The sequence below is a fragment of the Macaca nemestrina genome, chromosome 15 (genome assembly GCF_043159975.1).
Source record: "Macaca nemestrina isolate mMacNem1 chromosome 15, mMacNem.hap1, whole genome shotgun sequence".
Classification (NCBI taxonomy): domain Eukaryota; kingdom Metazoa; phylum Chordata; class Mammalia; order Primates; family Cercopithecidae; genus Macaca; species Macaca nemestrina.
Window position 1 is genome coordinate 17,639,267 of NC_092139.1, and position 288,358 is coordinate 17,927,624.

The 288,358-nt window shown below is 45.9% G+C and overlaps 1 protein-coding gene and 1 long non-coding RNA gene across 3 annotated transcripts; one reads left to right on the forward strand and one right to left on the reverse strand.

Annotated features, from left to right (window-relative positions):
- Positions 1-17,740: 17,740 nt before the first annotated feature.
- Positions 17,741-219,599, reverse strand: LOC105496488 (EYA transcriptional coactivator and phosphatase 2). 2 transcript variants are annotated; one of them, XM_011766964.3, is made up of 15 exons: positions 219,481-219,599; positions 208,462-208,507; positions 204,270-204,412; positions 194,065-194,181; positions 135,664-135,731; positions 133,507-133,684; positions 118,509-118,651; positions 110,126-110,209; positions 63,635-63,724; positions 37,959-38,017; positions 34,326-34,486; positions 27,004-27,118; positions 26,017-26,138; positions 23,227-23,327; positions 17,741-18,532 (listed from the first exon to the last, which is right to left on the reverse strand). In XM_011766964.3, the coding sequence occupies exons 1-15, from the start codon at positions 219,587-219,589 to the stop codon at positions 18,452-18,454; spliced, it is 1,617 nt and encodes a 538-aa protein (XP_011765266.2). In that variant the 5' UTR covers positions 219,590-219,599; the 3' UTR covers positions 17,741-18,451. The 2 variants fall into 2 exon arrangements, with proteins under 2 accessions (XP_011765266.2, XP_070935277.1); XM_071079176.1 differs by lacking the exon at positions 219,481-219,599 and having other exon boundaries at positions 208,462-208,551.
- On the forward strand, positions 211,935-222,871 carry LOC139358438 (uncharacterized). The gene is made up of 4 exons (XR_011613277.1): positions 211,935-212,045; positions 221,663-221,760; positions 222,255-222,430; positions 222,740-222,871. It is a non-coding gene; the product is annotated as an uncharacterized lncRNA (long non-coding RNA).
- Positions 222,872-288,358: the final 65,487 nt, after the last annotated feature.

Here is a 288,358-nt window from a genome sequence, read left to right on the forward strand (position 1 = left end):
GTGCCATATCAGCTCACTGCAGCCTCTACCTCCTGGATTCAAGCGATTTTTGCGTTTCAGCCTACCGAGTAGCTGGGATTAAAGGCACCTGCCACCATGCCCAACTGAGTTTTGTATTTGTAGTAGAGACAGGGTTTCACCATGTTGGCCAGGCTGGTCTGTAACTCCTGACCTCAGGTGATCTGCCCGCCTTGGCCTCCTAAAGTGCTGGGATTACAGCCCCCTTTTTCTACATAAATGGTAGCATTTTATACACACTCTTCTGCCCTGTCCCCTTGCCCCGTTTTTTTTTTTTTTTTTTTTTTTTTTTTTTTTTTATCTTAATCTGAAGCCTTGAGTATTGATCTATATCGGTGCAGTTCAACAGCACCTCCATCCATTTTTAGAGGGTGTGATGTCTGCTATGTGAACAGGGGATAGTGCATGTGGCCAGCCCCCAGCTGGTGGACGTTCAGATTGTCCCCAAACTCTGGCCACGGCAAATGGCCCTGCAGTGAGCACCATTACAAAATGACTCCCCAGGCTCCTCTTAGCTGCCCACTGGGGTGGTTATTCCACTCTTTGTGCAGCTTGGAAAACTGAGACTCAAGGGTTACATGAATTTGGAGGAGTCAGGTTTTTAGTTGCAAATAACAGAATCCACTCCACCTCATTAGAACACTCTCTAATCTGCTTACTTCTCAGGCCACACCAGCGGGTCAGTGAGAGGCCAGGTAGGAGGGGAAGGGCTTGAAGGTTCCACTCTGGGTTGAGTGTTTTCAGAATGAGGAGAAGAAGAGGGAGACACAATGGGGCCTGGTGAACCTGGCAGAAGCTGCCAGGTCCTTACTGGTTTCCTTTGGCAATGACTGAGACAGGAACTGGCTCAGACCTTTTCATGCAGTCCAGCACGCTTGCCATCTGGTGGCCATAGGCAAAACTGCAGCCTGTGGAGAGATCAGGCCCACTGGGGACAGTGAGCACGTGGGCCAAAACCCTGCATTCCGGAGACAGTTGTGCACTGAGCTCTCTGTATGAGTCACGTCCTCAGTAGTGACACAGTGGTGGACAAAACAGGTTCGGTCTCTGTCCCTATTGATCTGACACTCTCACTGGGAAGCAGTTTGATACCTGTATGCATGTAATATAATCCCGGGGGGCAAGATGCACTGAAGGTAAATAAAGAGAGGGAGGCGGGTAGGGAGATGATGTGACTGGGAGCCCTCTCTGAAGGGCTGACCATTGAGTAGAACCTGAAGGGGGTTTCTTTCCGAGGGGACTGAGCCCAATTATTTTATTTATTTATTTTTTGAGACAAGGTCTCGTTCTGTCACCCAGGCTGGAGTGCTGTGGCGACATCTCTGCTCACAGCAACCTCCGCCTCCCAGGCTCACGCCGTCCTCCCGCCTCAGCCTCCCAAGTAGCTGGGACTACAGGCTCACGCCGTCCTCCCGCCTCAGCCTCCCAAGTAGCTGGGACTACAGGCACATGCCATCCTCCTGCCTCAGCCTCCCAAGAAGCTGAGACTACAGGCACATGCCATCCTCCTGCCTCAGCCTCCCGAGTAGCTGGGACTACAGGCACACACCACCATGCCCAACTAATTTTTTAATTTTTTTGTAGAGACAGAGTTTCACCACGTTGCCCAGGCTGGTCTTGAACTTGTGAGCTCAAGTGATTCACCCACCTCGGCCTCCTAAAGTGCTGAGATTGTAAGTGTGAGCCAGTGTGCCTGGCTGTCTATTTTATTATTTTGAGTCTCACTCTGTTGCCCAGGCTGGAGTACAATGGCACGATCTCGGCTAACTGCAGCCTCCGCCTCCCAGGTTCAGGCGATTTCTGGCTAATTTTTGTATTTTTTGTAGAGACGGGGTTTCACCATGTTGGCCTGGCTGGTCTCGAACTCCTGACCTCAATGATCCACCCGCCTTGGCCTCCCAAAGTGTATTACAGGCATGAGCCACCACGCCTGGCTGACCGTCCATTTTAAACTATGTAATCCAGTGGCATTAATCAGAGTTGAGTTTTCCAAAGGTCAGCATTTAGTTGCCACGTTCATATCAGGGTACGTCAGGACCCCATCTGTACTCTTATTTTCTTTAGTCTAGAGAAGCAAAGATCACCTATATTCCTCCAAGTGTCGCTGATGTGGGCATGTGCCATGTGGGGCTCTGTGCTGAGACTTTCCATGCTGTAATCCTTTGGTTTTTGTAATAACTTCCTACATGGAGCAGGCCCTTGTAACAGGCCCATTCTCCCATTGAGGCAACTGAGGTTCAGAGAGAAAGAAGCAACTTGCTCAAGGTCACACAAAAGGTCACTGCAGAGCCGGGACTCAAACCAGTCTGCTTACTTCCCAAGCCAGTTCAGTGAGTGATCAGACAACACTGCCGTAGTCACAACTAGCCCCGTGTGTGTGACACTGTGGTGAGTTCACAGAATGACTCCCCAGGCCCCTCTTAGCTGCCCACTGGGGTGGTTATTCCACTCTTTGTGCAGCTTGGGAAACTGAGACTTGGGGGCTACATGAATTAGGAGGGGTCAGGTTTTTAGTTGCAAATAACAGAATCCACTTCAGCTAATTTGAGCAGAAAAGGCATTTGTTAAAGCATATTGAGTGGCTCACAAATCCCTGGGAGGGCCGGAGAGATGGATTAGGAGATTGCACAGCCACAAACAATGTCCAGATTACATTGCAGGACCTTTGTGTTAAGACTTCCCACATTGGCTAGGCATGGTGGCTATCACCTGTAATCCCAGCACTTTGGGAAGCTGAGGCGGGCAGATCACCTGAAGTCAGGAGTTTGAGACCAGCCTGGCCAACATGGTGAAACCCTGTTTCTATTACAAATACAAAAATTAGCGGGGGCAGGGTGGTGCGCGCCTGTAGTCGCAGCTACTCAGGAGGCTGAGGCAAGAGAATCACTTGAACCTAGGAGGTGGAGGCTTCAGTGAGCTTTGGTTGCACGACTGCATTCCAGCCTGGGCAACAGAGCGAGACTCCATCTGGAAAAAAAAAAAAATAAAGACTTCCCACATCACTGCCCCACTGGGCTCAAACACTGTGACTTTCTCTAGTGACACTGGGCATGACCCTTCTGCCTCCTTGCCATATTGGATTCCATGCATCAGAATCCACTTCCATTGCTTTCACATGTGGATGTATCTGGATTGGCGGAGCCCAGGTCCCATGTAGGTGCATCTGATTGACTGAGCCTAAGCGCTTTTTAGGTGTTTTATTAGTCCATTTTCACACTGCTATAAAGACCTACCTGAGACTGGGTAATTTATGAAGAAAAGAGGTTTAATTGAGTCACACTTCTGCAGGGCTGGGGAAGCCTCAGGAAACTTACAATCATCGCAGAAGGCAAAGGGAAAGGAAGGCACATCTGACACGGCGGCAGGAGAGATAGTTCAAAGGGGGAAGTGCCTTACTTTTAAACATCAGATCTTGTGAAAACTCACTATCACGAGAACAGCAAGGGGGAGATCCGCCCTCACAGTTCAATCACCTCCCATCAGGCACCTCCTCTGACATATGGGGCTTACAATTCGAGATGAGATTTGGGTGTGGACACAGAGCCAACCCATATCAGGGGAATTTGATTGCTGAGCCTGGGTGCCACCTGGGTGTATGTGATTGGCTGAGCCTAGGCCACATGGCTAAACTTCTAACTGCAAGGGAGGCAGGGAAAGTGAGATTCAAGCCTCTTCTGGTGCAGACTCATACAGTGGGAAAGTATTCAAACAAAAGGTCTTGTGTGGACAAAACAATGACAGTACCCACTGCAGAACTGTCCAAGGTCTCTGTCAGCCAGGTCAGTGGTAGAGAGCAGAATTCACCCAACCAGTTTAAGCACAAGGCATTAGTAAGTGCACCGGTCAGTTCCGTGCCAACCTGGCTAGGCTGGAACCACATTTCCCAGAATCCTGGCTCTCGAGTGGTTCCCAGTTAGAGCTGACCAAAAGAAGAGCTGTGTGAGATTTCCAAGGCTGTAAGGAAGCCGCAGCCTCTGCTGTTGCAAGGTCGCTGTGGTTAGATGTGGGACAGATAACTGAAGTGGCGCCAACAGGCTCCAGCTTGTCCTTGCTCTCCGCCACTCCGCATCCAGGTCAATTTCCTGACTCCTGCATGTCAGCACCTGGCCCGTCATCAGCTGCTGGGCTGCAGAGGTCACAGATTCCCATTGAGTCCTCTGAACTTGCCCTACAGCTTCTCACATCGCCTTCTTGGTGACTCCAGATCCCTCCTCAGACCCCCACTTCCCAGCTCCTCCCACAATTGTGTATGTCCGGTCTAATACCCATCATCTGTGCATGACTTATCCCAGACTCATGGGCTTGATCTCACTGATGCATTAACAGTATTTACAGGCCAGGCACGGTGGCTCATGCCTGTCATCCCAGCATGTTGGGAGGCCAAGGCAGGCAGATCACTTGAGGTCAGGAGTTCAAGACCAACCTGGCCAGCATGGTGAAACTCCATCTCTACTATAATACAAAAATTAGCCGGGCGTGGTGGCACGCACCTGTAATGTAATCCCAGCTACTCGGGAGGCTGAGGCAGGAGAATCACTTGAACCCGGGGGGCGGAGGTTGCAGTGAACCGAGATCGTGCCATGGCACTCCAGCCTGGGCGACAGAGCGAGAGTCTATCTCAAAACAAAACAAACAAAACAAAACAAAACAAAAAAACAAAAACAAACAAAAAAACCCCCGAAACAGTATTTACGGGCTCACATGGAGAGCTGTAGAAACCCATCAGGTCTGAGCTTCCAGGAAACCACTGAAGCCACCGCACAGGACTGGGCTGCAAAGAAACAGATGCACTGAGGCCAGAACCACGCTGGCCCTGGGCTGGTCCACACCGACACGTGGGATAGTCCACGTGCAGTCACCTTTCTTCCCACTTAATCAGTACCAAATACAGCTGATGGGTGGAACCTTGAACATATCAGACCCTGGCTGAAGAGAGCCTGAGGAATAAGTTTTTAGTTTTTTCTTTTTCTCTTTTTTTTTTTTTTTTTGAGACAGAGTCTCATTCTGTCACCCAGGCTGGAGTGCAGTGGCGTGATCTCGGCTCACTGCAACCTCCACCTCCTGGGTTCAAGCGATTCTCGGGCCTCAGCCTCCTGAGTAGTTGGGATTATAAGCATGTGCCATCATGCTCGTTTAATTTTGGTAATTTTAGTAAAGACAGGGTTTCACCATGTAGGCCAGGCTGGTCTAGAACTCCTGGCCTAAAGTGATCCTCCCATCTTGGCCTCCTAAAGTAATGTGGTTATAGGTGTGAGCCACTGGATGCAGCCGTTTTTTAATTTAGTTCAGAAAACTACCCCAGAAGGATGGTCAGGTGGGTTCTTGTACATGTGACCAGGGATGAAACCCGTGGCTTTGCCACCTGGTCTAGGGCTCTCATCTGCCCAGGGCACTCTTTTCAGATTGTGGTGTTAATCGAAAACTCGCCTCCCTGGTCCCGCAGATAGCCTAAGCCTGGGCCAGCTGGGTCCTACAAGCTTTGTTAAGACAGCTGAGTATTGACCTGGTTCACCTTGATGAGATGAAGAAGGAAACTTCATTTACATACACAGCATCGCCTGTGCTCCAGGCAATTTATGCACATTGCATCCTAATGACCTGCATTTTGCAGCAAAGGACATCAGGTACAGAGGGATTGAGGCTACACAGCTTGTGGGTAGCGGAAGCTGGACTTGAACCCAGTCTAATGACACAAAAAATGCCTGCTCTTAACCATGACTACATCTTTGTCATCGTTGGAGAAACTTTTGTATAAAAGCCACAAGTTAATTATTAACTAGGGACTTATTCTTCACCGGGCTGTGTTTCAGGTGCTGGGGACACAGCTGTGGACAAAAGAGACAAGATGTGGACATAGGGGAGTGAGTTCAGGTGGGGATTTCTCCTGGGACCCAGGCAGGGATATAAGCTAGGGAAACAGGCTGGTGTAATACTCACATAAACATGCTTTCTTTGTATAGTAAACATGTTAGAGGCCAGGTGCGGTGGCTCACGCCTATAATCCTAGCACTTTAGGAGGCCGAGGCGGGTGGATCACCTGAGGTCAGAAGTTCGAGACCAGCCTGGCCAACACGGTGAAACCCCGTCTCTACTAAAAATACAAAAATTAGCCGGGCGTGGTGGCGAGTGCCTGTAATTCCAGCTACTTGGGAGGCTGAGGCAGGAAATTGTTTGAGCCTGGGAGGCGGAGGTTGCGGTGAGCTGAGATCACGCCACTTCACTGCAGCCTGGGAGAAAGAGCAAAACTCTGTCTCAAAAAACCAAAAAAAACCAAACAACAACAACAACAAAACACGTGTTTGAATAATCTGTGCATTTATTTTTATCTCTCTCTCTCTTTTTTTTTTTTGAGACAGGGTCTCCCTCTGTTGCCCAGGTGGGAGTGCAGTGACACAATCAGAGCTCACTACAACCTCGACCTCCTGGGCTCAAGCCATCCTCCTGCCTCTGCCTCCCGAGTAGCTGGGACCACAAGTGCGTGCCACTACGCCCAGTTACTTCTTGATTTTTGTAGAGATGGGGTCTTACTATATTGCCCAGCCTGGTCTCAAACTCCTGGGTTCAAATGATCCTCCCACCTCAGTCTCCCAAACCACTGTGATTGCAGGTGTGAGCCACCGTGTTCCACTATTGCTTTTCTTAAAATATGCAAGCCCCTTGATTTAGTTTTTATTTTCCACTTTTGATAGAAAAAATATTTCTCCACTATGAGAATAACAGCGGGCAGCTGTGTGGATCAATGGCGACCGATGCTCGACTTCGGGATGTCAGGGAGGAAACACAGCATGGTGACTGGGCGCAGTGCCTCACGCCTGTAATCCCGGCAATTTGGGAGGCTGAGGCGTGTGGATCAACTGAGGTTAGGAGTTCGAGAGCAGCTTGACCAACATGGCGAAACTCCGTCTCTACTAAAAATACAAAAAATTAGGCGTGGTGGCGCATGTCTGTAATCCCAGCTCCTCGGGAGGCTGAGACAGGAGAATGGCTTGAACCCGGGAGTTGGAGGTTGCAGTGAGCCAAGCTTGTGCCACTGCACTCCAGCCTCAGCAACAGAGTGAGACTCTGTCTCAACAAAGGAAAAAAGAAAACACAGCATGGTGAGGACTGTGGCGAACGGGTCAACCTGGAGAGCCCCCGAGTCAGCTCGCAGGGGCAGCCATGGGATGGCTTTAGCTGCTTATGTGCAAATGCAGGCCAGGGATCCACTTGGATTTTAGAGAAGTTGAAAATTTACATTTCGAGTGAAATCACCCAAGTTTTATAGAATCAGGTCAAAGTTTGAAAAAAAATCATGTGAAGAGTAATAAAATGTATCTGTGGACCAGAGCTTGCAACCTGAGTCAGAGAGTGCAGGATCGGAGTTTCAGCTCTGCCCACCTCCAGCTGTGAACCACGGGCAAGCCACGACACCTCCTCAGTCTCAGTTTCACCCTCTGTTAAATGGGGCTTATGAAAACAATCATGTGGATGAGCTTATTTGCCAATTCTTGTTCTAAACCGGTGTTTTCCAATCCATGGGTTGTGAAATTGATTTTACAGATTGGAACCTGCATCACTGAAAAACAGAGCAGGATGGAAAAATTACAGGATGTGTCATAGTCGTTTGGGAAGCATTGCTTTGTGGAACTTAGTTATGCACACATACATGATATACATACACTCCTATTTATACACACATGTATGCATGTGCTGTACCGGGTCTTGATGTAATATGTACTACGCATTTCTTATTACCCCACAAGGGGGCCAGTAGACTTCAGGGGCTGAGACCTACCACAGAGGTGGGTAGGTCTCTGTGGGCCCAGATTCCCACGGAGTGGGGTAGGGGATCAAGGGCAAAGAGGCTCCCCCATCACCTAGAGCTGGAGTTTACCAAACACTAAATACTTGGCTGGGTGCTGTGACTCATGCCTGTAACCCCAGAATTTTGGGAGGCTGAGGTGGGAGGATCACTTGAGGCCAGGAGTTCAAGACCAGTCTGGCCAACATGGCGAAACCCCATCTTTACTAAAAATACAAATATTAGCCAGGTGTGGTGGCACGCACCTGTAGTCCCAGCTACTCAGGAGGCTGAGACACAAGAATCGCTTGAATCCGGGAGGCGGAGACTACAGTGAGACGAGATCATGTTACTGCGCTCCAGCCTGGGCAACAGAGCAGCGAGACTCTGTCTCAAACCAAAACCAAAACCAAAACCAAAACCCCAAACAAATACCAAATACTTAATGGTTGAGTTTTTTTTCGTTTTTGAGATTTTTTTTTTTCTTTTGAGATGGAGTCTCACTCTGTCACCCAGGCTGCAGTGTAGTGGCGTGATCTCGGCTCACTGTAATCTCTGCCTCTTGGGTTCAGGTGATTCTTGTGCCTCAGCCTCCTGAGTAGCTGGGATTACAGGCGCACACCACCATGACCAGCTAATTTTTTTGTATTTTTAGTAGAGACGGGGTTTCACCATGTTGGCCAGGCTGGTCTTGAACTCATGACCTCAAGTGATCCACCTGGCTCGGCCTTTTTTTGAGATTTTTGATACATGATCTTGCTTTTCTCTGTCACCCAGGCTGGAGTGCAGTGGTGTGATCATGACTGCAGCCTCAAACTTTTGGGGCTCAAGCGATCCTCCCGCCTCGGCCTCCCAAAATGCTGGGAATTATAGACCTAAGCCACTGCACACGGCCAAATGGTCGAATTTTAAAATCAGCATTTGGCCAGAGCCGGATTATCATCATTCTCAAATGAACTTCTGGATATAAAAATAAATTCAGCTGGGCTCAGTGACTCACACCTGTAATCCCAGCACTCTGGGAGGCTGAGGTGGGTGGATTGCTTGAGCCCAGGAGTTTGAGACCAGCCTGGTCAACATGGCAAAATCTCCACAAAAAATACAAAAAATTAGCCAGGTGTGGTGGTGCACGGCTGTAGTCCCAGCTACTCAGGAGGCTGAGGTAGGAGGATCACTTGAGTCTGGGAGGTCGAGGCTGCTGTGATCGCACCACTTGATTCCAGCCTGGGCAACAAATTGGGACCCTATCTCAAACCAAACAACCAACAAACCTACCAACCTAACATTTGTCCTGGACAATTTAAACCATTATTACAATTATATTATTAAACACTGGCGCGGTCCATGTCTAAAGCTGGGCAGAGTGCAGAAATAGCGTTTCCCAGCCTTGTAGGTGGCTGGGCCACTCTCGAGGCCACTACAGTGTCCATCTACCTCCTGCATAGACTGTGGTCACTGTAGAAGGTCACCTTACCATGACCTCCTGGGTCTAACATATCGTCGACGGTGCTGCAGTATCATCAGAGCAATCCCCGTAGCCCGGCGCAGCCCAAAGCAGACGCCTTCGGAATCCTTTCTCGGAAGGCTTGCGTTATTCCTCCTTCCTGGTCCCACTTCAGGTGGCACCTGCGGGCTGCTGGGCCAGCTGTGGAGCCGCACTGCCCTCTGGTGGTTGAAGATGAGCACAGCTTCTCGGGCGCCGAGCTTGCATCATGGGGCTCAAAATATTAGGGAAAAATGGTTCAGCGTTTTTTTAACGCGAATTCTCCTCTTCCCAGAATGCAACAACAGGAGTACATCACAAAAACATTCTGAGTCAAAGAAGCCAGGCACCAAAGATTACGCTCTGAGTCCATTTATATGAAGTTCTAGATCAGGCCAAACTATATTAGCGACAGGAACCAGAACAGTCATGGAATGCGGACATAGACTGGGCAGGGGTGCGAGGGAGCCAGCCTTTCGCCTGGAAACATTTTCCATCTTGATCTGGGTGCTGTAATTATCCCAGCATAATCATATGTAAAAATGCTTGAGATTTGTGCAATAAACTTTATATTAATTGTAAAATTAAAAAAAAACCAAACCATTTAAAATGTATGAAGGAATCCCTTGCCCAGACGTTTCATCCTGCCCCTTCTAATCATTCTTTCCACAGCAGCCAGGGTGGTTTTGAGACTATCAATCACATCACAGCACCCTCCTGTTTAAAACCTGATTGGTTTCAAGCACCCTGCTTAAAACCTTCAGATGTCTTTTCACTGGAGTTAGAATACAGTTTAAAATCCAAAATGAATAGGGTCCCACCAGATCTGGCTCGGCCTTGCCCCTGCGCCCTATCATGCTCGCCCCCTCTGACCTTGGCCTTGGCATCCAGCCACACCGGCTTCCTTTCTTTCCTTTGTCCTGCCTGGAACAGTGGATTTCCTGCACCTCTCCCTGGAATGCTGTCCCTGGCCTTTCTTGTCGTATTGGTCTGAGCTCAAATGTCATCTCCTTAGAGGTGACCAGCGAGTCCACAGCAACCCCCATGCTGTTCCGGGGAGTCTATGCTGCATTCGCCCAATCTTTGCTTCCGGACTCCAGCACTGTCTGGAGTGACTCTGCACTGGGGAAGAAAGCAGCCTCCGTCTTTGAGCTAACAGTATCATGCTGTGTGCCCTAAAAGTTAAAATCTCAGCTAGAAAAAAGATCCTCAATATTTTACCTCCTGGACAAGCACCGAGACCCCATATGACCCCTGAGTGTTCCCTGGAGAGATGCCGCCGTCTCTGTCAAGAAGTTGTTCTTGGAACCTCTTTCAACGGGTCTTTTTGAAGTTGGCTAACTTAGGCCTCCAAGACCCACCTCCCCCTCCCTGTGGAGGCTCCCATGACCCCTCCTCTCCTGCTGACTTCAAGGCAGATCTTGGAAGGGGACACAGATGGTGGCTCAAGCCTGAACGAAGCTGTGCCTGGGGTGTGTGTGCTGGTTCCCTGTTCCTGGCTGGCGAAAACCTTTCTTCTTGTGGGACCGACTGACTCCCGGCAAAGGCTGCCTCCCAGTGTCAATGGGGCTGCTTTCTGTCCAGTTCCCTGCGCTCTGTGACGGTTTGGGCCTCATCTGCTCATTGTCACCTCTGCATCCAGAAGCTGAAACGAGCACCTGGTAAATAATAGACCTGTGCGTAACACGGATCTATTTCCAAAACACATCGCTAAGTGAAAAAAAGCCAATGGCACATGCCACCCTTTGTGTAACAATGAAGAAGACATAAGAAATACATGATCATATTTGCATAAACTTTAAAAGGATATAAAATAAATTAAGGGGCCGGGGGCGGTGGCTCACACCTGTAATCCCAGCACTTTGGGAGGCTGAGGCGGGTGGATCACCTGAGATCAGGAGTTCGAGACTACCCTGGCCAACATGGTGAAACCCCATCTCTACTAAAAATATGAAAATTAGCCGGGTGTGGGGGCTCACACCTGTACTCCCGGTTACTTGGGAGGCTGAGGCATGAGAATCACTTGAACCTGGGAGGCAGAGGTTGTAGTGGGATGAGATCATGCCACTGCACTCCAGACTCGGCAACAGAGTGAGACTTGGTCTCAAAAGAACTTAAGGAATACAGCGGCTTACAGGAGGCTGATGAAATCAGACAGATGAGTGACAGATGGGAGAGTGCCTTCATCACACTGAAAATTGCGAATGGGTGAGCTGTAGGAGCATGGATGAGTGGATGTATTCCAGCCACTTTGAAACTTGTTAACAGGATTTTCCCAGGGGTCCCTGGCTCTCAGACCACTGAGACCACCTTGTGCTGGGCAATGGGGGCTGAGAAGGGGGCCTTTCTTGCTACATCCCACATGGCCACAGCCTTTACCCACTGCTGTGGGGCACACAGAGAAAGGGCTAGTGATGCCATCTGGGGGCAACCAAGGCTGGAAACAAGCTCCATAGGGCCACAGGTTATTGACAGAAAAGCCTCCGAAGCTGACATCTGACCTTTAAGATGCTCCTATAGGGCCAGGCGAGATGGCACATGCCTGTAATCCCAGCACTTTGGGTGGCTGAGGCGGGAAGATCGCTTGAGGCCAGGAGTTTGAGACCAGCCTGGGCAACATAGTGAGACCCTGTTTCTACAAAAATAAAAACTTAAAAAAATTTTAAAATAAGGTGCTCTTATAGGTAATCCATTCACTGTTTTCAATACATGAGCTTCACCAGTACCATGAGTCATGAAACTCTCAGATTTTTGTTCAACTAATGTGGACAATGAATGTATTTGCATTTCTCTTGTTATGAGGTTGAACTTTTTTCTTTTCTTTTTTGAGTCAGAGTCTCTCTCTATCACCCAGGCTGGTGTGCAGTGGCATGATCACGGTTCACTGCAGCCTTGACCTCCTGGGCTCAAGCAATTCTCCCACCTCAGCCTCCCTGGTAGCTTGGGCTATAGGTGCATGCCATCACACCTGGCTAATTTTTAAAATTATTTGTGGAGACAGGGTCTCACTACGTTGCCCAGGCTGATCTTGAACTCCTGAACTCAAGTGATCCTTCTGCCTCAGGCTCCCAATGTGTTGGGATTATAGGTATAAGCCACTGCACTGGAGTTTTTTTTTTTTTTTTTTTTTGAGACAGGGTCTCACTCTGTCATTCAGGCTGGAGTGCAGTGGCATAATCATAAATCACTGCAGCCTGAACTCCTGGGCTTAAGTGAGCCTCCTGCCTCAGCCTCCCGAGTAGCGTGTACTGCAGGCGTGCACCACCAGGCCTGGCTAATTTTTTTATTTTTGTTTTTTGTAGAGATGGGGGTCTCACTATGTTGCAGGCTGGTATGGAACTCCTGGCCTCAAGCCATCCTCCCGCCTTGGCCCCCCAAAGGTCTGGGATTATAGGTGTGAGCCATCATGTCTGGCCTGAGCATTTTTATAAGCTTTAAAACCAAATTAGCTGGGTGTGGTGGCTCATGTCTGTAATCCCAGCTACTCGGGAAGCTAAGATGGGGAGACTGCTTAAGCTGAGGAGTTTGAGGTTACGGTGAGCTGTGATTCTGTCACTGCATTCCAGCCTGGGTAACAGAGTGAGATCCTGTCTAAAAAAACAATCAAAACCAGAAAATGCACACACACAACATCCCCCACCCTCACCAAACCAAACAAAACCAAAAAACCAAACACCAAAACCACCACCACCAAAAAACAAGAACCAGTTGCATTTTAAAAAATATAAAATGTTGGCCAGGTGCTATGGCTCATGCCTGTAATCCTAGCACTTTGAAAGGCTGAGGCGGGCAGATCACCTGAGGTTGGAAGTTCGAGACCAGCCTGGCTAACACGGTGAAACTCTGTCTCTACTAAAAATACAAAATTAGCTGGGCATAGTGGCATGTGCCTGTAATCCTAGCTACTCGGGAGGTTGAGGCAGGAGAATCACTTGAACCCGGGAGGTGAAGACTGTAGTGAGCCAAGATCATGCCATTGCACTCCAGACTGGGTGACAGAGCAAGACTCTGTCTCAAAAAAAAAAAAAAAAAAAGTCTGTTCATAGCCTTTGATCATTTTAAATTTGGTTGTTGACCTGCTATTGATTTCTAAGAGCTCTTTATGTATGAGGGAGATTAGGGGACTAACTCTTGCTCTTATCTGTGATCTGAATTTCAATGTTCCTTTGTCTCTGCTTATATTTTTTTTTCAGGTGGTCAAATAGATCAATTTTTTTTTGGAAAGACTCAAATCTTATTCAGATTTAGTCTGTAGTGCCTGGGACACTGCCTAATGCATTTTGGATGCTCAATAAATATCTGATGAAGAAATGCCCTGCTCCAATTGTTGGCAATATGAATGACTGATTTCCTCAGTAGAAATCGGAGCCCATGTGATATGAAAAAACGAGTAATGCTGGCCAGGCACGGTGGCTCACGCCTGTAATCCCAGCACTTTGGGAGGCCAAGGAGGGTGCATCACAAGGTCAGGAGACCATCCTGGCTAACATAGTGAAACCCCGTCTCTACTAAAAAATACAAAAAATTAGCTGGGTGTGGTGGCGTGCACCTGTAGTTCCAGCTACTCAGGAGGCTGAGGCAGAAGAATGGCATGAACCCAGGAGGGAGAGCTTGCAGTGAGCCGAGATCGCACCACTGCACTCCAGCCTGGGCCACAGAGCAAGACTCTGTCCCCCCCCCCAAAAAAAAGAAAAAAAAATCCACTAGTAATGCTATTTATTATGTGCTATATAAGTTGGAGTGCTTTTGGCTGCAAGTAACTCAGGAAGAAACAACTCAAAATATTTAAACAATAAGGACATTTATTAACTCACATAATACATTTAACCTGATTATCTGTCCTAGGCAGTTATCTTTTTTTTTTTTTTGAGACGGAGTCTCGCTCTGTCGCCCAGGCTGGAGTGCAGTGGCCGGATCTCAGCTCACTGCAAGCTCCGCCTCCTGGGTTCACGCCATTCTCCTGCCTCAGCCTCCCGAGTAGCTGGGACTACAGGCACCCACCACATTGCCTGGCTAGTTTTTTGTATTTTTTAGTAGAGATGGGGTTTCACCGTGTTAGCCAGGATTGTCTTGATCTCCTGACCTCGTGATCCACCCATCTCGGCCTCCCAAAGTGTTGGGATTACAGGCTTGAGCCACCGTGCCCGGCCCTAGGCAGTTATCTTTTAAAAATTAAGCAATGCTTTCCTCATGAAAATCTTTGTTGGATTATGCCCTCCACAGCTTCTACTCTAAGAATGTGGATGTTGCCTACAAACGAAGCCAAATAACAGGAAACAGAGTCCAGGGATGCAGAGAAGTAAATTGAATTTTAAAGATGGGTCTTGAGTTCTGCATTTGAAGGGGTCTGAGGTCACACATTCTTGAATCTTTTAGTCAAGTGAGCAGATGAATTCTGTTTTGTTTAAGCCATTTTGATAATGTTTCTGTCATTTGCAATGGAAAAAATCCAGATGGTATCTCTCTGACTTCTAAATCCCTTGGATATGCAAATTCTTTCATCCTTGAGGCCAACCCGGGCACTTCTGTGGGTCTCTATCCTTCTGCTGGGCTGCTCAGGAAGTTCTGGAGTCAAGGTTGGACTTCTGAGAGGCCAAGAGTTTTTGTATGTGAGTCCTGAATAGTCCAGTTACTCTACTTCTAAGAATGTTCTGGAGAGCAGCAACATACTGCTGGGGAAACAGTGAAGTCAAGAAGCTTGGGACCATGAAATCCCAGTCATCCATCTATTCATCTATCCACCTAACCACCCATCTGTCCACCTATCATCCATCCATCCATCCATCCATCCATCCATTCATTCACCTATCCATTCATCCATCCATCCATCCATCCATCCATCCATCCATCCATCCACCCACCATTTATCTACTCATTCACCCATCCATTCAGCCATCCAACATTCATTAAGTGCCATATCTGTGCCAGGCTCTGTGATGGGCAATGAGCATACAGAGATGAGAAAAACACTATCCTTACTCCCCAGAAACTCTGAGTCATCCAGAAGGAATTCAAGTTAAAACTCTTACCTTAAAGACTGTGGACTGTTAGCTTTTGTCAGCACTAGTCTTTGACATTCACTCATCACAACAAAAAAGTAGTTGATCACTTAAGTAGTTTAATTTCAGGATCAAGGGGAAGATCTGTTTCACCCAAAACCTCCTGTGTGCATGGCTGAAATTCTACTTGTGTTTCAAATGAAATCCTACTAAAAGAAAAAAATTTTCTTAATAAGTAATTTACCCTTTGTTGGACCCTAAACAGAATTTCCCCCGACAGCAGGTTTTGATGGTAGCAGGAAGGGAGAGATGGGTAGATCATGATTATAAGTGGATTCCTGTGTGCAAGGGTGCTAAACAATGGGGAGTCAGGGGGATTCAGGAGTATTCACATCACTGACTCCCAGTGGATGGTTGGTGACTGGGTGGCTCTACTCCAGTCTCTTTATCCACTCCAGCTAGAAGTCAGCTTATCCAGTAAAGCTCCACCACTCATTCTAGAAGAAACCTAAGCTGGCAGATAATAGTGAGGTTGACTCAGGTATTTTAGGCAACATTAAAGATTCTTCACCTCCATTCTACTCTCTATCCATGTAACCATCACACTTCATTTCCATTTAACTTTCCATCCACCTGCCTATTAAACTGTCCTCTCATCCACATACCCATTATAATATTACTATCAACCACCAACAACTATCAATCATTCCATCCATCTACCCATCCAAACAACCTACTCATTATCCACTAACACACCTAACCATCTATCCATATTTCCTCAAAACCACCCACCCATTCACTCATCCAAACCACCATCTATTCATTCATCTCACCACACAACTATTTGGTTATTGATCCGGTCATCTATCCAATAATCTATCTGTTCATCCATACATCCATGATTTATCCAACTATCCATCTAGTCATCCCAAGTAGGTATCCATTCATTCATCTATCCATCTTTCAGTCACCCAGTTACCCACCCACCTTCCAATTAATCATCTAATCAATCACGTAACCAACCATTCATCTACCCACGTACTCAACTATTTAACCCTCCATTTTATCCATTTGTCCTAATGGCCATTCACCCATTTTATCATCCATCTGGCTGTGGTTCCATTTATATTTCCATCCTTCATTCTATCTCATCTATAATGGGATTCTACTTTGTGTCAGGCTCTGTGCTTGATTCTGTGGCTACAGAGATGAAACCAACAGTACTACCCCCTGAGAAGCTCAGAGTCTAGTAAGGGAGTCTATCTGACCCTTGGTAATGGATTTTTTTTTTTTTTTTTGAGACGGGGTCTTGCTCTGTCACTCAGGCTGGAGTGCAGCAGTGTGATCATGGCTCACTGCAGCCTCAACCTCCTGGGCTCAAGAGCTCTTCCCACCTCTGCTTCCTGAGTAGTTGGGACTACAGGTGCATGCTATACGTATGCCTGGCTAATTTTTGTATTCTTTGTAAAGATGGGGTTTCACCATCTTGCTCAGGTTGGTCTCAAACTCCCGGGCTCAAGTGACCCACATGTCTTGGCCTCCCAAAGTGTTGGGATTACAGTCATGAGCCACCATGCCTGGCCGATGATAGTTTTCTAACCATCAGAGATTCTAGCTCTGAGACTCCGGTGGTTAAGATCTCCATCTCCAATGACATGGGTCAGCTGACTGATAAGCCAGATTTTACTAACATTAATAAGGAAGGAGCCTATACTCCTGCTTAGCATCCAATTAGATAGACCCAGGTCCTGCATGGTCTACTATGGGTAGTGGCAGTGCTCCAGATATCTTCAGAGCTTCTCCAGATGTCCCTCCTTGCCCCTTACACTGGATCCTTCACTCATATCCCATCCACTGGAAAATGAAGTCCTACCACTGGAATGGGAGTCAGTTGCATTTTCCAGTCCGACCCTCAATTCCCCCAATTCTTTTAATAACAGCTCACTGATTTTCTTTCCCTTGGAGGATCAGCTTCTTCAACTTGCTGTTTGTGACAGAATCCAACCCTAAATCCAGCTCCATGAGCTGCCTAAGCCTCAGATTTGGCCAATGAGTTACAATCCTGAGGCTTTCGCTGCACCACTGTGAAGAAGGTGGTCTCTGTCTGTCTGTGTGGTTCTGCTGAAGGACTCTTAGAGCCATCTTTGCCAGACAGGGAAGAGCCTGCCTGAGAATTAAGGTGACATGAGAGAAATTCATCTGATCACCTGGATCCAGACAGATACCACCTAAAGTTCCTGGAGACACTTGTCCCTTTGTCCTTCTTCCCCTCCTTCCCTCCCTTCTTCCCTCCCTCCCTTTTTTTCTCCCTCTTCTCCATCCTCCCTCCCCCTACTCCACTTTTCTTGGCTTAAGCCAGTGTGAGTTGGATTTTATTCTTTGCAACTGATAAAGTCCTTAAAAAGGCCAACACATTTGGAAGCCTCGAGTGGTAATAAAGTAACCACATCCTACCCCCACTTCAAAATGTAAACGTGGTTTATTTAATGCCTTTTATCCATCACAAAGCACCCATTCCTTCCCAGCATCCCCCTCTTCCTAGAAAACAAGACGCAGCGTAAGGCACGTGCACTGTCCACATGACGTCAAGTAGGGTCTTTAAAAACAAAACTAAGCAATAGTCTTTTCAGCAGCTCAAACTGCCTCCCTCTCTAATGTTCAAAGAATGATTGTCCCCACAAAGCACAACTTGGAGAAGAGAGTGCTTACATTAGAACTGTGAACCACTCCACATGCCAGTTCAAAAAACAAAACCAAACCAATGACTAAGAAACCCAGCCACACAGGTACAAGAGCATAATTCCGGAGTAATGAGACTAGTCCATAAATTAAAAAGAAGACAAGACAAACCCGTCCCCTCCTCATCACCAGGCCTCCCCCAAGTCGTCAATTCCTTGCTTTTGTTCTGTGAGTCTTACAGAAGAGTCTAGACTCCGAGCCAGCCCTTTGCCCCAAAGTCAAATACTCCGAAGCCAAAGTTGGGTACTTTGCTTCTCGGAACCCTCATTTGGACTGATGGACGGCTTCTGAGATGGTCACTGGACACAACGTCTTGGCTGTGGGGCCCCTGCCTGGTGTCCAGCATCTGGGTCTCTGGAGTTCTCGGTGGGGAGGTGGGGAAGGCGAGGGGGTCTGAGGGTGAGATGGTAGGTGGAGATGCTGCTGATCCTGCTATAAATACTCCAGCTCCAGGGCGTGCCTCAGTGCCTCCAGGTCCGCGTGGCAGGATATCCGCCAGAAAGGCATATTGTGCTGAAACACAGAACAGCAGCCACAAGGTTACGCCCCTGCCCCCGTCCCTGGATCCCACGCCCATGGTTAGACGGCATGTGAGAAGTCAACCCAGTTAAGTCTAGCATGTGGGGACTTCCCAAACTATGAGGCACTTGACGTTGCTGGCAGACCCACATCCAGCCAGTACCCACCAGTATGGCCAACCATTTCTATTCACTCAGAGCCTGCTCTGACGGGCTCATCCAGCACTGCCCAGCGTGTTCACTGTTGGACCCTCCTGCCTCTGTTGGTACTATCGTGGTCTTAGGCAGTACACTGACATGGTGTTAAATTGTGCAGTGGGAAAGCGATTCCTTTTTGAAAATCTGTTCTTGCCTGGGCACTGTGGCCCATGCTTGTAATCCCAGCACTTTGGGAGGCTGAGGCGGGAGGATTGCTTGAGGCCAGGAATTGGAGGCTGCAGTGCTCTGAATCCTGTTACTTCAAGAAGAAAGTCACAGCTCGGTGCTGGAACCCCTCCCCAACATTTGTCAGTCTCCACTGTGAACAAACAGAGCTGGTCTTGGAGGGTCTTGAGCAGGCTCCTGTAGCTATAGCCAGGTCAGGATGACACTAATTTGTTGTCTTAACAGCTTTTGTTTTTATCTTTTCCTTTTCTTTGCAGCAGGCGGTACTTGCTTCAAGTTATTGTCAGGATAGGGAGTTTTTTTCTTTTCTTTTTTTCTTTTTGTTGAGACAGGGTATCCCTCTGTTGCCCAGGCTAGAGTGCAGTGACATGATCTCTGCTCACTGCAGCCTCAACCTCCCAGGCTCAAGTGATCCTCCTACCTCAGCCTCCCAGGTAGCTGGGACTACAGATGCATGCCATCACATCTGGCTGATTTTTGTATTTTTTGTAGAGATAGGGTTTCACCATGGTGCCCAGGCTGGTCTCAAACTACTGGGCTCAAGCGATCCACCCACCTCAGCCTCCCAAAGTGTTGGGATTACAGGCATGAGCCATCATGCCCAGCTGAATTTCGTTTCATTAATTTTTTTTTAATTTTAGAGATGGAGTCTTGGTTAGTTGTCCATGCTGCAATGCAGATCATGGCTCACTGCAGCCTTGAGCTCTTGGGCTCAGCTGATCTTCCTGACTCAGCCTCCTGGGTAGCCAGGGACATATCTAGATAAATAGGAAAAAGGAAGGATGCAGGACAAATTGTGTGTGTGTGTGTGTATATATATATGTGCATGTATATGGAGGAAAGAATGCTGGGGTTTCTCAGTAGTTTAAAGGATAAGACTACCTCAGGAAGAATGTAAAGAAATCATTAAGGCAGGTGTAAATAAAATGTCATGGGAGCCAGCCAGAGGAAGCAGTCTCTTTTTTGGTAGAAGTGAATGGGGTGGGGATGTCTCAGGGGAGAAGAGGCGCATGAGACCCAGACCTTGAAGAATGAATGAGGAGGCCAGGCGCGCTGACTCACACCTGTAATCCCAGGACTTTGGGAGGCCAAGGTGGGCGGATCACCTGAAGTCAGGAGTTTGAGACCAGCCTGGCCAACATGGTGAAACCTGTCTCTACTAAAAATACCAAAAATTAGCTGGGTGTGGTGGTGGGCACCTGTAATCCCAGCTACTTGGGAGGCTGGGGCAGGAGAATAGCTTGAACCCAGGAGGCGGAGGTTGCAGTGAGCTGAGATCGCGCCATTGCACTCCATCCTGGGCAACAAGAGTGAAACTTCAACTCAAAAAAATAAAAAATAAAAAAAGAATGAGTGCTTCGTAGTTAGCAGGCCACTGAAGGGAAGGGCATCCCAGGTTGAGCATCCCTGGGCGAGCAAAGGAAGATATATAAAGGTGCAAGGGGCAGACCCCAGTGGGGTGTTCTCACAGGTCACAAACACTTATGAGGCATTCACTGGAGACTCAGATAAACCCACAGATAAGAAACAAGATAAGTTCATCTCCTGGTAAGTGCTAGGAAGGAAACAGAACGAGAGATAGGGTAGGAAGCAGCGATGTCTGTCTACTTTTGAGAGCTGGGTCAGGAAAGGCCTCTCCAGGCAGTGCCATTTAAGCAGGCCCTGGAAAAGATGTGGGGGAACATGGGGGCAGGTAGAAGACACAGCAAGTGCAAAGGCCGCAGGAAGGTTGAGCTTGGAATGTAATGCTCATTGCTGCACTGCATGGCTCTTGGCACATAGTAGGTGCTCAAGAAATATTTGTAGAAGGACTGAAAAGAGGAAGAGAGGGAGGGGGAAAAAAAAAAGGTAAGTTTCTCAAGCAAAGTGCTCTGAATGTATCCTTTTCTCTTTGTTCTGTAGTTTCTAAATAATTCCCAACTCAAGGGAAGCAGAAAACCATCTCCTGTGGGGGCAGCTCTCATCTCTTCAACACCTTCTCACTGCCCTAGCATTCCCACCCTGCCCTCATCCCGGCCAAGCCTTCCTTTCTTTACAAAGATAGATTCTGGTTGTCACCTGGCCAATCCTGCCCTATTTAAAGAATGTAATTTTGGCTGGGTGTGGTGGCTCACACCTGTAATCCCAGTACTTTGGGAGGCTGAGGTGGGCGGAACACCTGAGGTCAGGAGTTCGAGACCAGCCTGGCCAACATGGCAAAACCCCGTCTTCACTAAAATTACAAAAAATTAGCCAGATGTGGTGGCTCATGCCTGTAATCCCAGTTACTTAGGAGGCTGAGGCACGCGAATCGCTTGAACCCGGGAGGCAGAGGTTGCAGTGTGCCGAGATCACGCTACTGCACTCCAGCCTGGGCGACAGAGCGAGACTCTGTCTCAAAAAAAAAAAAAAAAAAAAAGCGTGATTCATTTTTCTGGGAGAGAATGAGCAAAGGTGGAAGAAAGAGAATGTTCCAGCTGCCTTTACCCCAGGCTTAAAGACTCCACATGCCGGTGGATTCATCACTCGTGGAGAGGCGGAGACAAGTGACCCACTAAAATGGAGATATTAACAACACTGTCAGCAGAAACAGGCGAAGCCTCTGGTCCTGCAGCCATATTTCACACCGCTCAGGTATCCGGTGGCCTGGGCTAATGACTTCCACGTGTCAGGCTGAGAGAGTGGCTGGTGGACAGCGTTTCTCACTAACGTTCTAGGGCTTCTGCCTCAGACACTGGGACTTTCACAAGAGCTCTGTGTGTGGCGGGTGTGTACCTAGTCTTCTTTGGCGGACTCTACTCTTGTCTGACTAGCTCAGGGGTGAAAACCAACTGTGTTTGAAACTGTAAGTCCGTCTCCTCCCTGCCAGGCGTTTGGAGCATGACACAGGCAGGTTTGCATGTGCCAGATGTGTGACCTTAGGCAAATTAATTAACCTCTCTGAGTGTCAAACTCTGTCATCTATAAAATGGGGTGTGGCCGGGCACACGCCTATAACCCAGCTTTCTGGGAGGCCGAGGTGGACAGATTGTTTGAGTCCAGGAGTTTGAGGCCAGCCCAGGCAACATGGCAAAACCCCATCTCTACAAAAAAAAAAAAAAAAAAAAAAAAAAAAAAAAAATTAGCCAGGTATGGTGGTGCCTGTCCGTAATCCCAGCTACTTAGAGGCGGAGGTGGGAGGATCGCTTGAGTCCCGTAGGTAGAGGCTGCAGTAAGCTGAGATTGTGCCACTGCACTCCAGCCTAGGTGCCAGAGTGAGACACTATCTCTAAAAAAAAAAAAAAGAAAGAAAAAAAAAAAAAGGGATGCAACGATACCCACTTTGTAGGAGTTTTTGGAGGACTGAACACAATGGTGATGTTAGCAATAAAGTTATGGTGGTGAAGGGCATGGGGTTAGGCCAGCACCTCCAGATGCCAGCCCACAGCCTGGCCACACACCAGTCAGTGTGACTGACCCTGGCAGCTGCCCTCAAGATCCCTCTCCCCTTCTCTCTCAGAAAGAGCTCATTTCTCAGCGGGGCTCATGGCGGCTGACAATAGAGACTGTATCTTCCAGGAAAGGGGAGGAGCTTTCCAGGTGGAGGGAACGGCGCCTGCAAAGCCTTCTAAGCTCCTCTCTCCCCAGGCCCTCTCCCAGGACCCCAGGGCTTCCCTCTTCTTCTGGGTTTCATCTGCTGAGACCCTAAACATTTTTGCATTTCCTTGGGATTTGCTGCCAGGCAGAGATGGGGGAAACCAGGTCCCCCTAATTAAGCTCTCTGACATTAACAATCCACTTCCCAGGACTCCGGGTGGGGGGTGGCAGCCTCTCTGGGGCACTGTTGACAGGTCCAGACCCAGGACTTTGGCAGCTGTTTCTTTTCCAAGAACAGAGATGTGGCCACCAGAACCCCCCGCCCTCTCCTCATGGGCCCAAGATCACAAATGCAGGATTTTCTTTTTCATTAGCTTAATGCTGTCTTTATTAACTGGGAAGGGTTCCTGGAACATATGATCAGTACGTATTAAATAAAACACACACATGTGCACTGGCCCCCCACCAGCCTGCCCCGTCGGAACGTCTCTAGGCTCCCGAACAGTTGTCCCAGAAACAATCCAGGGCTACCAGGGGCGGCAGCCAGAGGCAGAGAGGGGGATTTGTAGAAGGAAATTACTCAGGATGCTTCTGCGATTTGCAAATGGAATGGACCGGCAAGCAAGGAGCCTGGGAAGGAGGACCCAGCCAGCCACGGGGAGTGGTGGAAATCTTGGAAGGAGCCCTTGTAAGGCCACGAGGGGTGCTCATAAGAGCAGGAAAACGCAGTTGGAGAGGCGGAAGAAGTACCTTTTTTGCTCCTTGCTCCTCTTCCACACCATCACCGATCACCACGTAGACAGCTTTTCTGCCGAATCTCTGCATTATCCTCTCGAAGCAGCTCTCCTTCCCTGCAAGCACACAGGAAGGGAAGAAAAAAAGCTCTGTGAGGACCCAGATTGCAGCCAATACCCGCTCATTAAGAGCTCGGTGCCTGCAGCTGTGCTCCCAAAGGCCCGGTATTCATCATTTCGTTCTTGAGCAAACTTCTGAGGTCAGCACTGTTGTCGTCCCCCCGTGAAGGACGATGACAGCCGGAAACACAGTGAGGGTCAGTAGCTTGCCCAGGACAACACAGCAGGAGGAGGCAGTGCAGGGCTTAGAGCAGGCTCTGGAGTCTCTGCAGCTGTCCGATGTAGAAGTGGCCATGGACGCACAACCATCTGAATCCACTTGATACCGCTGCGCTGGAGACTGTTTTTTGTTTTGCTTTGTTTTGCTTTGTTTTGGTTTGAGACACTGTCTTGCTCTGTCACCCAGGCTGGAGTGCAGTGGCGCCATCTCAGCTCACTGCAACTTCCACCTCCTCGGTTCAAGCGATTCTCCTCCCTCAGCCTCCTGAGTAGCTGGGATTACAGGCACGCATCATCACACCTAGCTAATTTCTGTATTTTTTAGTAGAGATGGGGTTTCACCATGTTAGCCAGGCTGGTCTCGAACTCCTGGCCTCAAGTGATCTGCCCGCCTCGGCCTCTCAAAGTGCTGGGATTACAGGCATGAGCCGCCGCACCCAGCCAGGTTAACCTTTTTTTAATTTTTATTTTATTTTTGAGATGGAGTCTCCCTCTTGTTGCCCAGGCTGGAGTGCAATGGCCCAGTCTCGGCTCACTGCAACCTCTGCCTCCCGGGTTCAAGCGACTCTCCTGCCTCAGCCTTCCGAGTACCTGGGATTACAGGTACCCACCACCACGCCCTGCTAATTTTTTTGTTTTTAGTAGAGATGAGGTTTCACCATGTCGGTCAGGCTGGTCTTGAACTGCCTGACCTCAGGCAGTCCTCCTGCCTTGGCCTCCAAAAGTGCTGGGATTATAGGCGTGAGCCATCACGCCTGGCCATCTTAACCATTTTTTTTTTTTTTGAGACAGAGCCTCTCTGTGTTACCCAGGCTGGAGTGCAGTGGCGCGATCTTGGCTCACTGCAAGCTCTGCCTCCCGGGTTCATGCCGTTCTCCTGCCTCAGCCTCCCGAGTAGCTGGGACTACAGGTGCCCGCCACTATGCCTGGCTAATTATTTTGTTTTGTATTTTTAGTAGAGACAGGGTTGCACCGTGTTAGCCAGGATGGTCTCAATCTCCTGACCTCGTGATCTGCCTGTCTTGGCCTCCCAAAGTGCTGGGATTACAGGCGTGAGCCACCGCGCCCAGCCCATCTTAACCATTTTTAAGTGTATAGTGCATGGCCAGGTGCGGTGGCTCATGCCTGTAATCCCAGCACTTTGGGAGGCCGAGGCAGATGGATCACCTGAGGTCAGGAGTTTGAGACTAGCTTGGCCAACATGGTGAAATCCCGTCTCTACTAAAAATACAAAATTAGCTGGGTGTGGTGGTGCGCACCTGTAATCCCAGCTACTCAGGAGGCTGAGGCAGGAGAACCACTTGAACCCAGGAGGCAGAGGTTGTGGTGAGCCGAGATTGCACCATTGCCCTCCAGCCTGGGCAACAAGAGAGAAACTCCATCTTAAAAAAAAGAAAAAGGGTTAAGATGGTGAAAATTTTATATTATTTAATATTAACCACAATTAAAATTTAAAAAAGAGATTCGAAATAAACCTGCAAAAGTACTTGACATATGCAGGAAAAATGGGAAAAATGAAAAGACAGTATATCTTGTTGAAAAATATTCAACAACCATTTTGGCCCTTATTACTATAATTTTAAAATCAAAAGGCACTTTTACATAATGTTTGGCCCTAGAACTTCAGTAAAACCAAAACTGTTTCAAGAAAATGCTGCCAAAGTACTGTAAGTCATTTTTTTTTTTTTGCTCTAGAGAAAAAACAACGGAAAAAGTTTCTAATTAAAGATATTTTGGCACGGTGGCTCATGCCTGTAGTCCCAGTACTTTGGGGGGCTGAGGTGGGAGGATTGCTTGAGGCTGGGAGTTGAAGGCTGTAGTGAGCTATGATCTCACCACTGCATTCCAGACTGAGTGACAGTCTGAGTCACTCAGCTATGGACTACATTTCCCAGCTTCCTTGGCAGCTACCCGTGGCCACATGACTAAGCTGGGGCTAACAGGAAGTGAGTAGAACGTAATGTGCATAGCCTTCTGAGCTTGGCCTTCAAATATCAGACCCACTAGAATGACGACAGGCTAGGACTCTGATTTGACCCCATACATGAGAATAAAACCGTAAGGAATGGTGGAAAAATAAAACGGGAGAGACCTGGGTTTCTGGATATCTTTGAGGACAGGGTCACCCCACCAGCCTGGATCACTCACTTCTGTCTGTTCTACTAGGGAGAAAACAGCTTTGACTCTTTTGCAAGCCCTTGCATTTGGGGTGTGTTTGTTACAGCAGCTTTGCCTGTATCTGAACTCATACAGACACTTTGGAAAACTGTGGTCCTAACCAATTTCTTTAGAAGCAGAAGTTAAGGCATGTGGTCTGTGGGGGCTGTTTTGGGGATCTGAGTCATGGCCATAGGCTAATTCCATTCATTTCCCCAGTGTCATGTTCCTTAAACATCCCATTCCCAAGATGGAAAGCTAACCCTACCCTCCATCCCTGTATTACCCCCAAGGTGTGGCTTCTCCCTACCTGTCTTGGTTGCACTGTAGATGTTCTCAATAGGAAACACAGACCCCAGGCCATATAGCAGGACTTTGGCCAGGGCAGGAATTAGTTGAGTGGTGGTGACCAGCACATTGACACAGTTGGGCCTAAGGACAAAGGAGATTGTGGATCAGAACTCAGAGGGACCACAAGGCCAGCCTCCTCCTGCTGCATGAGCCTGCAGTTGGCAGGAAATCTGATAGGTTTGGAGGCTGTGGCTGTCATCTTCAGGCATGTTAGGGCCCAAGGATTCTCAGGCTGTTCCTCTCTAATAAGCCTGAAGCTGCCTGACATGGTGAAATGTAGTATGGGGGGAATAGTAGTATGGGGTGAATACTTTTCTTATATAAAAAGCAAATGTTTATTGCAAGGGCCATACATTTAAATAGTTGCAGGTAATGTAAATGAGAGATACGGAAAAAGTGTAGGCCAATAGGGAGAGGTGAGGACTGGAGTAAGCTGGAGCCTGAATGCCAGTTCTCATCTTTTGGGAGAATTCAGAAACCTGGAAACCTGTTGGGCCCTGAAAAGTCTCTGCAGCTATTAGCTCAGCTATGCTCTTAAGGTATCCACTGAGCCTTGTGCACTTAAGCTTTATTAAATATTTGGGCTGGGCATGGTGGCTCATGCCTACAATCCCAGCACTTTGGGAGGCCGAGGTGGGTGGATCACCTGAGCTCAGGAGTTCAAGACAAGCCTGATCAACATGGTGAAATCCCATCTCTACTAAAAATACTGAGGCTGAGGCAGAATTGCTTGAACCTGGGAGGGAGAGATTGTGGTGAGCCGAGATCACGCCACTGCACTCCAGCCTGGGCGACAGAGTGAGACTCTGTCTCAAAAAAAAAATTGGAAAGTGTGCAAGTGAGAATTTGAGGAGTCCAATTCTCCTAAGTGTGGACATGCAGGAGCCACCACTGTCTACTCCAAGAAAGTTCAGTGTCACAGAGGAAAACAGGGGCTGCCACTTGCCGGGAGTTGATGAGGTTTAGTGCCTTCAGGGAGTGGGTCAGCCAGAGGTCTGTGAGAGCTTCCAGCTCGGCTCGGAGCTGTAGCCAGGTCTCCCTTTTGGGAGCACCTATCAACCCTGTGGACAAAGGAAATAAAGATGTAGTCATCATACTAGAAAGATCTGGGGGACAAAGGTAGGGAACAGGAATCTAGCTACTGTACCCTGAAGGTTAAAATCAGATGATATCCAAAGTAAACTTCAATCCAGTGGCTTCTCTTAATATTATCCTGAGATCAATAGATTGATAGATTAATCCATCTACTGACTGATCCACCCATCCACCCACCCACCCATCCATCCATCCATCCATCCATCCATCCACCCACCCACCCACCTATCCACCTATCCATTCACCCAATATCCTTCCATCCACCCATCCATCCATCCACCCAATATCCATCTATCCATCCATCCACCCACCCACCCACCCACCTATCCACCCACCCACCTATCCACCCATCCATTCACCCAATATCCTTCCATCCACCCATCCATCCATCCACCCAATATCCATCCATCCATCCACCCATCCATCCATCCATCCATCCATCCATCCATCCATCCACCCATCCATCCATCCATCCACCCACCCACCTATCCACCCATCCATTCACCCAATATCCTTCCATCCACCCATCCATCCATCCACCCAATATCCATCCATCCACCCATCCATCCATCCATCCATCCATCCACCCATCCATCCATCCACCCACCTATCCACCCATCCATCTACCTACCCACCTATCCACCCATCCATCCACCCAATATCCATCTATCCATCCATCCACCCACCCACCCACCCATCAATCTACCCACTCATCCACCCACCCACCTATCCATCCATCCACCCATCCACCCATCTACCCCCACATCCATCCATCCACGCATCCAACAAAAAATTCAGGAGTGCCTTCTAGGTGCTTGATATTGTAATAGGCACTGAATATACAGATATAAACAAAAATATGCAGATTATAGAGCTTATATTGTTATGGTAGAGACAGGGGATTAATAACATAAAAAAAAGATGAACATTTTTGAGTGCCTGTTATGTGCCGGGCTCTGCTTTTAACACTATTTATTTCATTCTCACAATGACACTATAGGTGGACACCATTTTTATTTCTATATTTTTAGGTAAAGAAACAGGCTTTGTGATGTTGACTGACTTGCTCACCATAGGGAGAAAATAATGGACACAGGTCCAGCACCCAGGCAGCTGGCTTCCAGAGCCACCCTGTGGGTATTTCTCAACCTGCCATTCTCTCAGCCTTCAGTAGCTTTAAGATAAAGTTCAAAATCCCCAGCAACATGATCCTGTCCCTACTGAGTTTCAACTCCTGCTGCTGTCTTTCCATTCCAGCCTGGAGGCCTCCTGTTTGTTCCCTGAAACACCAAGTGGTCTCTTGCCCCAGGACCTTTGCACATCTCATTTCAGAACCTGGACCACTCTTCTGACATCTTCTGCTTTTGCTTGGCTAAATCCTTCATACTCTGCATTTGGGCCTCATCTTTTTTTTTTTTTTTTTTTTTTGAGACAAGGTCTTGCTCTGTCACCTAGGCTGGAGTTCAGTGGTGTGATCACAGATCACTGCAGCCTCAGTCTCCTAGGCTCAAACAATCCTGCAATCCTTCCACCTTAGCCTCCTGAGTAGCTGGAACTACAGATGCCTGTCACCATGTCTGGCTAATTTTTGTATTTTTCATATAGGTGGGGTCTTGCTATGTGGCCCAAACTAGTCTTGAACTCCTGGCCTCAAGCAATCCTGCCTTGGCCTCCCAAAGTGCTGGAATTACAGGTGTGAACCTCTGCATCCTGCCTTAAGGCCTCATCTTAAATGTGGTTTGCTCTGGAAGGTCTAACCTGATCTCTCCAGGCTGGGTCAGGTCCCTCTAGTTTATATTCTCCCAACACACTGTAGCTCTTCTTCACAACACTTCTCACAACTCTAATTTTAAGTGTATCTGTGTGACAATGTGTTTGGCATCTGCCTTGGCCATTAGGCTATTCACTCTAGGGCAGAGGGCAGGGACCGAGTCGGTCTTGTTTGCCACCATAGCAGCAGTTTCTGTAGCAGGGGCTGGCCCGTGCTTGGTGCTCAATCAGTATTTGCTGAAGGAAGAATTAATGAGGACAAAATGCTGCCTGTGCTATGGAGACATTGTCTTCTCTACACAGAAGACCCCAGTGTCCAAACTGGGCCCTGTGTCATCTGGACACCGCCAGCTCTCTCATCCTGTCCGGGACCACATGACCCCCACTCCAGCCATGCTGGCCTTCTTTATCTTTCTGAAAAGTGTCAAACTCCTTTGGTCTAAGAGACTTTTCATTTGCTGTTTGTGGTAGACACTGTTAGTTGCCATCCACTATCCATTTTTTCCACTTATAATTAGTAAAAATATAAATACAAAAAGATCTTCTCATTAGTAATAAGAATCCTGATTTTGGCTGGGTGAGGTGGCTCACGCCTGTAACCCCAGCACTTCGGGAGGCTGAGGTGGGAAGATCACTTGAGCCAGGGGTTTGAGACCAGCCTGGGCAAGATCGGAAGGCCCTGTCTCTACAAAAAATTTAAAAATTAGCCAGGCATGGTGGCATGTGCCTGTGGTCCCAGCTATTCTGGAGGCTGAGGTGGGAGGATCACTGGAGCCTAGGAAGTCGAGGGTGCAGTGAGCCGAGATCATGCCACTGCACTCCAGCCTGAGAAACAGAGTGAGACCCAGTCTCAATAAATAAATAAATACAAAGATAGAAGGGGCCAGGTGGGGTGGCTCACGCCTGTAATCCCAGCACTTTGGGAGCCCGAGGCGGACAGATCATCTGAGGTCAGGAGTTTGAGACCAGCCTGGCCAACATGGTGAAACGCCATCTCTACTAAAAATACAACAATTAGCCAGGTGAAGTGGTGGGCGCCTGTAGTCCCAGCTACTCGGGAGGCTGAGGCAGGAGAATTGCTTGAACTCGGGAGGCGGAGGTTGCAGTGAGCTGAGATTGTGCCACTGCATTCCAGCCTAGGTGACAGAGCGAGACTCCGCCTCAAAAAAAAAAAAAAAAAAAAAGATAGAAGGATCCTGAGATCCTGGGCTCCTAACACTGTAGAGTACTCAGCCAGCTTTGGAATGCCTACAGCTCTTGTATATAAGAAAAAAATATATATTTCTATCTGGTTTAAGCCATTGTTTTTCGTGTTATTTTTTGGTTGGTTGTTCTTTTATTTACGCAGTTGAATATAGCTGAACTGATTGACTCTTTCCTTGTACTGGTCATCCCCCAGCTCTGGGCATTTGGTTATCATTATTAGACTCTCATCTAGAAAATTTAGAATACTGAGTTTAAATATCCCTTCCTGAGAGATGGACTCTGGGTCCACTATTCCAAGTATCCCCTGGCCACCACTGCCCACGCTGGGCTCTCTACCATATTCCTCTGTTTCTTCTACAGCTGTGATCATTCTCTGAAATGACTGAATTAAGAATTTAAAGCCAGGTGTGGTGGCTCACACCTGTAATCCCAGTACTTTGGGAGGCTGAGGCGGGTGGATCACCTGAGCTCAGGAGTTCGAGACCAGCCTGGCCAACATGGTGAAACCCCATCTCTATTAAAAATACAAAAATTAGCCGGGCATGGTGGCATGTGCCTGTATTCTCAGCTAGTCGGGAGGCTGAGGCAGGAGAGTCACTTGAACCCGGCAGGTGAAGGTTGCAGTGAGCCGAGATTGCACCACTGTACTCCAGCCTGGGTTGACAGAGTAAGACTCCATCTCAAAAAAAAAAAAAAAAAAAAAAAAAGAATTTAAGTGATTTGCTCACTTATTGATGGTCTGTTTCCTCCACCCATTGAATATAAACTCTTTGAAAACAGGGATCTTGTTTCTTTTGTTCACCGTTGAATCCACAACCTAGGCCTTTGACGATGGACACATGGGTGAATGAATGAAGAATGAATGGATCTTCTTACTGCTACATGTCCCATCTTCTCATTAGTCTATCAACTCTAGGAGAACACATGGCCTCTGGTTTTCCTCTCTCTCTGCACCTTCCCCACAGATCCTTAGCAGGAACCCTCAGTAACAATACAAACTCACAAGGCTCAGCACTTTTCAGTTGACAAAGGGCTTCCCGACGTGCTGTCTTGTGTAACCAGCTGCCCAACCACCCCTACTTTGCTCCCCGCTGGGAAGTGTGCTTCAAGCTGCTTCCTCGGTGTTTTCCTCCAGGCTTGGCCTCCTTCCCACCTTCCCCAGATAACAACGGTGCCGCTTAAGGAGAGCATATGTGTGTCAGAGCCGTTCTGAGCACCTTTCCTGTACGAATTCACAACATCCTGGCAAGAATCCTTGTGTACACTGTGTACATTGCAGACACTATTAGCCACCTACCACTGACGCTGGGCAGCATCACTGGCCCCAGTTTACACACGAGGAGGAAACTGAGGCACAGGGAGGTCAAATAACCTGCTCAGAGCTACACGGGAAGTGGTAGAGGGAGGAATGACATCAGGCCAAGGCCCCTGATTCCAACCCCTGCCTCCTAGATGGTGATTTACTAAGTATTTTCTCCATCCTGTATTTTGCAGGTGTCTTTCTTCCGAGCACACCTTCTAAAACACCTGGAATCGCGGGGATCTGTGGTGATCTCTGGACTGGAAGCCACGGCCATGCACCTGGCTCGTTCTGTGATGCAGGAACAGCTGGGATAGTGAGGGGGACTGGCATGCCGCTAGCTGTGGCCTCCTCACCGTCTGATGCCTCGGGTGCTCTCCTCTCAGCTATGGGTGAGTAGAGCAGCCTGACAAAGCCCTGGCATTTCCTGGGCCTTAACCTGGATGGGGAGCAGATGCTCTCTGTTGGCCAACCCCATCCCTGTCTCCCCTAAGTGAGCCCTCCTGCTCCCCTCCTCCCTCCGTGCAGGGCTGGGTACAAAGGTTGGGACTTGACCAGAGCTTGCTCCTTCACTCCTGCAATCAACACACTCACATCTGAGAGGCCACCAAGTGTGGCCCTGAAGGGCAGAGGTGGTGGAGTCGTCCAGCCTGGGACTCCACTGTGGCTCTTCTGCCTGGGCTGTGTGACGCTGGGCAGGTTACTTAACCTCTGTAATCTCAGTTTCTGCTTTTGAGCAACACCGCTGATAAAACCATTTACCTTACAGGGATGCTGTGACGAGTAAAGGAGCTATTCCATGAAAACGGTGGCAACACTGGCAGAGTGAGTGCTCCATAAACATTAGCTACTGCCAGGACTGCACTTAGCACACGGTCTGCATTAGCACCGCAGCCACGAACACGACAGGAAGTCTGTCCCAAAGAACGGATGGGAAAGCTACCAGGGACAGGGGAAGACACAGAGGAACCCGAGGCTCCCAAGCAAAACTGAGAGCAACTCATGACAAATACCACCATTTACTGAGTGCCTGCTGTGTACCAGGCATGGAGTCATGCCTTTTGTATGCATTCACAATAAATCTCTCAATAATCCAGGAAAGCAGAAGTATTTGTATTCTCCGTTTCATAGATTTATTTATTTTTTGAGATGGAGTTTTGCTCTTGTTGCCCAGGCTAGAGTGCAACCTCCGCCTTTCGGTTTCAAGCGATTCTCCTGCCTCAACCTCCCAAGTAGCTGGGATTACAGGTGCCTGCCACCACACCCAGCTAATTTTTTTGTATTTTTAGTAGAGACGGGGTTTCACCATGTTGTTCAGGCTGGTCTCGAACTGCTGACCTCGTGATCCACCTGCCCTGGCCTCCCAAAGTGCTGGGATTACAGGCGTGAGCCACCGTGCCCGGCCCTCATTTCATGGATTTAAAGACTGAGGCTCATTAAGATGACCGTATGTATGTTGCCTAAGGCCACATAGCTAGAAAGTTGTAGAGCTGGGACTGGAAGCGTGTTCTGTCCAGTTTGAGAACCGGGACTGTATTCTTTCTAGGAATGGAAGGGGGTGGCCCTAGAAGCTTTTGGGGCCAATGTGTATATTGCAGACACTATTAGCCACCTACTCAAACCCTGCCCTTATGGGCCAGTGGTTGGTTCCAGGCACTGTGGCAACCAGGAAGACTCCCAGATGTCTCCTGGAAAGGGTGCAGTATTACCCCCAGTTAAAAACCTCTGTTCTAGAGAACTCCAGAATTCTCTAGACTACGGCTGAGCCAGCCTCGCCTCCAGTGCCTTCAGACTTCTTGTTTGGGGCAATGAGCAAATGTACCTAGTACCTGAAGCCAGGGTGGTCTCTCCTTGGCTGCACTTAGAATTACTCAGGGATCTTTACGACTCCTGATGTCCAGGCTGCAGCGATACCGAGACCATCAGAAACGGAAACTCCTTGGGTGGTTCCAGTGAGAGCCAAGTGTGAGAACCCGTGACTTCCAGGGCTTCTTCAACTTTAATGCCTCCACAGTCACCTGGCGGGCTTGTTAAAAATGTAGATTCTGGGCCAGGCAGGTGCTGCATGCCTCTAATCCCAGCTACCTGGGAGGCTGAGGTGGGAGGATCACTTGAGGCCAGAAGTAATTTGAGACCAGCCTGGGCAGCATAGCAAGACCTTGTCTCAAAAATAAAAAGAAATTTTTTCAGAGCGGATTCTGAGTCAGTTGCCCAGGATGAGGCCTGACACCCTGCACTTCTCTCTCTTTTTTTTTTTTTTGAGACAGGGTCTCGCTTTGTCGCCCAGGCTGGGGTGCAGTGGTGTAATCTCGGGTCACTGCAGACTCTGCCTCCTGGTGACCCTGCACTTCTAACCAGCTCCAGGGGGATGCTGATGTGGTTGAGGACAACAATCTGAGCTGCAAAGACTCAAGGCACAGGTCCTCCCCCATTCCAAGGGGGATTCTGGAATTCCAGAATCCAAGCGGGGATTCCAGGGCTGTGAAAACACAGATTCTGGGCCCGAGTTTCAGATTTGCTAGGCCTGAGGTAGGGCCAGAGACTCTGCATTTCCAACATATGCCCAGGTGATGCTGACACTGCTGCTTGGAGGACCACCCGTGAGAGCCTCTGGCTGTGGGTAAGAGAATTCCGCCCCCATGCCCACCCCGCACCATTTGTGGCCTGAAGGATCTTGGACCAGATGCAGCCTCCATCCCTCAGCTTTCCCACCCCCAAAGTGAAGGTGACAAAATACCAGTGCTGTATTCCGAAGGGTGTCGTCAGGGTTGCATTAAGTGGGCTGGTACTGATTGTGAACCTCTCTGCCTGGCGCCTGGCACAGCAGGGACACAGAATTGACAGCATCCATCCCGACGAGCTTCCCTTCCTCGAGGCCCGAGGCTCACGGTACTCACCGCCGACGTTGTTCTTGTAGGTATTGTACATCTCCTTCACCCGCCGGTAGCGGAAGGCCAGCTTCCTCATCCAGTCCACGCCGCCGTGCACGCCAGAGCCCAGGCACAGGTTGGTTCCTGGGGCTGAACTGTGGAAGCCATCAGCGGAGAAGTTGTACGTGCTGCAGAGGGAGGAGAGGAGGGACGGTGTTAGTGCAGGGGGGTGCAGGGCACCTTCACTGGGAGACTGCAGGCTCTAAGGGACCCACGGGTAGGCTTTCAGGTGCCCATGAGCCCCTCGAAATGCACAGGGTGCTGCGAGTGTACATTTAGGGGGCAGCAGGACCACAGCTTTCATCAGCTTCCCCAAGAAAAGTGGTGTCTTTTTCTCTTACCCGATCCACATCCGTTTGCCTTTTTCTTGTTTATTTTTTAATTTTTATTTTTTTGAGACAGCGTCTTGCTCTGTTGCCCAGGTTGGAGTGCAGTGGTATTATCACAGCTCATTGCAGCCGCAACCTCCCAGCTCAACGGATCCTCCTACTCAGCCTTCTGAGGACCTGGGACCGCAGGCGTGCACCACCACAGTTGGCTAACTTATTTTTATTTTTTGGAGAGATGGAGTCTCTCTATGTTGCCTGGGCTGGTCTTGAACTCCTGGGCTCAAGGGATCCTCCTGCCTTGGCTTCCCAAAGTACTGGGATTATAGGCATGCACCACCATGCCTGGCCCCTTGTTTTGACTTTTAGAAATTATTATTATTATTTTATTTTGCAATGGAGTCTTGCTCTGTTGCCCAGGTTGGAGTGCAAAGGCATGATCTTGGCTCACTGCAACCTCCACCTCCCAGGTTCAAGTGATTCTCCTGCCTCAGCCTCCCCTTCCCAAGTAAGTGGGATTACAGGTGCCCTCCACCACATCCAGGTAATTTTTTTGTATTTTTAGTAGAGACAGGATTTCACCATGTTGTCCAGGCTGATCTCGCACTCCTGACCTCAAGTGATCCACCCGCCTCGGGCTCCCAAAGTGCTGGGATTATAGGTGTGAGTCACTGTGCCCAGCCATGGATTTATTCTTGAAAAAGTGAACGCTGACCATTAACTCAGATGCTACCATGGGGAGAGGTCTAGATGTTAAGAGATGGAGGCCCTTGGGGAGGGCAGGAACCAGTGACCAGGATGGACAGGGGATCTGTTAAGAGCTTGGGTTCCAGAGCCAGGCTGCCCGGATTTGAATCCTGCCCTCCCTGCTGACCAGCCATGTGAGTTTGGGCCGACTGCTTAACCTCTCTATGCCTCACATTCCCCAGCTGTGAAATGAGGATGAAGATAAAACCATCTCTCTCATCTCTCCTAGGGTTACTGTGCACATGCAATGAGTTATCCCATGTCATGCATTTGGAATAGAGCATGGCACAAAACGAGGCATCTCTGAAGGCTGGTTCTTACTGCTAACTGAAAAAGAAAAAAAAAAAAAAACAAGAGGCATTTCATGCTTGGGACCTAGGATATAGTAGGCACTCCATAAATATTTCTTGAATGAATAAGTGGAGAATTTGGTGTCTAAAGAAGAAAACACCCTTGGGCTGAGAATTCTCAAAGTGAGGTACCAAACAGCTCAGCATAAGACAGGCAGGGTTCAGAGGACTATTGCTCTAAATTCCAAGCCAGCTAGCTACGCGGGAAATTTTATAGAAACACAACGATGCTGCTCATTGCCTTGAAAGGAAGACTGCTTCCCAACGATGACTTCATGGAAAGGACCAATTAACCTTGATCTGGGGTTTATTTATTCCATCAATTGAGAAGTCCTGGTGGGGCTGGAGCTTTGCTCCTTGCCAGGCCTGACTGCAGAAGGGATTTTCCAAATGGCTGATTAAAATGAAGCCGGCATCTGCCTGCCGATCACTTCCGATTGTGCCGGGCTTTGAAAGGACTTACAGGGCTCAGGAACAGAAACTTTGATTTCTGTTTTTGCAATAAGTTGGGAGAGACACTTTGGAAGCAGGTACTAAATAAAGTTACAACAACTGGTCCCATAACCAAAACATTATTTTGTCTAATAATATATCTGATGAGCCTAAAGCTCAATGTGGTAATTTTGGAGGAGCACAGATTAACTATGGTTCCGTTTTTATAAACTTTTCCCAGGGGCAGGCTTAGAACATTCCAGCCCACATTCCTCTGGAAGTTGTCTCTTTTTTTTTTTTTTTTGAGATGAGTCTGGCTCTGTCCCCCAGGCTGGAGTGCAGTGGCACGATCTCAGCTCACTGCAACCTCTGACTCCTGGGTTCAAGCAATTCTCCTGCCTCAGCCTCCTAACTGGGATCACAGGTGCTCGCCACCATGCCCGGCTAACTTGTGTATTTTTAGTAGAGATGGGGTTTCACCATGTTGGCCAGGCTGGTCTCGAACTCCTGACCTCAGGTGATCCGTGTGCCTTGGCCTCCCAAAGTGCTGGGATTACAGATGTGAGCCACTGTGCCCGGCCTGAAGCTGTCTCATATTGAGCAATGGGTTACCTGATTCCTGGAAGCCATGTCCTGGAGTGTTTTCCCTAGAAACCAGACACACCACTTACTCATTTGAGAAGTGTTTTTTAAGTATTGGCTGTATCAATTGTTATATTAAAAATATATGCATGCTGGTCAGGTGTGGTGGCTCATGACTGTAACCTCAGAACTTTGGGAGGCTGAGGTGGGTAGATCACTTGAGGTTAGGGGTTCGAGACCAGCCTGGCCAACATGGTGAAACCTTGTCTCTACTAAAAATACAAAATAATTAGCTGGGTGTGGTGGTGCATGCCTGTAGTCCCAGCTACTTAGGAGGCTGAGTCAGGAGAATTGCTTGAGCCTGGGAGGTGGAGGTTGCAGTGAGCCGAGATCACGCCACTGCACTCCAGCCTGGGTGACAAGAGTGAAAGTCAGCTTCAAAAAAAAAAAATATATATATATATATGTGTATGTATGCTAATGAATACAATCAAATATTCAGAGGCAGCTGCCTCCTTAGGAAGACTGCTGGAGGAGAAGTACGTGATACTCTGAGCTTGACTACTGAGAAAAAATTGGTTGTAACATCTCTGGACCCTCGATGGGAGGAGAGAAGCTGAAAGAAAGGCTATTTTCAACATTTTGAGCAGATCTTGGAAGAATATATACCAGACTCTTAATGGTGGTGATTTTGGGAGGTGAGGTCAGGTTAAGTGTGGGATTTTTTTCTGTTATGCACGCATTACTTCAGTAAGCAGGAAAAAAATAGCAATAGATGAGCAGCGTTTAGTGATTTGAGGTGATGAGCAAGAGACTGCAGGGTTGAGGGGTGAGGTTGTGATTTTCTAAACAAATTTTTACTCATTTATTTATTATAGTAGAGATGGGGGTCTCATTATGTTGCTCAGGCTGGTTTTGAACTCCTGAGCTCAAGTGATCCTCCTGCTAAGGCCTCCCAGAGTCCTGGGATTACAAGTGTCAGTCACCACATCCGGCCAGTTGTGATTTTTGAGTTTGAGACGCAAAAGTCCTAGTTCTGGCTGGAGGCAGGCACACCTTGTCCTTATAAGCAGCCCTCCTCTCCCATCCCATTTCCTAGTAGAAGGAGAACTTGATAATCAATCAATCAATCAATGGGCATTTTTGACTCCCCAGATTCCCACCTTAAATCTTGGCCATTGTCATCTGATGAGACGTCGTCAACGTGGATCTGGTCACAATCCTATGGAAAATGTGACAAGAAGAGAAAGAGAGAGAGAGAGAGAACGTGCCTTGTTAATCTGATGTAGCCTTTAAGGGCTGGCTTCATAAGCTGAGGGCTGGGATAAGCACTGCATTGGGAGTCATCAGGCTCGGGTTCTAGTCTGGGTTTGGCCACTCAAGGTTAGATGTCCTTAGGTTCAATCTCATCCTCTTTCTGTTTGGTTTCCTTATAAATGAGCAGGTTGACTGCAAGGAAAGTGACCATACAGTTACTCATCCAAACAGAGATAGTTTTGTAGTAAAGGGGGCTGGTATTATACTAGGGGGATAGGTGCAAACCAGGACTCCCCTAGGTCCCCAGCTTCCCAGGTATGGCCAGACATACGGTCACCCTGGCCATATGGTGGACCTTCGTTGAAGGTGTTCCCGCTGCTTGAAATGCTCTCCTGCCTTCACCTGCTTAGTGAATCCTGTGCTTTTCAAGTATTAGCTCCTGGAGGGACACCTGCTGTGGGCCATGATCTGTGATCATCATTTACTGAGCACTTAGTATGTGCCAGGCACTATCCCCCGGGCTTGCCATTCAACAAACTCCAATGCCATGCTGTTTCCCGTTCAGTTTCCTTGGGGAAACACCTCTCTCTGTGGGACAAGACCATGGGGTGGAGGCCGGGCACGGCGGCTCACGCCTGTAATCCCAGCACTTTGGGAGGCTGAGGCAGGTGGATTGTTTGAGGCCAGGAGTTCGAGATCAGCCTGGCCAACATGGAGAAACCCTGCCTCTACTAAAAATACAAAAAAATTAGCTGGGCATGGTGGCGCACATCTGTGGTCCCAGCTACTTGGGCGGCTGAGGCATGAGAATTGCTTGAACCTGGGAGGCAGGAGGCTGCAGTGAGCTGAGATCACACCACTGCACTCCAGCCTGGGCGACAGAGCGAGACTCTGTCTCAAAAAGAAAAAAAAAAAAAGTAAAAAAGCCGATTCTCCTCTCAGAGCTTCCAGAAGGAATGCCAGTGACACTGATAGGGACTCCTGACCTCCAGAACTGTAAGAGGACACAGGTGTGTTGTTTGAAGCCAGTAAGGGGTGGAAATTTGTTACAGCAGCCCTGGGGAACAAATACACCAACTTTTCAGATTAAGTGAATGCAGCTGGGTTTCTGGCACTTTGCAGCCAAGAGTCATGAGGGATGCCACGTCCCAAGAGGAGCCTACACGATGCACAGCTGCCAACTCCGCCTGCATCGTGAAGTGCACTCATGATAGCCTGATGGGGCAAACATATCATGAGTGCACTTCATGATGCCAGCAGAGCGATATGATGATATGTTGATGGGGTAAAAAGTGTGCGGGGGTACCAGCCCCTGCAGTACTGGTTCAGGGTGCAGGCTCTGGAATCTGACCGCCTGGGCCTGGATCCTGGATCCAACCACTTCCCAGTGTGTGACCTTGAGCGAGGGGCATGACCCTCGTGAACCCCAGAGGCCTGACTGATAAATGGACCTGATAACTGAACCCACTTCCAGATGAGGTGAGGAGAAGTGAGACGCTGCATGAGAGCACTGAGAACAGTGTCGGGTGCACAGTGGGCGCTGCATACGTTAGTTTCTACCACTGTGTTAAGATCTTACACATTTTCCCACATTTTAGTTGCAAGGTGATTTCTGGAGGCAGCTGCCTCCTTACAAAGGCTGCTGGAGGAGGAGAAGCACGTGGGACTCTTGAGCTTGACTACTGAGAAAAAATTGATTGCAACATCTCTGGACCCTTGATGGGAGTAGAGACGCTGGAAGAAAGGGTACTTTCAACGTTTTGAACAGATCTCTTTTTAGACAATTGCACAAGCAAAAAGCTTTTTTTTTTTTTTTTTTTTTTTTTTGAGACAGAGTCTCACTCTGTCACCCAGGTTGGAGTGCAGTGGCACAATCAGCTCACTGCTACCACCTCCCAGGTTTAGGTGATTCTCAAGCCTCAGCCTCTCGAGTAGCTGGGACTACCAGTGTGTGCCACCACGCCTAGCTAATTTAGGAGAGAGGAGGTTTTGCTATGTTGGCCAGGCTGGTCTCAAACACCTGGCCTCAAGAGATCCTCTAGTCTCGGCCTCCCAAAGTGCTAAGATTACAGGTGCGCCTGGCCAAAAGCCTTGAATTTATCTTTGAGAATATAAGCTTTGCAGGCGGATGGTGGGAAACCCCTGCCTCATTTTTTTTCTTTCTTTAAAAAATAGAGATGTTGCCCAGGCTGGTCTTGAACTTCTGGGCTCAAGTGATACCCTGCTGTGGCCTCCCAAAGTGCTAGGATTATAGGCCTCCTCATTAATTTTTTAAAGATACATAAGGTAGTCTTGTTGTTATGGTGATGTTTAGGGAGGCAAGGGAGGGGTCAGTGGCATCTGGGGCAGCCCTGGTTGCCTCGTAGGGAGCTGGCTTGAAATCTGAGAGAGGGGTTGGCAAGAGGGTAGTGTGGCTGCTGGTCCCTCTTCGGCCCCTTGAATGGGTTTCAGATTAGAAAGGGTTGTGCTGGAAGGTGAGGCTTGTTTCCAGAGTCCTTGACACACATGGGCCCCGGCACAGCAACTTTGTGGCAGATGACAAAGCGTAACTGCCATTCTCACCTCTGCATAGGACCCTGCATCTCTGTGGCCCATGGGCAGCACCCTGGGTTTGGACAGTGGTGTGCTCTTAAGGCCTGGAGACCAATGGCAGCAGGGAAGTCCCCCCAGGTGGCTTCCTAGGGGTCAGCTCTGGGCAAATGGGAGTAAGCAGATGGCCAAGAACACGGTGGACGCTAAAGGGTGACCCTGAATGAGAAACTCTTTGGGAAGTGGGGGACTGGAAGGACACTGAGTGACCGCTCTTGGGCCAGCAGACATCTGGTTACACCTAAGCTTTTACTGCTCATTATTTTGTATTTCCTTTCTTTCCATTTACCCAGGACTCTGATCAATGCTTGGTGGTCTCAGGTATAATTTATCCACTCTCCCCAAGAAGGAGTGATCTTTTCTGCAGTGGTCAAGCATGATGATACTCTCTACATTGAAAGAATCTAGAGCCATGTTTTCTAATATGGTAGCAATTAGCTGCCTGTAGCTATTTACAGTTACATTGAAATTCAGTAAAGTTAAATAACATTAAAGATTCAGTTCTTTAGTCCTATTTCAAGTGCTCAAGACCTACATGTAGCCAGTGGTTACTGTATGAACGGTGCAGATATTTTATCATCGCAGAAATCTCTATTGGACAGCGCTGCTCTAGACGGGTGAGGGAGCCAGACTGGCAGCTTCTCCACTGTGTTGATAAGTTCAGTTAGGCAAGAGCCTGCAAACTGGCCTGGAGACATATCTACTTAGCCCATCGCATGCTTAAATTTTTTTGAAGCAAAGGGCAATATGTAAACTTGGGGGATATCCTCTCTCTTTTCTCTCTGCCTCCTCTTCCCTTTCTCTTCTTGTTCTTGCTCTCTCTCCAGATTTTCAGCTACCTCCTTCAGCCAGGGCATCCATTTACAGTTTCCCACCATCTCTACTGGGCTTGCTTCAGTTTACATTACCTGGATCCTTGGCCCCCGTAGGCATGTGAGTCTGAGACCTCTGACCCATGCACATATAAACGGATGGCCTAGGACGAGCAATCCTCACATGTGAAGGAAAATGGGATTTTAAAGGCAACCGCTGACTTTACAGACCCAGGCGCAGAGGAAACAAAATGAACAGATACCCCCAGTTCACTGCTTTGCCTGAAATTGGAAAAATGCCCCGTCCGCCCCCCAGGCCTTCCCTTAAGCTCTGGAGCCACTCCTGAGGTCACCCGGGCTCCGGCCCCTGGGCAGGGTTCCATGCGCTGTCTTTGATGTCAGGGGAAAGGCATTTGGGGAGGCTCTGTTTTTCTCATTTGGAAGGGGATTGTTGGGGGCGCTAAAGTGTGACAACAGTAGCGATCACATTTCGGTCTTAATAAAATACCGTGACGCTCAGCTAGACGCTACCTCATACTCCACCAGCTGACCTGGATCGAGTTACCCCTTGAGCCAGCCCAGAGGGGAGCTGGACTGCGCAGAGGCCATGAGGATGGGGGAGCCTCCAGGGAAGAGAATCCCACGACCCTCAGTTCCACCATCCCTCTCCTAGGTATGAGGGTGGGGGGACTTAAGTCAGAGGGGAGACTTGTCCACACGAACTGCAGGGTGCCTCTGGTCTCTTCCAGCTCAAAGTGTGAGTATCTTGTAGGAGTCTGAATGGGATCTGCTGGCAGAGATGGTGGAAGGGTTCCCATAGCGTTGACACAGGTGAGGTGCAGTGGGGCTGAGGACCGGGCCCTGATGCAATCCCTGTCTCGAGGGATTTTTACTTTCTGACCCAGAGTAACACCTGCAAAAAGCCTTGTATAAAAATGTCCATCATCCTGGTGAGAAACTGGAAAACACCTAAACTTCCCTTGATGAGGTCGTAGCTAAAGAAAATGTGGTATATCCATTCAGTGGAATCCTACTCAGCATCAGCAGTGCAGATGGAGGTGGGGTTTGTTTTGTTTTGTTTTGTTTTTTTGAGACAGAATTTCGCTCTTGTTGCCCAGGCTGGAGTGCAATGGCACAATCTCGGCTCACTGCAACCTCCACCTCCTAGGTTCAAGCAATTCTCCTGCTTCAGCCTCCCGAGTAGCTGGGATTACAGGCATGCACCACCATGTCTGGCTAATTTTGTATTTTTAGTAGAGATGGGGTTTCTCCACGTTGGTCAGGCTGGTCTTGAACTCCCGACCTCAGGTGATCCACCCGCCTTGGCCTCCCAAAGTGCAGGGATTACAGGTGTGAGCCACTGCCCCGGCCAAGGAGGTGAAGTTTTATGCTGGCACATGGAAATGGTTCCGAGACATCCTAGAGTGTGAAAAACGCAGGCTAAAGAATCATACATCCAGCCGGCCACGGTGGCTCACATCTGGAATCCCAGCACTTTGGGAGGCTGAGGTGGGCAGATAACTTGAGGTCAGGAGTTGGAGACCAGTCTGGCCAACACAGTGAAACCCTGTCTCTATTAAAAATACAAAAAGTTAGCCGGGCATGGTGGCGTACACCTGTAATCCCAGCTACTTGGGAGGCTGAGACAGGAGGATCGCTTGAGCCCAGGAGGTGGAGGTTACAGTGAGCCGAGATTGCACCACTGCACTCCAGCCTGGGTAACAGAGGAAGACTCTGTTTAAATAATAAAAAAAAAAAAAAGAGTGATACACCCAGTATGATGCCATGTATATATTTATAAAATCCCATTAAAACGTGAGATTTTTATACGGAGTTAGGAGAGTATATAACTAGAAAAAGAAAGATCTGGAAACCCATACATCTGGCTGGAAGCATCAGTTTCATATGGGAAGTCACTGGGATTGGGCTGGTGGTTAAAGGAGGGTTTAGCTTATTGAAATACTTTCATTAAAAAAAATGAGGGCCAGGTGTGGTGGCTCATGCCTGTAATCCTAGCACTTTGGGAGGCCAAGGGTGGATCTCCTGAGCCCAAGAGTTTGAGACCAGCCTGGACAACATGGTGAGACTCTGTTTCTACCAAAAATACAAAAATTAGCCAGGTATGGTGACATGTACCTGTAGTTGTAGCTACTTGGGAGGCTGAGGTGGGAGGATCACCTGAGCCTGGGGAGGTCAAGGCTGGAGTGAGTTGTGATCACACCGCTGCACTCCAGCCTGGGTGAGAGGGTGAGGCTGTGTCACACACACACACACACACACACATACACACACACACACACACAAAAAAAAAAAAAAAAAAAAGGATAATGTGTGTATGTATTGCTTTTGAAAAATAATTACAAATATCTCACTGAGATAGAGACAAAAATCTCTATCATTGGACAGAAACGAGTATTGGACTAGGGATAGAAACCAGTATTTATTTAAAGCTTTCAATGTGCCAGGAACTATGGCCAGCACTTTCTATATATGTAGTGGGTAACTAGGAGAAAATGAGGCAGAGAGGAGTGTGGGAACATGCCTGTTATGGGTTGAACTGTGTCCCCAACAAGATGTTGAATGTGACCTTATTTGGAAATAGCGTCTTTGCAGATGATCACATTAAGATGAGGACCTTCAAGTGGGCCTTCATCCAATATGTCTGTGTCCTTATAAAGGGGGTATTTGGACACAGAGACAGACAGAGGAAGAATGACAGGTGATGATGAGGACAGAGACTGGGTGACATGTTCTCTATGAGTCAGAGGACGTCCAAGACCACCAGGAGTTAGGAGAGAGGCAAGGAACAGATTCTCCCTCGCAGGCCTCAGAAGGAACCAACCTTGATCTTGGACTTCTCATCTCATGAACTGTGGGACGGTAAGTTTCTCCTGTTTAAGGCATCCAGTCTGTGGGACTTCGTAATGGCAGCCCAAGCAAACTCAGATGTGCCCAAGGCAAGGGGAAGAGGAGCCAGCACCCAGACCCATCTGCTTTCAGAGCCTGTGCTCAAGATCTGTCTATCCCAAGACTATAAAAACACTTACTATGGACCCAGCACCGCATCAGACAATGATGGGTCAAGAGAAGGGAAGCTTCTTTCTTCTCCGAGAAAACATCCAGTGTCAGGGGATGGGAGAGGAGGCCCTGGGGACCCTGGGATGGGGAACCACGGTGACTTCCGTGGAGGCTTCAGCAGTGGCATCTGGGGCCGGGGTCATAGCCGTGGATAGGGCCTGGGCCAAAGCTGAGGAGTTTGCGGAGGCAAGACCAAGGACAAGGAGTGGACGTCCACCCCCAGGCTGGGCCGCCTGGTCAAGGACATGAAGATCAAGTTCCTGGAGGAGATCTATCTTTTCTTCCTGGCCATCAAAGAGTTTGAGATCATTGACTTTTTCCTGGAGGCCTTGCTCAAGGATGAGGTTTTGAAAATCATGGCAGTGCAAAAGCAGACCCACGCCGGCCAGCGCACCAGGTTCAAGGGATTTATTGCCATTGGTGACTACTACAATAGCATATTGTTCTGGATGTTAAGTGCTCCAAAGAGGTGGCCACCACCATCCATGGGCCATCATCCTGGCTTAGCTCTCCATTGTCCCCATGCGCAGAGGCTACTGGGGGAGCAAGATCAGCAAGCCCCACACCGTTCCCTGTAAGGTGACAGGCCGCCGTGGCTCTGTGCTAGTGCGCTTCATCCCTGCACCCAGGGGCACTGGCATCGTCTCGGCCCCCGTACCCAAGAAGCTGCTGCCGATGGCTGCTATCTATAACTGCTACGCCTCAGCCAGGGGCTGCATTGCCACCCTGGGAAACTTCGCCAAGGTCACCTTTGACGCTGTCTCTAAGACCTACAGCTACCTGACCCCAACCTCTGGAAGGAGGCTGTATTCACCAAGTCTCCCTAGAATTCAGGAATTCAGGTCAGGAATTCACTGACCACCTTGTCAAGATCCCACCAGAGTCCCTGCAGAGGACCCAGGCTCCAGCTGTGGCTACAACATAGGGTTTTTATACAAGAAAAATAAAGTGAATTAAGCTTAAAAAAAAAAAAAGAGAGAGAGGAGGCTTCAAGGATGAAATCTGGCTCTTGCCCTCATGGTGCTATCATGCCACTGGAAAAGACAAGGCAAAGAGGCACGAAATACCAAATTGCTGATTCAAGATGCATACACACTGATCACCTTCTATGTGCCCAACACTGGCCTGGGCACTGCATGTGTCTTGGAGTTGTCCCCGTCTCCTCTCTCTGACATCCTGCACCCATCCATCACCAAATCCTTGTTGGCTTTCCCTTTGACATATACCCACAATATGACCATTCTCACCTCCTCCACTGGTCCAAACCACCATCATCTCCCACCTAGATCAGAGGTTAGTAAGCTATAACCAGGGGCCAATCTGGCCTGTCGCCTGTTTGTGTAAATAAAGTTTTATTAGAACACATCTATGTTCATGCATTTACATCCTGTCTGCTACCGCTTTTGTGCTATTGCAGAAGAACTGAATAGCTGAGACAGGTCCAGTATGACGTGCAAAGCCAAAAATATTTACTATCTGGCCCTTTACAGAAGTTTGTTGACCTCTGGCGTACACCTACAGTCACCTCCTCACTCTTCCTGCTCCTATCCTTATCTACCCGCTATCCTCCCAGCCCTAGTCTCCATCCAGCAGCCAGAGGCATCCAGTTCAACCGTAAGTCGGATCATGTCCCGCTCCTGCTCAAATCCCCACAATGGATCCCACCTCCCTCCAACTAAAACCACAGTCCTCACAATGGACCCTGGCTCCATGTGGTCTGCCCACTCTCAGGTTCATCGCCTCCCTGATCTCATCTCCTACCCTCTCCTTACCACACTGCCCACACAGTGGCCTCCTGCAGCTCACTGCAGCCTCTGCCTCCCTGGTCAGTGATTCTCCTGCCTCAGCCTCCCGAGTAGCTGGGATTACAGGCATGCGCCACCACGCCTGGCTAATTTTTGTATTTTTAGTAGAGACAGGGTTTCACCATGTTGGCCAGGCTGGTCTTGAACTCCTGACCACAAGCGATCCGCCCACCTCGGCCTCCCAAAGTGCTGGGATTCCAGGCATGAGCCACCGTGGCCGGCCTGGAATAGTTTCAGATTTACAGAAAAGTTGCAAAGATCGTACAGAGAGTTCTCATACACCCCACACCCACTTTCTCCTTTTGTTAACATCTTCCTTTAGTATGCTGCATTTGTCAAAACTAATAAGCAGATAGTGCGAACTACTGTCAATTACTTATTCAGATTTTTAAGGCCTTCCCACTACTGTTCTTTCACTGTTCCAGGATGTGGATACCACATGACACTTAGTCGTCCCGTCTTCTTAGGCTTCTCTGAGCTGTGCCAGTTTCTCAGGCTTTCCTTGCTTTTGAGGACAGCGTGAAGGAGAACTGGTCAGGTATTTTGTAAAATGTTTGTCAACTGGGATTTTTCTGATGTTTTCCTCATGATTACACTGGGTTCCTGGGTTTTGGGAAGGTCACAGACGTAGAGTGCCATTCTCTTCACATCACATCAAGGGTCAATATTATCAACATGACTAATCACTGTTGATGTTGACCTTGATCACCTGGCTCAGGTGGTCTTCATCAGGGTTCTCCACTCTGAAGTTACTATTCCCCCCGTCTATGTTGTACTCTTTGGAAAGAAGTCACTATATGTGGCTCACACTATGGGTGTGGTATCTACAAAAGTTACCTGGAATTTTTCCGCATGGGAGATTTGTCTATTCTCTCCACTTATTTATTTATGCAATCATTTATCTACATCAGTATAGACTCATACACACTTATTTTATACTTTGGGTTAGAATCTGATTATTACATTAGTTATTTTATTATTCCAGCTTTTATTTTGCTCTTCTTTTTATTTTATTGTTCCAGATTTGGCCATTGGGATCCGATAGAACATTGTTTATTTTATTACTGCAGCTTTTATTTTATTTCGTTTTTCTTTTAATTTTATTTTTCTGGATTTGGCCATTGGGAACTCTTTCAATTGGATCCTGTGTTCCTCCGGCATAACTCATCACTTTGGGTTTTTCTGAGCAATTCCTTACTTTATGGTGCTAAAAGATGCTCCAGGATAATCATATAGTTCTTGGCCCAGCCCTAGGATCAGCCATGTCTCCATGGAGCTCTGGTTCCTTTTTCTTGCAGTATGGTATTAGAAACTATTATCTGAGTATCCTCATTGCTACAAGGGTGTCATTGCTTCAGGGCTCAGGTAACACAGCAAAGTCTTCAGTTTCCTTTTTTCTTTTTTTTGAGATAGAGTTTCACTCTTGTCGCCCAGGCTGGAATGCAGTGGGGTGATCTCGGCTCACTGCAGCTTCTGTCTCCCAGGTTCAAGCGATTCTCCTCCCTCAGTCTCCCAAGTAGCGGGCATTACAGGTGCCTGCCACCACACCTGGCTAATTTTTTGTATTTTTAGTAGAGATGGGGTTTCATCATGTTAGCCAGGCTGGTCTCAAACTCCTGACCTCAGGTAATCCGCCCGCCTGGGCCTTCCAAAGTGCTGGGATTACAGGTGTGAGCCACCGCATCCAGTCAGTCTTCAGTGTGTGTTTTTTTTTTTTTAAATTATAAAATATGGCTATTCCATCTGCTTGCAGGTGCGTTATGAGGCAAGGGGCAGGTGCCAAATAAATGATACAAATTATAGTCCAGACCCCTCTTTTCACCAGTGTGGAAACTACAGCTCAGACAGGATCTGCAGAACTTCTGTAAAGAGTCACAGGGCATGGGGCCGGGCGCGGTGGCTCACGCCTGTAATCCCAGCACTTTGGGAGGCCGAGGCGGTGGATCACGAAGTCAGAAGATCGAGACCATCCTGGCTAACAAGGTGAAACCCCATCTCTATTAAAAATACAAAAAATGAGCTGGGTGTGGTGGTGGGCGCCTGTAGTCCCAGCTACTCGGGAGGCTGAGGCAGGAGAATGGCGTGAACCCAGGAGGTGGAGCTTGCAGTGAGCCGAGATTGCGCCACTGCACTCCAGCCTGGGAGACAGAGCAAGACTCCGTCTCAAAAAAAAAAAAAAAAAAAAAAAAAGTCACGGGGCATGGATGAAGGTATCTGCTGGGATTGCAGGGGCCTTCCAACTTCAGCAGCGATGACTGCAATTTGTCCATTTGTCACATGCTCTATAACTCCAGTGTCAGCTTTAGGGTGATGTTAGTCTTATAAAATGCATGGGAGAGCATCCCATCTTTTTCTTTGCTCTGTAGTTTGTGCTGGATGAGATTTATCCTTTCCTTGAAGGTTTGTTGGAACTCTTGTTTAAAACCAGCAGGACCTGGTGCCCTTTTGTGGGGAGCACCAAAAACGCACTTCCTCTTTAATGATTTAACAAATTTTCATGATCTTTGGTTTGTTTTATTTATTTTTTATTTCCACTTGGGCTAATTTCAGTAATTTGTGTCTTCTTGAAAAGTGTCAATCTGACCTAGATTTTCAAATTCATTGGTAAAACAGCATACCTGGCATTCTTGTAATTAAAAGAAACGACCTCCCCTGAATTTTAGTAAGTCCACCCTTTCATTCTGGATGTTGTTTATTGATCTCTCTCTTTTCCCCTTTGATTAAGTTTGCTAAAGCCTTATTTTAATGGTCTTTCCAATTATTCTTATGAATTGTACTGTTTTTCTAACAAATGTCATTTAGGACTGTAAATGCCTATCTGGGCCACCCTTCTGCATCCCACAGGTATGATATTTAGTAGTATTTTTGTTTTTTTTTTTTTTGAGATGGAGTCTTGCTCTGTCATCCAGGCTGGAGTGCAGTTGTGCAATCTCAGCTCACTGCAACCTCCGCCTCCTGGGTTCAAGCAATTGTTCTGCCTCAGCCTCCTGAGTAGCTGGGACTACAGTGTGCACCACCATGCCTGGTTAATTTTTGTATTTTTAGTAAAGATGAGGTTTCACCATCTTGGCCAGTCTGGTCTCAAACTCCTGACCTCAAGTGATCCGCCCACCTCAGCCTCCCGAAGTGCTGGGATTACAGGCCTGAGCCACCACCATCCCCAGCCGATACTTAGTATTATTGTTGCACGTTGCTGATCAGTAAACTCAGTGACAAATACTTATCAAAACCTGTTCTGATTAAGCTGGTAATGGTTGGGGTTTTTCAAACTCTCCTGCTGTGGTTTGATTCCATTACTTTTTGTCGTTGGCTGCTTGGAGACATGAATGTGAAAATCGTTGACAAATTTGTGTTAGAAAAATGACTCTTGTCAGGGCCCCGATGAACTCCCTGGCTGCTCCTTCTCCTCTGAGGCAGGTATATTTTTTAAGTGAGGCTGCTTAATGCTGCCTCCAGACTAGCCAGAGAGGCGTCTACTCCCTGGGAGGGAAACCTTGGCCACATCTCTTGTGCTATCTAAGTGTTTAACTTATCTTAAGAGCACTAAAGAGGCTATGGCCTGAATTGTATTAATGACCAGCTGGGCAGGATGCTTTGGAGAGAGTTCAGTGCTAACACAGTGACATACTATTTTCCTGATAGCTCCTAAAGACCATAAATCACATGTTTAGCAACCAGGCCCACGTGTCAGGCAAGCAGCCATGGCTGCCCTGATTTCAGCCACTCCTGAGCCTCTCCAGCATGGTCTTTCCTAAAGCCCTGGCTGCATCTTGAAACGCTCCCCTTCCAGCCTGCCCGAATGCCTGGCCATTCCTGCATCGGGCTAGGGATACCTTTTGCCAAAGATCTTTAGGGTCACCTTGTTTCTCCTGAAAGGCTCTTTCCTTATTTTTTTACTTTTTGAGATGGAGTCTTGCTCTGTTGTCCAGGCTGGAGTGCAGTGGTGCTATCTTGGCTCACTGCAACCTCTGTCTCCCAGGCTCAGGCAATTCTCCTGCCTTAGCCTCCTGAGTAGCTGGGACAACAGGCATGCACCACCATGCCCAGCTAATATTTTTGTGTGTGTGTGTGTGTGTTTTTTTTAGTAGAGATGGGATTTTGCCACGTTGGCTGGGCTGGTCTTGAACTTCTGACCTCAAGTGATCTGCCCACCTCAGCCTCCCAAAGTGCTGGGATTACAGGAATGAGCCACCATGCCTGGCCCCCTGAAAGACTCTTTTCTTCCATCCGTTCAGTTGATCCATGTTCTCCACTTCCTAGTTCATCTCAAATTCTATTCTCTATGAAAGATAAACATCCTAGCAGATAAGTCAGCTTAGCCTGGGATCAAATCTCCACATTCTTTTTTTTTTGAGACGGAGTCTCGCTCTGTTACCCAGGCTGGACTGCAGTGGCTGGATCTCAGCTCACTGCAACCTCCGCCTCCCGGGTTCACGCCATTCTCCTGCCTCAGCCTCCTGAGTAGCTGGGACTACAGGCGCTCGCCACCTCGCCCGGCTAGTTTTTTGTATTTTTTAGTAGAGACGGGGTTTCACCGTGTTAGCCAGGATGGTCTCGATCTCCTGACCTCGTGATCCGCCCGTCTCGGCCTCCCAAAGTGCTGGGATTACAGGCTTGAGCCACCGCGCCCGGCCCGAATCTCCACATTCTTCTTACTAGCTGTGTGACCCTGGGAAAGGGACCTTTCTGGACCTCAGTTTCCTCATCTGTAAAATGGAGATTTAAAAAACCATCTCCTTTGCAGGGCTGCTGCGAGGATGCAGTGAGATGATGTGCAACGACTGGTGCAAAAGAAGAGCTTGCTATGTGTCAGCTGTCGGGCAAGTGAACCTGTCTGTGCCTCAGTTTCCCCATCTCTAACATGGGGATGTGTAACAGTACCTGCCTTCTGTGGTTGTAAGGGTTAATGAACGGGTATAGACAAGCCCTTCAGTCCCTGCCAGGCACACAGTCGCATGCAGGACACACTAGCTCCCGTCGGGACTGTGCTTGTTACTCCCACACGTGCCCTGACTCAGCTCCAACCAGGTCATCACCCCTTGTCCACGCAGGCCATGTCCTTTCTAGAAGTGCATTCAGATCCCTTGCACATTGCTTTGATCACCTCCAGGCGATGCATCCCCTCAGTGGGGAGCGAAGGATGCTGCCGTGTTTGTGTGGTTGCTTGTCATTGTTTGTGTGAGTTTTACTCTGCATAAGATGCCGTGCACTCTTGTAGCGGAGGAATCTAAGAATTTGATTTTTCATCTTACAAAGACACGAAAAATCTTGGCCAGGTGCGGTGGCTCACGCCTGTAATCCCAGCACTTTGGGAGGCTGAAGTGGGTGGATCACTTGAGGTCGGGAGTTTGAGACCAGCTCGGCCAGCATGGTGAAACCCTGTCTCTACTAAAAATACAAAAATTAGCCAGGTGTGGTGGCTTTAGGAGCTATCAGCTGGTGGTCCCAGCTACTCAGGGGGCTGAGGCATGAGAATCGCTTGAACCTGGGAGGTGGAGATTGCAGTGAGCTGAGATCGCAGCACCGCACTCCAGCCTGAGAGATACAGCGAGACTCCATCTCAAAACACACACACATACATACACACGCACAAAACAAAATACACAAAAGCAAAATCAGAAAAACCCAAAGAGATAAAAAATATTTGTCTTCTCCATAAACACTGGGACTTTCTCCTCCTCTTGGTGTCAGATCTTGGCGTTCCACCACCACACTTCTCAGTGACTCCAGCCTCCCTTGCACTTTCTTTTCTTCCTTTGAGTCCACTGTCTGCGGCACTGCACGAGCTCCTAGATTCTTACTGGGAATCCTTTTTCTCAAACCAGACGTACATCCCTGTCCCTGGCAGAGGCAGCACAGCACTATGGATAAGGGCAGGGTCTCTGGAGCCAGGCCACCTGTGTCTGAATATTGCCACTGCCAACCATGTGACTTGGGCTGTTCATTTAGCCACTCTCTGCCTCACTTTCCCCATTTGTAAAATGGGTGTTATGAACTGAACGTTTGTGTCTCCTCCCAAAATTCATATGTTGAAAATCTAACCTCCCTACGTGGCTGTATTTGGAGGTAGGGCCTCTAAGGAAGTAATTAAGGTTAAGTGAGGTCACAGGGTGGGGTCCTAACCCAATGGAATTGGTGCCCTTGTTAGAGGAGACACCAGACAGCTGTTTCTCTCTGGCTCTCTCTCCATGTACATGCACCGAGGAAAGGCCGGGTGAAGGCGCAGCAAGAAGGCAGCCATCTGCAAGCCAAGAAGAGGGCCCTCACTAGAAACCAACTTTGCCAGCACCTGGATCATGGACTTCCAGCCTGCAGAACTGTGAGAAAGGAAATTTCTGTCGTGTAAGCCACCCGCTCCATGGTATTTTATTATGACAGACTGAGCAGACTAGTATAATGGGGATAGTAATAGGATTAAATGAAGTAAAACATACAAGCCAACTAGAACGGTGCTTGGTATGTAGTGAGTGCTCAGTAAATGTCAGTTATTATTGAGATTTGGTTCAGAGGAAGAAGTGGAAAGTCGGCCAAGTTAAATACCTCCTTCAAGGTCTGAGAGCTCAGAAGAATCGGGGTCAGAATTGGAACTTAGGTCCTCTGACCCCAAATAGCATCACACTCCTTCCACGGTGCCAGGCCTCTCAGTGGATGGCACTCACTCGGGTAGAGCAGCACTCCTTCACGGATTTAGCCATAGAGGAGTCCCCGCTTTCACTAACTTCTCAGTTTTTTTTTTTTTTTCTGAGATAGACTCTTGCTCTGTCACCCAGGCTGGAGTGCAATGGCGTGATCACAGCTAGCTCACTGCAGCTTCAACCTCCTAGGCTCAATCGATCCTCTACCTCAGCCTCCTGAGTAGCTGGGACTATAGGCACTCATCACCATGCCCGGCTAATTCGTTTTTTTTGTGTGTGTGTGTGTGTGTATTTTTTGAAGATACAGGGTTTCGTCATGTTGCCCAGGCTGGTCTCAAACTCCTGGGCTCAAGTGATCCTCCTGCCTCAGCCTCCCAAAGTGCTGGGATTACAGGCATGAGCCACTGCGCTTGGCCTCCTCATTTATCTTTACACTGATGCTCCTGCACAAACCTATGCTTCATCCTAAGCATCATTACCTATGACATCACTGGTTTGATGCACTGGTCATTTTTCCGGGAAAACAAGAGTAAGAAAAAACAATACATTTAATAAAGTGGTTTTTTGTTTTGTTTGTTTTGTATTTTAATTAAGAGCAAACCACATGAAACCTGGAACGTGCTGTGCACAAGGCATCCATAAATACTGCTCAGCCGACTGACATCTCTCAGGGACTCAGTGTGGTGGGCATTTGGGTGGGACGATTCCACTTCATACAAGACTGTCCAGCATATTGGTTTGAGTGGTATTGCCGGCCCTGCCTCTGAAAGCAAACAGTTCTCTCCCTTCATGTGACAACCAACTACCCCAACCCCCAATTTCTTTTTTTCTTTTTTTTTTTTGAGACAGAGTGTCAACTCTGTTACCCAGGCTGAAGTGAAGTGGTGCGACGTTGGCTCAATGCAACCTCTGCCTCCCGCCCACCCCCAGTTTCTTTCTTTTCTTTTCTTTCTTTTTTTTTTTTTTTGAGACAGAGTCTTGCTCCATCACCCAGGCTGGAGTGCAGTGGCGCGATCTCGGCTCACTGCAAACTCTGCCTCCCAAGTTCAAGCGATTCTCCTGCCTCAGCCTCCTGAGTAGCTGGGATTACAGGCACCCGCTATCACACCTGTCTAATTTTTGTATTTTTAGTAGAGACGGGGTTTCACCATGTTGGCCAGGCTGGTCTCGAACTCCTGACCTCAAGTGATCTGCCCACCTCAGCCTCCCAAAGTGCTGGGATTACAGGCGTGAGCCACCACGCCTGGACCCACCCCTAGTTTCTAATGTGTCCCCCTATCCCTCCAGGGGATGGGGCTGCCCTTAGGTGGGAATGCTGCTCTAGTTAAACACACTGACACTAACGCGGATGAGAACATTCAGAATGCCCACTCTTTGAGAAAAAACAATGGTACACTCCCCTGTCCTCCCAACGCACAAATGACACTGTTAAGGAGCAGGGCTGCTGATTCACAATACAGGTGGTAGCAGGTATGTGTACAGTGTGGAGGAATAATCCAGGGCAAACATGTCAGACTAGAGGATCTAGCAAATGAGGAGAATGCACCAGGGTCCAGGCACCCGGCTAAGGTTGCAGAACCAGAGACCAGGATTTGAGGAGAAGAAAATGCAGTAAATGGAAATTGAGGTCTGTAAGATAGGAGTTGAGAATTAAGTGCTGTGGCAGATTGCTAGTTTTTCATCCAGTACCTGTTCTTCCTACTTCCAAAGTGATGGAATTTTTAGTAAGGCATGACTGCCTAGAATGAAGACTACAATTCCCAGCCTCCCTTGCTGGCCAGTGGGATGTAAGTGCAAGTATTGTGTGGTGCTTCTGGGAAAGTCTTTGAGAACCTCCACGTGCTGTCTGAAAGGGAAAAGGCAGTTCCTCTTTGCCCCTTCCTCCATTCTGATACCTGGAACTGAAATGTCACTATCTTGGATCATGAGGGCGAGACACTTGAGGGTTGGTGAAGGTGCAAGCTGGCAGGAATCTGAGTTCTTCATCAGAAGAGGTCCCTGGACTGCTAACCTCTAGAGTTCTACAGATAAGAGAAATACATCCTGTTTTGTGTGGACCACGTTAACCTACTTAATTTCTAATAAAGTCAAAGGCACATAAACAAAGTCAGTTTCCTGAAAGTTAGAAATTCCAGAAGGCAGTTGTTACCATGGATGGGGTCATAGGGCAAGACCATCAACAGTAAGAATCAACGATTTACTGATCACCTACTATGTGCCAGTTATAGCAGTGAACACAGTGGACATGTTCTCTGCCCTCCTGGAACACACAGCTGGTGGGGAACACAGAATTCACATCAATTACTTCAAATAATCAATGAAATGGTTACAAAGAGTACAAAATGTGCTGTATAAGCATGAGGCATCCTGGGAGCTTATGATGGCAGAATCTAACCTTTTGAGGGGAATCAGGTAAGACTTCCCTAAGGACGTGGCACTGGTTCAGAGATTTAAGAGGTGCATAGGAACTGGTGAGGCCTTGGACCTTGAGAACAAGAGGAGGGGAGAATGCTCTTGTGTGTTCCAGACAGAGGGCATGGAGTAGGCAGAATCTTAAGGTAGTGGGGAGCATGGATGTTCAAGGAATTAAAAAAAAGCCCATTGGATCTGGAGTGGAGTAAATGATGAAAAGAGTAGGAGAAAAAGTCTGGAGAAGCAGGTGGTGCCAGTCCATTAAACTTCCCTGAAGAGCTTTTGTTTCTTTTTGAGATGGAGTCTCGCTCTGTTGCCCAGGCTGGAGTGCAGAGGCGTAATCTTGCCTCACTGCAACCTTTGCCTCCTGGTTTCAAGAGATTCTCCTGCCTTAGCCTCCCGAGTAGCTGGGATTACAGCCGCCAGCCACCATGCCCTGCTAGTTTTTGTATTTTTAGTAGAGACAGGGTTTTGCCATGTTGGCCAGGCTGGTCTCGAACTCCTGACCTCAAGAGATACACCTGCTTCGACCTTCCAAAGTGCTGGGATTACAGGCGTGAACCACTGTGCCCAGCCTACTGAAGAGCTTTAAGCAGAGGGTGACGTGTTCAGCTTTCCTTTTCACCCCTCTGGCTACTGTGGTGAGAAGTGAGGAGAGGTGTCAGGCTGAGACTGCCAGCTGACCCTCAATACCCACTTCACTTCCCCTCTTTATCTATAGTAGCAGTTTTTACTGGCATGTGACTGCCCAGAATAAAGACTACATTTCCCAGGTTCCCTTGCAGGAAGGTGTGGCCAAGTGACTCTGTTAAGGCCAATGGGGTGTGAGCAGAAGACATAAGTGCAACCGCTGGGTGGTGCCCTTCTCTGTCTCTGCCTCCTTCTTTCCCCTGCTGCCTGGAATGTGCCTGGAATCGGTGGCTCATGCCTGTAATCCCAGCACTTTGGGAGCTCAAGGCAGGAGGATTCCTTGAGACTATGAGTTTGAGACCAGCCTGGGTAACATAAGAGACTACAGAAAATAAAAATATTAGCAGAGCATGGTGATGCCTGCCTATAGTCCCAGCTACTTAGGAGGCTGAGGTGGGAGGATGGCTTGAGCCTGGAAGGTCGAGGCTGCAGTGAGCCATGATCATGCCATTGCACTCCAGCTTGAGTGACAGAGGTGACAGAGTAAGACCCTGTCTTTGGGGGATGGGGGGGAAGGAAGCCGCTGTGCCTGGGCTTCAGGCATGGAAGAGCTGCCTTTCTGGCCCTAGATTGTTCACATTTCAGATTTTCTCATGAGAGAGAAACAGATTTGTGTTTTATTTAAGCCTCGTTATTTTGATGAGCTTGTATCCTAATTCATAGACAGCAAGGAGACAGTGAGAAGGCTGTGACGGCGTCCAGGAGAAAGATGATGGTGACTTGGACCACAGAGGTAATGGCAAGGGGAGTGAAGAGAAGCAGACGGGGCCAGAACCAGAGAATGCAGCAGAAACTCAGGCAACGCAGGATGATGCTAGGTGCCACCAACGTCAGCCGCTGCTGTGCGACCATTGACTCCCTGGCCAGATGCATTAATTCTACCCTCTGGGCTTCCTCCCCCAGCCACCTCCTCCTGGGGCCAAACTGTCTGCCTCCCTCTTACTACTGCCCTCACCATGCCAGCCCCTGGACATCTTCTTCAGGGATAGCACCTCACCCAGGCACACCTCCTGGCTTCCAGAGGACACGCTGACACTGGCAGATTGCCTGCTAAGGCAAGGGAGAGCAAGGAAGGACCCCCTCCTCGGTCCCGCTGCATCTTGCCTGCAAATCTTGTGTGTGTGTGTGTGTGTGTGTGTGTGTGTATGTATGTATGTATGTATGTATGTATGTATTTTGAGATGGAGTCTCACTCCGTTGCCCAGTCTGGACTGCAGTGGTGTGATCTTGGCTCACTGCAACCTCTGCCTCCGGTTTCAAGCAATTCTGCTGCCTCAGCCTCCCAAGTAACTGAGATTACAGGTGCACGTCACCCTGCTCAGCTGATTTTTTTTTTTTTTTTTTTTTTTGTATTTTTAGTAGAGATGGGGTTTTGTCATGTTGGCGAGGCTGGTCTTAAACTCCTGACTACAAATGATTCACCGTCTTAGCCTCCCAAAGTGCTGGGATTACAGGCATGAGCCATCGTGCCTGGCCCAAACTTGTGTTCTTTTAAAATATACCAAGAAGAATGTGATGCCCAGCAGGCAGGGGGTACCTAAGACAGTTCTTGTCAGCACACCTGCCATTTTAACCAAGAGGTTGGGGGTTGTTACAATCTTCAGGGCTACCAAACGCCATGGATGTGGATAGCAAATTGCCAGAGAGTTCCGCTGGTGTGATGCGCTGATAATGAAAATCTGTAACCGGAGAGTCAGCCTGCCTTCTCTGTCTACTTTAGATCCCTTTTCTTCTGGCTTTATATCTATGTATGGTGCCTTTGTTGTTTATAGTTACCTTAGCTTGTTAACTTCTTTTTCATGCCTGAACTAAATGTCCCCTTGCTGAAATTTGGAATCATCTTTAATCACACTGCCTATAAAATTTCAGCCATTCACCATGAATCTAGGTTTTAAATGTATTTTAAATTAAAGTTGTGACATCTCAAAACATAAATAATACTTGTTTTTTTTTTTTGTTTTTTTTGGAGATGGAGTCTCCCTCTATCGCCTGGGCTAGAGTGCAGTAGCACAGTGTCAGCTGCCAGGCCTCCCCATTCTCTTCTTCTCACAGGGCAGGGCTGAACAGTATCTCCTCCTGGCTGCATCCGAGCCCAGAAGTCAAAACCTAAGGGGTTCCCGCTTGGCTGGGACAGAGGCCACAGACCTAGGTCCAGCTCTGACTCGCCAGTGGCACATCCCTGGGAAGTGGGGCTTCGGGGCTTCCCACGAACGGCTTTCAGAGTGAGCGCAGTAGAGTGGGGCTGGAGGACAGTTTTGACAGATCTTGAGCAGGTGCTTGAATTTTAACTGAACTTCCACCCTTACCCAGGTGACATTTCAGAGGAGGGTTCACCTGCCCTGCAAAATAAAAGCTGCAAAATCGGCAGCTCTTGCACAAAAGCAAGGCGGCAGGGAGCAGGGGAGGGAACTGTCAGTATTTATGCCCAAGCTGAAGCAGTTGGCTGGGACCCAGGCCTGGTCTGCTCATGACTGTCATCATCTTTGTCATATTTCCGTGTTGCCTATACTTTTATAAAATGATTGTAAAATCAGGGGTCGGCAAGCTAGTTATAGTTTTCTAATTCAAGTAAAATAAATATGTAGCAATTCAACAATTTGCCCTGGTACCACAGAACCCCCCTTGCATGTCCCCAGGGACACAGGTAGCCCCCTGGTGGAAAGGCCCACATATTGGGCAGGTAAGCCAGGCTCTGTGCTAACTGCTTTCACATAGCTCCATCCTTATAACCCTATATGGTGGGGGCTTTGCTTCCACCCATTTAATAGATGAGCAAACTGAGGCTCAGGGATGGAGAGACTTGCCCAGGTTAGGAGATGGTGGAGCCAGGACTCAACGGCAGATGGAACTGATTAGAAGGCTTTTTTGTCCTCAACTTGGGACATGCATGCAGAATATCCTAAGATACAGCTACATGTGGCACCTTCTGTGTCCCGGACCATTCTTTTTTTTTTTTTGAGACAGAGTCTCGCTCTGTCGCCCAGGCTGGAGTGCAGTGGTGCGATCTCTGTTCACCGCAGCCTCCACTTCCTGGGTTCCAGTGATTCTCCTGACACAGCCTCTTGGGTAGCTAGGATTACAGGTGCCTACTACCACACCTGGCTAAGTTTTGTATTTTTAGTAAAGACGGGGTTTCACCATGTTGGCCAGTCTGGTCTCAAACTCCTGACCTCAAGTGATCCACCTGACCTCAAGTGATCCACCTGCCTCGAGCTCCCAAAGTGTTAGGATTACAGGTGTGAGCCACTGCACCAGGCCAATCCTGGACCATTCTTTAAACCCCACAGATTCTTTCCCCTGGGAGTCTGGAAGTTGCTGATTTAATGCAGACACCCGCTTCAATCCCTGTCCCCTGGAGTCTGTTCTCCACCAGGCAGCCAGAGGCAGCTTCTGAACCAAAGTCACATCATGTTGTTCCAAACCCTCCAATGACTTCTATCGCCCTTGGCTGTTACCCAAAGCTTTACAATGGCCCAAAGGCGTCACCCTCATTGCCCACCGCAATTCTTTCTGTTCCCTCTGCTTCTGTCTTGCTGGTTTCCTCCCAGTTTCTGGAGCCCACCGACTCTAATCATGCCTTGGCCTTTGCACAGTGCTTCTCTCTATCTGGAACACTCTTTACCCAGATGTCGGCATGGCCTCCTCCTCCACCTCCTTCAGGTCTTTGCTCAAAAGTCAGAGGAGCCTGGGTGTGGTGGCTCACACCTGAAATCCTAGCACTTTGGGAGGTTGAGGAGGGCAGATCACTTGAGGTCAGGAGTTCGAGACCACCCTGCCCAACAAGGTGAAGCCCTGTCTCTACTAAAAATACAAAAGTTAGCTGGACGTGGTGGCATGTGCCTGTAATCTCAACTACTTGGGAGGCTGAGGCAGGAGAATCGCTTGAACCCAGGAAGCAGAGGTTGCAGTAAGACAAGATTGCACCACTGCACCTCCAGCCTGGGCAACAGAGTGAGACTGTCTCAAAAAAAAAAAAAAAAAAAAAAAAAAAGAGTCAAACACCACAAAACAAAAGCCCTGGTGACAGCCTCCTCCCTGACTCTCTTGGTGTCTCTTCAGAACACTTTGCTCTGACATTATACTTTGCATTCCATTGTTTACAGTCAGCCTCCTGAGCTGGAAGGTCCATGCCTTGTGGGCACGCATCTTGCTGTGTTTGGTTTGCTGCTGAATCCACAGCACTTCCATTAGGGCCTGGCAAATGGTAAGCTCTTCATAAAGAGCTGCTGGCCGCGGGAAGGAACTCCCTACAGGCTCAGAGAACAAAGGCTTCTGGCTTCGCGGGGCCTTGAGCATGCCTCTCCCTGGTCCACACGGCTTCCCTGGGCAGCTGCAGAAGGCGGTGCTTTAGATTTTGACAGAGACTGCCTTGCACCAACAAACGATATGTTTTCACTTGTGTGAATTTTAACTTCATCATGGTAGAACATGGTTTCAATTCTGCCGGGGGGCCCTGGGGGCTTCTGGCACTGGGGACATTTTTGAAATAAATTTAGAAAATAAACACAAACTGGCTTCCCTAAGTAGCTCCAGCTGGTAATTAAGATCCTCCCTCCAGAGGTGCAACTTCGACTTCGGGGGCCAGAGAGAAACGGCAGAGTGGGGCAAGACTCTGAAGACGTCAGCCTGAAATACACACAAATCCCGCAAAATACCTGGCTCTGAGCCGCAGGTTCAACCAAGATCCACAAAGCACCTATTCCATGCCTGATGATGTTACTGCAGTGGAGGTTCAACCCCATACATCTGCCGGCCGATCTGGCATCTTCTCCAGGGTGTCTCAGACATCTCAAACCCCACGTACCCCAGACAGGGGGATGGGATCCTCCACTGCGTACCCAACACCTCCTCTGTTCTGCCCACATCTCAGTGAAGGACAACACGTCCCGGTCAGATCAAGCCTAGGAGTCATTGCCACCTCTCTCTCCCCCAACCTCTACATCCAGTCTATTAGCAAGTCCTGTTGGCTTCACCTCATCCTCAAGTCCACGTCTTCCTACCACGTGGATCCAATCCATTTTCTTCTCCTGCTTGGACTATTGCAGTAGCCTCTTGGCTGGTCTCCCTGCCTCCACATTTTTTTTCTTCTCTCTTTTTTTTTTTTTTTAAGATAGAGTTTCACTCTGTCACCCAGGCTGGAGTGCAGTGGCATGATCGTGGCTCACTGCAACCTCTGCCTCCTGGGTTTTAGTGATTCTCCTGCCTCAGCCTCCTGAGTAGCTGGGATTACAGGCGCCCGCCACCACGCCTGGCTAACATTTCTGTATTTTTAGTAGAGACGAGGTTTCATCATGTTGGCCAGGCTGGTCTCAGACTCCTGACCTCAAGTGATCCGCCCTCCTTGGCCTCCCAAAATGCTGAGATTACAGGTGTGAGCCGCCATGCCCAGCCTATATTTCCCCTCTGACTGCCCACTCTCCATGCAGCAGCCAGAGAGGTCTTTTTCACACATAACACAGATCATGTGGCTTTCCTTGCTGAACACCAGCTTGCCCCAGGGATGTCCACGGCACTTAGAAAGAGCTTTGATTGCTGTGATATCTCCTGCCCCAGGCTCATCTACCCTGGCCGCCCCCATACCTTTACTCCTGCACTACGGCCCCCACGCCTTCTCTCTGATCCCGGGGGCTTCATGCTGGTTCTCACTCAGGACCTTTGCACTTGCTGTGCCCAGCCCCCTGCCGCTGATCTCCATCTGGCTGGCTGCTTGTCATCTTTTACCTCAAGTGTTACTGCCTTAAGAGGCCTTCCCTGGACTGGCCCCCTCAAGAATGCTGCCCCCCCGCATCCTCCTCCATCCCATGTCACTTGCTCTCACATCTGATTATTTTATTTTCTTCATATCCTTTTTATTATCATAAATGGTCTTGTTTATGGATTTGCTTGGTTGTTTACTGCCTGGCCCCGGGGATTCAGGGTTAATCAGACAGGGTGGTCGCTGTTCTCACAGAAGTGGGGGCGATAAGCAAGAATGAAATCACTGGACTTTTCAACTACAAGAGCCAATAATTTCCACTCTCGGTTAAAGCGAGTTGGGTTTTGATTTTTGCAATCGGCTGAGTCTTTACTGCATTAGGCTCCATAAGTACTCACTGAATTCAACGGCCATGGTTTTTTTTCTCTCTCTCTCTCTCTCTCTCTCTCTTTTGTGTCCTTCAAGCCATAGACGCCATCATGAAGCGAGTCTGCACTTTGCTTCTGAATAAACAGACAGTCCCAGGCCTTGAAGCCAAGGGTATTTATTCTCCATTGCTCCAAAGCTCTCTTTCTTCCTCAAGTTTCTACCTAGTTCTGCTCTTTAAAACAGATGTTGGGCAGAGAATACCAATTCCATTTTATAGATGTGAAGACTGAGGCCCAAGAGGCTTACGTAGATTGGACAAAACACAACTTTGATTATTTCAGCAAGGATTCCTCTCTCTGGAACTCTAGCCTGCAGACTAGAAAGAAAAATCTGTATGCTTTCCTAATGATAAATATTAGTGGTGCCTTGGGCTAGCCAGGATGGATTTGAAATCCGTAACCTTTATATTTCTACTTCACAGTTTAGTCCCCAGGGATATTCCAGATTCCAGGAAAAAATATCCCTACTAAGAGATACAGAATTTTTCTTTTGTATACAGTTTCATTTTAGGTTGCCTTTATTTTTCAATCTGTTGAACCAATAAGGTGAACATAATTTACAAAGCCAGAAGATTCCCATACTGATCCTTTTATCAGCCCAAACCCTTCCTTCACATTGGAGAAAGTTGCTTGCTCTTTCATTAGAGGGAAGTAACTCATTGTATTCCCCTCTTTACTCTGGCTACCAGGAAGTGATACATTCTGAACTTGATCGCAATACTTAGCCTGAGCCTGGATTTTTTTTGTACAACGTCTTACCCTTATTCATGACATAGCTTTGCTTCCCTTTGCCTTTGTATTACTAGTTCTATTTTAAATATGTTTCCCATTCGAAATCCTTTCTGACATAGGCTGGGTATAAACAAATAAATTCAATTTATTTTTGAAGCTACTCTCCCGCTTTTTTCCCTACCTCCCTTGGATCTTGCTTACGGGCTCAGGAGCAGATACTTTAAATAAGCATATTCCCTCTGCTTACTCTCATTCTTTCTCTTTGTAAAACATGCATTCAGGGGAATGTAAATTGTTTTTAAAAGCTTCCATCCTGGGCCACTGCTAATTATTACTGACCCGGGAGGATCTGTACTAATTTGCCTTAATAAACTTATTAAATAGCAAATTTCAGGAGGAAGAAACTATATAGCCTTTATTGGATTACTAAAACTGCCAGTGGACATCATCGCTGGAACAGAGAAGAGCCCGTTAACTGCACAGGAAAGCTAGGGAGATAATTGAGCTAAGTGTGTTTCCAATAAACCATCACCGGCCACAGATTCGGGCCTTTTTGGGGGTTGTTAGCAAAAGTTTCAAGCTTCTAAATGAAAAAGGAAAAAAAAAAAAAAAAAAAAAAGAAAGGAAAGGCAGCATCCTTCTTCCCATAAACTAGATGCAGGTGATTAAACATGGCAAATATTAAATGAAATCAGCAACCACAAACCTCCAGGTCATTGAAGAACAGATGTGTATCTGCAAGGTTGAAGATCATCTCTTCCATCATGAGGCCGATGCGCACAGATGTCGTGGTGTCCTGTGAGGTAGAGAAGGGGAAAATCACATGCGAGGGGAGCCTGAGGAATCTCAGCCACTCTTTTGGTCCCATCCCACTGCTGAAAAGCAGTTTTGGTTTTACCTCATCTGCTTGGCTCATGTGTGGCCTACAATGTGTCTCTGTGTGGGGCTGGTGTGATAATAATGTCATACAGCTTCCAGGATCTCACTTCTAGTTTTTCGCCATTTCTTTTTACCCTCTCCAGTATTTAAATCTCCTGGAAAATGACCCTGGGATTGCAACAGTGTTCAGTGTTGCAAGGACACTTATCACAGATATGACATGGCTGTAATAAAAAAGGGCCTCCTGGCTTTCAGGGGTTCCCTCCAATACATTTTTGTTATCAGGGAGGTCTGGAAGATTTCAGTATAAACCACTGAGAGAGTTGAGATGTTGAGTCTCTCTTTCCAACAATCTCTCTATGCACACTGCCTTACTCCTCTTGATATTAAAAAAAATCCCTGTTATCCAACAATAGAGGGTTAATGATAAAAACACACGAACACAAAGGCACTATGGTACATTCATAGGCAGGAAAACTAGGCAGCCATTATACAAATGAAGTCATTGTGGAGTAACTGATATGAAACTGTCATCAAGAGATACAGTACTAAGTAACGAAAGCAAGCTGCAACACAGTACAACATATGAATTTGCACAACTGTGCAATGAAAGTGCCTTCTTTCTGTATACATAGTGTGATAGACTGCACTGCTGTTCACCCATACTGGGGGTCCCTCCCTGAGGTGCTTCTCCCTGCAAAAGGATGATATGTAGCAGGGGTTGGCAAACTGCAGCCCCCTCGCCAAACCTGGCCTGCTGCTTGTTTTTGTATGACTAATGAGCTAAGAATGGTTTTTACATTAAAAAAAAAAAATCAGTGTATTGTCTAAAGTTCCTCTTGTACTACAAAGTCAGAGGTGGGCAGACTGTGTGTCCTACGAAGCCTAAAACATTTACTATCCAGGCCCTGACACATATCCACCCTGTTCCATTCAGGTTATGATTGATTAATATTGGGAGGACATGAAGAGAATGTTTGCCTATGTGTGATGGGGTCAAGGGTGAGAAAAGAGAGCTCAATTCTTGTATTTTGGGAAGCAAGAGATCATACCTAAAACTGAAAGAACATACTTCTTTTATGGGCTACCAGAAGGAGCACATATGCATGTTACTTAGAAACTGGACCATGCAACTTGCTTTGGCCAGTGATATGTGGGCAAAAGTTATGTTTCACTTTTGGTCAGAAGTTTTTAGAAGTTTTAGGAGCCAGTACACACTTCCCCATGCACTCTCTTTTCTCACTTCACAAGGCTGTAAATACTCTGGATATTTATTCTGTTAGCCTGGAAGGCAGCTATGTTCACCAACGCCCACACATATTCTGTTGGCCTCGGTTCCAGAATAAAGATGATGTGGATCAGAGATGCAGTTGACCACAATGGACATGTATCATAAATGCGAAGTAGATGAGATTTTGGGGATGTTTGTTACTGCAGCCTACCCTTGCTTATCCTAACTGATACACATGGAAAATATGTAGCACAATGGTTTCCAACCCTGGATGCATATTGTAATGCTCTGAGAAGCCTTTAAAAATCCTGATGCCTAGGCTGCTCTCCAGACCAATAAAATCAGAATTGCTGAGAGCAGGGTCTAGGCACCAAGAAATTTAAAGCTCCCCAGGTGATTTCAATATGCAGTCAAGGTTAAGAACCACTAGTCTAGAAGGATATAAAACACACTGTTAATAATATTCCTGGCTAATATCTATGAAGTGCTTTCTCTGTGCCAATTTATAAGTATTAACTCATTTAATCCCCACAAAACTCTGTAAGGTGAACACTATTATTTTTCCATTGCTATGGTTTGGATGTGGTTTGTCCCTGCCACAACTCGTGTTGAAATTTGATCTCCAAGGTGGCAGTGTCGGGAGGTAAGGCCTAGTAGGAGGTGTTTGGGTCATGAATAGATTAATGCCTTCCCATGAGAGTCAGTGAATTCTCACTCTCTCAGGAATGGATTAGTTTCCAAGAGTGCGAGTTGTTAAAAGAGTTGACTTCCTCTCTCCCCATGTGATCTCTGCACATGTTGACTCCCCTTCCACTTTGCACCATGAGTGGAAGCAGCTTGAGACCCTCACCAGGTACAGCTGCCCAATCTTTAACTTGCCAACCCCCAGAATCGTAAGTCAAATAAACCCCTTTCCTTTATAAATTATGCAACCTCAGATATTCTATTATAGCAACACTAAATGGACGAAAACACCCATTTTATAGATGAGAAAACGGAGGCACACAAAGGTTAGGCAACTTGTTCAAGGCCATACAAGCTAACAAATGCTGAGATTGGAACGTAGGTAATCTGGTTCTGAAACAACACTGTTTCTGAGGACTCAAAGGGGCTGAGTTGGGAGAGGGGAGACAGGGGCCTTGTCCCCTCGCTCCATACAGTCCTTTTCCTGTTTAAAATTTTCACTGGAGGCTGTATTATTTCTATTATAAAAATAAATAATTAAGGACATAAACCCTTCTTGACCCTTGAAAAAAAGAAAGAAAAAAATGCAGCTGGTGATCTCAGCTTCACACACACAACTGTGAAGAATCAGGCCCAGGAACACAGCCATTAGGCAAAACACTTCATCAAGGCCCCGAGAGCCAAAGCTTAGCACTCTTGGTCCTGGCTGGAACTCGACGGGGCAGGGTACTCAGTGAAAAATGAAGAGAAAATGAGGAAAACAAACTTTTCAGGGCCTAGGAGGGAATCAGTGTGTGACCTGGGAAAAGGTTTTGCATTACTCATATCCAAAGCATTTCACCTCTGCACAATCACACACTCCTCTTTGACAGAGCAATTCGTGCACCTAATCACTGATTACCAACCCTCCATGTACTGGACAAGAAGCAAGAAGGAGCTGCCACCCAGACTTGTTTGCTGAAAGGATTTATTCTGAAAGATGTCACCTCCCAGGCCAGCACACAGAGAAGGAAAAGTAATTATTGTATACCAAATGACTTTTCTGTGAAAAGTATTTATATAGTTGTAAGAAGGCAAATACCACATATTAATAAAGCTCAAGGTATGACTGATTGATACTGGGAAGACATGAAGAGAAAGTTTGCATGTGTGTGATGGGGTCAAGGGTGAGAAAAGAGAGCTCAATTAGTATATTTTGGGAAGCCAGAGATCATGCCTACAATGGGGGAAAAAAAAGAATCAAGAAGTAGCACCTAAGGATGTTACTTAGAAATTTGGGGGTGAGGCTGGGTGCAGTGGCTCATGCCTGTAATCCAGCACTTTGGGAGGCCAAGGCGGGTAGATCACTTGAGGTCAGGAGTTCGAGACCAGCCTGACCAACATGGAGAAACCCTGTCTCCACTAAAAGTACAAAAATCTGCCAGGTGTGGTGGTGCATGCTTGTAATCCCAGCTATTCGGGAGGCTGAGGCAGGAGAATCGCTTGAACCCAGGAGGTGGAGGTTGCGGTGAGCCGAGATTGCGCTATTGCACTCCAGCCTGGGTAACAAGAGCGAAACTCCGTATCAGAAAAAATAACAATAATAATTTGGAGGTTACATTTTTAAAGGCAGCAGCAAGAGTTGAAAGTTGTTGCCCCTGGGCAGGAAAAAAGGGTGGTGGGCAGTCACTGAGGACTGCTGTTTTCCACATATATTCCTTTGTAGAACTATGAATATTAAACTATAGGCATATATTTCTTGGATTAGGCAACATACTCAGTAAATTCACTTTTCATTATCTATCCTACAGAAAATCTCATACACATGAGCAAGGGGACATATCAAAGATGTTCATTACAGAATTGTTAGTAAATAGCAAAAGACTGGGAATAACTTAGCTATCACTTCAAAGGAGACTTGAAAAATGAAATGTGGTCTATTCATACAATGGGAAATGAAATTTCAATGGAAGGAAATGAACCAGATCTCCATGTATTAACAGGGACACATCAAAAAATATATTGGAGTGAAAAAAGTTTTCTGATTGCAGTATGTACTATGTACTGTATGTTATCACCATTTATTAGAGACACATAAAATGTTACTATATTTTCCATGTGCGCTTATATATTTATACATATCTGAAAGGCTATACACAAAAAGAAAGGCAGTTACTTCTAGAAGGCAGAGAGGAGGCAACAGGAATTAAAAGTGATGGTCAAAGTGAACTTTAGTGTTCTCTAGAATATTCTAGATTTTTGATTTTTTTTTTTTTTTTGAGACAGGGTCTCACTTTGTCATCCAGGGTAGAGTGGCACAATCTTGGCTCACTGCAGCCTCGACCTCTCAGGTTCAAGTGATCCTCCTGCCTCAGCCCCCAAGTAATTGGGACTATAGGTGTGCGCCACCATGCCTGGCTAATTTTTTGTATGTTTTTGTAGAGACAGGGGTTTCACCATGTTGCCCAGGCTTGTCTCGAACTCCTGAGCTCAAGCAATCCACCCACCTTGGCCTCCCAAAGTGCTACAATTATAGGCATGAGCCACCATGCCCAGCCTTCTAGAATTTTTTAAAAGAGAAGGGATTCAAATATTTATTATATAATTAAACATCTTTCTAAAAATTGAAGACACCCAAATGTTTATATGACGAGTCTTTAGAATACCTACCTACTCTTGGAGCATTCTTATTATTTCAGATTTTCCTAAGATTGTTTTAAGCTATGTAGGTGGTACCTCTTTTCAAAAAACACTATAAAAACTAGCTGCACAGGCCGGGCGCGGTGGCTCAAGCCTGTAATCCCAGCACTTTGGGAGGCCGAGGCGGGCGGATCACAAGGTCAGGAGATCGAGACCACAGTGAAACCCCGTCTCTACTAAAAATACAAAAAAAATTAGCCGGGCGCGGTGGTGGGCGCCTGTAGTCCCAGCTACTCAGGAGGCTGAGGCAGGAGAATGGCGGGAACCCGGGAGGCGGAGCTTGCAGTGAGCCGAGATCGCGCCACTGCACTCCAGCCTGGGCAACAGCGTGAGACTCCGTTTCAAAAAAAAAAAAAAAAAAAAAAAAAACTAGTTGCACAGAGGCAAAAAAGTCTGGAATAGCCTCAGAAAAGCATGGCTAACTCAGAAGTTAAGTAACACAGTGTTGCCCTGGGTCAGAACACTTTATCCAAGTAGGAAATGTTTTTCCAGGGTTGCAGAGACCAAGAAACTAAAAGAAAAAAAAATTTGGTGCGGACTCAGTATTAATTTATGTGAAATACATCTGGAGTGAGGACAAGACAGAAGCCATCAGTTTCATCCTGGACTGTCTTGCTGAATGCAGCCCTACTATACACCGTCAGTATTCCATTCTGGGGTCTTGACTTTAGTCATAGAGGACAGATTGGAGGGAACCCTCTGTCTGACCCAGAACTTCTCGCAGTCAAATAAAGCCTAACATATGACAGCTTTCACACCATGCTCTTTCGGGCCACTGACCCCTTCAAGTCCAGCCTGATGCCGCTACCACCTAACACTGGAGTGAGGATTAAATCAGATAGCATGTGTGGAAGCACCTTGCCCAGGGCCTGGGCTGCAGCAGGCACTCCACAAGCATCGGTTGTTGTCAAAATCCCCCAGTCCCCTTCCTTGAGCCTTTAAGCAAAGAATCAGTTTCTGCAAACCCAGCAAGAACATCCCAAATCAGTTGATACAAAAGCTTTTAACATGCCACTCATGTGAAACCCATTTTCTGAAGCATGACATATTCTTTGGATTAAAAAACAAAACAAAACAGTGGTTAATTTCCTAAACAAGCAACAGCATAAGTGGATTACTTTAAAAAAAAAATCAATTTAAAACAGAATGAACGGAGAATTGGTAGTTTTTCCAAAACAGGCTTCAGTGTGTAACTCATCCCGGGAAGGACCACGCTGGGGACTAAGGATGGAATGTCATCTTTGACTAGAGAATTTGTGGGTGGTTCTCTTGCAGTGAAGGTACAGATCAGACAAAGACGCTGTAGATTTTCTTAGTGTGCCCTAATGCTCTACAGATTTCTCCGGATTCAGTTTTTATGAGGGTGTGGTGGGTTCTGCACACTTGTTTGGGAGGCTGGTGAGGAAGCTTCAAGTTGGAACTGCCCTTTAGGAGAGAGGCTACGGACCTGGATGGCAGCTCAGTAACATAATTGTTATGCATTCTTGATAAAGTTCTTTTTTTTGAGACAGGGTCTCCCCTGTCACCCAGGCTGGAGTGCAGTGGTGTGATCATAGCTCACTGCAGCCTTGAACCCCTGGACTCAAACAGTCCTCCTGCCTCAGCTTCCCAAGTAGCTAGGACTAGAGACGTGTGCTAGCACACCTGGCTTCTATTTTATTTTGTGTAGAGACAGGGTCTTGCTATGTGGCCCAGGGTAATCTCAAACTCCTTGGTTCAAGTGATCCTCTTGCCTCGGCCTCCCAAAGTGCTGCAATTACAGGCAAAGTTCTCTTATTTAGAGGAGGATGGTGGGACCATGTAGGCGGCCCAAAGATCTGCCTTGTGGGTCACTATTTTGGGATGTAAAGTTGTATTTCTTGGATGAAAGGGAGAGGATAAGAATATAAAAAAATCTTTCTTAAAAAAAATTAATCTGATGTAAAGCAAACATGTATGAGGAGAATGGCATGCTAGTTCTCGGAAGTTTCAAAATGTGAATGCCGAAGTTATTCATAGTCAATTAAGACTAAACAGTTGTTTTCTATCAAGTGTCTCCACCATCCTCAAATTTATCAGCTCTCCAATTCATGCCATATCGGAAGTCTACTTCCCAGTCTGCATAGATTAGGAGGCGACTGTTCTGATTTCAAAATAACAAATACAAATTTTTACCAAAAAATTGTTTTAATGAATCAGAACTCTATCCATTAAAGATTTTTTTTTTCCTGGATTTTCCGTTTTCTCTTTCTTTCTTTCTTTTCTTTCCTTCCTTTCTCTCTCTCTTTTTTTTTTTTACAGGGTCGACCTATGTCACCCAGGCTGGAGGTGCAGTGGCGTGACCACAGCTCACTGCAGCCTTGACCTTCTTGATCCTCACACCTCAGCCTCCTGAGTAGCTAGGATTGTAGGCTTGCACCGCCACACCTAGCTAATTAATTAATTATTTAATTAATTACTTATTACTGGGTCTCCTTATGTTGCCCAGGTTGGTATTGAACTCTTGGCCTCAAGTGATCCTCCTGCTTCAGCCTCCCAAAGTGCTGAGATTACAGATGTGGCAAGTTTTCTATTTTAAGCATGCAGCACTTTTGTAATAGATGACTCTAAAATGTGTTCAATTCAAAGACGTGAGATTTACACACTAATTAGCTGCACAACCCTTTGAACAAAAGGAAGGCATGCCGATTTCATCCTGAAACTGGTTTATGTGACTGTGGGATTTTGAGTTCCTTCATAATTCAAACATGAGTTCTTTCATAACCTAACTCTGGCTGAATAATAATAATAATAATGTTGATAATGATAATGGCCAATCTCTAGTGAGTGCTTTGTTGGACAGGTGAAGAAGGTGGGCTCTAAGCCAGATTACCTGTGATTAAGGCCAGTTCCACTTCTTACAAGTTACTTAACTTCAGTGTGTCTCAGTTTCTTATCTGTAAAATGGGCTTACGTACCTGATAGGATTGTTGTAAAGATTAAATACGTTTTTATAAAAGTGAGGTTATAATCCCTTTAGTGAAAGTTTAATGACCAGCACTAAAAAAAAGACTGGAAGAAATGTGATAGAATCCAGGGGTCAGCAAACTATGGCTTGTTGTCTGTTTTTGTAAATAAAGTTTTGTTGGAACCCAGCAGTGCCCATTTGTTCACTTAATGTTCATTTATGGCTGTTTTCATGGTACAGTGGCATAGTTGAGTAGTCACCACCGAACCTAGCTGAAACCCTAAAATACTTATTATCCCTTTACAGGAAAAGTGTGTTAATCCCTAGAATAGACAACAAAATATCAGAATCTATCATACACAGCAATGGTGAACACCTATTTCAGTTGGGGTATGTGTGTATGTTTGTGGCGTGTGTGTGTATGTGATGGGTCATAGTGTAAAATGTATTTCTTACTGTGACCATGTAAAAAAAGTTAAAAACACTAAGTTAATGACTGTTTAAGAGCTTAGAACCATGCCTGGAACATAGCAAGGTGTGAATAAGTGTTAGTTTAATAACAGCTACTGTTTATATTGCTATTACTGTTACTATTATTACGGTGTAGCTTGTTCAATGTCACTTAGCTTATAAGAGTCAGTGTTGGCACTGAACTCAGGTCTAATCTGACTCCAGACTCCACAATCCTCTGGTTATGCCATCATGCCTGTCACGGCTCTTTTGCTCCGAGGAAACGTCTGCCTTCCATGGATCAGCTGCATGACTGGGCAGAAGGGATGTGCTGTCCCCTCTGTGGAATCTCCAAGTGCATCAGACATCTACGTTATCTGGTGGTCTTTACTTGGGACGAGCCATTTGGTTGATTTCATTTGGGTTTCTGCTATGAAGATTTAGAGGCTGGCTGTGCAGGAAAGGGTTAACTCAGCAGGCCTGGGTTGCTCAAACCCTGCACATTCCTTAAGAAATGTCTGTCTTCAGGTCTGGCCTTTGGCCAGTTCCTGGTGCATGAGCTCCTAGCCCTTGGGCCACGCCAAGCACTTCCAGTTGATCAGATAGTTTAGGTTAAGAATGTGGTTTATGGTGAATGCCTGTGTTTGCTCTGGGGGGCTGGTGTCTGAGTGGCTGAGGTCAGTTACTCAGGTGCTGCATACCTATGTCACTGACCCCCAATCAAGGCTTAAGTGGACATCAAGGCTTAAGTGGACTTCCCCAGTTGGACATCACTTGGCGTGTGTTGGCACACATGTTGCTGGGAGAATTAGGTGGAGTGTCCGTGCTCCCCTGGGAGAGGACTCCTGGGAGAGGTCTCCTGGAAGATCGTGCCTGATCTCTCCTGGATTTCACCCCATGTGCCTTTTCTCTATGCTGATTTTAATCTGTGTCCTTTTACTGTAATAAACTGTAACTGAAAGCCTAACAGCTTCTCTGAGCCTTATGAGTTCTAGTCAATCATCGAGGCCGAAGGTGGTCCTGGGGATTCGCAACACAGTGTCTTTATTAGACACCTTTAAAAAACAGCCGGTTAGCAAAGGAGGCAGCATGATATGTGGAGATAGCCAATCTCTCTGAGAATAGGCGTTCATATCTGTAAATTAGCAGTTAATAACTTTTAGTAAAAATAACACCTATCATGGGTCTTTCAGGGTGATCTCATAACCTATCCCTGGCCAGAATCATAGTGATTGATTCAAGGATGATTATGAGCCAATGGACACTGGCCTGAGGACTTTAGCTATGACTCCTGGGAGAGGCACCTTTTTTCCCCTGGGGTGGCTGAGCTGCTAGAACTAGGCTCAAGGATGCCGGCAGCCATCTCTGTCACCCTACAGGCAGAGCCTTCTTGACAATGCACACAGATCCATATGAAAATATTTAGGGACCCAGATCCCACCCTGCGTAGGTCTACTTTTGGACATCTTGGTGACATGAACAAAGAAATTTTCCTTTTTGGCCTAAGCTGATGTGCATTGAATTTCTGTTGCTTATAATCAAAAGATTCTTAACTCGGCATGCAATCTGCCAATTCCAAGCAAAAATGGGTGTTTCTAGTGTAGACAAGGCCCGCTGAACAAGCCCAAGTGTTTCTTTACATCTTAGCAACGGTCGAGCTTTGCCAGGAAGCACTTTGGAAAGACTGTCTTCTCTTCTGATGGCACCTCTTGCGACGCCCACCCCAAGGTGACTGAAGCCAAGTCCATGGAAGCGCCTGGGTTATTATCTGGTCTGAAAAGAGTAATCTCTCCCTTATACAAGCATTGCCTAATGGGACAAGGGACTCACCCAAATGGCCACCACAAATTGCCTCCATCATTCACAAGGTATCCATGAATGTGGCCATGGACAAGAATCTCCCTGAAGCAAAGTGGCTGAGAGCATCACCCATGGAGCTGGCAGGACCCAGGTTCAAATCCTGGGGCTGTCATTCCCCACGTACATCACCTTGAAGGAGATGTTCACCCTCCCTGAGCCTCAGTTTCTTCAGCTGAACATAAGCAGTGAGTCCTTTCCAGGGCTCCTGAGGATTTGCGTGTGATGTGTCTTGCAAAACACCTGGTGCCTAGGTATTACTAACAAAAAGCAGCAGCATTCAGAATCTTCCAACAGAAGACTTCTCCCACTGAGAAATTCCCATGCGATAGTTTAACCTGTTATTTTCCAAACTAGGGCCATTCTTGGAACACCTTTGCAAGTTCTGCCAAGATACAGAGTAGCTGTGTTATTATTAACTTAATATTTTCATTTAATTTGGCTACTCCCTCCTTTTAAAAAACCTCACTGGGGGTGTGGTGGCTCACGCTCATAATCCCAGTGCTTTGGGAGGCTGAGGCAGGAGGATCACTTGAGCCCAGGAACTGAAGCCCAGCCTGGACAACATAGTAAGACTTCATCTCTACAAAAAATTAAAAAATTAGCTGAGTGTGGTGGTGTGTGCCTGTAGTCCTAGCAGGAGGATTGCTCGAGCCTGTGAGATTGAGGTGACAGTGAACTATGATTGCACTACTGCACTCCAGCCTGGGCAACAGAGTGAGACCCTGTCTCAAAGACAAAAACAGAAACAAAACCTAAGTGCATTTTAGTTTAGAAAGAAACTTGTTATCATGATCATAAATAGAAAACCTGGTGTAGTCACCATAAATGGAAAGTCACCATGAATATAAACACATGTAATATAGTTTCCTGTGGCTGCCATAACACATTAGCACAAACTTAGTGGCTTTAAACAATGTACATTTATTCTCTAATAATTCTAGAGATGGGAGGTGTCTGCAGGGCTGCATTCCTTTGAGGGTTTCAGAAGAGAAGACTGCTGCCTTGCTTGTTTTAGCTGCTAGAGGCTACCTGCATTCCTGGGCTCGTGGCCCCTTCCTCACGTCACCCCAACATCTTGCTTCTGGCCTCACATCTCCTTCCGCCCACTTTGACCACCCTCCCTTTTATAAAAACCCTTGTGGATTACATCGGGGACACATAATCACAGCTGCAAAGTCCCTTTAGCCATAGAAGGTTAACAGCCACAGGTTCTGGGGACTAGGATGTGGACTTCTTTGGGGTGGCATTTGCCCACCACAGTATGCAATTATAAAACTACAAAATGCAGTTATTTTGAGTATACCAACTCATGAATCGGTTTTAGGGCAGTGGTTCTCAGCAGGTGTGGCACCTCTGCCTAGACAGTGGTTTGGAAATTTGTGGGGGAAACATTTTGTTTGTTGTAATAGTTGGGAGGGATAGTGGTATTTGGGGGTGCCAAGGATATCAATGTCTTATAATGCACTGTAGGAAGTTGTACATAAAGAAAAATTGTCCCACAACCCATGTGACTTTTATATCTCCTGACGAACACTCATGTTGTGAAAAACTTGTTTCTAATTATCAGAGTCTAGAATCTAACTCCTTTATAGAAATAAACACAGAGTATTTTTGATTTTTTTTTTTTTCTTGAGATGGAATTTCACTCTTGTAGCCCAGGTTGGAGTGCAATGGCGCAATCCTGGCTCACTGCAACCTCTGCCTCCCAGGCTCAAGTGATTCTCCTGCCTCAGCCCCCCGAGTAGCTGGGATTACAGGCATCTGACACCACATCTGGCTAATTCTTGCATTTTTAGTAGAGATGGGGTTTCACCATGTTGGCCAGGCTGGTCTTGAACTCCTGACTTCAGGTGATCTGCCTACCTTGGCCTCCCAAAGTGTTGGGATTACAGGTGTGAGTTACTACGCCTGGGCTTTGCATGGTTTTGATAAACACTGAATATACTTGTTTGTATCCCATGGTCCATCCCATGTCTGTTCTTCCATTTTCCTTTACTTCTAGTAGAGAATGGCCCTAGATCTTCCTAGTTCTCTGAAATGCAACCTTTTAAATGAGAAGTGCGTGGAAGTATCGGATTCCTTTGTCATGTCTTCTATTGTGGTCATGACTGAACATTTACATACTGAAATACATGTTTTTAGAAAATAAACCTTCTTTTCTTTCTTTCCTTTCAATTACAGTTAGGATACTATGTTCATTTTTTTAAAGTAGTGAGTGGTAAGCTATATTATTTGGGGTTTCCATTTCGGGATCATAAAAGGGGCATTTTAAGAGATTTATTTTAAGGTTGAAATCTGCTATAGGAAAAACTGGCAGCTAAGGCAGTGACTCAGACCCCTATGCTAGCCATCCTCATTTGATCTGATCCATGGTGGGGGTTGGAGGGGGACACGCATGTGACTGGGGTTGGGGGGGAGCAGTTGTGCTCCCTGTAACTTTCCCTGACCTGAGGGCTCTAGTACTTCACCTGGTCCTTATACCTCAATTGCCTGATTTCTTCCAGGTTTTTCAAGGAGAAAGCGATTAAGAGATAGTTCCCCAAAATAATAATTCTTACCAGAGCTTTGCTGGTTGGATGGCCTACTGCGCACCCGCTCCTGCGCTCGGCACTTTATTTGCATGTTGTCATTTATTTTATTTCCAAGGCACCTTTAGTCCATCACCAAGAGCGGTGGGCGGTGAAGGAGGAAGGCAAGGAGCCCATCTGTGTGCTGGGCCACTATAAAGGCAGCTAGCCTCCCTTGTCCCCCATGTCTGTTGTCCACACAGCAGCCAGAGTGCTCTTTTTAAAATAACCATCAGAGCTGTGCTTTTCGTTTAAAACCCACTGCCTTCCCCTGGCCCTCTGAGTAAAGCCACCGTCTTTCAGAGGCCTCATGTGCTCTAGTATCCACCTACTCTTCCACTCTGCCTTGAACCTGCCAAACTTGCTCCTGCCTCAGGGCCTTTGCACATGCTGTTCCTCAGCCTGAAATCCCCTCTTCCCAGGCTCTTTCACGGCTGGATCCTTTGTAACTTTCAATGCCAGAAAGGTCTTCTCTGACCATTCCCTATGAAATAAACTAAGATGTTCCTCCCCACTCCCTCCACATCCCATTACTCTTGGAGTTTTAAACACCATTTATCATTGACTGAAATGCTCTTATTTATTTATTTATAATTTTTTGTGCTTCTCCTCCAAGTAGGAGACAAACTCCATGGGAGTTATTACTGTGTCCCTCATATCTAGATCACAGCTTGAATGGCAGACGCTTCGTTAATTTCTTTTTCTTTCTTTGAGACAAGAGTCTTGCTGTGTTACCCAGGCTGGAGTGCAGTGGCATGATCTTGGCTCATTGCAACCTCCGCCTCCTGGGTTCAAGTGATTCTCCTGCTTCAGCTTCCTGAGTAGCTGGTGAGAGGTGACAATGTGCTAGCAGCCCTCACTCTCAGCGCCTCCTCGGCCTCGATGTCCACTCTGGTGGCTCTCAAGGAGCCCTTCAGCCTGCCAGGGCACCATGGGAGCCCCTCTCTGGGCTGGCTGAGGCCGGAGCCTCCTCCCTCTGCTTGCGGGGAGGTGTGGAGGGAGAGACGAGGGCGGGAACCAGGGCTGCGCAGGCGCTGGCAGGCCGGTGCGAGTTCCAGCAGGCCTGGGTGTGGGCGCAGGCTCGGCAGGCCCTGCACACGGAGCGGCTGGCTGGCGCCCCCAGCCCAGGGCAGTGAGGGGCTTAGCACCCCGGCCAGCAGCTACGGAGGTTGCGCTGGGTCCCTCAGCAGTGCTGGCCCGCTGGCGCCGCACTCAAATTCCCTCTGGGCCTTAGGTGCCTCCCCACAGGGCAGGGCTCGGGACCTGCAGCCCGCCATGTCTGAGCTCCTCCACCTGCAGTAGGCTCCCGCTGGGCCTGAGCCTCCCTGACAGGTGCTGCCCTCTGCTCGGTGGCTCCCGGTCCCATTGACAGCCCAAGGGCTGAGGAGTGCAGGCATGGCTCAGGACTGGCGGGCAGATCCGCCTGCAACCCTGGTGCAGGATCCACTGGGTGAAGCCAGCTGGGCTCCTGAACTGGATGGGGACTTGGAAAACTTTTATATCTAGCTAGAGGATCCTATGTGCACCAATCAGCACTGTGTATCTAGTTAACCTAGTGGAGACTTGGAGGGTAGCACTCTGTGACTCTGCCTCTAGCTCAAGGATTGTAAATGCACCAATCAGCACTCTGTGTCTAGCTCAGGTTTGTAAATACACCATTTGGTACTCTGTATCTAGCTAACTAGCACTCTGTGACTCTGTGTCCAGCTAAAGAATTGTAAACACACCAATCAGCACTCTGTCAAAATAGACCAATCAGCTCTCTGTAAAGTGGACCAATCAGCTCTCTGTAAAATGGCCCAATCAGCAGGATGTGGGTGGGGCCAGATAAGGGAATAAATGCAGGCTGCCCGAGCCAGCAGTGGGAACCGCCCTTGGGTCCCCTTCCATGCTGTGGAAGCTTTGGTCTTTCGCTGTTTGCAATAAATCTTGCTAATGTTCACTTTTTGGGTCCACGCTGCCTTTATGAGCTATAACACTCACCACGAAGGTCTGCAGCTTCACTCCTGACAGCGAGACCAACGAACCCATTAGAAGGAAGAAGCTCCAGACATATCTGAATGTCTGAAGGAACAAACTCCGGACACACCATCTTTAAGAACTGTAACACACCGCGAGGTCCGTGGCTTCATTCTTGAAGTCAGTGAGACCAAGAACCCACCAATTCTGGACACACTGGGACTACGGGTACACACCACCATGTATTTTTTATGAAGACAGGGTTTCACCATGTTGGCCAGGGTTGTCTTAAACTCCTGACCTCAAGTGATTCATCCACCTCGGCCTCCCAAAATGCTGGGATTATGGGCGTGAGCCACCGTGCCTGGCCTTTTTGTTGTTGTTGTTAAGTGAATATATGAGTGTGTGTGAACTTTGTGTACATTATCCCAGTTCCTCCTCAAAATATCTTTTCCCTGTTTTACAGATAAATAAAAACTCAGAGTGATGAAGTGACCTGTCCAAGGTCACACTGCCAATAAGTAGCAGAGCTGGGATTCAAATCTAGGACTGTCTGAAACTCAAGAAACCGAAATCTTAACCATTTTACTCATCAATATATCTTCATGGGAACTAACAACATAAAGCTTAGCACAGATAACCATCATTTTTTTTTTTTTTGTAAATGCCTGATTTATAGTTGTTGATGTTTACTTTAATAAAATAATGTGTTTAATGACAATTACACTTCCAAAGTGAGAAAAAATGGCAGGCAGCTGACACCTAAAAATCAGCCCTGATTCTTTTCTCAGGTCTCAGGCTGGCTTTCCTCTCTGATAACTGCAACTGGTGGTCTCCGGAGGGGACAAAAGGAGAGCCCACAGGGTGGGAAATCTTCTTCCCTTATTGCTGTGGAGTATGTGTGTCTTTAATTTCCTGGACTTGATATAAAGAAGCAAAGCTAACTGGAAAATCCCTTCCTTGTCAGCTGCCATTCCCTGCCCGCCAAAGGCCAGGAATGGTTCCGCGGGAACCAGACACCTTGGCCGCAATTGGGAATTCACTCATTTTAGCTGCCGCCGAAGGGCTCAGAACCATCTCTCTCTGCTGTCAGCCTTTCCCCTCACTCACTTGTAGCCCATGTCTTTTTAGGATGTCACCCTAGGAGTCAAAAAGAGGTGTGTTGTGAAAAGATTAACTTCAGGGCCTCTTTAGATCCATTAATCTTATCAAATGCAACATATCCAAAGATAATTTTCAGAAAACAGCAACACTCTCTGAATAATGTCTTGGTCTGTCAGCGGCGCCAGCTGTTTCGCTCTTGTCAAGGGTCTTGCAGATGGGATGCCATGGTCAGTCCTTCCAGATAGAAACATGAAGCCTATGGCCCTTGCTCCAAGATGCTTCAATTCTGACATCTTAAGCATTGGACTCAACCCAGTCCCAGGATTACGCCCTCCCGGACTGTCTGCTTATCTTTCCAGCTTCAGACATAGCTCTTAGTGCTTGTGGGGGAGAGTCTTGGGAGCCCCAAAGAGGCATCAGAGATCTCTGAACACAGCCCTCAGCCCAAGGGAGGCTCAGAGGATGAAATTAGCTAATCTGCTTTGTGCTCTTCACACACTTTTTCTTTTATTTTTTGTTATCTTGGCTCACTGTAACCTCTGCTTCCCAGGTTCAAGTGATTCTCCTGCCTCAGCCTCCTAAGTAGCTGGGATTACAGGTGTGCGTCACCACAGCTGGCTAATTTTGGTATTTTTAGTAGAGACAGGATTTCACCATGTTAGCCAGGCTGATCTCGAACTCCTGACCTCAGGTGATCCTCCCACCTTGGCCTCCCAAAGTGCCGGGATTACAAGCATGAGCCACCAATCTTGGCCACATAAGCATTTTCTTAAGGAAACTTGCATAACGAGTAGCGGTAGATGTTTGGGAATTTGGGAACTGTCTTCAAATATTCTTGTACTAACAATTTCGTCCACAACTAACTGTTCAGTTAAGAACAGTTAGTGGCACTTTAGATGTGTTTCTGAAGAATTTCTGGTGGCCTGGTTAACAAATTCACTAAGTTAATTAATTTTTTTTTTTTTAAATAAGAGATTCAGCCTAATTTTGAGGGGGTGGGGTGGGGACTGATGGGTGCATTAACACTGCTTTTGTGTGTTTACAAAATGCCTCTAGAGTGAGCATTTGCGCATTCTACAAGAATGACAAATCTGAGTAATTCTGTAAGAATGAAACATTTGAGGATTCTACAAATCAGGGTTTTTCAGCTTTGGCACTGTTGGCATTTTGGGCCAGATAATTCCATGTTGTAGTTCCATCCTGTGGGCTGTAGGATGGTGAGCAGCATCCGTGGCCTCTACCCACTAAATTCAGTGGCACCCCCCACCCAGTTGTGACAATCAAAAATGTCTCCAGTTGTCACCAAATGTCCTCTGAGGGACAAGATTGCCCCTAGTTGAGAATCACTCCTCTAAGTGATTTTTAAAATAATGAAAAACTTGGTCCTTAGTATTAGTAAATTAACTTTGGAATTACAGAGTGGGCAATGAAACTAGCTTTCTAACTTGGTTAATGAAACTAGTTTTCTAACTAAGAGATGAACTAAATGAAAAACCAAATCTAAGTCTCTCCCCGCCACCTGAGTGGGAGGTGCCACTTTCCTGTCTCAAGGGGCAGCTCTGCCCAGTAGTTAGGACTGACTCCTGCAGCCAGACAGCTGGCTGCAATCTGTGCTCTGCCCTTATTACTAGAAGGTACGTGACTTGGGACAGGCCACTTAACCTCACGAAAACTCACTGCATCTACCTCCCTGAGATAGGTTGGGGAGGCGATCGGTGGAAAGCACTTGGGATGCATGGGCGGCTTGCAGCAAACACTACTAGCAGGCTAGTCATCCTTGTTCACAGAATTGCTTCTCCGGGGCCTGGTTGGTCACACCTAGCATTTGCACTGGGCTGTCCCTTTCTCAGGTACCACGTGGAGGGAAGGTCAGGGGAGGTGTTTGGCCTTGCACTTTGCAATCCCAGGCCCTTTCCTTTCTTAACACTCAGACTGCCTTTGGGCTGGGCTTGTGTCTCCATGGGGACCTTGTCTGGGCTTGCAGACTGTTGCTGCAAAGGGCAGACCTGCCCGCTCTGGAGATGTCTCAAAAATACAGGCAGCTTGCTGCCTGCCTTTGCCTCACTTTTCTTCTGTGTCAATTACCCTGACGTCCCGGACTTCAGGACAATGTGCTTCAGCACCTATCCTGGAATGGAGATCTCCTCCCCTCTCTCTTTTAAAGAAAAAAAAAACCACACAAACACACAAAACCCATCAAAACCATCACACTATCCAAGCCAACTGGGTCTTTAAGAAATCACCGCCAAGGAGCTGTTTACAAGCTGAACAAATAATTACTCTGCCACGAGGAAGAAAAGTATTAATTAGAGCTGTTCATTAAACCAGCTCCCTATTCTGTGGGGTTTATCTCTTGGAAGTGTCAGCCAGAGGTTAGGGACGGATTAACACACAACACCCAGCTTTGCCAGTTAAATCTCCTCCTTGCGGTTAGCTTTTAATAATAAAGTTGTCATTGAAAGAAAGAATTTAATGGTTTTAATTGGGTTTAATTACTTGGAAACTTTTGGAAGGCAGATCAGCTTGTTTAAAAAAAGTTTTTTTAGAGGAAGACAAGAAAATGATGCTCAGAAAGAAAAAATAAGTTGAATCACATGTTTAAACAGTAAAGTTTAAAAAAAAAAAACAACTTGGCTTCTTTGACAATTTTGTAGGAGAACACCAAAAATAGAAAAGATAATGGGTCCATTTGTACTAACAAGAACTTAACCAAAAGACTGTAGGATAAATTCCGTCATCGCTGAATCACAAGAGTCAAACTCACGACAAATGATGAAATCATGGTCAAATTTAAGAGAACAAAGAAAGATGTTGAAACCGGTTCCTCTTTTGGGGTTTTGTGCAACTACTCAGCCTCTTAGATTTTTTTTTTTTTTATTCTTTGAAGAATGTTCTTGCAGCTGGACATGTCTAGCAGCTTTTAAAGTATTTTTCTAGGATATAAATTTAAAGGCAAAAATAACAAATAAATAGATATAATGAATTGTGGATATGGAGTAGAGTGACCAATTCTCCCGATTTGCCTGGGATTGAGGGGTTTCCTGGGTCTTGGGACTTCCAGTGCTACAAGTGGGAAAGTCGCAGCCAAACCTGGATGAGAAGATGACACTAACAGGAGTCACTGTCCAGGACCGAGGGGCATGTGGTGACACGGGAGATGGGTTTGTTTTTACAAGGTCATGTCAAGGACTTAGAACAGGGCTTGACGCCCAGCAAGTGCCTACTGCTTCCATCAGCACTGATAACACCCCTATCAACACCACGTGCTTTCTGCTTATTAGTAGTAGTAGTCATACTTCAGCACACCTTCCTCAGAAAGAACATCTTACACAACCAGCAACATGCTTCTAAAGACGTAGCTCTTTAAAAGATACTATATGTATAGCACACCGTTGACATAAGTGATTCCATCTTAGAAAAAGACTCCATCTTACATTTCAAAAGTCCTCAAGTCAACAGAGTCCAGATGTCTGCCTAATCAATAGAGACAACACCCAATCAGATAAGGGTGTAACCCTTTATCACCAGTCCTCACCAGAGGACTCTAGGGTTATAAAATGAGCAGGACCTCACCACCTTGACATCTTAACGCATTCTGTCTTACTGTCACTTGTCATCAGCACCCAGAATCTGCAACTGGAGGCTCTGCCCAAATCAAGGACTCTTGGAAGATACTGGCAACTGCCCGGATCAGGACTCTCTCCTTGTACATGTCACTCTCCTTGGACTGGTTCATTAGCGCTCCCCTAACTGCCCTTTTTTTTTTTTTTCTGAGATGGAATCTCGCTCTGTCACCCAGGCTGGGGTATAGTGGTGCGATCTTGGCTCATTGCAACCTCTGCCTCTTGGGTTCAAGTGATTCTCCTGCCTCAGCCTCCCAAGTAGCTGGGATTACAGGCATGTGCCACCATGCCTAATTTTTGTATTTTTAGTAGAGACGGGTTTTCACCATGTTGGCCAGGCTGGTCTTGAACTCTTGACCTCAAGTGATCTGCCTGCCTTGGCCTCCCAAAGTGCTGGGGTTACAGGCGTGAGCCACCGTGCCCAGCCCATTAGTCCCTTTTCATATCCCCCTTTCTCTTGATGCTGTTTGGCATGAAATTCTAAACTATAACATTTATATATCAATTAAGTATACTATTATGTATGGTTTGCAATACTGACTGACTTGTGGAGTGGTTTCAGCCTGTGTGCTCATGGCCCTGACTACCAAGTGAAAGGGTAATATTAAGGAGAACTGCCTCCTTGGGAACTCCAGACAGGTCATTTTCTTGTCTTCCTCTAGCTAGTGGCTTTCATAATTGAAACAGCATCAATGGAAACCTGATCTTATGGAAAGACATAAACATGTGTGGACCTGGTTATATCTGACCTTGCCTCACTCGTGACAATATTTTAGTAATAATATATAGTTTCAAATAGCTAGAAGGAGGATATTAAACATTCCCAACACAAAGAAATGATAAATGTTGGCGATGGTGGATATGTTAATTACCCTGATCTGATCATTACACTTTATATGCATTGAAACATCACCACATACCCCATGGATGTGTATAATTATTATCTGTCAATTAAAAGAATAAAAAAGACAGTGTCATTTGCTTGTCTACAAAAACTCTTTGCTGCATAGGAGGTATAGTTCCAAATACTTGACATGTATTAACTCATGTGATCCTCTCCCAGTGACCCTATAAGGTAAGTATTATTGTTATTACACCCATGCTACAGAGACAAAAACTGAGGCACAGGAGGGCAAAGTGACTTGTCTGAGGTCACGTGGCTAGGAAGTAATGCTGTCTTTGGATTTGAGCAGTCTGGCTCTTGAGACCAGGGGTGGTGAACTTTTTCTATAAAGGTTTGGAAAGCATGTATTTTAGGCTCTGTGGCCCATATGGTTTCCATCGTAACTATTCAACTCTGCTGCGGTAGCACAAAAGCAGTCATAGACAAGATGTAAATGAATGGGTGTGACTGTGTTACAATAAAACTTTATTTAAAAAAACAAGCTGGGGGAGTGGGGAGGGAGCAGATTTGGCCCATAGGATGGATGTAGTTTGCTGACCTCTGCTCTTGACCACTTTACAATGCTGTCTCCTTGGTCTCAGACATTGCAAGTCCCTTGCCTCAAAGAGCTTACATTCTAATGGCAGAGAAGGGCCATAAAAAACTAAGAAACATGCCTGTAATCCCAGCACTTTGGGAGGCCAAGGCAGGTGGATCATGAGGTCAGGAGATCGACACCATCCTGGCTAACACAGTGAAACCCCGTCTCTACTAAAAAATACCAAAAAAAAAAAAAAAAAAAAAAAAAAAAAAATTAGCCGGGCGTGGTGGTGGGCGCCTGTAGTTCCAGCTACTTGGGAGGCTGAGGCAGGAGAATGGCATGAACTGGGGAGGTGGAGCTTGCAGTGAGCTGAGATCTGGCCACTGCACTCCAGCCTGGGTGACAGAGCAAGACTCCATCTCAAAAAAACAAAAACAAAAACAAAAAACAAACAAAGAAAAACAACCCCCCCCCCAAAAAAAAACCCTAAGAAACATTTCATTTCAGAGGGTGACAAATGTTATGAAGAAAATACAACATGATGACATTAATGTTAGGGAGATGATAGGGAATCAGGGGACTGAGGCAAACTGAACACCTGAGCCATTTATAGGGGGTGGTTTCTGGGCAGCTGCAGCCAAGTGATGCCATTTGGGATTGTGGGTGCGGCATGCCAGATCTTCTGATTTTTCAAAAGAAACCAGAAAGCTGGATTTTTATGTGAAATATCCCGATTTTAAATGCTGGCAACAAATTTTACAAAGTAATAAAAAGGATATGTTTAAGGGCCAGGTGTGGCCTGCAGATGCCCTCAGTGTGATGTCTGGAGGAAGGAGCTGGGGCTGGAGGGCAAGTTTGAGTGCTGGCCAGGGAACTTGGGGCCTTGGTTGGCTCAGCTGGGTTTAGAATGGCCTTTGGAGTTCTGGGTCTGATCCCTTCTCTGCCACTTCCCAGCGTGGCAGTCTTGGGCAGGGCTTGTGTCCTTCTGGGTTGAATGGGGATCACTATGGTTAGCTTATAGGTTCATGGTGAAGACCAAGGAGATGGCCCATATAAAGGATCTGACCCAGTGCTATGCATGGGGAGAGAGATTTATGTTATTTTTAATTGTAGAGACAGGATCTATGTTGTTCAGGGTGGTCTCAAACTCCTGGGCTCAAGTGATCCTCCTGTCTACTATAGGTTTCTGATTATGGATTATATGTTACAAACTGAAAGTCATCATAAAAGTAGATACTTCAATTTTGTTTTTTACCTCTAAACACACAAATTTGACAATGAATGAAATGAATCAATTCCTTGAAAACCATAAACTATCCAAACTCACCCAAGATGAAATAACTACCCCTATTAAAACACTGAATTCTGGCGGAGCGCGGTGGCTCATGTGTGTAATCCCAGCACTTTGGGAGGCCAAGGTGGGTGGATCACTTGAGGTCAGGAGTTCGAGACAAGCCTGGTGAAACTCTGTCTCTACTAAAAATACAAAAATTGGCTGAGCACGGCGGCGGGTGCCTGTAGAGCCGGCTACTCGGGAGGCTGAGGCAGAAGAACAGCTGGAACCCAGTAGGCGGAGGTTGCAGTGAGCCGAAGTTGTGTCACTGCACTACAACTTGGGCGACAGAGAAAGACTCCGTCTCAAAGAAAACCCAAAAACAACAACAACAACAAAAACAAACTTGAATTCCTAATTAAAAACCTCCCAGAAAACAAAAAACAAAAAAGAACTACCGGCTAGATGGTTCCGGCTAGATGGTTCCAGTGTAGAACGCTATCAAATATTCCGGAAGAATTAGCACCAATTCTCCGCAGTCTCTTCAAGAAACTAATGAGGAGGAACACTTCCAACCCATTCGATGAGGCCAGTATTATCCAGACACCAAAACCAGATGATGACAGTATAAAATCCAGGCTCAGGAACCAACAAAAAGTCCTATCTGAATTTTCAAGTAAAAAATATTCATCTTTGGCTATCTCCAGGCTGTGTGCCTTCCTTCCAGAGCACCCTCAGTGCCCTTTGGGAAACAGACTCATTCTCAGGCTTGTCTTATGACGTCAGTAGGGCAAGAACTGCTGTTCCAGTTTTACAGACACGTAGACCGAGACCTTAGGAAAAAAGTGACTTGCTCCAGGTCTTGGATCCGGGAAGTGGTGGGGATGGGATTTGATCTGGGACCTTTAGACTCCACAGTGTCACATCACCGGACAGGATTCCAGTCAGAAATGTCACAACAGACACCACAGCAAGAAGCGACTTCCCCACCGCACTAGGCACACCGGCTATGGCAGCACACACCAAGACCAAGCCTGGGCTCAGCGGTCTGACAAAACGCAGCTACCCAAGGAGATGCTTTCTTTTCAAAAAAATTTAGGTAAAGTCCACGAAACTGAAAATAAACCCCATTTTTTTTTTTTGAGATGGGGTCTCACTCTGTTGCCCAGGCTGGAGTGAAGTGGTGCGATCATAGCTCACCACAGCCTTGAAGTCCTGAGCTCAAGCGATCCTCCCACCTCAGCCTCCTGAGTAGCTGGGACCACAGGTACACACCACCATGCCTGGCTATATTAATTTAATTTAATTTAATTTAATTTTATTTTATTTATTTTTCTGAGGCGGAGTCTTGCTTTGTCACCCAGGCTGGAGTGCAATGGCACAGTCTCGGCTCACTGCAACCTCTGGCTCCTGGATTCAAACAATTCTTCTGCCTCCTGAGTAGCTCGGTCTACAGGTGTGTGCCACCATGCCCAGCTAATTTTTGTATTTTTAGTAGAGACGTGGTTTCACCATGTTGGCCAGGCTGGTCTCAACTCCTGACCTCAGGTGATCCGCCTGCCTCAGCCTCCTGAAGTGCTGGGATTACAGGAATGAGCCACCGTGCCCAGCTTATTTTACTGATTTTTTTTTTTGTAGAGATGGGCTCTCACTATGTTGCCCAGGCTGGTCTCGAACTCCTAAGCTCAAGCTACCCCCCTGCCTCAGCCTCCTGAAATGCTGGGATTACAGATGTGAAAACAAACTACTTTAAAGTGAACGCTTCACTGGAATCTAGGGTACAACGCTGGGCACCCAGCACCTCCACCTAGGTCCAAAACATTTTCATCACCCTAAAAGGAAACTCTGTACTCAAGAAGCACTTACTCCCCATTCCCTACTCCCCCCAGCCCCTGGGAACCAACAATCTTCATTCTGACTCTAAGGATTGACCTCTTCCGGGTATTTCATGTAAACAGTCATACAAATATGACTTTCTGTATCTGGCTTCTTTCACTTGGCCTAAGTGTGTTGGAGCATGCATCAGTACCCCATTTCTTTTCATGGCTGAATCATATTCCACGAGTATGACTATCCCATGATTTATCCATTCATCCATTGATGGTCATTTCCACTGAGACTCTGAGACTGCGTATTTCTGCTTGAATTAGGCCCCACTGGGAGACATCCATTGGAGCTTTCCCCTGTCTGCCATCAGAGGGGCCTGAAAGATCACGAATTCACCGAGGAAGTGTGGGAAATAGGCATGGTGAGGGGACACCTCCTATTTCCCTGTCAAAGTCAACCCCAGATACAATGGTGTTGACACCTTCCTGACATTCAGCAGGTGACACCTCATCACCAGCAGTCTTTGGACGCTGGAAGAGCCCTATTGTTGGGAAATAAGCAGTGTAAAAAGTACAGGTGGGTAGTTGGAGGGCAGACAGCTTCTCAACCTGCTAGTTAAGTGTAAAGGAAAATTGTTCCCATTGTGTAGGTTCCCAGGGTACCTGGGATTTTTTTTTTCACCACTTATCACTGTGAGCAGCAACCCCTATATTTACAGAAGACAAAAGAGCTTCTTACTCCAACCCAACCGACAATTTGTTGTAGGTTTTGCACAGAGGATTTAAATTCCTCTCCTTTTTTTTTTTTTCCTTTCAGATGCCCTTCAGCATTCATTGAGAGGTGGGGCAAGAAGGGGGGAAAGTTGGCGAAGGAAGTCTGGGGAAGCAGAGTCTGCGTTTGTTAAATTTGTGGGCGGAAAATTAGGCAGAGTCAGGAGTCTTAACTTGCTCAGAAACTCTCAACCCAAGTTGAGTGATTCTATAAGGAAATGGTCTCTCTCAAAGTGGCCGAGAGCACAGGGCTTCAAAGACGGTCTCTGCTAATGAGCACTTTTCTGACAACCCCAAACCATCTTTAAAATATATTTTATGTTGGAAATAATCCTTTAATGCTGTAAAATACATAAGCAGGGGCACTTGGCATGAAGGTCCCTGGCTTAGGGAAGCACCATTATAAGGGATTAAGACAACAAAAGGGTACCACCCCCCACCCAACACCCCTCACACAATGTCATTCACCTCCGCCACATCTCTCAAGGCTGTTCCAACTTCTTCCTCACCCACCCCTGCCAAAATGACAACTGCAGATGTTTGCTTCGTGCCCTCACTCCTTACAGGATGGGACAGAGGGACTAGTGAGGTCACTCTCCTTCTCCCAGCAGTGCTGCAAAGAAAATAATCACTGCTGGAGGGCCCAATCAAAATCATCCTTTCTTTATTAGCCACAAAGACTAAACACCTTTTACTCAACTGAAAAGAGAGGCGGGGGGAAGAAAGATTTCAATCCAAGGTTTAACCCCCAGTGGGGGAAAGAAATCTCCGACTTCCTCAGAAAATCCTTTTCAAATTGTATTCATCTTGACTTAATCCACATCTACCGAGTGAATTAGGCAGTATTTATTTTGAGAATCTATTTTATAGAGTTCCAAGGACTGTTTTCCTTGGGCAGGGCTTCCTCTCCGTTTCAGAGCTACGGGCTGCTGCAAGGGTCTGGCCAGGCCTTTAAACTTCCAAGGTGCTCGCCTCACATGACCAAGAAAATGTAAATAAACACAGCTGAGCTCAGGAGAAATTGGAAGGTTTTCTCGTTAAAGAAATAAAATAAACAGATGTCCTTAAGCACTTTGGCTTGTGTTTGTCCAAGGATGGAAAGCTCTAGCTGTATGAACGGCAGAAATGAATTACAGCTACATTTCAAGGTAGAAGGGGGAAAAGGAAGAAAAGGAAAGAATCTGTGGTCCTCTGAATTAACTAATAGTCCTCGAGGGAGGGCACTTTTGATTTGAACCTTAGCAACTTCTACAAATAGTTTTTAACTGCTGGGTCATAAAACCGGGTTTTTTTTTTTTTTTTTTTTTTAATTTCTTCTCAGTTTGTAAAGCAGTAACAGACAGGCCAACCCGCCTATCGCCAACTGGATCTGATTGAATCCCGACGGTGCTGTGCTGGGTACTGGATTCCGGAATCCAAGCCGGAATCACGTAATAACACCCGCTGAGGAACGGGGGAGGACTGTGGTGGAACGGAGCGGGCAGAGGAGCTGGTCGAGGAGCTGTGGAGATGAGATCATGCTCTCTCGACCTGGCCTCTGGATCTGCAAGAAATGCCAACACCAGGTGAATGTGGGGCTTCCATCTTACCTCACAGACGAATGTGTGAAAGGATGGCCTAGGGGTGGAGTTAAATGCAGATGCTTGACTGCAGATGCTTGACTGGGTGTGGTGGCTCATGCTTGTTATCCCGGCACTTTGGAAGGCCCAGGCGGATGGATCTTTTGAGGCCAGGAGTTCGAGGCCAGCCTGGCCATCGTGAAACCCCGTCTTTACTAAAAATACAAAAATTAACTGGACATGGTGGGCGTGTGCCTGTGGTCCCAGCTCCTGGGGAGGCTGAGACAGGAGAATGGCTTGAACCCAGGAGGCAGAGGTTGCAGTGAGCTGAGATAGCACTACTGCACCACTGCACTCCAGCCTGGGTGACAAAGCAAGACTCTGCCTCAAAAAAAGGAAAAAAGATGCAGATGCTTGTTCAGTGAGTCTACAACGGGGTCTGAGACTCTGCACTTCTGCCAGCTACCTGGTGATGCTGGTCCATGGACCGCCCTTCAGTAGCCAGGAGGCTTATGTTACAGCAGGGCTCTACCAGGAGGAGTTTCCATCCCTGCAGCAGCAATCATGGAGTCCCAGCATTTATACATCCTCAATGTCTTAGTTTGGGTCTCCCTGGATGCTGACCCTGAGCCAAAGGTTCACGTGCAGCTGGTTTTTCTGGGAGGTGATCTCAGGAAGGGCTGTTGACACAGTGGGAGCGTGAGAGTGGAGGGGAAGGAAGGGTAGGTCCATGAGCAGGTCACTCCCTGGGCCACTGGGGCTCTGTCCCTCTGGGACACTGCCCAACACACTGCAGAGGGTCACGGGTGCCTGCAGAGGGATGCCGGCACACCCAAAGGAGCAGAGTGCTACGGGAATAATGGGGAAGCGGAGATTGACAGAATCTGTTATAATGAGGTTTCAATTCTAGCTTTTTAAGAAGGATGGTGGGCCTGGTGCAGTGGCTCACACCTGTAATCCCAGCACTTTGGGAGGCTGAGGTGGGTGGATCACCTGAGGTCAGGAGTTTGAGAACAGCCTGGCCAATGTGGTGAAACCCAGTCTCTACTGAAAATACAAAAATTAGCCGGGTGTATTGGCAGGTGCCTGTCATCCCAGCTACTCGGGAGGCTGAGGCAGGAGAATCACTTGAACCAGGGAGGTGGAGGTTGCAGTGAGCCAAGATTGTACCGCTGCACTCCAGCCTGGGCAATAAGAACAAAACTCCATCTCAAAAAAAAAAAAAAAAAAAAAAAAAAAAATAGAAGGACGATGATGCTATTCTATAATCAAATAATCACACCCAGAAATAAATAATTGCAACTGTGCTACTATGAGCCCTGTGGCGCTCTGAACCATCAGTTTTAACCAACTTGGAAAGATTGGGAAGCATCCCTAAGGATACCACACTGGACAGGCAGCACTGGTTAGGCTAACAGAGGGTAGGAAGAGTGTTCTGGGCAGAGCAACGGTGTGTGCAAAGGCCCTGTGGTGGGAAGTGCATGTGAGCAGGAGGCTGCAGCAGTGCTGGAGGCGAGTGAAAGGGATCAGGTTGGCAAGGTTGGCAGGGGCTGGACCTCCCGGGGCCTGGAAAGTCATGGCGAAGAGTTTACCTTAAGGGCAGTGATCACCACTGCAGGGTTTTCCACCAGGTGAGGATGGAGAAGGTGACACAATCCCATTTGCTCCTTGAAGCAGTTGTTCGGCTGCCCAATAGGCTGAGGGTGGGGGAGGCAGAGGGGAAGCAGGGAGACAGCCGTCCAGACCGGTGGAGAGGGAGGAGGAGGCTGAAATGAAGGAGGTGGTCGGGGAGCTGGAGAGAAGGGGATGCGATTCAAGAGACAGGCACAGCAATGATGATGGTTGGGGTATGGGTCAGTTAAGAGAGTTATGTGAGCATAAAATGGGTGACGTGACTTACTCTGGGGGACTCCTGAGGAAGTAACTTCTGAACTGTGTTATGAAAGAAAAGCTGAGCCTCCCAAATGAATAATGGGAGTAAAAAAGAAGGATGAAGAATATTCTAAGAATTCAGAATAGCATACACAGAGGCCCAGACAGGTGGGAATTTGATGCCCTGGGTATGTAAAGGCACCTGTATGGCCAGGGAAGATGGCTGAGGATGGCAGTGATGAGCTGGGCAGGGGCCCTTGGGAGCAGTCTGCTTCCCTGGGGGCAAGTGGGGGGTCATTGCAGGGCTTGATTTGCATTTTCAAGCAATCCCTCTGGCAGTTGGGAGGTGGGCAGGAGGCCCCACCTGCAAGCAAATTCAGCTATGAAGACTTCGGCTGCTTGCCTCGGCATGCCCAAAAGTATCTCCGAGTCCATTCTTGCATTGCTATAAAGAAATACCTTAGCCTGGGTAATCTACAAAGAAAAGAGGTTTAATTGGCTCACAGTTCTGCAGGCTGTATAAGCACAGCATAGGCGACTGCTGAGCTTCTGGGGAGGCCTCAGGGAGCTTTGATTCATGGCAGAAGGCCAAGTGGGAGCAGGCGCTTCACCTGGCAAAAGCAGGGGGAGGAGGGGGAGTGGTGGAGAAATGCCACACACTTTTACATGACCAGATCTCACAAAAACTCACTATTGTGTAGACAGCACCAAGCCATGAGGGATCCGTGCCCATGATCCCAACATCTCCCGCCAGGCCCCACTTCCAGTACTGGGGATTACAATCTAACATGAGACTGGGGCAGGGATCAAATAACCAAACTCTCTCAGTGTCTTTGATAGAGGCTGAAGTTTTATTATTATTACTATTATTATTATTATTATTATATTTTTGGACGGAGTCTTGCTCTTGTCACCCAGGCTGGAGGGCAATAGCATGATTTCGGCTCACTGCAATATCCACCTCCTGGGTTTGAGCGATTCTCCTGCCTCAGCCTCCTGAGTAGCTGGGATTAAAGGTGTGCACCACCACTCTCAGCTAATTTTTGTATTTTTAGTAGAGACGGGGTTTCACCATGTCTGCCAGGCTGGTCTCGAACTCCTGACCTCAGGTGATCCACCCGCCTCAGCTTCCCAAAGTGCTGGGATTGCAGGCATGAACCACCGTGCCCGGCCAAGGCCGAAGCTTTTCATGCCTTCTGAAGAGGAAAGGCTAAAAACGTCAGCCTTAAAGGGGGACAGAAAACCCTGTGCGAAAGACCTTTTCCAGAGGCTTTGAGTGCAGGCACTTCAGCAAGGTGAGCCTCAGGGTTCTCACTTGTGACATGGGCATTCGCCTGCCCCTGCCCCCAGGGATGAGAGGATGGTGTGTTTCTGCAGTCATCACACCAACACGTGTCTTCCAGAGAGCCTCTGAGGCTCCCTGTGAGTTCTGCCCCTTCTCCACCCACAGAAAAGCTGACTCATGAGTCCCAAAGTCATGGAACAAACAGATATCTGTGTGGTTGGTCACTAAAAAGACAAGTCAGGGAAGTTTTGGTGACCCCAGCCACTGCTACTTTGAATGACACCCAGTTCCATTGAAATAAGAAACCCCAGAAGCACAGCGGAGATGTCCCCCTTGAAACCACAGTATATCTACACACGCACACACACACACACACACACACACACACACACACACACACAAATCTAGGAATTTGATGTGGGCTCAGCTATGTCCGAGGCAGTGATTCGCTCTGAAAAGCAGAAGCATTATGGTCTGTGTGTCTCAGGAGAGTGGATTTCCCTTAAGGAGGGGGATGCTGGTGGCAGATACGGGGCATTTCTCTCTATGGAGAAATCTCAGCCTGGGAATGACGTTTGCAGTGGGTGAATACAAAGTGTGTGATCTGGGTTCGTTTCTAAGCTCAGGCTACAGCGCTTCCCACCTTTCACAGGCTGGCTCTGCTCCTGGCGGGATCACCCGTCGTTTCCGCCTCTCATCCATTCTCATTCTTTCTGCTAACAGCTCCTTGGGTTTCTCATGGGGAACTGCCTGCCGCACTGCAGGTAGCTTGGTGGGCTGTCTATCAAGGTGTCTAACCCTGCCTAGCTGAGAGGCGGGCACAGGTCCCAGGCACAGCTGATCAGCCCATCTCTCCTGGGACTGGAGCAATTCAAGGATAAAACAGTAGCTGTAAGGCCTAAAGGTGCCACCTCATCAGCTCCTGCTCCTTGGGAGCCCCAAGGGAGCTTCCTCCCATTATTTTCCCAGATCGTGAAAACTCCTTCATACTCTCCCAATCAATCTCCTTGTGGTTAAGTTAACCACAGCCAGCCTTTGTTGCATTTGGATATAAAATCTGGCCAGGCATGGTGGCTCACACCTATAATTCCAGCACTTTGGGAGGCTGAGGCGGGCGGATCACTTGAGGTCAGGGGTTTGAGATTAGCCTGGTCAACATGGTGACATCCCCGTCTCTACTAAAAATACAAAAATTAGTCAGGCCTGGTGGTGCATGCTTGTAATCCCAGCTACTAGGGAGGCTGAGGCAGGAGAATCACTTGAACCTGGGAGGCAGAGGTTGCAGTGAGCCAAGATGGCACCACTGCACTCCAGCCTGGGCGACAGAACAACACGACGTCTCAAAAAAAAAAAAAAAAAAAAAAAAAGAGAGAACATTAAAAAAAAAAAAGAGTGAACATAAAATCTAACTTTTGGAGCCACTCCCTGCTTCTGGAGCCTCAGGCAAGTCCCTCAACTTCCCTGGAACTGTTGTCTCATTTGCAAAATAAGAAGAGTAACAATAATTCCTGATTTATTCACCTCAAGAAGGTGGTTTTGGAATTAAGTCAAATAACGTAAGAGTGAACTGTAAACTCTCAAACGTGCCTAAGTGCTTTTTTTTGGCCTAGTTTTGAAGTCTCAGCTGATGCCTCCTCTTATGGGAAGTCTTCCTTGACTATCTCAGCCATGTGGATACCTTCTTTCTCCAATCTATGCCTAGTCTCTACTCTCAGCAACGAGCTTGATCAGATGTAGTCTTGCATAACTCATTCTTTTATATGCATAATACAATCAAGTTAAATCATTTACTTTTTAATAGTTTTAAATTTTATCAAATTAAATACTCAAAAAGTTCCACAAGGCTTGTTATAAGACTGCAGTTTCCCTGCCATGCCCTCTATTCCCCCTTTGTAATCACCTTCACCTTCAACTCTTTCCTTCATTCATTATCTTCATACTCACTGCCCTGTCTCTAAATTGCATGGTTATAATTACACGGTTTTTGATTTTTCACTTTGAGGCATTATTTGACCCCACTATGGCCGATGTGGATTTTCTTCTTGCTACCTTTACTGCACATATGCATCCTTGTCATTCCCTTTTCCTCCTAAATAGAGTCATGGCTTTGTTTGTTTTCTTGAGACAGCGGTCTTGCTCTGTTGGCCAGACTGGAGTGCACTGGCACCACCTCGGCTCACTGCAGCCTCTAACCCCGGGGTCAAGGGATCCTTTAACCTCAGCCTCCCGAGTAGCTAGGACTACAGGTGCACACCACCACGCCTGGCTAATTTTTTGATTTTTTTTTTTTGTACCAATGGGATTTTGCCATTTTGCCCAGGCTAGTCTCAAACTCCTGGGCTCAAGTGATCTGCCTACCTCGGCTTCCCAAGAGTGAACAGCTTTTATTGGGTTAGTAGTCAGAGTTCATGCTGCGGTGATTACTGCATAGGCTGACTGCTTTGATGACTCAGTGTCCTCGCATCTTCACCCTTTGCAGTGTGACAGTAAAGCTCCTCCCTTCAAGAGGTGGGGTTACTGCTCCATTTAAATCTGGGCTGGCTTATGTTTACTTTTGCTGACAGAATGCAGCAGAAATGATCTGGGCGCGTTTCTAAGCCGCAGGGTACAGTGCTGCTCACCTTTCATAGCACGCCAGTTCCAAATGGAGGACTAAAGACGGGTCTCTCTCCTTGAAAGGAACACTGCTTAGGCCACGAGGAAAAGCCTGGACTTGCCTGCTGGAGGGTGAGAGACCCCATGAAGCAGAGACAAGTTGTCCCAGCTGAGGCCATTCTCTACCAGCTGATGTACTAGCTGACCCTGCAGACACATGCAAGAGTCCAGTCTAGCTCAGTAGAACCTCTCTGCCAACTCACAATCTCACGAGCTGAATAAATGCTTATTGTTTTACACCACTAAGTCTTAGGGTGATTTGTTATGTAGCTGACGGATAACACAGCTAAGCCAGGTAGTACACTACGATTCCTTTTCATGCCTTTCATTTTCCCCTGGAATTAATAATGATCTTTTAAAAATCCTCTCGGTACATTCAGAGGTACCAGGTATTTTATCAATTTCACTTCTTCAGGACGTCTCTCTCAGCATCTTCTGACCTACTTCAGTCAGGACCAACTGCACCTGCCACTGATTCTCTGGAAGCCAGAGTCAATGGGAAAATGCCTTAAAACTACGAAGGAAAATTATTATTTCCAAACAAAAATTAGATACGCAGCCAAACTGTCATGAAGGACAGTAGAACAAAGACATTTTCAGGAAGGAGGGGATAGATGCGATGTCTGAGAACAAAATTGTAAAGCCTTTGCCGAGACCCTGCTGTAGGCCAGGCTCTGGGTGAGGCCAGGCTAGTGGGCACAAAGCATCTCAGTCTGAGACAGAGGCTGCCAGGCCCCTGCTTGTCACATACGTGGCTGTCTGCTCCCTTGTGGGTGAATGTCCTGGAATCTTATTTCTGCTGTGTTTGCCATCACACAAGTGAAAACTCCCTACCTGGCAGCCCTTTGTTTATTTGTTTATTCAACAAATATTTGTCCAGTGGAGGTGCCAGGCACTGTGCTGGGTATCAGGATAAAGCTGTGAACACAGCAGACCCAGTCCCTGTGCTCTGTGAGCTAAGAGATAGCAGAAGAATTCATTCCAGAGGCTTTTAATTTTTACCCTTGAGACAGTCACATGGATCACCAGGGACATGTTATGTGGTTAAGAGCAGTGGGGTGGCTGGACATGGTGGCTCACACCTGTAATCACAGCACTTTGGGATTTGAGCCCAGGATTCGAGACCAGCCTGGGGAAAGTGAGATCCCTGTCTCTACAAAAAACATAAAAAATTAGCTGGCCATGGTGGTACACGTCTGTGGTCCCAGCTACACAAGAGGCTGAGCTGAGAGGATCGCTTGATCCCAGGAGGTTGAGGCTGCAGTGAGCCGTGTTTGCACCACTGTGCTTCAGCGTGAGTGACAGAGTGAGACCTTGTCTCAGAAAAATAAAATAAAAAATAAATTAAAGAGCAGTGGGCCACTTCCTGGCTTTCATCCCTCCTAAGCTGGGTGACCATGACTGAGTCACATCATCTTTCTGGGCCTCAGTTTCTCTGGAAATGGGTATAAAGGGAGCAGCTGGGCCTTATAGATTCATGGTGGGGATTAAAGGAGAGAGAGGGTGTAAAGCCAGAGCAGTCCATAAAGGTCGCTCATCACAGTTCTGTCTGTGCTGATGTGGAGCTGGGGAAGCCTGAGTGTCCTCCCTGAAGACAGGGGACATAAGGAAGACCTGGAGCACCTGGGACTTTGTGAAGCGGTCAGATGCAGGCCCCCAGCCGCAGCACTATGGACCTGAGGGCTCAATCATCCTTTGCTGTGGGGCTGTCCTGTGCATTGTGGGATGTGTAGCAGCATCCTTGGCCTCTATAGTACCCCATTTCCCAAAAATGTTTATAGTACCCCATTTCAGTAGTACCCCATTTCCCAAAAATGTTTATGACATTGCCAAACGTCCCCCGGGGGCCAAAACTTCCTCTGGTTGAAAACTGCTGTGTTAGAGTGACAGAGTTGTATGTATGACAATGTGGGAGGATCTAAAACCATAGTGCAGGCAGGGTGTGGTGCCTCATGCTTGTAATCCCAGCACTTTGGGAGGCTGAGGCAGGAGGATTACTTAAGCCCAGGAGTTCGAGACTAGCCTGGGCAACATGACAAGACCCCTGTCTCAGAAATAAATAAGTAAAACCATAGCGCAGAGGGAGAAAGGTAAGAAACACAGGGTATTTAAACAATGCCACCTAGACACATAAGAAATGAATGCACACACACAGAGAATGTATATTTTACAGGAAACAAACAAAAGGCTATACACTGAGCTATATAGGGACAGGAGGGAAAGGAGCACAAATAGGTTTAAAAGGAAACACATTGGTACCTACGTGAAACAAGAAAGGGGCCTTGTGTGGACAAAGAATATGAATAACTCATGCTGTGCATTTGAGGCTTAACTTAAGAAAATAATAAAGTTGATAGTGAGTGCTTGGTGTATAGGAAATGTGCAGTAAAGCTTGAGGAATTTGTTCTGGAGGAATTGGCTGGTTGCCAATAAGGGTAGAAGCAATCAGGTCTCTTCAGGGGGAGACCCTGGATGGAAAACAGGGCATCTTTGCAGCTTAGTGGTGAGAATTAGGACTCCCTTTACCTTCTTTATCTGTGGCTGGTCTGTCTCCAAAATATACCCAGCCCCCTGTGCTCCTCCTTGCCTCCATCTCCACTCCCTGGGTGGAGAGAAGAGCAAGCTGAGAAAGACCAGTTCAGTCTTTCAGATAAACTGGCGCAGTAGCCTCCTCACCCATCGCCAGGATTCCACCCTGGTCACTTTTTACTCTCCTCTCCCCGGGGAGCAGCCAGAGGGATTCCTTAAGAATGGAACTCGGGCTGGACTCGGTGGCTCACGCCTGTAATCCCAGCACTTTGGAAGGCTGAGGTGGGAGGATCGCTTGAGCCCAGGAGTTTGAGACCAGCCAGTGAGAACTCTCTTCTCTTAAAAATAAATTAGCTGGGCACAGTGGTATGCACCTGTAGTCCCAGCTACTTGGGAGGCTGAGGTGAGAGGACTGCTTGAGCACAGGAGGTTGAGGCTGCAGTGAGCTATGATCGTGCCACTGCACTCCAGCCTGGGTGACAGAGCAAGACCCTGTCTCTAAAATAAATAAATAAATAAATAATAAAGATAAATAACACTGGAACTCAGATTCCATCTTCATCCATTTGTGTTGCTATAAAGGAATATCTGAGGCTAGGGAATTGTTAAAGAGAAGAGGTTTATTTGGCTCACAGTTTGGCAGGCTGTACAGGAAGCATGGCACCAGCATCTGTATCTGGTGAGGCCTCAGGCTGCTTCCACTCATGGTGGAAAGCAAAGGCGAGCCAGCATGTGCAGATCACATGTGGAGAGAGAGGAAGAGAGAGAGGGGAGGGAGCTGCCAGGCTCTTTTCAACAACGAGTTCTCATGGGAACTAAGAGAACTCACTCACTCCTGCAAGAATGGCACCAAGCCATTAATAAGGGATCCGCCTCCAGGATCCAAACACCTCCCTTTAGGCCCTACCTTCGACAATGGGGATGAAATTTCAACATGAGACTTGGTGGGGCTCAACAAATTATATTGAAACCAGGGCAGATTCTGTCCTTTTACTCCAAATCTCCACCAGCTCCCACTTCAGAGTCAAAGTCTGCTCTGCTCCAGCCACACTGGCCTCCCTGCTGTCCCTCAAACTCCCCAGACAAACTTCTGCTGTAGAGCCTTTGCATGTGCCATTCCCTCTGCCTTCCACTAGATTACTGTTTCTCCACTTCCTTCTGGCTTTATTCAAAATTTAGCTTCTCTGTGCAGCCTCCTTCCCTGGCCACATTTTCTCAAATTTAATTTCAACTTCTCTTTTTCTCTGGATTATTATTTCTTCTTCTTTCTCCTTCCCTTCCCTTCCTCCTCCTCCTCTTCCTCCTCCTACTTCTTTCTTCTCCTTCTTCCTCCTCTCTTCTTCTTTTTCTTTTCTTCTTCTTTCTTCTTCCTTCTTCTGTTTTTTCTTTCTCTTTTTCTTTTTTTAGAGACAGGGTCTCATGTTGCCCAGGCTGGTCTTGAACTCCTGGCCTCAAGCAATCCTCCTGTCTCAACCTCCCAAAGTGCTGGGATTATAGGGATGCACCACCATGCCTGGCCTTGCATTTCTTTCTTTTTTTTTTTTTGATACAGAGTCTCACTCTGTTGTCCAGGCTGGAGTACAGTGGCATGATCTCGGCTCACTGCAACCTCTGCCACCTGGGTTTAGGTAATTCTCGTGCCTCAGCCTTCCAGAAAGCTGGGACTACAGGTGTGTGCCACCATGCCTGGCTAATTTTTGTATTTTTAGTAGAGACAGGTTTTCACCATAATGGACAGGCTGGTCTTGAACTCCAGGCCTCAAGTCATCTGCCCGCCTCAGCCTCCCAAAGTCCTGGGATTACAAGTGTGTGCCACTGTGCTTGGCCGCTTGCATTTCTATGCATCTTGCTTATCTTCCCTCCTCTCCAAAAGGATATCAGCTCCATGAGGGCAGAGTTTTTAATGGACTTTGTTCCCTGCTGCATCCCCAGGGCCTAGAACAGTATACCTGGCATGCAGGGGGCACTTGATAAATATTTGTTGAATAAAATGAGGAAATGCATAAATTTCTATGGAGACCACTAATGGTATCCTGGTGGGTTGATTCATGGGTTTGTTGTGCCCCCAATCACTGTGACAACCGCAAATGCCTCCCTTTTCCCAACACTCCCTTCTACTCCAGTTTGCTCCCTGAAGGATCTGATGTATCCGCCAACAAGGACATGGGCGAGACGTGAGTTGTTACTCTCTTTTTGCTCCCTCACTTCCCTGTTTTCCAGCCTCCCATTCATAAGGCCGCAGATTTTCAGCTTTTCGGCCTTGGGGTGGTAAGCAAGCGGCACTGGTTTCTTGTCCTGACTTCTAACAGCTGAAGAATGGAAGGGGATTTTCAGGGGCCTCCCTCCCCTGCCACGTGTGCCAAGAGGTAAAACCTAAGAGAGTGACAGTCTGGGCCGGGAGTCGGGCAGATATGACCACAGCTAGCCTCACTGAGATTCCAGATCCCACCAGACCTGAAGCACCCCTAGGGACAGGACTCAGACACATGTCAGCAGTGTCGTAAGTGGACAGAGGACTCGCGGTCCATGGGCTCTCACCCAGTCCCTGGGTGCTTTGTGAGCTCCCTGGAAGTCTGATATAACCTGGGGAGGAAGGAAAAAGAACCCAGCAGAACAAAGGCTGGAACTAGGAATTCGACTGCATTACAGAAAACCAAAATTCTATTTCATGCATGCTGTGTGGGTTGAGATCCCTCCCTGCTACTAACACTTAAAATATTCCCTTGATTACAGTCATGTAACCAACAAGCATTTACTGAGCTCCTACCATGTGCCAGGCCCTGTGCTAGGTCCGGGGGCTACAGCTGGGAGGCAGACCACCCTGGTGCCTGCCATGCCAGGCCAAGCCACAGGGCCTGAGGCAAAAGGAAAAATGTGGCCCCTACATACACTTATCAAAACATTTTTCTGTATTTTGACTCAAGTGGAAAAAGTTAATAAAAGCTCTACAGTAAAAAAAAACAAAAAACAAAAACCAAAAGATGACTATATATAAAGCCCCTTGTTGGCCAATCTGTTCCCACCATTGCCAAGGCTCATAAACCTGCCTTGTGGAGAGGTAACAGCCACTCGGGCCAGGGAGTCAGGGGCTGATTGGAAACTGTTCCCATTGCACAATAACACAGGGCTGTAACACACACAACCACTGGTCTTTATTTACATTTTGATTTTCTTTCACGATCGATTTTTTGGCATCAATTTTGGTTTTTAAAATACTGCATTAAAATATGATTGAGCTTGATTACTCTGTTTTTCAGTACCCACTTAAATTTTGTGCCTACAAAATGCTAATCCTGGCCCTGGTGCTTGTTTTCATAGAGTTTACGTTCAAATGTGTGTGTGTTGGAGAGGGCAGGTAATAAATAATACATATTTAATGCATCGGGTGGTGATAAAGCTTGTTTGATGAGGGAACATTTGGGCAGGTTCCCTTTTTTTTTTTGAAACACAGTCTTGCTCTGTCACCCAGGCTGGAGTTCAGTGGCATGATCTCGGCTCACTGCAACCTCTGCCTCCCAGGTTCAAGTAATTCTCCTGTCTCAGCCTCCCGAGTAGCTGGGATTACAGGTGCCCGCCACCATGCCCAGCTAATTTTTACATTTTTAGTTGAGACAGGGTTTCATCATGTTGGACAGGCTGGTTTCGAATTCCTGGCCTCAAGTGATCTGCCTGCCTCAGCCTCCCAAAGTGCCGGGATTACAGGCGTGAACCACTGTGCCCAGCCACTGGGCAGATTCATGAATAAAGGAGCCATGTAGAAAATGGGGAGATGGGCATTCCTGGCACAGAGAACAACAGCAAGTGCAAAGGCTGCGTTGAAACCACAAAAAGTAAAACCAATGGAGATGCCAATTATAAAGGTCAAGACTGGTCATAAGAACAAAGCTGGAGGACTGTTAGTTTCCATTTTGGAAACTTACTACAAAGCTATAGTAATCAAGACACTGTGGTACTGGCATAAGGGCATATATATAGATCTATGGGATAAAATTAAGAGTCAAGAAATAAACACATTTATGGCCAATTGATTTTTTTTTTTTTTAATTTTTGAGATAGAGTCTGGCTCTGTCGCCCAGGCTGGAGTGCAATGGCATGATCTTGGTTCACTGCAGCCTCCACCTCCCGGGTTCAAGGAATTCTCATGCCTAAGCCTCCCAAGTAGCTGGGGTTACAGACGTGCACCATCTCATCTGGCTAATTTTTGTATTTTTAGTAGAGATGGAGTTTCGCCATGTTGGCCAGGCTGGTCTTGAACTCCTGGCCTCATGTAATCCACCTGCCTGGACCTCCCAGAGTGCTGGGATTACAGGTGTGAGCCACTGCCCCTGGCTGCCAGTTGATTTTCTGACAGGATGCTGAGACAATTCAGTGGGGGAAAGAAGAGTCTTTTCGACAAATGCTACTGGGATAACTTGATAGTCATAGGTAAAAGAATGAGGTTGCACCCCTGCCTCACATCATACACGCAAATGAACTCAAAATGGATCACAGATCTAAATGTAAGAGCTAAAATGAGAAAATTCTTAGAAAAAAGTGCAGAAGTAAATCTTTGTGACCTAGTTTAGGCAATAGGATCTCAGATATGACACCAAAAGCAAAAGTAAACAAAGAAAATATACATAAACTGCACTTCGTAAAAATAAAAAGCTCGGTATTTCAAAGGACACCACAAAGAAAATGGAAAGACGACTCACAGAATGAGAGAGAAAATACCTGCAAATCACATATCTGACAACAGACTGGTATCCAGATATATAAAAACTCTTATAACGATATAAAGACAAACCAATTAAAAATGAGCAAAAGATTTGAATAAATATTTTTCCAAAGAAGATATACAAATGGCCAATAAGCACATAAAAACATCACTAGTCATTTGTCAACATTATTAGGGAAATGCCAGTCAAACCCACAATGAGATACCACTTCATACTTACTAGGACTATAGCCAAAAAGACAGACAACAACATATTGATGAGGATGTGGAGAAATTGGAGCCATTTTATATGGCTGATGGGAATGTAAAATGATACAGTCACTGTGGAAAATAATCTGGCTGTTCCTCGAAAGTGTTAAATCTAGAGTTACCATGTGGCCCAGCAATTCCTCTCCTAGGCATATACCTAAGAGAATTAAAAACATATGCACATGCAAATACTTGTATGCCAACGTTCATAGCAGCATTACTCATAATGGCCCAAACTTCAACTATCCAACTGATCAATGGATAGACAAAATATAGTTTATCCATGAAATGTGATACGGTCTGGTTCTGTGTCCCCACCCAAATCTCATCTTGAATCATAATCCAAATTGTAATCCCCACGTGTTGGTGGAGGAACCTCGTGGGAGGTGACTGGATCGTGGGGGTGGTTCCCCCCATGCTGTTCTCGTGGTGGGTGGGTTGTCACTAGGTCTGATGGTTTTATGAGGGGGTCTTCCCCCTTCACTCTGCACTTTCTCTCTCCTACTGCCTTTTGAAGAAGGAAGTGTTTGCTTCCTCTTCCGCCATGATCACTAACTTTCCGGAGGCCCCTCCCGCCATGCAGAACTGTGAATCGATTTCACCTATTTCCTTTATAAATTACCCAGTCTCGAATATTTGTTTATAGCAGTGTGAAAATGGACTAATACACAATGGAAAATTATGTGGCCATAAAAAGGAATAGAGTACTGATACATGCTACAACACAGATGATCACATGTACTGTGTGATTCCCTTTATATGAAATATCCAGAAGAGGCAAATCTATAGAGAAAGAAAGTAGATTAGTGGTTGTCAGGGGCTATGGGGAGGAGGAAATGGGGGGGCGGTGACTGCTAATGAGTATAGGGTTTCTTTTTGGGGTGATGAAAATATTCTAAATTAGAGTGGCTTCAGACCTACAAATCTTGTGGTCCCTTAGGCTTCTCAAACATAACTAATTTTATTTTTCCTCATTAGTTTTCTATTTAATTGTTTTTCCTTTTACCATACGGTACTTTGGGCTAGAAATTGCTAGTTGTCCTCTAATACCCATTCTTCTTTTCTCCCTCTCAGGTGATGGTTGTACAACTGTGTGAACATACTAAAAATTACTGAATTATACACATTGAAAGGGCAAATTATGATATGTGGATTGTATCTCAATAAAACTGTTATTAACAACAGCAACAGGTCCTGGAGTTGAGCTTCATATTGGTAGTGGGCTGCCTAGAAGGCAGGGCACAAAAGGAGGAATCAGGGCGACTCCCCAGGAATCCCTGGAGGAAAACTGACTAATCCCTTTTAGAATCCCTTCCTGGCCACAGGCAAAGGCTCTTGACCACCTTGCGTTTGCCTAATACCAGCTGGAAAAAAACAGAGTTCAGAGACTGCGGAGGTGGGTGGTAGGGGAAAGGAGGGGTTAGGAAAGAGGCGGCAGTCACTGGCTGCTCCAGCTCTCCAGGGAATTTCTAATGGATCCACAAGATGCTGGGAGATACAGCTACCAAAGGGATGTTCTGGCTCTGAGCACTGGGGAGGAAGAAATGGAAAGGAAGTGAAGAGATGACAGCCTCAAGCAGCACATCCCTTGATTGGGAACAGGAAGGCAGCCCAGTTTCTGTCTTAAAATTCAAACACCCTATTTTGAATCATTTCCCAATCATTTTAGCTTTGTTGGTCTCAGTTCCCCAAATAAACAGCAAGTCCCCCATCTGGCTGGTACTATTAATGATTTTGGCTTCCTGCATGGTGCGCAGCACGATGGCCACAAGCAAAGTGTTGCTGGTTCTTGTCATGGATGTTCAGGGGATCTTGGCATCCAGTGCCCATTCACTGCACATCCATGGCCTTCATGCTCTTCTGGAAGGATTACTCCAGTTTCCCTTGGGGGACCATCCCCCTCCTCACTCTATTTGGTTGTGGTGGAGCTGATCTGCCCCTCCATTCCCATGCCAGGAGTGGGCTCTTGATTTGGCTGGCCAGTCAGAGCTACAGAGGTTGGCATATGGATGGGCATGTGACCCAGTTTGGGACACTGAGATTCAAGCCTAGAAACTGTGCTGGAATGTGGGTACTAGAAGTTTCCAGTTTTTAGTTGGGATTGCTGAGAGGGAGTTACCACATGGAGAAAATTGGCTGAGAGATACAGAATGACCTAAGAACATTGCTTAACCATCTGGATCCAGCCAGACCTGAATCCCAGGTATCCCTGGGTTTTTCAATTATTGTGCTACAATAAATTTTCTTTGTAGCTTAAATATGTTGTACTTCAAACTGAGTCTCATACTTGATGACAGCTATTAATAACAAGTTTCACATGGCTGCAGTGCTGGGGAAGTACAGAGAGAAAGAACTGTGAGCCAGAAGGTGAGGCCATGAGTTTTGGTTCTGTCATGAATATCCCACCAACTACATAACTTCAGTTACTCTGTCTGCAAAATGGGGCTCACAGTTCTCCTCTAGATCCTTATTACTTCTCTGACATCCAAGCTTAGAGCCATAGTGCAGACCTCTCTCTGGAGCTTCAGACCTACAAATCTTGTGGCCCCTTAGGCCTCTCAAACATAACTAATTTTATTTTTCCTCATTAGTTTTCTATTTAATTGTTTTTCCTTTTACTATACGGTACTTTGGGCTAGAAATTGCTAGTTGTCCTCTAATACCCATTCTTCTTTTCTCCCTCTCAGAGTAATAGAATCTCTAAATTTTAACTGGCCATGACTGCCTCAAATAAAGACTACATTTCACAGACTCCCTTGCAGCTAGATGAGACCACCTGACCAAGTTCTGCCCAATAGGATAAGAGCAGAAGTGATGCCTGCAACTTCTGAGTCTGGTCTTTAAAAAAGAGGGGCTTGCTGGGTGTGGTGGCTCAGGCCTGTAATCCCAGAACTTTGGGAGGCTGAGGTGAGAGAATCACTTGAGCCCAAGAGTTCAAGACCAGCCTGGGCAACACAGTGATACTCCATCTCTACAAAAAATTTTCACACATTAGCTGGGCATGGTGGCACTTGCCTGTAGTCCCAGCTACTCAGGAAGCTGAGGTGGGAGGATTACTTGAGTGAGGAGTTTGAGGTTACAGTGAGCTATGACTGTGCTACTGCACTCTAGCCTGGGCAACAAAGCAAGACCCTGTCTCTAAAAAAATTAATAAAAATAATAAAAAAAGAGGGGCAAGAAAATAAAAATATCAAAAGAGAGGGGCAAGTCCTCCTTTTCCTATCCCTGCTTCTTACTGGCTGGAATGCAGACATGGGGGTAAGCTACAATTTATCTTGCCAATGCAGGTGACACTCCAAAAAATGGCAGGGAACAAGACTGTAGAGGCCGTGGTCTCTGGTGCTGCACAGCAGTTTCCCCAGCTTGAACTGCTTCCATCTGAACTGCTGGGGAGTGAAATAAACTTGCATCTTGTTTAAGTCACAATTATTTTGGGTCTCTCTGAAAGTTGCTAGATTTAGCAAATGAAAACACTCATTCCTCACCTTAGTGAGAGCTGGAGGAGGGAATGGAAAATTCTAGGAGAGTCATGAAGATGGCACAGGTGATCTGGGTGCTCCAAGAGCTTTTCACCTCAGTTTTCCCTGGACATCCAGAGATCACACAGGAAGGCAGGTGAGCTTGAGTCTGATTCTCATGCTTTCTTGGATAATCTTACTCCCTCTGAGCCTCAGTTTCTCCTTATGGACAATGGACACTAACTGAACATGACGGTCTCTCAAGTCCTTCTAGCTCTAATCTTCTATGATTCTGTAATTCTAGGATGGATGTTGAAACTCAGATATCAATGGGGCCAGAGAGTCCCAAGAATGGGTTAACCAGGCCAGGTGGGGGCTGTGATGGGCTGGAGAATGTCCGCCCCCTCTAAGAGGGCAGTCCTCCTCCGCTCCTGTTGATTGCTGCCCCAGGGGAATGCAGGATTGCCAGATTCCTAATTTTTCAAGAGGAGCTGGAAATCTAGATTGTTTTGGTCTGTGCAATCTCCTGATTTTTAAATGTTGGCGACACATTCGCATTTTTTCAAACACTCTGGGGGCCAAAGAGAAATATCTGCAGTATGAATTTGGTCAGTGGCCACCAGTTAAAAATTTCTGTTTTGATACTATTTTCCTTCCTTCCTTCCTTCATTTAACAAATATTTACTTGACACCTACTAAGTGGGAGACACCGTTCCATGCACTGGTGATAAAGCTATGAACACAACAAAACCAAACAAAAGGTCCCTGTCCTCATGCAGCTTAACATTCTAGGGGATTGCCCTGATTCATTCATTCGACGAACATTTATTGAGCAATTCTGCCCTGTGCACTGTGTGTGGTTGGGGAGATAAAAACCAATGTTTGTGGTCTCTGCCCTTATGGTGCTTATAGTCTAGAAGGAAGACGTACAACAAACATAATCATGACATGAATGGAAAACACGGTTATGAGGAGAGACGCAATTTAGATGGAGAGGAGTAGTGAGGAAAGGCCTTTTGGAGGAAGCTACATTTTAAATGAGAACTGAAAGATAAGTAGGATTTAATTCAATAAAAGAACATTTAATTCAATAAAAGAACATTTTAGATGATAGCAGAGGCTTCCAGTGTGCCCCTGCTCCACGTCTTCTCAACTGTCACCATTCCTGTACATATATGAAGAAGTCTTCCACAGTTAGCATTTCCAATGCTCTACCCTGGGGCTCTCTTTTTATTGATTGATTGATTGATTGAGACAGGGTCTTGCTCTGTTGCCCAGGCTGGAGTGCAGTGGTGCGGTCACAGCTCACTGCAGGCTCAAGCGATCCTCCCTTCTCAGCCTCCTGAGTAGCTGGGACTAAAGGTACACACCACCACACCAGGCTAATTTTTAAGTTTTTTAAAGAAATGGGGTCTCACCATGTTGCCCAGGCTGGCCTTAAGCAATCCTCCCACTTCGGCCTCTCAAAGTGCTAGGATTATAGGTGTGAGCCACCAAGGTTGCCCCCTGCGGCTTCTTGGTGACAGGCCAGAAGTGCAGGGAGACAATTCCCAGGAAACACCTTCAACCCTTGATGGAAGGGAATTTGCAGGTAAATATCCCAGCTCCCTCACTCCTTGGGTGGGTTAACACTGCCCCTGGTGGGCCTGAGCCCCAGCCGCCCACGGCAGTAACTATTATATTTGTGTAATCTGTATTGGCTTCCTTTCCCTCCTTGCCTGAATTCCCCACTCTGTGCCGGGTGCTTCCTGGGATTACCTCCCAGATAGACTACCCGCACTCACTCCTTGTCTCAGGATCTTCTGGGAGAAACCCAGCAGCGATGGGAGAGAATGTGGCAGGTTCAAGGACCGGAAACAACTCAGGGTAAGTAGCAGGAAAGGAGGCTGGTGAGTAGGGCAGGAGGCCACTCATGAAGAACCTCAGAGGTTGGGGGTAGGCTTGTCAATGGTGAAGCCACTGAAGATTTTTTGGCTGGAGAGTGATATGGCCAAGCTTGTATTTGAGGATGACTCCAATGTAGGGGGCTGCAGTGGGCAGGAGTGGAAGCTGGGAGACCAGATAGGAAGCCGAGCTGAAGGTGAAGATGGCTGGAATTGGGTGGTGAGGTGGGAGAGAGGTGGCTGGCAGTGAAGAATGGCCTGGGCCAGGGGACATAGGGCCCAGAAAGAACTCAGGGCTTTGTCCCTGACTTGAGGGAGCCCACAGTTTGGTTTAAGGAATGCTGGTGAGACACAGACACAAAAATCATATCCAAGATCACACATCCCTACGCAATCCATACTGAGTTGTTGCACGGAGCTATGGAACTTCACAGCAGGCTGCCTCTAAGGGCAAGACGAGTGAGTGCCTGTGTCTCAGGGGAGGTGACTTTACAGGAGTGGTTAGGAAAAGCATAAAACACCGCGACTTAGCGGGCAACTTACTACTGTGGCCCCTGTGGGATAGCCCAAATTTTTGCAATGGTTGCGGAGCCCATTCTTCAGTGTTTTCAGCAGCTCTTGACCCTGCCATCTTTTACCTAAGCTGTGCATGGTCCAAAAATGCATGCCGGATTTCCCACAGGCACTGCTAGACATATTAACGGCATTCCTACACGGCAAGAGATTTCTGCACCACCAACACCATTTTTATATTCTTTACAACATAATGGCAGACGATAAATCTATCTTGCTAATTACACATCCAGCTTGTTATAACCCCCATAAAAAACATGAGCAGCTGGAAAAGCCATGAAGTGATGTCAAATCATATTCCTGGTCTCTAAACAGAAACAGAAATATTTTCCAGGCGCTGGCAAGTCTCAAGGTTCCTACCCATGCGTGGAAGCAGCTGCCAGTGGGTCACTCACCTCTGAGGAGATGAAGACTAGGCTGTCATCTTAAGTACTGCCCGTCCACCCCATGCGTCCCCCTGAAGAGATGACAGATGTCTAGGGCATCCACTCGTGGTCTGTTCAGTAGCCCATGGGATGAACCCAAATAATTGGCAAGGTTTGGGTTTTAGCAGTTGAGTTCATTTTTGCATTATTAAAGTGGTTTCAAGGTCTCTTCCATGTACCACCAAACAGCCAATAGCATTTGCCTAGAATTCTAACTAGATGGTTCCCCAACATAATTTGTTGATACATTTGCAAAACGATTGCGAAGATCCACACTGAAGCTGACAATGCCTCCCCCTTGTCTCAAAAAAGCAGAAGGAAAATTAAACTTATTTGCCGGAGACACTAGGATAAACAACAGGGAAGAAGAAAAGTACTTTACCTTGTTTTCTAGCTAGAATGACTGGCTTTGGCTGCAGCATAGCCCACTGTTTTAGGAAGGGAGACAGCTGAAGACAATAAGTGTATTTCCTATCAAGTAAATGTTGATTGCTTCAAACGTTGGAAGAAAAGGCATGGGAGACAACAGAAGGGGAAGCTAATTAAATTTTCACATGGGAAAGGAAAATGCCATAGGAATTTTTAAACCTGGGCTGACCCCAGAGGGCAGCTTTTGTTGGAGAAGCTGCCTCATAAACTGTCCCCACAATTCCCAGGACAAACTGGCTGGACAGACAGTCATGTTGAAAACAAAAAGAGAGAGAGAGAGAGAGAGAGAGACAAAATGGATTCTTACCTTCCCGTATCTGGATGCAAAAGTCCCCGTGAGTAAGGAGTGAAAAATAATTATTGTTTCATCCAAGTCCCACACGAACACACGCTGTGATGAAAGAGAGGAAGAGAATGGAGACAAATGGACTCACTTGCATCTGACTTAATGTCTGCAGAAATTCATTCCTTTGGAGGAAAATAAGTCTTGAAAAACATTATCTTTAGGTTACAAAACGTGTAACTCACTGATGTGTCATGAATCCCCATCCAACCTTATCTGTGTCATGTGTATTCAGATGCCCAGTTTTTGGGCTCTTATCAACTCAAAAGATGTCAGAATTAAGAAGTCTGTCCTTGCCTTCCATATAAAAGCTCAACAAGGAGAATTCAGGCCAAAATCAACAACAAAAATCATATAACTGGTTTTACAAAATGAAATACTACCATTTTAAATTCACTGTTCACCATACGCTCAACTATTTCTGTTTTTAGCAAGTCTGGTGATCACCTCTATAATTCTAAGTAACATATTTATACCCTGACTTACAGATTTTTCAACTTGAGACAATATCTTTTGACTGGGCTGTCTTAAAAGATGAGGGTTTAGCTCATGGAAATCTCTGTTCTTTCTCTGGAAACTTACATTTTTCTCATATGTGCATCCCTCTATTCCAATTCTCCTTGGACATTCTCCCTTGGTTAAAAAGGTAAACAAATATGGAGCTATAGATATAGGAGTCCCTACCTTTTCCCATACATCCTCCCCCTCTAATGTCTATCAGCTGCAGCTTTACTTTTGTATAGTCAATGAGGATAAACTGGTTTGTACATTGGTTTTATAACTAAGGCTAAATTTTCTGCACTCTGCCTATGTTAACTTTAAAAGTTGGTAACTAGTAATATACATTTACATTTTGTGATTATTGTTTACTACAGAGCCAAGTAATATGCTAAGATTGCATTGTCTTCTCTGTGTGTCCAATGTCATATCCCCAGATCAACTTTAAGAAGAGTGCCCCTACCATTGTATGCATTATCTTTACTTGTACCCCATCATAATTAAAATCATGTCATATCTCAGTTTGTTCACATATGTATCATACCTGTCTGGTGTAACTGTTTTGTTTTTGTCAGAATTTATTATTTTTTTTCTTGTTTGCAACAATGTACCTTCATTAAAATGTCAAATTCAGCCACACACTCTATATTGGAGATGTCTATCCTCAGCGATAGAAAGCTCCAATGTGGACTGGATCATTTTTAGGCTTGCTGCAGACTTCCCTTCATTGTATTTCTGGGTTGGATCCACTGTTTTCTGGATCCCAAGTTTCTTTTCCTTGGTTTTCTTCCTTGTTTTGCTTGAGTACATCCTTAAATTGCTTTTCCTGAAATGGTACACGGAAAGTAATCTTCCTGAATTCTTGAATATCTGATGATATCTTTTTTTTTTCTCTATAGTTTCTCCGGGTACAGAATTCCAATGGGAAAACAATATCCTCTAGATCTTTGAAAGAATTCTTTCATCATTATTTTTTAAGTGTCCAGGGTCACTGATGAGAAATCTGGTATTTCACTGTTCCTCAGTCCTTGTAGGTCTTACTTTTTTTTCTTTCTAGAATTTTAAAGGATCTTTTCTTTATACTTGGTATCCTCAAATTCCATGAGGGTATATCTGGGTATGGTCTTTTTTTTAAAATGAATTCTGTTTGGCACTTGAGCATTTTCAAACCAATGACTTGTATCTTTCTATAGATCTGAAAATTTTTATTTTCTTATTTCTTTTAATAATTTCCTCCCATCTTTTCTACTGTTTTCTTTCTGTGAAATTCCCAATAGTCAAATCAAACCTTTTGGGTTGATATTGCCTTTCCTTGTACACAATATTTTTAAATAAATCTGTCTTTTTAATCAATGTTCTGGGAGATTTCTTAAACTTTCTCTTACAACCCTTATTTAATTTTTGATTTTCGCAGTAATTAAAAAATTTCCAATAACTTTTTTTTCCAAGTGTTCCTTTCCCAGTAGCCTCCACTTCTTATTTTACAGATGCAAGATCCTGAGTTTTTATAAGAAAACCAATTAGAATTTTCCTTTAGTTTATATTTCTTAAATTACTTTGCTTCTAACTTATCCCATTTATTTATCTTAGCTTTTATTTTTTTAATTTTTTTTTTTTTTTCTTGAGACAGGGCCTCACTGTGTACTGTGGCATAATCATCACTCACTGTAGCCTAGACCTCTCCAAGCTCAAGTGATCCTCCCACCTCAGTCTCCTGAGTAGTGGGACTACAGGCATGTGGTACCATGCCTGGCTAATTTTTGATTTTTTTTTTGTAGAGACAGGGTCTTGCTATGTTGCCCAGGCTGTTCTTGAATTCCTGAATATAAGAGATCCTCTCCACTTGGCCTCCCACAGTGCTGGCATGGTGAGCCACCATGCCTGGCTAATCTTGTTCTTTATTTTTCATACTGTTGATTTTCTTTATTTTTCTGGTGATCCTTATTTTCAAGGACAAAGGACTCGACTATCTCTGTAGCTGGTGTTGAGAAGGGGAGGCAAATGTCTCTTCCCCAGTCTGCAATCTTGGATGGGCCACCTTTTAAAACTCTCTGGAGGTCAATGGCTGTGTTAACACAATGGCATTTGCCATGCCTTTGAAAGTTAAGAGAAATATCTAGAATGAAAAAGGTATTAGCATCCCAGATTCTCTAGTACAGGAATTTCTGAAGCAATTAGTAAGGCTAAGTATTATTTCATAAATCTTTTGGACCAGGTATATTTATGTGCATATATGTGCTGGGCCATCATAGTAAGTATATTTCTTATTATGGGTCATGGTAAAAATGTTTGAAAATCAGTGTTTGAGGAGACTTTCTGAGATTCAAATATGCCAAGTCCTAACTTATCTGAATTCACTGAGGTTGAACTTAGAAAATTAAATTTAGAAATTTCAGTAATAGAATTTTTAAAAATCAGCAAATATTTTCAAATTTAGTGCAGGCTCCCTTACTTTATCCATTAAATCCCTTCTGAAAAAATCCATCCCTTTCTCCCACTACCTCACCATCCTGGATTCTGAGTGGGTAAGTTCCTGGTGGCCATTCTGCAGGTGACCTTATTCCCTAGGCCATCATGGTGCAGACCAGGGTGCGTCCTTAACCCTGGGTGGGTCAGAGACATTTTTTTTGCAATTTAAAATTGGGGCTAGGAAGAAAGTAATTGTCTTTTGGGGAGCGCTATTGGTGGCCAAGTTTAGCCATGTGATCTGAAGGGGAGACAAGGATAGTGTAAGGTACATGGACATGCTTTGGTCAAGAACTAGGCTGAGACGGATATCCAGGCCTGCGTGACTCAGCGAGTTTGGTGCGCAGGCACACACCTCCGCTTGTTAAATAACCTGTTTGTGTAAGTTCATACTTGGCTTGCAGTCACTATTGCCTGTAGAAGATATAATTGCCCTGCTGACACTGTGCACAGGGCATGGCTCTTGGCTCAGCTTGGCTCAATGTGGCTCTTGTGCAGGCGCTGGTGCCCAGAGAGGGAAGGAAGCTACTGGCCCCTGTAAGGGAGAATGACTGTCTTGCAGATGGACAGAGGGGAGCCACGGCACAGCTTGCTGTGCTTAAGAGCTGCTTAAGAGCCAAAGCAGACAGCCGAGATAAATAAAGGTGGACAGTGTGAGAGAGCTAATGTGAGAAAGCTGCTGATGACAAAGCTGCTAATAAAACTACATTTCACCTGCCTATGGCCCCGAGTGTGCTTTCTGCCCATCCACCCACTCCCCTTGGACTTCAGCATGGGCTGGACCCAGACCCTGGGACCTGACAGGCAGTCTGCAGAGACAAGAACAGAGGGTGAAAGATACAAAGAAACGAACACTTTACCAGGACCTGGTTTCATTGGGAGCAGAGGGAGAGGAGCAGTGAGGAGGCCCAGAGGAGAGCTGTGTCCAGTAACTAGTGCATGAGGGCACCGCCAGGACACTATGATTTGGGAGTTCTGTCACCTTCACTGTGGCACGTGGGAAGAGAAGAAATACATGCAGTTTCTTGCCCCTGTCACCCTGGCTGGTTCCAGTGCCTCGCTGATACTCTACTTTACTTCTGCCCTTAAGTTCTAAGAGAGGCCCTGCATCCTTAAAACAAATTCTGCTTTTTCACCTAAGCAGCTCAAGTTGGTCCCTGGCACGTGCAGCTGAAGGATTTTAACTAATACGTGCTCAGAATTTTCCTCCTTTCCACTTCTACATAATTTCTCTCCTGTGGGCTTCAGTCATTAGCAAAACAGCCAAAGACTTAAGAGGTGTGACCCAAGCAAACCCTCTATGATGACATTAAGCACAGAAGTGAAACACAGCTCACACCTTTTCAATAGTTCTTGCCCAGTGGTACTTATGCCGAAATCGAGAAGCAGATGTTTCCAGAATAATATCACCCTATAATCCCTGACTTCCATGCCATAACCCTCTCCACCTCTTTCTCAGTTTAATGGGAAAATCTCTCTCTGCCCCTGCCGTTCCCCTACGGAGAGCAGAAAACACGTTAGGTGACTGAATGATTTTCTTGGGGGGATGAAATATTATGTATGTGTGACTGTGTTTTCGAAGCTCTGCAACTTCAAGCTGGTAGGAGATCCTAGGAATATGGGAAGGCAGACAGCAAGTACAACCTGACGCCAATACGTTTTCTTTCAGCCTTTTGCAAAGGCCTAAACCCACTGAAGGGACTGTGCAAAAATCTCTATTTGGGGGAAGGATGGAGCTTTAAGAATAAGGCAAAAGGCAAGAACAGAATTCCCTGGACTGAGAATGGCCCCAGGAACAGTGGGAACACTTGCTCTGCACCAGGTCTCTAGCATGGATCAAGGCTGCTGGTAGACCTCAGGAGGCTGACCAAGTATAGGGCACCAAGCATGATGTTCAGGATATTTAATACCTTCCAGGGTGATTAGAACACACCCAAGCTATAAACAACTGCGACAGGTGAACTAGGGACCACTGGCTAAATATCAAATGCCCTGGACATGCTGAAGTCAGCATGTGTTGCTTGGAGGCCCCGGTCCCCACCCCTAGCTTCTATCCTCAGGGCTTCTGATAAGAGCATCCTAGTTTTCCTTCCCCATTGTGTGCTATTTTGGTGGGGCTGTCAATTAAGGGGCAAGTATAAGACCCAAGCTAGGCCACTGGGATGCTGTCTCCTTGGAATCGGACACTGAAGGACATGGCATGCACTCTAAAATAGTTTGTTTTCTGGCATTCCTAGATTTCTCAACAACGTCTTTGTTACTTTCTTTCTAAACTTGGTTTTATGGCCTCCTCTCATTGTCCTTTCCTAGTAAATTCATTTTTGCTTAAGTAACCAGAACTGGTTTCTTTTTTTTTTCTTCTGTTTTTTTTTTTTTTTTTTTTTTTTTTTTTTTTTTTTGAGATAGGGTCTCAATCTGTCACCCAGGCTGGAGTGCAGTGGTGTGGTCATGGCTCACTGCAGCCTCCACCTCCTGGGCTCAATCCATCCTCCCACCTCAACCTCCTGAGTAGCTAGGACTACAGGTGTGTGTCACCATGCCTGGCTAATTTTGTTTGTTTGTTTTTTGTAGAGATGGCATTTTGCCATGTTGCCCAGGCTGGTCTCAAATTCCTGGACTCAAGCAATCTGCCCACCTTGGCCTCCCAAAGTGGTAAAGGTTCCAGGTGTGAGCCACTGTGCTGGGCCCGGAACTGGTTTCTGTTGCTTGCAACCAAAGAACTGCAGCGAATATTTCAAGGTTCTCAGGCTCAACAAGGATTTCCATACCCATTGTATAGCATGGAAACACCAGAGAGTGGCTGGACTTTTAGTGACGACTGCAGGCTTTGACAGTGAAGGCAGCAGTGGTCACCCAGCCACAATGGACGTCAGAGGCTGGTCTGGTTTCTGAGACCACTTGACCTCCTGGATTCTCATATAGTCCTGGGAGTGGAACGTCCCTAATAATGAAATGAAATTTCTTATCATCGAGTGGGGTGGGAACTCAGCGTTAAAATTACATTGCTTTTTAAGGAAATGACAAAGATGATATTTCTCAGTGTGTCTGAGTTTGTGGCTGAGCATTGCAGCTGCCCCATAAAGTATACAGATTATAAATAGGGATGTGACTCTAGTGCACTTGAATTGCCTGGCACTGACAACCTACCAAGACACCCAGCACACTCAGGCCAGCAACTGACTGCCTTTCTTCTTCCTTTCCTTTCCTTTCCTTTCCTTTCCCTTTCCCTTTCCCTTCCCCTTCCCTTCCCCTTCCCCTTCCCCTTCCCCTTCCCCTTCCCTTCCCTTCCCTTCCCTTCCTTCCCTTTCCTTCCTTTCCTTTCCTTTCCTTTCTTTCTCTTTCTTTCCTTCCTTCCTTCCTTCCTTCCTTCCCTTCCTTCCTTCCTTCCTTCCTTCCTTCCTTCCTTCCCTCCCTCCCTCCCTCCCTCCCTCCCTCCCTCCCTCCCTCTCTCTCTCTCTCTCTCTCTCTCTCTTTTCTTTCTTTCTTTCTTTCTTTCTTTCTTTCTTTCTTTCTTTCTTTCTTTCTTTCTTTTTTTGAGACGGAGTCTCGCTCTGTTGCTCAGGTTGGAGTGCAGTGGGACCTCGGCTCACTGCAAGCTCTGCCTCCTGGGTTCATGTCGTTCTCCTGCCTCAGCCTCCCGAGTAGCTGGGACTACAGGTATCTGCCACCATGCCTGGCTAATTTTTTGTATTTTTAGTAGAGACGGGGTTTCACCTTGTTAGCCGGGATGGTCTCGATCTCCTGACCTCATGATCCGCCCGCCTCGGCCTCCCAAAGTGCTGGGATTACAGGCTTGAGCCACCGTGCCCGGCCCTGACTGCCTTTTTCAAAGAAGCATAAACCGGTGAGTTTGCTTATTTTCCTCCCTTGATAAGACAATAGTAGCTTACTTCTGGTTTTGGGGCATCCATTTTGCCTATTTCTACTGGTACCCTCCCCTAGGCATGCTGTTTTGTTTTTGGGAAAATGTCAGTACCCGGCCAATAATACTACACTTGCATAACAAATGAGAAGTATAGAGATCTAATGTGCAACACAAGAATTAGAGTTGATAAAGTTTTATTGTATTAGGGATTTTTGTTAAATAAGTAGATTTTAGCTGCTTTTGTCAGACAGAAAAAGTAACTTTGTGAGATGGTAGACTTGGTAATCTGTTTCATGATGATTATCATCTTACTATCTGTATGTATCCTATAGCATTCTGTTGAAAACCTCATGTATACCTGATTTAAAAAAAAAAAAAAAAGTCTGGGTGTGGTGGCTCACTCCTGTAATCTCAGCACTTCGGGAGGCCGAGGTGGGTAGGTCAGTTGAGGAGGGCAGGAGTTCAAGACCAGCCTGGCCAACATGGTGAAACCTCATCTCTACTAAAAATACAAAAATTAGCTGAGCATGGTGGTGTGTGCCTGTAATCTCAGCTATTCAGGAGGCTGAGGCAAGAGAATCGCTTGAACCTGGGAGGTGGAGGTTGCAGTGAGCCGAGATTGCGCCACTGCACTCGAGCCTGGGTGACAGAGCGAGACTCCGCCTCAAAAAAAGAAAAAAAAAAAAAAAGACTGGAGCATCCCTGACCACTAGTTCTCAGCCTCAGCTGTACACGGGAATCACCCAGGGAGTTTTAAAAACACTGATGCCTGGCCTCCACCCTCAGGGAATCGGATTTAATTGGTCTGAGGTCCAGCTTGATAATGAAGGTTTCTCAAAGCCCCCATGTGACTGTCGTGTGCAGCCCAGGTTGAGAGCCCTTTCTGAGAAGTCAGAATTCCAGAAATAGAGGCCCACTCATTTGAGCCAGCCTCCACAAAGATCAATTTCTAAAGCCTATTGAGTCCCCATGGAGAATGTTTAAAACTCCCCTCCGCCCCCTGGTTCCTCCAGTGAGTCTTTTCAATTGGTCTGGGATGCTGCCAGGGTACCTGTTTTTTAAAGAGCATGCCAGATGATTCTGCTGTGTAACCAGGGTAGAGACCCACTCTAACCCAGCTGGAAGGTCGGAGGCCCATTCTCTTCTTTATCAGGGACTCTCAGAGCGTGGTCCTCAACCCAGAGCATCAAAATCACCTGGGGGCTTGTTAGAAACAAAGATTCTCATGCTCTGCCCCAGATCTACTGAACTGGAAACTCTAGGGCTGAGGCCCAGCAATCCCCGATTTCAAATGCACCACCCCCCAGGTGATTCTGATGCTGCTTCAGTTTGAGAACTGCTCTTCTGTCCTGGCCCCAGGGCTATCTGCTTGGACAACCTCATGCTTCCCTGCTCGTGCTTTGTAAACACAAAGGGCGATTCTCCCCCACGTACTTGGAGAAAACTCTGTCTCCACTCTTGTTCGGGCCTCAGATGGAGATTACATTCACCAAGTCACACACAGGCCCTTTGGATTACCTCAATCTCATTGTCCCCTGCCGGGGATGGGTCACTGCTCCTCTTAGACCGGCCTCGGAGCTTCCCGTCGGAGGCCCGGTGCGGCCTGTCTGTGTCTCCCTCTTTCGCTGGCGTGGAAGGTCCGTTGTGTGCGTTGTATTCACCTAGGGTAAGACGGGGAATCATGGACAAATCAGCAGCTTTGCTGGGTGTCTCCTCCTGGGAAATATCCCACCAGCTTCATCTAGCTCCAGAGCACTGGGTTCCAAGGCAGCACCAGAGGCAAAGACCGCGCAGGATGGAAACTTCTTGCAAGTGCCTTAAATTGCCCATTGGTGACCTTCATTATCTTTCATCCATCCAACAGACACTTGGTCGGCGGGCACAGCTCCAGGCAGTGGGATTAGGTCCTGGTTCTCACAGCGCTTCAACATTAGTTGAGAGGAGAGAGCCATCAGACACATCAACAAGCAAGCATACACCAAGCCCGGGAGGGAAATGTGCCACAGAGAATTCACAAGTCAGGGGGCCTGGTGTGGTGGCTCATGCCTGTAATCCCAGCACCTCCAAGGTGAGAGGATCGCTTGATTGCTTTGAGACCAGCCTGGGCAACACAGCAAGACCCTGTCTCTACAAAGTATAGAAAAGTTGACCTAGTGTGGTGGTGCATGCCTATAGTCCCAGCAACTCGGGAGGCAGAGTAGGAGGGTCGCTTGAGCCCAGGAGTGAGAGGTTGCAGTGAGCTATGATAGCGCCACTGCACTCCAGCCTGGATGACAGAGCGAGGCCTCGTCTCTAAAATCAACCAATCGAGTATTCAGTCAATCAGGATGGGGCAGCGGGGAGTGCTGAGAGGTGACTCATTTATACGGGGCTAGTCAGGGAAGGCCTCATTCAGGGAGTAAGGGAGGGGCCACTGGGGGCTATAATGATGGAGGAGTTACGCATTTACCACTCTCTAAATCTGAAAACCTGAGAATGCCTAGACGAACAGAAGGAGGACAACAGATATTTATCTGTAGCTGAGCATTACACTCTTCTACCTTTAGAAGACTCTTCTCTTGCTGCCCCAGAGGTAAATGGGGGCTGCATGGGAAGGATCCTCTACCTTCCTCTCCCTACTGGGCTCCCTCCATTCTCTATTCTTTTTTTTTTTTTTTGAGACGGAGTCTTGCTCTGTCGCTCAGGCTGGAGTGCAATGGCGTGATCCCGGCTCACTGCAACCTCTGCTTCCTGGGTTCAGCAATTCTCCTGCCTCAGCCTCCCAAGTAGCTGGGATTATAGGCGCCCACCACCATGCCCAGCTAATTTTTGTATTTTTAGTAGAGACAGTGAGACGAGGTTTCACCATGTTGGTCATGCTGGTCTCGAACTCCTGACCTCAGGTGATCTACCTTGGTGCCTCGGCCTCCCAAAGTGCTGGGATTACAGGCGTGAGCCACCGCACCCCGCCCCTTCTCTATTAAATGCAAGCCTTTTAAGTTTTACCCGCTGAGAGATCTGTCAATCGGAGAAGTAAATGAGATTATAGGCGAGAGCATCTAGCCCAGGCCTGGCAGTTAGGAGGTGGCTTGAATGGAGTTCTGGCTGGACTCGACCCACAGATATGTGTGGATTAGTGAGAGACGCAGCACAGAATGTGGGCCCTTGCGGCTTCTCACTTCGGGGTGCTCCCGGGTGTGGCTCCACTGAGAGGCTGTCACACTTGTGCCCTCTGGCAATTGTCTAGTGGTCCCAAACAAGTGAAGCAGCACTGTCCCCGACCCAGGTCCCAAAGCTAGCATCAGAGCTGTGTTGCTGCTTAAGCTCAGATGTTTTAAATGCATGGCTTTGGATTGTACTTTACTACCTTTATTTAGTTAGTGAGAGAACTCAGGTTTAGTGAGGTGACTTACTGGCCCATGTGAGTCTGTAAATGAGTGGCAGAGCTAGAACTAAAACTTGGGCCTGTCCTTGTCACTAGAGAGTGACAGAATTGTAAAGCAGTGTGGAACCTTCCAGGACATCCCATCCCATTTTCTCACTTTACAGTTGCTTGGTTTAGCTCCCAAATGTGTCACACAGACGCCATCCTTCCTGCCCTAATTGCCAGTTCTTGGATCATCAGGGGAAAATGACTTTGTCTAAAAATACTTGGCTAGGGAGAATTTTTCTCTACCCTGAAAGAACTATTTCCCTTTAAAACCCAAGGGACTGAACTTTGTTTATTTAATATTTATAAAAGCTTCTTAGCAGACTAACGACCTAATAGGACAAGACACGATTGCGCTGTCAGGATGGCTGGGCGTTTTCCCCTTCCCCAGAGTCTTCAGGATACAGCAGGAGAGATTCCCAAACACTGAGCGAGCAAAGACTTTCCTCTGGAAAAAGAATTTCTTCTCAATTCACAGATGCTGAAGAGCAATGTAAATAAGGTCTTTCCTGGTTCACTTGGTAGTTTAAGGCTACTGGGCTTAGAAAACATTTGTTGCCTCCCATTAAAACAGGCAAATATTAAAAAGAGGGGTAAATGCTAGTTATCTAAGAAATGTCTAAAATAAGGTCTGTGTGAAACCAATTTCGCAGGGGTTCCAAAAAAACAAACAAACAAAAAAACCAGGCCTTTACACATTCTTGAGAATGAGGAGTGATATGGTTTGGACTGTGTCCCTGCCCAAATCTCCTGTCGAATTGTAATGCTGAGTGTTGGAGGCAGGGCCTGGTAGGAGGTGACTGGATCATGGGCATGGAGTTCTCATGAATGGTTTAGCACCATCTCCCTCTCCCCTGGGTACTGCACAGTGAGTGAGTTCTCACGAGATCTGATTGCTTAAAAATGTGTGGCACCTCCCCCCGCCCTCTCCTTCTCCTGCTCTGGCTATGTAAGACGTGCCTGCTTCCCTTTTACTTTCTGCCATGATTGCAAATTTCCTGAGGCCTCCCCAGAAGCTAAGCAGATGCCAGCACCATACTTCCTGTACAGCCTGAGGAACGATGAGACAATTAAATCTCTTTTCTTTAGCTGGGATTACAGGCACACACCACCATACCCGGCTAATTTTTATATTTTTAGTAGAAATGGGGTTTCATCATGTTGGCCAGGTTGGTCTCAAACTCCTGACTTTAAGTGATCTGCCTGCCTTGGCCTCCCAAAGTGCTGGGATTATAGGAATGAGCCACTGTGCCCAGCCATTAAACCTCTTTTCTTTATAAATTACCCAGTCTCAGGTATTTCTTTATAGCAATGAGAGAACAGACTACTACAGAGTAAAAGTTCAGGGTCACAGTCAGAGATCCACAGGATAGAGCAGTTTATGTAAACCTTTCTTGGAGTCATTTCATTCTTTTTCTTTCTCTCTTTTAATGTGTTTACTTATTTAACAGTGTTACTGAGGCACAATTGACATACAATAAACTAGACATAAAGTACACAATTTCTGAAGTTTTGATGTATGTACACATCTGTGAAGCCATTGCCACAATCAACATAATAAACAAATCCAGCACCCCAAGAATTTTCTTGTTATCCCTTTGGATAATCTCTTCCTCCAGTTCCCCTCCCCAGGCAACCACTAATCTGCTTTCTTTCACTATAGACTTTAGTTTGAATTTTCTAGAGGTTTAAAAAATTGGAATCACATAGTACATATTCTTTTTTTCTGGCTTGTTTTGGTCAGCATAATTGCTTTGAGATTCAGTACATGTGGTGTTTATTGATACTTCATTTCTTTCTTTCTTTTTTTTTTTTTTTTGAGACAGTCTCCCTCTGTTGCCAGGCTAGAGTGCAGTGGTGAGATCTTGGCTCACTGCAATCTCCGCCTCCCGGATTCAAGTGATTCTCTTGCCTCAGCCTCCTGAGTAGCTGGGATTACAGGCACGTGCCACCATGCCCAGCTAATTTTTGTATTTTTAGTAGAGACAGGGTTTCACCATATTGGCCAGGATGGTCTCGATCTCTTGACCTCATGATCCGCCTACCTCGGTCTCCCAAAGTGCTGGGATTACAGGCATGAGCCACCGTGCCCAGCCCAATATTTCATTTCTATTGCTGATTACTATTCGATTGTATGGATATATCAGAATTTGTTTATCCATTCACCTGTGGGTGGACATTTGGGTTGATCCTAGTTTTCAGTTCTAATAAGGCTGCTATGAACATTAATTCACATATTGTTCTACATGTAAGCATTTTTATCAAGCAAGCTTTCTAGGTCATATAATAAGTAGCATTTAAGTTTTTAAAAAATGGATAGGGCCAGGCGTGGTGGTTCATGCCTGTAATCCTAGCACTTTGGGAGGTCAAGGTGAGAGGATTGCTTGACCCTGGGAGTTTGAGACCAGCCTGGGCAACATAATGAGACCCCATCTCTCCAAAAAATACAAAAATTAGCTGGGTGTGGTGGCACATGCCTGTAGTCCCAGCTACTCAGGAGGCTGAGGCCAGAGGATCACTTGAGCCCAGGAGGTCGAGGCTACAGTGAGCTATGATCACACCATTGCACTCCAGCCTAGGTAACAGAGGGAGACCCTGTCTCAAAAAAAAAAAAAAAAAAAAAAGAGAGATGATTTATTTTCCATAGTGGTTGTACCATTTTACATTCTACCAGCAGTGGATGAGAGTTCTGGTTGCTCCACATCCTTGCCAGCCCTTGGTATGGTCAGTCTTTGTGATTAAAGCCATTCCAGTGGGTACGTAGTGGTGTCTCATTGTAAACTTAATTTGCATTTCTCTAATGATTAATGATGTTTGGCATCTGAATCATGTGCTTTTGGCCATCCTTATATCTTCTTTGGTGAGGCATCTATCATCTGTTTAAATAGTTTGGCCATTTCTTTATTTTTATTTCTTTATATTTTGAGACAGGGTCTCACTGTGTTGCCCAGGCTGAAGTGTAGTGGCACAATTATAGCTCCCTTAGTGTCAATGTCCCGGACTCACATGATCCTCCTGCCTCAGCCTCCTGAGTAGCTGGGACTACAAGCCTGCACCACAACACCTGTCTAATTTTTGTATTTTTTACACAGACAGGGTTTCCCCATGTTGCCCAGGCTGGTCTTGAACTTTTGGGCTCAAGCACCTTGGCCTCCCAAAGTGCTGGCATTACAGGTGTGAGCCACCACACAGAGCCTGCCCATTTCCTTTTCTTTTCTTCTTCTTTTTTTTTTTTTTGGAGACAGAGTCTCACTCTGTCGCCCAGGCTAGAGTGCAGTGGTGCAATTCCAGCTCACTGCAACCTCTGCCTCCTGGGTTCAAGCAATTCTCCTGACTCGGCCTCCCGAGCAGCTGGGATTACAGGCACATGCCACCACACCCAGCTAATTTTGTATTTTTTAGTAGAGACGGGGTTTCACCATGTTAGCCAGGCTGATCTCAAACTCCTGACCTCAGGTGATCTGCCTGCCTCGGCCTCCCAAAGTGCTGGGATTACAGGCATGAGCCACTGTACCCGGTGTTGCCCATTTCTTTATCAGATTGTTTGCTTTCTTATTATTGGGGTTTGAGCACTCCTTCTATATTCTGAGTACCCATGCTTTATTAGAGATATGCCTTGCAATTATTTTCTCCTGGACCATGGATTTCTTTTCATTCTCTGAACAGTTTTAAATTTGTATGAAGTCCAGTTTATATTCTTTTTTTCTTTTTGGATCATATTTTTGGTGTTAGGTATGAGAAATCTTTGCCTAAATCGAAGTCACAAAACTGTCTTCTATGTTTTCTTGTAGAAGGTTACAGTTTTATATTTAACTCTATGATCTATTTTGCATTTTTTTGTGTGTGTCATGTGAGGTATGAAGTATAGATATTCAGTTGTTCCAGTATTTTTTTTTTTGTTTTTTTGAGACGGACTCTTGCTCTGTCATCCAGGCTGGAGTGCAGTGGCATGATCTTGGCTCACCGCAACCTCTGCCTCTCAGGTTCAAGGGATTCTCCTGCCTCAGCCTCCCAAGTAGCTGGGATTACAGGTGTGCGCCACCATGCCTGGCTATTTTTTTGTATTTTTGGTAGAGACAGGGTTTTATCATGTTGGCCAGGTTGATCTTGAACTCCTGACCTCAGGTGACCCACCTGCCATGGCCTCCCAAAATGCTGGGATTATAGGCGTGAGCCACTGTGCTCAGCCATTCCAACATCTTTTGTTGAAAAGACTGTCCTTTCTCCATTTCTCCATTGAATTGTCTTTTGTCAAAAATCAGGTGACCACATACATGTGGGTTAATTCGTTTATTTACTTTGGAGATAGAGTCTCACTCTGTCATCCAAGCTGGAGTACAGTGGTGTGATCATAGCTCACTGCACCCTCAAACCCCTGGCTGAAGCAATTCTCCCACCTCACCTTCCTGAGCACATGGGACCGCAGGCACAAGCCACTGCTTGGCTTATTTTTATTTTTTTGCAGAGACAGGGTCTTGCTATGTTGCTCAGGCTGGTCTCAAACTTCTGGCCTCAAGTGATCCTCCCTCTTCGGCCTCCCAAAGTGCTGGGATTAAAGGCATGCACCACGGCACCCAACCTATTTCTGAACTCTCAATTCTGTTCCATTGATTTATTTGTCTATCTTTGTGCCAATGCTGCATTGTCTTAAGTACTGTGGCTTTAAAATGGATTTTAAAATCAGGTAGTCTTAGCCCTCTAACTTTGTTCTTCTCTACCAAAGTCATTGTGGCTCTTCTAGGTCCTCTGCATTTCCATTTAAAGTTCAGAAATAGCTTGACAATTTCTTAAAAAAAGCCTGAGATGTTGTTAGAGATTGTGTTAATCTTATAGATAAATTTGGGAAAAGCTGGCATTTTAACAGTATTAAGTCTTCTGATTCGTGAACCAGGTATGTATCTCCATTTATTAACGCCTTCTTTAACTTCTCTCAGCAGTTTTATAGGTTCCAGTGTAAAGTCATGCATATCTTTTGAGAAATTTAACCTTGAGTATTTCATATCTTTAAACTTTGAAACAGATCAAATGGCATTTAAAATATTATATTTCCTGTTGTTTCTTGATTTTTAGATATTCACCTAGTACCCTGCTACGCTGCTGAAGTCACTTTTTAGATCTAGTAGCTTTTTCATAGATTCCATCAGATTTTCTACATAGGTGACCTTGTCATTTCATCTCTTTACCTCATGAAGTTTTACTTCTTCTTTTCTTATTTTTAAAAAATTTTAAATTAAGTTAAATAAACATATCTTTGGATGAAATTTATCAGCTGTCTGGGTTAAAATGAGTTCTTAAATATATTTTCAGTAATCATTATTTACATTTCCATGTTACTTAATAATTGGCAGGTTGGGCCAGGCGCGGTGGCTCACGCTTGTAATCCCAGCAGTTTGGGAGGCTGAGACAGGTGGATCACCTGAGGTCAGGATTTTGAGACCAGCCTGACCAACATGGTGAAACCCCATCTCTACTAAAAATACAAAAATTAGCCAGGCATGGTGGTGGGCGCCTGTAATTCCAGCTACTCAGGAAGCTGAGGGAGGAGAATCACTTGAACCCGGGAGGCAGAGGTTGCAGTGAGCCAAGGTCACGCCATTGCACTCCAGCCTGGGCGACAGATTGAGACTCTGTCTCAAAAAAAAAAAAAAAAAAAAAAAAATAATAATAATAATAATAATTGGCAAGGCACATTTTTTTCTTCCTTCTTCTTCTTCTTTTTTTTTTTTTTGAGACAAGGTCTCGCTTTTTCACCCAGGCTCGAGCACAGTGGTGAAATCTCAGCTTGCTGCAACCTCCGCCTCCCAGGTTCAAGTGATTCTCCTGCCTCAGCCTCCCGAGCAGCTGGGATCACAGGTGTGTGCCATCACGCCTGGCTAATTTTCGTATTTTTAGTAGAGATGGGGTTTCGCCATGTTGGCCAGGCTGGTCTTGAACTACTGACCTCAGGTGATCTATGAGCCACCATGCCTGGTGTTTTTATTTCAAGTTTCACAGCAACCCTGCAGATGATGATGATAATTTTTTAATTGGACAAATAAAAATTGTGTATGTTTATGATGTACAACATGTTTTGATATATGTATATATTGGGGATGGCTAAATCAAGCTAATTAATGTTCACATATTTATTTTTTAATTTTACTAAAAACACTTAAAATCTACTCTCAGCAAGTTTCAAGTATGTAACACTGATACGGTCTGGCTGTGTCCCCACCCAAATCTCATCTTGAATTGTAACTCCCATAATTCCCACGTCATGGGAGGAACCTGGTGGGAGGTGACTGAACTATGGGGGAGGGTCTTTCCTGCGCTGTTCTCGTGATAGTGAATGAGTCTCATGAGATCTGACGGTTTTAAGAAAACGGCAGTTTGCCTGCACAAGATCTCTCTTTGCCTGCCGCCACCCACGTAAGATATGACTTGCTCCTCCTCCTCTTCGAACACGATTGTGAGGCTTCCCCAGCCACATGGAACCGAATTCTCCATTAAACCTCTTTCCTTTGTAAACTGCTCAGTCTCAGGTATGTCTTTATCAGCAGCATGATGATAGACTAATACAATTCCTTATTTATTAACTATAGTCACCATATTGTACAATAGTTCTTCTGAAATTATTCTTACTGAAATTTTGTATCCTTTGACCAATGTCCCCTCCTCTCCCTCCCTCATTTCTTTCCTTCCTTCCTTCCTTCCTTTCCTCCTTCCTTCCTTCCTTCCTCCCTTCCTCCCTCCCTCCCTTCCTTCACCTGATACCTGTGGTAAGAAAGTGTGTCTTCTTTTCTAATGCAGGCATTTCATGCTATAAATTTCCCTTTAAGTACTGCTTTAATGACATTCCATAAATTTTGATATACTTGTTTTCATTTTCATTCAATTCAAAGTGCTTTTTAATTTCCCATTGATTTCTTCTTTGACCCATGGGTCATTTAGATGTATATTATTTAGATTTTGAAGATTTAGGAACTTCCCAAAAATCTTTCTGTTATTTATTTCTAATTTAATTCCACTGCTGTCAGAGAACATGCTTCGTATGCCTTGATTCTTTTAAAGGTACTGAAACTTGTTTTATGGCCCAGAATATATTAATATTTATCTTGGTAAATGTCCCATGTGCACTTGAAAAGAATGTGTATTTGCTGCTGTTGGGTGAAGCGTTCTACAGATTGCCTGTTACATACAATCTTTTCTTTTCATTCCAGATCTTGTTTTCCTCTCCAGAGAAAATGACTATTAACAGTTCTTATTGCATCCCTCTAGAAATTCCTTATGGAATATGAGTAAATATGGGTACTAACCTACACTTAAACTTTTAAAAAAACTCAGGATCACATTACACATGTAATTCTGCCTCCTGTTTTTTTTTTTTTTTTTTAACCTATCACAATAGCTCAAAGAGAAGCCCATATTAGCATAAATATATCTACTTTATTCTTTTTAACAGCTGTATAGTATGCCACTGGTGGATGCACCATGATTAATTTAACCTGTTTCCTGTTAATGACATGGTATCCAGGTTGTTTCCAGCCTTTTGCTATGATGTTGCTGCAATAAATATTCTTTTTTTTAAAAAATAAATATTCTTGATGTGACTGACTTAAGGACTTTGAGATGGGGAGATGATCCTGGATTCTCTGGGTGGGCCCAATGGAATCACAATAGCCCTTAGAGGGGGTGAGGGGCTGGAGTTAGAGAAGGAGATGAGACAATGTAAGTAGAAATTGGAATGATGCAGGATCATGAGCCAATGAAGGCGGGTGGCCTCTGTGGGTAGAAGGGCAAGGAAGTGATTCTCCTCTGGAGCCTCCAATAATATAACCCTGCTGATCCCTTGATTTTAGTCCAGTGAGAGCCATGTTGCATTTTTTACCTCCAGAACTGTAAAATAATCACTGTGTTGTTTTAAGACACAAAGGTCATAATAATTTGTTACAGCAGCAAGAAGAAACTGATACAGTGTCCAAACATTTCTGATTGTACCATACTCATCAGCAAAAAATTTTCCACTGCACAGATTCATCATATATATTGTAGAGCAAACATAAACAGAAATTGAAAAGGATAAAGGGGATACAAGAAGTTTCAAAATGTAGTTTTGTATGTATTTATGTACTAACAGTACAAAATACAAAACCCTTGTGGTTATCACTAAAATTATTTGCATAATAGTATTAATAAATTTTTAATCAGAGTGAAAAAAATAAATATTCTTTTTACTTAAGTGTTTGTACCTAGGTCAAAGTTTATCTTTAGGATAAATTCTCAGATGTTGGATAGTTGAGTTAAAAGGGGTATGCATTTTAAATTTTGTTAGATGTTGCCAAATTGCATGGAAGAGCCTTCCCAATTTCTTCTTGAGAGATTAAAAAAATTCTTCTTCTATTGCCAGAGGAAGCTGATCTTAGAAGTTAAAAAATCCTTCAACTTCTTTTTAGATAATTTGTATCATACTTAAAAATGTAAAAAGAAAAAAATCCTTAAGGAACCAATGATTTGGCTTTTCTCTTGAGTAACATGAGATGTTCAGATTCCGCCCTCTATATCAGCAAATTGCCCTGTAATCATCTGCAAATTGTTGGCACTTCACACACACATTAATGCATGTCAATGCAGAGTGTCCTGGGGCGGGGATGGGGTGGGTGGGGAATGTGAGTGGTGGGAGCACCAAAATACTATATCCAGGCAGTGCACAGAGTGAGTGTGATCTGTCAATAAACCGCTAGAGCCTCTGGAGTTTGGAACCAACCACTCAAGGATATCCTGGATAATTTCAAAAGTAGAGTTTTTATGGGAAATTTAAAAAGAGTGCATGAATGTGTGTGCGCACGCGCATGCATACACACATATGCTTAAATTCCCTTCCTTTACAGTGAACACTAGGAAAAAGAGGCAGAATTCCTCAGCTACAGCTGACCATTATTTATGTCATTAGATTTTATGTCAGCTTGTTAGACACACAGTAAAAACCATCTCAACCACTTATTGTTGAACCTTAGATCAAGGGATAAAGTAAGAACAGGGGGAAACAAGACAGAAAAATTTCAGAGAGACACAAGGAGCCTTTATGTTCACTCCTGATGGGAATAAAGAGAACCTTCCCACAAAACTCAAATTCTGGGGAAGTAAGTTTTTCGTTTGCCATTCAGTTCACCATTGAATTATCGATGGATTGTGGCATCTACTTGATGATTTCCTGCTTATAGTTCCTCTCTGCCCTAATTTCTCATCAGTGTTTTGTTTTTTTTTCTCCTTTGTTGAAATGAGATTGGAAAAACCACATTCTGAAAATCGGGATGGCCAAAGATAATTCGAGATCATGACAGAGAAAAACTTTGTTAAACTTCAAACTCTTCAAAGAAAGTTATTAAATAGGTACTATGCATCATTAAATATTCTGGGATGGGATCACAATGACCAAAATCAATGTTCAAGCTCTAAACCTTTTAAAAAGTTGACTTTATTTAACATGCTTTGCCATATTGTCTCCATTTGTCATCAAACCAAGGATAACCCACTCACTCCCAGTGATGGAAAATTTAAGGGCTAAAATCAGTAGCCACACCAAGAACCCCAGGAACAAAACAGGTGGGTCTTCCCTATTGTTCCTTTTCTAACAATCAACCAATTAATATTTGTTGATGACTGTCTCCACACCATCGTGCTAGCTTAGCTTCTGCAAAGCCCTACAAACATCAGCAGATTTCAGAAAAGAAGACAAAGGAACAAAACTCAGTGATACCTACTGACATTCTAATGTATTGCCGCCATGTTATTTAATGTTGATAAGCCAAAACCATCTTGTAAAAGAGAAGATGTGCATAGCAGGTCTGGGGAATGAATGAATGAATCCATAGGCTGGTGCGTTAGTTGCATAGGGATGTTACACACCAAGTTTTGTGACCACAGAGGGGTCAGGACATGGACTCTGTCACATGTTGCTCATAGCACAGGTGGGATCGATATCAAGGTTGTGGACATTTATTGTTTTTACTCATCCAGTGCCTCTTCTGTCTTCTTGTAGTTACAGTGCTCTTGGTTTTTTGAGGTGATCACCTCTTCCTCACTCTCAGTCCCTGGTGGTTGAGGTGAGACTGACCCCAACTCTAGCTCCAGCCATAGGCATGAGCCCAAAGTCTGCTGCTTCATCCAGCATTCCATTCCACTGACCACAGAGATTGGTTTGGGGATGAGCATGTGATATAAGCTGGGCCAATGGGAGCTTTACTTGGGACTTTTGCAGGAATGGCTAAGAAGGAGGAATTATGTTTGCTGGGGTGGATTAGCAGACAGGATTGAGCTCTTGGTAATTGGTGGCCATCTTTGCCACCATACGGGAGAAGCTTGGCTGAGAATGAAATGAACCCAGGAAAATTCAGAGCCAGAAGGAAGAGAGAGACAAAGTCTCAACTTTATCATTGGAACACCTAGACCTAGCCCTAAACCCTTGAACATCTTGGTTAGAAATGCCTAAAAATTCATTTGTTTTTTCTTAAACTAGTTTGAATTGGATTTTCTATATCTTTTGAAGCCAAAAAATCTTGGCTAATCAAAAGGGTTTCCTAAAACTATTGTGCCATCAGAAACAAACATCCTTAAGGACAACTCTATTAAATGGGCAAAGGACATGAACAGACACTTCTCGAAAGAAAACATACATGCAGCCAACAAGCATATGAAAAAATAATATCACTAGTCATTAGGGAAATGCAAATTGAAACCACAATGATATACCATCTCATACCAATCAGAATGGCTATCATTAAAAAGTCACAAAATAACAGATGCTGGCAAGGTTACAGAGAAAAGAGAATGCTTATACATTGTTCATGGGAATGTAAATTAGTTCAGCCACTGTGGAAAGCAGCCTGAAGATTTCTCAAGGAACTTAAAATGAAACTACCATTTGACCCAGCAATCCCACTACTGGGTATATATCCAAAGGAATATAAATTTTTCTACCATAAAGACACATGAATGTATATGTTCATTGCAGCACTATTCACAATAGCAAAGACATGGAATCAACCTAGGTGCCCATCAATGGTGAACTGGATAAAGAAAATGTGATATATATAAACCATGGAATACTACGCAGCCATAAAAAATAAGATCATGTCCTTTGAAGCAACATGGTTAGGGCTGGAGATCATTATCCTAAGTGAATGAATACAGGAACAGAAAACCAAATACCACATGTTTTTACTTATAAGTGGGAGCTAAACATTGAGTACGCACGGATACAAAGAAGGGAACAATAGACCCAAGGACCTACTTGAGGGTGGAGGATGGAAGGAAGGTGAGGACTGGAAAACTACCTAGTGGGTACTATGCTGATTACCTGGATGACAGAATTATCTGTACACTAAACCTCCGTGACATGCAATTTGCCCATGTAACAAACCTGCATGTGTACCCCCGAACCTAAAATAAAAGTTGAAAGAAAAAAAAATGAACATGCTTCAGGATGTTTTGAAGGATTCTGTAATTCTTGAGGACCCTGAGTTGCTATACTTGAACCCCTCTTAGACAAAGAATCAATATTTGAAGGCCTCTGCCCTTCTGTTCTCAAATGAGTTTTAGATAACCTATTCCTGGCTGTGTACGGCCAGTGCATAGCAGGAGTGCTGGTTATGGAGGCCAACAAACTGGGGTTTGGATCCCAGCTCTGCCAATGACTAGCAAGCTCCTTATCATTCTCATCTTCATTGTTCTTATCTAGAAAAAGGGTGGGGATAATATCAACCTGTTTTTGTGAGGATTATGCCTCTCCTTATCGCAGTTTTTAACGAGGTATTTGTATGATTATTCGATTCCTGTCTGCAAAGCTTAACTCTACATTGCACTTTATTTCCCAAACTAAAGGGAGGGCCTGAAATGCAGCAGGTGCTTAACAAATATTTGCTGAATAAATATATAAGTCAGTGATTAGAGAAGATCACGCAGGTATATGCTTAGCATGAACCAGATGGGTAATATTTTATTATTTATTTAATTTTTTGAGATGGAGTTTCACTCTTGTTGCCCAAGCTGGAGTGCAATGGTGCGGTCTTGGCTCACTGCAACCTCTGCCTCCCAGGTTCAAGTGATTCTCCTACCTCAGCCTCCCTAATAGCTGGGATTATAGGTGTCTGCCACCACTCAGGCTAATTTTTGTATTTTTAGTAGAGACAGGGTTTTACCATGTTGGTCAGGCTGGTCTCGAACTCCTTACCTCAGGTGATCCACCCACCTCTGCCTCCCAAAGTGCTGGGATTACATGTGTGAGCCACTGCACCTGGCCAGTAATATTATAAATACTACCAGGCTCATCAACTCCAAGGCCTACATGGGTCAGGCAGTAATGAACATGGGGTAGGCTGGCTAGATGTGGAATTGGGTGTGTCCTTTCTAAAAAGAGCAGACACACTTAGTTTTAACCAAGTGATGTTCCTTGGGCATGTGGCTACTATGGCCAGATCTTCTTTCAAAAGAAGCCAGAAAATAGAATTTTTAGGTATTAATAAAATTTTCTGACTTTTAAACACAAATGCAATTAAACACACGCACAAACAGGCCAACAAAACATGTCTGAGAGATGGATTTAGCCCTTGGGTAGCCTGTTTGTTACAACCGGGACCCATATCCGGGTCCCTCCCTCATAGAAGCTGTCAGGCCACATCCATGAATGACCCTTGAGTAACCTGTTTGCTACAACCAGGACCCATATCCGGGTCCCTCCTTCATAGAAGCTGTCAGGCCACATCCATGAATGACCCTTGGGTAACCTGTTTGTTACAACCAGGACCCATGTCTGGGTCCCTCCTTCATAGAAGCTGTCAGGCCACAACCATGAATGACCCTTGGGTAACCTGTTTGTTACAACCAGGCCCCATGTCCAGGTCCCTCCCTCATAGAAGCTCTCAGGCCACAACCATGAATGACCCTTGGGTAACCTGTTTGTTACAACCAGGCCCCATGTCCAGGTCCCTCCCTCATAGAAGCTGTCAGGCCACAACCATGAATGACCCTTGGGTAACCTGTTTGTTACAACCAGGCCCCATGTCCAGGTCCCTCCCTCATAGAAGCTCTCAGGCCACAACCATGAATGGCCCCACCAGTGCCTGCACCTACCGGCAAGTGACTCGGAACTCTGGTTGGGGACGTTGTGAGATGCCTCCTGGAGGACGTAGGTGGACGTGGACAGGGGCGAAGGGCAGATGCTGCTGGCCGGGACGTAGGGAGGGTTGTAGGATGAGCCGTAATACTGGGGGTACTGGCTCTGGGGGAAGCCAGGGTAGGAAGGATAGTCCTGGGAAGAGAAAAACAAACCAAGGACATGCGTGAGGAAGCCTTTCTGGGCTCGGGTCGTTGGTCAGCCTGGCTGCTCTGTCAGATCAAAACGGTTTCCTAAAACTTCTGTGCCATCAGAAACAAACATTAGAATCCATTCGAATAAAAGCTCTCTGTGGGCAGGAACTGTCTTCATTTTGGTTTCCCAGAAGCAGATCCTGGGGCAAGGATTCCAGTGCAAGGCGACTGTTTGGAAGGTGAAGAAGACACCAGCAGGGGAGCGGGGAAGTGAGACAGCAGATGCGGGACAGCAGCCTGCACAGGTGCTTCTGTGGTGGTGACCAGAGATGAGCCCTATGAGGAAAAGCTGATATGGTCTAAAATCCACATCTCAGAACTGCCTCTCCCACAGGTCAAGGGAGTGGAGGGGTTTATACATCAACTTGTCGGTCTTTGAGAGCTGCTCCCAGGGGGCTTTAATTCCCAGGCACTTCCTGCCTGTCCCATGCACTGGTTCTAGAAAAGCCCCTCGGGCCCAGGCATGCAGATGCTGGCACCTGGAGGTCCGCAGGCCACCCTAAGGGATATAGACGTGGCCCTGATGGCACCTATCCTGGTCACTGTTGTATCCTCTGCACCTGAAACAGTGCCTGGTATACGTAGTAACTCAACAAATACTACTGGTTAAATTAATAAACAAATGCATTAACAATTAGGACCACACACACACCCACCCCCTGCATGACACACACACAAACCGAGAAGACCACACCCATACCCACACGACACACACACAAACCCAGGGGACGAGGTGACATTTTATGTTCATGGGGAGGAGGTGCAAATACATGGGGAGGAGGTGCAAATACAGCAGCACCTGCACAGCATTAGGGGTCTAGAATATTCTATGAGGGAGTCATGGAGATCAATTCAATAGCTGCCAATCACCTTTGATCAAGCTTTGTTTAAGTAGACCAGGGATTCCAATTCTCCAACAGTCATTGTTTCAAATATCCTGCTCCACTATCACCAAACCAGCGCATCTCAACTCTGCATGGAACTCACAGAACGTTCTGTTTCCTGGGCCCCGCCCCAGAGCTAGGAGTCAGAGTTCCTGGGGGTGGGGCAGGGGTGGTCAGTGTTTTTGAAAAACACAGATTTAATGATGAAATGGAGGGTTAGGAACCACATCTTAAAAAGTACTGTTTTATTTACAAGTATTTTATCTATGTACATAGTACATTAGAAATAATGCAAAAATACATGAAACAATTTTTACATTTGCTAAGTTTTAAATTATCTAGATTCTCACTGGAAAGAAATTGTGTGGTCCTCAGACCTAAATATGTTAAATATTCCTAAAGCCCATCTACCCCAGGGTGGTTCTGTTTTAATGGTAGCCTGAAAGCAAGTGAACCTTTTGCTTTGAAATAATTTTAGGTTTACATGGAAGGTGTATACACAGCAGAGTTACTGCACACCTTTAGCTGATGTGAATTCTTAATTCACTTTGTAAGTGACACCAAGAGAATCAAAGTACTAGCCAACATTCACCTACATAGAGTTGACTTTGCTTGATTTAACAAGTATTTATAAAGCCCCCATTGTGCGCTGGGCTCTCACCACTGGGGATGCAGAGGTGAGCAAGACATACGGTCCCCCTTGAGAAACCCATGGTCTGGTGAAAGACCCACCCATTTGTATTGATATATACCAGATTCAGCAGTCAATGGGTGTCTTGGGCCCAGGTCAAGATGGAGCATACTTGTAGATCTCCATGACATCTCAGGAATCTTCCAACAATTCCTACGTATCTGCCTGTATGCTGTGTCCTTCCAGCGGCCTTTTGCACAATCTAGCTCCTGTAGTCTCCAAACCCGGGGAATAAGAGGCAGGTTCCCAATGGGGATTGTGTGTGTCATGGGCTCTTGGGTGCCTTGATGTAAAGGGAATATTTCCAGAAAGAACTAAGGAAAGAATCGGGAGGGAGCCGTCTACCTGGTGTACACTCCCAAATCCGGCTGCGTTGCCCAGTCCATTTCCTCCTTGATAGAACCCTGTCGTGCCTGTAGGAAGGAGGAACAGGGGTATAGGTTAGGTTTCTTTTCTTTCTTTCTTCCTTTTTTTTTTTTTTTAAAGCAGTTTTCATGAACCTCCCTCCATGTGGCTTCAAGGGTGACAGCTGGGCAGAAGCTCTGGTTCCCAGTAGTAATGCCTCACAGCAGCCTTCCCAAAGCAACCCGGGTAATACTTGTTGACACTAATCCTCTGGCAATGCCTGCCACCAGCATCACCACGGCCTCCTGGGTGCTTCCAAGTGCTTGCTGATGAGACTGTCATTGTGGCTCACGTGGCCCCTAAGTTTCTGGGTCTTTCTCTGTCCGGATGGCATGCTGGTGGCCCAGACCCAAGAGCCAGATTAGGTTTCTTACAGTCGGAGAGGAACATGTAGGAGGAGGGTGCCACGGACAGGTGGGGGTCTTTGAGATCTAACAGTCTGCGATGGAACCTGTGACTTTGGTTACTAAATTTCTCTGAACCTCAGTTTCCTGGATAGATGAGGAAAATAAATGGTGTCCTTTTCAAAGGGCTGTGGTGAGAAATAAGTGAGATAGTGCCCACTACCCGGATCCTGGTCCTTAATAATTATGTTTTTAAAAAATTTGAGGCCAGGTGTGTGGTGGCCTTAAATTTCTCTGTAATTCCAATGCTTTGGGAGGCTGAGGTGGGAGGATCGCTTGAGCCCAGGAATTTGGTCATTTAAGTGTTTCACTTTTTAAAGAAATGGCCAAACTGTTTTCCAAAGTGGCTGTGACATTTGCATTCTCACTAGGAATGCATGAGAGTTCTAGATTCTCCAGCACATGGTAGTTTCAATCTTCTTGATTATGGCCTCTCTAATAGTCTGGTCAACATAGTGAGATGTTGTCTCTACAAAAAATTTAAAAAACTGGCTGGGCACAGGGGCTCACGTCTGTAATGCCAGCACTTTGAGAGGCCGAGGCGGGAGGATCAGGAGGTCAGGAGTTCAAGACCAACCTGGCCAACATGGTGAAATTCTGTCTCTACTAAAAATACAAAAATTAGCCAGGCATGGTGGTGGGCGCCTGTAATCCCAGCTACTTGGGAGGCTGAGGCAGGAGAACTGCTTGAACTCGGGAGGCGGAGGTTGCAGTGAGCTGAGATTGTGCCATTGCACTCCAGCTCTGGGTAACAGAGCAAGACTCCATCTTGGAAAAAATAAATAAATAAATAAATAAATAAAATAAAATTGCCAGATGTGGTGGTGCATGCCTGTAGTTCCAGCTACTTGGGAGGCTGAGGTGGGGAGATTGCTTGAACCTAGGAGTTTGAGGCTGCAGTAAACTACAGTCTCACCACTGCACTCCAGCCTGCACATCAGGGCAAGACCCTGTCTCTAGAAAACAGTAAATAAAAACAAAAAGTATTTGTTTAAAAAATTGTGGTATATATACAACATAAAATTTACCATCTTCACCATTTTACAGTGTACAGTTCAGTGGCATTAACTACATCCACATTATGGGATACTCATCATCATCATTCATGTTCAGAACATTTTTCATCTTGTAAAATTGCAACTATGTACCCATCAAACAACAATGCACAATGGCATAGATGTGCAACATCCAATATTGGGCCATTATGGATAATGCAATATAAGCATTCACATACAAGTCTTTGTATGGATATATATTTTCATTTCTCTTGGGTAAATCCCTAAGAGTAGAATTATGGAGTTGTGTGTAAGCTTATGTTTACCTTTTAAAAGAAATGGCCAAACTGTTTTCCAAAGTGGCTGTGCCATTTTACACTCTGACTGGTAATGCACAAGAGTTCTAGATTCTCCGGCACTTGGTCACTTCAGTCTTCTTGATTACAGCCACTCTAGGAAGTATGTGGTTGTATCTCACTGTGGTTTTAAGTACATTTCTCCAGTGACATGACTAATGGTGTTGGGCATTTTTCATGTGCTTTTTAGCTATTCACATATCTTTTGGATGAAATATCTCCTCAAATCTTTTTCCCATCAAATCCTAGTCAAATCTTTTTAAAAAATTAGGGCCAGGTGTGGTAGCTCATGCCTGTAATCCCAGCACTTTGGGAGGCCGAGGCGGGTGGATCACGAGGTCAGGAGATGGAGACCATCCTGGCTAACACGGTGAAACCCCGTCTCTACTAAAAATACAAAAAATTAGCCGGGTGTGGTGGCGGGCGCCTGTAGTCCCAGCTACCCGGGAGGCTGAGGCAGAAGAATGGCGTGAACCCGGGATACGGAGCTTGCAGTGAGCAGAGATCTCGCCACTGCACTCCAGCCTGGGCAACAGAGCGAGACTCCGTTTCAAAAAAAAAAAAAAAATTAGGTTTGCCCTCTTATTACTGTTATGAGTTCTTTATATACTTTGGACACAAGTCCTTGATCAGATACATGATTTGTGAATATTATCTCCCAGTTTGTGGCTTGTCTTTTTCTTTTTTTTTTTTTTTTTTTTTTTTTGAGATGGAGTCTCGCTCTGTCGCCCAGGCTGGAGTGCAGTGGCGCGATCTCGGCTCACTGCAAGCTCCGCCTCCCGGGTTCATGCCATTCTCCTGCCTCAGCCTCCTGTAGCTGGGACTACAGGCGCCCGCCACCGCACCCGGCTAATTTTTTGTATTTTTAGTAGAGACGGGGTTTCACCGTGGTCTCGATCTCCTGACCTTGTGATCCGCCCGCCTCGGCCTCCCAAAGTGCTGGGATTACAGGCGTGAGCCACCGCGCCCGGCCTGGCTTGTCTTTTTCTTAATGGTGTCTTTTGAAGAGCAAAAGATGGTAGGTTGTCGATTCTTTTCTTTGATGGATTTTGCTTTTGTTGCCTAACTCAAGGTCACAAAGATCTGCTCTTGTGTTTTCTTCTAGAAATTTCATAGTATTAGTTCTTATATTTCAGTCTATGATCCAATTTAAGTTAATCTTTGTGTATAATGTGGAATAAGGGCTTAAATTCATCTTTTCATATATATATGTGCATACACACACACACAAGTTGTTCTAGGACCACTATAAAAAGTCTATCCTTTCCCCCACTGAATTATTCTATTTTTTTAAAAATTTTTGTGGGTAGACAGCAGGTGTATATATTTCTGGGGTACATGAGATGTTTTGATACAGGGATGAAATATGAAATAAACACATCATGGAGAGGGGGGTATTCATTTCCTCCCCCACTGAATTACTTGGCACCATTGCCAAAGATAAACTGACCATAAATGAGACTTAAAGACCATAACTGGACTTTATTCTGTTTCACTGATTTATCTATCTAATACCAATTCCATCCTATCCTTATTACTGAAGCTTTATGGTGAGTTTTTTTTTTTTTTTTTTTTTTTGAAACAGAATCTCGTTCTTCTCACCCAGGCTAGAGTGCAGTGGCGCCATCTCGGCTCACGGCAACCTCTGCCTCCTGGGTTCAAGTGATTGTCCTGCCTCAGCCTCCCAAGTAGCTGGGATTACAGGTACCCACCACTACGCCCAGCTAATTGTATTTTTAGTAGAGATGGGGTTTTACCACGTTGGCCAGGCTGTCTTCAATTCCTGACCTCAGGTGATCCGCCTGCCTCAGCCTCCCAAAGTGCTGGGATTACAGGCGTGAGCCACTGCGCCTGGCTTATGGTGAGTTTTGAAATCAGGTAGTATAAGTTCTGCAACTTTGTTCTTTTTCAAGGTTGTTTTGGCTTTTAGTTACTTTGCATGTCAGTTTCTACCAAATGCCATCTGGGATTTTGGTAGCAATTGGATTGAACCAATGGACTTCTTTTATGAGATGAGGTCAGATGAGAAAGTTGGGGCTGGATGCTTCAGGACCTGGAAGCCTGGAAGGTGGTTTGCATCTGCTGAAGGGGCATGGACTGCTGTCAGAGGTTTGAAAGCAGCGACTGGCACAACTCCAGGCACATCTCTAAACATTCACATTAGTTGCTGGTTAGAACACAAATGGCTACTCAAATGAGTGGTGACCTACATCAAACAAGAAGCTTTTAGAGTCCAAGGCTACTTTTTATAAAGTGGCTGAAATAAGCACAATGGACTCCAGGAAACTTGCTTCCCAGGGGTAAGGTAGGAGAAGATAAGAGGACAATAAACGAACCACAACACCTCTACAATTATCCAAGATGATGGATCCATCAGGACCATAGGATCTCAACTCTTGCTCTGCATCAGAATCTCCCAAAGAACTTGAAACAAAAAAACAAAACAAAACAAAAAACAGTCTGAGGGCCCTTCCCACAGAGAGTCTGATTTGAGTTAGTCTGGAGTTGGGCCAGGCATCAGTATATGAAAACAACAACAACAACAACAACAACAACAACAAACCTTTCTGGGAGATTCTAGTGCACACTGAGAACTGAGAACCAATAGTCCATGACAAATTCTTTATGGTCCAAATGGGGAGACTGAGGCACAAAGAGGGAATGCAAACAGTGCTGTTCCCGTGCTTTGGTCTTGGCAGCAGAGAAGGCCTTGAGCCTGTCTCCTGCTTCCCAGCTCAGGGCCTTTCCATGGCAGCACATGACTTCTCTACACAAAGACACCGAGGTCATTAATTAGTTCATTAATTCATGCATGCATTCATTTATTCATTCCACTGAGATTATTGAGTGCTTTATGCACCAAGCACTGTATTAGGCACTTCACTTTGTATACAACTGCACTTAATCCTCACATCGATCCTGAGAGGAAGGTATGTAATTGCCAATCCTATGTTCCATACAGAGAAACTGAGGCTTAGGAATGGAGCTCTTCCCAAGTCATAGAGCTGGTAGGCTGTGGAGCTCAGATTAATTCTTTTATTCATTCATTTATTAATCAAACAAAATGTGTCAGAATAAGGGAGAAAGAATAGGAATGACAGCAGATTTCTCATCAGGAACCATGGAGGCCAGAAGAAAATGGCACAACATTTTTCAAGGGCTTAAGGAAAAGAAACATCAACTCAGAATGCTATATCCAGACACAATATCCTTCAGGAATGAAGGGAAAATCAACACATTCTCAAATGAAGGAAAACCAAGAGAATCTGTTACAGCAGCTCTACCCAGAAAGAATGGGTACAGGAAATTCTTCTCATAGAAAGGAAAGGATAAAAAAGCTGGAAACATCAGGAAGGAAGAAAGAAAAAGGAAAAGAATAAAAATATGTGTAAATAAAGTCACTTAAGATAGTTCCTCTCTATGTGGTTGTGCCAGTGGCTCAATATACAATTTGGTTCATTTGTTACATTAAAACTTTTTAAAAATTTAAACATTTTTAATTTTTGTGGGTACATAGTAGGTGTATATATTTATGGGTTACATGCGCTATTTTGATAGAGACATGCAATGTGTAATAATCACATCAGGGTAAATGGGGTATCCATCACCTCAAGCATTTATCCTTCGTGTTATAAACAATCCAATTATACTCTTCTAGTTATCTGAAAATGTATAATTTTTGTTGACTATAGCACATCTTAAACTTCAGGCTGGGAATCCCACTCTGTCCTCAATGTCCTGCCTAGACACATTTAGCAGAAGGTCTAGGTCAGTCTATTCCATTCAGGTCATCTGTCTGGTTCTGGTTACCATGGTGACCCTACTTGCAAAGGCTTAGGAAGCCACCTGTCTCAAAAGACTCCTGGCTGCAGTGTTTTCTCTTTTGATTTCTCTTTTCTTTTGCATCAGCCTTCTGAATGATGACTCAGGGCAGGTTTGGAAACAAACAGGCCATCGTCTTGTCCCTTGGCATGCCTTCTCCAAAATAGTCTCTTGTTTATTTTCATTTTGTGACCCAGGGTCAGCTGAAGAATGGACAGCTGAACAAACTACAGCATGAGGGCAGCCAGAGAGTGCCTGCAGTGAGAAATCCATCCTGTGCCAGAGAGGACCCAGGAAGAAGGGGGCACGTGGCCCCAGAAGTCTTGTGCCACAAGATGTGGTCTCTGGAGGGTTTTGACAAACAGACCTGGCTTGGTGCTGGAATGTGAAACACTGACCTCTTTCTTCCTTCTGGCTGATACAATGCCCAGTGAGGGAAGGCAAGGATGAGATGAAAAAAACATCCTCTTAAGGTGATGGTGGCAGGTCTCCTGGAGGGTCCCCTAATATTGATTCACCCCTTCTCTCTCATATTAATAGAATCTGTTTCTAAGCTGGGCACATGGCTGATTAGAATAAAAACTACAATTCCCAGCTTCCCTATGGCTAAATGTGGCCACATGATGAGTTCTAGGCAAGGGGATAGGAGTAAATTTTGAAGGGCAGGGGTGGCTTCTCTTTCTCCACGGAATGGGGCCATCTTGGATCATGCAGCTGAGCAACAAGACATAAGGAGCTTGGACCCCCATCATATTTGCAGACTAGAACAGCCACATTAGTTAGGACTTTTAGGTGAGAGAGAAATACCCTTCTTTCTTGTTGAAGACATTGCTATTTTGAGTCTCTGTCAAAGGCAGAGAACTGCTACCATTTTTGGTTGATTGGTTTTCTTGGGTTTTAAGTAAAAGTAGCCTCCAGTGCCTGACTCAGTAAAATTATTGTTATTATTATCATTTTTTGAGACAAGGTCTCACTCTGTTGCCTAGGCTGGAGTGCAGTGGCATGATTACGGCTCACTGCAGTCTTGACCTCCCAGGCTCTGATGACCCTCCTACCTTAGCCTCCTGAGTAGCTGAGACTACAGGTGCATGCCACCACATCTGGCTAACTTTTTGTAGAGATGGGGTTTTGCCATGTTACCCAAGCTGGTGTTGAACTCCTGGGCTCAAGCAATCTGCCCACCTTGGCCTCCCTAAGTGCTTGGATTACAGGTGTAAGTCACCATGCCCAGCCAGCAAAACAATTTTTAAGTGGATATTTTCATTCATTCATTCATTCATTCATTCATTCATTCATTCATTTGCTCATTAATTCCCTCAGGCATTCAACAATTCATTTCCTAGTAATGTACCAAATATCACCGTGTGGCAGGCACTGTTTTAGATATGGTGTTGACGCTGACATTCAGGTAAGAGAGACAGACAACAATCAAATGAACAGATACATAAGGAAGTGAGATAATTCCTGACAGACGAAGACACAGTGATGCTTCTGCACAGCACTGCTGAGGTGTGGACTGCAGACTGGTGCCTGCTCACAAACCGTTTATTACTAGTCTTTGATGAGATAAATAAGAGAAATTGAAAGCCACTGTGTTTATTACCAGTCTGAGATAAAGAAATTGAAAGTCACTGAGATAAATAGAGAAATTGAAACCTCCAGAGCAATTTAATACAGTACTTTATGCCTGTTAAGTCTAATAATAAAAAATCAGGCTTTTAATTTATTAAAAATTATAAAATAAAAATTAAACAAATTTAAATTGTTTTAAACTTGTTTCTCAACCTCTTTTTCATTATTGCCACCCTTCTCCAGGGTTCTTTTACAGTTTTTTTTTTCCTCCCCTAATTGCCCCACCTCCCATGAAATTTTCTTATTATAGTTAGACTTTATATCTGTTTCGGGACTGTATGTGAACATGTTTTTGCTCCACTCCCAGGGACCACTTTTTCCCCTCTTGGGATGATATTTCCCCCACTGAGAATACATACTCTGGTGATTCGTTTTTATTTTATTTTATGCTAAACGAGGGAAGAAGCCCTTGTCCTTCATGACAGTGAGAATGAGAAGCACCGGGTAATAGGGTGCCTGGAGGTGGCCTTGGTACCTGATATAGTTTGGCTGTGTCCCCACCCAAATCTCATCTTGAATTGTAGCTCCCATAATTCCCACATGTCATAGGAGGGACCTGGTGGGAGGTAATTGAGTCATGCGAGCAGATCTTTCCCATGCTGTTCTCGTGATAGTAAGTCTCATGAGATCTGATGGTTTTATAAAGGAGAGTTCCCCGGCACACACTCTCTTGCCTGCCACCATGTAAGACGTGACTTTGCTCCTCCTCTGCCTTCTACCATGATTGTGAGGCCTCCCCAGCCATGTGGAACTGTGAGTCAATTAAACCTCTTTCCTTTATAAATGACCCAATCTCAGGTATGTCTTTACTAGCAGCCTGAGAACAGAGTAGAACAGCGCCCCAGTGAACAGCACCTCTCATGTTGGACGCTGTGCTAGGGATGCTATGTACAGTGACCTGTGTGACACTGCTGTCTACTCTCTAAGGTGGGCATTGTCCTTCAGTTTACAGAAACTCAGAATGCGAAAGGTCCCATGACCCAACACGAGTGTCTGAGCTGAAAGCTGCTGCTCCTTCACACTCGCTAGGTTGGCCATCATAAAAATAGAAAAAGAAAAAGAAAAAAAGTGTTGGTGAGGATGTGGAGAAATGGAACACTCATACATGCTGGCAGAATGTAAAACGGTGCATAAAAAACTGTGGAAAACATTGGATGATTCCTCAAAAAGGTACATGCAAAATTACCATATGACTCAGCAGTTATACTTCTGGGTTTATACCCAAAATAATTGAAAACAAGTATTTAAGCAAAAACTTGGATGCAAAAGTTCATAGGAGCACTACTCACAGTGGCTGAAAGGTGGAAATGACCCAAGTGTCCATTGATGGCTGAACGGATAAACAAAATGTGGTTCAGCCATACAATGGAATATTATTCCATCATAAAGAGGAATGAAATTCTGATACATGCTACATAAAGCATGGATGACCTTTGAAAACACGCCAAATGAGGCTGGGCGTGGTGGCTCACACCTATAATCCCAGCAATTGGGAAGCCTGAGGAGGGTGGATCACTTAAGCCCAGTTCTCAGCCTGGGTAACATGTTGAAATTCCATCTCTACTAAAAATACAAAAAATTAACTGGGCATAGTGGTCCACACTTGTAGTCCCAGCTATTCTGGAGGCTGAGGTAGGAATATCATCTGAGCCCAGGAAGTTGAAGCTGCAGCGAGCCCAGATGGCACCAGTGCACTCCAGCCTGGGCAATGGGAGTGAGATCCTGTTGTTACTGGTGGAGGGTCTTGACTATTAGTTGCCCAGGTTCTCGACATTTTGAACAAAGGATTGGACGAAATGCACAAAAAAGCAATGAAAGAATGAAGCAATGAAAGCACAGATATATTGAAACCAAATTACACTCCACAGAGTGGCAGCAGCTCAGGAGTCCCGGTTACAGAATTTCCCGGGGTTTAAATACCCTCTAGAGGTTTCCCATTGGTTATCTGGTTACACCTTATGTAAATGAAGACTCGGCCCACAGCTAGTCTGATTGGTTGCAAGGAAGGACCAGAGGCTGAAATAAAATTACAAAGTTATACCCTATGCAAATGAAGACTTGGCCCACAATCAGAGGTACTTTCTCCTTTTCATCTGCAACACAGCGGAAAAGGGGCAGGGAGTTGCAAAGGGAGTAGCCTCTGATTCTTTTGTTACTTGGCTGTGCAGAGGTGGGGTTTTCCTTTTGATTCAGTTCTAGGAAGTCAGCACGAATTGGCCTTAGGTTCTCTGCCTCCAGACCATATTCTCCGGCCTCACTGTCTCAACACACACACACACACACACACACAAACCCAAAAAACATTATGCCAAATAAAATAAGCCAGACACACAAGGCCACATACTGAAGGATTTGTATTCATGTAAAGTATCCAGAATAAGATAACCTACAGGGACAAAAAAGTAGGTTTGTGATTGCCAGGGTCGGGGGATGGAGTATTAGAAATGACAGCTTAAAGGTTATGGGGTTTCCTTTTGGGGTGATGAAAATGTGTTGGAATCGGAGGTGGTGGCTGCACAACATTGTGAATGCACTAAACGTCACTGAACTGTACACTTTAAAATGGTTAATGGTTAATTCTATGTTATGGGAATTTTACCTTAATTTAAAAAACAAAACTGCTGCTCCCACTACCTCCCCACACTGTCCCCAGGGCCTGTCTCCCAGGCTTTGGCAGCAAAAGGAAGGGCACAGAGAGGCCCAGAAAGATCAGACCACCCCCACCCCCCTTCTGCCACACTCCTGGGCACCCCGCACCTTGAGGCCCAAGAGAAGAGACTCTATTTGAGTTTCAAAGATGTCTCAGCCCCACCCCGGAGTTGAGGGAACAATTCCCTCTCCCTTTGGCACCAACTGCACACCCCCTTTCCATACTTTTCTTTCCTTTTATTGGCAATATTGTGACTCAGCGTTAACCAGGCTGCTGAGATTCACTGCAGAAGGCTCTTCTGGATGGAGGGAAGACAAGCTGGGCCCGGCCCTGCCATGCAACACGAACCCCTGAGATCTGAGATCACAAAACGGCTCGTGTGCCAGAGCTGCTTGGAATCTGCGCAAGATTTGGGATCTTCAAAATATTTTCAGTTCGAAAGACCCATCCTCCTTTATTACAGCTGCCAGGAGAGCAGCTACGTGTATCTTGGGAGGCGAACGTGTTTTCTGTACCGATCCCGGAGGCTGATGCCCTGCCTTCCTGTTTCCCCAACAACTGGAGATAACTGCACAAAAGAGCCAGCGCCCGCCTGCAATACCAGGGCGACCTCCCTGCGAACCCGGCCCCAGCTGTACAGTCCAAGGGGGGCACTCCGGAGGGGCCTGTTCAATTCCAGATCCCATTTTACATGGTGGATTAGAACCTTTAAAAATCATATCTAGATGGTTATGTCTAATGGACAGATCCTCAAGAAAATGCTGAGGATGTATACGTTTTCTGGAAACTTCTCCTCAACCTCTCTGCTGAGGAAGTGCTCCCGGGGTGGTGGTCCGAGGTGGACAGTTGGGACGTCCACGATGCACCAGGTATTCCTCATCATGTCATCACATGTGAGAGGTGGTAGGCGAGCCCAGGATTCAGGCACGAAGTCAAATGTGTCAGGGTGATGTTTTGAGATGCTGCCTTGGGGTTCTTCCTCCCAGACAGTCCCATCGTGGATCGTGGAGCCTAAGCTGGGGCATAGCGAGGTGGAAAGGAACAGCAGGAAAAAGCTATCCTGGCTCTTGAGTTCCCAAGTCCTCCTGAGAGTCTGGAAGGACCTAACTTTTGTTTAGGAGAAACACGCCAGTGTTTCTCAACTCTGCGGGGAAGAATCCGTTTTCAAATGTCTAACCCTTTGGGGACTAAGACGTGGCTCACGACGTGTGATTAGCATGCAACTCACACCACAGGCAATTGGCCCCCGATGCAACAGTCCCAAACCTGTCTACACCCTGTGCAATGAGATGAGCGTAGGACCATGTGCTTGGATGTTGTGGTCATATCTAATTGCTGTAAACATTTCTGACTTTTTCTCTCAGTTCCATATTTATGTTACTGTAGACCAGCAACAGTGTGAGGACTGGCTGCCGTTGGTGAACCAACTGTGAATTAGATTGAGGTAGGCAAAATGGCTTAGTAGGAAACATGAATTAAGGGGGATCTTCTTCTTTTTTTTTTTTTGAGACAGGGTCTTAGTCTGTCACCCAGGCTGAGTGCAGTGGTGCCATCATAGCTCAATGCAGCCTTGATTTCCTGGGCTCAAGCAATCCACCCACCTTGGCCACTGGAGTAGCTGGGAATACAGGCATGTGACACCATGCCCAGCTAATGTTTTCTTGCATTTTTTGTAGAGGTGGGGTCTTGCTATATTGCCGAGGCTGGTGTCAAACTCCTGGACTCAAGGGATCCTCCTGCCTAGGCCTCCCAAAGTGCTGAGATTACAGGCGTGAGCCACCATGCCAGGCCTGATTTTCTTAAAGGAGGGCAATTCTTCAATGCTAGGGAAATGGAGTGGGATAAGAGACAAGGGAAGAAGGAGAGTAAACAGATGAAGATGGACCGGGCATAGTGGCTCACATCTGTAATCCCAGCCCTTTGGGAGGCCAAGGCAGGTGGATCACTTGAGCTCAAGAGTTCGAGACCAGCCTGACCAACATGGTGAAACCCCATCTCTACTAAAAATACAGAATTACCTGGGCCTGGGGGCGGGTGCCTGTAATCCCAGCTACTCAGGAGACTGAGGTAGGAGAATTGCTTGAACCTGGGAGGCAGAAGTTGCAGTGAGCCGAGATCATGCCATTGCACTCCAGCCTGGGCAACAAGAGCAAAACCCCATTTCCACAAAAAAAAAAAAAAAAAAAAAAAAAAAGAGAGAGATGAAGATGAGCAGCTGTGGACCCTTCACTTCTGTGCGTGAAGAGTCCAAGGCCGGCAGCATCCAAACCTTACAGTCCTAGCAAGCGACACCAGTGAGGGAAGGAGGTGCTGCAGGCACAGTGATAGATGGCTTCAGTGCTGGGGAACAACACGGGACGGTGGGGACTGTGGCAAACTGGAATGCCAAGCTGTATGTAGGGAGCAGCGGTTTGTGGCAGATACCGCTTGGCCTCCCAACAGGCATGCCTGATTCCTCACTCCCCTGATAGCTTCCCTCTGTCTAGGCTGATGAAGACTGAGTCTTGCGTTCCTGGCCTCCCTTGCAGGATATGATGCTGGATCCTTCTTCAGGATGGCCATGTTATCTAGTTCTGGCCAAGGGGGCTTTTGGAAAAGACTTTTCTTCTGTTCCACTCCCCACACCCCCTCCCCTGAGTCATGTGAGGATGTAGTTCCTGGATTGACTGCAGCCACGTTGGGCCATGAAGCCATGAGAGTAGAAGCAAAAGGCTCATATGCTGAGGTCAAAATGGGAGAAGGATAAAATGAATCTGATTTTTGATTATATAATTGAGCTGCCAAACTAACCTTGGGGTAGAGAGTTCTTGTTAAATACACAATAAATGTGATTATAGTTTAAGCCACTATTATTTGGGCTTGTTATTACTTGCAGCTAAAAGCATTCCTCACTGACAGAACGCTATTCAGCTCCAGCCAACCTCTGCCCCATAAGAATGTGAGTCTAATGTAGCCAGAACTTCTGGATTTGTATATAAAATCTCCTGAGTTTTAAATGTAGGTAACAAATACAAATTAGTTGGACAAAAAAACCAAAAACAAAACAAAATAAACAAATCCGTGTTTGTAGCATGGAGGGGGCTGTGGGTTTCCACGTCGTGATCGCTGCTCTAGGAAGACAGAAAAGTGAAAGGTTCCTGTGTCCTCAATGTGGCAAAGTCACAGCTGTGAAGAGTCCTAGACGCAAAGGGGCCTCCTAGACCAAGACAGTGGCCTGGGTCCCTACAACGGAGAACTGGATGAGCTTTCAGCACTACAAATACACTGGCACTGAGTAAGATTTCAGACCATGGCCAAAATTCTGGAAAGTTTGGGGAAAGCCTCAAATGACTAAAATGAAACTTTCTCACTTTCCCAGAAGAATGGTGGCTTGAAATAGAAATTATGGGCCAGGTATGGTGACTCACGCCTATAATCCCAGCACTTCAGGAGGCCAAGGCAGGTGGATCATGAGGTCAGGAGTTTGAGACCAGCCTGGCCAACATGGCAAAACCCTGTCTCTACTAAAAATACAAAAATTAGCTGGGTGTGGTGGTGGGCACCTGTAATCCTAGCTACTTGGGAGGCTGAGGTTGCAGTGAGCCAAGATCATGCCACTGCACTCCAGCCTGAGAGACAGAGTGACACTCCATCTCAAAAAACAAACAAAAGAAATAGAAATTACATTGAAATGCTGAAAATAAAGTTTTATTTTTGGCCCCTTGAGCCTGTAGTCTGAGATTTATACCTACTACACAAAGGACTGAGGGATTCTTTATGTTCCAGGAACCGTGGCTCTCCCAGTGTGGGAAACTATGTGGACAGCCTTAGAAGCCGGTCCCTCCCCGCTCACCATCCTGCACCTCAGGTGCTAAGGCAGAGTTAATTCGGTTTGTGCCCATTTTCCTCATAAGCCCATCCAAGACCCCTCTTGTTATTTATTTCTTTCCTGTCATTCCCCGTCACTCCACAGGCACTAATTCTGGTGTGCCTGTGCATATTCTCTTGTTTGTGCATTAGTGCAAAATGTGCACTAGTGTTTTGGGAGCAGGCATTTGTTTCTGTAAATTCTGTGTATATTGTTTTGTGGGGTTTCTGTTTTCTCCCAGCATTAAGTTGTTAAGATCCACCCATGTTGCAGTGGGCATGTCTCCTCCTCCACCACCTGCATTCTTTTTTTTTTTTTTTTTTTTTTTGAGACGGAGTCTCGCTCTGTCGCCCAGGCTGGAGTGCAGTGGCGCAATCTCAGCTCACTGCAAGCTCCGCCTCCCGGGTTTACGCCATTCTCCTGCCTCAGCCTCCTGAGTAGCTGGGACTACAGGCACCCGCCACCTCGCCCGGCTAGTTTTTTGTATTTTTTTAGTAGAGACGGGGTTTCACCATGTTCGCCAGGATGGTCTCGATCTCCTGACCTCGTGATCCGCCCCTCTCGGCCTCCCGAAGTGCTGGGATTACAGGCTTGAGCCACCGCGCCCGGCCGCATTCTTTTTTAAGAGACTAGGTCTTGCTCTGTTGCCCAGGCTGGAGTGCGGTGGCGCGATTATAGCTCACTGTAACCTTGAATTCCTGGGCTCAATTGATTCTCCTCCCACAGCCTCCCAAGTAGCGGGGTCTACAGATGTGCACCACCATACCTGGCTATTTATTTTTCTAGAGATTGGGATCTTGCTATATTGCCCAGGTTGGTCTCAAACTCCTGGCCTCAAGTGATCCTCCCACCTTGACCTCCCAAAGCACTGGAATTACAAACATGAGCCACCATGCCTGGCCTTCCACGTGTGTCCTTCACATCTCTCCTACTGACTCCCCCAGGGTCAGCACCAGTGTGGCTTCTCTCTCCCCCCATCACCAACAAGGCTGCCATTAACACCCTCACACCCATCCCCTTGTAGGCCTGTGTGTGAGTTTCCTCAGGATATAGGGGGACTTGGGATAGAGTGCGACCACTGGGTCCCAAGGTTGCACAGACCTAATTTCCTGAAGGGCTGGGTGCCCCATCCATAGGTGGTTCCCACATCCCACATCCCTACAAGCACTTGGCATGATCCCACTTGCTATTTTTGCCAACCTATGGGACTAACATCTCATTTGTTGTCTTTAATCTACATTTCTCTGATGACCGGTGATTCTGAACATCCCTCCTTGGGCTTGTTGTCTTCTGGATTTTCTCCTTTTTTTTTTTTTTTTTTTTTTTGAGACGAAGTCTCGCTCTGTCACCCAAGCTGGAGTGCAGTGGCCAGATCTCAGCTCACTGCAAGCTCCGCCACCCGAGTTTACGCCATTCTCCTGCCTCAGCCTCCCGAGTAGCTGGGACTACAGGCGCCCGCCACCTCGCCCGGCTAGTTTTTTTGTATTTTTTAGTAGAGACGGGGTTTCACCGTGTTAGCCAGGATGGTCTTGATCTCCTGACCTCGTGATCCGCCCGTCTCGGCCTCCCAAAGTGCTGGGATTACAGGCTTGAGCCACCGCGCCCGGCCGATTTTCTCCTCTTTTTAAGGAGAGGTGACAGTTACCATGCAAACCCCTCCTCCTTTTCCTGGGCCAAACCTGGTATTAACTTAATCCAAGCCCTTGGAAGACTTTCAGTTATTGGCATTAGCAGCTGGAGAAATACTAATGAAATAGTAATAATAACGTCCATTTATTGAGCACTTACCATCTTCCCCACCGCTTATCAGTTTGCACGCATTATCTTGTTTAATCCCCACCACAGCCCTAGGAAGCAGGCCCTCCTGGGAAGGGGTGGAGCAGGGTTCAAGCCGAGGTCAGCCTGACTCGGCAGCCCAGGCTCCCAGCCAGCAGGCCGTCCTGCCTCCACACACCTGTGGGAAGTCGCACAGGCCACTGCCTGCCTTAGTTCTTTTGGGCCAACCTACAGTGAACTCATGGTCACCCATGGATCTAACATGCCAGCCCTGGCAGTGCAAAGGAGGCCTCATGGATAATCCCAATGAACAAACATCCTCCCTTCCACCTCACAATTTCTTTCCCCATAGCAAAGGGACCTCTGTACTGGTTCCACAGTGACACCTCAAAGCACGTGCTCTCCATCTTAATCAAGTCTTACTGATGCTGATGTGAAAATAAAATTTCTGAAAACCTACCAGGACTGCAAGTGGAAAAGGTCTGGAGGTATGAGATGGGGGGTGATATCAAAAGAAGTCAGCATATAATGTATACAACAGAAAAGCCACAAGCAGGCACAGAGGCATGAGCCCGTTACAAAACTCACCCGCTCAAGCACCCTGACCACAGCCCAAGTTCCAGAAAGGGACAAATCCCAGGCTTCATAGTCTATTTCCGTTTCTTTTCTTTATCCAGAATACTAAGTGGTGAAAGCAAAGATCTGGCTGCAGCTGGCAAGCCCTGCCCCATCCCCTCACCTCCTAGGCAAACCTTTCATTCACCCAGCTGCTCATTCATTTGCCTTCAGCCATCACTTCTTTGTTGAGTGCCTAGTATGTGCTGAGATTGACTGATTTTTTCCTCCCTCCCTCCCTCCCTCCTTTCTGTCTTCCTCCTTCCCTCCCTCCCTTCTTCCTTTCTTCCTCCCTCCCTCTCTCCTTCCTTTCTTCTTTCCTTCCTCCCTCCCTTCTCTCTCTCTCTCTTTCTTTCAACAGTGCCTCACTCTGTCACCCAGGCCGGAGTGCAGATGTGTGATCTTGGCTCACTGCAGCTTCAACCTCCCTGGGCTCAGGTGATCCTCCCACCTCAGCCTCCCAAGCAGCTGGGACTACAGGTGTGCACCATCGTGCCCAGCTAATTTTTGTACTTTTTATAGAGACAGGGTTTTGCTGTCTTGCCTAGGTTGGTCTCGAACTTCTGGGCTCAAGCAATCTGCTCCCCTCGGCCTCCCAAAGTGCTGGGATTATAGGTGTGAGCCATCGTGCCCAGCCCTGAGATTTCTATCTTGAGAAAGAACAGGGTCCTGTCTCCTTGGATCTCAGGGGCTGGAAGGGGCTGGAAGACAACAGAGAATTTGGGCATAACTCATGAGATTTTCCCTGATAACTATGGACGCATGGTTGAACTTTCTAAGCCTCAGTTTCCTCATCTGTAAGGTGGAGCTAAGCATAGTTTGTTTATCTGGGTTATGATGGAGGTTCTGTGAGATGCGGGATACAAGGGCCAGAGCCCAGCATAGAGTACATGTTCAACAAACGGGAGCTATGGTGAAAATTCTTTGTGTCTTCATAATCACCACTGAAGATGTCAAAAATGCTAGCATTTCACCAATTTGTCATTTAAAAAAATTCATGGAATAAAAACATGCAGGGAAGGTTTTTTTTTTTTTTTAAAAAAAAAACAATTTGGATAGGACCAAACAGCAGAACCCAAAGCAGACAAAGGCTCCTGGGGCCCCCATGTTGGGTTCTCAGCTCCGAGACCAACAGGACGCCTGGTCCACATCTGCCTTGCTGCTGCTGAGTCGTCGAGTCCTTCTTACCATCTTAAAAACTCCAAACCTGGCCGGGCGCGGTGGCTCAAGCCTGTAATCCCAGCACTTTGGGAGGCCGAGACGGGCGGATCACGAGGTCAGGAGATCGAGACCATCCTGGCGAACACGGTGAAACCCCGTCTCTACTAAAAAAATACAAAAAACTAGCCGGGCGAGGCGGCGGGCGCCTGTAGTCCCAGCTACTCGGGAGGCTGAGGCAGGAGAATGGCGTAAACCCGGGGGGCGGAGCTTGCAGTGAGCTGAGATCCGGCCACTGCACTCCAGCCCGGGCGACAGAGCCAGACTCCGTCTCAAAAAAAAAAAAAAAAAAAAAAAAACTCCAAACCCACACCCGGAGCCTGTCTTCCTGCATCTTTGCTCCACGTGGAGTCCAGCCCACATCTGTGTTTAATCAAATCAGTTGCTAAATGTCACAATGGCCTCATTCACAGGTAGCATAAAGCATATTTAACTGGTAATAAAACAATCCGCATGCCTGAGAACGCCATTTCAGATAGGCTGCCCTGTCACTGTGTCTCTGCCACACAAGTCGGGATAATGTCATGGCAGGAGCAGGGGTGGCGGGGGCGGGAAGAGCCATCCTGCTGCAGAGGAGAAAGCTATCACATGTTGGTCCACATGTGCTGGTGTGGGGAGATGTCCAAAATGCAGTGTGGGGTGAAAAACAAGGCGAGTTGCAGGGCAGTGAGGCTACTCCAAGCACATGCTGGACTGAATATTTATATATGTTGATTTCAGTTAAACAGGGGATCAATACATTTGGAAGACCTCTTAGAGGAGGTGGCATTTGCTAAATGGATAGGAAGGAGCCAGTTACATCATGAAGATGTGGGGACAGAACATTCTAGGTTATGGGAAAGAGCAAAGTGCAAAGACCCTGAGGGGTGAGGATCTGAAAGAAGCAAGAGCAAGTGAAATTCCGGAGAGGATAAGGGGGCAAGTGTGCGAGAGGAGGTCAGAGAGGTCATCAGGAACTGCATAGTGCTGGGCCCAGGCAAGGCGGCCGCAGCAAGGCATTGGGGTTTATTTCTGATTTCAGTGGGAATCCCCAGAGATGAAGGCTTTTAAACAGGGGAGTGACGTGATCTGGTACAATATAGGGAGGGACAGACCATCTGCCTTCACCCAGTTTGGTGGAAACAGATCAGGGGATCGCAGTGGATCCCAAGACCAAATATCTATTCTTCCTGCAGAGGATCTCCTCTGGAGGGATTCTTGGGAATGGTAACCCATAAAGATCAGAGTTTCTGAAACAAGTTATATATGTTGGAGAGAGATTTTCACTGATACAGTCCCACGCAAGGCCATGAGGTTTGAGATGGCTTACACTTCCCTGGTGAGAATTTGGCAGGGAGGGATCACGTGACTGAGCCTGGACCAATCAGTGCATCATAGTCCCCTGCCCACAAAGACTGCTTTAGGGGTGTGCACCTGAACTAACAGGCCGGTCCAATGAGAGGGAATCTCAAGACGACGTATGGTAAAGAGGCTGGAGCTGCTGCAGCCTCTTGGCCACCGTGAGGGAAGAGTCTGTCAAAGCACAGCTGCAGAACACAGAGAAAGAGAGAGAGAAAGAGGAACCAAATCTGGCTGACATGTTTGAGCTCTGGATCCATCTATGTCTGGAGCCCATAATAGCTGGAGTTTTCAATAAATTCCTGTAAAAATATTAAGTCACTTTGAGCTGGGTTTTATTTTGCTTGTGTGCAAAAGAGTCCAAACTGAATCAAAAGTTCACAGGTAACAGTAAGAGGGAGACGGGAACAGGGACTAGCATAGCTAGGAGACTGGCTGCATGTCCCCCAAGTGAGTCCCGGAGTCACACATCTGAGGGACGTGGGGAAGAGCAGCAGAAAGAACTCCGTATGGGACGTCCTGGGGTCCTGGGGTCAAGTCCCGGGCTGCCCAGGTGTCAAGTGTTGAGTGCTGGACAAAGAGGGGTGAATGTGCTCGTTTTCTGTCTATCTGCGTTAGTGAAGGGGATCTGAGAGGGGAGGAGGCTTTTACTCAGTACACCTTGCTTATCTCAAGCATCCCCCCACATATGCACAGGAACACCTGGTGCAGGGTAGACACTCAGCGCTGATCTGTTGAACGGAATCAGTGAAACTGATGGATTCATGAATTCAACAAATATTATTTCATCACCAACCCTACACTGACAGTATATGAATTTCAGGGGAAACTGAGATCAATGAGACATGATCTATTTCCTCAGTGTCATTCATTCATTCAAACCAGAGATAGAGATGTGAATGAAATGCCATTTATTCCACAAATATTCACTGAACAGCTCAAGCCAGGGGTGGCATCAGGGGCAAGTTGGAGAAGTGGGAAGTGCAGTGCTCAGTGCCTCATAATCTCCATGAACAAACCCCGTCCATTCTGTCATACGGACAACTCAGGTTTTCTCAAACATAATTATAATGATCATTTATACTTAGCATATTCTTACTGGGTGACAGGTACTTCTCTAAGAAGGTTAATTGTATTAATTAATTTGATCCTCGTGACGACATTATAAGGTGAGTGTCATCATCATCAATACCAACCCCCTTTTACAAATGGGGAAATTGAGGCCCCAGGTCACTCAGTAAGGTTCTGAGCTGGGATGCAGACTGCAGCAGTCTTCCTTTTGTCTATGACCCTAATGACTCTACTTGGATCCTAACCTGACTGCCTCTCCTTGACTACCCTGAGCCCCTCCTTGGTGGAAATTTTAGCCCATGTATTCTCAAGGGGGCAAGATCACCCCCACCCTCGAGACTGCCTGTAAGCAAGTAAGATTATTCTATCTCCCAAGAACCAATATTCACCTCTTTGGGTGATAATTGGCTCTTGGGAGATAGAAGAATTTTACTCTTTTTTTTTTTTTTGAGACAAGGTCTCACTCCTGTCCCCCAGGCTGGAGTGCAGTGGCACGATCTCAGCTCACTGCAGTCTTGACTTCCTGGGCTCGGGTGATTCTCTCACTTCAGCCTCCTGAGTAGCTGAGACTACAGGCATGCACCATGACACTCGGCTAATTTTTTGGATTTCTAGTAGAGATGGAGTTTCGTCATGTTGCCCAGGCTGGTTGAGACCTCCTGGTGGTTCAAGCAATCTGCCCGTCTTGGTGTCCCACAGTGCTGGGATTACAGGCATGAGCCACTGCACCTGGCTGAATGTTACTCTTTTTATGAATGAAGTAGAGATACACCTTCAGCACATAAACAGATGTACAGCATATCCGTGGCATTCGCTTTTCATAAAGGCGGCTTTCTTGCTGAGAAACCTGCAAAACCAATAAGGGTCCTAAGGGTGGAGAGAGAGAGATCTGGGTGGTCTCCAATTTCCATTCTCCCTTATTCTTTGTAATTTCATCTAGAAGAAAAAATGTCTAAAAAGGATCCTGGAGGTGGGAGTGGGGTGGGGGACAATAATGAAAAAAAGGTTGAGAAACTATGTAAGGTGCACCACGGAGGGTAGCCAATTCCATGCCCTCCACAGGCAACAGGTTAAGTGCTGGGCAGACCAAGATGACCCAGACACAATATTTGACCCAGACACAATCATTGAGTGTATCCGGACCACGTACCAGATACACTCAATGACACCAGGTCCGACACAGATGGTGGCTGGAAATATTTCATGTCTCAGTCTTATACTGTGAATATGGATAAAAGAAATAGAAGCCCGTTTGGGAGGTTGAGACAGGAGGATCACTTGAGGCCAGGAGTTTGAGATCAGCCTGGGCAGCATAGTGAGACCCCATCTCTACAAAACACAGAAAAATATCCAAGTATGGTGACACGTGTATGGTGACAGTCCCAGCTACTTGGGGGCTGAGGCAGGAGGATTGCTTGAGCCCAGAGGTCATGGCTGCAGTGAGCTGTGATCGCACCACTGCACTCCAGCCTGGGCAACAGAATAAGACCCTGTCTCAAAAAAAGAAAAAAATAAAAAGAAAGAAATAGGACTCCTAAAATGACCTATTTTGCCTTGTAGCAGTCTAAAAAAGGCTGCTGCAAATCTCAGCAGAGGACTGGCACTCTCAAGCCCCAAACATTCCTTAGCAACAAAGGTCGACTTGGGGTAAAGGCCCAGCAGTAGCTGAGCAATCCGTTCACAGCCTCTGAAGGTTCTGGATGAGGCCTGAGAATTCTAACACGCCCCTCGTGATGCTCGTGATGCTGATGCTGCCAGGACCACAGGTGGGGGCCCCAGCCCCTCCCATGCTGGCTCCTTCTTCTCCTCATTTGGGTCTCAGTTCAGATGTGACCTCCCCTGACCACTGCAGCTAAAGCAGCCTTCATACTCCCCCCAACTCCAGCCACACCTTGCACATGACCCTGGTTCTAATGCTTTTTCTTTTAGTAGCACACCCCTGCAATCATCTTATTTCTTAAGCGTCGCTTTTATTGCTTATCGCATTCCCACCGGAATAGGAGCACCATGGGAACAGGGACTTTGCCTTTTGTTCATGGGAGAGTGGGAGGCACGTGGTAGGCTCTCAAGAAATAATTTCTGGGGGAAAAAAAAGAGGAGTATCTGTTTTGTTCTCGGCACTATTTCCAGCTGGAACCTGGCATGCAACAAACATTTGTTAACTATTAATTGAATGAAAAAAGTGAATGAGTTGACACTAGCAATAGTTACTGATTGCTGGGCATCTATGCTGTGCCAGGCACTATGCTGAGCCCCGAGCTGTGGTTATCCTAGCTTATCCTCCACCAAAAAGGAAAACAACGGAGCAAGGTCAGTGACTCCTTTCAATCATTTCACTGATGTTTCCTGAGCACCTACTGTGTGCCAGTCTGTCCTAAGCAGGATCCTGATGAAATTCCTGCCTCTGTGGAGCTGATATCTGAGTCAGGAGGGGCTGAAGGTGCATACATATGTAAAATAATGTGTCCCACGGTCATAGGTGCTGGAGTCAGCTAAGCTGGAAGGGGACCCAGGAACACTGGGGTCCGGGTTGGGTCATCAGAGAAGGCTCCACGTCTGAGGACAGACTTGCAGGAGGTGAGAAACTGAAACCTTCATCCTTGAGGTTAAGCAACTTGCAAATTAAAACTCATCACAGATTATGAGCAAAACTGGGATTAGAACCCAGGAGTGTCTGCCTCTGGGGCTCGTTCTTCATCTCAATTTTCTCCCACTTCCAATCTGCTGTAATTTTGGTCCTACCGGAAGGTTCATTCATAGTTTCGGTGGGTGTTTGACTTAACCCAGCCCAAAATCCACCCCCTACCTCTTCCTCCCAATGCACCTAGACGTTGTATGTGGTGCACACACTTCTGATTTCTCGACAGCAGATGGCCAGCTGTGGGGCTGTTTTGATGGCATTCTGCGATGCCAGCCATGTGCACCATGCATACACTGCAATGGTGAAGCTGTGCAGAATGTGCTGTGATGAGTCCTTGGCAGCCAGTGCTCAACGAGAGGGAAAGTCTGGTATGAGCTAGGGTCTCGCCCCAGGGCAAACAGAGGCCAACATCTGGTTAGTGACAGGGTGGCTGTCCAAAAAACCATGTTATAGCCTCTGTTCTAAAGTTTCCTGGCAGTAAAGACAACCTTTTCCAAACTGATACTTTCTCAAATGGAGAGGTCAAGTGCTCACCAAAATGACCGCCCACGGCAATGCTCGAATGCCTCGTAAGATCACAAATCCCGTTATCTGTCTGTCCCAACGGGACAAGGAGCCTCGTAAAATGCTGCAAGGTTCTCAGGTGCGCCTGCTGGAGCGCTGCACTTTCTCTCTCCAAATATCAACTCCACTTCTGCAAAGCCGCTTGTTTCAAGTGTTTACCATTAGGAATAAGGGCCCTTCTGCAGACCTGTAAATTCCAAGTGGGTTCATCTAATGCACCCCAGGAGGATGTGGAAATACCTTATGCAAAAGCCACAGCTTCCTTTAAGATGTCTCCCACTTTTAGATCAAAGCCTTCTCGTCCTTGGTCCTAACAGCTATAATTCACTCCTTTCCTTAAAACCTCACATTGCTTATAAAGGTTTGATGGTCTGAGCAGCTGCGGACCTTGGCTTTCATCTCTGCTGGATTTATTTCCCCTTCCCTGATCATCTCTTCCAATCTTCATTGCTCGAATTATTTCCAAAGTCCCCGAATGTGGCTGTTTTCTTTCCCACTCCTGCCATCACTGGGGGTGTTTTTAAGCCTTCTTAAAATTTGGAGGGTGTTCACAGTTACTGAGCGTTTCATATGTATTTACTAGGTCAGCCCAAGGGATGGGTGAGGTCTGCTGACGTGTCCTGCTGAATATTTTGTGTTTGTTTTATACTTTTCCCTCTCGCTACACACAGAAAGCATTTAAACCAAGCGATTAGGACCCAGACTCTGATGATCAAGGTTAACAAGAGAGAAAGCCCAGCTCTCCGGCAGGCATACCTGAGAACCCTGCAGATTTTTACCAGGCTCTTTGCCCCACTGGGACAGAGACAGGATTTGTGCTCTTATGAGGCATTCGAGCATGATGATCAAGGTTAACATCACCAGTAATAAGACATCAGCATCGTGCAGCCCCTGGAAAGATGCACTGAGGGTGCAACATCTCTTACGTGATCTCCTTGACAAAAATGCACACCCTCAAGCTAATCACAGGAAACATGAGACACGCCCATATTGAGGGACCCCTGCCAAAATGTCTGGCCGGTATTCATCAAAAGTGTCAAAATCATGAGAGACAAAGACAGACTGGTGGCAGAGAGTGGGGGGTCTGTCACAGATGGGAGCCTAGAGAGAGAGGCACAGTTACATGCAAAGTGGGACTGTGTCTGTCGGCAGCTTATGAATGCTATAAAGAAACACCTGAAGCTGGGTAATTCCTAAAGCAAAGAAGAAGGGTTGGCTCATGGTTCTGCAGGCTGTACAAGCACGGCGCCAGCATCTGCTCAGCTTCTCGGGGTGGGGCCTTTTACTTTTACTCGTGGTGGACGGCAAAGCTAGCACAGGTGTGTCACATGACAAGACGGAGCAAGAGAGAGGGAAAGGGGGAGGTCCCAGACTCTTTGAAACAAACAGATCTGCGAGTGAATTAACAGAGAGAACTCATTCATTATCTCGAGGACAGCCCCAAGCCATTCACGAGGGATTCGCCCCCATGACCCACACACCCCCCACCAGGCCTCACCTCCAACAATGTGGAGAGGACACACACCAAACCATATCAGGGACCCTTGACTGGATCCTGGAACAGAAAATGGATGTTTCTGGAAAAACTGGTAAAATCCAAATAAAGTCTGTAGTTTAGTTAAAGGCACTGCACTATGTCATTTTTCTAGTTCTGATCACTGCCTGATGGTTATGTAAGAGGTTCACATTAGGGAAAGCTGGGAGAAGGGCTTCAGGGAACTCTCTGTACTATCTTTGCAACTTTTTCTGTAAATCTAAACTTAATTTAAAATAAAAAGTTAAAAAGAAACAGAATAGGGACTGACTGAGTTTGAATCTGCTATTTACTGGCTATGTGACCCTGTGCAAGTGACTTAGTGCCTCTGTGCCTCAGTTTCTCCATCTGCAAAATGGTCTTAAAATAGCACCCATCTTCCAGGGCCATTGTGAGAACCACATGAATTATACATTTAATATGTTGAGTACCATAATGCGGTGGAACTCAGAAACGCTGGAACAAATGTCATCCACTACTAGTACCATTATTCTTACTCTCACCTCTGCTATTTCTCTCTTGCTGGGAATGAAGGAGGGGCACAGGTTCAGCAATTCATAGATTCCTGAGCCTCCCAGCCTGGCACATTTCATAATATCTGCCAGGGAACTGCTGCACAGTATTTTATTATTATTATTTTTTGAGACAGAGTTTCACTCTTGTTGCCCAGACTCGAGTGCAATGGCGCGATCTCGGCTCACTGCAATCTCTGCCTCCCAGGTTCAAGCGATTCTCCTGCCTCAGCCTCTGCGAGTAGCTGGGATTAACAGGCACATGCCACCATGACCAGCTAATTTTTGTATTTTTAGTAGAGACAGGGTTTCACCATGTTGGCCAGGCTGCTCTCAGACTCCTGACCTTGTGATCCACCTGCCTTGGTCTCCCAAAGTGCTAGAATTACAGGTGTGAGCCACTGTACCCAGCCTGCATAATATTTGGAAACTGACAAAACTTAATAATTTCCCATGAAAACCCAGATTTTGGGCTTCCCTTTGAACAAAAATGTAGGGGAAGCTCTGGCAAATGGGGCCCACTTTCTTATATGTAATAACCATACTCTAAAAATGAGTAGCAGCTCCTTTTAGATGGAGCATGTGTTCTCCATGTGACCACACTCCCCTCCCCTCCCTGAGGTCTCCTTAATACCAGGGAGAAATGCCATCATCCTTGTTCTAATATCTTTCTTACAGTTAAAAATGTTTCTGTGTATCTGTGGTAGGCAGAATAATGGTCCTTCAAAGACGTTCATGTCCTAATCCTCGGAATTTGTGAATAAGTCGAGTTAGTTTATATAGCAAAAGGGACTTTTCAGATGGATTATGTTAATGGCCTTGAGATGGGCAGGTGATCCTGGATTATCCAGTGAGCCCAATATAACCACAATTGTCTTATTAAGAGGGAGGCAGGGGTGCGGTGGCTCAGAGGCTAGGAGGGAGATGGATGGAGAGAGGGGCTACAAGCCAAGGAATGCAGGTAGCAGGGAAAACGGATCCTCCCATGGAGCCTCCAGAAGGAAGCAGCCCTGCCAACACCTTGATATTGGAATTCTGACTTCCAGAATGTTAAGGTCATAAATTTGTTTTGTTTTAAGCTATTAAGTGTGTGGCACTTTGTTATAGCACCAGTGGGACACAAGACAGTATCCGTGTCCCTAACAAAAATGAGAGACAGGCTGGGCATGGTGGCTCATGCCTGAAATCCCAGCACTTTGGGAGGTTGAGGCAGGGGGATTATCTGAGGTCGGTTGTTCAAGACCAGCCTGGCCAACATGGCAAAACCCCATCTCTACTAAAAATACAAAAATTAGCCAGGCGTGGTGGCACATGCCTGTAATCCCAGCTACTTGGGAGGCTGAGGTGGGAGAATCACTTGAACCCGGGAGGCGGAGGTTGCAGTGAGCTGAGATCGCACCACTGCACTCCAGACCGGGCGATACAGCAAGACTGTCTCAAAAAAAAAAAAAAAAAAAAAAAAAAAGAGAGAGAGAGAGAGATAGAGACAAAAAACAAAGCAGTGCCTGCCTGCCAATCTTTTTTCTTAGGCTTAGCCCACTTTACTCCTCTGTGTGACCTGCCCTACTCCTGTGGGCATTTGTGTTTGCTGACCCTCACCTAGGAGTCTCAGATCATCCATGCACTGATTCATTCACACACACATTTAATGGGGAACTGCTCACTCCCAGGCCCAGAATTACTCACTGAGGGATGTAGAGGGGAATAACACACAGCCCCTGACCTTCAGGATCTCACAGTGTAAGTGGATATTCAAGGGGATGCACTACAATATTTAAACTTTGAAAAGAGAAACGTACATGATACATTTTAGAAAAATGAGCAGATTGCCCTAATCTGATCTTATTTTTGTCTTTACAATAACCTAGGGGAGACAGACATCATACCCCAGCCTGACCATCTTAAAAATAAGGACATTGAAGTTTAGAGAAGTAACATGTTTAAGGTTGCCCAGCTAAGTGGTATGTCGGCAATAAGAGTTGTACTTGCTCCATGAGGCAGCTCAGATCCGTCAGAACCCTTCCCAGATACACAAGACTTCACCAAGCTGCTGAACTCTTGAACTCACCTTAACAGTCATATTTTACCATGGCATATTTTACAGTGTCAAACCTGGTCCAGAACTGGCCCTAGGTTGGACCCTTTGTGGTTGCAGCCACCTGGCGACACATTTTGAATAGATGAATGGACTAGTCCAGAGAAGGCAGATTAGCATGAAATCCATACGCACTTGGTTAGGAGGGCTTGGACCCAGTCCACCCCGCTACACAAGCCTCCCATCAAAGCTCACTCACTGGATGTTTATACCAAGGGAGGGCTGTTGTTTTAGGATGAGGGCTGGGAATTCTGGTGGGCAGCCCACAGCTGACACTGCTCTGTGCAGAGATGATGAGAGACGCAGACACCTTCATCCTTGGGTGCATCTACATGCTGGTTCCCTCACTAGCCATGAGTGGTAGAGGCTGGCAACTGCCCACAATGTCCATTCTTTCCTTCTCTCTCATAGTGATCAAGCTCACAAGGTTTAGCTGGGTCCATGGTCATCCTGAATAAATACAACATCTCCCAACTTCCCTTGCAGGTGGGTGTGGCCAAGTGTCTAAGATCTTACCAATGCCACCAGTAGATGTGTTGTCTGCAACATGTGGGTTTTGCCCTTCAAAGGAAAGTGTGCCCCATCTTTCCCTCTGGCTGGACTAGGACATGGTGGTGAGTCATCATGGTGTCATAGACTGAATGTGTCCCTCCAAAATTCACATGTTGAAAGCTAATTCCTAACATGAAAGTATTTGGAGGTGAGACCTTTGGGAGGTGATTTGGTCACGAAAGTGGAGCCCTCATGAAGGGGATTCGTACCCTTATGAAAGAAGCCCCAGAAAGTTCTCTTCTTTCTGCTATGTAAGGACACAACAAAAAGACGGTGGTCTATGAACCAGGAAGAGAGTCCCCACCTGAACCTGACCATGCTGTCACCCTGATCTTGGACTTCCCAGTCCCTAGAACCGTGAGAAGTAAATGTCTGTTGTTTATAAGCTACTCAGTCTATGATATTCTGTTTGTATAGCAGCCCAAATAGACCAAGACATTAGTCTTAAGATGTTAGCTATCGTATAGAAGAGGACAGCAACACAGGCTTGAGGAACAGCAAAATGAGAGGAGTCTGGGTCTCCTCCTCTGTAACACCAGTTGTTACATAAGAGAGAAATAAACCGCTACTTCATCGAACCATTGTTAGTTTTGGTCTTTGTTACAGAAGCTGGACATATACCCTAACACTATTCTCAAACCTGCATATACCATTGATGGTGACAAAAAATTCTCAAAAACAGGCCCCTGCAAATTCCTGACAAGCATTCTCTTGGTTCCACAGCAATTCCATTGTTCATGTAGATGAATATGAAAAGAGTTGAGGAAGAAGACAGGGGCAGCTTTAGGCAGAACGTCTTCATGGTAACAAATCCATGGAAGCACTGTGCTCCAGTTACTCTAGAAACTCGTGAGACATTTTAGACACAGGATGTGGTAGGTTGCCTTCAAATATGGCTGCCAAGAATTCTTCTGATCCCTGTATGCGTATACTGTTCCCACATCTTCCCCTTTCCTTGAATCTGGGCTGGCCTTGTGACTTGCTCTGACCAACAGCATGTGGCAGAAATGATGTTCTGGGACTTCTGAGCCCAGGCCTTAAAAGAGCTGGCAGTTTCTACCTTCTCTTTCTTGGAACCCAGTACTATGCTATGAGGAAGCTGGTTGGATATCCGGAGGAAGAGAGTCCATGTGGAAGAGAACCAAGGTGCCCCAGCCTAGAGTAGCACCAGCTGCCAGATGAATGAGGATAGCTTTCTTGGGCATCTCAGCTGAATGCAACTGTTACGTGTGGCCGTAAGTATCACCAGGAAGATTGGAAAACCACCGAGCTGAGCCCAGTCAACCCAAGACATTATGAGAAATGATACATTATTGCTGTTTTAAGCCACTGCATTTTGGGGTGTTTTGTTACACAGCAATCACCAGTCCATACACTGGGCTTATTATTTCCCCAGGCCCAATTACAGTTCCTCAAAGCCCCTTGTACTCTTCCTTCATAGCAATTACCACAATTGCAATGACATAATTAGGTACATGATGATCTGTTTAGTATTGTTTTCCCTCTCTAGATGAGTACAGTGAGAAGCTGCATATTTACACATCCTTGGCAGTGTCTCAGTCCTGGATTTAGTACTAGGTTCTGCTGTTCCCTGATTGTATGACCTTGAGCAAGTCACTCTGTCTCCCTGTGACTCAAATTTCTCACTTACAAAATGGGAGAAATACCAGTCATTACAGGATTTTTGTGAGATGAAATGAGAGAATGTTAGTGAAGCACTTGGCATGCCCTCAATAAATGTTTGCTGAGTGAAGGAATTAAAAAATGAACAGCGTTCTACAAAAATGTGATGGCTGAATGAACCATGTGCTCAATGCCAGCTTCTTAGTGAGACCTAGCCTATCCACCTGGTTGAACAGTGCAACTTGCTATCACCCCCACCCCGCCACAAAGACTCTACTTTGTTCCTCATTCATAGCATTTTTCACCCTACAATACAATGTACTTATTTATTCTATTACAAATATTGATTTTTGTCTGTCTTTCTCACTGGAAGTATTGACTGTTGTCTACTTTGTGCACGGATGCATCTCTAGTGCCTGGAACAATGCCCGGCACACAGTAGGTGTCACCCAACATATGCTGAATGAATGAATAAGTCTAAGAAGGGTTGATGGGCTATCTGTGGCTCTTGGTAGTGTGGACCAGAGCATATGGAAAGCAGCCCCACTAGAGAAAGGCCTCTCGCTTTCTCAAGACACCTTAACGCCATATGTTGAAAATCGCCTGGATGACTGAGTCTATGACGACTTTGATGTGAATGGTGCCCCCTGGAGTTGTGTAAAATCAAAAGCAGAGCCCCAGTGGGAAGGGCTGACTGTGCTGATAAACAGTATCCAGCTTTGTCCACACCAGCACACCCCATGAACACTTCCCTAGTGCCCTGTCTCCAGAAACACAGATTTAAGTCTGTGGTTAAAAGGATAGTCTATTACTGGACAACCTGGACAACTGTGTTTGGATCCAAACACCTTATAAGGTTGAACTATCAATATCTATATCCTATCAATATCCTCTTGATCACTAGAAAAGTGAGATAACTACTCAAAAACTACTCAACGTTGACTGGGAAGGTGTCAGCTTCCACTGACCCACTCAGACGGGACAATGATGATAATGGCAATAATGATGACGGTGTGGTAAGACTGAGAACTTATTATGAGTCAGCAAAGTTTCTGTGAGCTTTATACGTATTAACTTATTTAATCCTCACAACAATTCTATGATATGCATATTATCATCAGCCCATTTTATAGACAAGGATACTGTGGAACAGAGAGGTTAAGAAACTTGTCCAAGGCTACCCAGCTAGAAAGTGACAGGAAACAGTGCAAAGTCAGGCCAGGTCATAAATGAAAGGATAAACACCACCGTCTGAAGACAGCACTGCAGAAAGAATGCTGAGAGGCTCCACAAAAGAATGAGGCCTGCACCCATGACGGACTGGCTTCAGGGCTACTTCCAGTCCTTGGCTGTGTTGGAAGGCACCTGACACCTCCTTCCTGAGACTCCCGTGTGCCCTTCCCAGCCTGAACGTTGGCCTCCCGCTTTTAAAACATTCCCTTTCCGTGGGTCCCCTGCCTGTGCCTCCTGTCGTACTTAAATATACATCTGCACTGCGATGAACTTTCATTCCCCTGGAATAAGTTTGCCAATAAAAACAAAAGTGGCCTCAACATGTAGAAGTTCACAGAGAAACCCTTTTAAGGAAAAATATAACATTCATACTCTTGGGCCCAGAGCTCTGTAAGAGAGCAGGATGAACATTCTTTTATCACAGCTCTATAGAGCTGGAAGGGGTCTGAAGGATTAACCCTCCCCTTCCTCCCTCTCTCCTTTCCTTCTTTAAGTATTTACAGTCGCCCAATGGGTGTCTACTCAATATCTCTTTTCTCTCCTTTCTTGTTAAGAAAATCCAACTGGAGTGGCAACGTACCCAGGTAAAAATAATCACTTCTTTATCTCCCTTGCAGCCAAGAGTAGCCATATAACACCAATCCAGCCATTAAAGCAAAACCTGAAAACTTCGGCTTTCCTGATTGTGGCATTGCTCCTTCTTGCTTCTCTCTCATGCCTTCTTGTAATGTGGAGGTGACGGCTGCAGGTGAAGCAGCTGTCTTGTGACCATGAGGTGACAGAGGCATAAGGATGAAAAAGCTAAGTCCAAGTATAGCAGGGCAGACCGACAGAGGGAAGCTGGAACACTGGGTTCTCTGTTGCTGGTGGCTGAATGAATTCTAACTGATAATGTGTGCAAGGTGCTGTGGGTTCTTTGAGATAAGGGATGGTTCCTGCCATCTGGAAGCTCAAATATAGCCTAACTCCTGTACTTCGCAGATGGGGAAATGGAGGGTCAGAGGCTGAATGACCAGGGTCATACACGAATTTGTTACAAAGACAGGGTTAGAATCCAGACTTATGTCTTAAAGTCCAGTTTTGCTCTTTCTACCAATCTAGGGCTGCCAAAGTGTGACAGAAACCACCAGTGATGATACAAAAGATAATTTTAGATGACTTTCCTTTTAATTGTCTTTTAATCAATCTAATAGGTAGCCTAGCTCAGAAGTCTGGAGCTAGAGAGCTGGCTGGGGTCCAACTCCTGGCTTTACCACTCATTAGCTGAGTGACATTGCACCTATCACTGACTCTTGCCATGCCTCAGTTTCCTCTTCTATAAAATAGACGTGATAATAATTTCTACCTTATACGGGAGTTGTAAGCACTTAATGAGGGAGCACCTGGAAGTGAGTATTACATTAGTATTAATTATTCCTGGGTTAAGGAGAACATCTCTCACACTCACTAATCTCTCTGTGTCTAAGTGAGAACAGTCTTCAGATTGGATACTTGGCTATAATTTAATTTTTAGTGAATATATTCTTACCAATTTTATATTTATTTTATAATTTTATTTTCAGTGAATTTATTCTTACCAATTACCTTCCATTTATGGCAAACAATACTGGCTTTCCATTTAAAGTAGTGCTATAAATTTGGCTTTTAAAATGAATTTACTTTTGAACCAAAAGAAGTCTGTAAATTAAAAAAAAATCGAATAATAATCGAGGTGGAATTTTGATGTGACAAAGCCATGTATAATATATTCAAAGTATAGGAAACATTTACTAGACTGAGGGAGAACAATCTGAGCACCTATCCTAAAACTTCCCTCCCGTGGTCATGGCAGGCATCACTAATTGATCCCTGCACAACTTCCTACTGAGTTTAACAAGATGTTCATTGAATGAAATTTGCCAGTGGCTTCCTTGATTGGTCCAGTTTTCTCAGGCAGAATTCAGAACCTGGCACTGCAACTCAGTGATAAAAAGAGCAGACCAGAACAGACAGCTGGCAGTTGCTAAAAGCTTATGAGTCCTGGTAGGTTTAGGGTTAGGTTTTTACCATTTGTATAAAAGTGTTCAATATACATGTATGCTTAGACGAGCACAGACTATTGAAGGACACAGAAGAAACTGGTGATGGGGGCTGCCTCTGGGGAAGAGATTTGGATGGCTGTGGGTTAAAAGTGGGAGGCAGACTTAACTGCTACCTCTGTACTATGTGCAGGTATTAACTCTTCAAAACAACGTAAGACGTATTAAAGGAAAGAGCATGGGGAGGGAGGCTTTTCTGGCAGGTTGGAGTTTCCAGTTTCCAGTTGCCAAAGTTTTCAGATTTCCTTAGGATCAGGGGGTTCTTTAAACACTAGAGAACAGAAATCAGATTTTTCCGTAGAATTCTAACTCGCAGGGGTGGGACTGTTTCAGCGGGCTGGCAGGAGGAGCAGGGAGCTGGGGGTTGCACCCACCTGCTGGTTATCTAACTTCCCTGTGGAGGGTGGTTTATCCTCCAGCCAGGCCTAAGCTCCTTACCTGCTGGGACCCCACAGGGTGCTTCTGGCCCCCTGCAGCTGTGAGCACACAGCGGAGCCGCACGTGTTCTGTGAAACCCTTGGCGTGCCCTCAGAACATGTACTGTCCAGTGATAAGACGCTGGTTACATAAGTCCTAAGTCACAGTGGTCTACAGGTTTTTGTTTTTTAACCTCCCCGCTAACCCCCAGACACTCCCATTTCTAGTGACAGTTCAAGACAAGTTTTAGTGTAGTGACAGTGGTAACAGCATTGACTCTCAGCCAGCCACCACTGACTCTGAGCTGAGACCCAAGCTTCTTAACCTGTGTGACCTCAGGCAACTTGCTTGATGTCTCTGTGTTTCAGTCCCTACCTGTTGTGTTGCTGTGATGAGAGGAGCTACCTGTGTGATGCGATTAGAACAGTTGCTGCCGTATGGTTGCTATTTTTCTTGTGTAACAGCAGAGCGTATAACAAAACAGGAAATAATGAAAGCAGTGCTGAATGTCCCCGAGGGCTGGCCCCGTGCTGAGCCCCAACTCTGCGTTTTCTCACTAGTCCTCAGTTTGGCTTTACAGGAGAGGTACAGCAATTCCCCTTCGACAGACCAGAAAACTGAGGCTCAGACTGTGGAAGGAGCTTGCCCAAGATCCCCCACTGAGGGAGACCCGGAGACAGGCTCTAACTGGAACATACCATTCTTCAAAGACTGCAAAGACTGTTCCCACTTCTTTACGGAACAGTATTTGCAAACTGGGTAAGACCTGCTAGTGTGCATGAAATGAATTTCGCGGATAGAACCGATACTGTAGAAAAGATGACCTTCTGTGCTTAAAATGGCAAACATTTACCTGGTGCAGTCCGCACCAAGCATGGCTAAACATTTCGTCTATTAAGTATTTGATCTTTGCCAGGCACGGTGGCTGACACCTGTAATCCCAGCACTTTGGGAGGCCAAGGTGGGTGGGTCACCTGAGGTCAGGAGTTTGAGCCCAGCCTGGCCAAGATGGTGAAACCCCGTCTCTACTAAAAACACAAAAGTTAGCTGGGTGTGGTGGCGGGTGCCTGTAATCCCAGCTACTCAGGAGGCTGAGGCAGGAGAATCGCTTGAACCCAGGAGGTGGAGGTTGCAGTGAGCTGAGATTGCACCATTGCTCTCCAGCCTGGGTGACGGAACAAGACTCTGTCACACACACAAAAAAAAAAAGCATTTGATCTTCACAACGACCCTATGAGATGAAGAAGCTGGGAAAGAGAGAAACAAAACAATATCCCACAGTCACACAGCTAACAGCGAAACCAGGATGTGAACCCAGGCAGGCTGACTCCACAATCTGTGTCTTTTATCTCTACAAGATGCCCTGCCTCAGGAATAGAAAAAAAGAGAATTGAGAATATTGCACCTATCCCAGGCAGTGAGGGTGTGATTTTGTTGATACTTTGTTTCAATTGTAGGTATATTCATGCCCAAGTGCCAGCTCAGGGTTAAAATATAAAGCACATTTCTTTCTGTTGGTCTAGATCAAGGGACGGGAAAACATTTTCTTTAAAGGGACAGATGGTAAATATTTTCTACTTTGGTCATATGGTCTCTGGTTGCAATGACCCAGTTCTGCCTTTGTGATAGGAAAGCAGCCACAGACAATATACATAATGAATGGATGTGGCCGTGTGCCAATAAAACTTTATTTGTAGACACTGAAATTTGAATTTCATATCATTTTCATGTGCCATGAAATATTATTCTTCTTTTGATTCTTTTCCTCAACCATCTGAAAATGTAAAACCCATTTTAAGCTCTTTGGTGGTACAAAAAGAGACAGCAGGCAGATTTGGCCTGAGGGTTTTAGTTAGCCTACACCTGGTCTAGGTCAAAATAGTTAGAAACTCACTGTTACAGAATTGTTTTTTTTTTTTTTTTCCCAACATCTGCTCTGATTTTTTGCTAAGCCCAGCCATCTCAGGGACAGGACGCAGTTCTTGGCCTCAAGCCTCTTGTGGCTCAGCCAGGGACCCCGGCTGGGTGATGTCGTGGGTAGAGTTGCGTCCCCTGAAAGGCTAAGTTCATCTCCTAAGGCCCAGTAGCTGTGAAAAAGATCAATGTTTTTTTCTGTTTGTTTTTCCCCCGTTTCGAGAAGCCCCTACTGTCTTCACAAAAGCCCCTCAGGAGACAAATACTGTATGATTCCACTTACAGGAGGTATCTAAAGTACTCACACTCTTGGAAACAGGAAGTCCTCGGTGGCTGCCAGGGGCTGTGTGCGGGGAATGGGGACTAGTTGTTCAATGGATATAGTTTCAGTTTGGCAAGATGGAAAAGTTCTAGAAATCTGTTGCACAAAGTAGTGCATACAGTTCACTCTCCTTACTGTATATTTAAAAATGGTTAAGCTGGTAAATTTTATATCACAATGAACATTGTGTGTGTGCGCGTGCACACACACACACAGACCCCTCGGGGTTTCCTCTGCCTATGTGGACCTGTCCCCAGAGCATCCTTGTGGGCAGAAGCAGTAGTTCATATTTTTATTTTTATTTATTTGAGACAAGGTCTCACTCTTTCACCCAGGCTGGAGTGCCATGGTGCGATCACAGTTCACTGCAGCCTCAATCTCTTGGGCTCAAGCAATCCTCTCACCTCAGCCTCCTGAGTAGCTGGGACTATAGGTACATGCCACCATACCTGGCTAATTTTTGTAGAGACAGGGTCTTGCCATGTTGCCCAGGTTGGTCTCAAACTCCTGGGTTCAAGTGATCCTCCCAACTTGGACTCCCAAAGTGCTGGGATTACAGCCACTGAGCCCAGGCAGTAGTTGACTTTTTTCCCTGATCGCCCCACCCCTACCTAAAACCATCAGCTTCCTGATTCTCTCCCTTGCTCTATTATTTTTTGTACATGAACCCATCACCATCAGAAACACTATGAATTTTACTTAAAATTAAAAATATATATACACCTACCTCTCCCCGTTAGAATGTAACCTCTGCAAGGGCAGTTTTTATCTGTTTTGTCACTGCTGTAACCCCCAATTCTGGTGCACAGTGGATGCTGTGAATAAATACTTGTTGAATGATGAACACGTGTGGTAGAGAGAACAAATGCTCCTACCCACCAAGATATCCAATGCGAATCCCAGGACCTGTGGATATTTAGGTTACGTGTGTGGCAGAGGGAAATTGGGGTTTCGGATGGAATTAAGGTTGCTAAACAGCTGAGCTTAAGATCAGGAGGTGATCCTGGATTACTGGGATGGCCTAATTTAATCACCAGGGTCCTCACAAGTGGCAGAGAGAGGCAGCAGAAAGAGAGAGATGGGACTACAGAAGATCAACCCATTGTAGCTGCCTTGGGGAAGGGGCTACAAGCCGAGGACTGGGTGCAGCCTTGAGAGGTTGGAAAAGGCAAGGGAACAGATGCTCCCCTAGAGGGTCCAGAAGCTCTGCTGATGCCTTGATTTTAGTGCAATGAGATTTCTGAAGTCCAAAATGGGAAGATAACAAATTTATGTTGTTTTAAGCCACGAAGTTTGTGGTAATGTTATAGAAGTCATGGAAAACTAATAATACAATGCAACACATAACAATGCAACACGTAATAATACCAGTGAACGTGGGGTGCTTCTTTTGTGCCATGTCTATTCTCGGTGTTGCATGCGTTTTGACTCATTTAATCATTACAACAAACTGCTGATGAGTAGGAGAATTCCCATTGATATGGTTAGGCTTTATGTCCCCACCCAAATCTCATCTGGAATTATATTCCTCAATTCCCATAATCCCCAGGTGTCAAGGGAGAGTCCAGGTGGAGGTAACTGAGCCATGGGGGGTGGTTTCCCCCATACTGTTCTCATGACACTGAGTGAGTTTCATGAGATCTGATAGTTTTACAAAGGGCTCCTCCTTGCTTCACTTGGCACTTCTCCTTCCTGCCACCTTGTGAAGGTGCTTTGCTTCCCCTTCACCTTCTGTCATGATTGTAAGTTTCCTGAGGCCTCCCCAGCCATGCTAAACTATGAGTCAATTAAAGCTCTTTCCTTTATAAATTACCCAGTCTCAGTCAGTTCTTTATAGCAGTGTGAAAACAAACTAATACACCCATCATTTGCATCTTACCAATGTGGAAATAGAGGTCCAGAAAAACAAAGCCCCCTACCCATCACACAGCTGATAAATGGCAGAATTGGGACTTGAATTTAGGTGATCTGGGTTGTGTCCACATTCTGAAACCCTGTACTTGGTTATGCAGGTGACACAGGTGGTGTGTGCAAAACTGTAGAACCTACCAGAAGGAAATAAATAAAGCAAGAATTTTGGATTCTGGCTGCCTGGGGAAGTGTCCTGATTGGCACTGAACTAATCTGTACTGAAGCCTAAGGCAAAAGGAAAAATGCACACTCTTATATGCATTTACTAAAATATCCTCCAATATTATGAAGCAAGTGGAAGAAGTTAAAAACACTATTATCAAAAAGCATGACTTTATAACAATCCCTGTGTTGCCAAATCTGTCTGCTTGCCCTCCTCACCCTGCCATGGCAGGACCATGATGCCCGTGTGCGCCAGAACTCTGGGCTGATTGGAAACGACCATTCCTGTTGCACAATATTGCTGGGTCACAAAACAAACAAACAGTCTTTATTTCAAAATTTGATACCTTGTTCATCAGGGAGTTTTTGCACGAACTTTGGCTATTTTAAATAGTGCATTAAAATAGTTATCCATGACTGAATTTCCTGGCACTCTGTTACATTTTGCACTTGGAGCCAGTGCCTCTCTTGCTTCATGCTAGTCCCGGCTCTGATCCTGGTTACACCACCTCCCAGCTTTCTCACTTCCTCCCTTGGAGTCTCAGTTTTCTCATCTGTCAAATGGCAACAACTTGCTGCAAACACTGAAGTGGTGACCAAGGGAGTGAACACTGGCCAAGTGCTCAGCCTGGTCCGTGGTCCCCAGAAGCCCTCATTCAGTGTGAGCATTTTTTTTCTTTCTTTTGAGATAGGGTCTTACTCTGTCACCCAGGCTGGAGTGCAGTGGCACAATCACAGCTCACTGCAGCCTCAACTGCCCAGGCTCAAGTGATTCTCCCACCTCAGCCTCGCAAGCAGCTAAGACTACAGGTGCGTGCCACCATACATGGCTCATTTTTTTTTTTTTTTTCAGAGACAGGGTTTCACCATGTTGCCCACGCTGGTCTCGAACTTCTGGCCTCAAGGAGTCCTCCTGCCTCAGCTTCCTAAAGTCACAGGTATGAGCCACCAAGCCCGGCCCAGTGTTAGCTATTTTTATGATCATTCAGCACCCATCACTACACTGGCCATTAATTCACAACGGCCCTGATTAGGCTTGTGGTCGCTAGGTATTTGTCAGACAAACGCTGACTGTTAGGATACATTATTAAGCGTCACTGCCTCAGGGTCCCGAGCTGCCATTAGAGAGAGGAGAACAGAGGTGCATGCTGGAGAGACATCTATTATGCATTTTTTCTTCCCCTTGGGGAAGGGGTGGCGGGTGGTGGCAGACAGAAGGGGCTGGTTTTAAAACAATAAAGTCAATTTGGTACGGTCTGCTTCAGTGTTTTGAGATCTTTGAAAGAGATATTGTGTGGCTATGGGAGGGGGTGGCCGGGAAGAAGGTTCTATTTATACTTAAAGAGAGAGCCCTGACCTTTGCTGGCATTGGCCTCTTGCTGCCTCACTTGCTGGGGCCTAGACCATCCTTGCCGCCACCGTCTCAGACTGAGACTAATGCAAGCCAGCTGAGCAGCAGGATCCTTGACCGACCTCTTTCACTTGGGTGGTTTCAATTTTTGCTAAGCCCAGACAGCTCAGGGACAGGACGCAGTTCTTGGCCCCAAGCCTCTTGCAGCTCAGCCAGGGACCCTGGCTGGGTGATGTCGTGGGTAGAGTTGTGTCCCTTGAAAGGCTATGTTCATCTTCTAAGGCCCAGTAGCTGTAAATGTGATCTTATTTTGCAGATGTAATCAAATTAAGATGAGGTCATAATGGATTAGGGTGTCCTCATAAGAAGAAGGAAATTTGGACCCAGACACACAGAGAGAATGCCATGTGGCGATGGGAAGAGATTGGTGTGAAGCCTCTATAGGCCAAGGATTGCCAAGGAGTGCCTGCCACGACCAGAAGCCAGGAGAGAGGCATGGGGCAGGCTCCCTCTGAGCTTCCAGAAGGTACCAACCTTGCCAATCCTTGATTTCAGACTTCTGTCCTCCAGAACTGTGAGATGATAAACTTACATTCTTCAAAGCCACCCAGATTGTGGTGCTTTGTTATGAGAGTCTTAGGAAATGCATCCAGGCGATTTTGTTGACTTACTGGCATTCATCAGTTTTCCTTTTAACTTTGGTGGGGACAGGGCCTTGGGCACAAGGATAGCCTTGCCTCTGAATTGCAAAGTTGGGGATCCCTCCTCGCCTTGGTCCCGGGAAGCTGGTTCACCCACAGCAAAGCACATCCCTTCTCTGAGCCTCCACTTACACACTTACGCAAGGAAGATACCGAGCAAGATTCCTGCATCCAGACTCCACTCATCTCCCTGCCCCCACATAGTTTTTACAATAGTCTCAAACTACCTGGCCTATTATTTTATTTAATATTTCCCTTCTAGGCTGGGCACAGTGGCTCACGCCTGTAATCCCAGCACTTTGGGAGGCTGAGGGGGGCAGATCACGAGGTCAGGAGATTGAGACCATCCTGGCTAACACGGTGAAACCCTGTCTCTACTAAAAATACAAAAAATTAGCCAGGCATAGTGGTGGGCGCCTGTAGTCCCAGCTACTCGGGAGGCTGAGGCAGGAGAATGGTGTGAACCCAGGAGGCAGAGCTTGCAATGAGCCAAGATGGCGCCACTGCACTCCAGCCTGGGCAACAGAGCGAGACTCTGTCTCAAAAACATAAAAAATAAAAAAATTTCCCTTATATCAGCTTAATGTTGACTTACATTTTCCTGAGCCCTATCCATATAATCATTCATTGTTTTTACTTAAATAAATTTGTGTGAGACTTTACATTATTACTGTAAATAGAAAATCAATACCACTTGCCATTAATGATAAATACAAAACATAAAAAATATGTAGGGAGCAAATGTTTTTAATTCTAGCTAAATACTGTTGTCTGCCAAAGATCTTAAACCTGGGGTTTCCTCTCATCTTGTTAAAAAGAAATATTTGCAGGGATTAGAGACACACTGAAGACATATTAGCACCAAAGAGAGACTTCCTTCCTCCCTTTATCACTGAATCAGAAGGGCTCACAGATGACAGAAAGGCCTCCTCACTATGTGACCCAATGACTTTGAGTGTCACTTTCATGTTCCATGTTAAATAATCTCTTGTGCCAATAAATCAGTCAGGAGAGGTTATGGTATGATGTGGTAACAAACATCCCCAATATCCCACTGGCTTGAACTCAGAGTTGATCTATCTTTCATGCTATATGTCCACTGAGAATCATCAGGGACTCTCTTCACTGGAGTCACTCAAGGGCACCAGTTAAAGGAGTAGCCTTCAATTTGAACACTGGCAGAGTCTTGAACTGGCCATTGAATGCTCTGGCCTGGGCGTGACATGATCATTTCCACTCTCAATTCAGTGGCTAGAATTAGTTGATTGCCTCTCCCTGACACCTTGTCTGCAAGAAGGGCAAGAAATACAGTCCTGCTACTCTGGGTCATTGTGTATGATTCAGTGTCAGGAACAGCACTAAAGGCAGCCATAGCAACTCATCCAGGCCCCGGGATGGACTGACTTAGACTAACCCATATCAGGAGTTGGCAAACTATGGTCTGTGGGCTGGTCACCTGTTTTTGTAAATAAAGTTTTATTGGAACGCAGCCATGCCATTTGTTTATGTGTCATCTATAGCAATGTTCACAGTGCACTGGCACAGTTGAACAGTTGCAACAGAGACTGTATAGCCTGCAAAGCCTAAAGATTTTCCTATTTGAACTGACCTCTGACCTAGATGATGTCTATCACCCCTTCTAGAAATATAGTTCTGAGATCCTGGGTTGTCTCTAGTAGGCTTCGGTATCTGCCTCCTCTTGGCTCTCTTCTCTTGCTCCTGAGTGATCAAAAATACCCACTGACCTAAAGGTCAGGCAGCCGGCTAGGGCCTGCATGCAGCAGCAGCTGGGATGGCCCTGAGCTTTGGTCTTGGGGGTTGCACAATCTTTTTGAGCTGCCAGTTCTTACAGGCTACAATTTAGGGCTGGAGTAGCAGAGATGCAAAGTGTGGCGAGACCTGGCGAGGCCTGCTGCAGGAATTGGAAGGGGGCCCTGGCTGCCACAAAGGGAGACACATACAGGGACAGCAAATGGCTGCAGCAACCAAAATTCGAGACTGCAGGCTTCTCTGTGAAAACAGTGAAATGTGGGAAGTTTTGCCCATTTCAAGGGGAATGGCTGAATGCCATGGTATAGCCATGACAATAACCATGATAACCAATGCAAGGAAGCACTTGACTTTGTCCCAGGCCCTGTCCTAAGCCCTATGTGTATATTATCCCATACAGCTTCACAAAAGCTACTCCTATAGACCCCATTTCACAGATGAGAAAATCGAGTCTCACAGCCAGTGAGTGCAGAGGCGGGGATTCAACCCCGGCATCTGGCTTTCTCAATGCAGTACTGCAGTGCCTGCAGGAGCCAAACAAGAGACTAAAGTGGGTTTGTTTGAACCGACTTTGAGAGATCTCTGAGACATGTTACTTGGTGAAAAATATAAAAGACAACTTATAAAACAAGATGCACACCAATATGTTACTTATGTTTAAAAAAACAGTATTTTCTACTGGTGAGAAGAAAAATAAGCTTGTAAATGCATACACAGAGAAAGTTCGGGAAAGATACACACTAACAGCACTGATGTGGTTTAAAATAAATGTATGAAAAATAAAAAGCAGCGTAAGAAGGCAGGTGGATTCAGGACTAGGGGGCTAAGCTGCCTTCCCGGGACATGTGTAAGCTACTGAATGGGAAATAATGCAAAAATCAGGAATTCCTTGCACGTTCCCAGGGAAAGAAGCACACAACTCAAAGGCGGGTGGAATCTGGGCTCCAGTCCCCGCTTTACCATCTGAACTTTCAGGAGCAGCAAAAATCTGGTTTGCTTTAAGGGTACACACAGAGTATCCCATTGCCTGGCTTCTGTCCTGGCTGTGCATCCTCTCTGAACTGAGGAGTTACAGGGTCTGTGTGTCTGTCTGTGCCTCTCTCCTAATAAGTGGTTCCCTGCCTGAGGCTGTATTTCCCCTATCCCTTAATTACCCCTTTCAATTCCTCAACAGAAGGCTGGGGCTGGGAACAGGCTGCTCTCCTTTTATCTCTAAGGAATTAGCAGGGCAGGGACTTGTACCTTGGACAGGACTCTGCATTTTTTGTGTGTTTGTACTGGTTTTTAAAATTTGGTGCATTTTTTTTTTCCTTTTTCTCATTCCACTCCCCTACCCCCACCCTCGCCCCTGCCAACGATCAGATGGCAGAGAGATTTCTTCTATGACCTTTTCAACAAACTCTGCAGGTGCAGACCCTGGTTGTGGGCCCAGTTCTCATTTCATGGAAACGTCAGAAATAAAAACGGTAAACAAATGCAATGATAAACAAGTGACACAAAAGCAATGACATCAAAGCCGTGCTCTGGGCCTTCGTTCCTTTGGGAGTAAAAGGATAAGTTGTGATAGTTCTAGAATTTTCTGAATGGGGTCACTGCGACCTGGCAGGCATTGTCACAGGTACATTTGTGAATACTGGCTTCACTGTGTCTGACCTAGAGAAGGGGAGGGGAAGGGAGAGGCAGCCACAGGTCGGGCACTGTCTCAGGAGAGAGCTTCCTCCTGGCCTCCTTGCAGCCCCTGCTATCCGCCCATAGTCCACTTATCCCAGCAGTCAACTGGTTGTTCTGAGATGCAAACCAGATCACCTGCCCTGTTTTAGAACCCCATGGCTTCCTGGTGCCTCAGCACCGGCCACCTCATTCCCTACCCCTCTCCCCTTGGCTCCTCAGCCACTTGGCCTCCTATCTGCTGGTGACACTTGTGACCCACGGCTGGCTCTTCCGAATTAGCAAGTGCCAGCTCCACTGTCACTTCCTCAGAGAGCCTGCATCTTTCCTGGTTTCTCTTTGTTACATGTCCCTGTTTCTTCTCCTTGGAGCACTCATCACAGTTGACATCATCTTGTCATTTGCTCATTTCCTTACCCACTGTGTGTTGTCAACTGAATTGTGGCCCCCAGATTCGTATGCTGAAGCTGTAACCCCCAATGTGACTGTATTTGGAGACAGGGCCTCCAGTGAAGTAATGAAGATTAAATGAGGTCATAAGAGTTGCAAGGTCATAACTGGTGTCCTTATAAGCAGCAGCAGCCTGGCGCACACCTATAGTCTCAGCTACTCAGGAGGCTTAGATGAGAGGATCGCTTTAGTGCAGGCACTTGAGATTATAGTGACTATGATTGCACCATTGCACTCCAGCCTGGGCTACAGAGCAAGACTCCATTTTTCAATAAAAAGAAGACACCAGAGATTTCTCTCTCTGTGAACTCAAAGAGGAGAGGCCATGTACTCACAGAGCGAGCACATACAAGCAAGCCCTCACAAGGAAGAGAATCTGCTGGCACCTCCATCTGGGACTTCTAGCCCCTAGAGCTGTGAGAAAATAAAGTTCTGTTGTCTAGGCCACCCAGACCATGGTATTTTGTTATGGCAGGTCAACTAGACTCATGCTCTGTCTGTATCCTCTTCTCTGTGATATAAATTCCATGAAGGTGGGGTTTGACTGTCAGCCTGGGGCTGCGTGGCCCATGCTGCCTGCAATGGAGCCTATGCTGGTGAATGTTTGCTGAGTGAATGACAGATGTTCATTCCTACACCACAGCCATCTCTCCCCATGTCTGAACCTGCCACTGTGTAAACCAGTGGTTGGGTGGCTGCAATACCCCTAGGGGGTGCCTGGAAATTCATGGGGACACTTTTATTGGGGACACTAGTGGCATTTAGTGGGCAGGTGACAGAGGTGCAGACATTCTGCAACGTGTGGAGAGTCCAGCAAAAGGAATACCATTCCCAGGTACCACCTGACTTTCAAATACCCAACCAAACATTCCGGCAGATAAGATCTGGTTTTAATAATATGACCCTAGAACACATAGCTCAGCCAAATCCAACCCACCACCTGCTTTTGTAAATAACACTGTCTTGGAAGACAGCCTTGCCCATTCATTGTTGTATTGACTATGGCTGTTTTCAAGCTACAATGACAGAGTTACGAGTAACTGGGACAGAGACCGATGATCCTCAAAATCTAAAATATTTACTCTCTGGCTCTTTTACAGAAAAAGTTTGCTAACCTCTGTTCTAACATATCAGTCCATTTTACACGTAGAATTTTTTTTTTTTTCAGGGCTTTAACATACATAGAACTTTGTAAGAATGCTATTGTAATGTGTTAAATTCATGTGTACTATATTGTGTACTGTATTCAATAATTCTTTTTTTTTTTTTTTTTTTTTGAGACGGAGTCTTGCTCAGTTGCCTAGGCTGGAGTACGGTGGCACGACCTTGGCTCACTGCAAGCTCCGCCTCCTGGGTTCACACCATTCTCCTGCCTCAGTCTCCCGAGTAGCTGGGACTACAGGCGCCCGCCACTATGCCCGGCTAATTTTTTTTGTATTTTTAGTAGAGACGGGGTTTCACCATGTCAGCCAGGATGGTCTCGATCTCCTGACCTCCTGATCCGCCCGTCTTGGCCTCCCAAGGTGCTGGGATTACAGGTGTAAGCCACCGCACCCGGCCTGTATTCAATAATTCTTAATTGAATATTTAGTGGTGTTCAAGTATGTGTTGTAGAAAAAAGAAAGAGATGGGGTGAATGAAACGCAGAGGAAGTGTTATAAAAACTTAGTGGGCAGGCAAGGAGCTTGGGCGATACGGGCAAAATGTAAAGATGTGTTAAGTGTAGAGAATAAGAAAGTTAGTAACCCTGCAGAAAGAATGCATGGGAGGTATGAGGAAAAGGATGTAAGAGACAGCAGTGCTACTTACAGAGGAAGGGGCAAAAGGAGTAGGTAAGCCTTAAATGTTACGAAGGACCTGATCATGCTTCCCCTGCAGATACAGTTATGTCAACCCCAAATTGGCCACCCACTGGTGACAGCCATTATGGCCTCATTCTGGTTCCACCTGTCTTCTGCCCTGAAAATATGGATAAAAGCCATGGCTGCCCATCAAGGGAACTGGCGAGCTACAGGGTGGCCAGGCAGAGTTGCCCCAGCATGTCTTCAATAAGCTCCTTCTATGGGCTGAGCCCTTGTTCCACTTCAACTCTTATTCTAGAAACCACACCATCATTATTCTTCCAGCTGATGTGGCTGAGAGAGACAGGACACATCCATAACCTGTGGCCCTTCTGCCTTCTTGCACCCTGTCCTGAATATGTTAATCCCCATTTCTTCCCCTTCTGAGCTCAGAGTCCCCTGCCTTCACATCACTTCTCTCCATGGTCATGATGGAGAACACAGTTAGCAAAATGGCAGCCTGTGGCCTGAATCCAATCTGTACAAGTGCTTTGGCTTGCATAGTAAGTTTTATTTTATTTTGTTTTTAAAAATTTGTTGCTACCAATTTAAGTCTTTTTAATTGGGAAACTTCTTATAAAAGATTTCTGGCATTTGTTTTTTTAAATTTAAATTTTGAATAACTAATCTATGGCACTGCAATAACCAGCTTTATTGGGGTGGGGCTACCCCGGTATATAGGGCTGGGGCTCCTTAGTTTGTCACAGGCCCCACCCAGCCATCTTCACACACTGACCATGTGGGCCGGCTCCTGAGGCATCTGGGTATGTGACCAGTGGCAGAGTGAAGAGCACAGGCTTGGAGCCAGAAGGTTGCAGACTCCGCCTTGGCCCTGTGTCCTAGTGCTTTACAGGTGCAATTTTACATGTATTGTGCCATCGTTGGATTATCGTCCATCTCCCAACCCTGGTGTGAACTCCAGGGGGGCAGGGACTGTATTTGTCTTGCTCACCTCTGCTTTCTCAGCACCTGGCACAGTGCCTGGCACAGAGGAGATGCTGCCTTAATATCTACTGGGATGATGGCTGCATGAAGGCACCAGCTTCTGTCACTCACCAGCTCCTGATGCCACACACAGACCTGCTTTGCTTTGAAAATTCGTCTGATAGTGGGGGCAAGAAGAGAAGAAGGTGAAGCATCTTCAAAAGAGAAACAAACAAAATGTTCAGGATATTAGCTTTTCCAGCTCTGCTTCTGCACGCCTAGGAAAAACCTCCTGTCTTCGCGCAGGCTGCTGTAACAGAACACTGTCACCTGGGAGGCTTAAACAGCAGATATTTACTTCTCATAGTTCTGGAGTCCAAGAAGCCCAAGGTCAAGGTGCCAGCTGGTTGGATTCCTGGTGAAGGTCTTCTTCCTGGCTTGCAGATGGTCACCTTCTTGCTGTGGCCTTGCATGGCCTGTCCTCAGTATGTGCATTCAGGGAGAGACAAGGAGGTCGAGAGCTCTCTCTCCTTCTTCTTATAAGAACAGTAATCCCATTCTGAAGACCTCACCCACATGACCTCATCTAACCCGAACACCTCCCAAAGGCCTCATCACCAAAACCCATCACATTGGAGGTAACAGCTTCAACATACGAATTTTAGGGGAGGGGAACAATTCAGTCCATAACACAACTTAAGAGTTAGCTTGGAAACATCCCTTAGACCTGTGCTGCCCAATAGAGTAGGTGCGTTTACAATTAATTAAAATTAAACAAAATTAAAAATTCAATTCCTCAGTTGCACTAACCACATTTCAGTGCTCAGTAGCCACCTGTGGTTAGGGGCTATCACGTTGCACAGCCACTCAGAGCATTTCCATCATCACAGAAGGGTCTATGGGACAGCGCTGCCTTAGCAAATTGCTGTAAGCTAAACTCCCTCCTGATCCCAAACTCATTCTCAGTCTCTCCGGCTGTTTCCACCTGTTACCTCCAGTGGCTTTTAGAGATGGGGTGATCAAATCTAACTTGTTATGTAACTAGCGAAAAGACCCTCCATATAAACTCTATACGTTCTAAATTCCGAAGACTTTAGCTCAAGCAAAAGGCAGCAAGCCTGCCAACACACATGAAGGGGAGGGGAAGGTGACCCCCAGGCTGGCCGTGTTGCACAGGGTGAGAACGCTGACATGCATGGGGAAACCTCACCCACTTCATTGTGTGCAGAAGAGTTGCTGATTCACATTAGGAAACTCGGCCTCAGTCCAACAACCCATAGGATGCCAAGCCTGGCTCCTGTCTTGACCGATGCAGTGAGATCAGGAAGATTTAGACTGCTCAAAACTGGCTGGGCTGGGACAGCCTGAAAGCTGCCATCGCCAGGGAGAAACAGAGAAACGACTCCATTTAACCATGAGGAGGCCACTGGGTTCCACTCTCAACCATTGCCACACCGATCACTCAAGTTCTCTGGAACACACCTCACTGATGAAATAAGCCAGAGGTGGGGAAACCCAAAGGAGGTGATCTGTGTGGTCCCCCAAGTCACCACTTGGTTTGTGATTTGCTCCATCCAGTCATCTCGGGACCTGTGGTTCAGTTAAGAAAATATGGAGCAAGATTCCAAGATGTGGGCATGAAGCCAGCCTTATGTGTGTTTGTGTGCTTCACAAGGTGTTTCAAAGAGAGTTTAATCAATTGTCCATATTGAAAAAGAATAAGGAGATTTCACATTAAACAGAGTTTTGGGATCACTTTGAAAAATGGAAAGATGTGGTCTCTTTGGGATCCAATCTAGAGAGGCAGCAATGGGCTAAAGCCAAGTAACGCCCCTCTATCCCCAGCATTGGTGGGGGGTTTAGTCTCTAGTTTGCTACAGTTCCCACCCTCCCTATAACCCTATACCTAGCTCATGTCTCTCTTTTACATCACTGCACGGCCCTGTAATATTTGAGTTTGAAATCCTGATTAAGAAGAACCACATTCTGGAGCAGGTTCAATCCACAGACTAGTGGAATCATTTTCGAAAAAGTAACATTTCTTTGTGACTTCAGATGTAAATATTTCTTTTCAGTTTGTCATTTTGTTTTCCTTTTTTTGTTGTTTGTCTGCTTGTTTTTTGTCATTTGTTTTGTTGTTTTGACTTCTGGTATTCTTTGCCGTGCCAAAAAGAAAAAAAAAAATTCTGTAATTGAACCTGTCAATCTTTTCATTTATGGATTTTGGATTTCTGAGTCCTGGTTAGAAAAGCTTTTTCCACTCCAAGGTTATAAAAAATTGTGCTTATTCTCATTCTAGTATTTTTATGGTTTTATTTTTAACATTTAAACCGTCAATCCATTTGGATTTGTTTTCTGGTAGTAGGAAGGGATACTTTTCTCCAGATGGCTAACTAGCTGTTCCAATGCCATTCATTCAATAGTTCATATTTTCCCACTGACTCAAGATGTCACCTTCTCTACATACTAAATGTGTGGGTCTCTCTCTGAGACTGTTTGTTCTCCTCTATTGAACAGTGAGTGTATTCACACTAGAAGCATGTTGTTTTGATTACTGAAGCTTTATGATATGCTTAAATATTGGTATGCCTAGTACCTAATTGCTTTTCTTTTGCATACTTTTTCAAGTCAAATCTCCTGTGTTCACAGATTCAAACCAGGGTTCACAGGAAAGGAAATACAAATCAGTCAAGGGTCTGAAAAGATGCTCAACCTCACTTGTGAGACAAGACTTAGAAATTACTACTGCCTGAGACACCATTTTTTCATGCACTGGCAAAAACTTCAACGATTAGATGACACTGGGTTGGTGAGTTTTTGTGAAAACAGGTACTACTCCCAGACACTGTTGGGGGCAGTGTAAATGGATTGAATCCCTACGGAGGGTAACCTGGAGATATCCACCAAATTTAAATATAGACTTGCCCCTTGACCCCAAGTCCTACTTTTTGGAAATGTGCCATTCAGATATACTTATAAAAAATAATATCCATATAGGGGTTTTCATAACCATTTTGGAGGCAGTTGTAAAAAGAGTAGAAACAGGTCAAATGGCCCCCAGTAAGGAACTGGCTCCATCATTTCCAGCACATCATTCAATGCAATAATAGGCAACTATGAAGAAGAATGAAGAAGCTCTTTCTATATATTGACTTAGCAAGTTCTCTCCAAGGTATATAGCTAAATGAGGAAAATAAAGTGCAGAGGAGTGTGCATAGTATGTTACCTGTGAAAAGAATATAGACAAGTGTTTCTGCCATCATGTGATAATGCCTTCTTGAAAGGCCATGAGTTACGTGAACCCGTGCAATAAAATCAGAGAGCTTATGGGAAAAAGTAGGGTTAGAGCTGACTGCCCCAAAGCAATGCCACTTTGTAACCACAGCATTAACCAAAGCAGTGACAATCCTAGTAAAAATGATAGCACGGTGAAAAAACAAATATGTAAATAATAAACTGAGAAGCATTATATGAAATAGAGATCTTTGCTTTTAAGAGGAAGTGAAAGTATCTTGATGGAGGTGATGAAGAGATGATGGAGGTGTTGAATTACGGAAACAAGAGCAAAAGGCACAAAAATTGGCGGGAATTGCAAAATTAGTTCTCCCAAAATAGAACATGTAACCAAACTGAGGAAGAGGAAGGACACAGGGCATTAGGAGCAGAACTGCACTTGTACCAGGCTTGCTGCACTTGCTTGTGTTTGGTATTTTACATTCAGCTGCTCTTAGCCTATGCTCTGGAAAAACTACAAATGAACCAGTGCAGTGGAATTTCCACTTCTGGCCAAGACTGAGTAACAAGGTCTGGATTGACCCTCCCAGCTGAAACGGTTTGAAAAGTAGGTTTCCAAGACGTTGGGCATCAGGCGTGGACAGTGATCCTTGCAAGAGAAGAAACAGATGGTGAGCTGAATGACTGCCCCAGGACAGAGTTTCCAGGAAGGGAAAACCCAGGTGGAGCCCCGTGGTCTCTCTGAGCTGGGGAGATGGAGCTACAAGTCAGGGGAGGCTAATGTGGCTGGAATTGGCAGAGCAGAACGCCCAGAAAAAGAGAGCTGTGCTGGGAGCGCTCTGGAGGTTTGCTCACAGTTCCCCTTGAGTGGCCACCTGAGAACTGATGAGCAAGCACATGGGTGTGAGGAAATCACCCAGGGCTGAGAGAGAACCACTGGAAAAGATCAGAAGCAACAAGCTTCAGAGCTCATCATGAAGCCGGGAATAGTTCCTGATCCCACCTGCCAGAATTGCAGAACCTCACAATTCATGGGGCATTGGGTAGAATACTCAGAAGGGTTTGCCTCAGTAGTGGAAAAAATTTCTCCTGGACTAAATGCTGCTCTGATCCCAACTGGCAAGGGTGAAAGCAAGACTCAAAAGAATCCAACAGTTTCTAAGTAACCTAACTGCATCCCAGAACAAAGCTCAAAAGTATTTATAGGAATATAAAAATATCCAGCATCTGACAAGGTAAAATTTATGTTTGGCATCCAATGGAAACTTATCAGGCATGCAGGGAAGCAGAAAAATATGATTTTTAACACGGAGAAAAATCATTGAAAATGAACCCAGAAATGACAGGAATGGTAGAATTAGACACGGACATTAAAACGTTTACTACAACTGGATTCTATCTGTTCAAGAAGCCAGAAGATTGGACATGTTATATATAGACATGGAAGTTATAAAAAAAAGCCTCAGGCTGGGCACGGTGGCTCATGTCTGTACTAGCACTTTGGGAGGCTGAGGAGGGCAGACTGCCTGAGCTCGGGAGCTTGAGATCAGCCTGGCCAACACGGCAAAACCCCGTCTCCACTTAAAAAACAAAAATTAGCCAGGCGTGGTGGTGAGCACCTGTAATCCCAGCTACTCAGGTGGCTGAGGCATGAGAATTGCTTGAACTCTGGAAGCAGAGGTTGCAATGAGCCGAGATTATGCCACTGCACTCCAGCCTGGGTGACAGAGCAAGGCTCTGTCTTAAAAAAAAAAAAAAAAAAAAAAAAGACCCAAGTTAAACTTCTAGAGATGAAAATGATGTACGGGATGAAAAATGACCTGGGTGTAATTAGCAGCAGATCAGATACTACAGAAGAAAAGATTTATGAACTTGGAGTGGGAGGTAGCAGTGGTGGAACATCAGAAAAAAATTTGAAGAAATATTGGCTGAAAAATTTCCAAATTTGATGAAAACGATAAATCCACAGATCTAAGTGTCTCAATGAACACAGAGCACGAGAATCATAAAGAAAACTACATCAAGGCACACAACAACAACAGTGACAGAAAAACCCCTAGAAGCAAATGAAACAATCCAACTTCCAAGTTATACTAACATAGTTTTCTTATTTATGAATCATATCTGAACTAATTCTTGTAATAGTAACATACAATATAATAGACTGCTTATATTTTACTTATGCTTGCAAAAATAAGTTCTGGATGGCTTCCCATGAAACTATTACAGTGGTTAATGGTTAGGGGTTTGAAAACGGGGTGGATGTAGCAAGAAGGCAGAAGAAAGAGTTCTATAGATGCCTGAACTAGGTAAATGCATAACCTGTTTAAAAAATTCATGTGTCTTTTTTTTTTTTTATTACGAAAGGAATATATTGGAGAGAGGGGAACTAGGGAGTGATGCTAATGGGCATGGGGTTTCTTTGGGGGAGGGGTGACAAAAATGCTGTGGAATCAGATGGTGGTTATGGTTGCACAATTTTAGTGAACATACTAAAAACACTAAATTGAACACTTTAGGTGAAGTTTACCAGCCTGTGCAACACAATGAAATCCCGTCTCTATAAAAAAAATAAACAAAATTAGCTTGGCATGGTGGCAGGCACCTGCTAGTCCCAGCTACTCAGGAGGCTGAGGTGGGAGAATCACTTGAACCCAGGAGGTGGAGGTTGCAGTGAGCTGCCTTCGCACCACTGCACTCCAGCCTGGTCGACAGAGAGAGACCCTGCCTCAAAAAAAAAAAAAAAAAAAAAAAAAAAGGTGAAGTTTAGATATGTGAGTTATATCTCAGTTAAAAATTAAGGCTGAGCACAGTGGCTCATGCCTGTAATCCCAGCACTTTGCGGGGCTGACGTGGATCACTTGAGGTCAGGAGTTCGAGACCAGCCTGGCCAACATGGAGAAACCCCATCTCTACTAAAAATACAAAAATTAGCCAGGTGTGGTGGCAGGTGCCTGTAATCCCAGCTACTTGGGAGACTGAGGCTGGAGAATTGCTTGAATCCAGGAGGCAGAGGTTGCAGTGAGCCGAGATCGCGCCACTGTACTCCAGCCTGGACGACAAAGTGAGACTCTGTCTCAAAAAGAAACAATTTAATTAAAACACAGGAAAAATAAATACATAAATGTTCATTGTTTAAAACAATAGAAATTCAAAGAGCATTCATAAAGGAAGGGTCCTAAAAGATCCTGACGTCCAGGGCTTCTCAGTGACCACAGAACGAGTTTAGACAGAGGGGCCCTCAGCCTATCTGCTTGGGAAAACTGCCTCCTGAATTCTATTCCTGGAGAAGTATAAGGCACAACAGCTTGCAAAGGCTCTGAAAAGTCTTATAGCAAAGATGTCCATTTTAACTTTGTGGCATGCACTATTTACTAAACGTATTTGGTATGTATGACCATGACCTGCACCAACCCCTGTATTTTTTCCTGGAGCACTTGTTAGCACTAGAACTGTGGAACACAGATCATGAAAGTTCTGTCACTTGTCCAAGGTCACACAGTTTACTGGTGGTAGATTTCATTAATCTGACATAGAGACTTCCTAAATCCAACACAATCCGGCCTCGGAGGTCTCGAGATGAGATCATTGAGTTACAAGTGCTTTTACTGAACTGTTAATTTCCTATACATCCTTGAATTGCATGTTTCCATGTTGCTCCTGAGTGGCTGCTGGAGGGGTTCTAAGCTTCAGTCTTTACGTTCCCTGGCCCTTCATAAATGCAAAAGGAGTTTCCATTGGACAGGGCTCCCACTGTTTTCCTGCTTTTTTTCTTTTTCTTTTTTTTTTTTTTTTGAGATGGAGTCTTGCTTTGTCGCCCAGACTGGAGTGCAGTGGCATGATCTTGGCTCGCTGCAACCTCCGCCACCTGAGTTCAAGCGATTCTCCTGCCTCAGCCTCCCAAGTAGCTGGAATTGCAGGCGTGTGCCACCACACCTGGATAATTTTTGTATTTTAAGTAGAGATGGGGTTTTGCCATGTTGGCCAGGCTGGTCTCGAACTCCTGAGCTCAGAAGATCCGCCCACCTCAGCCTCCCAAAGGGCTGGGATTATAGGCATGAGCCACTGTGCTTGGCCTGTTTTTAAGTCTCCCTACAACACAGAGTTCACTGGAAGGGGAGTTTATGTGGATGCAGACAGTACTACAGTCTCAAATTAGTATTCCTCTTTTCTCTTACCCTGGCCACTTACTAAAATGGAGAGTTCAGGAAATAGAAGTGAACTTGGAAAGAACACGGCCCATCAAACCTGAAGTGAGGCTAACAATGTCAATCATAACAACGATAATTAACATTTAGAGAGCATTAGTTTGTGCCAGGCACTGCTCTAAATACTTCACATACATTAACACATTTAGTCATCATAGCACCCCACGAGTCAGGTACTCTTAGCATCCCCATTTCACAGGGAAGGAAACTGGAGTACTGAGAAGGAACTGAGCTCAAGGTCCGAGGGCTGGTTTGCAGCTGTATTCGGATGTTAACTCAACCTGACTTGAGAGCCCCTGCTTTCAGTTGTTTTTAACTACCATGCTAAGGAAGGAATAACAGAGATAATAAAAAGAAAATCCAGCCTTTATGGATCTCATCTGATGTGCCCATGAATCATGTTATTTAGTCTCCCAAAGCCTCATGTTGTCACTTCTCTCACTATGATACCAGTTTCACAGGTGAGGAAACTGAGGCACAGAGAAGTCCATGTGCTTCCCCAACTCATGCCACTGTGTGTGGGGTACCGCCAGGACTGACCACAGGCCAGGTCCAGAGCTCTTAACTCCTCTGTGGCACCAGAAACTTCTTATAACACATTCTGGAGATTTTTTTCCCTCTTTTTAACCTTGGTGGTTATTTCTGTGAACAGCAGTGTTTTACCAGGAGAAGCCAAAAAGAAAAAAATCAAACCATAAGAAATACACTTCAGGCATAAAAACCCCAGGGTGAACTTAAAATAAAGAAAATAAACAACCATGCAAAGGCTGAACGAGAGCTGTGAACTTTTTTCTTTTACGTTTATTGTATATGCTATGGAGGGGCAGTGTTAGCCAAACAGCTACAGATCTCAAACCAGGGCCTTATGGGGTGATGGCTGTGCTAAAGCTTTTGGAAGTTTATGAGATTAGCTAGAAGACCTAGTGGGAGGCATCCTGGCTTGTCTAAAGCTTGCTCTGTGCTCTTCCGTAAGATGCTCTGTCGCAGTGCCTCAGTTTACTCATCTGTAAAATGATGAGGTGAGCCCCATGAGCGTCCTTTTTTTGCTTCTATAAAATTATACATTTTTTCTTTTTTTGAGACAGGGTCATGCTCTATTGCCCAGGCTGGAGTGCAGTGGGGTGATCATAGCTCACTGCAGCCTTGAACTCCTAGACTCAAACAATCCTCCCACCTCAGCCTCCTGAGTAGCTGGAACTACAGGTGCACTCCACCATGCCCAGCATTTTTTTTTTTTTTTTTAGAGACAGGGTCTTGCTGTATTGCCCAGGCTGGAGTACAGTGTCATGATCATGGCTTACTGCAGCCTTGACCTCCCAGGCTGAAGTGATCATCCTACCTCAGCCTATTGAGTAGCTGGGACTACAGGCATGCATCGCCACGCCCAGCTAATTTTTTTTTTTTTTTTTTTGTAGAGATAGGTTTCACCAGGTTTCCGAGGCTGGTCTTGAACTCTTGGACTCAAGCAATAACTATACCTGCCTTGGCCTCCCAAAGTGCTGGGATTATGGGCCAAAATTATGGTTTTAATTCTCAGAAAGGAAAAGGACTTATGCTAGCTTCTCACTATGGGCCAATTTCACAAAATCAGCATTTTCAGGCCTAAAAGTTAATAAGCCTCAATCTGCTTTATTTTCTTCTTCCTCTGAGAAACTAAGCTCAACCAATGTCTTCCATTCTGAAATGCTCTCAGTAGTTCGAGAGTTTATTTCTCCTCTGGAACAACTCAAAAAAAAAAAAAAAAGTTAATAGGAAGCACATGGGCATGGTGTGTGAGCGTTCCGTGTGTTTGTGTTTGAAAAAAATACTTGAGGAATATGTCAGGCTTGCAAAATGCCTGGGCTGTCTCAAGAGCAGTTTATAGCCATTAGCATCAGACTGAAGGCAGTTAATTGGGACAAAGCCCAGCTGCTGCCGCTGCCCTTCTGTCATCTGGGCTGCAAGGAGGATAAGAAAATAACCTGGACGATTCCCATGGTAGGGTGAGAAGAGAGCTGGAGACGGTGGCTGGTGGGGATTGAGATGGGGAGTGGGGGCCTAGGCTCACCCCTGAGAATCACCTTCCAGATGGATCTAAGAGAGTGTGAAGGGCAGGATGGCGTGAGGGTTATGTGCCTGGGCAACTGCCTGGCTCATCTCCCACTGCCATGGCCGTGTGATCCTGGGTAAGTGACTGAAACACTTTATGCCTCAGTTTCTCCACCTGTAAGATGAGGGCAGTGATAGTGCCCATGTCATGGGGCTACTGGGGAGATTAAGAGGCATGTTTATGTGCAGACGTTAGGACAGTGCCTGGAGTCCTAAAGGAGTCTAGGAAATCTCATCATTTAGAGGAAGTGGCACCGGAGAAACCGGAGTCTGAATCCTAGCTCCGAACACTTATCAGCTCTGCGGTTTTGGGCAAGTCACTTGCCCTCTCTGAGCCTCACTTTCACCATCTCTGAAAGCAGGGCTGATGGGGCCCACCTCACGTGGTTGCTGTAAGGACCAGAGAAGAAAGAACATTATTCTGCATATCCTGCTCTGGGGAGGATAGGATGAGGCTCCTTTGGAGTCCTTGAACACTGTGAGCCTTTTCCTGCTGCAGGGCCTTTGCTCTTGCGTTCCTGCTGCCTGTACGGCCCGGCTCTGGCCCCTCCTGTGGCGGCCTCCTTTCCACCAGGAGGCGCCTGACCACCTGGGGAATGCCGATTGCCACTTCTGGGCTACACCATTGCTCACGGTCCAGCATGCCACCCTGCTTTTGTCTGTCACAGGCTTCATCAAAATCTAAAATTATTTATCTATTTGCCAATCGATTACCATCCATCTTTCTCTACGAGGAGACTGTCTTTGTGGGCTGCTGTGCCCTCAGTGCCTAGAAGGGTGCCAGGTGTCAAGGTGGTGCTCAACATACGGAATGAATGAATGAATGAATGAATGGGGGCCCCTCCTACAGACCTTAGGTCACTTATTGTGTGGCTGAGGGGGTGTCAAAATGGGATAGGGGGACTGGGTTCCCAGTTCAACCTCTGTGGCCTCAGAAGCCCTGAGGCAGTAAGTCCAGTTTCTATTTAAAGAGCTGGAAAGAAACTGGCTTGAAATGGACTCAAACGCACGTTGAAGTTCAGTACCTTTACACCCCTCCTAATTTCAGGGCTGGTGCCATTTTTCACTCACTACTTGGAGAGATGGGTCCCAGCAGTTTACTCCCTTCAGTGGGTCTCAGAAAGGCCCCAACTGGGGACACAGAGATGACAGCAGAAGCAGAGGAGGCAGGAAAGTGCCAGGGTTACAGGGACGGGCTTTGCAGTGAGGCTGGGGGTCAGGATTCCACCAGGCCCCCAAGAGATCTGACGCAGTCCCTTTGCCATTACGCTTACAATAAAATCTAAACTCCTTGCCCTAGCGTTGTCCAAATCAGTCATTCCTTCTATGCCTCAGTTTCCTCTTCTGTGAAATGGGAATGATACAGTGCGGTTGCTTGAGAGTGTCATGAAGGTTGTATGAGAGAATCCACACAGCATCACCTGGCAGCTAGCATGTTTGGTCAAGGCTAGCTCATGGCATCACTGACAAACTTGAACACAGACCTTTCCAGAGAGCTATTCTCAGGGCTGGGCATGAATGCTTATCACCTGCTTTCCTTACACACATCTCTAAGATTATTGTTCTCCTTTCACAATTTTATTTTTCCTGAAATGTTGCCCTTGATAACCATTTTTATTACTTCCTTAATAAAAATTAAAATAATCAAGATGAAGTGATAATACTTCCAAGTAGTTTCTTTTAAAAGAAAAGTACTATCAAAGCTGGGTGCAGCAGTGCACACCTGTGGTCGCAGATACTCTGAAGTGGCAGAAACACTTGAGCCCAGTCTGGGCAACATAGCAAGACTCTGTCTCAAAAAAAAGTACAATCATTCATCAGCCCAGCACTTTGTCATTTTACTTTTTCAGACCCTTGATGGTAATTTTTAGCAACTTATATAAAGGGAAACAGCAGAATGGGGATCCCAAAAATTACAGCCACCAGCCCTCTGCTCCATGCATCACCTCCAGCATGCTCCCAAGGGGGCATCAGAACCGAGAAGGGCTCTTGGATGGTAAAGAGTGGAGGTGAGCATGGGAGAACCCGGCAAGCCAGTTCCTTATGGCATGTGGGTGGAGGATTACACAATGGAGTTCTTTCTTCCTTAAGGCCACCCTCTGGGGCTGCAGAGCCTTGATCCTCCTGCCTGGAATAACAGCTTCTTTACCTGACTGTCCAATATTTCCACCATCCAACATTTCTGAGTCTCTACAATAGACTTGCCTGTCCCATCACACTTAAAATACAAGCAAACTCCTTCCCACATCCCTCAAGGCCATGCGTGATTGTGCCTTGCTCTTCGTCCAAGATTCTTTCCTCCTACATGCCTTCTGACTTTGCTCCAGTCTCACGGGTCTCTGCTCTGTGCCTCAAATACATCCAGACATTTCCCTGCATGCAGCGTTTGCACAGGCTGTTCCCTCTACCTGGAATGCTCTTCCCTAAGATGTCTACGTGGCTGCTTTGCCTCACCCTTCGGGTTTCTGTCCAATGTCATCTCTTCAAGAGCCTTCCCTGATGATTTGATCTAAAGTCACAAATCTCACGGTGACTTTCCTGACCTCCCAAGTGCTCATCACTCAATATGCAAAGACCAGGTTTTTTTTTTACATTCAACCCCTTCCCAAATCATCTGGCTCATTTGCCGACTTTATCATTAGTCTTTCCCCAATGCCAGGTAATGACCATGAAGGCAGATCTCGTATCTGTTTTGTCCACTCCTTGAGATAGAGCCTGGCACATAGTAGGTGCTCAAAAAATCTGCTGAATGAATGAATGAATGGACACCCAACTTAGGTGGTCCTTAGAGACGGGCAGGAAGGGGCCACAGCGCCACACTGACCGTGCATCTGGTAGGTGTATGGGCTCTGTCCAGTGGGTGGGGTGCTGAAGCTGGAGCCATAGCTGAGGAATCCACTTTGGCCAGGGGAATGGTTCAAGCTGTCTTCTGTCTTGATGCCTTTGAAGGAAGAAGGGGAAAAACAAAAGGACCAAGGACACATGATTAGGATGCATCCTTGTCACCCACAAAAGAGCTACTGGGTCAAGACAGCATGCAATTTTATCAGCTTCCTAATGAGGAGTTGCAAACTGGTGGTTTGTCAGCCAAAGTTAGCCTATAGACATATTTGACTTGGCCTGCATATTTTTAAGAAAAACTGAATTAGTTGATTTTGTTTAAAAGTAAGGATATTTCATACACAAGAAGCTGGAGATATGGCTTCTTTTTGAATGACAAGATGGTCTAGTAACACCATGTCTGCATCACATGTGACCACAAGCTGCCCCTTTCACATGTTTCCCAGGTGATCACAGATTTCATTCCATCTGCAGGACTTTGAGGCTGGTTTTAAGATGCTATTTTCTCATCGCAGTTGTGATTTGTTTTGGTACATCCTAGGATCCTATCAAAAGTGGAGAAGGGAAAGGCAGGCTACAAATGTCTCATATTTTGTAAACGCCACCAGCTTCATGCTACCTGCCAGCGTGGTAGGTATGCAAGCCTGCAGCCCACTACTCCCCTGGGCAGTGCCGTGTATGGCTTAAATGTCCATTAGGATTTTGGGCAAAGGTGTGAAATGAACCACCCTTCCTCTGCAAAGATGATGTCACTTAACTGTCAGACACACTCTCCAATCTCATGGGCGGGGGGGGGGGGACCTGCTTATCCCAAGGCCACAGTTACAAATCTGCCTTCTACTTCAGCAAAACGTGGCATGCTTACCTAAAGCATAGGTACTAATCCCATGAACAACTGGTTGAGAAAGGGACTGTGTTGAGGAGGTGAGGCTAACCATCATCAGCTCATTCACTTAATTTTTATCGAAACTGTAATGAATGCATTGTAGAAAATTCCAATAGTACAAAAGGCATAAAGTGTCTCTTCCTATCCCTGACCTCAAACCCCAGCTCTTCTGCCTATAGGCAACCATGATTACGAGCTTTATGGAACACAGTTCACTTCCAGACAAGTTCTGTGCATATACCAACTTATGCATATAATACACATATGTAATGTATATATCTATTCCATCTTTTAAAAAATAAACTGGAGTATTCTATAAATTCTGTTCTTCATTTTTTTCTTTTACTGCTTCATAATATGTGATAATGATCATTCTTCATGAGCTTATAAAATTCTTCCTTACTTTGTATTGATGGCTGTGTGACATTCTAATGTGTGGTTTCCCTACCATTTAACCAGTTTCCTATTCATTAACTTTTGGGTGGTTTTTAGATTTTATGACTCTAATTTAAGCTGCAGCAAACACACACATAACACACACACGCAGCAAATGTGTATACATACACACACACATACATGCAGAAAATATATTTAACATATAGATGTACCTATATGCATATACATATGTATTTGCTGCAGCTTATAGTCATCACACCACACACACACATTTTGTGCACATGTGCAAGTCTTTTAGGTAGGTAAATTCCCAGTAGTTGGAATCACCGAGTCCAGGGCAAGAGCGTCTTAAATTTTCTTGGATGTTGCTGAATGGTGCTCCCTACATTGTAGGTGACATTCTCTCCAAGCACTGAGTGAGCCCTGCTTCTCCACAACCACACCAACTGTGTTATCAAACATTGCTTATCTCTGTCTATCTTGTGGGTATAAAACAGTATCTCATTGCTGTTTAAAATTTCATTTCTTTCAAGAACACTTCTAGTTCTGCTGATGGTTTTTTTATTGAAATTACCTCCTTCTTATCCTGTCAACCCCACAAAATAAGAGAATGCTCAGTAAGGTAAAAACAGATAGATTATGAGTCAGGAAATCTGGGCTGGAGTCCTAGATGGTTTGCTTCATTGATTGGTGACCTCGGAAGTTTTTCCTGCAACCCCAGGTTGGAGGCCTCCTTTCTTGTGAAATGATGGGTTGTTAGGAAATTAAAGAGGAAAGAATGAACACACAAAGGCTCTGAATGAAGTAATTAAAGCACACATCTCTTTCATCCTCACATCAGTCTCACGAAACAGGCAATATAGTACTTCTCTCATTTTAAAGATGTGGGAATTGAGATTGCCCATCCATTGGACTGGGGTCTTGCAATTGGCAGATAACTCTGAAGTCAAGGTTCCTTATCTTGATGCTTCTCAATAATAGGTGTGAGGGGTTTTAAGCCATTGATGGTGCCAGACTTTAGTAACAACAATGATGGCAGAAACAAGCAATATTTATACAGCACCTTCTTTTTGCTCAGTCCACCAGGAGTGGTTAAGGTTGCATTGGGTACAGTCGGCCTCACCATGCACCTAAAGTAAAATCTAAACTCTGCAGTGCAGTGACCCCCAAGGCCCTGTGTGGGCTCAGCCCACCCCTCCGACCTCACTGCCTTTCCTGGGCTCCTTCACTTACTTTGCTCAAGTCATATGCTCAGACACTGTTTGTTTCAGTGATGGGATGGAAAGCTGAAATCAGAAATATCACTGCTTGCTCAGCCAGTTCCCTGATGATGAAATCCAGGTTGATGCCAGTTTTTACTATTACAATCCAAGATGAAATGTACATACTTCCTCCAGCAATGTCACAGTGTTTGTCTTGGTTGGATACAAGACAGAAATTGCTGCATCTAAGGATGCCTACATTGTCCATTTTAAATAGATAGAGACAAACTTCAACAATGTCTTTGGACTCAAAGCCTTTGCATATGTTGCTTCCTCTGCCTGGAACCCACACCTCCCTCTTCTCTATTAGGCAAATATTGTTTGCCTAGAAAGGCCTTCTATGATCTAAGTCAGCCCTGAGTAGCATGCAGTTCTCCTGCCTGGCACTCATCCCAGTTCACTGCTGAACCTCTGCTCTCTGTTTAGGCTGGAGGCTCGAGGAGGGCGGGGCTGGGTCCCTCTTGTACCCTGAAGTCTCCCCATATGTGGCTCCCTGTCTTGCACATAGTAGGTGCTCAGAAACTGGTGAATGAATGACTACGAAAGAAAAGAAAATAAAGTTTTTCACCTCTTCTTTTGTTTGCTGAAGCGGTTGGATCATAAAATTCTAATCCATGAGAAAAAGAAGAGAATATGAAAATGGCAAAGGCGCACGAGGGCCTTCATCCCGTAAGTCTGTTGTCCGGACTGCGGTCCATGCATCAGTCACAAATTCAGAACGAGAAAGTCAGACACTGAGAAGTAAACATGCAGACACTTTTGCAGCAACTTGGCATTGTTCTGACATCTAAGGCCATTTCTCCAGACTTGTATTTAGTATGTTTTTAAAACATTTTAATTTGGCCCAGTATGGTGGCTTATGCCTGTAATCCCAGCACTTTGGGAGGCCGAGGTGGGCGGATCACTTGAGGTCAGGAGTTCAAGACCAGGCTGGCTAACATGGCGAAACCCCATCTCTACTAAAAATACAAAAATTAACTGGATGTGGTGGTGCACACCTGTAATCCCAGCTACTCAGGAGTCTGAGGCACGAGAATTGCTTGAAACTAGAAGGTGGAGGTTGCAGTGAGCTGAGATCACGCCACTGCACCCCAGCCTGGGCTACAGAGTGAGGCTTCATCTCAAATAAATAAATACATATTTTAATTTGATTTTTCTAGCAATTCATTTTATTTTATGAAAATATTAGTCCATAGTGGAATGGCAATTAAAAAGCAAAAACCTGAAAACTGGTCTTTTAAACCAGATGGAGAAACACTGCTCTAAGAGATTGTGTTCAAAGGAAATCTGGTCACGGTTTGGCCCAGAGGCAGACTGATCTCATCAGACCTCCTGCTCCCCAGGCATCTCTGATGACTATCTTCATAGCAAAGAGAAAGAGGCCTCTGAAAAGGTGCTTGTGAACTATCTGCAAGTTCCACTGGCTTCCGCTCATGGAAGCACCAAAGTGAGTGTGTGGATTTCAGAGAGGGTGTCAAAACCAGACAGCCACTAAGCATTCATTCACTCATTCACAACTATTAGCTCAGCACCTGCAACAGGCCAGGAGATACAGATCTTGATGCTGGAGATACTGTAGTGGTTGGAGCTTACATGCTAGTGGGAGGAGAATGACAGTAGAAAAACAAGTAAAAACCCACAGTAGAGGAGAAGCATACGAAATACTTTTTGGCTAACACAAGAGACAACATGATTGGCTCCCAGACTCCCCGGCACACTCAGCGGCACACACTTTTCCCTTCCATCTTATGAACCTCACACTAACACAATTCTCCAAACATGATTAAATCTTTTGGACTCCATTTAGAGTCTTATGGTGCTAAAAAGAAGAATGAAGCAGGGAAGGAGGCAGCAAAGTTGGTCAAGAGGAGTCGGGATTTGAAATTTCAAACAGAGTGATCCGGAAAGGTCCCATGGAGGATGAGGAAGAGATTCCACGGAGGAAGAGACATTTGAACAAAGACCTGAAGGACGCAAAGGAGCAAGATTCGTGGATACCCAAAGGAATACCTGTCCAGGCAGAGGGAAGGCATGTGCGAAGGTCCTGAGGCAGAAGCGTACTTGGTATGTTGGATGAATTAACAGCAAGGAAGCCAGTGAGGCTGGAGTGGCGAGAGGGTGAGCGATGAGGTCAGAAAGATCATCAACATGGGGATGGGGCAAAGATACTGCAGTGGAAAACCTTTGGCTTTGATCCTGAGAGGGGCCCCGGAGGGATCTGAGCAGAGGAGAGACAGGAGATGGTTCGTGTTTAAAATATCAACAGCCCCCTGAGCAGGTGCTCAGTGATGTGAATTCTGGATCAGCCCATGGCACTTGGCACAGTCCAGAGTCCTCGTTTCCTGTCCTGGCTCTGGGATATCACTGAGGCAGGTGCCCTCTGCTTTCCAAGCCTCAGTTTCCTCATGACTACAATGAGGGTTTTGGACCAAATGAGCGCTTCCCTATCTTCAATGTTGTGCACCATTTGCTTGGTTTTCCCGTATCCCAGCACCATCCATATAATGATTCACTTCATGTTATTTTGAAACATCAGGCCAGGCATGGTGGCTCATGCCTGTAATTCCAGCACTTTGAGAGGCCGAGGCAGACAGATCATTTGAAGCCAGGAGTTTAAGACCAGCCTGGGAAACATGGTGAAACTAAAAATACAAAAAATACAAAAAATTAGCTGGGTGTGGTGGCACACATATGTAATCCCAGCTATTCAGGAGGCTGAGGCAGGAGAATTGCTTGAACGTGGGAGGCAGAGGTTGCAGTGTGCTGAGATCATGCCACTGCACTCCAGCCTGGGTGACAGGGACAGACTGCGTCTCAAAAAAAAAAAAAAAAATCGACTCAATTTTAAAACTATTTGCTTGCCTTAAGCAATAATGACTAAGGAATCACAGGTTCCATACACACACACACACACACACACACACACACACACACACATATAAACACACACATATAGATATAAAATAAATATTAAATATACAACTACATTTTTTTTGGAGACAGGATTTCACTCTGTCACCCAGGCTGGAGTGCAGTGGCACGCTCACGGCTCACTGCAGCCTCGACCTCCCAGGCTCAAGTGATCCTCCCATCTCAGCCTCTCTAGTAGCTGGGACCACGTGTGTGGCACCACGCCTCGTAGTTCTGGAGACTCAGCACCCAGAGGCTTTGAAGCTTCCATCTTCAGCCTGCTGGAATCGGAGCCCACCATGTCTGAAGAAACCCAGGAGGAAGGACCACATGAGAGGGAGGCCCCAGCGTGCCATCGAGGCAGCCCCAGCCCACCTGCTGGCTGAGCACAGCAGCGTGAGAGGGACTGCGGGAGACCAGCAACAGGCCCACCTGGCCAGCCCACAGAAATAATTTGTCAGTGTTGTTTTAAGCCACTAAGTTCTGGAGTGGCTTTGTACACAGCCAGAGACAACAAAAATTCTTTACCATTATCCAGGATAGTGAAGAATGGTTATAACCCACGACCCAGAAATTCCTCTCGTAGGTTTCCACCCCTGGGAAACGCACAAAGATGCTGATCGCAGCATCCTATGTAATGAGAAACAAAGCCCTAAAAGACTATCTAAAGAATGAGTAAATAAATTATGGTGCTGTCAAGTAGTGGAATATTATACAGTAGTGAAAATGAATGAACTACAGCTACTTGTATGAATATGGATACATTTTACAGACATAATGTTGGGTGGAAAAAGCAAGTTGCAAAAGAATCTGTACTAAAAGACACAATATAGGTAAATTTTAAAAAATGCTTAAAATACTCTACATTAAAGGTCAGCAAACTCCAGCCCATAGGCCAAATGTGATCTGCTGTTCATTTTTGTAAATAAAGTTTTTTGAGACATAGACAGCCATTTGTTTATGCTTTGTCTATGGCTGCTTTCATGATACAATGGCAGAGTTGAGTGGTTGAGATAGAGACTGTGTAGTCTGCTGAGACAAAAATATTTACTATGTGGCTCTTTATAGAAAAAGTTTGCTGATCTCTTCTACATAAAGAAGTGTGGGGGAATGATAAACATGAAATTTGGGGGCACAGGAATCTTTGAGAGGAAAGGAAGGCCACCTCCCTTTATTTTTTGAATTGAACGGTCAGTTCATAGGTGTCGTAGTGTTACTCTACTATGTATGTCTTTAATATTGCATAATAAATTGAGAAAAAAATACTCAATACTCTGTCCTTGTCTCTAGTTTGCTCAATTGTGTTATTTCCTGCAGCTATTTAAACAAAGTAAATAGCACTATTTGCCAAGGAGCAATGAAAAAAGTTTCCTGACAAGATTCAACAAGGTTTGTCCAGACGATGAGCAAACACGGCTTGCTCAGGCACAGGCAGATATAAAGGGAAACGGCTTTTCGTCCACCTGTTATTGTTCAGTGACATGGACATTCTGTGTGCGTGTGTGTGTGTGTGTGTGTGTGGCAGCCTCGCTTCTACTGGGACAGGTGACATTTGTTGAGCATTTCTCTTGGGGTGGGCCCTGGTGAGGAAGCCCTTCATCTAGATCAGGGTCATGGACCAAATCTGGTCTACTGCCCGTTTGTGTAAATAAAGTTTTATTGGAACGCAGATACACACATTAGTTTACATATGGTCTGGCTACTTTCATGCCACAATGGCAGAGCTGAGTAGTTGTGATAAAGATCATATGGATCACAAAGTAGAAAATATTTATGACCTGCACCTTTACAGAAGAAGTTAGCCAATCCCTGGTGTAGATGATCTCATTTAACCCCCCCAGCAATCATGAGAGGGGTAGACTTAGTATTACTCCCATTGTATGAACGTGAAAACTGAGGTTTAAGGAGGGGAGGCTGCTCCCTCAGAGTCTTGCAGCCTGCAACAGGCAAGGGCGGGATGTGAATCCGGGCAGCAGAGTTCCAGGACATGTGCTCTTATCATCTACACTGTATCATCCAGGAACAGATGGTCCAAAAGTAACTGAGACAGTAAAATAACTTTGCACCAAATTGATTTCCTTCTGATGCCATGTTTTGTCTGGGAACAGGGCTAGTTTTCTCTTTTATGTGAAAAAGAATATGGCTTCATTTTTCTTGGCTCTCAGCCAAGCAGGGTAACTTATGTGTGATTGTATTCTAAGCCTTCTAGCACAGGAGGGGAAGAAAGTTAGAAAAGATGCCCACACCTGTTGGCCAAGGTCTGTCATAGGTAATCCCCCAGGATTTACAGAATGCACAGCCAGGCGTCGGAACCCCACGGGTGAGGGCTCGGGGTCCAGAGCCAGGCTACCCGGGCTTAATTCTACCTCTGCCACCAACCAGCTGGGTGACCTTGGGTAAATTATTTAACCTCTCTGAGTCTCTGTTTCTTTATCGCTCAAGGGAGGATAATGAGGTGACCTTCCTCGTAGGGTTGAGGTGGGGATTAAAGGAATTAGTGGAAATAAACCAATGTGAGTGACAGGAAGTCAACGATGGTGACGATTACTAAGCCTGGTCTGATGCCTCGACAGGACCTATCAATTCCGCCTCTAGAGTTGCTCTTGATTCTGTCTACATGTGTCTGTCCACTGCCATGGCCTCGCCCCAGGCCTCCAACATTTCCTGCTCCAGGCTTCATCTGTCTCCCAACCGGCCTTCCTGCTTCTCTTCCTGATTACATCTGAGCCAGACACACCACAGCAGCCAGTGTGATCTTTAAAACCTAGGCTGGGCACGGTGGCTCATGCCTGTCATTGCAGCACTTTGGGAAGCAGAGATAGGAGGATTGCTTGAGGCCAGAAGTTCAAGACCAGCCTGGGCAAAAAAGTGAGACCCTGTCTCTACAAAAAAATAAAAAAAAATTAGACAGGGGAGGTAGTGAGTGCCTGTAGTCCCAGCTACTCATGAGGGTGAGGGAGGAGGACTGCTTGAGCCTGGGAGGTAGAGGGTGCAGTGAGCTATGATTGCACCATGGCACTCCAGCCTGGAAGACAGAGCCAGACCCCATCTCTAAAAATAATAAAAATAAGAATAAAATTTAAAAAAATCCCACATAAGTTGTATCCTATTACCCACTGCTGACAAACCCTCTACTGGCTTCCAGTCTCACTTGGAGCAGAATCCCAAGTCTTTCCTGGGCCTCAGAGGCCCCGCCCACCTCACTCACCTCATCTCCCATCGTGCTCCAGCCATTGATCTTCTCAGAACTGCCAAGTTCCTCCCCATTCCCAGGGGCTGCCCCTCTGCCTGGACGCTCTCCTGTCTATGCCTGCACATGGCCCTCTCCCAGTTCTCAGCTGAATTCGCTCCTTATTTAAAGGCCTTTCCTGGTCCTAGAACCTAAAACAAGTCTTTTCTTCCTTTATGCCGTGCATCATAAATTACACATACAGATTTAAAAATCTGGGGCCAGGTACAGCGTAGTTTCCTCCTGCCTCCTTTTCCTTTGTGAACCACCCCTTCCCCACCTTCAGATCAGTTGTTTTGGGTGAGGCTGACCTGACCCCTGGTTCTGTGGGTGGACATGTGGCCAAATATGGCCACCCACAACACCTATCTTCTTGGATGGATGTGGGAGTACAGCAGAGAAATTCCTGGGACTCTGCGGGAAGTCCTAGACAGTGGGGGCTCTCTTTTTGGGGGGGCACTGCAGCCCGAAACTGCCAGGGCTGTCTTTGCCACCACAGTGGGAGAGACTGCCTGAGCCTGAGGTCCACAGATAGGGAAGCAGAGGCTGAGTCCTGATATCATTCCTTGAGGACCTGGACCCAGGCCTGCCCGAAGCCAGTGCCCTAGGTTTTTCCAGCTACATAGGCAATAAACTCCTGTTTCCTCCAGCTGATTAGCTTGGGTTTCTGTCACTTGCTACTAAAAGGGCTTTGGTTAAGATATCAGCTAGGAGGGGAGGGAACAGCATGACTCAAGGCCAGAGGCAAGGGCAGGTGGGCATGGACGGTGAGCCAGGTCCGCAAGTCTTCAGTTCTTAGCTGTAAGATGTGAACAGTCAAGGGTGGGAGGTCTGTTGTTTCTGCCCCGTCCCCCACCACATCCATTTCTCCTTCTTCCAATATGACCACTCTGTTTTCCTTTAAGAAAACCACCCCTCCTGCATAGACAATCCACAGGCTTCAGCTTCCTCATCTCCATCACCCTGTTCTCCTTGCCTTGCTATAAGCATCGTCACATGGCCCAATTTGGGCCAATGAGGGCCAATATGGGATTCTGTTGGAACTTCTGGGAAAGACGAGCTCTCCTTCCACTAGGCATTTGGAGCTAAAAGGATGCAAACCTTGAGTGGACAGGCACCATCTTTGCTGTCATGCAGGGAGAACTTGCTGGGAGCATCTGAGGATGGAAAGAGACTTACTCCTCGTGATGACACTTTAGCACCTAGATCCAGCCATACCTGATGAGGGTTGTATCCACAGATCTCTCAGTATGCAAATCATTCAGTTCCGATTTTCCCTAAACCAGCTTAGGTTCAACTTCCAATTCTTGCCATCAAAAAGGGTCTTCATATTATAGGCTATAGAATTTGAACCATATTTAAAGTGTTACTCTTTTCCCTTTATCTCTAATCCAGAATCAGGTTGGTTGTGTTTATCAATCCACATTTAGCTGAGACAATAGTGCAGAACAAAGACCATGATTTGGGGACAGGAGGAGGAGAGTAAGGACTTGTTTGCTACTCACTGTAGGAAGGGATTCCATAGGCTTGTGCTGGAGGTGGGTAAGCTGTGTAGGGGGTAGCCTGCTGGATCCCCGCACTGTACTGCGTCTGGCCGTAGGCTGCCATGGCTGTGGAAGGCTGGCTGGGGAGGACACGTGGGCAAGATCTGTGTGGAAAGAGAGAAGATTAAATCTCCAAGCCCAGTCTGGCACCCCTTCTTCCTTATCTTGATATCAATACCCCCATTTTTCTTTGGGGTTCTGCTCTTTCCAGAGCAGAGACAACGTACATGTTCACCAAATTCCATTTCATTTTCCTCTTCCAGGGAAGCAGGAAGATTATATTTTCTGTCTCCTGTACAGTCAGATTCAGCTGTGTGACTGGGTTCAGCCCCATAGAATGTAAATAGATATGCTGTAAGCCACTCGCAGGCCTGGCCAATGAACACATCCCCTGCAACCCTCCTGTCCTTTCTCCTCTTTTGACAGTAACTGTGGAGGGCACAGGTTAAGATGGCAGAGCCATAATATGGAAACACTCTGGATCCCTGAGTCAGCTTGTGGAGGAGAGACAGCTGCCCTGGAGGGTTTCACCCCATCCACACTGGACTTCATGTAAGAAACAAACCTTTGTTGTGTGAAGCCACTGAGATGTCGAGGTTTACTGATTACTGTAGCATAGCCTATCCTACCCCGATTGTCCTAATTTAGATACCTTCTCAATTGACTGCAGCTTTAACAGGGCTGTCAATCAAAATGTCTTGCTCTTAGCTAAGGGGTGGGGACATGATGCAAGATCCTCCAATCAGACTCTGTCTTAGGAATTTAAATCCTCCATATTGCTTGAATGCTGAATCTGTCCTATTCTTAATCTCTCTCAAGGCCTGATTATTTCATTTATGTTTTGAGCTACTCCAGATATTCCCCCAAAAGTTCTTTTAGACTTATATCAGCCAGAGTTCATTTCTGTTGCTTGCAACCAAAGACCACAAATGGGTTCTCTACTCCACGGAGAACAACAGGTTCTATAATGGGCTAGGATGTACAGGGTTCCCTACTTAAGATATTTGTACTGTGGGTGCTGCCAAGCACTGTGTTTTTTACTAAGGGTTGGGAATTATGTCACATGCAACTGGTATGTACATTATATCTCACGGATGCTCTTATGAAATCCCTGGGGTGGAGGCTCTTATCTCTCCTGGTTTAGAGATGAGGAAACCAAAGCTCAGAGAGCTGAAAACACAGCTACAAAGTGGTAAATATAGAGCTTAAACGAAGGAGTCTGACTGCAGAGCCCATGCTTGGAACCATGAATCTGCTATTTCTCATAGGACTGGGATTCATCCAGCCCTGCAGATAGCAATAAATAAAGTCCAGGTGAGTTGTTCAAACACAAAGGGAGCAAAATGGTGGCCTAGGGGCCACATCCAGTCCACAGATCCGTGGATATAACTTCTTCGGCCACTGAAGTTATTTTTTTTTCCTAATTTGAAATTGTTGCTAATATTTGAAAACCAGGTTACACGCACACATACACACACACAGGCACACACACGCAGGCATGCACACACACACGCTTGCTTTGTCTCCCTTCTCTTGAAAACCAGGTGCTTCAGCATACCTGGGTCTGCACTCCTGTGTGGTGCTATCAATAAGCTGGATTTGAGCAGCAGCCACTTCTTGAGACCGAATCACACCCTGTCTGCAACAATCCCTACAAGGGCCACTTCCCTTAGCGGTAAAGGTAGTCAATTCTCATGCCTACGTGCCAGGCACTGTCCTAGTTACTTCATGTGAATTGGCTCATTTAAACTCCACCACAACTGTGACAAGTCTTGGAGGTAATTTCTGTTTCTATCCCCATTTTACAGGTAAGAAGACAGAGGCAGAAAGGTGAATAACACGTCACAAGCACACGGCTGATACAGAATTTGAACCCTGGCTCCAGAGGCCACACCCTTAACCCCTCCGCTCTGCCATCCTCCCCCAGACACCACAACTATCATGCGTCTAACTATCATAACTGGGTTAAGCGTACAGGTAAATGTTGATGAGATTCCCCAATCTGTGTCTGATTCCATTTTGGTTATGTGACATCACTTTCGTTAAAGCCTGTTTGCTTCCAGAGTTCCTCCTCCACCTGAGGCCTCATAGCAGGTGAATGCAAAAGTTTATGGAATTATAAACAGATGTCCCTTATCCCCGTCTTTCTTTTTGACTACTGCCATGATAAAGGGTTATTTGGGGGAACCTGTTGCAAAATGCATAAGAAACTCATTTGAGCTGGAGATGTCAGCCCCAGTCCTGGAAGGCATCTCATTCATCAATATTTCAGCTCTCTGGGGCACTGAGAAGCATGCAACCTGCAGAGCAGACAGCCTTATTTGAAAATGTTCCCAATTCACACCCTTCCTTAGAAGAGAAATAGAAGCTGGAGACCCAAGTCGATCAACTCCTGCTTGCCATCAAAACCCATTCAAGTGGCTCAGATTAAACAGGGGCTCAAGTTAAAACCCAGAGGAAGGATGGTGGAGCTTTCTAACTCTGAGGCCTTAAAAAAGTTAGGTAGATTTAACAGTCCTCGGTTGCTACTAATACTCCCCAAAACATCTTCTGGAGGGAAAGGAAGGCAAAGAAAATGCCTTCCTTATCAACAGCTGCTCCAATGTTGGAGAAGAAGGATGATTTCCAGATGCTGAGGAGCTCACCACCTGGCCTGAGGGGTACCCAGGGCATGGCATGCAGCAGCGGGCTCAGGATGGCTGCTCCCAAGGGCAGCACCCAAAGGGCTCTGGGCAAGGCCATCCCAGCACTGAGCTCCCACTGCCCCAGTGTGTGTGCCTGTGGTGGAGCATTTACGGCACCAGGTTGAGATCTCTGATTTCCTGGTTTATCTCTCCCACTAGACTAGCTCTCCAGGGACAGAGACTGCATCTCATCCATCTCCGAGTTGCCAGGGCTCATGTGGGGTTAGGTACTGAGGAGTGATATGAGAGTGGTAGAGGAGGAAGAAAGCATGCATGCACGCGTATGTTCATTCAGCACTATTTACAACAGCTAAGACGTGGAATCATCCCAAATGCCCATCAATGACAGACTGGATAAAGAAAATGTGGTACATGTACACCATATGCAGCCATTTAAGAGGAACAAGATCATGTCCTTTGCAGGGATACAGATGAAGCTGGAAACCCTTATCCTCAGCAAACTAACACAGGAACAGAAAACCAAACACTGCATGTTCTCACTTATAAGTGGGAGCTGAACAATGAAAACACATGGACACAGGGAGGGGTACAAACACACACTGTGGCCTGTTGGGGGAGGGCAGGGGACAGGGAGAGCATCACAAAGAATAGCTAATGCATGCGAGTTTAATACCTAGGTGATAGGTTGACAGGTGCAGCAAATCACCATGGCACATGTTTACCTATGTAACAAACCTGCATGTTCTGCATGTGTATACTGGAACTTAAAATAAAATAAAGAAATGATGAAAGCAGGAAGGGGAAAAAGGAGAGAGAGGTGGAGAGAAAAGGATGAGGGACAAAAGGGGAATGAAGAGAGGAAGGGAAAGAGAAAAAGGGAGAGAGAAATAAGGATAGAAAGAAGGGAGCCTGTAATCCCAGCTACTTGTGAGGCCGAGGCAGAATTGCTTGAACCCGGTAGGCAGAGGTTGCAGTGAGCCGAGATTGTGCCACTGCACTCCAGCCTGGATGACAGAGCAAGACTCTGTGTTGGGGTTAGGGGGAAGGAAAGAAGGGAGGTTGAAAAGAAGGGAAAGGAAAGGAATGAGGAAAGGAGAGAGAAAGACGGGGCGGGGGGAAAGGAAGGAAGAAATTGAGAAATTTCCTATGCATGGGAAAGGAGAGGAAGGGGAGAAAGAAAAGAATTTTTAAAAAAGAATGAAGAGAAGAAAGAAGAAAATAATAGCTAAGACTCTGAGGACACTCTGCTCCAGGCCCCATTCTAAGTGTGTTTTACCTGCTTTTGCTGTTTCGTGGGGGCAGGCAGCACGACTGTCCCCCTCTCCCAGATGGGACGGCTGAGGCCCAGGGAGGTGGAGTGACTTGCTCAAGCTCACTCAGCTAGGAAGTGCTGCGGCTGGGATTCCTATTCAGGGAATCTGGCTCCAGGGCCCTTTCTCTCAACCTCTACCTTCCAAGAGAGAAGAAAAGGAGGGTGTGTGAGCAGGAGACAAGTGAATGGCACTCACCTGGAGAAGAGCTGGGACACTCTCAGGGGGGCTGATCTGGTGATGTCTGGAGGAGAAAAAGAAAAATTGGAAGGGTTTTAGTGACTAGGGTGATGTTCTGCAGAGGTGGTGAGTTCAGACACCACTTAAGCAGGAGCAGACTTGGAGGGGTGCTGCCCGCAGCTTTCTCCACCACAGATGCTTATCTGAGGTGCCACATCTCAGCACTCTTCTTCTTGAGGAGTTCAGAACCCTTTCTAGGTGCGCTTTGTCTCTGGGCAGTTAAGGAAAAATGACATATAAAGAATCCATAGCATCTTGAAACGCCAGAGTAGGGTCCATTTCTCCATCTATGTACAGATGGAGAAACTGAGACAGAAGGAACGTGCTTGGGCCAGGTCACATGACTAGGCAGCAGCACAGCTGGGAAGTGGAACAAGCCGGTGCCATTTCCACTCCTGGATGGAAAACCGCTCCCTTCCCTCCTCAAAAGCAACCCCCAAGAACCCCAGCATGGCAGACATCGGTTGGCTTTGCTCATCCAACATCCATTTCCCTTCTTCTAATGACATCGCTTTGATGTTCCTCCCCTGCCTCCTCACTTCCAGTCCATGGGGTGCAGGTGCAGCTGGCCCCAACACTTTAGGGGAAGGAACCTCTTGGATCATCTCCTGAGCTCCACCTAGGGTGGTGGAGCAGAGAGATGGATGAGACCTGGGCTCCTGATGCAAGTACCTTACACCCAATCCCTCGGCATGCAATGTCCAATCATCGATGGGAGGCAATATGCAGGGGGTGATGAAAAGGTGACAGAGTTAAGCTGGGAGAGACATTTGCCAGAGGATAATTTCACCTAGGGACAGTGCACTGGGAAGTACTTTTGTGCTCCATCATCTTGAACAATGCAACTCAATGTCCTCACTGCAGAGTCCTGGACAAATTCTAGATAATGTGTGTACTGATGGCAACAGCGTCAACCTGCCAATGCCCACTCCCTGTTCTGTAGGGCAGCGGCCGTGTCATCATCGCACCCTAAGGCTGTGGCGCTCCGAGCCTGTCTCAGCCTCTGTGCTGGAGGCTCAGGAGACCAAAGTGCACTTCCAACTCTGCCACTTCCTAGTTATGAGACTTCAGGCAGGTTGCCTCGATCTCTGGGCCTCAGAGCTCCCCGCTCTGCAATGGGGATGAAAATACTTACCTTGCAAGGACAGGAGAGGATGAAATGAGATGATGCTGATAGGTATCATTTACCCAGGGCTTTTTACGTGCCAAGCTCTCTTCTAAATTCTTTACCTGGATTAATTATTTTAATCCTCATAACCACCCTATGAGAAAGATTCTATTCTCATCCTCCGATGAACAGCTGTAGGCACAGAGAGCTTAAGTAACTCACCCAAGGCCACACAGGAAGTATAGCGTGGATCTGTGACCTGAACCCAGGTGGTCTGGCTCTAGAGTCTCTCTTCTCAACCATGACACTACAGCTGACAATGACAGTCACTGTCATAAGAGCAACTGGCATTCACTTAGAGGTTGACTATGTGCCAGGCCCTTGTTAACTGCGTATAGACAGGTTCTCACTGAGTCTTCACAACAGTGCTCTGAGCCTGCAATGCTATTAACCCCGTTGTACAGATGAAGAAATCAGGGCTCCGAAGGTCAAGTGCCTTGTTCAAGTCACACAGCCATGGGCAAGGGAACTGGGACTTGAACCCAAAAGCTGTGTGACTCCAAGGTCAACACTCTTAATTCCCTCCCTCTGGCTGAGCGAAATTCTGTTCAAGTCCCAAACCACTGGGGTCGGGGCAGGGGTGGTGGTCTTGAAGTTCATTTAGAGACTCATAGCTGGAATTAAGAAAAGGAGAAGTGCCTATTTTATGATATACGATGGCAGCATGTATCGCCCATAGTAAGAAGGAATTGTGTAACACTTTTGTTGCAGGGACAGGTGTGAGAATGTGTTGTGTGTGCATGTGTGTGAGTTCAACAATGCAGAAATATATTTCGCATTACGTATCACATTCCAAGAAAAGGTTAGAACAGCAGCAGCCGAACGTCAAGGAAAGTCCCTGGCACACAGTAGGCGCTCACTCAATGCTGATTTCCCTACCCTGGGTTTGCTCCTAGGCGGGGTGTCCTGTACCCCATCACCCCTTCTTCCTCCTCCCGCAGGGTTCAAGAATGAACTATCTCATTCTGAAGCAGCCACAGTCTCATTCCTGGTAAAAGCCCATGACTTGAGTGCATTTAGTACTGCATAAGTTACTGAATTAAACATTTTGAATGTTTTCTTTCATAAATATATAAATATTCATAAAAATCTAAATCTATGGGAACAACATTCCTATGGGCTCGAATTAACTCGGCATTCCATAAATTGGAGGCAAGCGTCTTTTCTGCCAATCTCCATGGCATGATTTGCATGTTTGCCTCGCCCAGCTCCTTTTCAAGCTTCCACCCAGTTCCTCTGAATTGTTGAGCAACCTGCCTTCCCCAGGCAGACAGGTTCCCCTCCCCCACTACGCAGACCTGTAATACTCTCCCTTTCCCACCCCAGCAACCTCAGGAAGACTGTGAAAGCGAGAAACAGGCATTTGGAAGTGCAAAGAGATTTTCCTCTGGCAATTGTGTGATTTTTGAAAAACACAGGTTTTTTTCCTGTTGACTGCTGGTATCAATCACATTTAACCTTCTCATGCCAGGACACCCGGGGGAACTGAGAAACTGGAGAGTGAGTGCTCCATGTGGAATGATCTTCTTCTTCCCTTTCTGCTTCCTTTCTCCATGGCTAAGGTGGTGTGGACTTCATTGATCATCTTTATCATTAATACACATGACAAGGCAGGGCTCTCTAGGCTCCTTCCCTGCTTTGGGAGCCTTGGACGGGACAGTGTCAAGGATGGAGACTCTTTTCTTTGGCACAGAGGTGGGCAGGGACTGCCCAGGAGCAGAGAATGCCTTTTTTCTTCTTGTGCACTTGCTGGTGGTCCAGAGCTCTTAGTCCTCAGAGGTCACGTGGACCAGGAAGTCCACCCTGCAGGTGTTGTAGCCAAACGTCATCACAGTACCAGGAAGTAGGCTTGACCAACTGGTGGTTGTGGGCAACGCCAGCCCCGGTGTGACAGGCGGAGGAGTGGGCATCACTGTCACAGCTGCAAGCCACAACGTGGTCTTCAGTGTAGCCCAGAATTTCTTTCAATGACCCCCAGGTGCCTGCATCACCATTTTCTTGATGTTCCTGTGCTCAATAGCTTTTTCTAGATGGCAGGTCAGATCCTGGACAGACACACTGAGGGTGGGGACACAGGAGGCTGTGTCAGAAAGCTTCCCATTCAGCTCATGAATGACCTTGCCACAGCCTTGGCAGTGCCACTGAATACACTCTGAGCAGTCTCATGGCCATCGCACCACAGCTTGCCAGAGGGGCAGAGAGGGCACAGGCAGTGGTCATGAGTACCTTTATGATGCCATGGTTGTCATAGATCCTTTTGGGGGGACAAGCAGATGGCTTGCTGGAAATCTAGAGGGAGTAGGTCACCCCCATGTCGAACACAGGCCATCAGCACAAGGGACAGAGATGATGCCCCTTTGATGTCACTCTTCAGGTGAGCCCCAAGCATCTCTAGGGTGATGAAGGCAACTTCTTCAGTGGCAGCAATGCCCCCTTTGGAATGTGGTGCCTGGCAGATGGAGATGGACTTCCCACTGATCATAGCTTTCTGCTCTCAACCTTGTTGGTGCCATTGAACTTGCCATGATGGATTCATATTGGACCATATAGGCTATGAGGTCAAGGTCAATGGAGGAGTCATTGATGGCAACTTTGATCCACTTTGCTGGTAGTGAAAGCAGCTCTAATGACCTGGTGCCCAACAGAACCAAATCTGTTTTACTCTGAGCTTTGCCCCTTCTTCATCCTCCCCCAGGGCTTGAGAATGGACCCACAGGATGAAGGGGCTGTGGCTGATGCATAATGGGCTAGCTGGCTGTCAAGTAGGGAGGAGAGAGTGCCTCCTCTATTTCCTTCTGAATTTTAAACTCTAAGCCTCCTCTTCTTCCCAAGCTTCCTCGGGGTGAGGAGAGAGGGATCAGCTGAGCAGATGGCCACAGCCTCTGGGCTGAGCTCATTCATTCATTCATTCAGTGCCAGGCATGAGTTCAGAACTGGGTTACAATAGTGAGTGTAATCCCCAGTGTTGGAGGAGGGGCCTGGTGGGAGAGGACTGAATCATGGGGATGGATTTTCCTGTAGGTTCATGTTCTCATGATAGTGAGTGAGTTCTATCATGTTCTCATGATAGTGAGTTCTCACAAAATCTGGTTGTTTAAGTGTGTGGCACCTGCCACCCCCCTGTCTTCCTCCTGCTCCAGCCATGGAAGATGAGCCTGCTTCCCCTTCACCTTCCACTATGATTGTAAGTTTCCTGAGGCCGGAACTGTAAGCCAGTTAAAAGTCTTTTCTTTATAAATCACCCAGTTTCAGGTATTTCTTTATGGCAGTGCGAGAATGGACTAATACTGTGAGCCAAGGCAGTCAGGGTCCCTGTCTTTATGGAGCTGAAGCCTCCTGTCTAGTGAGTGAGATGGATGACAAACAAATAATCACACAAATGAGTACTTAACTGCAATTATAACACGGTGCAAAGGAAGCAATGGACATTTGAGACCAGCGCACCTGGAACCAGGATTCACCTGGGGATCTTATTAAAACACAGGCTCTGATTGTTGGTCAAGGAAGCCTCCAGGTGATGCTGATGCTGCAGGTTCACAGACCACATTTTGAGGAGAGTTTAGACCACTGGCTAATACAAAATTACACATCACTAAGCATTATCACAATTTGGGGTTCATTAAAAGAAATCTCCATTTCAGAAGACACAAACTCAAGTGCGTATTGGGGCCACGAAGACAATATAAATGTGCAAAGCAAAAGATCCAGTTTTAAGAGAGGAAATTAAAGCTTCAGTCTGTGTGTACTGAGTGCACACTATGTGCAATTGTGTATGTGAGTGACTGTGTGGAGCAACTTACCCGAGGACACACATTCATTCATGCAGTCAACAAATGTTTATCATGCACCTACTATGGGCCAAATCTACAACCCATTCTCATAATTTGTTGATGTTCTTTCCAAAGAAAACACATAGGCTTAAGGGGTCAGATCCAAATTTAAATCCTGGCTGTGCTGCAATACGGCCATGAGACCTTGTGCCCTTCACCTCTTCCCTCTGAGTCTCAGTTTTCTCATCTGCAAATTGGGGCAGTATCTTGCACATATGCAGATGGGACAGGTACCTGGCAAATGGTTAAGTGCTGAGCACAGAGGAGCTATTATTAGCTTCAGCTCTCCTGGGGGCCCTTGGTTAAGCCACTTAAATCCATGAGCCCAATTTGAATGTTCACACTTTTTTCACCTCTCACTGGGAGGATTAAGAAGCTAATGATTCTGAAAGCAGCAACCGCTGTTATGTTGCCTAATTGGACCCCAGGGGCCGGCGTCTAAGGGATCCCCCAGAGAGATGTGACAATCTGTGGTGCCAGCGAGATGTCCTGAGGCGGGTCTCTGCTATGAAGGTATACGTCTGTAAACTGTATCAGTTCATCTTCCTCGTGTGGGTGATTTAAATCACTCCCATACTAGGACAGGGACAGCTGGAAAGACACCACGCTAGGCGTCCAGAAGTGTGTGCCCCAATTCTGACTCTCACTGAGAGGCTCTGTGACCATGAGCAAGCCCTTTGTCTCTTGTGGGAGGTGCCACTGAGGACAGAAAGGAATGAGGCGGCAAGTCCTAGAGTGCGATGGTTTTCGGGAGTCTATAAATACTCCCTCTTTGACTGAAAACATTGCAAATTAATTTTATGCACATTAGAATCACAACAAGACCATCAAAGTCATAACTCTTCATTTCTGGAACTGGTTTAAGTCACCCTTTTAAAATGAATTTATTTCAAAGGAGTTGTTCTAAAGCAACAACAGGCTGGGCACTGTGGCTCACGCCTGTAATCCCAGCACTTTGGGAGGCCGAGGCGGGTGGATCACCTGAGGTCAGGAGACCAGCCTGGTCAACATGGTGAAACCCCGCCTCTACTAAAAATACAAAAATTAGCAGGGTGTGGTGGTGCGCACTTGTAATCCCAGCTACTCGGGAGGCTGAGGCAGGAGAATTGCTTGAACCTGGGAGGCAGAGGTTGCAGTGAGCCGAGATCGCGCCACTGCACTCAAGCCTGGGAGGCAAGAGTAAAACTCAGTCTCAAAAAAAAAAAAAAAAAAAAAAAGAACAAATTAGTACCAAGTGGCCATAGAGGTGGTCTGAATACACGACAGAAAGTGGTTCGAGACTGTGACATTTGTGAGCTACTGCCATCAATGGAAGTTCTTTACCTGTGGAGGCTACGATGGGATTAATGCACCCTTTGCCCCCACAAAACGGGATTTCTGTTCCGCACAGGTAGAGGTTGTTCTGGGTGTGAACGACTACAAAAGCCTTAAAGGTGAGAAGCATGAAGCTGACATGTGGTTCCCCAGGCCAGTACCTGGGCGAAGGTCTGGGCAGCTCAGCCTGGCTTGGATGAAATGAATCAAAACCCATCAGCTCCAGGTTGGAACCGGTGAGACTGAAACTGAAAATGAGGTCTTGTCACGCCCAGGGCAGAGGAGGTGCAGGAAGTGAGAGCAGCTCCTTGGAAACACTTAATGAGATTAGAGCATCAGTTTCTGAAAAATGCATTTGCATTTTAAAAGAAAAATTTTCCTCTATTCAGGGTAACTCCCCACCACCCCTTCCCAGAGACAGGATACAATTCAAATCCATTTTTCCCGTGAATCGTAAAGAATAATAGGTAATATTTCTCAAGTGGTTCCTACAAACAAACCAGGGTTACTGTGCCAAGGACTGTATGAGCATGATCTCTCTATTCTCCACAACAACCCAGTAAGGAAATTATTATCAGTACGATGCAAATGTAGAAAATGAGGCAGGGGGAAGTGAAGGAAACTTTACTAAGGATTCAGAGCCAATATGCCTCTAAAGTTATCTGGGCTTCCTCAGCACCACTCTGTCTTCATCCACCCACCCCTTCACTCACCCAGAAATAATTTTTAAGGATCTACCATGAGCCAGGCACTAAGTTGCATGCTAAACAGGAATAGAAATTTACATATGTATATATGTTTGTATTAATATATGTAAAGTTTTTTGAGCACACTGCTGCCTCAGGGCCTTTGCACTTGCTGTCTTCTCTGTGCATAAGGCTCTTGTTCTGTGTAGCCATCTGGCACCCTCCCTTACCTCCTACAGGTCTTAACTCAAGTGTTATCTTCTCAGGGAGCTCTTTTCTAGCCACCCTAACAAAAACTGCAACCCTCCACCCTTGCATTCCTCATCCTCCTCCCCTGCTTTTTTTCCTTCACAGCACCCATCACCATGCAACGTGCTATATACTTCTTTATCGTCATTGTCAGCTTTTCGCTTTGTCAGCACCCTAGTGTGGGCTCCATGAGGATAGGGTTTTCCATGCTATCTCCCCAGTACTTAAAACCGTGCCAGGCACATGGCTGATTAAACATTTGTTCAATAAATGAACGAACAAATGAAGGAAGGAAGGGGTAGTTCCTTTCATTAGGAAAGACCTCTCTGATGAGAACTGAGGGAGGGCTGGTCCTGCAGAGCCTGGGTGAAGACTGGTCCAGACAGAGGAAACAGCAGGTGCAAAGGTCCAGGGCACAGAATCATGCTTCTCAGTTAACGCAAAGGAAAAGGGGCCAGGGGCTGGGCCCAAGGAGCAAAGGCGATAGGGAGGGAGATGAGTTTGGGAGGCTTCCAGGGATAGACAAGTAGGGCCTGGTGGCCAAGGATAAGGAATTCAGATCTTATTCTATACTTTTTAAGTTAAAACTTAGTGTGCTTAAAAAGCATAGAATAAGTTTTAACTTAATATAAACCACTCCCTGTTTTAACTTATTTCATCCTCACATTGAGTCTGTGAGGTCGGTGGAATAATTACTCTCATTAAACAGATGGGGCAAATGGGTCTCAAGGAGGTTAGGCCACTAGCCAGGGTCCCACGGCCGGTAAGAAGCAGAGGTGAGAATGCAACGGAAGCCACTGGGGAGCTTCTTGGCTCCCTCCAGAATCCCCCTGAGTGCGGGTCCTGTGACTCATGACTCTCTGGGGTCCTCCTTTGAGTAGGATCTTTGAAGCCACCTAGTAAAGACTCTGTAATAGAAGGAATGGCCCAGGACGAGGGAGAACAGGAGGCCAGGCAGCGGGAGAGGCATCATCCGGCACTTGGGGGTCACGCTCCAGGGTGGAATGTTCCCTGCAGAGTCTCTGGAGCTCACCACCTGCCCCATGAGAAAGAAAGTGTGTGTGTGTAACCTCACCTCCCTGGCGCTACCTGCTCTGAATTTGGGAGCAATCTCTCTCTGCCCCATCGCTTCCACCCTCAAAGCCTTCACCATGGCAGCCAGCTTGTTCCAGGGCAGTAGAAAGGACACTGACAGCTCCAGGTCACAAAAAGGAGTGTGTCTGTGGATTTCACCACTGTGCGAGAATTGAAGATCTAGGGTCTGGAGACTCTTACGGCTTGGCAGAAAGTGAGTTAGAAATGGTTTACAAGCGAGAACTCTGGAACCAGAGTGCCTGGGTTTGATTCTGGTATGACTTTAACCTGGTTACATAACTCCTCCATGCCCCAACTTCCATGTCTGTAAAATGGGCTCATAGCCTAGTAGTTGTATAATAATTAAATGAGAAACAGTACAGAGTACTGATCAGGAGAATAAACTCTGAAGTCAGACTATGTAGGTTCAAATCTGGGCTATCTGTGCCATCTCAATCAAGCTGCTTGACCTCTCTGCATTTTGGTTTCCTCATCTGTAAAATGGGGATAATAACAGTGCCCACTTTTTAGAGTTGTGAAGATTAAATGAGTTAAATAGAGTAATGCCGGGCACATGACAAGTGCCGAGTGTTTGCTCTGACGGTGATAGAGAGGGAGGGGGAGAATGAATCTAGAGTTATGTTGCTTTGAACAGTGCCTGGCAGAAAGTAGGTGCTCATAAAAATGAAGGACAAAAGGGAGAGGCACGGATTCACCTACAGGACAGCTGCCTCTCAGCTCCTACTAGTGGCAGCCAGCAGGGAATGTGGAGGCCTAGAGTTGCTGAAGCCTTCAGACCTTTTTTTTTTTTTTTTTTTTTTTTGGAGACGGAGTCTCACTCTGTTGCCCAGGCTGGAGTGCAATGGTGCGATCTCAGCTCACTGCAACCTCCGCCTCTCAGGTTCAAGCAATTCTCCTGCCTCAGCTTCCCAAGTAGCTGCCACCATGCCCGGCTACTTTTTGTATTTTTAGTAGAGACAAGGTTTCACCATGTTGGTCAGGCTGGTGTCAAACTCCTGACCTCGTGATCTGCCTGCCTCAGCCTCCCAAAGTGCTGGGATTACAGGTGTGAGCCACTGCTCCTAGCCAGCCTTCAGCCTTTTAAGAGAAACTAGAACTCCAGATTTGTATGTGAGTGCTCCCAATTTTTACAAATTCACTTTTACTTAAAACATAGTGTAAACCAAACAAAGACAAACTCCAGGGCCAGATGTGGCTACGGGCTGCCCTGTGTGCAACCATGGTTTTGAATTTACCGTGGTTATTTGGTTCAGAGGAGAACGACGATGGAATGGTACATTTAACCATGCACCATGCCCCCAAGGTGTACCAGACACTTTACATCCCATCACCTCACTTCCTCCTTGTAATCGGCACCCTATGAAGTATGCCATTATGCCCCCATTTGACAGGTGAGAAAACTGAGGCTCAGAAAAGTTAAACGGTTTGCCTGAGATCATTTGGCTGAGAAGCAGTGGGGCTGGGATTCCCCACTCAGCAGCCTATGCCCTTTCCTGTTACTACCGGCTCTCAAATGAAGACAGTTGACTTGTGTCTCTACTTAAGTGGACTTGTGTCTCTATTTGGAAAGAAAATGATGACTGTCTTTGAACAGGGCTCAGTACATTTTCTTAAACTCTCAAAGGCCCCAGGGCGGTTTACAAGAATGGTCCAAAGTGCCAGGAAGAATGAGGGTGTGCTCTTCACCATCCAGTTTTGGCATGAGAGCCCAAGCCACTTGGTGGTACTTTCATCAGTGCAGTTCCAGCTCTGTAACCAGCATGTAAGGAGAAATGTCATTGTCTTGCTGACAGCAATAATTACTCATGGGAGCTTGGGTTGGCTTCAAAGCCAATTCCTTGTGATGTTATATTCCACTAGACACAAGTCACTTTGGTTTTCCAAGACAGTTACACAGCATTTGTGCCCCATGAGTTGGTGTCAAACAGATAGTGAAGGAAAAACAACGAGGGGGTCTCAGGACACCAGCAGCAAATCCCAAAGCCAGCCAAAGAAAGGGTTAAGCCCAATGGTTAAACATAATAGCTTAATGCCTTTTGCTAACTCCAAGCTCTACCAGGAAGGCTGACAGATCCGAAACAGAACAAACAATAGCTGGAATTGTTCTAGTGAAAACTAGTTCGACTGCATCATTTGCCAATACTTTTTTAAACAACTTTGATTCTTCTCTGCTTCCTTGACTCCAACCCGACCTGAAAGCAAGAGGCAGACGAGTTCTTGTCCTAATGTCAAACCCCTGTAAGCAAGACGCCTGCTTGGACAAGGGGATGGCAGAACAGAGTAGAGGACAGAGCTCAAAGCCGGAAGCAGACACTGCAAAACACATCCAAGGGCTGGGCCTGGGACTCACCCCAAAGTGACTATCATCTGTGGTGGTGTCAGCATTTCTTGGAATTGGAGACCAAGAAAGGAAGTTCAAGATACAAACGAGCATATTTTTATCTCTAACGATGAGACAGAATTGTCAGAGAGGCATGCCAAAGTTTTGGTTCAGAGGCAAGCATTTAAATGGCAGGGGGAGAAACTGTCCTAAGGACAGTACTTTGGAAAGGATGCGTGTCTGTCGCTTACGATATTCTCAGGGTGACCTAGGACCACCACACCTGTTGACCCAAACTCACAGCAGGAAGCCTACCTTCTCTGTCACTCAGAGTCCACACAGTGACGCCAGCACGGTGAAACTTCAGTTTCTCCAGACAAGCGCTGTTTACAGTGAGGCTGGCTGAGATCACTAGTTCTAGCATTTCCTTGTACCTGAAAGAAAACAAAGGGAAATATAATTTATTCATTAATTATGCATGCTTGCTAATGATTCCTATTTCTTTCCCTAAGAGTATAAATATTAAAGCTGATTACCTAAACCCAGCCTTCTTATAAATTCCACATGATAAAAATTCACTGAAGTTTTCATCAAAGGGAAATGAGAAATTAAAATGAAGTTCTTGCTCCCCGCTGGAGAATACACCCAGTTGATTAAAACATTCCCCTCCTTCTTGCTGTATTTTGCCATTAGAAAAATTATATTTTGGTCTCTTTTCAATGTCATATAAATGAGCCAGAGCAAACCAGGGCAACTTCCCAGCCGAGGAAGAGACAGATAGGCAGAGAGGAAGCATTTGGATTTAGATTTCCAAAAGCCAGAGGCTTAGGGAGAACATGGAGCTGACTGTGGTTAAGAGAGTGGGTGGGGTGGCCCACGCCTGTAATCCCAGCACTTTGGGAGGCTGAAGCGGGTGGATCACAAGGTCAAGAGATCGAGGCCATCCTGGACAACATGGTGAAACGCCATCTCTACTAAAGGAAATAGAAAAATTAGCCGGGCATGGTGGCGTATGCCTGTAGTCCCAGCTACTCGGGAGGCTGAGGCAGGAGAATCGCTCGAATCCAGGGGGCAGAGATTGCAGTGAGTCAAGATCGCGCCACTGCACTCCAGCCTGGCGACAGAATGAGACTCCATTTCAAAACAAACAAACATGGTACTACTCGCACGGACAGAGAAAAGCTCAAAAGGCATCAGCATCATTAACAGCTCTCTCGGTGGCAATACTCCACAGTTCATCACTGTGGTCCTGACCAAGAGAGAACATACTGGCTCCTGAATTACCCATGATTTTTATAATATGCTAGGGGGGGTGGGCAGGGGGAGAGCAGGGATGAAGTCTCCTTTGGTCTTTCTCATTTTTTAATTGAAAATATTTCCAATTCTTGCACCATGTTGGTAGTCGCTCCTTCTAAATTCTGGCCGGGCGCAGTGGCTCATGCCTTCAATTCCAACACTTTGGGAGGCCGAGGTGGCAGATCACTTGAGCCCAGGAGTTTGAGACCAACCTAGGCAACATGGCGAAACCCCATCTCTACGAAAATACAAAAAAGTTAACTGGGCATCGTGGCACATGCCTGTGGTCCCAGCTACTCAAGAGGCTGAGGTAGGAGGATCACCTGAGCCAGGGGAGATGGAGGGTGCAGTGAGCTGTAATCGTGCCACTGCATTCCAGCCTCGGTGACAGAGTGAGACCCTGTCTCAAAATAAATATTAATAAATAAACTCCCACCCACTGGGTTTAGAAAATGAGGTTTCTGGTTAATGCACACACTACTATACATGGTGTAGCAATTTTCCAAGGTCTAAACTACAACCAGTAACATTTAACCCACAGTTGTCTTTAGAGAAAGGCTAAATTTATTGTGAGCACATCATTATCACAAGGTCATCCTTGGCAAGATCAGTTATTATTCGGTTAATGAAACACAATGTAGCGATCGGTGGTGTGTTGCTTATAAACTCAGATCCTGTTGTAAAAAGGTTGCAAATTCAAATCCCAGTGGGCTACCCACTACTTTGAGCAAGGTACCAAACTGCTCTCAGTCAAAAGTTTTCTCATCTGGAAAACGGTCATGGTGAAGATTTAAAAAGGTGATTCATGTAAAAAAAAAAAAAAAAGCACTATTTTAATAGCAACTTAAATGCTTATTCAAAATAAAGTTAAAAAATACAGCCACCCCTCAGTATCCCAGGAGCCATTCCCGCCCCCTGCCATGGACACCAAAATTGGCAGGTGCTCAAGTCCCTTATAAAAAATGGTAGAGTATTTGCACATAACCCACATACATCCTCCCACATACTCTAAATAATCTCTAGGTTACTTATAATGTCCAATGCAATGTAAACACTATGTAAACAGTTGTTATATGCACTGTTTTAAAATATATATTATTTTTATTCTTATATTTTTTTGCCCCAAATATATATATATATATATAAAATATTTAAAAAAAAATATATATATATATACATAAAATCTTGTTCTGTCTTCCAGGCTGGAGTATAGTGGTACAATCTGGGCTCACTGCAACCTCTGCCTCCCAGGTTCAAGTGATTCTCCTACCTCAGCCTCCCGAGTAGCTGGGATTACAGGTACACACCACCACACCCAGCTAATTTTTTTATTTTTAGCAGAGACGGGGTTTTGCCATGTTGGCCAAACTGGTCTTGAACTCCTGGCCTCAGGGGCGTGAGCCACCGTGCTCACCCCACCCCCTGAATATTTTTCATTTGTAGTTAACTGAATCCTTGGATTGGAACCAACTGTACTGTTAATGGACACAGATTCATTCCACAAAAAGAAAATTACACTCAGGAATGATCAACACTGTTTTCAAGAGAAAGGCTAACTCTGGGGGTAGGAGGGGATATAATTTTGGAAGTAACACCTGGGGGGCTTCGACTGTGTAGTGTTTTAATTCAGGGGCTGACACTACCTATGGCCCGTAAGCCAAATCCAGCCCACAACTGTTTTTGTGTGACCCGTGAGTCAGGAACGGCTTTCACATTTTTAAACGGTTGCAAAATAATCAAAAGGAGGATACTATTTCATAATATGTGAAAATGATGCGAACTTCACGTTTCAGTGTCCATAGGTAAAGTTTTATTGGAACACTGCCCTGCTCACTGGTTTACTATCCTGTCTGTGGTTACTTTCACACCACAGTGTTAAGTGGAGTAGTTTCAACAGAGACCATGTGTGGCCTGCAGAGCCGAAGGTATTTAGTATCTGGCAGCAAAACTTTGCCAACCCCTCTATCAGGTAAGCAGGATGCCGGGTACCCTATTTTTGTATGTTTTATCCATCTTTGTATGCCTGGAACACTTAATTTTTAAATAAGAAAGCCCTTATCTCAGGGCTTGCACATAGGAAATACTTTCTGTATAAGGACGTTTTGATCTGATGAGAGAATCCCACCCTGATATGGTTTGGGCTTTGTCCCCTTCAACTCTCATGTTAAAACGTGATGTGATCCCCAGTGTTGTGGCAGGAATTTGGGTCATAGGGGTGGATCCCTCATGAATGGCTTGGTGCCCTCTCCATGGTATGAGTGAGCTCTTGTTCTATTAGTTCACAGGAGAACTAGTTGTTTAAAAGAGCCGGGCATCTCTCTTGCTCCTTCTGTCACTGTGCGATGTGCCTGCTGGCCCTCCACCATCCACTGTGAGTAACAGCTTCCCAAGGCCTCACCAGAAGCTGAGCAGATGCTGATGCCATGCTAGTACCACCTGCAGAACCGTGAGCCAAATAAACTGCTTTTTTAAAAATAAATTACTCAGTATCGGGTATTCCTTTATAGCAATGCAAAACGGGCTAACACACATACGAATCAGCTCTAGTGTTTACATGTTTATATTCTCTCTCTCTCTACTATACATATATGTGTGTATATATATGTGTGTATATATATATACACACACATATATACACATATATATGTGTATATGTGTGTATATATATGTACACACACACAGACACATACATACAATGTTTATATCAATGTTGAGTCCTAAAATGTCCCCACATATACATGCATCCTGGTACCTGTTTTTTTGTTTCTCAAACGCCACAGGCACTCCAGGATAGAGGCCTAGCTGTCTTGCTCCCCCTGATACATCAAAGCGTATCGTATGGTGCTTAGCAAATGGCAGACATTGTAGCTGTTATCTGGCTACAGGTGCCAGAAATTTGCATCTTGTCTAAACTAATTCCCTTCATTCTTTTGGGTGTGTGCAAATAATTTATCCATCTTTGTATGCCTGGAACACTTAATTTTTAAATAAGAAAGCCCTTATCTCAGGGCTTGCACATAGGAAATACTTTCTGTATAAGGACGTTTTGATCTGATGAGAGAATCCCACCCTGATATGGTTTGGGCTTTGTCCCCTTCAACTCTCATATTGAAGGTTAAAAAAAATAAACAATGAGGTTAAAAAATATCACTAGTCTCCAGATATCCACATGCTATGAGAGTATTAGAAGTAGCAAATTGTTAGCCAACTGACCAAATCTGGTTAAAAACAAAGTGAATTGTTTCCCCCACTCCCTGGGGTTTAAAAATATTTGAGGTAGTTGCCAATATTTAAAAATGAGACAATTTCACATAAAAATCTAGATTTTCAGCTTTTGTTGAAACTACAAGAGTATTGCCTTATTCTTGCGTGGCAGCAGCCAACTGGCACTGAACAGTGGCTGCCCAATTAAGTCAAGGTACATGGACTCCATTTTGTCACAGTCCCCACCACTCCCTGCTCTCTTACATTTGACCCTCTTTTTCCATTTGTATTTCCTCCTGTTCCCTACAGGCATTTGCATTTGAGAGCTATGTCATATGTATTATCAGAAAAGCCTGCTAAGGAAAGAGACAGCAGTGTGACACTTCTGGCCTCAGTCATGTACTTTACTGGGTGTTGCTGTCATCCTTAAGAGCTCTTACACATCCAAAAGAGCATTTGTTGATTTTAAGCAGAGCAGGAATGTGTTTGTGAGTCTGAACTCTGGGACAGAGTATTGTTACTAAGGCTTCTGGTGTATTCAACTTAGGTCCTTGCCTAAGGTTCTTGAAGGCCAAGCCAATGGGGAAATCATCTTTATTTCCTCCACAGCACTTGACACAGAATCTTGTTCATTCCATCATCCAATTACCAACTGTTGGAGGAAGGGAGAAAAGAAGGGGAAGAGGGAAAGAGGGACAGGGAGGGAGGAAATCTTATTTGAGCCATCACCTTCTTCCAACAAGATTTTTAAAAGTTATTCTTATTTTCCACCACACCCTAGACAATGACTCTGACATATTAAATATGTAAATGTTTCCTTATAAGTGATGCCATGTTATTTTATGTGTGGCATGTGTTTTAATTTAATGAATAATGTGCACAATATCTCATTCTGTTTAGAAGGCTTTTTATTTTCAGTCTGCAGATTTAAAAATGTGCATATTACTGGATGCATATCTAGCTTATAGTTATAATTCTATATTGTACACCCACTCTATTGAATTTAAGCAATGCCCTGGTGGTGAACAGCTAGGTAGCCTTTATCTCTCAGCCACCTTATAAACAATGCTGCAATGAACATCTCCATTCATCTTCATTTTTTAAAATGCAGTATCTCTCCCTACATACACTATATACACACACATTCCTAAAATGTATTTATATCCAAGGTGGAGGATTTCTGTGTTATGGAGCATATGTGAACTGAACTTGAACAAGTACTAGCAGACTGTTCTTCATAATTCCTGTGCCATTCTAGATTCCATCAGAAGTACATAAGCATTCCAGTTTCACAAATTCCAGCTAACACTTGGCACTGCCCCACTTTCTACTTTTTGCCAAACTGATGCGTGGAAAGCAATATCTAATAGTTGTTTTGATTTTCATTTCTAGGATTACTAGTGAGTTTGAGCATATATTCACATAATTGTAGGCCATATGAATGTTTGGAAATTGCCTGTTCAGATCTTTTATGCTTGCCCATTTTTCTACTGGGTTATCTTTTTTTTTTTTTTTTTCTTATTGATTTGCTGGAGTGCATTACAGAGTCTAGGTATTCATTGTGTTTTTTGAACGCTGTAAATTTCTTCTTAGTCTTCCATTTGTCTGTTTTCTTTATTTCTATTGTCTTTTGTAGAACAAAATATCCTTACATATTTACCAAATAATTTCTTTTTGTAGGTATAAAAATCCTTTCTCTATTCTTGGGATTTCAAAATTTGTCTACATGTTAAACTATTCACTTAGAATTTTAGCTTTCATATTTAAGTATTTAATTCATTTACAGTCTGCCTTTTTATGTGGTTTAAAGTTTAATTTTTCTCCATATTGAAGAAAACAAAAATAAGCCACTTTTCCTAATATGTATTGAACTGTCCAGCTGAGTGCACCTCCCAGCTATGATGGGACAGCTTGTATTTTTAGCCAATCTCACTATCATGATCAAAAATAAAAGCTATAAAATATTGTCTTAAGGGATTGGAAGTCAACCAAGGCAAGTCCTGAGGGACCAAGATCCCAGAAAGATGAAAAACAGACTAAGTTTGACCTCTATCAAGTTTCCCCTCAAGACATTTGCCAATTTACAATCAAAGAATTAAAAAGCAACAGCTTAGAGTTTTTCAGTCTTGTGGAGCTGGGGAGACAAAAACTGGAGTTCAGGATTACTAAAGTAGTTAGGTCACAGGAGCAAAGATTGTAGAAATATGAGAACCACATAGGTATGAGTCTGATATTGTCGAGTTATTAGCCTTGAGGTATTTGCTGATACTCAGGCTGGGGGTGGTGAGAGGTAGAGAAACCAAGCAAAAAGGGGTAGCTATGAAGGCAAGAAATTAAGCAGAGCTTTTTTGCAGTTGCCTAATTACAGGAAGGCAAAAAATGGAATTCACCCTCAATAAGGACGAGGAGCCTTGAGAAACACTCAAGGCTTTTAACTGGGACCCTGAAGGGTTACTTCCTTGGAATTAGGGCAAACAAAATAGATCCTGCCTTGAGTCATCTCAATCCCATATTGGACAAATGTGATTTGCCTCTACTATCATCAATAGCCAGAGGAAAAACGTTTCTTTTGGGGGAGATGTCATCTTCCAGAGTCTCCATAATGTTTTATACACAATAGAAAAATTACCAAGAGACAAAACCAAATGATCAAAAACCAAGACAAAAACAAAAACAAAAACAAAAACCTCACGTGAGATTCGGGTATTGAAGTTGTCAAACATGGAGTCCCTAGCAACTGTGATAATATAATAAAAAAAACTGATTTAAGATGAGAATGCTGCTAAAAACAACTAGGCTCTTTAAAAATGGAAATTACTGGTTGGGCATGGTGGCTCACGTCTATAATCCCAGCACTTGGGGAGTTCGAGGCGGGTGGATCACTTGAAGCAGGGGTTTGAGACCATCCTGGCCAACATGGTGAAACCCTATCTCTACTAAAAATAGAAAAATTAGCCAGGCATGGTGGCAGGTGCCTGTAATCTCAGCTACTCAGGAGGCTGAGGCAGGAGAATTGCTTGAACCCAGGAGGCGGAGGTTGCAGTGAGCTGAGATTGCACCACTGCACTCCAGCCTGGGTGACACGAATACAACTCCATCTAAAAAAAAAAAAAGGAAATTATAGAACTGAGAAATGAAATAAATAAAATTAAGAACTCGACAGATCAGTTGAACTACAGACTGGACATAGTGGATGAAAGAATTAGTGAACTGGAAGGTAAGTCAGTAAACAGATCTCAGGAATAAGGTTGAAAAACAGGTTTAAAAGAGCATAAAAGAAACATGGAACATGGTAAAAGATCTAGCACACATGTAGTAGGAGCCACAGAAGGAGAGGAGAGAGAGAGCAAGTCGGAAACAATATTTAAAGAGAAACTGACAGAAGACCTTCCCAGATGGATGACAGACATCAAGTCATGGAATCAAGAAGTTCTGTGAATCCCAAACAAGATAAATACAGAGAAAAGCATTCCTGGGCATGTGATGGTCAAACTGCACATGTGCACAAATTAATCTTAAAAGCAGTCAGAGGGGGAATAAAAGACATAATCTTTAAAGAAGGTATAATAAGACTGAGAATCAGCTTCTCAGCAGAATTGATGGAAACCAGAAATTAATGGAATTTCATCTGCCAATGTGGAATTCTATGCCAGCAAAAAAAAAAAAACAAAACAAAAAAACTTCAAAATGAAGACAAAATCAAAACGAAACAAACCAAAATTAAGATTGCTTGCCATCAGTAAACTTGCACTAAAAAAGAATGTTCTGGAAGCATGAAAATTCAGCAAAGATAAAGAACAACATAAAAGGGTAAATATGTGCAGGAGGATAGATAAATATAATCAACATGTTTTAAGGACCTTGCATTTTCTTGGAAATGGTAAAAGTACTAGTTTATAGTAAAGTTTTAGATATATCAAGGATGTATCCTATAATATTTAGGGTAACCACTTAATAATAATAAATGTAAACATTTCATGTACATATATTACATTAATTACAGTAAATGCAAACAGAATAAATACAACACTTGAGAGACAAAGATCACCAGACTGACTTTAAAAAACTAACTACAAGAGAACCCTTTTAAATATTACAAGAGACCCCTTTTAAATAGAAAGACATACTAAGGTTCAAAGCAAGGATTCAATAATACGAATACAACACAAAAGAAAGCTGGCATTACCCCAAGTAGATTTTAAAATAAAAACCATTATTAGAGATGTACAGGGACACACAGTAATGATAAAATAATCCACCAATATATGATAATTCAAAAGTTTATTTTTTCTAAAATTAATGTGCATGAAGAAAGGGACTTGACTGATTCTAGGTCTCTGTTAGATCTAGAATTAGATCTGAAAAATCTCAAATACCTATAGCAATTAAAATACCTAGAGCAATCAAAACACATCATCCTTTGGAGGCAAATAAATGAACAGCACTAACAAAGCCAAAGCTACAGAAATATTAATCTTCACAAAGTAAACATGACCCTGACTTGAGAACCTGACAACTGTTCTTTCCTGCGGGCAGCTACAGCTACAGGAACTGGTGACTTGCAGAAGCAAACTATTAGCCACAGAGTACAGGAATGTGAACAAGCAACTCAAGGCAACTCAGTTTCCAGAGTTAGTAAAACTCTTCCAAAAATTCTAGTCATGGTTCTCATTTCCCAAGCACCTATTATATGCCAGGCAATTTTCCTGATCACATTTACAGTCTCTCTTTTAATTCTCTCCACCACGCTGGGAGATAGAAGGATCTGTCCTGTATTTTCTCCAAGGCCGACTAAACACAGATTTAAGTCTGAGCAAAGTGCAGTCACCAAGAAAATGTGAAATCGTTACTGTTTGGTGAACTTATCCTGTTCTGCCATGAGGATCTAAGAAGAAACTTTTCAAATGTCAGCGCACTCCACCGACTGATGAATGGATAAAGAAAATGTGGTATGCATATTCAGTAGAATATTATTCAGCCATGAAAAGAATGAAATCCTGTCATTTGCAGCAACGTGGATGGAACTGGAGGTCATTATGTAAGTGAAATAAGCCAAGGACAGAAAGACAAATATGGCATGTTCTCAACCACATGTGGGAGCTAAAAAAGTAGATCTCATGACGAGAGAGAGTAGATTGTGATTACTAAAGGCCAGGAAGGGTGGTGGGGAGGATGAAGAGAGGTTGATTAACGGGTACAAATATACAGTTAGAAGGAATAAGACCTAGTGTTCAATAGAACAGTAGGGTGACTATAATTAACAATAGCTTATCATCCATTTCAAATAGCTAGAAGAAAGAGTAATTTGAATGATGCTAGCATAAAGAAAAGATACATATTTAAGGTGATGAAATCCCAATTATGCTGCTTTGATCTGTACACATTATATGAATGCATCAAACGATCACGTGCACCCTGAGAATCCGTCCATCTATTATATACCAATAAAAAAAAACTAAACAAAACTGTAAAAAACTTCTCAGCACACAGTGAGTTTTTTGTCTTATGAACCACATTGTTTCATTATTGAATTGGAGGAGACCATGGAGGAGGGAGGCCAGTCTCTGGTGTTTGAGGCTGCTGAAGGTTTTAACCTGGCCCTGATTACATTGCTCAGTTTACGGATACTGGAAATAAAAACAGCTCACACTTACAGAGCATTTACTCTGAGGTTTAAATCTCTCTGCATGCACTGGCTCATTTCATCCTATGAAGTAGGTAGAGATAAGGAGACAGGTTCAGAGACTGACCTGGCCAGTTAGTGGTAGGGCCAGGATTCTCAACCAGGTGATCTGGCTCCAGATCTGTGCTCTTAACCACAGCTTGCAAATAGCTCTGGATCACAATTTCAACTCAGGGCCCATCGAGCTCTAAAGTCTACTAAGCTACCCAGTCAGAGCACCAGACCTGTTATCTGCTCCAGGGGTTCAAATCCCAGCTATGTCCTTGTCAGCGGTGTAACCTTGGGCACGTTATTTCACTTATCTGAGCCTCAGTTCTGTAAGATGCAGTAAATACTACCCTCCCCGCCAGGTTATTCTGAGGAAAATGAGTCAGAGAAGGCATTGGGTATTCAACAAAGGGCAGCCGAGATTATTTGCATTCACACAGACAAAAGCTTGAAACACACTATTCGTTTCATTCCAGGTAGACACTGGAAACTGTCATGAGGATCACCCGGAAACCACTGGTTCCTATTGTGGTTTGAGGGGCAGAGTTGAGCTCTCCTGCAATTTGAGGGGAAGGCTTCCTTCACATTCTCCCCACTCTCCCCACCTCACAATTACCTGAAATTGGAGACCAGCTTATTCTCTATGCAAGGGGAAGGAAGAGAGAACTCAGACAGCCTTCACGGAATCTGGGGGAGGAGAAAGACGTAGCTTCCCTTTCACGAAGGGAGGGAAGGGAAAGGAAGCAAAAGCATGGAATTCATTTACGAAAAAAAAAAAAATTCTTTCTTTGTTGCATTGTTGCAAAACCCTGATAGCCCGGCTACTTCAGAAGAGAGCCTGAAGGAGCGGGAAGAAAGGCATTCAAGCGCCCCCACCCTCTGGCCTCCTTGGCCTGCTGCTGCCTGCGGCTTGTGCCATTTGTTACCATTGTCACCACCCCTGTCCCTGGGGACTGGGAAGAAGTGGGGGAGCCCGAGAGATGACAGCTGGGGGGTGGGGGCAGGGGCAGCTTCAAAGGCTGGGAGGGATCAAAAGCAGATGGAGGGTCCCCAGCGGGTGGGCTGCTCACCTTTCCCCACCCCTGAGTGCACCAGCTACCTTGGCTGAGGACGGTGGCCCTGCCTGTTAGATGCAGAGGACAGATGGCCAGTCAGCCAAGGGGACTTTGGAGAGAGCCACTCCCAGCATCCTTCACGGGCTGAGAAATCAAAGCCTGCTGACTTCAACCACAGGCTTCTGAACAGACAGCAGCTGTGGCCCAAACCTGGACGTCTCTGGCAGCCTCCACCAGCCTCATTCAATTTCCATTCAAAATACCTCTGTGAATCACAAACCAGCTTGGCTTCCCCATTTCAGGGGGTAGTTGCTCACACCAAAAGCTCAGGATCACTCTTACTTCTCCCTCTCCTCCAATCCATCTCCAGGCCTTATAAAGTTCACCTCCACGGCCATCACCCAGGTCCAAGCCACCACCCTCCCTGCCCAGGAAGACCACCGCAGTCCCCCTGCCCACCTCCCTGGGGCCACCATGGCCTCCCTCCAGTTTGTTCTCCGTGCAGCGAAAGACAGCATAAATGTGAACCTGCCCCCTCACCTCATCCTTGCTTATAACCTCCGACGGCTTTCCATTGCTCTTAAGATGAAGCGAAGACTTCGGAACATAGCCTTGATCTGGCTTCTCCTCACCCAATGTCTGATCCCAGCACACTGGCCTTTCTTTTGCTCCACGCTCCCTCTTGCCACAGGGCCTTTGCACATGCTGTTCCCATTGCCTGGAACTCCCGTCCCTTCTGCTCACCCTGCAGAGGCCTCAGTTCCGGCAGGACTTCCCCAGGCCCTCCCTGAGTGAGCGATTTCCCTCCTGCAGCTTCCACAGGCCCATGGCCCTCTCTCACACACACCAGTCACTGGAACAGTTTTTACAGGTGTTTGTGAGTTATTTAATTTCCCTAGGTCTCCCCATGACTCTCAGTCCATGTGGCTTGGCTGGGACTGACCCTACTAACAAGCTCGGAGCCTGGCAATTAACATCTCCCATTCCTCAGTCTATAGTGATTGGCTCCAGGATGGTGGTCACGTGAGCCACCTGGGGCCAATGGGAGGCCCAAGATGAACTGCTGGAGAAGAGACGCTCTCTCCTGCTGCACACAAGTCCTGGAAGATGTCTACCTGGAGCCGTGGGCAGCCCCTTGCCTGCGAGACTGCAGACTGCCTTTGTGTTTTAATACAGGTGTATCACGCCCTAGGTGTTCAGTGTGAAAAATTAGAGTAGGAATCAGCTGTGGGTTCAGCCAGTGAAATTCAGCAGCTGTTGTCACTTCAACAACCTTGGGGAAGAACTCCACAAGCCACAAGGGTGTGATCACAAATCCCTCCTCCTGTCCACACCTCCATCCTCCTCTACCCTGTCTCCCTTAACATGGGGAAGGTGTCATTGAATAGAAGTTGTGGGACAGGGTTGCAATGCGTTGGGAACCATCTCCCCAGATAAATAATGCAAATTCAGTTTCTTTTGCAAAGGCTAGAAGGCAGATAAATGGATCAGGAACACAGGTGACACTAAAGCCATTCACTGATTCATTCATTGAGTCAGGCTGCCCATGATTTAGAATCACTGATGCTGTTTACATAGCACACCAAAGAGCAAAGCTGCTACTCCTTCACTAACTGATTTCATCTTTCTTCCCCTTCTCCTGTTCTTTAAGGGCCTTCTTAGACCCAGGGACTGTCTCAGGCATTGAGGATACAGTGTCCAACCAGACAGACAAGTTCCTGCTCTCCTGAAGTTGGCATTTCAGGTGGGATTTGCCATCCAGACTTAGTGGGAATTCCTCAATGGGTGATCCCAACTAGTCCACCTGTGCCTCCCTCTGCTGAGATAAGAATTGCATGGCCCTTTCTCTCTTAAAATAAAATTTTGGTTGCCCAAATAACATCTAAAAACATTTGTAAATACATTTTAAAATTTCAGATAAGATTAGAGTCACATTGGGGCACTACCTCCCACCAGATGTATCCACAATTAATAGGATAAATAGCTTATAAACACAAACACCCACACATTCATTAAAATATACAGTATTGTTTTTACAAATGTGTTTTGTGAATGTGTTGTTGACCGCTATTGATCATGTACATCTTGTTCCAAGATGTTTTTTCACTCTAATAATAAAATACCTTGATGTTCATTCCATGCCATGACAGAGATCTAGCTTATTCTTTCTCATTGCTGCATGGTGTCTGCAGGTATGTCTGTGTCACAGTTCACCTGTCCAGTCCTCAGGGGTCCCACGTTGTTGTTAGGATAATGAATTCCACAATGACTGGAGCAGGTCTTCTTGGGTGCACATACCTGGAGTTCTGTAGAAGTGATACCCCAAGGAAAGACTGCGGGCCCCCCAGTTTAAAACCGTAAAACCCATTTGCATATCGCTCCTCAGAGTGGTGAATCCAATTTATACGCCCAGCGGAATGTCCCATGTCTTCATCCCTTGTGCTATTTTTACTCCCTGATTGGAAAGCTTTATCCAAAAATTCTCTTAGGGGCCAGGCACTGTGGCTCACGCCTGTAATCCTAGCACTTTGGGAGGCCGAGGCGGGTAGATCACGAGGTCAGGCGATCGAGACCACCCTGACTAACAAGGTGAAACCCCGTCTCTACTAAAAATACAAAAAATTAGCTGGGGGAGGTGGCGGGCGCCTGTTGTTCCAGCTACTCGGGAGGCTGAGGCAGGAGAATGGCGTGAACCCGGGAGGCGGAGCTTGCAGTGAGCCGAGATTGCGCCACTGCACTCCAGCCTGGGCAACAGAGCGAGGCTCCGTCTCAAAAAAACAAAACAAAACAAAACAAAAACTCCCTTAGGAAGACATAAACAGTTATTCTATTTTTATAGAGACAGGTCCTTGTTGTGTTGCCCAGCAAACTCCTGGTGTCTACCTCCTGGGCTCAAGCAATCCTCCTGCCTCAGCCTCCCGAGTAGCTAGGACTACAGGTGTGCACCATCACACCTGGCTAGTGTTTTCATTTTTATTTTTTTGTAAAGACAGGGATCTCACTTTGTTGCCCAGGCTGGTCTCCAACTCCTGGGTTCAAGTGATCCTCCTACTTCGGCCTCCCGAGGTGCTGGGATTTACAGGCGTGAGCCACTGCACTCAGCTTACATAAGCAATTGCATACGCAATATGCCTCCGCAGCAGCCTATTCACAGCACCATCCTTCAGCCAAGCAGACTGAGTCCTAGGGAGTCTTATGACAAAGGGAAACCAGCTTAAGACCTGAATCTCAGTTCCAGACTAAACTCTCTCACCTATGTTTGATGAATTCTCATTCACATGAGCTCGGCATAGAATAAAAAATAAAAACGGCTAATGGGAAAGCTTTCACTCTACTTCCTCATGGGTTCAAGTGATTCTCCTGACTCAGCCTCCCGAGTAGCTAGGATGGCAGGTGCCCGCCACCACGCCCAGCTAATTTTTGTATTTTCAGTAGAGATGGGGTTTCCCCATGTTGGCCAGGCTGGTCTTGAATGCCTGACTTCAGGTGATCCACCCGCCTCAGCCTCCCAAAGTGCTGGGATTACAGGCATGAGCCACCGTGCCCAGCCTGCTTCCCTCATTCTTGATCGCCTGTAAAACATGGGCCCATCATTTGGTCAATCAATCCAATTTTGCTGTCCCTGGTATTTTTAAAAACTTTTTTCATTTTATTTTATTTTATGTATTTGATTTTTTAAGAGACGAGATTTCACTGTGTTGCCCAGGCTGGTCCTGACTCCTGGGCTCCAGCAATCCTCCTGCCTTGGCCTCCCAAAGTGCTGGGATTACAGGCATCAGCCACAGTGCCTGGCCTGCTTCCCTCATCCTTGATCGCATGTAAAACAAGGGCCATTATTTGGTCAATGAATCCAATTTTGCTGTCCCTAGTATTTTTTTTTTTTTTTTTTTTGAGATGCAGTCTCGCTCTGTTGCCCAGGCTGGAGTGCAGTGGCGTGATCTCTGCTCACTGCAAGCTCCGCCTCCTAGGTTCACGCCATTCTCCTGCCTCAGTTTCCCGAGTAGCTGGGACTACAGGCACCTGCCACCACGCCTGGCTAATTTTTTTGTATTTTTAGTAGAGACAGGGTTTCACTGTGTTAGCCAGGATGGTCTTGATCTCCTGACCTCGTGACCCACCCGCCTCGGCCTCCCAAAGTGCTGGGATTACAGGCATGAGCCACCGTGCCCGGCCACTGTCCCTAGTATTTTTAAAAACTATTTTATTTTATTTTATTTATTTTATTTTATTTTATGTATTTTATTTTTTAAGGGACTAGATTTCACTATGTTGCCTAGGCTGGTCCTGAACTCCTGGGCTCCAGCAATCCTCCTGCCTTGGCCACCCAAAGTGCTGGGATTACAGGCGTGAACCACTGCGCCCAGCCAAAACTTTTTATTTTGAGATAGTTTTAGATTCACAAAAAATTGCAAAACATAGTGCAGAAAGGTCCTGAGTACCCTTCAACCAATGTCTTCCACCCTGTGATTACATCTTACATAACCATAGTACAATGTCAAAGCCAGGAAACTGAGGTCGGTTCAGTGCGTGTGTAGCTCTGTGTCATTTTATCACATGTGCAGCTCTGTATAACCGCCACTGCAATCTAGAGAACAATTCCATCACCACAAAGATGTCCCCCCACCCCAGACCCCCCCGGCCCAAAACCCTTAACCCCTGGCAACCACTAATCTGTTCTCCATCTCTAAAATGTCATTTCGAAAATGTTATATAAATGGAATCACGCAGTATGCAACCTCTTGATACTGGTTTTTTAGAAAAACACATGATGCAAGTCCAGATGCCTGCATTTTACGATGCGTGTTCCAATATTCTCTAGGCCCACAAGAGGCAACCTTCAAAAAGGCACCCAATGTGCAGTGACAGGCTGGGATAGGACCACACACGTTCTGGTTGATTCCCGGTTGGGTTCAGCAGGGCCCTGGAGCAAAATGTAGAACTTTATAGAATATGTCTCATGCAGAGCCATTAAAAAGAAAAAAAGAAAAGCCAAACCAAACCCACACCCCAACCCACAACCACCAAAACAAGGCACAAAGCAAAACACCAAGGACTCTTACTGTAAGGGAAGAGTCCTTCCTGCCAAGGATGGCTGGAGAACACGAAGTGCTTGAGGCCACTGGGGGAGTCCTGGAGTCCTGGAGTCCTGGTATCCTACCAAGAGGCAGGCAAGAGATCCAGGGAGGAAAGAGAATCCTCAGGTTGCAGAGGCATTTTGCTTTCAGATACCACACCAGCAACATTGTTCTTCACTGTTCCTCTTCCTTTCCTTCACCCCAACCATAGCCCATTGCAATGACCTGGACCCATGTGAAACCATTTAAACTGTGGCGAACTGTGTTCTGAGTCTACAGAGCAAGGGCATTTTTATTGGGGGAAGGGAAACAGGCAGGAGAGAAATGTCGAAAAATGGGTAAGAGAAATTGAATATTGGAAACCAAATATGAGAATATCTTCACTTGGTCCAAATTATTATATGTGCCTCCATGAAGCTTGGACCACTATGAAAGTGAAAATAATAGTAGTTCATGTAGACTAAGCACTGTCTACGAGCCAGACATTGTTTTCAGTGCCTTTCATATTTGAGTCCCCTTAACCTTCCCAATAGCCCCTATGAGGTTGATAGAACTTTAATCCCATTTTACTGATAAGGAAAGTGAGGACAGAAATTGAAGACATTTGCCTAAAATCAATGGTAAGTAGCAGAGATGGACTGAGAGCCCTGTGCTTTGAATGTTCCACTCTTCTGCCATCTGCCATTGACAGCAGCAGATGTCTTAAAATTAATGTCTTCTAATGACAGATCTCCTCTAATTACATCATTACCCTGAAATTGAACGAGCCATGCAGTGATTCATAAGTTGTTTTTTTTTTTTTTTTTTGAGACGGAGTCTCACTCTGTCTTCCAGGCTGGAGTGCAGTGGCATGATCTCTGCTCAATGCAAGCTCCATCGCCTCCCAGGTTCACGCCATTCTCCTGCCTCAGCCTCCTGAGAAGCTGGGACTACAGGCGCCCACCACCACACCCAGCTAATTTTTTTGTATTTTTAGTAGAGACGGGGTTTCACTGTGTTAGCCAGGATGGTCTCGATCTCCTGACCTCGTGATCCATCCGCCTCGGCCTCCAAAGTGCTGGGATTACAGGCGTGAGCCACCGTGCCCGGCCGATTCATAAGTTTTTTAAAAATAGTTTTTATTCTTGTTTTGAGGTTGGCTTTTATTTTATACAATTTTTATGCAATTTCATGAGAGTTTTATTTTTTCCTTCTCTTTTGGTCTGATGGCTTCATGGTGAAGGCTAGAAGTTTTATTTTTAATGAAAAATTTCAAACATATACAAAAGTAGACTGAACAGTGCAATGAACTGCTGTGCACCCATTACTTAGATTCAACAATGTTCACGATTTTTACCAAATGTGTCTCTTCACAGAATTTTGGTTTATTTACTTTTCTCTTTGCTGAAGTGTTTAAAACAAATTCAAACTTGAAGTCTCTTCTCTCCACCACACTTCATTTAAAAATATGGACATTTTCTATGATCACACCTAACAAAATTAACACTCATTCCTTGTGCTGTCTTGAACACAGTCCACATTCAGTCTTTCCCAACTGTCTCAACACACCCTTGTAAGCGTGGATTGTAAGATACGAGATTTAAATAAAGTCTGCACAGTAGATTTGGTTATTGTATCGCCTACATTTATTTAATCTAGAATAGCCTTCCCCTCCTTTTTATACAGACTGTAGATGTGTTGGAGAAACTAGGTTACTTGTCTTGTAGACTATCTCACGTTCTGTATTTGTCTGTCTGCCTCTTTATGGTGTTGTTAATGCATTTCTCTTTTCATTGTCTTTCCCATAAATTAGCTTGAAATGTGATTAGGTTCAGAGTAATTTGGGGGAGGGTAGCAATGTTCTGGAATTGGTGCTGGGCTCTCACCACTGCATCTCATCAGGAGTCCCAGGTGTCTCCTTTCTAGTGACACCACGAGGGCCCTCGTGTACAGGTAGCACCTCCTGCTTCCTCCATTATAACTTCCCCATTAACCTCCGATCTGATGGTTTCATCCACTAACGTTCGTGGCCTGAATCAATTCTTTCATTAGGAGTTTAGAAACTTTAAGATATTTATTTGTAAAGAAGAGAGATATTCCAGAATATTCCAATAATGTTAATACATTTGTTCAGCATTTACATTCTTGAAAGTTGCTGTCAAAATTCTTTCCTCATTGCACACTCCCAACCAGACTGTGAGGTGGGCAGAGCCGGCAGGAAATTGATAGAGTGGTGACTAAGCAGCTACCTCAGGTGCCCGGGTGACTGAGTTCAAATCCTGGCTCTGCCACTTGCAAATGGTGTGGGATCGTCCTTGACTTGTCTGCTTCGATTTTCTCACTTGCCAGATGGGGATAAAAAGGGTCCCCACCTCCTAGGGTTGCTGTGGGGATAAATGACTTCCTACTTGTGTAGTTCTGAGGGCAGAATAGGATACAGAGTAAGTGCTCTTCTCCACCCCTAGAAGTGAAGAAACTGGGAGGCCACCAAATCCAGTAAGTTTCCTCAGGTCCCACAGCTAATGACAGGCAGAGCTGGAACAAGGCGTAGATCTCATTTCACCACATGACACTGTGCCAATGGACTGTTTTCCCACATTCCATGTTTCCTAATTATTTTGAAAATGATTGCAAATAATTAGGAAAACCACCTTTTGGCCGTAATGACTTGGAGTAATTAATACCCAAATGACCTAATATAACACTTAATCCAAAACCCTTCCCACCCTCCAATCTCACCTCCTGGAAGTTCTGTCCTGATAGCTTCTCCTGCAGGGACATTACCCTTTTTGCTATTATTTAAACCTAGTGAGTTGATTCCCACTTTATAGCTTTTGCACTGGCTGTTCCTTCTGCAACAAACCCTCTTCCACCTGTGGTGTTTTCTCAAATGTCACCTCTTCAGAGATTCCTTTCTTGATCATATTGTCAAACTCTTCCCACATCCCCGCAATCACCCCCTGCTTTCTATCCCACAACTGTGTTTTATTTGCCTTCTTAATTCTGATCACTATCTTAAAATATGCTGCATATTTCTCTGTTCACTTTCAGAGGCTGGGAGCTTTGTCTGTCTTGTCATTCCTGTGTCCTTAGCATCTAATAAAGTAATTGTAATCAGCACTAAACAGGCAATGAGTATCAGCAAAATGAATATTGAAAAATGACGCTGCAGCCTCATATACAAGGATCATGCACACACCACTTATCATAACAGTTTTTATATTTAATTCTTTTTACAAAAGAAAAAATACACATGCTCGTGGTAAGAGTCAGAGCAACACATCAGGTGAAAAGATAAGTTCCCCATAGTCCCATTGATCTGTACTAATTATCATTCACGGTTTGAGTACACCGTGGTAGAGATTGTTAGGTGATTCCCCAATATTCTTTCTCTTCTCCCTTCTACGAAAAACAACTGATTCTTAGCAGGGCACTCAGCCACCCAGAATAAAGACTACATTTCCCAGGTTCCCTTGCAGTTAGGCTGTGGTCATGTGACTAAGTACAGTCACTAGGGTGGAATCAAAAGTGATGCAAGTAACATGTAGGTTAGGTTCTTAAAGGAATGGGGTAGACCTTCCTCTTTTTCCCATTCCTATTGGATAGAATGTCATGTGATGGAGTCATCTTGGACAATGAGGAAAAGAGCAGCACCTTAAGGATGAGGAAACAAGATGAAAGGATTCTGGGCTGCTGATGACTTTGCAGAGCAGAGCTGCTGTATCATCTCAGACTCTCAGATGAGAGAGAAATAAACTCCTAGGTTATTTATGCCACTGTTATTTAAGCTCTTTGTTACACAGGGCCAAATCTACATCTGTCTGTATTTATCTACCACCCACTATCTCTTATCTCCTACCAGATCTTCTTCAGTGCATTTACTTGTGTGTGTATGTGTGTGTGTAGCAAATTTATATTATGGAGAATTCCAAAAACACTGCAAAAATACTCAGACTCATTAATGAGCTTCCCTAAACTCATTACACAGCCCCAGCACTCATGGCCAGTCCTGCCCCATTTCCACTTCATCTACTTCCCCCTGTCATAGTATTTTGAAGCAAATTCCGTAATATCATTTCATTTGTCAATATTTCCATGTAAGTCTCTCTCTAAAAAAAAGATCCTTTTTTTGAAAACATAGCCACAATATTCCTTAATATTAAGCCACAAAATTCCTTAATATCACTAAAACCAGATAATAGTTTAACAAAAACTCTGTTGTGTTTGATTTTACTTCCATTTAAAAATATACCCTGGACAGTTTTCGACATCAGTATACATGGAGCCGTCTGCTTCTTCTTCAACGTCTGCATAGTACTCCATTGAAATGATGTAGCAGAGTTTATTATTTAACCATCCCCCCACTGATGTACATCCAGGTTATTTACAGTTTGGGTTTTTTTCCCCTATTTTAATCAATGATGCAACGAACGTCTCTCTATCTCAGAAATTCTCAGCCTTGGCACTATTGAGGTTTTTTGGCTCGGTGATTCCTTGTTGTACAGGGAATTGCAGGCTGTTCAGCAGCATCCCTGGCCCCTCTACTCACCAGTTACCAGTAGCTGCCCTCTCCCCGAGTTGTAACAACTAAAAATGTCTCCAAACATTGCAAAATGTCCCCTGGGGTCAACGTCAACCCTGGTTGAGCACCTCTCCTCTATTTTTATATACATTTGAACAGAAAACCCTAATTTCTATAGCAGCAGCCAGTAGTGAAATGGAAACAGAGAAATTTTCAAAATGGTGGCTATTTGAGAAAAAAATTCACATTCGCTCTGGATTTTAGGATGTACTTTCACCGCGCTTCAATCGCGCTTAACTATGGAAATCTGAGAACTGATTCTTCACCAAGAACTGCAGTCGGTGTCTGCGAATGCAGCATATAAATCAAAGAGCCTTTGAGTTGATCTATTTTTTAACATTATGCCTCAGGTCAGAGGATCCGACGAAGAACATGAGATGCATTTTATAAAAGTAGCCTTAGAGATGGGAATATCATAAGTTTTATGGTCGAGCACACTTTTAATTATAGGATTATGTTTCAGGGAACATGTGTGACCTCTGCATGCCCCTTCACCCCCCTACATTTAATAGTAAATTGTATTACAATGATGTTTGTACACAAATGGAGGAGGGACTTCAGATTCTAAGTAAAGCCTAAACTCAACAGCCTGAAGCACATTCCCTTGGCCAGGTTTAACATCCAGCCAGAACCTGCTACAAAAAATTAAACGAACCACCAGAGAGTGCACTGTGGGGCTGAACCAAGCCAAGGGAATTAACTACTGAAATAGATTTGAGGCTCCTGAGTTGGCTTAGTTCAGCTTTAGCTTACAGTGCTGAAGTGTGAGATTTCTTGGGTAGTAAAACCAAAGCCATAGTAAAAACAAATAAAAAACAACAACAACAACAAACACACAGGTAAACAAACAAAGAAAAAAAGAGGAGAAACAAAGACAGAAGAAGACAGGGAAGAATGAAAGAAACAAGAGAAATCTATAAAAAGTTATACAGCTAATCAAAGAGATTTAAGTCACTTATTCAGTCAACAAATACTACAGAGAACCTACTGTGTACCAGCATTGATTTAATTCCTGGCAATCGGCCGGGCACGGTGGTTCATGCCTGTAATCCCAGCACTTTGGGAGGCTGAGGCAGGAGAATGGTTTGAGCCTGGGACTGCGCCACTGCACTCCAGCCTGGGCGACTGAGTGGGACTCTGTCTCAAAAAAAAAAAAAAAAAAAAAAAAATCCTGGCAATCCAGTGGTGGAGGAAGACAGGTGGAGCCTCTGACTCCCAGAGCTAACACCCTGGTAGATTTTACCTTGGATCAAGGAATTCATTTTTGCTGGTAAAAAAAAAAAAAAAAAATTCCCAGCTAGCAGTTCCTGTTAGCTGAAAACAGACAAGAAAGAGCCGTGTAGGTCAAATCATCACACCAACCAAGTGCTCATGCACTCAGCACCGTTAGCTGCTTTCCATACATTGGTTGATTTAATCCTTAAAATAACCCATGAGGTAAGTAATACCGTCCCCTCATTTTACAGAAGAGGAAACAGAGGTTCAGAAACGTTAACCTGAACAAGGACACAGAGCTACCCAGGTGACTGGCAGGAAAATATCTTTTAGCGAAGAGGTTCTTAGTGGGGTTGGGTGGGGGCGTGGGGAATGGGGGGCGCGATTTTGCTGCCCAGAGGATACCTGGCAATGTCTGGATATATTTCTGGTTATCACTAATGGGGAGGGTGCTATTGGCACCCGGTGGGTAGAAGTCAGGAGTGCTGCTAAAAATCCCATAACACACAGGACAGCCTCACAACAATTATCCAACCCAAAATGTCAAAAGTGCTGAGGATGAGAAACCTGTTTTAGAGGAATGATGTTCCGGGAGGTGGTGAAGGGGAGGGGAATGAGCTTTCCAAACCAACGTGTTTAAACAAGGAGGGGCAGTAGAGGGTGGCAGTTAAAAGATACAGCCGCAACCCTTGGGCGTGAGTCCCAGCTCATCTGTACAATGGGGATAAGAAAGACGCCAACCTCAGAGAGTTGCTGTGAGGATGAAGTGAGAGGAAGGGCCTTGAAGAACACCTGGAGCACAGTAAGTGCCAGGTAAATGTTTGCCATTCTTGGGTTCATCTCACATAAGGCATGTCACAGTAAAATGTGCAGACATGCATGATCACAATTGCTAAGATGTCCAGTGGTGGTGGTTCAGGTGGGTTAACAATATCAGGGTCCTAGATGGGCACCTTTGCCTGTCTCTTGGCTTTCCCCTAGGGTCACAGGACATCAGAAGCCACATTTCTAAGAAACACAACTGACATGGCCCTACTCTGAGCAGGAAGGGAGAAAGTGGGAAAAGAGGCTCCACTCACGTGCCCCCTTCATTTTATCTCAGAGGAACATCTCCACCAGCATCTTCCAGCAGCCATCCCCCATATCTCATGCAGACCAATCACAAGGGGCTTGGTCTAACCACCCTTCATCTCCTTAGGCGAAGCCCATGGTCAGCCAGACAAGATCGAGCTTCTGTTGGCCTTCAAGGAGGCATGATGGCTGCTGTCTATGTCACCGCCAGGGGCTGTCCTGGAGGCCTCCAATACACAAGGTCAAGCCAATCATCCCGATGTGTGATGTAACTCTGCAAGCAGCAGCTGTCTCTCCAAGTGCCAATTGTCACTGTGAGTGCAGCACTGCTCTGCACCAGGAGCTGTGTGAGCTGCTTCACATGGCCTGGCTCCTGCTAACCTCTCCTGTTGCATCCCTTCCTACTCTACTTTCTGGTGATACCAGCATTTTACCTGGTATCCCTTAAAAGCAGCAAGCTCTTTGGTACCTTGGGGTCTGCTCACAGCAGTTCCCTCTGTCCTTAATGCTCATCCTTCCCCTTCACCCCACTTTAGGTTTCTGCATAAAAATCACAAAGTCACTGCTTCCAGGAAGCCTTCCCTGATACCACTACTGCTATCACCATCTTCCCTGGATTAATTTCCACTGCACTCTGAACTTGTGAATCGTGACATTTACTACCATTGGAATTAATAGCTGAGTATTTGGTTGTATAATGCTTCTCTCTTTCTTTAGACTCTAATCAGTAGCCATGAGCCACAGGCGGCTTGAAATGTGGCTAGTTTAAATTGAGATGTGGGCCAGGCGCAGTGGCTCGTGCTTGTAATCCCAACACTTTGGGAGGCCGAGGTGGGCGGATCACTTGAGGTCAGCAGTTCGAGACCAGCCTGACCAACATGGTGAAACCCCATCTCAACTACAAACAAAACAAAACAAAAATTAGCTGGATGTGGTGTTGTGTGCCCATAGTCCCAGCTACTCGGGTGTCTGAGGCACGAGAATTGCTTGAACCTTGGGAGGTGGAGGTTGCAGTGAACTGAGATTTCCTCACTGCACTCCAGCCTGGGTGACAGAGTAAGACTCTGTCCCCAAAACAAAAACAAACACAAACAAATAAAAAACAAATTGAGATGTGTCCAAACACACACCAGATCTCAAAGACTTGATACAAAAAAAGTAAAATAATGTATCAGTAATCTTAAAAGTATTGATAAGGTATTGAAATGATAATATTTTTTGACATCTTGGGCTAAATAAAATGTATTGTTTTACTTTTTTTTTTTTTGGAGACAGAGTCTTGCTCTATCACCCAGGCTGGAGTGCAGTGGCACTATATGATATCGACTCACTGCAAGGTCCGCCTCCTGGGTTTACACCATTCTCCTGCCTCAACCTCTCAAGCAGCTGGGACTACAGGTACCCGCCACCATGCCCGGCTAATTTTTTTGTATTTTTAGTAGAGACAGGGTTTCACCATGTTAGCCAGGATGGTCTTGATCTCCTGACCTCGTGATCTGCCCACCTCAGCCTCCCAAAGTACTGGGATTACAGGCGTAAGCCACCATGCCAGGCCTGCTGTTTTACATATTTTTTAAACAAGGCTACTAGAAAATTTGAAATTACATACGTGGCTCACACAGGCAAAGCACGTTACATTTTTCTTGGACAGTGTTGCTGGAGACCTTAACACGCTCCATGAGAACAGAGGCTGTAGCTAGATTGTTCCTGCTCTATCCCTGTGCTTAGAACAGCGCCTGCCACAGAATATGTGATAAATAGTATTTTGCTGAATTAACAAATGAATGAATGGTATGCTGGGAATAGTGGCTCATCCCTGTAATCCCGGCGCTTTGGGAGGCGGAGGCGGCAGGATCACGTGAGCCCAGGAGCTCAAGGCTATGATGGCACCACTGCACTCCAGCCTGAGTAACAGAGGGAGCTCCTATCCCAAAAAAGAAAGAGAAAAAAGTCTGTAAGAGGTTGCCTCGTTCATATCCTGGTTGTTAAGAACAGTTTATACTCATGTTGCATTTTAAAGTTCTCAAAGAATCACGAGGTGCTACATTCATGGAATTTCAAGTCTTCACTTGCCAGTCCCAGCTGCTATGGGCACCAGCTTTCTCTCCAGACACTGGATTCCATGAACACAGCCAGCTCTGCTGCCCTCTTAGCTGACTCCACACCCCAAGAGAGAAGACAGGGCGTGAGCGAAGCATCCGCGGCCAGCCAGGTAGCCAGAACGTCCCACAAAAGTCAACAGACGTGGGCTCAGGAAGTTTGTCAACCTTGACCAGACAAACACATTCTAGAAAGGGCCACTCGTACGTGCAGGGAACAGCCCGGTGGACGGGAGCCAAGCCAGGCAAGGCTGTGCCAACCCCAGAGGAGTCAGGAGGCCAAGACTCAGAGTGTCTAGGAGGCTGAACAAGCCTGGGCCTGAACCAACCAGGTGGGGTCACCTGTCTCCAACCCACGCCAAGGCAAACAGTTCTGCACGCCGGGAAGAAGGCACGCTTAGGTCAGACTCAGGAGCTACGAGGCGTGGGGCCCACCTGGCACCCGGTGGCCACTGCGGGGCTGGGACCTTCCAGCTGTCTCAGAGGCTTCCCTCCAACCCCCTACCTTTGCCCAAAGCTGTGGGTGTATCTGTGCTCTGGGGTGCCTGGTGATTCTGGCAGTCTGCCTGGGCCTGAAGTTCTAATTTGGGAACACTGCTGGTGGGCAGACATGGAGAGAAGGGATTAAGGATTTGAAGGCCCAGAGAAAAAACAAATTTGACTATTTAAAGCCCTTTTTACACTGGGCTGTAGTTGCTCAGCAGCACGCTGGCTGTGGGTCTGAACCCCAGCCTGGGCAACTGTATTCCTGTATGACCTTGAGCAGTAGGATCAATGGCTCATGCTTAGGGTTCACCAAGGCTAGGCTCAGTTCTAACTACTGGATACAGAGCACCTAATTACAAGAGCCAATGCTGGTACCACACTCCTGTGATGCAGGCAGTAAGTCTCAGAGGCTGATTCCAACCCTGGCAGTTCCACCATCTGTTCACAAGTTACATGAATTGGAATCCAACTCTACAAGTTGGGCGTCTAGTGGCACAACTCCTCTCATTTATCTAGCGCTTCCTAAGCTCCAGGCCCTTACTGCCCTGAATGCATTACTCACTGACTGTCCCTCACTGAATCCTCACCAGAGGACTCAGTGTATTATCCCCTAAATTCAAACTCAGGCAGCTTGGCTCCCACAAAATTGCAGCAGACGCCGGGGCACACAGACTCTAGAGCTGTACGGCCCAGCTGGAGTGCCAGCTACACAGCTTGATGATAGCTGTGACCTTGGGCAAGTAACTTAACCTTTCTAGCTCTCAGTTTCCTCATCTGTAAAACAGGAATCCTAACAGTACACACCAATGGGGTTGTTCTGAGGGCATTGCATGAGTTTTGAAAGCATTTAGCAGAGTGTCTGGCAAACAGGAAGTGTTAAAATCAGAGCCTATTATCTGCCATGCCTGGGATACCTGCGTCACAGGACACAGGTGACAAGTAGAGGGTCATGCCAGGGAGGGGTTGGAGACAAAGCCTGAAATGTTGCCTTTCAACCTCCCAGGATCCTCCCATGTTGCAGACGCGTGCATCCCTTCAATAGCTGCCTGCGGACCTCTGTGTGCCAGGTGCTACTCGGGTCTCTTTGTCACACCCCAGTGACTGCCTCCAACAGCCTGCCAAGACGCCTCCCAGCCTCCACTGCCCACCTCCTCCAAATTTGTTCTCTACACTCCTGGAGTGAGATTTTTAAACATACATCTGACCTTGTCATGCCCCCCACTAAAACCTCTTTAATGGCTCCCCACTGCGCTTGGGTTAAATTCCAAACTTTCGCAGGGACTAAAAACAGTGGCTTTCAAATTCTTCAACCAAGACTCACAGTAAGAAACCCATTTTGCAATGCAGTGCAGTGTACACCTTTATAAAACTTCAAATAAAAGTTGCAAAAACCACATTGACCTCACGTGTAACACACTCTGGTATTTTTGATTCTATTTTTTTTTTTTCTGCGATGCTGGCTGTGGCTCCCCAAATTGATTTCATAACCCGCTGATGTGTTAAGATCTGCAGTCTGAGCCACAATGGCTCAAGAGCTCTAAGACCAAGGACCTGCAGCTGCGGGCCTCATTGCTCTCTGTCTCCTCCTGGCAGCCCATGTTCCCATCATGCTGAATATCTGCACCCTAGTCCCTCTTGCCACTGGGCCTTTGCATGTGCAGCTCCCTCTGCCTAGAGCACTTTTCCTGCTTGTTCGCGTGGCTTAGCCAAAGGCTACCTCCTCAGGGAGGCCACCTGCTTGTCCTCACCACCACCCCCGGTCCACTTTCAGGTGTTCTTTGCACATTAGAACCACCTTGGGAGGTGTTTTTTGGTCAAATACCAATGCTCAGGCTCCACTTCAGACCAGATGAATCAGACATTTCTGGGGATAACGTCTGGACATTGTCATTAAAAAACAATCCAGTGAGCATGGAAGACCCCTAGGTCTTGCACATGACCCTGTTTTATTTCCTCCAGAGCACTGAGACCATCTAAAGTTAGCTAATGTATTTATTTGTGTTTGATTGTCCTAGAATCTCAGCTGATGAGGGCAGGGACCTTGTCGATTCTGTCTGCTGCTGTGTCCCCAAGGCTTGGCACGGTGCCTGGCACACAGTAGCTACTCAGTACATTTCTTTTTTGACGACTGACTGATGTGAACATCTGCTCTACAGCAGGCTCTAGGTTGGGTTCTGGGGAAACAGACAGACCCAACTTTTGCCTGCAGGAGGGATGAGAGTGGATGCTGACTGGATGAGGGTTCCCTAGGAGCAGACACTGAGGCAAGGATTCTAGGGCAAGCAGTTTATTTGGGAGATGATCCTGAGAAACACCAGTAGGGGACTGGGGAGTGAGTGATAAGAGAAAGAGGAGCCGATACAGGGTGTGTCATGGAGCAAGTTACCACCATGGGCAATTGGAGCTTAGTCCTGCTGGGGCACTGTGTGAGCCAGTGTAGAAAATGCCACTCGCTGTCATCCCACGGGGTGAAGGGGTACAGCGAGGCAGCAGTGGTATTTATACTCCCACTCCTGTGAGGCACTGGCTGAAGGCTGATGCCAGGGAACAGAGGCATTCACTCTCTGGTGCTTTGGACTTGCCATGCAGGCAGGCAAAGCGAACTCTCTGGTGGCGAGAGAAGGCCCTTGGGTAAAGATGTGCAGGTGTTGGCAGCTAGAAACCCACAGTCCAGCTGTGCACTGAAGCAGTAAGAGTGGCAATGTGGGCAAGGCCCTGAAAGCGTCTGCTTCAGGCACGTGAAGGGGAAATCGGACTTTGCCATTATGTGGTAGGATGCAATGAGGCAGTCAAGGCAGTGAGGAGCCCAGAGGAAGTCCTCACCCACTCTGTCTGAAGGAATCAGGGGAGGCTTCATGGAAGAGGTGACATGTGATCTCACTGTGGAAGATGTACCACATTTTGTCAGGGATTAAGTAGACTAAGGAAAAAGTATCTTAGATTTCTTTATGCCCCTCTTTCTCCAGGGCTGAGGCAGGCACCTGGGCCGACTTTGAGTGGCCCAATCTTTTTTAAAAAAACTTTTAATTGACACGTAATAATTGTATCTATTTATAGGATACAGTGTGATATTTTAATACAGGTATACAATGTATCGGGGTAATTAGCATACCTATCACCTCAAACATTTATCATTTCTTTGTGTTGGGAACATTCAAAATCCGCTCTGACCAGGCACGGTCGCTCGTGCCTGTAATCCCAACACTTTGGGAGGCAGAGACAGGAAAATCGCTTGAGACCAAGAGTTCGAGACCAGCCTGGGCAACACAGCAAGACCCCATCTCTCTAAAAATAAAATAAAATAAATTAGCCAGGTGTGGTGCCATGTGCCTATAGTCTCAGCTACTCAGGAGGTTGAGGTGGGAGGATCACTTAAGCCCAGGAGGTTGAGGCTGTGCTGAGCCTTGATCATGCTTCTGCACTCCAGACTGGACAAACAGTGAGATCCTGTCTTAAAGAGAAAAAGAAAAGACAGAAAGAAAAAAACTGCTTTTCGAGCTATTTGAAAATATATAGTCAATTGTTAGTTGTAGTCATCCTATAATGGTATAGATCACTGGAACTTACTCCTTCTCTCTTGCTGTAATTTCGTATCTGTTAAGCAGCCTCTGGGTCACCCCTGCACCATTCTCACCCTCTAGTAATCACCAGTCTGCTTTCTGCTTCCATGAGATTAACTTTTTTGGCTTCCAACTATGAGTGAGAACATGTGGTATTTATCTTTCTGTTCCTCACTTATTTCACTTAACACAATGTCCTTCAAGTTCATTCATGTTGCTGAGAATGGCTGGATTTGTTCTTTTTTATGGCTGACTAGTACTCCATTGTGTATATGTACCTACCACATTTTCTTTATCCATTCATTGCTGATGGACATTTAAGTTGATTCCATATCTGGGCTATTGTGAATAGCGCTGCAATGAACAGGAGAGTGCAGATATGTCCTCAACATCGATTTCCTTTCCTTTGGATAATACCCAGTATTGGGATCCCTGGATCATATGGTAGCTATATTTTTAGTTTTTTTGAGAAACCTCCACATTGTTTTCCACAATGGTGCTAATTTACATTCCCACCAACAGGGTGTAAGAGTTTCCCTTTCTCAGCATCCTTGCCAGCATTTTTAATTTAATTTTTATTTTTTAAAATTTATTTGTTTATTTATATTATTATTATTATTATTTTTGAGACAGAGTCTCGCTTTGTTGCCCAGGCTGGAGTGCAGTGGCACGATCTCAGCTCACTGCAACCTCCATCTCCTGGGTTTAAATGATTCTCCTGCCTCAGCCTCCCAAGTAACTGGCATGCGCCACCACGCCCGGCTAATTTTTGTATTTTTAATAGAGACAGGGTTTCACTGTGTTAGGCAGGCTGGTCTCGAGTTCCTGGCTTCAGGTGATCTGCCCGCCTCAGCCTCCCAGAGTGCTGGGATTACAGGCATGAGCCACTGTACTCTGCCTTATTTTGGTCTTTTTGACAATAGGACTGGCTTAATTATCAGCCAAACCTTCAGGAAACATGGTGGAGGTGAGGAGTCAGCCTTTTCAGAGAGCCTCCTAAGCACCTCCTGGGATGCCGGCTTGCTTTCTGGTGGCTGCAGAAATGCTCACTCATTGACGCTCTTCAATGTGCTGCTGCTCCAGCAGGCAAGGAGTCCCACAGTTTGGATGGCAGGATGGTAGGTAGGGAAGGTCCTAGGGCAAGGGTTGAAAAGATTTACTGTAAAGGGCCAGACAGTAAATATTTCAGGCTTTGTGGGTCACACTGCCTCTGCTGAACCACTGAACTTTGCGATTTAACTGTGAAAGCAGCTACATCTAAATGAATGGGATGACTGTGTTCTAATAAGACTTTATTTACAAAAATAGGCAGTGGACTGGATTTGACCTATGAGACACGGTTTGCCCACCCCTGCGCTAGAGCAGAGGGTTTAAGAGCCGGACCATGGGAGCCCAGCCACATGACCTTGGGCAAGTCACAGAACCTTGCTGTGCCTTGGTTTCCTCATCCACCAATGGGAATCACAAAGGTTTCTAGTCCATAGCGCTGCTGGGATGATTAAGTAAATCAATTCATGTAAAGCCCCCCAGGCAGCACCCAGCACTCAGTAAATACATCAGTAAACTTAGCTGTTTTTATTATTACTATCTGGACTCAGTCCTGAGATCAAATCCTGGCTGCTCCTCCTACTAGATATGTCCCATGGGTAAGGTGTCTCTCTAAGCCTTCATTTCCTCCACTGTAAAATGGGGATAATAATAGTGTCCATCTCCCAGGTTGCAGTGGCATGTAATGAATGAATACATGCCTAGTGCTTTGTTGGTGCTTAGTAAGTGCTCACTTAATAGCCAAAGTCAGTATGATTCCTTTGAATAATGGATGGAAAAACAAAACAAAATTCAGGCATGACGTGGTGCCCCCAGCCTGAGCTCTGGCTGCCAGACCTAGCCTGAATCTGGTCAGTGTGGCCAGAGGGGCACTTAAAAAATTTTCTTTCAGCCCTTTCCATGCAACCCTTTCTCGAGATTTCAGAAGGCCACGAGAAACCGGGCAACAGGTTCCCACATTCCCTCCACGGCATGTCTCTGCTTTGGGAGTTCCTGCTGACCTCAGTGGATACTTGGAGAGTTTCAGAGAGAAGACATGAGCCCAGGATGGCCAGCCAGGTGCAGGACAATGACAGGGATGCTTGGAGAGCTTCAGAGAGAAGAGATGAGTCCTGGATGGCCGGCCGGGTGCAGGACAACAATATGGGGGTTGGGAGAGGGTAAGAGAGAAGCTTTATTCTCTGTCACTTTCATAAACCAGATGGGGAGCAACTGAAGGAAAGTACGTGCGTGCGTGTGCGTACGTGCGTGCGTGTGCGTGCATGCATGTGTGTTTGCATGCGTATGTGTTGGGGGGATGCCAATGGCAGAGTGATGCAGGAGGAAGCTGGGGAGGATACCGTGGGAGGCAGGAATGGAATAAATAAAATGGAGGCAAAGGGACAGGGCCTCACTGTGATCAGCTAAAGCAGTAACAGAGGAGATTCTGCCCTTCACTCCACACCCCTGCCACGGGGAACACTTGGCAATGTCTGGAAACCTTTTTGGTTGTCACAATTCCAGAGGGTAGAGACCAGGGATGCTGCTAAACGAACCCTACAATGCATAGCACCAGCCCCCACCCCTAACAAAAGAATGGTCCAGTCCCAAATCTCCACGGTGCCAAGGGGAGAGACTCTGAGCTAAGGGGAAGGGCTCCATGTACACAACGACAGATGCAAATGCAACCAGAAAGGTCTTTGTGACTCAGTCAGGTCGTTCTGCACATATTATTCATCCATTGCATATTTATTTCCTGAGCATCTACTATGTGTTGGGGGGTTCCCAACAAATGAGGGTTCCTCAGATAGTGTGGTGATTCCTCAAAGTCCTAAAGACAGAAATAACATTTGACCCACAATCCCGTTACTGGGTATGTACCCAAAGGAATAGAAATCACTCTATTATAAAGACACATGCATGTGTATGTTCACTGCAACACTATTCACCATAGCAAAGACATAGAGTCAACTTAAATGCCCATTGATGATATACTGGATAAAGAAAATGTGGTATGTATACACCATGGAATACTACACAACCATAATAAAGAATGAGATTATGTCCTTTGCAGGGACATGGATAGAGCTGGAGGCCATTATCCTTAGCCAATATCACAGGAAGACAAAACCAAGTACTGCATGTTCTCACTTATAGGTGGGAGCTAAGTGATGAGAACACATGGACACACAGAGGGGAACAATACACACTGGGGCTTATTGGAGGGTGGTGGTGGAAGGTGGGAGAGAATCAGGAAAAATAACTAATGGGTACTAGGCCTAATACCTGGGTACCAAAATAATCTGTACTACAAACCTCCAGGATGCAAGTTTACCTATGGAATGAACCTGCACATGTATCCTGAACTTAACAGTTAAAAAAATGAGGTTCCTTATGCACAAGTTGTCCCTCATTTCTATAATGCTACTATCTTCATACCAGCCATCACTGAAAAACTACATAACATGTTCATGTTTTTTTTGATAATTACAGAAAATGTGGGCTCAGATTCATTAAAAAAATCACCAAGTTTTTTTGCAACCAGGCATATTTTGTCTCCCTGCCTAAGTCATCCCCATCATGGCTGAGTTGGTGAGAAATGAGGGCATTTTCAAGGTTCGGTTAAAGTTTAGATTCTCTCTCAAAGGAGCAGGAGAGCCTGTGGGGAATGCTGGGCACAGGAACAACTTTGGAAAACTGTCCCCAGGCAGCAGCATGGCAGCAGGCAGAGAGGGAGACACAGGTGTTGCTGAACCCATTTACAAGACTCGAGTTCTAGCTTAAGCAAAATATGCCAACAATGCAAGCGAGGGTGTGATGGTGAGAATAAAGTGTTCCAGTGGATCAAGAGCTATTTCTGAGCCATGGTGATAAGTCTTAGTGATCAACTTTGATACAGCAGGGGAGGGACTGGGAAGAGGCCAGTGGTCTTCCAGGCTTTCAGAGTGAGCTCCAAGTGGATGGTAGAGCTCATGACCATCAGGAAGGCAGTTGGTAGGGAGAGCAGGGAATGTGGTTTGGGACAGATTGCAAGTTGAGGAGCTTATACATTTTATTCACAAGAGAATCCTAGAAACCTCAGTGAATTCATTTCTTGAGGCTGCTGTAAGAAAGAAACACAAACTCGGCGGCTTCCAACATAAATTTATCCTCTTGCAGTTCTGAAGGACAGAAGTCCAAACTCAGTATCACTGGGCCACAATCCAGGTGTCCACAGGGCCATATTCCATCCAGAGGCTCCAGGTGACAATCCATTCCAGCCTGTGGTGTCTACCAGCAAACTTTGGTTTGTGGCTGCATCACTCCAAGCTTCAAGGCCAACATCTTCAAATCTCTCTCCTGTCTTCACATTGTCTTCTGGGGTGTGTGTGTGTGTGTGTGTGTGTGTGTGTGTGTGTGTGTGTCTGAAATCTTCTGCCTTTCTCCTATAAGAACAACTGTGATCGCATTTGGGGCCAACCTGGATAATCCAAGATAATCCCCCATCTCAAGATCCTTAACTGAATCCCACCTGCAAAGTAGTTTTGCCACATAAGGTGACACGTACCGTTTCCAGTGATAAGAACCTGATATCTTCCTGATATCTTATTCAGCCTGGTATTGACTAGTTTTTAGAGTGAAATTTTAGCAAGTTTGTATAATTGATAGGCTTGCCATTGGTTGGCTATTAAAAGCAGTAAAGAAGGAGGTAGAGGTGCAGCTACCCACAGGGGTAAAGAGGTCCCAAGGACATGACAGTATCATAGAATACTTAAAAATACAAGCTTGCAATAGCAGAGATGCATTTATTGAGTGCTTCCTACATACCAGGCCCTGTTGTAACTGCTTGACCTCAAGTAAGTCATTTAATTTTAGAGAAAGTGATATGGTTTCGCTCTGTGTCCCGACCCAGATCTCTCCCACCCCTCATCACAGGACGGACCCGGTGGGAGGTAATTAAATCATAGGGTCAGGTTTTTCCCATGCTGTTCTTGTGACAGTGAATAAGTCTCATGAGATCTGATGGTTTTATAAAGGGGTTCCCTGCACATGCTCTCTCTTGCCTGCTGCCATGTAAGACATGCCTTTTGCCTTTCATGATTGTGAGGCCTCCCCAGCCATGTGAACCTATGAGTCCACTAAACCTCTTTTTCTTTATAAGTTATCCAGTCTCAGGCTTGTCTTTATTAGCAGTATGAGAACAGACTAATACAGGCAGGGAGGCTTATGTGTCCACCAAATCCAGATATTCTTCCTCCTGAACAAGATCCACGCTGCATTTCTCAGTCTCCTTGCAGTTAGGTGCAGCCAGTGACTGAGTTCCAGCTAATGGACCATGAGCAGGATGTGGGCAATGTGTAGGGCTGGCCATAAAGACCTTGGACACCAGACTCTTCCCTCTCTTTTCTCATCTACCTGCTGATTGGATTTGCCTCTGAGACACTAGAGGGAGAAAGACCTATGCAATGGAAGAGACCTTGGTCCCTGGTTGACCACATGGAGGACACCCATCTACCAGGAACACTGTTATTGGTCCTTAGGTGAGAGATGCATTGTGATTGTGTTAAGCCCTGAGAATACAGGGTTTATTTGTTACAGCAGCTAACATTACCTTAACCAATACAGATCCTCTATCCATTCAGTGGAATTTTATGCAGCTGTTAAAAACAATAAGTAAGGGTTATACCCATTGCTTTGGAAGTAATTCCATGATTATCACTCATGGGCAAAAAATGAGATGCTAAGCAGGTGTAATGTATTATTTTTAAAAAACAATCATTGATTCTTCCTGCCACCTGCTCCCACCAAAAACCCAAACCAAACTAAACACCAAACCTAAATACATCTCTTCAAGAACACAAAAGTATGAAGAAAAATGTGGAAGACAAAAAGGTCAGGGGTTGGCAAGTTATGGCCTGAAGGCCAAATCTGGTGCACTTCCTGATTTTGTAAATAAAGTTTTATTGGAACACAGACACATCCCTTTGCTTACATATTGTCTAGGGCTGCTTTTTATGTTATGATGACAGAATTGAGTAGTTGAAATGGAGACTGCATGGCCTGCAAAGCTATAAATACTAACTATCTGGTCCTTTACAGAAAAAGTTTGCCAATGCCTGTACTCAGTGATCAACATAGGAAAGATTAAGATTGTAACATATAAGCAACATGAACTACTATTAGTAACAAAGCAGATAAGATCTAGATGTACTAACGGAGAAAAAAATGTCCAGATTATGAAAGTGGAGAATAGCAAATTCTGGTGTGTAAAGTCTGATCCTCTTTTCGTAAAAAGAAAACTCTGAATTTGTGGATGACCTTTACATGTATTAATACATGTCTGCAAGGGTATATATCCAAGAGTTAACAGGGGTTATATCAGAAAAGATCTATTTTTTACCTTATATACTTCAGCATCATTTTATTGCTCTGTGATAAGCATGTTAGTTACTTTTATAATTAAAAATGAAACCAATAAAGGAAAAGAAAGTCACAGGAAACCTGAGCCCAAAAGTGTGTAGAGGTTTCTGGTGAGGTGGTCTTTGTTCTTGAATATAAAAGTGGTTCTTACATTTATTCAGATTCTCTAAATGCCAGGTGTGAGGCCTGGCTGACACACAGTAGGTGCTCATTAAATAAATAATGACAACTGGGCCCCATGGGCCTGGTGGCTCAAGCCTGTAATCCCAGCTACAGGCTGATGCAGAAGAATTGCTTGAACCCAGGAGGCAGAGGTTGTGGTGAGCCGAGATCGCGTCATTACACTCCAGCCTGGGCAACAAGAGCAAAACTCCATCTCAAAAAAAAAAAAAAGACTGCATGAACGAGTGTGGGAGGAAATGAATAATGCAGCAAAAGAATGAAAAAGAAGAGAAAAGAGAATGAAAAACCTGCCTTCCTCTGCTCACCCATCAAGCACCAGGAAATCAACTCAGGCTGAGAAAATGCCTGTAGGATATGCCAACATCCATTTTGACCTCGGAATGACTAAAGATATTGACAGTGCTTCTTCCCTACTCCCAAAATCAAGGCAAATGACACACACGAAAAACCTTGAGTAAATTTTCTGCCAAAGATTTTCAGCTGCAGACCACCAGCCCAGCTTCCCCTCGGCTCTGAGAATGCCTTGTAGTAAGAACTGACTGTTATCAGAACCCATTTCCCTGGGGACACGGCTCAGGGTTGACATGAACTCACAGCCCCGAACAGAACGAAACTGTGAGGAGAGGTGGCTCTCGGTGGCGTTTCCTGGTGTTTGAGGAATGACGCACAGAGTTTCTTCAGTTGCCCAGCTGAAAGGAAGGAGCATCTGTTTATGTTGTTGCTGCTGTTTTGACACTGGCCACTCATCAGCACGGTATTTGTGGAGAGAGGCGGCATAAAAACCGTATTAGCATGTTCCCTCAAAGAGAGCGAGCTGCCAGGAGACTGTGTGCTACGCAAATCTTTTGTCCACAAACCACAAGTCGAAATGAGTTGGAATTTAGAGAGAAACACAGCTGTGTGGGTTGAGAGATTGCTCCTTTACTGTAAGCTCCTAAATTTACTGATTTTATTTTTCTTATTTGCCCCCCTTCCTCCCTGTCTCTTTCCCTTCTTCCACAAATATTTATTGAACTTTTACTATGTGCTGATCGTTGTTCTAGGAGTGAAGCGTGGAACAGTAAATTAAACAATGTCTCAGTCCCCCTGGAGATGATGCTCTAGTAGGGGTGACCTGCAATAAATAGGGGGCACTTAAATATTAATGACAGGGTGATCAGGGAAGGCCTCTTGGAGGAGGTAATATTTGAGCAGACCCTTGAAGTGGATGAGCAAGTGATGTGGAGAAGAGGTAGGAAAAAGCAACGGGACAGAGCAGCACATGCAAAGGCCCTGGGATGGAAACGAGCTGTATGTGTCTGAATGTCAGAAAGAAGAATCGTGTGGTTCAAACATGATGAGAAAGGGTCACAGGGAGAGGAGAACATGTCCAAGAAGTAAACAAGGGCCAGCTCACACAGGGCCTTGTAGGCCCCGGGAAAGCTAAGTGTATTGGGAATTCACTGGACAGTTCTGAACAGGAGAGTGGCATGGTCATCCCAACGAGAGCTCCTTTGCTCCTACTTATTCATGCAATCTATGCCTATTAAAGGAAAGTTGGAAGCCACAGAAAAGAAAGAGGAAAGAAAAATGCTACCCGTGATCTTAGCATCTGTGCTGCTGGTTCTGAACGGCAGTGATTTTACTTCCCAGTGGACAGTTGGCAATGTCCAGAGACATTTCTGGTTGTCATAACTGGGGAGGGAGAGGAGCTGGGGAGGGAGAGGAGCTGGGGAGGGAGAGGCCAGGGATGCTGCTAACCATCCTACAATGCACAGGACAGCTCCATAAGGAAGCATCATCAGGTCCCAATGTCCATACATCTGTCCACACCGCTGACGTTCTCAAGCCCAACTCTAAGCCTGTGTTTGGGGACATTTCCCCCACTTCCAACCCCGCTCATTCTAATCTACTTTCATTTTTAGTGTACGAGAGCTCCTACCTAATCTTCTACGTTGATGCTTCCTTTCCACTGACCAGGAAAACATAACCATTCCCCAAGATTTTGTACTAACACTACCTATGATGGTATCACATTCCTTAGCATTGAGGTCCCATAACCGGTCCCATAACCTCTCCTAGCAACTGGGTTAACCTGTGGAGTTCTCAAACCCTCAGACTCCAGCATCACCATGTGTAAAGTGAGGTTAACAGTACATCTGCCTCAGAGGGTCGTCATGAAGATGAAATGAATTAGAATATGTAAAGCATCAGTGACACACACCAAATATTATAGGAACATTTGCTATGATGACAACTCAAGTATCTCCCTTTCGTGTTTTCCAAGTTTTAATATTAGGAATAATGCTGTTAAAAGTATTTTTAAAGATAGATTTCCAGGACTTCAAACATTGGGTCTCTCAGAGTGGGACGACAGTTGAAAATCGAACTCCATGAGCTGTGCAAAACTGTCACAGGTGGAAACAGAATTATGTCAGGAAGTCTCATTTTCCATGTGTTTAGATGTATGACGACTCCTGATACAGTTTCCTGAGCAAAACAGCTTCATTTTGCATCTTAAAATAACTGGGAATGTAACCTCTTACATAAAAGCATCCTTAGGGTGCCCTGCTTGGGATGCAGGGCTGATCTGGTATGAGGTTCTCATTCAGCAAGTGTGGGCATCCCCTCCCCTGGGGAAGCCAGTGGAGCTGAACTGGCCGGCCTCAGCCTGCCAGGAAGAGCTCCAGGTGATGCCTCCGGGTGCGGGGTGGCCTGCGGAGGGGACCAGGCTTTATTTTTCCATTATGTACAGCCTCTGGACCAAACAGGAGCTCCAGCAAAATGCCCAACTCCTTCCTTATTCCGGTGGGTGCTTGCTCTGCTCTGCACTGGTCAGCAGGGGAACGAGAAAAGCACAGAGCTGCACAAAGGATGTGTTCAACAAATGCTTGTTGAATGACTGAATGACTGATGAACAAATAGCCAAAGCTATTGATTCATCACACTGATTTCTAAAAGGGGATTAAATGAGGTCAGCTTCTGGTTTGCTCAGAGTAATATCCAAAGAGCCAAGCGCGACCCATGAGGCCCTGTCTGATCTGGCCCCTGACTTCTGGAGCTCAGTTCCTGCCACCCTCCCTCTCTCACACTGGCCTCCTAGTGGTCCCTGCAGCCCCATCCCCCACCAAGCATGCTCTCCTTCCAGACATGCCCACGGCTCTCCCTGCCCCTCTCAAGCCTCTGCCAGAGAGACCTCCCTGACCACCCCACCTGAAGGAGGGTCCCTCACTACTCCTGCCCCACTGCTTGGCGGAGTTCTTCTCCATTGTATTTCTCACTCCCGACACATTCATTACACACGTGCCTTTGTCTGTTTCTTGTCTGTCTCTACCCTCCAGAAACTATGATCCACAGAAATAGAGACTTGTGGACTTTCAGCACCAATAGTCATGCCTGGTATAAGTAGGAGCATAATAAATATTTGTTAAGAGAGAGAAAGGAAGAGGGAGAGAGGGAAACTGACAATGTCAGGACATGGCAGAATTCTTCAGAGAGGCTCTGATGCTTCTGAACATTTCTCTGGGAACCCTGTTATCCCCGTTTCACAAATGATGGAACTTAGGCTCTCAGAGGTTGAACCGGGCCCATCTGATCCTGAAATCCACAGTCTCGCCCCCATCCTCTCCCACCTGGGCCACAGATTAGTCACTTGAAGTTCAGATGAGGAAAATTACCTGTATAAGGTCCCACAGCAGGTTAGCAGGGAAGCTGGGACAAGAATCTGAGTCCTCTGACCCCCAAGAGTGGTTTTGTTACTCAGCTCCCTGGTGGCCCGTGATGTAGAAGTGCACAGCCCATTTGCCCTTCAGGGCTGTTGTGGGAATTTTGTTCTAATCCTCAGTGACTGGCATTCTTTTGCTTGTCCAGCAGATCCAGAATGTAGGTTATAACTGGTATCAACCAGAGTTTAGTTGCAGAGGGTAGAACCCACTACAGCTAGCTTAAACAGGAAGGGGTTAATTCAGGCTAACAAATGACTTAGAGAATTTCTGGGGAGGTTGGGGGCACAGATGCTAGGATAAGCTTTAGGGAATGGCAAAGCGACACTAGACAACTGGTTACTGCTACATGTGCTGTGACCAGAAAGCTGCCGGTTACAGAACAAATCCTTCCATGATAGGCACCTTGTGGATGTCTCTATCAGGAAACCATTCCATTAATGTGCCAGCCTCATGACCTTGTCACACTTGCCAGAATCCTCACAAGCAAAAAGGATGCCCTGTGCCTTGTGTGGCCGATGCTGTCACTACCTTGCCCAAATACCTTTGGCAAATACCATTTCCATGAAAACCATCCAACTTCCAAATGGCAGCAAGTGCAATGTTTTGCCTGAGGGCTCTCTCTGGCATACGTGGGGTATAAAGACCCCAGCTCCCTCACCCCGAGGGAGGGATAACACAGCAGCATGTGTTATAAGCCCTTTCTCATCAGGGTGTAGCCTTGGATGCTCAGGGAGTAACCTGCTGGATCACACACCCACTGTTACTTTCCTTCGCTTCCTGCCTTCCTTCTTCATTCCCACTCTGGTGTTTCTTGGAGTCACCTCTTAAATGAACTACTTGCACTGGAGCCCTGATCTTGAGGTCAGCTTCTTGGGAACCCAGACAAAGACACCATGCCTCTCAATGCACATAAAGATAGGGCCTGCTCACTGGGGCCTCTGCTAAAGCTGTGCAGCAAGCCAAACTACTCCAGACTCTGCACAGTGGCAGAAACAACCAATGCAACAGAGGCAGTTTGAGTATGACCTCCGCCTTCTGAATTTCATGGAAGTGCATGTGCTTGCTTAATGTTCCATTACTCCTAGAAACCTAGCTGCAAGGGAGTCTGGGCTTTCCTGCCCCTTGGTAGAGGAGTGCCCAGAGGGAGGAGCAGGGAACAGATGCCACAGAGTGACTCCTCATGCTTTCCCCACAGCTCCAGCACCCCAAACCATGTGCAATCTTGGAAACCCAGAGCCCAGCCATGAGACCTCCAAACTCACAGGCATCATCAAGTCACAGACTCTTAGGAATGTCAGAGCTAGAAGGGTACTTGAGACTCCTTAGATTATTTTATGGTTGTGAAAATTTAGTCTCTGTCTGAGAGGGGTACACTGCTGCAAGGTCCCACCGCAGATTAGTGGCAGCTGGGAAATAAGAACTCAGTTCTCCCAGACTCTAGGAAAGTGATTTTTTTTTTGAGATGGAGTCTCGCTCTGTTGCCCAGGCTGGAGTGCAGGGGCGCGATCTCTGCTCACTGCAAGCTCTGCCCCCTGGGTTCATGCCATTCTCCTGCCTCAGCCTCCCGAGTAGCTGGGACTACAGGCATCCGTCACCATGCCTGGCTAATTTTTTTGTATTTTACTAGAGACGGGGTTTCACACTGTTTGCCAGGATGGTCTCGATCTCCTGACCTTGTGATCCACCCGCCTTGGCTTCCCAAAGTGCTGGGATTACAGGCGTGAGCCACCACGCCTGGCTGGAAAGTGATTATTTTTTGTATCACTCAACTCCATGCTTCATTGCGTGTTCTCCTGGGAGAAACCCTTGCCTTGTCTACCACTACCTTTAAACGAGCCTGGATTGATGGCTCTTTTGATTACTGGGAGCTTACTCTGTGCCAGGCACTGTGTTGAGCACTTTGCACGCGTGGTGGAGAAAACATGGACTATGGAACCAGAATGCCCAGGTGCACACCCAGCTCCACAAATCGCCTTGTGCAAGCAGCTCAGCCTCTTTGTGGCATGCTATCTTTGTGCGTCATAGGTGCATAATGGTAGTACCTACTTCATAGGGTGGTTGCAGGTGCAGAACTGGGGTTGGAACCCTTGCCAAAAGTCACACAGTGGGTAAGTGGCATAGCCAAGGGTTGCAACCAAAGCAATGTGCTTCCATTCTTAACCTCTGGGCTACACACAGACAGACACACACAAATTTTAAAATGCATACCAACCCAACACCTACATAAAAGTATCAAGTTTTTAAGCCAATCTTGAGCAGTCCATCCATTCAATAAATATTTAATGAGCACCTACTATGTGCCTTAGAGGGTGTGGCTCAGTTACTCCACCATCTAGCTCCATGTGCAGGAGGAGATTAAAACCAAAACGTGGAGAAGAACAAAACAAGTCCAGAGTCAGAAAACAATTGAAATCCTGACTGCATCAGCAACTCTGTCCCAGCTATAGCTGAACTGAGCTCTGATCCTGGACTCTCAGGTCCTCGCTCCCCTAAATTCTCTTTACTTGCTGAACCAGTTTGACTTGGGTTCTCTATTACTTTTACCTGAAAGTCTTGAGTGTGAGACTAGGTTCGGCCTGAGTTACTCTCACACTTAGCAGGACAGCTGTTAAAGTGTTAAACCCTCCTCCACTCCCCAATCTCACTGTTAACTTCGGATTTTCCCATAAAAGGAACCGGATCATGTATGTTTGGTATCATCTTATGAAGCGCAATATAGTGTCTTTCTAACAGGACTTAAAACGTGGCTTCAACTGCCAATAGCATTTAAAGACCTTGCACATGAGTAGGTCTTGGTATGCGGTGGCATGTCCCGGAGACAGCATAGCCTGGTGATCAAACACCCATGTTCTGGAGTCAGAGACCCTGCTCCAATCCCATCTCTACCAGTCTTGGGCTCCATGATGCTGGGCGCATTCCTCTGAGCTGCAATTTCCTCATCTGTACAATGGGAGTAACATTAGCACCCACCTCCTGCAATTTTTGAGAAAATTAAATGAGATAGTGCATGTAAATTCCCTGACACAATAAACAGTAAAGATATATGAAGAAAACAGATATACAATGACCTGGGTAGATTTCAACACTACATTTATGGAGCGATCATCTGAAACTTGAATGACAAACAGTGCTCTTGGAGAAGTGAACACAATACTTGCATCTGTAAGTTTGGAACTGAAAGTTACCTTGGAAGAAGGGTCAATCTTTTACGAATTAAGCAATAATGTGTGCATCTTTATTTTATTTTTTCCAGGCAACCTTACGAGAGAAACGCAATAATGTGTGCATCTTGAACAGAGTATTTATCACCAGAAAAAAAGTTGGAGAGGATTTTCAGTGACTTCTTTCAACAATGTTTACTCAGCACTAACCCTGTACTGGGCACTGAGGATAAAGATGATAAGAAATATTAGTCCCTCATCTTATGCAGCTTACAGTCACTTGGGGTTTTCAAACTGTAGAGTTTCACCCATAGGTGGGTTAATAAAATCAGTTTAGTGAGCTACGACCAGTGTTTTTCAAAAATGAAATAGAGTAGACCAAGGTTGGCAACCCACAGCCTACGGGCCAAACCCAGCCCACGCCTGCTTTTATAAATAAAGTTTTATTGGAACACAGATAAGCCCCTTTGTTTACATGTTGTCTATGACTGTTTTTACATGACAAATGCAGCACTGAGTAGTTGTGACAGAGACGGTATGGCCCGCAAAGCCAAAAATAGTTAGCATTTGGCCCTTTCCAGAAAAAGTTTGCCAACTCCTAGGATAGACTAATATGGTAGTAATTTTTTTTTTCTTTTTTTTTTTTTTTTTTTTTGAGACAAGGCCTCACTCTGTTGCCCAGGCTGGAGTACAGATCATAGCTCACCACGGTCTTGACCTCCTGGGCTCAAGTGATCCTCCCATGTCAGCCTCCTGAGTGACTGGGACTACAGGCATGCACCACCATGCAAGACTAGTTTTTAAATATTTTGTAGACATGAGATCTCACTGTGTCACCTAAGCTGGTCTGGAACTCCTAGCTTTAACAGATCCTCCCACCTCGGCCTCTAAAAGTGCTGGGATTATAGGCGGGAGCCACCATGCCTGGCCATATGGTAGTTATATTAATGCTGTTGACCAAATATCTCAGATTCACCTTCTGGGTCCACAGTAGGGCTGCACTTCTTCACTCTATTTAAAGTTATGGTCATGTGAGCTGCTTTGACCAAAGAAATAGTCAAAGAAATGGTAAGTACCACTCTTGTCAGACACTTGAGATCAGTGTGTGATGTTCTGCAGCTTCAGGATCCCCCATGATCCAGGGCAAACGTGGAGCAGGAGCAATAAATAAATGTTGATTTAAGGCACTCAGATTTGGGGTTATTTGTTACCACAGTATCATCAAGCTGATCCTGATTGGTGTTCATAGAAAATATGAGAGCTTATCACGTATAGTAAGGCAAGCATTGTTTCTTAAAACTTTCAGTTCCGGCCAGGCGTGGTGGCTCACGCCTGTAATCCCAGCACTCTGGGAGGCCGAGGCGGGTGGATCACGAGGTCAGGAGATTGAGACCATCCTGGCTAACACGGTGAAACCCCATCTCTGCTAAAAATACAAAAAAAAAAAAATTAGCCGGGCGTGGTGGCAGGCGCCTGTAGTCCCAGCTACTCAGGAGGCTGAGGCAGGAGAATGGCATGAACCTGGGAGGCGGAGCTTGCAGTGAGCCGAGATCGCTCCACTGTACTCCAGCCTGGGTGATGAGCAAAACTCCATCTCAAAAAAAAAAAAAAAAAAAAACTTTCAGTTCCGTATGCATTTTCTGTGGTTTGTGTATGTGTTGTGGGGACATCTGTGTGTATGCAGTTTATCGTATGTCATTACAGGGGTGTTATATAAAATACGTCCTTTATGAGGATCACAGTCCAAAGTTGTTTAAAAACAGTGGTCTGGAACTTCGGGAAAAAACCTTAGAGTCCAGAGAATAACATCTAAAATATTTGTCTTCCAGACAAGAGAACTTGGGAGAAAAGTTCTAAGACGAGTTTGGAAAGGTTAATAATGCTCTTCGTGTACATGGAAAAAAAGTCTGCTTCTCAGCCAGCCATTCCTCAACTCTCTAGAGCAGAGGTCAGCAAGTTTTTTTGTGAAGAGCTAGATGGGAAATATTTCAGGCTTTGGGGGCCAAGAGGTCTCCGACGCCACTTCTCAGCTCTACTGTTGTAGTGGGAAAACAGCCATAGACAACACAGAATGAATGGGTGTGGCTGCGTTCCAATAAAACTTTATTTACAAAACAGGCAACTGACCAGATTTGAGCTGGTGGCCTCAGTTTGCCAACTCACGCTCTAGGGGATCAAACAAAGAAGTAGAAACAGGCCAAAACTGCAGTAAGAAGAACTTACACTTTAGATCTATGGAAGAACTAAAAGGGAGTTCGTAGAACAAAGCCCCATCATCTACATTGGGTGGGCAGAGAGGGGGCAGTCAGTAAACTATGGCCCATGGACCAAATTCTGGCCGCTGTCTGGTTTTGTATATAAAGTTTTATTCAGTTGTTTACTGTCTATGGCTGCTTGTATGCGATGAGAGCAGAGTTGAGTAGTTACAGCAGAGGCCCCCAAAGCCAAAAATATTTATGACATGACCCTTTACAGAAAATGTTTGCTGACCGCTGGCCTATATGGCTTTACTCATACCCAGGCTCATGTTCAAACGATGGTAATCAGGGGCCTAGGGTGGACCCAGGGTCATGTCCAGAAAAGTTCTTATAACAAAGGGAGCCCTTCGCACAATGATATTTTTAATAAAGTAAATAGGGCAACGGCCAAAAAAAGAAAGTAACCCTTGGCCCTGCACCCTGGGAAGATCGCACTGATGCTCAAGAAATGAGTTCACAGCTAAAACGTGCTCCATAAATGTTAAAATAACAAGAACAATAAATGGTAATAAAACACAAAGCCATGTACCTCGTCTCCACGGGCAAGACCTCCTAGGGCTTTGAGCTTAGAAGTAGGGAAGGGAGCAGCCCTCCCGCTGATGGCCAGTCTTGGCAGAGGGTCCAGCAATCCTGCAGGGATCCAATGGGTGAGGTACAGAGGAGGAAGAAGTTCAAATACAAACAGGCACTGGAGGAGGACAACCTCGGCCACCGAGACTCTAACCCTGACTGGGAAAGGGACCCAGATCCTGAGGTCAACACTTATTCTCAAGACCCTCCAAGAGTGCTTAGGGTTTCAGACCCTCTTGTGCTCTCATCCCAGCCACACGGGATCCCACACGCCAAACTGCGAGCCAGCCTGAGACAGCTCAGTGTCTCCTGCACCGTGAGTCTTGCCAGGCCCACTGTCAACAGCTGATGGCTTGGTTCGATTGTCCTAGTACCTCCACCTTCTGCAGCAAAGCGCCGCAGAAGGTCTGAAAAGCTAACCCAAGCACAAAATCATCATATCAAGAGCTTGTTACAAAAGCTGACTAGGCAGATAGCAGCAATGATGCATTCCCTTCCTGCAACACGCCCAGAAGGGCCCAGCAGGCCACAGAGGTGAAAGGCAGATCCCGTCTAAGATCATCAAACGCCCTAACGATGACCAGAGTCGAGTCATGAAAAGTCCAAACAAACTCAAGCTTTCCAAGTCTCCAAAGAGCTCTGGGGAATGTGGATTCTGGTTCGAGTCATGAAAAGTCCAAACAAACCCAAGCTTCCCAAGTCTCCAAAGAGCTCTGGGGAATGTGGATTCTGGTAATAGCATTCGTAGCAGCCTGCATTTCCGCGGGGCTCCAAGCTTAGCAAACACTAAGCAGCGCATCTGTGGGAACTCCGCGGGCGGCCGGCAAAATCATTCCTTTTTCACAGGACAGAAACGCCTGAGGTACAAGAGAGGCTGCTTAGGTTCCTCAGATGTTTTAAAGCTGGTTAAACCCAGGGAATTTGGGCTTTCTAAAAATCGGTCAGTCACTGTCCACTCTGGCTGAATGTGGCAAGCTCTTAAAACAGCACTTACGAACTGCCAGGCGCCGTCCTAAGTATTTATACAGAAGCTCTTATTTAATCCACAATACCTCTGCCATGCAGGTATTATAATTATCCCCATTTTACAGATGACGAAACTGAGGTCCAGCAAGGCTAAGGCTACCCAAATAAAGACAGGACCTTCCTATTGCTAACTACAACATTTTTTTTTTTTTTCAGACAAGGTCTCAATCTGTCACCCAGGATGTCACTCAGGTTGGAGTGGAGTGGCTTGATCTAGGCTCACTGCAACTTCTACCTCCCAGGTTTACATGATCCTCCTGCTCCAGCCTCCCGAGTAGCTAGGACTACAGGCATGCACCACCACGCCTGGCTAATTTTTGTATTTTTTGTAGAGATGGGGTTTTGCCGTGTTGCCCAGGTTGGTCTCGAACTACGGGGCTCAAGAGATCCGCCCGCCTCGGCCTCACAAAGTGCTGGGATTGTAGGAATGAGCCACTACACATGGCCTCTTTTTAAAAAATCAAATGAACTGCCAGGAAAAAATAAATGTAGCATCTTCACCTTCTATACTCTCTTCCCTTTTTACCAGATACTTCTTCTTGGCATGAGCAGGCAGGGGCATGAATTAGGTAAGATGTGAGACACACACAAACATTTTCAGAACAGGAATTACAGGCCAGGTCCTACCAGGGACTTTGTAGCAAGGAGCTTGTTGAATCCTCCCAACAAGACTATGGAGCGGTTGCTATTTGTCTCCTCATTTTGGAGGGGAAGGTGCTGAGGTTCAGAAAGTGCCCTGAAGATGCAGAGACACCGGTGGCTTGCATGCCCTGAGTGCTTGGTGCCATGCCCAGTACCCACACACCTGGCATCCTCCTCCTCCTCACTGACTGCTCATCCCAACAATCTGAAGAGACCCCTTAATTCCCACTGCCGAGGTGAGGAGATCGAGGCTGCACCTGCCCCGAAGCTAGTGCAGCCCTTACGATCCCGCCCTGGAGTCAGATGCCCACCACTGGAAGAGACCTTTGAACATCTTGTCTCCAACCCTGACCCTTGCAAGTGTCTCCCATCACCACAGGGATCCACGCACAGGAACACTGGTTGGCCGAAACAGGTCCTGCTTGGCCAAAACAGGACCATGACATCCTCTCTTTCCTGGGAGCAGCCAGGCCCTCACCTGGTTCCCTCTGTCCTGGCCATTCTCGGGGCTCCCCAGAGCCATTCAGGAGGAACAGAACAGGGAGGAGGATTTTACTTAAGCCGGGAGCCTGCTCAAGGTCTAGTGCTGGGAGGCTCCAGCCTAACCCTGGGAGTTTTCAGCATCCACCCTGCTTGTTTTTTGGCACAAGTCGGCTTCTTGCACTTGAGAGAAAAGGCATCTTTTCAATGAGAAAGAAAGGGGGAGAGAGAAAAAAGAAAAAGAGAGCGCAGGAAAAGATAAAAACAAAAGTGTGCAAAGGGTTTCAAGCCACAGAGAAGTTCTTTTACAGAAGAGCATTTCGATGAATTATGCACAAATGAGGCAACAAAACATGGAGTAAGTTTCCCTTAAATTCTCACAGCTTTGGAGATGAGCAAGGGGGGAGCACCGAGGCCGAATCCACCCTAGCTTCCTTCTGCACATTTTGCTGCTATCCTCTTTTGTTTGGGTATATGTCGTGCTTGAAATCCTTCAGGGAGAAACAGCTTCAGCTGGAAGAACTACATGCTAGACACAGGCAAGCTGGCCTCCTGGGTGAACCCTCCTGTCCAAATCCCAGATCTGAGACTCCGTTTGCCCCCTTGCTATGATATTCATTCAACGTCCAACAGCAGTTCCCAGGGCCCCAGAGAGCCCCTCAGGCTGGCGTATTTCTCATTAATCTCATGACAACTCTGGGAGAGAGACACATTTTCTCCATGCCGGGAGAAGCTGAGACTTGGAGTGAGCAAGTTCATTTAGGCATTCAACAGACACAAGCACTTCCTTTTACTGGCACTATACTAAAGCCAATACTCTGCGTGAGGATGTCTATCGACATTACTGACATTCAGAGTGGATGGTCCTTTGTTGTTGCTGGTGGGTGGGGTGGCTGTCCTCTGCATTGTAGGATGTTTGGTAGCATCCTTGACCTCTACCCACTAGGCGCCTGCAGCACGCTTCCCCTCTAGATGTGACAGCCAAATGTCTACAGATGCTGTCAAATGTCCCCTCGGGGCAGAGTCACTTCTGGCTGGGAATCACTACTCTGCATGTATTAATTCAGAGAACCAGCCAGGCACAGTGGCTCATGCCTGTAATCCCAGCACTTTGGGAGGCCGAGGTGGGCAGATCACTTGAGGTCAGGAGTTTGAGACCATCCTGGCCAACATGGTGAAACCTCGTCTCTACTAAAAATACAAAAATTAGCCGGGCATGGTGGCACGTGTCTGTAATCCCAGCTACTCGGGAGGCTGAGGCAGGAGAATCACTTGAACCCGGGAGAAGGAGGTTGCAGTGAGCCGAGATCGAGCTACTGTACTCCAGCCTGGGCGACAGCAAGACTCTGTGTCAAAAAAAAAAAAAAAAGTTAGAGAACCCTCCCAATGAGGCAGGTGTGTCAGTGTCCTCATTTCACAGATGACGGGACCTGGCTTGGTGAGGTTAACTGGCTGGCCTTGCCCGGGGTCACACAGGAGAGTCAGAGAAGGGACACAGACTTACTCCAGAGTCTCACTCCAGAGCCCGACTGGGTGATTCCTCGAAAGCTGGCCTGTGTGGGTAAGTCACATCTGCATAACACTCCTTGGAGGCTTCTGAGGTGTTCCCTTTCAGGACTGGGTACATATCCACACTACACAACTACACACTACACAACTACACAAAAATGTCTCTAAATGTCAGGGGACCTCTTGCCCCATTCCCCACCTTTTCTCTAAGAGAGTTTTCCCCCTATAAAAATGGTACAACATAGCAATACCCTCTCTCTACAAAAAATACAAAAATTAGCTAGGGGTGGTGGTGCATACCTGTAGTCCCAACTACTCAGGAGGCTGAGGTGGAAGGATCACTTAAGCCCAGGAGGTCAAGGCTGCAGTGAGCTGTAATTGTACAACTGCGCTCCAGCCTGGATGACAGAGTGAGACTTTGTCTCAAAAAAAAAAAAGTAAAAAATAAAATAAAATAAAAAGGTACCTTTCCTTAGGTAGTCCACCATCCACTCCTTGGTGAGGAGGGCTAGTAACAGAAAACATGTTACTAATAAGAACTTAGTAACATTCGTTGCCAAGCACTTTTTTAACATTCAGAACCTACGTCTAGGTCAGGCACAGGGGCTCAAGTGTGTGACCTCAACACTTTGGGAGGCTGAGGCAAGAGGATCACTTGAACCTAGGAGTTTGAGACCAGCCTGGGCAACATAGTGAGATCCTGTCTCTACAAAAAAATGTAAAAATTAGCTAGGTGGTGGCATGTGCCTGTAGTCTCAGCTGCTCAGAAGGCTGAAGTTGGAGGGTTCCTTGAGCCCAGGAGTTTGAGGCTACAGTGAGCTATGATGGCACCACTGCACTCCAGCCTGGATGACAGAATGAGACTTTGTCTCAAGAAAAAAAAAAAAAGGAAAGAAAAAAGAACCCATGTCTATGATGTACCCACCACCTGCTAAGCCCCAATGGCCTTTATAATGTCTCATCTAATCCTTAGGACAAGCCTTTAAGATAAGGGCATGAGTATCTCCATGATACATGTGAGGAAACTGAGGCACAGAGAGGGACGGTAACTTGCTCAATATCACACAGCAGGTAAATGTCAGAGCCTTAACCACTATGTTACTGCTTCTCTTAATAGTGTTTACTGAAGTCCAGGCACTTTACACATAGAAATGCATTGAATTTCTCACAATAGCCCTGTCAGATAGATACCATGCCCCTTAGTTTGCGGATTTGGAAACTGAGCCCCAGAAAGATGAAGGAGGCTACAAAAGGCCACACAGCTGAGAAGCAGGAGAGCCGGGACTCAACTTAGGAGTCTGGTTCTACTTCTGGTGGACTTAACACCCTCCTAGGCCTTGAGGGAAACTGAAAGCACCTCACTACATCCTTCCAGCTCCTCTGTGAGGTGGGCCGTGCCCATTTTACAGCAGAGAGATACGACAGGGTGCATGGCTCACCTGAGTTCAGGCAGCTCTTAAGAGGCAGAGCCAAGATTTGAATGTGGGTCTGTGGGATTCCAAGACAGCCCTGCCCATGGCACCAATCAGCACGGGGGTCCCCTAGTCAGTGTCCCCTGTTCAGCCTTCTCAGCCTATACGCCTCCACAGCCAGCAGGCTCGGGCTCTGGGAAGAGGGGGCCTCTTACACATTGCACATTTCCCACTGCTGATTTCGTGCTTGTCTCTCCATTTATATCAAAGGAAAAAGTCAGAAATGGTGCTTGCAGGTGGCAAGACAGATGGAGTCAGGAGGCTAGGGGCCCAGCAGGCAAACCTTTCACCCCAGGGTCACTGTCCCCATTCTGCGTGTTGCCCGTGGATGGAAAGCACTGTTCCCCTCTGACAGCTGTTGAGGTCTTGCTGGTGAGAGGCCTGGGGGTGCTCAGGCCTGGTCAGCAGGAGACAGCTGGCCACAGCCCCCGATGCTACCAGCTGCCTGGAGCTTTGGCCACCACCCTGAGCTGGCCTGTCACCTTCCCTCCCAGAGCCCTGTGCTTGGTCCTGGCCACTGTCACAGAACAGAGCATTAAATCCTTCAGGAACAAGAGGCCCACAAACCTGGGCCTGGGTCCTGGCTGCATGGGTGGCCTTTGTGTCTCTTCTTTGATATCCGTATCATTTGGGTTTTGTATCTGTGGCATAGCTGTGTGGCCTCAGTGACTGCTGTCATTGCTACTACTTTTGTTTTATGAGCAATAGTAGCATTGGCAGAGCGGTTAAGGATGTGGGCTCTGAATTCAGGCACCTGGGGTCTGAATCCTGGCTCTCCACACAGGACCGAAGTTACCCTGAGCAAATGATTTGACCTCTCTGGGCTTCTGTGTCCTTATTTGCAAAACTGTCCATCACAATCCCCACCTCAAGGGCTGGGAGGATCTCAACTATTACATGAGCTGATGTGTGAAAAGCACTTACAGCCATGCCTGGCACACCTGTAAGTGCTCAATACATCTCAGCTGTTCTTATTATTGACTTGTGTTTCTGCACATTCTTTGTAGGAAGCCCACCTCTATTCATGTGCTTATGTTTTTAAATTTGAGTGACTCCTTGAAGGGCCAGATTAAGCTTTCTTCCCCCATGAAGATTTCTGACATACTCAGGTGGGCCTGTTATATTTCTTGTATCTCTGCAAGATCCTCGCACGTAGTAGGTCTTTCATCTTAGAACTGCTATGAATGGCTACATTTTATTGAGCACTTACAATATGCTCAGTATTGCCCCTATGCTTAACATGGCCCATCTTATTTTACTCTCCCCTCACTTTATGTTTTAATAATATATCCATTTCATAGATGAGTAAACTGAGGCTTAGAGAAGTTAAATGACTTAGCTAAGGTCACAACAGTAGTAAGTGGCATAATTGGAACTTCATGAACTTCCAGGGATGAACAAATATGTTATAGAAGGTATGAGGGCTGGAGATTTTGCTGAGTCATCTCTTAGACTCTTACAAATAGAGGAGATAAAACAACTCTAATTTCTAAGAATATCAGTCCTGCTTCCTCATAACACACTTCTGCTGCAAATTAGCTTCTGTGCTAAGGATTTACAGTAAGTCATTTTCTTTCCCTGGAAGATGCATGTATTAGTCAGGACCCTTTCTGTTGCAAATAACAAGAACTTTAGCTCAAATTGGCTTTAATAAAAAGGGGAACTTATTGACTTATATAACTGGAATCCTCAGGGGTAGTTAGCTTCAGACACAGCTTGATCAAGGGATTTTTGAAAAAAAAAAAAAGTCATTATCTCTCTCTGTTTCCCCTCCCCCCATCTCTATTGCTCAGGTTTGCTTTCTCCCTCCTTGACTTCATTCTCAGGAAGCCTCTCCCACAAGCTGCTAGAAAAGATGGCTCCCAGTGCCTTCAATCAGACCCCACCAGCTCTGCAACCCTAGTGGTGAGATGGTGCCTTTTCCTTCATAGTACCAGCTAAAATTTAGGAATTATTCTGATTGGCCCAGCTTGGGTCACATGCCCATCCGTGAACCAATCGCTGTCACCAAGGCAATGCTGAGCGCTCACTAGCTGGATCTCAGCCATAAACCCACCCATGGCTGGGGCATCAGAATCGGCCCCTCCTGAGCTAGGTGGACTGAGAGTAGGGAAGGAGTGTTTCCCAAAAGGACAATTAAGCTGTTCTTATGTCATGAAGGTGGAAAGGATCTAGACTGATAAAAAAAAGGCATTATTGAGACAACTGGGAGAATTTGAATACGGAGTGAAAGTTCGGTAGTAGTACAGTATTAATGTGTGGTCATAATATGGTGGTTTTGTAAGAGAATGTCCTCATCATTCAGAGAAACACACTGTGGTCACCAGCATCCAAGATACTCCAGTGGTCTCTGCCTGTCTGGTCTTCACACACCTGTGTAGTCCCCTCCCACACAGTACCCTGGTTGGTCTGTGTGACCAACAGAATATGGCACAAGTGATGGTATGTCACCCTGACATTAGGTTATAAAACACTGTGGCATCCATCTAGGTTTCTCGCTCGCTCCCTCTCTTCCTCTCTCTTCCTCTCTCTCTCTCTCTCTCTCTGTCTGTCTCCACTTGCTTTCAGGGAAGTCAGCCAATGTGTCATGAGCAGCCCCAGGCCCATGAAGAGGCCTATGTGGAGAGGAACTGAGGCCTCCAGTCAACAGTCACAAGCATGAGCTCCACCATGCCTGATGTGAAGGCAGCCCCAGCTCGCGCTTTCATTAGAGCCTCATGAGAGACCCTGAGTGGAGGACCAGCTCAGCTGCTTGCGGATTCCTGACCTACAGATATGATACAATAAATACTTGTCTTTTTTAATCCATTAAAGTTTGGGGTAACTTGTTATGCAGTAATAGATACTACTGCACATGCTGAAGTATTTTGGGGTGAAGAATCATGTTTGCAAATAACTCTCAAATGTTTTCACAAAAATTTACAGAGAAAGAAAAGGGTAAAAAAAATGTGGCAAGCTTTAAACAATGACTAAGTCCGTGGCACAAATATATGATGTTCACTGTGCCATACTGGGACATTTTCTGTAGGTTTGAAATGTTCCAAATTAAAGAGCTGGGGAGAAAAAGAGAAGAGTACAAATTTTGGAGCTGAGCTGCCTTGATTTGAATCTGGACTTTATTTACCAGCTGTGTGTCCTTAGGGATACTTAACCTCTCTCTGCCTCAGTTTCTGCATCTGTGCAATGGGGATAAAATAAAATCAATCTCATAGGATTGTGGTGAGTACTGAACGGATTGATGTATACACAGCTCTTAAATCAGGGCCTGGCTCCCCATAGGATACACCTTTAAAATGACATGCTCTCTTTGAAACCCCTGAGCCTGGGACGGAGACCTGGCAAATAGTAAGCCCACAAGAAATATTTGTAGAATGAATGAATGAATGAGTCGATTTTGTAACTGGTGGTTTGCAAGCTTCTCTTGGTTTTGAAAAGTTCCTCTGTTAGCTAATGTGGCTAGAAAGGTCTCTCTGGAATTCAAGAATTCCAAATTGCCTTGCTGGAAGTACGTCCTGAAAGGTTGGATTTAAAAAGGACAAAAAAAAAAAAAAAAAAAAAAAAAAAAGGCAAGATGAAATGTGTGCATTGGACTCTCAACCCAGAAAACCAAAGAGAAACAGACAATTACAGGTTTCTGTTGCAAACGACAGGGCCACTCTGTAGACAGACTGGCTTTCCTGTGTGCCAGGCAGAAAATCACCACCAATCCCAAAACAAAAATCTGTACGCTGTAGTAATCGTAACTAACCCTTATTAAATTAAATGTGTTAATTAAATAGTAACGAACACATTATTAAACGTGTACACTGTTCCAGGCACTATTCTAAATGTGTTATAGCTAGCAACTCCTTTAATTTTTACAACAATCCAAAGGTGAGTACTCGCTCTTTGCATTGTACAGATGAGACACAGAGAAGTGAAGCAACTGGCTCAAGGACACACAGCTTAGGAAACGGTGCTCTCAGGCAGCCTCAGAACAAATTCTTGTACATTAAAAATGTATGACGATTATAAACTCCTTTTTCTCCATGAAGTTCCTCCTGTAGATTCATGTACATGAGTTCAACTCCAATGCCCTAACTGCAGAGATATTTTTTTCCTTCTGAAATGTGAGCTAGATACGTCTGTACTTTTTATATACACAAAGGGATTTATTACTTTGCAATCAAACTGCTTCAGAGCAGTGTTGTCTCTTTCTTCACAGGGCAAGGCTTATAAATTAAAAGCGCTCCCCATTCTGGCCGGCACTTACCTGGGGTACTTAAAATCACTTTGGACTGTGCCCCAAGCTGACCTTTTCAAACTGCTTTCCAGGCATCACTGCTTCCGGGACCCGAGCGGAGTTGATCACAAGAGCTCTGCTCTTGTAAATGGAGCCACAAATTATTCCAGGCATGAGGGAGAAAAGAAATCCCCGAATCACAAAACTGAAGCGCCAGCTGGGATGGCCTTCTGGGAGTCACAGAACCGTCGAGGGGGAGCGGGGGACGGGACACCCCTCTGGTCAGCCTAGGAGAAACAGATCAGGGGAGGGGAGCCAGCCTCCTCCTGCTCTGCTGGGAGAAGGATTTGGGTAGTTTTCCTCAACTGATGTCGTCTCACAATATTAAAAACAGCAATATTTAATAACCACGTGTTCTGAGAGAAAGACACCTGCCTTTGTGGGAGGAAACGGTGGCCCTTTTGTCCCCAAACCCAAATACAGTCATTTTCCCTCTAAGTGCCTGATGGATAATGATGATGATTCTGAGAATAGCCATTTAATAAGGGCTATTTATTTATTTATTGAGACGGATTCTTGCTCTGTCACCCAAACTGGAGGGCCATGGCGTGATCTTGGCTCACTGCAATCTCTACGTCCCGGGTTCAAGCGATTGCTTTCTGAGTAGCTGGGACTACAGGCATGCGCCACCACACCCAGCTAATTTTTGTATTTTTAGTAGAGGCAGGGTTTTGCCATGTTAGCCAGGATGGTCTTGAACTCCTGGCCTCGGGTGATCTGCCCGCCTAGGCCTCCCAAAGTGCTGGGATTGCAGGTGTGAGTCACCACGCCTGGCCTAATAAGGATTCTTTTTAATGTCATAATTAATCTCTGCTATCACCATAATCCCTCCTCATTAATAACATACTATAGGCTGAGTAGCCCTTATCGGAAATGCGTGGGCCTGGAAGTGTTTAGGATTTCAGACTTTTTCAGACTTTGGAATATTTGCATTATATATATACTTAGCGGTTGAGCATTCCGAATCTAAAAATCCAAAATCCAAAATGCTCCCATGAGCGCTGCCCTTGAGCCACACATCAGCACTCAAAAAGTTTCAGATTTTGGAGTATTTTGCATTTCAGATTTTCAGAATGCAGATGGTCAATCTAAACTACTACTACCAAATGATAATACTTATTATTATTATGTTGCAATATAATACAATCTGTTATCATATTATATTAATATAACAATATATTATATTACAACATAATATTATAAATACATAATAATGATTATTTATTTGACATTTATTGAGAGTTTACTATGTGCCAGGAACTCTCCTCAGGACTTAACATGATTTATTTAATTCATATAACAGCCCTGTAAGCAGGTACTAATATTAGCTCCAGTTTTTCCAATGAGGAGTCCAAGGCACAGAGAGGTGACGTCATGTACCCAGGGTCACATGGCCACTAAGTGGTTTACCATTCCACTAAGGTGCTTGCTATCACGGTCCCCAGCTTCCAAGAGAGGAAGATGAGTTTCAGGAGTGGATGTCCCTCGAAGACAGTCACAGTAACAATAGTAATTCATAACATCGTCATTTACTGAGCACTTCTTAGGTGTCAAACACTAACCCATTTAATCATCATGACAACTCTGCAAAGTAGGTGTCATCACAAAGTCATTTAACAGAGGAGACTGAGGCCCAGAGAGGTGAGGCAGGTCACACAGCCAGTGCACGGGACAGCAAGGATTCAAATCTAGGCTGAGTAGTTCTGTTGGTGACAGCCTGTGCAAACAGATGCTCCAAAAATGTTCCCAGCAGGCTACCCTGATGGGGCATCACACAAGAACCTAGAGATGTGCTTCCTGCACTCACTCTACATAGCAAAGGTTTGGCTCTGAGTAGAGCTGATGCAGGGGAAATGTGCTCCACGCCCCAGCTAAGTCTTAGCCACTCCTGTCTGGACTGGTGCGCAGCCTCCTCCCTGACTCCAGACTCAGCGTCTCCAGTCTTGCTTCCTAGCACTACCCTAGGGTATGATTAGAATATCATCAGGGACTTTGCTTATTCACATAGTAGGTGCTCAGTAAATATGTGTTGGATGAATGAATTTAAAAACACAAATCTAACCATAGCTCTTTCCTCTTTGAATCACTTGACATTCAAGGACTTCAGTCATCTGGCCTCTGCTCAATCCTCCAACCTTGACCACCTACCCATCTCCTGATCCAATTCCTTGTGATCCACTCACATCAGCTCCTTTTATGTTTCCCAAACAAATCATTCTCTGCCTCTGGGCCTTTCCTCATGCTGTTCCCTCTGCCAGAGATTCCCTTCCTCCTATTCGATTTCCCCGTCTCATCTAAAAAATTTCCATCCAGTGCACAAAATCAAGTTCAAATGAACGGTCTTCTAGGTGGATCTAGTGGACATCTGTTGCCTGTACCTGCCCAGACCCATCTCCTCTTCCCTAGCAGCATCCTCACTTTCCCTTGGAGAACCTCTCCTGCTTCACCCTCCCTCTGCATCCTTTGGGGGGAGCTGATCATTTCCACGTCCCACAGTCCTATTTGTGAAGGGATGTGCCCATGACCTAACTGGGCTAGTTTGAGTCAATCCTTGACTCTTGGAAGAGCTACTGGGAAAGAGGAGCCCTCTATCTGCTGCCACTGCCAGTCCTCAGGATGATGAACACCTAGAAGGGCTGGGGACCACCACGAAGCCTGCTGGGAAGAAGGTGATACAGAGAAAAACAGAGCCAAGAGACATGGGTGAGTGGGGACGGGGTGAGAGAGAGAAAGACTACATTGATGTTGTTTGAGTGCCTGGATACAGCCATGCCTACAGGTAGCATTTCAGTTTCGTGAGCCAATTAAATCTCTTTCTTTTGTTTGTTTCAACAGCTTTGACATTTCTGCCAATTGCTGCCCAAAATGCTCTCATAAATGCAGACATTCCACTGTCGGTGCCTCCGAGCCATGCTTAGCTTTCTCAGAGATCTCAGAACCCTTTTCTAATGATCAGTTGAAGCATCTCTGGCACTCTCATGTGAGGTCTTGAGAGCATGGGCTAAGTCTTGCTTATCTTCAAATTCCCAGTACAGGGTCTGCCCTAGGCAGGGGTTGTTAAATACTGTGGGGTAAATTCATTTATTCATCCAACACTTTTTGGTTGAGCACATACAATGTGCCAGGCACTGTTCTAGGTGAGTACCAATGCCTTCCTGCCTCTCCCATTACTCTCTGGGCCCCAGTGACCTTGTGTATTTCTGCAGAAGCCCCAGAGGCAAGACTGAAGCACAGTCCAACCCAAATCTTGACGGAAGGCCCTGGGATCTTGCGTGGGGTGCTGCAAGACAGCAGTCCCATGAGGAGCTGTAGCACGGTCATTTCTCATCGGCCTCCCTTGTTCTAGTGAGACCCGGCACTTTCCACCTTGCCCCTCTTTGGTACAGATGAAGACTACAAAACCACTTACTGTGTCCAGAGTTGCTTCCTCAATAACAGAGTGACCCACTACTCATGCCATCTGTCATCTGGCCCTTCCAGTTTGGGGTCACCCTGTAGGACTAGGATGTGGGAGCCGACACCAAGCTGATCTTGTCCACTGTGATGTAAGAACCCACCTACATCCATCTGGGAGTGCTGTCTCCTTATGGGTCAGATCTGACCCAGCAGCTGCCTCCACGCTGCTGCTGAGGGGCTCTAGCCTCTTTGCATGGATGTTCTCCGCCTGCCCCAGCTGTCTAGGCCAGCTACCTGCCTGACCTACCCTGAGCTCACATCGATGGAGTCCTTACTACGTTCTCAGCAGGGAGCCAAGCACCTAGTCTGCCTTTTCTGGTTTAAATCTCAAATGATCTGATGAGGCAGAAATTAATCAGCCATTAGTACCCCACTCTATAGGGGCAGAAACTGAGGTTCATAGCAAAGTAAGCCCCTTGTATTAGTCTGTTCTCACATAGCTATAAAGACATACCTGAGACTGGGTAATTTATAAACAACGGAGGTTTAATTGACTCACAGTTCTGCATGGCTGGGGAGGCCTCAGGAAACACAATCATGGCGGAAGGCAAAGGGGAAGCAAGACACATTCTTACATAGTGGCAGGACAGACAGGGGTCGGTTGTGGTGAGGGAGACTGCCAAACACTTTATTTTTTAATATTTTTTTGAGATGGAGGCTCACTCTGTCACCCAGGTTGGAGTGCAGTGGCTCAATCTCAGCTCACTGCAACCTCTGCCTCCTGGGTTCAAGCGATTCTCCTGCCTCAGCCATCCAGGTAGCTGGGATTACAGGCACCCGCCACCATGCCTGGCTAATATTTTTGTATTTTTTCTAGAGACAGGGTTTTGTCACATTGGCCAGGCTGGTCTTGAACTCCTGACCTCAGGTGATTCGCCCACCTCGGCCTCCCAAAGTGCCGGGATTACAGGCTTGAGCCACCGCATCTGGCCAGTGCCAAACACTTTAAAAGCATCAGATCTCATGAACACTCACTCACTATCACAAGATCAGCATGGGAGAAAATGCCCCCAAGATCCGATCACCTCCCACCAGGCCCCTCCCTTGGCACGTGGGAATTACAATTCAACAAGAGATTTGGGTGGGGACACAGAGCCAAACCATATCGCCCCTCACCTACATCTAACAGAGCTGGGGTTTAAACTCTATTCCAGAGCCCACATCCTTCAAAGCCATGTACCACTTGGTGGGGGGAGCAGAGGTGGAGGCACTAGGCTTGGAGGATGGTGGCATTCAGCTATGCAGAGACTGGAAGGTGGGCCTATGACGATAAAAGAGGGTACACCAGGTGGAGGAAGTAGACGGAGCGAGCCCGGAGGTGCAAACCCGGGGACGAGGGCAGCACAGTCATTCCATTTGGCTGATAAATGGGAGGCCAGAAAGCAGGCTTATGAGGCGGGGGGCGAGGTAAGTGGATGAAATGAAAAACAAACTACTTAATCTTGTCCCCACCCTCTGAAATTCCTGAGGGGTCCCCCGGCTAGGAGCGCTGGGCAGCTTAAGGCGGCCCTGTGGCTTTTCTGGCTGCCGGGCTGGCACCCTGCGTAAATTTCAGGGGATACTAGATCACAGTGCTGAGGACACAGTGTTCAAGCTATTTGTGGCCACATGAATTAATCTCTTCCATGTGCAAAGACGGTTCCATAATTCTCCTGAGACTCCTATTGGTGGAGAAGGCAAATGCTTGATCAGCTTGGACGGCTTCTCCTTGGGACACTCAAGCCAAATCCTGCTACTCCTGCAGCCCAGAGGGGATTGCTCAGTGGTCAGCGAAAATCCGACATGAATTGCAACCCCAGGGCTTGACTGCAAAGAAGCAGAGTCAGCCACCCCAGAGACAGTGCCCTGAATGATGCCACTGGGGCTGCTTCCAGGTCGGAGTATGTGAAATGGATTTAACAACTTGCTCCTAAGAATGACCGCTCACATTTGTTGATGCTGAGTCTCTATCTGCCAGGCACTGCTTCACTCACGTGATCTCATTTCATCCCCAAACAACCCTATGAGGAGGTATAATCATCAGTTCCATTTTACGGTGAAGAAAACTGAGAGCCAGAGAGGTTAAGTAACATGCCAGGGTTTCAGAGATAATAAGTGATGGTGCTTGGAGCCTGTGCCATGTCGCCAGCTTACTTAAAAACAAAAACAAACAGAACGTAATGAAACACCAGCCCCTCCTCGAAGACGTTCACTGTGGTTAAAAAAGAGAAGATACAATCTATATTTTAGTGTTAGCCCGAGGTTCACTGGGCTGGGGACTTCAATCGCTGCTTCTCTAAGTTCAGTATTGAAAATATGTGGCACAGTTCTCAGCTCTGCTACTGACGACGATGTGACCCTTCTCTCAGCCTCAGTGTCTTCATTTATAAAGTGGGCATCATGACAGCTAGCTGGCAGGGTGACTCGAAATAATATATATGACATGCCTAGTCATCTGAGGACAGTGGTTCTCAACTGGGGGTGATTTTGACTCCCTGAGGGCACCTGACAATGTGTGGAGACATTTTTGGTTATCACACTGGCATCTAATGGGTGCCAGCCTCCCACAACAGATAATGATCTGGTCCCAAATATCAGCAGGGCTGAGGCTGAGAGACCCCACGGTAGGCATTCCTAAGTGACCTTTTTGGTTAATATTATTTCTCAGAGTCATGGTGAAGACTAGATGGGCTGATACTTCCACAAGGTTCCCGGCACAGTGCCTGGCACAGAGTCAACGCTTCCAAACAACTTGCTTCCTCCCACATGGCCTCCCTCCCATCAAGTCCAAACTGAGGGAAGAAAGGAACATAAGTGTCCCGTGCAATTGTTTAATCAATTCTCTTTTAATGTGCAAGTGTGCCTTTTTTTAGTTCATGACAAGCTGCTGAATTCCTCAAGATGTTCGATCCAGAAACCTAACCAGGACCCCCTTTTTTGTCATCATCTCTCTTCCAGTTATCTTCTGGTGCTTTCTATATCATTACCCCTACAGCCCCCCATCCTCTTCCTCTCCTGAAACCCCACAGAACTCTCACCCTGGCAGAGGACAACTGAGCTTCGTGTATATGCATCTGGTTTGGATTCTCAAGTCAAAAAAAACCTGACATTCACCCTGTCTGTGCAGCAAAGTAAGTCACTTCACCTCTCTGAGCCTGTCTCCTCATCCCTAAGATGGGATTAATTAAAGGAAATAATATAAAAAAAGCTTTTAGCACAGAATCCAGTAAAGGGCAGCTATAATTATTATCTGTCTTTTATTTTTTAAAAGCTTTTAGTGTTAACTAAAGGTCATATAGTACAGGCATGTCATTTTAAAATTCATATGCCAATGCAGAATTGATACTTACACAAAATCTCACCTCCAGCCCTGTTCTCCAGGAGGACCACAGTCAATTTGTAACTGTTCCTCCTGGTTAGTAACTCCGCATCTCTAACTGGCATGCTGACATGGCCATTTCTCGATGTGTCAGTTTTAGGCTTGCTTTTACGCTCCTCCTATTCTGTTTCATCCAAATCAGAAACATATTTTCCTAGAATCACAGAATCTTAGCAATGGAAAAGACTTGGACATTATCTAATCCCAGTATTTCCAGGCTTTTACAGACGGGTCATTTTATAAAGAGCATTTGAACACCTAAGTTTAGGAAGGGTGTGGTCTCAAAGAACAGTCTTTTTGGATTAAAATCTCACTACTCAATCTTTTTTTTTTTTTTTTTTAAGACAGTGTCTCACTATGTTGTCCAGGCTGGGCTCAAACAATCCTCTCACCTCGGTCTCTCAAAGCACTAGGATTACAGATGTGAGCCACCGCGCCCAGCCTCAGTCCTCTTTGCTCTCATTTCATCATGGATGAGTGTGAGAGCTGGCACAGAGCGGACCCTGCACAAGGCCCAGTGTTTATGAGCCTCTGCTCAAGTCCTGCGTCCTGTCTTAAAGCTGGATTCCCTGTATCATCACCCAGGCTCTGCTTGAATGCTTCTGAGGACAGTCCACTCACTACCGCACAAGCCAGCCTCCTCATAGTGCCAGAGGCTCTAAATGGTGGGAAGTTGAAACTATCCTTGTAATCTTTTATTATACCGCCTTAGTTCATCCCTGAGAACACAAATTTCCTAAAAAAAAAAAAAAAGCCTCTTCTCAGTCCACAAGCTTTTTCTCCTGCCTCCATCCTCCCGTGTTACTAGGGACTCATCCATCAACAGCCCTGTGCTCCCTCCAGCCTCAAGATGCAATTCTCCTGCTAGAAACAGTCCCCAGTTCCTTCAGAGGAGCTTCCATAGGACTATGGCATTTTAAATCCTCCCAAAGTTGGTTTTGCCTGTCCTCTCTTCCTTCCAGGTTTCAGGAAAAACTTTAAGTGAATTTTCTTTTCTTCTTCTTCTTCTTTTTTTTTTTTTTTTTTTTTGCACAACTTATTTGTGATGGCAAAGCACGTCTCCAAGCCTCTCCCACCCCACCGTTCCCTGAGCCTGCTCCAAACCCTCAGGAACAATGCTTCCATTTTGCTATTTTCTTGCAAGTTTCTCTCCTTATGATAGTCTGCCCTTGCTAAAAGTAGCTGTTGGCAGAAGGATCTGCATTTAAAGTAGCCTGGGTGGGAGACCGGGGCCAGAACACAATGTGCTCTTGTTGGAAGGGAGAATTTGCTTGTAGTTCAGAGGTAGAGGCCCCTAACATCGGCACAGCACCGCTTCCGGGCCACACAACCTTCTAGAACTCTGTCTGTACAGCAGTGCCTGAAAGCTGCCGCATCTGCATCCTGACTCAGCAAACGAGGAAAGGGGGCTTCAACATGGGTGAGGTCAGCTTTCCATGAGCACATGTTACATCAACAACCCAAGCGTTGGTGATTTTGCACGCCAGCACTGTGTGCCAGGCACCACACAGAAAAATAACTCTCATCTTTGCAACAGCTCCCCAAGGGCACAGAGTCCAGGGGTGGTGATGGGTCCAGGCTCTGGCATCAAACAGACTTGGCTTCAAATTCTGTTTCTGGCACTTACTGGCTGCCTAAGATTTTTGGGCCTCTCTGAACCTCAGTCTCTATGTCTATAAAATGGGGATAACAGTACTTATAGGGCTCTAGTGAGGATAAAATGAGACCTGTAAGGTACTCATCACAGCCCCTGATGCTCAGCAGGGGATTAATAAGTAGTAGATGTCATTACTACTGTCTTCCCATTTATGTATGAGGAAAATAAGGTTCACGAAGCTTAAGAGTGGCCAAAGCAGTACTTGAAAGATCAGAGACACATGCTCACAGCAGACTTTGCTGAGGGTTTCAGGTTCCCATTTTTCCATTTATCCCAACTCATGTCCTGGAACTCACTGAACCCAGTGATGAAGTCAGTAAAAGCAGTCTCTGAGCCAGACCACCTGGGTTCAAATCCCACCTCCTCCAGTACAGAGCTGAGTAATGCAGGGCAAGACATTTACCCTTTATGTCTCTGCTCCTCACCTGTAAAGTGAGAATAATTACAGTACCTGCTTCTCAGAGTTGCAGGGAGAGTAAATATAGTTGGAGGGCTTAAAACAGTGTCTGCAGCATAGTAAATGCTACATGAGTATTACCTGTTATTATTTTGTGATAATTGTAAGTGTTCTATTGATTAGAGTCAGGGTTAGGGTTACTATGTGCACTTTACTGCATCACCTCACCCGATCCTCATACACCTTTGGAGACAGGTACTAGCGACTCGTATTTTATAGGTGACAAAACCTATAGGGTTAAAGAGCTGAGTGACCTGCCCAAGGTCACACGTTTAGTAAGAGGGCATGGCACTGAGATGGTCTGGCTGTGTCCCCACCCAAATCTCATCTTGAACTGTAGCTCTCATAATTCCCACTTGTTGTAGGAGGGACTTGGTGGGAGATAGCTGAATCATGTGGGTGGTGTCCCCCATACTGGTCTTGTGGCAGTGAATAAGCCTCACGAGATCTGATGGTTTTATAGGAGGTTTCCCCTTTTGATTGGCTCTCATCCTCTCTTGCATGCCACCATGTAAGATGTACCTTTCGCCTTCTGCCATGATTGTGAGGCCTCCCCAGCCACGTGGAACTGTCAGTCCCTTAAACCTCTTTTTCTTTATAAATTACCTAGTCTCATGTATGTCTTTGTTAGCAGCGTGAGAACAGATTAATACAGCCATGCTGTGAATTCAGCTCTGAAACTGTAACACGTAACCACCGCACCACACTACTTCCTCGCCGCTGCAGCGGGAGATCCCGGCAGGGCTCATATGTCACACTGCCCATTGAGCACTTGTTCTGCAAGGCACTCTGCTCACCAGAGGACCTGGGTAATTTTCCTGACTGAGGGACGGGGCGTCTGTGGTTTCCGACGTAAGCACACAGGGTTAGTTTTGCTCTTGTGCTGAAATGAATTTCAGACCTTCCTATGTGTTGGTAAACTCAACTTAGGGCAGACATGCCCAGCACGAGGCTACCTTCCCAAAGCGCTTCTGGGCTCCCATCAAGGAAAATAACTGCCACTGAAGAATGGCCCATGCCCCTGCCTACGACACAGCACCCCATGCCTGCTTGGCCATCTGCTGTGGGCCACAAGCTGACCTGCATTTATTTATTAGTCTCGGGTATCCCATGGTACCTGCTTTCTCCCAGAATAAGAAGGAGCGCCCAGAGGAAAAGGAACCCAGGACGTGCAAAGCAACATGTGCAGCAACCAGTGAGTCCACGGCAACTCTGCTCCCACACCCACCCAGGGTGTTGCATTTATTTTTAATTAGGCACGGCAGTCACAAAATTCAAAAATTAAAATTATAAAGAGATACAGTGGAAAAATCTCATTTCTATCCCTACCACCCTCCACAGCCACTTTCATTAGTGTGATGGTTAATTTTACATGTCAGCTTGATTGGCCACAGGGTGCCCAGATGAAACATTATTTCTAGGTATGCCTGTGAGGGTGTTTCTGGATGGGATGAGCATTTGAATCAGTGGACTCAGTAAAGTACATGGCCCTCCCCAAAGTGGGTGGGCACCATCCAATCCACTGAGGACATGAATAGAACAAAAGGAAGAAGAAGAAGGAATTTCTCCCTTCTTTTCCTGCCTCATTGCTTGAACTGGGACATCTCATCTCATCTTCCCCTACCCTTGAACTGTGATTGACATCATTAGTTTCTTTGGTTCTCGGGTCTTTGAAATGGGACAGAATTACACCACTGGCTTGCCTGGGTCTCCAGGTTGCAAGTGGCAGATCATGAGATTTCTCAGCCTCCATAATTGAATGATTGCATTGAACCAATCTCTTATAATAAATCAACCCCCCTCTCTATATCACTGTATGTGTGTACATATATATTTCCTATTTTTCTCTGTTTCTCTGGAAAAATCCTAATTAATAATTAATTAGTCCTAATAATTAATTTCTTGTGTAGCCTTTCAAATTTTCTTTCTGTAAACAGAAGCAAATGTGAATATATATTCTTATTCATTCCACACTTGTTTCTTAAACAAATAGTAGCATACTATGTTACCTCCTTTTAGTAATATTGTTCCAGGGGTTTTTATCAAATCGGTGCCTGCAGAGGATGGTCATTTTGTTTTACAGTTGCATAATTTTCCATTGCAAGGAGATACCAAATCTTTGTGACCAGTTCTCTCTTATCTGTGAGCACCTGGACACCTGTACAGTTCCCAAACTTCTGCTGTTACAAATAAGCCTACGATAAACACTGAGTTACAAGTGCTACTTTGCACACATACAATTGCAGTAAATTCCTGGAAACAGATTGCTAGATTATAGGAGGGAGCACTTTCTGGATGAACCGTGCCAATCTGCCCTCCAAAAGGTCCATAGTGACACACACTCCTCCCAACAATAGATGAGAGTGTCTGTTTCCCCACAGCCTCACCAGCAGAGTATGTTCACAAACTTTGAAATTGTTCTCGATTTTGTGGGTGGATTTTAATTGCGTTATCTCTTTTTTAAGTGAGCTCGAACATATTTTCACATATTTACAGGTCATTTGTATTTCCTTTCCTGTGAATTGCCTGTTCATACCTTCCATCCATTTCTCTAATGGATTATTGTTACTGTTTTCTGATCAATTTCTAGGAACTCTCTTTCCTACACTGGAGAAACCAGCCTCTTTTTTGTCATATGAACTGCAAAGATTTCCCCCAGTTTGTCATTTATCTTTTGATTTTGCACATGGTGTTTGTGTTATGCTGAGGTGTTTTATTTTTACATAGGGCTAGTCTTCAATCTTTTCTTTCCTAGCCCTTGAGTGTTTGAGTAAACTTCTGCTATGGATTGAATTGTGTTCTGCCAAAGGACATACTAAAGTTGTCACCCTCTGGGCTTATTTGGAAATAGGGTCATTGTGGATGTGATTAGTTAAGATGAGGTCATATTGGAGTTATGTGGGTCCTCAATCCAATGTGACTGGTGTCCTTATAAAAGGCTGCATGAAACACACAGAGACAAGGCCATGTGATGACAGAGGCAGAGATTGGGGTGACATGGCTACAAGCCAAAGAATGCCAAGGACGGATGGCCACCACCAAAACCAGGAGGAGGTGAGGAAGAATTCTACCGAGGCTCAGGGAGAATGGCTCTGCTAACATCTTGCAGGCTCTCTGGAGACTTCCACCTCCAGAGAGAATACATTTCTGTTGTTTAAAGTCACCAAGTTTGCTGTACTTTTTTACATCAGTCCCAGGAAACCAACACAGTTTCCTTTGTCTGAATTTCCAGCCTAACATCGCCAAACTCATTCTTCCAAGTTCTGAAGATTAGGGAGGTGAAACATAATGGAAACATCATGCATTGGTGACAGAGAAGGGCTTGTTCTGGTTATTGCCTTAGAGGAAAGGAAAGGAATGGAGGAAATGACCCACTTGGGGCCTTTCTAAATGATAGTGTTAAGGAAACAGGGAGCACAGATAGGAAAGTGTCACCTTGAGCCAAACATTTTGAACTTGAGAGGAGTTTCCAGCCGCAGTCGCTCAAACTTTAGTCCTTCCCAGCCTCTGCTATCTCCATGTGCCACCCGTACCATGCACTGTCACTGCCTTAATATTTTCTTTGAATTGACTCACTTGTTAAGAGAAGTTAAAAATAAACTTAAATTAATACACCTAAAAAGGAACTTTTAAAAATCACAAATATAAATCACTGTCAAAAAATAGAAGATAACTAGAAAAATTAATAGGAGGAATCCCCCGTGAAAGATAGATCTTTCTAGAGGCCACTGCCTGCCTCATGACCCTCTTTGTTATACAAAGAGAATTAGCAAGTGTTTGGTGTTGAAAACCATCCAGTACCAACTTAAGATTTTCTTTGGGACTTAATTAAAACAGCTGAAAGTTAGCAAAATGAGATTTTAAAAAATCACTAAGGCGTTCCACGTTTTGGGAAATACTGGTTTGGTAAGCAAGAGTGCAGGTTTTGGAGGGAGGCTGACCTATGTGATGGTAGTACAAAGAATACTCATAGACCTTTTACCCAGATGCATCTGCTGTTACTGTTTCACCCATGTGCTTACCAATTCCCTCTCTCTCTCTACACACACACACGCACAAACACACATGCGCACGTGCCACACACTCAGCACATATGTATTATTTTTCTTTTGTGCATCATTTCAGAGTTACATATTGCATAATGGCCTTTTACCCGTAAATACTCCCATATGTATTTCCCAAGAAAAATAACATTCTCTTATAGAATCTCGGGTTTATTACCCACTTCAATCACTTTGACACTGATACCATATTTTAACCAACCCATTCTCCATAGTACAATTTGTCAATTGACTAATAATTTCCTGTATCACATCTCCCCCTCTATCTAGAATCTAGTCTAGAATTGGGCACTGCATTTAGTTGTCCTATCCCTTCAGATTCCTTTGTTCTAGAACATTTATTTTGTTTGTTTGTTTTCTGAGTCAGAGTCTCACTCTGTCACCCAGGCTGGAGTGTAGTGGCACGATCTTGGCTCACTGCAACCTCTGCCTTCCAGGTTCAAGCAATTCTCCTGTCTCAGCCTCTGAGTAGCTGGTATTACAGGTGTCTGCCACCACACCTGGTTAATTTGTGTTTTTAGTAGAGACAGGATTTCGCCATGTTGCCCAGGCTGGTTTCGAACTCCTGGCCTCAAGTGATCCTCCCGCCTCAGTCTCCCGAAGTGCTCAGATTACAGGCATGAGCTACTGTGCCTGGCTTCATCTATAACATTTCTTCAGTCTTTTTCTGTCCTTTGCAACATCATCATTTTTGAAGAATAAGGTACCCTTTTTTGAAACTGAATGTTCCTCTTTCTAGGTTTGTCTGCTCTTTTCTTATTAGATTCGGGTCATGCATCCTCCCAGAATACTGCATGCGCGATGCTGTGTACTTCTCAGGACAGCCTGTCTATCTGCCTCTCGGTGACGACATTGATACAGATCACCAATTTCTCCAATGCATAGTGACTATTATTTTCTCTTAAAATCAATAAGCCATCTGTGAAGAGATCATTTAAGACCATGCAAAATGCTACTCCTTATCGATATCCCCCACCCCAAATTTAGCATCTATGGATGATGATTCTTGACTGAATCAATCTTTATTATAGTGGTTGCAACACGCTGTGTTTCTAACCCAGCTGTCCCTCACAATTCTAGCTGGTCCGTGGTGTTCGACTACAAGCACAAAACCTCCCTCTTCCCTATTTACTTATGTACCTATTTATTAGTGGTATATATTCATAGGTTTGTATTTTTTCAGTGGTTTATAATTCAC

Excerpts from the sequence above, each read along its gene's own strand:
- LOC105496488 (XM_011766964.3), bottom strand. The coding sequence starts at position 219,589 with ATGCTAGAACTAGTGATCTCAGCCAGCCTCACTGTAAACAGCGCTTGT. Across the intron at positions 133,685-135,663 it reads GATTTGGGAGTGTACACCAG|GACTATCCTTCCTACCCTGG; the intron begins GTAGACGGCTCC and ends TTCTCTTCCCAG. Across the intron at positions 18,533-23,226 it reads AGGAGCAAGGAGCAAAAAAG|CACAATATGCCTTTCTGGCG; the intron begins GTACTTCTTCCG and ends TCTGTGTTTCAG.